Consider the following 288,358-nt stretch of genomic DNA (forward strand, 5'->3'; position numbering starts at 1 on the left):
GAAATACGGAACGGATCAATCGGCAAAGACCTAGGCTATGAACCCGCAAACAGCAAACGGTAATAATTTGGAAATTGGGTACATTTTTCTGTGTTGGGTATTTTCGTCACTGCGGCCAATATTTTGATATTTTGTGACAAATTGGGTACTTGGAACGACCGATCTCTCAATGAACCCGCGCGAGCTGGCTTGCTTGTTTGACAGTGGCAGGGAGTCGAAATCGCAGCGATTCAGGAAGTTCTGTAACCAAATTCCGCAGAACAGGAATTGCGTGCAGTAGACCCTATTACATACACTTCTTTCAAGTACCACATCTACTACAGTGACAAAGCAGCGGAACGGGACGCGGTTTCGTAGTGCTGGGAAATCAGACAACAAGAGTCATCCGGTGGAGGCCCGTATATGACCGTATATGTGTGTTGAGGACTAAGGGCAAGTTCTTCAACTACAGTTTAATCAACGCATACGCACCGACCAACGATAAATTTGATATCATCAACGAAGAATTCTACTTCAAACCTAAACGAACCAATGACAAAGGGCCGAAACATAACGTAAAAGTCGTCATCGGAGATGCAAATGCACAAGTTGGGAGAAAAGAATTCTTTCGTCCTGTCATTGGAAGGCATAGCCTACACTCGTCAACCAATGAAAACGGCCTGTGGCTAATAAACTTTGCCGCGGCCTAAGGAATGGCCATATGTAGCTCCTATTTTCCACGTTCAAATATTCGAAAAGACACCTGAAGGCATCCTAATGGAGAAGCCTGCTCCCAGATCAGTCAAGTACTAATTGACTTCGGCACTTTTCGGATTTTACTTATATTAGGACTTATCTTTGTCCAAACATTTGCTTTGGCCATTATCTCGTCGTTTGTAAGATCCGTGAACGGTTATCGAAAGTGCTGAAATCTCGTACAAAGAGGGCGGTGCGTTTCATCATATAGCGGTTGAAAGCTGATAGCGTGGCAGAAGAATACGTCTTAGAGCTGGATTAACGGATCCCAGAACAGTAGGAGGAACGAAGGAAAGACATAAATGGGTTGTGGAGTAGTATTCATGGTGCCATTGAAACGACTGCTACAGAGGTGGTAGGTACGTCACGTGGAAGACAGCGTAACGGCAGGTTTGATGCTAGGTGCCAGACTGCGACGAACGAGAAAAACCGTGTCAGGAGTCGCTTGTTCACTGCGGCTACGCGTCAGAACAGAAAGAAATACAGGGAGGCAAGAGCTGCCGAAAATAGAGTTCATAGAATCCATAGAGGACAACTTTGCTGGAAACGACATACGGGGCTTCTGTAGAACAGCCAATTGAGTCAGAAGGTGGAAGGAACACCTTCAGGCGCTACTCGGCGCGGTGATGAGGTGCAAGATGAGCAAAGCAGGAACAGGATGAGGATGAGGAAGGTTAAAAAGGCAATAAGCGATCTGAAAAAACGGCAAAGCCGCTGGGAATCCCGGTCGAAATTTTAAAAACGGAAAGCGATCCACCAAATCATACTAAGTATCTGGGTGCACGAAAAAAATGCCGAACGACTGTACCTCATATGCCCTATCTACAAGAAGAGCCCTGGACTGGATTGTTGCAACTATCGAGGCATTACGTTGCTCAACTCCGCATACAAAGTGATCTATCTTTTATCCTGTTCTTCAGATCGAAACCGTTAACGGCATCTTTTCAACAGGGGTGTTGAAACGACGGGTCAAATCTCACCTTGCGACAGATCCTCGATGAATTCCGGGAGTATAACTTGCAAACTCCCCACCTGATTGCAGATTTTAAGGCGGCATACGACTCAGTGAAAAGAAACGAGCTGTGGCAGATTGTGCTAGAACACGATTTCCCGACGAAACTAGTTAGACTGAGTCGTGTGACGCTGGAAGGATCAAAATCATGCGTGCGGATAGCTGGCGAGACATCAATCGCGTTTTTAACGTTAGAGTGAAGCAGATGAATGTGTTCTCTAACTTACTGTCCCACATCGCCCTTGAAGGTGTAGCACAAAGAGTAAACGTGCAAAGAAACGATACGATCATCACGAAATCTCACATGCACCTTGGTTTTGCGGAGGACATTGGTGTCATCGGTATCGACTGTAGGGTCGTGCAGAAGGAGCATCAATTCTACCAAAACAAAGTTGGTTCTGAAGTGGAGATTTATGAGAACCGATTTAATGTGGTTGTTGAATTCGTTTATCTTGAGATGACGATATGGGCCGTGAAGTGAAACGACGAGTTACAGCTGGCTGATGCTCCCGGTGGCTTTACGGATATGAGACATGGACGCTGAAGGATCCTGATCGTTCTGCGATCGATAATTGGTGGTAAATTGGAAGATCGAGTGTAGGCCAGATGCAAGAATCTGTATAGAGAAGGTAATACAGTGGGGAATGCCTTGGTTCGGTTGTGTCCAGATTGCCTGACGAGAGAGCCACCAAAACTGTCGGAGAGAAGCTGTCGACTTCGTGGAAGGGCCTCGCGCTCAGTGAAAGAAGATGCACGGTCTGCTGGTGTATGAGGTGATTGGAGAACGGCCCCAAGACAGAGAAAGCTGATCACCCCTAATTCGAACGCCCTAAACGGTCCGTCGGCCAACAAACTAAGTAAAGTATTATATTGTTTTCGTTTTTGGTCTCAACTCTAATATTATTTTTTAGATTTTTTTGTTTAGAAAAGGTTCGAACCGGTTCGATAGAAAATCATAATTGCAGTCATTTTCGACTTTTTTTTACCTTCAAATACGTTTGAGAATTTTTGTTTTGTTTTCTTGTCAGGAGGAGAGATCGCGAATGCGTAATAAAAAGAATGATTATTATATACCATTTCGTTCCTTGAAATGTCCTTCACCCAGTACTTTACTGTAGGGCCACCGCAGGGAATTAGTAGGCGTTGAAAAAAGTGTCGATTTACCTAAATATCCCGATTGACGGTAACTAGGTGATGACGTTGAAGTGTTCGGAATTTGAGTCAAAGCCGATTTCTAAATTCTCCTTGTTTTCAAGTACAAAACTTGTTCATATAAATAGCACTTAATTACAACAACTTGTTCATAAAAATAGCACTTAATTACAACAACTTGTTCATATAAATAGCACTTAATTACAACAACTTGTTCATATAAATAGCACTTAATTACAACAACAATAAAATAACCAACATTCTGAACCCTAAAGATTGCTGAGAAAGTTCATGTATCGTTGATTTTTTAGTGCAAGAACTACATCTAAGCTTAAGTGTTCGAAATTTGATGCAGTGCCGTGGACTGGGATTCGAAAAAAGCGATGGTGTTATTTTTTCGCTCCCATGCATGTTCCTTATGGGTACTATAACAACTGTGTAAATTTTCAGATCGATCGGTGAAACTATATTTTTGCGCCCGATTTTTAAAGTTTTCATACGATTTTATATGGGAAAATCCACTTTTTAAAAATTTATCCTCTAGAGATGTCCAGTTGGCTTCTTGAAATATATCGATACATAAAATTCGTAGGAAATTTTCCTTGGAAAAACTCTTCTGAAGACCGTAAGACGCTACGATGCTTGTATAAAAAGTTATTTCCCACAAACTGATTGAATATCTGACGAACGGCTCGCCATTTGATTTTTCTAGCAATACTGCTGCAGTATGCTGATGTTGCAAATTCAACCATGTGATAAGTAATTATATCGCGTAAAATTTATTTTGGAGGCTTCTCCGAAGATACTATGAGCAAAAATCACACTTTCAAGCTTAATTCCACGCAAAATTCTTATTTATCCTTAAGCAAGTTTGCAATAGCAACATGCTGTAGCAGTGTTGCTGGAAAAATTCAATGGTTAGCCGTTTGTCAGACATTCAATCAGTTTGGGGTGAATAACTTTTCATATAAGCATCGAAGCGCCTTACGGTCTTCAAAAGAGTTTTTTCCGAGAAAATTACCTAATATTATGTATCGATATATTTTTAGCAGCCAACCGGAAATCTGTAGAGAATAAGTTTTGAAAAAGAGGTTTTTCCCATATAAAATTGCATGAAAACTTTAAAAATCGGGCGAAAAAATTTAGTTCCACCGATCGATCTGAAAATTTACACAGTTGTTTTAGGACCCATAAGGAACACGCAAAGTGCAGGGGAGCTAACATTTATTTTTTGTCCCACCCTAACATACATTCAATAGTGTACCTTAGCTGACCCACTGTGATAGGTTGGCTACGTAGTCTGCATTTAGGCGTTTTCTATCTAAAAGTTGGCACGTAACTCAACTGCAGGTAATTATGATAGCAATTTTAAAAAGGTGGTGGAAAACTTATGGCTTGGTGTTGTGTATCGGAGCTGGGCAGATAACACGAGGACTAATACAATAAGTAATAGTGTTTTCCAGTGTTGAAATTGTTTCCAGATCAAGATCGAAAAGCGAATGTCAATGTAACTAGTATTGCTGAACTTATCGACTGTTTGAAAGGCTAGGGGAAGGTGATTCGCAACTTTATTCGAGGGAAACTGTCATCAATCTGCGGCGTTGACACATTAATGCGTTATTTAATCGAATTGCATATCGTTTTATTTTGCCTGCTTTTACCGTTCAAGCATAATTGCTCAAAGCTCGTAACATAAATAGTATCATTATCTGCACCTTACTGGGCTGAATTGCACAATTTAACATGTCTGCAGAAAGAGGAAATATCACCAATTCAAGATATTTACATCCCTAGCTAATAATACTCTTCGATTGCTCACCTAACAGCTAGTTGACTATCATTAGATATGAGATTCTTGCGAGGTGTGTCTTTCCTAACACACTCAGCTAAATGTATGTACAAATGCGAAGTTGACTTGTTTTTGAACGGACTGGATCATAGCCGAGGAGCAGCCCTGCACCAGGCAGCAGACTGCCAGCAGTTGCCGGATGTTAAAAAGTTTCCGGTACCCTGGAATCTTTGGGCACATCTTTTGGCCGTTGATTCGGCTCGTTCCATTTCTGTACTGCGGCGGATCCAAACAGGATAAAAACCAGTGCCGGAATGATGTAGGCCGCGGCACCGATTCCAAAAACGTAACGCCACTCGTCCATAGTGCTCCGTTCGGCGGTGAAATGTGCCACCAGCATGGGTGTAATGAAGCCGCTGGTCGTGCCGACAAAGTTGATGATTCCGTACAGGGTGCCGGCGAAGTTTGGCGCCAGGTCCTGGGAGTTCTGTAGATTAGTCATGGTTGAGGCTCCATTGAAGCCCAGTGACAGAGTGATTATGGCGACACACACGTACGGGTCGAAGCCAGCAAAGATCAGCCCCACGAGGAATAGACCGGGGATTATGTGAGCTGCAATTAAAGTGAAATTAGTCTATCATTTTTTGCACTAGAGCGACCGTATCGGGCCGGCCAGTTATGAGGGGCTAACAGTCATCGGTACTAATCATAGAGGTTATTAATACACTTCATGCACATATGCTGCAATTTGCCAATGGCGGTGCATTTCTTTGGTGGTTGATTTTCCGTCTCTTGAATCTTGTGGAGGCTATTTTTAGCCTCTTTGTGGAAGGTACTAAGGTAGTTATCGTTCATGTTCATGTAGAAACTTTAAGAGAGCTATTTGGGTTGCAATGAGAAGCCAATTTAATTTCATTCCTTATATGTCGTGAACAGAAGTCTGTAAGCAAATTGAGCTTCATGTTGGCGGGTAGGTTTTAGTATACTGTACGTGGGGTTTCTAATTAGTGACTATCATCATTAGAAAGTACAAAAACATAAAAAAGGTTACCCATATTTCATCAAATTGTGAGTTTCTTTACTTTTGCGGAAATGAAATCGATCTCATATGAAACGGAAATCTACGCATGACAATAATGAAACTGATTCAACAACTTTAACAAGATAGTATTGATTGTACAGATATTATATCAAACATGTTATTTTACCGCGATTTTTCTGATTGGATTATGAGAACCATATTAGGAAAGAAAAGAATGATACCTACCTCAATTTATGATTACGAAATACAATATCAAACTTTTACATGAAACATAAGGTTGATGCATTAATTATTTTCAAGTCTTGTGCATATATGTATAGTTATGGACATTACTGTACACCAACACCGGACGCACCATTCCTGACGCAGCAAATCCTTGCACATGGCGTTTCTGATGCAACAACTGGACACCCGACATTCCTGACGCAGCAAGTGAACGACCGGCATCCAGAACGACTCCAGCATAGCAACACGGCGACATCGACAACTCCACCAACGGACGTTGTACCCCTGATACCCTATGACGCAGCAGAACCGAGCTGGTAGCAGCAACGACGACAACGACAGCAGCGAAGGCAGCAGAGCGGAGCCAACAATCCTTACGCAGCAGTAATCCAATCCATCGATGAGTAGGGAACTTATATTAATTTTTCAGGAGCTTTAGTTCCAGTGAAACGTTTGAAGTGTGTAGAGGTTGTTCTCGTCTTAGGACGTAAGTAGTTTAAAATACTTAGTAAAAATCAATGTGTTAAGAATCCAAGTGTTTTTTAAAAACCTTAGAATGAAAGAACTTACATAAGTGGCGCAGTCGTACGGCTCGTTCTACGACTAAGCAAAGTGACTCTGACTAGTGACAGTTAAAGTGCTTAGTGGAAATACCCGATACGTGGAAAATTTCCAAATCAGTGACTTTGAGTGATCTAGTGTCCAACTCGTGACATCGTCAGGCCGGCAGTGTCGTTCCGCGAATAGGATCATCAATCGCCATCCCTCAACACGTAGGTGACTCGTGCCAACCTGGAACGGTGGATTTCAATCCTTCAAGAACGAGAGAACCGTGAGTAATTTTACTCTTTTTCCTAAATTTCCTAAATTTTTATGCCTAAATTCAATCCAATACCAAAGGTGAAACCATTAAAATTTTCAAGAAGAATGGAACCAGCAAACCTTCAAGTGCTTTTTGATTCTATTCGGAACCTGGAGCAGCGAGTTGGCGCTCTCCAGTTGGACAATAATAATCTCCAACAGCAACAACAGCAGTTGCAGCAACAACAGTTGCAACAACCGGTTGCTCCCCCAGAGGAGAATCGACGGGCTGATGATTTCTTTAGAATCCCAGACCCTGTGAAGAATATTCCTCCATTTGACGGAAACAAGAAACAACTCATGTCCTGGCTCGCAACAGCTAGAAAATCGTTAAATTTATTCAGAAACCTCGTATCAGAAGAAGTAATGAATCTTTACGAGCAATCAATTATAAACAAGATTGATGGAAGGGCCCGCGATACTATTTGCGTAAACGGTAACCCAACAACCTTTGAAGGTGTTGCCGAAATTCTGGAAAGTGTTTATGGCGACAAAAGTGACATCGCTACGTATCAGACGCAGCTCTGGTCACTGAAAATGAATGACAACATTCATCTTCACTACAAAAAAACAAAAGAGATTCTCCAAAATATGAAGGGTCTCGCTAGAAGGGAGCAAATTTACGAAAGGCATTGGGAAGGAATAAATCATTTCCTAGAAAAAGAATGTTTGGCCGCCTTCATAAACGGTCTAAACAGATACTATTTTGGACATGCACAAGCTGCTCAGCTTTCTGACGTTGAAACAGCTTATGCGTTCTTGTGTAAATTCCAGAACGCAGAAAATACCAGGAAATCTACTGAAACTCCCCAATCTGGCAAACAAATTTCAAAAAATAATTTTAGGAAAAATTCAGAACATAACAGACAAAATTCTAAACCACAGGAGGATTCCAATAAAAACGCTAGTGGCTCACAAAGATTCAAAGCTCAATCAGACAGACAAAAAGTGACACCGATGGAAGTTGATCCGTCAATTAGATCACGCCAAAATAGAATCTACAATCACGATGCTCAAAATGAAGAGGAAAATGACACAGCAGTTATCAATAGTGATGATTCCGTCAGCGAAGTAGAAGAGTCAAATTTTCAGGTGGCAATTACAGACAAAATTCTGAAATAAACGCTGTTAACGGTCTCCCCTTCGTCACAATAACTTTATCCCAGGGGAAAACAGCTAAAATTCTAATAGACAGTGGGTCAAATAAGAACTTTATTTCCCCGGATCTTATTTCAACTTCCAAAAGAACACCATGTGAACCACTCACCATTCAAAATAATAAAGGTAAACATAGAACTGAATTTAAATTTATAACAAAAATTTTTGGTCTCGAAAAAAATGTTGCATTCTATTTGTTTAAATTTCATAAATTTTTTGATGGTATTCTCGGGTACGAAACGCTTTCAGAGCTAGAAGCTTTACTTGACGTGACAAACCACAAATTAATACTCCCGCAGAAAACCATTAATTTACAAGTCAGACAAATGGGACCACCAGAAGTAACTTTGAGTGCACACACAGCTACAATTATTAAAATACCAGTCTCTCAAAAAAATGGTAACGTATTTTTACGAAAAGACATCAAAATTAGAGATGCTATCGTACCCTCTGGCTTATACCACGCGAAAAATGGCTACATTAGCGCACTTGCCTCAAATTTAGGCGACTCCGTAACATTTTTTTGGAAAACTCCAGCCGAAACATTGCCAGTCTCTGAATTAATTGAGATAAATCATTCGAGTTCTACAGTGTGTTCTGGACGCTCAAATCAATTAGATAATCTGGAAAACCTTATACGAACACAGCATTTGAATATGGAAGAAAAGGAAAAACTTCTTAAAATACTCCGGCTGAATTCCAATATCATTCATCGTGAAGATGAAAAACTCTCTTGCACTACTGCTATTAAGCATAGTATCAAAACAAAAGACGATCTTCCTATACACACCAAAACATACAGATATCCCAACATCCACAAAGCAGAAGTAGAAAGGCAAATTAATGAGATGCTAGCTGACGGCATTATCCAGCATTCTATCTCTCCTTGGACCTCTCCTATATGGATTGTTCCAAAAAAGTCCGATGCAAGTGGCAGGAAAAAATGGAGAATCGTGGTCGACTATAGAAAACTGAATGAGAAGACAGACGACGACAAATTTCCCATCCCGAACATCGATGAAATTTTAGACAAATTAGGAAGAAGTGTCTATTTTACTACAATTGATTTAAAATCTGGTTTCCACCAGATTGAAGTTGAAAAAATTGACAGACAAAAAACCGCGTTTAGTACAGACAAGGGACATTTTGAATTCATCAGAATGCCCTTTGGGTTAAAGAACGCACCGGCAACGTTTCAACGTGCCATGAATCATATCCTCGGAGATTTAATTGGAAGATGTTGCCTTGTCTACTTAGACGACATCATCATTTTTGGCAGTTCTCTCCAGCAACACTTGGAAAACCTTAACAAGGTGTTGGAAAGACTTATAAAATCGAATTTGAAAGTCCAACTCGATAAATGCGAGTTTTTAAAAACAGAATGTGAATTTTTAGGGCATATAGTTACCCAAGAAGGTATAAGACCCAATCCAAACAAAATTGAAAAAATCCTAAACTGGCCAATACCGAAAACCACCATACAGATCAAGGGTTTTTTTAGGAATTCTTGGTTATTATAGAAAATTTATTCGAGACTTCGTAAAATTGACCAAGCCTCTTACAAAATGCTTGAAAAAAGATGCAAAAATTATCCATGATGAAGAGTTTGTCAGTTGTTTTAATGATTGTAAACATCTTTTGACAACAGATCCAATATTGAAATATCCAGATTTCAATAAAAAAATCATTTTGGAAACAGATGCTAGCGACTTCGCTTTAGGCGCTGTTTTATCCCAAAAATTTGAAGACGGCAAGGAACACCCCATTGCCTATGCATCTAGGACGTTAAATGAAACTGAGTGTAATTATTCGGCTACAGAGAAAGAACTTCTCGCAATTGTGTGGGCAACGAAACATTTCAGGCCTTACATTTTTGGCACTCATTTCGAGATCCGAACTGACCACAAACCTTTGGTGTGGTTAAGACAGAAAAATGATTTGAACAGAAGGCTACTTCATTGGAAATTAGCCCTCGAAGAGTTAGAATTTGATATCAAATATAAGAAAGGTACCCTAAACGGAAACGCAGATGCACTCTCTTGAATAACTTTAGAATCAGAAAAAATCGAACTTAATGCCAATTCAGCGAAAGACGATGACATGACTCAACATTCAGCGGACACAGACGACAATGACTTTATTCCATCAACAGAAAGACCTCTGAACGAATTTAGGAACCAAATAATTCTCGAAGAAAGTAACGAAGACAGTAGACAATCTGAAACCATTTTTAGAAATTATCACAGATTTACAATCAGGAAAATGAACTTCGGACCTGCAGTACTGATAAATATTTTGAAAGAATACACATCTACGAAACACACTACTGGACTTTATTGCAACGAACGAATCTTAGGAAAATTACAAACAATTTACAAAAATTATTTCTCAAGAGCGAAGACTTTAAGAATATTCTGGACTCAAAAATTGTTACAAGACGTAACCGACGAATTAGAACAAGACCAGATCATACAGAATCAGCATAATGGAAACCACCGAGGAATAAACGAAACCTAGTCCCATATCTCACGAACTTATTTTTTCCCTGGTATGAAAGGAAAAATCACTAGATTTATAAATATATGTAAACTCTGTCAGAAATCGAAATATGAGAGACACCCGTATAAACAGAAATACCAACTTACAGAAATTCCCTCAAAACCATTGCAGATCGTGCATATGGATATATTCATAATAAACAACAAAAACTATCTTACGGTATGTGACAAATTCTCCAGAATGTCAATGGCTATTCCTTTAAAATCACGAAATGTTATACACATATTAAAGGCATTAACACATTTCTTTTCTAATTTAGGAAAACCTTCTCTTTTAGTAATGGACCAGGAAGCTTCATTTACTTCAACAGCCGTTAAAGAGTTCTTAGAGGAAAATAACGTACAGTACCATTATACCAGCGTGGGTCAGTCTTCCTCAAATGGAACTATAAAAATAGTTCACATGACCTTGAGAGAGCTTCACAACATACTATCCAATAAGGAATCCACGAAAAATCTGACCGAAACTGCGAAAATAAACCTGGCAGTATCAATCTACAACGATTCGATCCACTCACAAACGAAATTGACACCCAAGGAATTATTTTTTGGTATAAAAGATGGAGACTCAGTCCCAACAGACCTTGACGAAAGGATAAGACAAAAGGAAGCTCTATACAGGATCTATGCAGCCAAGCAAATAGAGGACAAAAAGAGATTTTTGGCCAAAGCAAACAAAAATAGAGAAGACCCCGATCATTTCCAAGAAAACGAGACAGTGTACGAGCGAAAAAGGAACAATCTAAAACACGAAGAGCGATACAAAGAAAACAAGATCATGGAAAACAAAGAGACTCATGTTTTAGACACAAATAATAGGAAAATTCACAAGTCTAAACTTAAAAGAAAACGAAAAACTTAACTTTTTACTAATACCAATTTTTTATCTCATTTTAGCAACACCAAAATGACCAAGACGATCAACCCTTCCATAATCATCATCATCATCATATCCATTGGAATTCCTTTCATCTGTACTTCCAACCCCAACCCTACACAACACCTAGAGATAACAGACCTAAACAATCACCCTGGACTATTCGCTTTGAGAATCGGTAAAGTATTCATTAAGGAGGGCTACCATACCCTTATCCATGAATTTAAGCTATTTGCATTCCATACTATTCTAAAGCAATACGAGACAACCATTAATGAATTAGAACAAAACCCACAAGTTAGGGAAATTACCGAACTCTTAAAACAAAAGGTTAGGCAAGCTAAAGTAGTATTTCAAAATTTGACTCCAAGACAAAGACATAAACGAAGTATTGAAATTTTAGGATCGATAGTAAAATCCATAACAGGAAATCTAGATAGCCAAGATTTTATAACTTTGAGCAATCAAATTAATACGTTGAAGCATTCAAATAATGTTTTAATTACAGAGAATAATGAACAAGTGAAGATTAACGATCTTTTTGAAAAACGACTAAATAATTTGACAAAACAAGCATTTCATCAAGCGATAGAAGTTAACAGATTCATTAGACAGGCTAGACTAAATTTAGATAGGGCAATAGACTGGCAACACATGCTACATCTTCAGAACATCATTTTTAATATGGACAACGTTCGCTATCAACTAGAAACCATCTTCGAGTTCATTCAACTTTCCAGGCTGGGCGTAGTATCAAAAGCATTACTATACCCCACTGAATTGGATTTTGCAACAGAACTCTTAACCTCACAAGGCATTGAAATCAGTAGTTATGATCAGACTTACGAGTATTTAGAACCTTCAACCTTCCATAATGGTTCATCTATCATACTCGCGGTAAAAATCCCAAAATTTAAAATCGGAAATTATCAACTACTCCGAGTTGAAACCGTCCCAATTGACCAAAAAGTCATACAGGTCAATGGAACGTACGCTATAATCAGCGAGTCGGAATCATTTCTAACAAACGAGAAATGCATTCAAATCGAGAAAAACATTTAATGCAACAGTCAAAACTTGGTTAACGTTACGAAAAACCAATGCTATCATCAATTATTGCGGGGAAACCCTGGCAGATGTCCATTTATCAGCAATAGCTTCAAAGAACCAGAAATAAGAGTCTTAGAGAACAATGGCATTCTATTAACGAACGTCATAAAACCAATAACACTCCAAAACAGTTGTGGCTACGGACCAAAGAACCTAACAGGATCGTTCTTCATTACATTTTTCAACTGTTCCATTAACATTGGAGGTACCCACTACGATAGCAAGACACTTAGGTTCGAAACTAAATTGGACGTTATCCCACTTCATTTCGTCGAAGTCAACAAAACCTCAACAAAGACGGACCCGGTGGAAGAAATGCAATTATTGCAAACAAATGACCGGCACAGAATCAACCTTTTGGAGACTACTAATCATCAATACAATTCGATTGATCTTGGGAGCCTTATCATATTATCCTTGATCATAATTACTATTTACATTTGCAAAAGTAGAAAAATACGAGGTATTAGAGATTTCATCCATATCCAGACACCTAGCAGCACATCATAACAAGTTGACCCGAGACGTCTCAATCTAAGGCGGGGGAAGTTATGGACATTACTGTACACCAACACCGGACGCACCATTCCTGACACGGCAAATCCTTGCATATGGCATTTCTGATGCAACAACTGGACACCCGACATTCCTGACGCAGCAAGTGAACGACCGGCATCCAGAACGACTCCAGCATAGCAACACGGCGACATCGACAACTCCACCAACGGACGTTGTACCCCTGTTACCCCTGACGCAGCAGAACCGAGCTGGTAGCAGCAACGACGACAACGACAGCAGCGACGGCAGCAGAGCGGAGCCAACAATCCTTACGCAGCAGTAATCCAATCCATCGATGAGTAGGGAACTTATATTAATTTTTCAGGAGCTTTAGTTCCAGTGAAACGTTTGAAGTGTGTAGAGGTTGTTCTCGTCTTAGGACGTAAGTAGTTTAAAATACTTAGTAAAAATCAATGCCTTAAGAATCCAAGTGTTTTTTAAAAACCTTAGAATGAAAGAACTTACATAAGTGTATATCTAGCAGAACCTAACAAAAATTTTCAAATAATAGAGGTGCCAAATAACGCATGGTCATGAGAAGGTTAAACTTCGTTGGGGCAATTCAAACTCTTTCTTCTTTTCATTGACCGGCACGACCAGCTGTTAAAAAAAAAAAACACGTGACAAGTGTACGGTCAATGTAAAACATGGCATTGTGAAAGACTAAACCACGCTGCATTCTTTTGCAAATTATATCGGATTTGCCAAAACTAGGAGCCTTCATTAAATACCGGTTATATTTTTAGAGTCAACCTCCCGTCATGCACGGTCACGATGCGAATAGGCGGGTTTTTGCCGGTAACATGATTCTCCGGTTTTGGTCCTAGCCTGGCAAGTTACGGTTTGATGGCTTACATCGAAACAAGTGGTTTTGTATTTTCGTTTTGATTACGATGTTTTGCTTCTACCATATGGTCAAGCTGCTAGTAGTTTTCCGCTCGTGTGCAAATGGAATGATTTTTGTGTTTTACGATTTGCGGTTGCGCTCGTGCAAATTCCGATCGTTTGTCGGGCGCGCCAGGTAACGGAATGATTGATGGAAGACAACCAGTCGGTGTCAGGTATCATATGTCAGGTGTCTTTCCGATGGAGAAATTTTCTAATACGATCGCCTGAATGGATCTATTTGTATTGAATTGTACTATGAGTAGAATTTGAGGTTCCAATTATGTGATTAAATGCTATGGTTGCACAATTGGTCTACTTGCATTTTAAGGACTGCATGTACAGTTGCAACAAACAAAAACGTTCAATAGAAACTCAGTTTTGGTTAAATGACTGTTAGTCTCGCAGGTCCATATTAAAAAAATACTTACAGAAAAGGCAAAAGGATTTGCGAATGGCTGTCACGGAGATTATCGATTTCTTTCTCAAATAATCTCCGATGCTGCCGAAACCAAATGCAGCTAACGCTCGTGCAAGGTATGGTAGAGCCGCCAAGAATCCTGCCTTGGCCAACTTGAAACCGAGAACCTGTAGCGATTGAAGGTCAAATGTTAGAATTTACATTACCCAAGGATTAAGTATTCTTAAGCGTACCTCACTCATAAATTTGGGGGCAGCCGTGATCAGGAAATACAGCCCCCAAAGGTTACCGAAGTGCAGCACCAGCAGAGCAAGGAAGGGAACCGAGGTCATTATTTTCACCAGCGGTGGAAGCAAATTCTGCTTGGATACGGCAGCACCGAGTGACTTTTCGATGAACTCTTTCTCCTCTTGTTTGATGCGCGGATGCTGACTTGGTGAGTCTGCTACTAGAATGAACCAGCAGCATGCCACGATGGTAGTTAGCACAGCTGGGACGTAGAACGCGAACGCCCATCCAAAGGTTTCGATTAGAACACCAACCAGTGGCCACGTGATAACCGTCCCGAAGGTTCCTCCCATCAGCGCCGATACAAATTTGCCCTTCTCGTTCGGTGGAGCCCATTTGGAGATTAGCTGGTGGAGTGCTGGATATAGAAAGCCCTGTGGAAAGATGGTTACGTAAAATTAGTTAGACCAGACGATTTTATTTATACATATATGTACGTGTACACAGAGTCAACAGGCTGGTTTGTAAGGTCATTTGGATGATTTTGTTCTATTTGGCAATTTAATTGCGACTATCAGTTAAACAGGATAGTGAAATTATTGTTCTGCTTCTGTTATTTTGTGTACAGCGATTGTCTTGTGCCGTGTTTTAAGTATTTATAAACTATGTTTGTAAATATGTAACTATTTACAAGTTTCGTGCCAAATCGGCTAGCAACTCCTTCGCTAATTCAATAAAATGCTGTGGTTGTGAGCAAATGTAAAGACTTCACATTTTTAAGGAATTAATAGCAGAATCTAGGATTGTGATTTTTGACGTTGAACAACGTCTCCAAGGAAGTTTCGCTAAAGGGGTATACAATGAATATCTAAGAACAAAAAAGGGGACGAAATGTGTTCTTTTTCAAATGCTTAACCTTGCGGTCGCGGCTTCGTCTGCAACCTTTTTTTAATGTTATAAAAATATTTCCTGATTGCGTATTCCCATTAATGAACACTTATAGCACAGACAGACATTCAAGCAAGAACAACATTGATCAAAAATTCCGTGTAACTTTTCAACTTTTCCGTTATAAATCACTCGTACACTAGTGCCGTCTGGTGACCATATCGCTACAATATATTTTTTTCGCATGTGTACGAGGCTGGCGCCACTGGTAGCGCTATCTGGTTACGAATTGCTACTACAAAAAACTTTACACAAGTTTGGAACTCAGCTTGGGCGTCTTCCTGCGCTTATACTTTTTGCCAATTATGTGCTCAGCGTTACAAAGCGAGCGAAAAGCAAAATCTTTCTCCTTCTTTTTGCTTGAGAACGAAGCATATGCTACGCTTCTCAAGTCTTTTGCACATACGCTTTCCAGATACTCTTTATTCTTCACGCATTCGCTAGAGCAGCAGCTAACGTGCACCGGCACGCAAAAACTCTTTTGTCTTCCTACTCGCCACTGTAAAAGGGTAGGCGAGATTCTACTTGCGAACAGGAGTACTCGACTAAGATTGCTCGATATGAAAAAATGTCCCCAAAACGAAAATACTTTTTTCATCTACCCGGGTTTGTTTCGTGCACCGACAGCCGAGAGTGGAAAATTAGCCGTAGTAAAAAGCTGCCAAAGTAGTCCGATACCCTGTTCGAAATAATGTCCCTCCGTAATCATCGCAATGCATTTTGAAACAATTTTCTTCGGCTGGTCGTGAAGCGAGTAGGGGAGTAGACGCAGGGTGTGCCTATGATTTCGAGAGCGAATAAGAGCAAGGAAGAAAGCGAAAAAGAACGATCAATAGCTAGAATTTAGAATACTCCAGTGTGTGATATCGGTAGCAACGAGAATCTCATTTGAGGTGTTGCATGCTGTTATGAGCAAAACTAACAACACTGTAGGTAACTGTCACAAAATTCAGTTCAATACGCTTTATCTTCAATAGTCAATTGTACTCAGGTTGTACATAAGTGGAGTTCGTAGCCTCAAGGTAACAGAGTCTACTTTGATAGGCGAATGATCACGAGCTCGAATGTTAATAGAATCAGACCATTCGATGGCAGTTTATTCTCAGGCTCCTCTCCATCCTTCTTTTTTTACCTCTCCCTCACGCTTAACTCCAAAAAAGTCAGTCTCAAAACACGCAGTTAAAGAATACATATCTGTCCATGCAACGGAGGAGTACTTTACGAGGCTCGGTAAAGAAGAGCAGTATGATTAGGCGTAGCGGAAAGGGTAAAAGTATAAAAATCCGCCACTCATCACGGTATCAAAAGTGTACTTCCTTTTCGTAACACCCGTTAGAGAGACACAGCTAAACTCGATCTCTGGTAAAAAAGCGATTGTAACATATCTTATTTTCCTTCCTTAACCGACCGTAAGAACGTAGCCAGTGCCGTTATCGGTAGCGGAAGCTCCAGGGCCTGCATTTTATGTGGGTAGTATAGGTAGTAGTACCCACTCGGAAAATATCAATGTGGGTACTTACCCACACGGAACTATCGGACAAAACCAAAAAAAAGTAATGTTGCGAGCGACAGATTTTCTGATGGAAATTGTTGAGCGAGAGGTTATAAATCTACAGATTTATGTCCCGTTGTGAAGTTTCTCAGGGAAAAGGATTATTTTTCCAATTGTTTCATTTACAATAGAGAATTTTATTTATGATAGAGTTCTAAATTTTATTTACGATATAGTTCTAAAGATTAACAATATTTTCTCGTAAAAATTTCTCATGCCAAATTTGAGCTCAATAGAATTTCGGGAAGTAGAGCCTTAAAGCGGTCAAAGTTACAGTTTTTTGATATCTTGTGTGTTCTGATGTAGCTCGAGTCTTCCAACACAAAAGTTACCATGTCCCTGATCATTTTTATTTTCAAACAAATTTTTATGAAATAACATCAGACCTCGATATTGCATGCATTTCTAAGAGATTTGCTATCAACAAAAATTCGATTCCGGAAACTTAAAGAACTACTCTTGTGCATTTTTAGATTAGTCAAAAATGTAAGACTTTCACGACTGTAAGTGGAACCTCATCAGAAGTCCGAAGACAAAATTGTTCCAAAAATGCCGATTTTTCATGGGTTTACCTTTACACGCATTGACGAAACTATCCATGCAGCAGCAATCATAGTAACCCATGAGTCAGCAGAAAAACATTGACTCAGATTCTAACCGATATGGTGAAAATAGTGAAGCTACTTCTTTGAGAAGTGTGCGCGATCAAAGAACCCACCGCATCGAAAACGAACATCGTACGGAAAAGGGATATCAGTTATGCTTGTTCCGGTATCTACAACATCTTGGCACTGTTGGACTACAATCAGAGCATCGAAAGATAGACCGGTTCCGTACGGCCGACGACTCTAGCGACAAAAAACTCTAAAGAATGCTGAAGAGGAAGACCGAGGGAGAAGTGGCTACATCGCTGCGTACGCTTGATCGGGAGGTCGGTTCAACCGGCTAAACAGTGCAAAAGTACCTGGCGAACATGGACATCAGAAAGCGGCAGTCCCGTCCATTGGTCTCGGAGCTGCAGGCAATGACTCAGTGTCGGCGGCTGAATAAGATGCTCGAGTCGATTTCACCGGCGAATCGCGACGTGATGGTAGTGGTGGACGCCGAGACCTATCTCACCTGGATGTCAACGACTGGCAGGGCACTCCGTATTTTCCTTTGGCCCACGAAGGAAGTGAGTCTGAGATGGAATTCATTTCACACACCAAGTTCCCAAAGAAGGTACTGCTGTTGCTGACAATCAGCGAGAAGTTCTGTACTGGCCGTGATCGGGAAAGTTCATAGTACGAAGTGCCTGCCGGAAGTTGCGTCGTACATTTAAAAATACCATTCGGGCGAATACACGGTGCTCTGGCCGGATCTGGAGTCGGCCCACTAATCAATGCAAACGTTGGAGGAGATGAAGCGGCTGAAAATTGATGCGGTACCCAGGTCGGCCAACTCACCCAACGTTCCCCAGCTGCATCCCATCCAGAGTGTCTGTGCAAACCAGAAGCGTAAAACTGACTCCAACCATTTTGACGCGAAAATTGAGGAGGAATAGATAAATAAAACGACGAAAGAATTCAAAAACATGCCTACACGCATGTTTTCGTCCACCATTGTGAATGTTCCGGTAAACTCCCGGAAAGCCACTCGCAAGGGCGTGAAATTGCTTTTGCAAGTGAGCTTATATAATTACCTTCATGAGAAATTCTTTCAAATCAATTATCTGTCTTGGTTTTTATGTATCACCAACCGAAAAATGTCCTAAATTTTTTTTTCGCTTATTCACCGTCGGTCTAGCTCTACCACTGTTGTGGCCAATCACCGACGCCCAGAGAGGCGACTCCACACCCAGGACCCTAACTCACGACCCGTTTATTAACGGACCGGCGCCAACGGCTTTACTTCCTCATGCGATGGAAGGCGTGATCCCAGAGATTTTTCGCCTCAGAAAATCTCCCGGTGTCGGCTAGGATTTAATCTAGACCAGTTGGGTTGGTTGTGAGTGGATCACGCCACCTCACAACCATCGACACCTATGTCGGCGGTGGGATACGAACCCAGGCGTCGAGCGTGGTTGGCGAGACGTTACCAACCACACTAGGCCCCCGCTCGAGTCCATTTTTTAATGCAAACATTATTACTGAACGAAATTAGAAAATCTAATTTCTCCTTAACATTCTATTTGCACCCCATTGTTGATGCCGATTTTTCGTAAAATTATGTTCAGGTATCAGTAGGTCGCAATGCCCCCCCCCCCTCCCGGCTAAGCCATTGTCACTCATGAACCTTCTCTATTCCTTACTACCCACTCGGGGAAATGAGGTGACGCTGGCCTTGGAAGCTACTGAAGTGTTGCAGATTTGAGATGATAAACTAATCCCAAATTGGCCATCTTACGATGGTTCTTTGTGCTAGAATGTATCATTAGCTAGAATGTATCACGGCGAAGCAACTACCAAAATCGAGGTCGTTCAAGCTCAATTGTACTCAGGTTGTACAATTTTTGATTTGTAATCAAGCAGTGAAACTCGATACTAAACTTTACGTGTGCGGAAGAACGCAAGCTGCATATTTTCCACTGACGAAGAATCACAAACGAGGTGATGTCCAACTAGAGGCCAGTATCTGACCACAGATGCTATTTCAAATTTTAGGATAGCGACCCAAAGGATACCTTGAGCTAGAGCGTAATTCCAAGGATGAATTAATTCGCATCCCGGGATCTCGAAAAATATTATCTATAATTGAATTGATTTAAAATTATAGTCCTGTAACCGTTTACTTGTGGCACACTTTTATTTCCTTTTTCTACGAATTACGGATGTAACCTTATATAAACAAACCCGGTTTCGATGGATGGAAAAAATGCACAGGTAGTAGTTCATGAAGCTGTAGGAATCGAAACATTTAAAAACATCGACATGCTAAGACTTGAAAAAATTTTAGGCTGTCAGAGTGTCCTAGTCCCGAGTCCCAGGAATTTTCGTCAAGAAAAAGCAATTTTTTGGATAACACCAGAACTTATTGACTTCTTATACATTTCGTAGTCATCATCTTCTTTTTTTTCTCCTATACGACAAAAGTTAACTCTAAACTGGGAAAAATCGCTTTTTCACTTTCCTCTCCTATTTTTCTTACCAAGAAAAAACCGTTGAGATATATACGTTCTACCCAGAGTCCGACAATTAGCTTCTGACGCCATTTGAAATCCACGATGGCGCCTCCTGGTTTATACCTGAAAATCTTCGACGTGACAGAGAGAATTATATTATAAATCATTGAGTTTGATCGATTGAGAATGAATCATTGTTCCACCACTACGCTCTTCGATTGGTAGTCGAGACTGTTGGGCAGTTTATTTTAGTAGTCACAAGGCATAACATTCATCGACTCCCTTAAACATGGTGAGATAACCAATAAACAATGTTATACATCATTGTATCGACTGGACATTGGAAATAAGACGAAATGGTCGATGAGGCGAAGAAAAAGTACTCTTTTACCAAGACAACGCTTCCACTCATTTTGCTCGCAATACGATCGATAAATTGAAGGCATTGCGTTACGATCTAGTTTCACACCCGTCAGATTTCCGATGTCTTCGGTTGAAATATCACGAAATCCTCATCTCCCATAGCTCAACCTGCAGTACAAATTCCGCAAAGATACCATGTACCAATGACAAAAATGAAACAAAGATTATGACGCCTGATAAATGCGAGCACGCAACTCGCTCATCGCTGCGAATGAAAGAGCATAGACACCACGATTGTTTTCCCCAGGTAAACACCAAGAATGTATATGTTCTTCAGGAGCTAGGTGCTCGGATTCTGCCGTCGTTGAAAATCGATCCGCTTTTCAGGCAAATTGTACTGCTGAGTATTGCGTTGATGTCGGGCCATTGTATTGCAACCGGAAATAGATGAGCTTTTTGTTGCTGTTTCGGATGCCGAACATGACATCGTCGTCCTCACTGAAACCTGGCTAAATGATCAAATTAGTTCCCTTCAGCTTTTTGGACAAATGTACAAAGTTTACCGCAGCGATCGTAACACAGCAAGTACAGGTAAATCTCGTGGTGGCGGGGTCCTCGTGGCTGTATCAAACAGGTTACAGCCCAGGCGAAGATCTAGTCTCGAATTTGATTTCGAACAATTATGGGTGGACGTTCGCACACACGACACTAACATTTGTGTGGGCGTTGTATATTACTTACTTACTTTTAAGGCGACAGACCGATTATCGATCCAGTGCTGAATCCAGAATACGTCGCCATGTCCCTCGGTCTTGGGCTGCTATCCTCCAATCGCCCCTAACACCTATTTCGTGTGCATCCTCGTCGACAGCACACATCCAACGAGTGCGGGGTCTACCTCGAAGTCGACGACCTCTATCGGGATTCCTGCTAAATATAGCCTTCGCTTGACGCTCATCCGGCATTCTCGCTACATGCCCAGCCCACTGAAGCCTGCCGTGTTTTATCCGCTTGACTATATCCGCCGATTTGTATGTCTGGTACACTTCATGGTTTATGCGTCTGCGCCAAACACCAAGGATTGAACGCAAAGGATTGAACGCAAAATTCTATGCTCAAAAACACCAAGAGCTCGCCGATCAGCCTCTTTCAGCGTCCATGATTCATGGCCGTAGAGAGCCACCGGAAAAATCAGTGTATAGAGTGCAAGTTTAGTACGGATTTGCAGACTGCGGGACCTTAGCTGGTTACGTGGTCCGTAAAAGGCCCTGTTTGCGGCTGCTATCCGCCTTTTTATCTCACGGCTAATCTCGTTGTCACATGTCACTAATGTTCCCAGGTAAATACATTCGTCGACTACTTCAAATGTTTCCCCATCTAGCACCACCGCAGCACCAACCTCCGACGGACTACCACGCACTCTGCCAGCCACCATGTATTTCGTTTTGGCAGAGTTTATGACAAGCCCTAATCTCGCAGCCTCCCTCCTGAGAGGTCCGACGGCCTCTTCTACAGCTCTACGGTTGATAACAATGATGTCGATATCGTCCGTAAAACCGAGAAGCATGTGCGACTTCGTAATGATGGTGCCGTTTCTCTGCACACCAGCCCTCCGTATAGCACCTTCCAATGCGATGTTGAACAATAAGTTCGACAGCCCGACACCCTGCTTCAAACTATCTAAAGTCACGAACGAGTCCGATATCTCACCGGCAATCCTGACGCTTGATGTAGAACCTTCAAGGATGGCACGTATCAGCCTAATCAGCTTTGTTGGCAAGCCATGTTCAATCATAATCTGCCATAACTGATTTCTCTTGACTGAATCGTACGCTGCCCTGAAGTCTATGAACAGATGGTGCGTCTGCAAGTTGTATTCTCGAAATTTATCAAGGATTTGTCGCAAGGTAAACATTTGGTCCGTCGTGGAGCGTCCCCCTCGAAAACCGCATTGGTACTCGCCAACAAAGGTTTCCTGCAACGGCCTCAGTCTGTGGAACAGGATGCGGGAGAGAATTTTGTACACGGTATTGAGAAGAGTTATGCCCCGATAATTGCTACAGTCCAGGCGATGGCCTTTTTAGTAGATCGGGCATATGAGACCCTCCAACCAGTCCGAGGGCAATTCTTCATCAGACCACACTCTCAGCATGATCCGATGGATGGCACGATACAGCTGTTCGCTCCCGACTTTGAAGAGTTCGGCGGGAATGCCGTCCTTCCCGGCTACCTTGCAGTTTCTCAGCTGTTTAGCTGCTTTTTTCACGTCGTCGATGGATGGTGGATCCACAGCTTGATCATCATTCTCAATAGTCATCCTGTTCCTTTCGACTCCACTGTTTCCCTCACCGTTCAACAGCACACTGAAGTGTTCCTTCCAACGCCTGGCCACCTCTGTTTTATCGGTTATCAGGTTCCCCTCCCTATCGTTGCACATGACAGGGGCTGACACGTTTCGATTCCTGATTCCGTTGACCTTCTTGTAGAAGCTCCTCGCATCGTGCCTGGAGAAGGAACCTTCCACCTCCGCAAGAGTACGCTCCCAATGCTGTCGTTTCTTCCGGCGATGGAGTCTCTTTTCAGCGGCTCTTGCATCTCGATATCTACCCATGCTCTGACGAGTCACAGCCGTGGCCAACATGTGACCCCTGGCGCGGTTCTTCTCCTCCGTCTTTCGCTGGCACTCAGCGTCAAACCACTCATTGGGCGCAGCTGCCGCAGTTGTACCCAACACTTCTCGCGCTGTAGGGCTGATCGAACTGTGGATGTGCCTCCACTGTTCATTCAGGTTCCCTTCAACTCTTTCCTCAATCCGTTCATCAACCTTCTGCGAGTACTCTGCTGCCACTCCTTAAGTTGATAGCCACTGGATGTTCAACTGCATCCTCCTCGTTGCCTTGGATTTCAGCACGTTGGACAGCCGGGCGCGAATTTTGGCTACTACGAGATAGTGATCCTAGTCAACGTTCGGTCCTCTGAACGACCTCACGTCTGTAACGTCGTTCAACTGCATCCTCCTCGTTGCCTTGGATTTCAGCACGTTGGACAGCCGGGCGCGAATTTTGGCTACTACGATATAGTGATCCTAGTCAACGTTCGGTCCTCTGAACGACCTAACGTCTGTAACGTCTGAAAAGTGCCGTCCATCAATCAGAACGTGGTCAATTTGAGAGCAAAGCTCTCCATTCGGGTGCATCCAGGTGTGCTTACGTATGTTCCGGCGTGCAAAATAAGTGCTACAGATAGCCATCCCCCTAGCTGCAGCAAAATTAACAAGCCTTAGGCCATTGTCGTTCGTAGTAGAGTGGAAGCTTTCCCTACCAGTTACGGGGCGGAAGAAGACTTCCTGCCAGACCTGTGCATTTGCATCTCCGATGACAATCATTATATCGTGTCCTGGGCACTCATTGTATGTCTTTTCCAGGAGCTCATAGAACTCCCCCTTTTCTTCATTGGGTTTCTCGTTGGTCGGTGCGTACACATTTATTAGGCTGTAGTTGAAGGGCGTTGTTTATATCCCCCCCGATATCGCAGACAACGCCTCTGTGATGCAAAATCATATCGACTCAGTGCTTGCTGTCACGGACTCACTTCAAACGCATACTATTCACCTTCCATGCGGTGATAATAATCAACTAGGCACCACTCTGGTCGCGTCTTTGCAGATCCTTCTGATTCGAATTTTAATAGTTCCAGTGTTGTACTATTGGATGGGATGTCTCTACTCAACATGTCTCAAATAAGCACAGTTAAAAACACTCGAAATCGCATCCTTGATCTCGTTTTCGTCAACGATGAATCCTCTTTGAACTGCAATATTGCCTAAGCATGCGACCCATTAGTTGGCATTGATGCTCATCACCCGCCGGTCTCTGTCTCATTAGCTTGCACGCAGCCAGTTCGCTTTTAAGAGTTGTCTGAAACTGAACAATACAACTTCTTTAAAACCGATTTTGATGGACATCAGAGGGCTCTACTTGCAATCGATTGGGAAACTTTGTTATGCCGCGCACCTGACGTCAATAGTTTAGTTGATATATATTCGCACACGCTCAAACAGCAATTTTGTAATTTTGTACCGGCACCACACCCCCGGCGAAAGCCTGTTTGGTCTAATCGACATCTTCGTGAGCTAAGACGACTAAGGGCAGCGGCACTTCGGAGATACGTCAAACGACGAAACGCAATGACTAAACTTTCGTTTACTACTGCAAGCAAAAATTATAAAATCTACAATCATTTCCTTTATTCTCAGCATGTAGGGGAGGATTGTACAAAACGCACCAGTTAAGCATTTGCGCGATTTACAGTTGAAGCGCTGTCATTTCGAAGCGACATTGAACGTGTGGGATAATTGTAGGACCTATTTATTGTATGTTTATGACGAAGTTTATTATAAAATACTTGATTTCAATGTCTTTTTTGGTAAAAATTACCGTTGCCGCCAAACAAGCCCGTGACCAAAACGCACCACAACAAAGGTCAGTATGCTCCAAAGCAGTAGGCTAATATGCCACTAGCAGAAATCAGCACGCGAAGTGAGAAGCGCAATGAAACAAATACTCATAGTATTATATTTTCCAAAAGTGTAAAGGGTAGGGGAACCATAGTTTTTTGTATTATTTACAAATCAGTTAATCATAAAAGCTTAAATAAAATTCATGAATAATTACATGTTGGACAGAGCCACAGCCAATTGCACAGTTTTTTGAGTATTTTTGTCAATATGGCACACTTTTTTATATGAGAACTGCAGAGAAGCTGGGTTTTTATGAAAAAAGCGAAGAATTTCGACATAAAAAGCCACTTGTGTAAGTATTTTGAGGAATCGAAAGCATGGGCCATCTTACCCAACTGGAGCGTCTTGTACGGTCCTCCCCTACTACGCACCCAATCTGAGCTCAAACGAAACCCAAAACGCTTCTGGTCATTTATAAACAGTAAAAGAAAAGTAAGTGGGCTTCCTACCAAAATGTTTCTTGGGAATGAAAACGCGGAAACGCTTGATGGTATTTGTTCTTTATTCAAGAAACGCTTTTCAAGCGTATTCAGTTCCACTACTGCAAATACAGCTCAAATGGAGAATGCCCTCCACGACGTTCCTCATAACGTGATAAACTACCTGAGTAGCTTATGTTTTACTGATGAAGATGTACTGAAGGCCACCACAAAATTGAAACCTTCAACTTCCACTGGTCCTGACGGTATCCCAGCCAAATGTGAAAAAATGTACCATCGCGCTCTGCGTACTGTTGAGGATGAACAATTCGCTTTCGCAAGCGGTATTTCCTGAGTGCTGGAAGAAGTCTGTTATGTTCTCGGTTTATAAAAAAGGCGACAAACACGATGTAACGAACTATCGAAGAATAACCTCACTATCCGCTGGATCAAAATTATTTGAGATTCTCGTCGGCAACGTTCTACTTCGTAAGTTCAAGACATATATCTCGTTAGACCAACATGGCTTTTACCCTGGTACATCGACCACTACTAACTTTCTTCAGTTCACATCTAATTGTATTAAAAAATTGGCGAACGTGATGCAAGTGGACACTATTTACACCGACCTGAAGGCTGTTTTTGATCGTGTTGATCACACCATTCTTTTGGCCAAAATTGAACATCTTGGTGCATCACACCATTTCACCAAGTGGCTGAAATCATACCTCGTTGACCGCACACTCTGCATAAAGCTAGGCAACACCGAGTCAGACAATTTCGTTAGCTTGTCGGGTGTGCCTCAGGGGAGCAACCTTGGACCACTTCTTTTTTCAATTTTTTTCAATGATGTTTGCAACGTCATTCGACCAGGCTGTAAACTTATCTATGCTGACGACTTAAAACTTTTTCGCGTAATTCGTACTATAGCAGACTGTAGAGAACTGCAACAACATCTAAATAATTTTAATTACTGGTGTAATCTTAACTTACTGATAATAAGTGTTTTAAAATGTCTTGCAATTTCTTTCACGCGGGAAAAAAATCCGTTTTCGTGAAACTATAATATATCCGGAGAAAATCTCGAAAGAGTATCGGTAGTCAAGGATTTAGGTGTACTGCTTGATTCACAACTATCCTACAGGCACCTCTACTCTCATATAATTGCGCACGCTAGCAAGAACCTAGGTTTCATCATGAGAATAGCCAAAGAGTTTACCGATTCGTTTTGCTTGCGATCGCTTTATGTTTCCCTAGTTCGTTCTATTTTGGAAACATCAGCTATAGTATGAAGTCCCTACACTGACATTTGGACCAAACGAATTGAATCAGTACAGGCCAAGTTTCTTCGTTATGCTTTAAGATCATTCCCATGGTGTAATCCTGATCAATTATAACCATATGCCAATTGATGCCAATTACTTGGTATTGACACACTGCAGTGCACTGGCAAAGAGAAGAGATGTGTCCAGGACCGTATTTGTGGGAAAATTACTGATCGGCGAAATAGACGCGCCAAATATTCTGTCTGAAATTAACGTGAATGTGCCCTACAGAAATCTGAGATCACGACACTTCCTGCGTCTTCCATTCCAACGCACTGAAAATGACGAACCCATAAGGAGGATGTGTAGTGTCTTTAATAATGTGTTTGAATTGTTTGACATCAATGAATCAAGTGTTACTTTCAAAAATAGACTTCAGCGAATGTTATAATGTGTTAGTCTTAAGTTCTAGATTTACTACAGTTAAGCTTAGTCAGTGTCAGCTTTGTAGTATTAATGTGCCATTGTTAGACTAAATTCATGATTTGTAAATGTTTAAATCAAAAGATGCGGGGTTTTACGCGCACTTGAGGGTTTCGCAAGGAATGCCTTCCCATAGTAATTTTCAAATTGGAATTTCTTGTGATTCAGATGAATCGGGCAACACGGGATAGCTTATACAGTTAGGTATCAGATGTAAAGAAACAGTTTTGAGTAAACGTAAAGAGTTCTAAACAAGATAGTAATTGATCAGCCGTCGTTTTAATTGCGCGCCGGAACAAACTTAAAAAATAATACGGTCGGTAAAAGTGCAAAGATAATTCAGTGCAGGGTCAAAGAAGTGGAAAATGATTAAAATGAATTCAGGTAGTTCAATAAGGCCCATGACTCAGGAAATCGGTAATGGCCAAAAACCTTGGCTATAGGTCGTAAGCGCTACGCGGAGGTTAATTCATGAACGGTGCTGAAGCAAGCCGATTAGACAAAATAAAAAGCCCCTCAGCTGTTATGATATCAATCCTTCGAATTATCGAGAGGGAAACCATTGCAATGGAGCGCAAAACATTTATCGCGTAAACTGGAATATTTTTTCAAAAAACATGTCGTTTACTTCAAAAATTCCTCACGCCCTGTACTGCTGTTATAAGTTTATTACCTACTATAGATCGATACTATCTCACAGAAAAGAAGTTTTTTCATAAAAAATATGTTGAGTTCAAAGCCTTTTAGGCTCATGTAGTATGTAAATATCGATCGAACCGTAGAACGCAAACACAATTAAAGTTTATTAACTTTTGCAAATGTTGAATGATATGTTGAAAAGGGAAGTAATAAGTGTATAGTCTTTGAGCTGTAAACAATTACAATGAGATTCTCAGATAACGTCTAGCCACAATCTTTGTGACAAAGAAGATTGTGCTGAATTTATTTCAACGCAAACGCCACTGAATTACTGATAAGATGATGTTATTATTTAACTGCTGCTATCAGAAGCGATGGACGATAAAAAAGCAGCGTCTGATGTAAAATATTTAAGCAGCTGAGAAGACTGTCGAGCAGGTACTAATTTAGTTTGAGTAAAGAAATAATACGTAAGACATTTTTGACACCAACCGAAACATAAATGCATTTAGAAATTGATAGAATTCGAGTGAGAAGTTTGACCGGTGATGATAGTACAGCAGTTCAAGTTTGATAGTGTCTTCAATGATTTGGCATAGACGCTACGCTATGCATTTCATAGAACGAAATCTCTTTGTTGAGGAATCAAACTCAATTTATGCTCAATGTTTACTCACACCGTAGATTAGGTAACCTTTACCTATGTTGTGTGACTATTTTGCGCACTGTGAGAGTTACCGGCTGTTCTCTGTTTACTGCCTTTTAGTTATAACACTGAACTGGTATGGTGGTAAACAGCTGTTTCGCTCAGATGTATTTTCAGCCCGGCAAACAGTTTAGCATTTCTGTATTGGTGTATTACTCAGTCTCATGAACTGTCAACAGTTGTAAGAATGGAATTAGGCAGAGCGGGCAAATTACTCTGCATGAGTCCAATTTTTAAAGTCGAAGCAAATCACAGTTCACTAGTTGAGTGAATAACGAAATGAGCGAAATGCTGCGCATTCTATGTGGTTTAATAATTCTCGGTGATATAGGTACAATATGTTCTGCTAGATTGGTTCACATTCAATTTTATTTTCAGGTCAATTCACCGCGACCATGGAATCCGGAAAAAATTTAACCTGCATCACATGGGCCCATGCTGTTAACAGCAACGAATTGCTTTCGGCTGTGTTGCAAGGTAAACTTCATTTGATAATACCCAACAGCAAAAGCTGAACATCGTTTTTTCCACTTTCTCTGCAGGAGACATCAATTTCATTGAAGCAGATATTGGTTTGGGTTACTTGGACAGTGATGTAGAAAATATCAATTTGATTCCAATCATGGCTCATCCTCCAGCAACTAAATCGGATTTGTCATTGAGAAGTTTTCTAGAGCAAGTACACGAATTTAATAAGTTGGCGGATGCTAACAGGGTTAAAGGGATTAAGTTGGATTTCAAATCCATCGAAGCGTTCGAACAATCGGTTCAGATCATTCAATCGTACTATGATACGCAACGTTTCACAACGTGGATTAATGCAGATATATTGCCAGGTCCTGTCAACAATACAGCTACCGTTCCAGTGGATCCGGAGCGTTTCTTCCAATCCGTGAAGCTTTTATCGTCTGTCGCCATTTCTATAGGGTGGACCACCAAATGGGGAGACGATCGAAACGCAGGACAGTATTCAGACGATGACATTAAACAAATGATAGATACGATAAAAGAGAATAATGTTAATCTAGACATTACGTTCCCAATCCGTGCAGGCATCGCTGCTAATAGTCAAGTACAATTGTTTGCACTGTACTCTGCTTTGAATGATACAAACAACGTCACGTATACAATTTGGTCAAGTGCCGGTGATGCGGTAAATGTAGAAAAGCTAAATCGGTTCATAGCGGAATTTGGAGAGGATAAAATTTATGTGGACGTTCCTGACGAGTTGAAAAAGCAACTTAATTTGAACTGCAGTTCTAAGAACATCAAAAATAAATGCTAGTTTGTCATAAAAAATGTTTACAATTATGTTCTTGTTATAAAGAAGGTCCCGATGGGCTGTGTTGTCTTTAAAAGTTTGTCTACTTACTCCTAGTACACCCAACAGAACTCTGTTGGCGACGATTGTCCACAGACCGTAGGTAGCCGCCAATGGGGTGAGTGCCGTTAGAATCGCGCTGAACGCGAGTGTGTAACCGACCAGTGCTCGGCCGCCATACTTCTCAGCCAGGACTCCTGCCGGAAGCGATGTTAGCAAGTATCCATAGAAATAGGCACCCAGAATGACACTTTGATCATGTGATGACCAGTTGTAACGTGGTCCGTACTAAGAATAAGTAAATTTTATTGTAATATGACAATTATTTTGTTTTAATAATTTATACTCACATCTATCGGTGCGGGAATCGATGGTATTATAAATGTAGTGTTTTCAACCACATGAGCCGAACTGTTGGCCACCAGTGCATTTGCCCGCGGACCGTTCTGGATGGGTTTGACCATCGCTAGGATGTTAACCGACATGTTGACTCGCAACATATAACTGATGAAGCATGACATGAACAGCATACTGGCCACACTGAAGCGTGTGGGGATTCGTTCTGAAAACGAAAATGAGCTAATGTTAATCGTTATTCGGCAAAAATATAGATGATAAAACTAAACAGAAAAAGGCTTGTGTAATGACTAAGGGTTAAAATAAAATAAAATATTCTACGATCATGTCGTGAACATGCTTAGACGGTGGATAGATATGATGCGAATTAAACACCATACTATTCTCAAGGAAGGTTTTTGAAGAGTATACACCAGAATATTAAATAACATATGAGCATATTCACGTTAAGACCCCGGATCCGGAAACAGCAATCAGACCCGCACGATACTCTCAAGGCCCGATGGAAACAACCCAATATGCCAGTCCGTAATATCTTGGCCCAGCAGCGGAACAAATTTAATATGCTGCTTACCTATGGCAATGAAAACCATCAAACAGCAAACCTGTGCTTTTAATGCAAAATATTCTAGCTTTAAGTTAGATTTAGTTTCAGCTCGTAGTCGGCAGCGAGGATAAAAAATTTGCTTTTAGTTTTTAAGATACTTTAGAAAGTAAGCTACCAGATATAATTGGCGCCGTTAAACATTGAATTGTATTTGTGCCGTGTCAAATAAACTATAGATGAAGAAAAAAAAAAATGAGCATATTAACATTAGTATAGGGCTACCTTCGCTAAACTGTGAGGTATCTGGATCACGATTGATATCGGATTCAAATTTTGAAAAAAAAACTGTAATCAGACCTACGTTATGTGTCAGTGCTGTACTGATTACTAGAGCCACCTGATAAAAAAGCAAATCCTAGGTGCAACATCGCGATTAGGAACTTGACCTTGTATTTATTACACACAGACTTCGCAGTCAACTGTTTCATGTACGTACATGTCAATTGCAGGGCTAGTGCAATGGTCCTACTGAAACTAACAGTCTCTCACAAGTCGAGACTCGAACCTACGACGACTAGCTTGTTAGGCCAGCATCGTACCTCGACCACCTGGAAGGAGCTACCTTACAGAAGCTTAAAAGTATAGTCACAATGTGACAAACCTGTAATGGAACAGGACAAATTTTAATCTTTGCAATATTCTTCGTAATTTCAGTCAAATAATGTTCTGCTCCAGTGAAATAAGCCACACGCTCTTGCTGGTTGCCCCAACAGCGTCCTTACACACCAAATTTTCATTGCTGGAAACCAGCAAAATTTTGCTGATTTTTGGTGTGCTGTGTTTCCAGCAATCTGTTCAGCAAAATGAAATTTGCTGATTATTCAGTAATGCTCAATTGCATAAAAATGACAGATCGTTTGCTGCATGTTCAGTAAAACAAAATACAAATTGCTGGTTGTCAGCTATGACAATTTGCTGTACATTCAGCAAAGCATAAATCAATTTACTGGTTAACCAGTTAGTTCAAGGGAACCATGTTTCCCTCAGGCACCAGCTCCCATCCGCCCATCGGATCATAGCCAAATTACTGTTGAACTAGAGATGAATGATTATCATTTCAACCTTTAAGTTCATCTAGCCCAACAGTGACTTAGCTATGGTCCCACATCCGCTATCAGGAGCTTAGAGATGATCCCGTACCAGCTACACAGCGATTTGGCGCGTTTTACTAATGTCAGCTTGACGTAAAATATTTTGACTTATCAATTCTTTCGCTGGATTCCAGCAAACATTCATTTACTGTTTTCTGTTCAGCAAATAGATTTGCTGTATTTTTGCGAATCACTGAATCGATTACTGGTTTTCAGTAAATTTATCAATGAAATACTGGTTTACAGCAAAAATAAAATTACTGAACGAAATTCAGTAAATAATAGAACTGAATTACAGTAAACTTTTGAAAAAAATGCCGCGATTCAGTAAACAATCGCATCACTTATCAAGGTGAAACCTGATTCAACGTACCCTTCCCTACTATCAAAAATTTCTTTCTGTGACCTCTATGGAGGTGCAGAGTTTAACACAGTCTCCGAATAACACAGGTCACGCCTACATCCCTTTCTTCTTCCCATCTGATTGCAAGGACGTGGCCATTTCACTATTTAGGTAAAATCGGTTTTCCAACGCTTTGAGATACGAAATCGTGTTGTTCAGCTCAAAATAAAGAGTTTTTTAGCAATTTGTAGATAGCGGAAGAGTCGAGAAAGTTGTAAAATTTAATGTTAAGGATTTGGACAGAATTAGCTTCATAGTTTTCTAAAAGAGAAACTAAATGTCGAGACTTTGCCGGTTGGCCCTTTGTAGGCTTACTTGCATGAGACATTTTCATTTTGAATGGAAATAGGTGATTGTGATACCTGCTTTTTTTAACATTCTATCATAATTTAGTTCACAATTTTATTTAATTTTGCTAACCTTGCATTGTTAAAAGTAGATACATAGATTTTTTTTGCAAATGCTGTGATCAGAAAGTTGCAGTACTATTAATTCAAGAAGTATCCAAGCAGTACTATTAATTCAAGAACTACTAAAAAACCTTATCGTTAATGTTGACATACATTAACTTGACATTAAACTGGATGGTAAAAAGCAATCTTTAATAGATTAAAATGTTCGCTACCACCTAACGCTTTGGCCAAAGATTTTGCCCTATGGCACTATAGAAAAGCACTTTAAAATCGGAATAAAACATCAATCTTCTGAAAATAAAACTAAATGCGGGTAATTGAAGTACTCGTAGGCGTAACTATTTGATAGCAGTGTTATGGCCTCTGTATTTTTGAATACGCATGGCAGAATACTCATTAGCTTCAATTTCAATTAATAAGTTATTACTGCAAATTGAGATCGGTTTGGAACAGTTATTGTTAAAAATTATTGATGATTAAAATATTTATGTATTCAAAAAAACTATAGTAAACTGGCTCAATTAACAGTTTTGTGCAAATGTTTTTGCCTTTCTCCTAGAAAGGTATAGCAATCACTGCAAAAACCAAAGGTATAAAAGTGCTCCAGAGGGTCGAATCTCGTATATCAATCGACTCAGTTCGACGAGCTGAGCATTTTCTGTATGTGTGTGTGTGCGTATGTGTGTGTGTAACGCGCTCCCAATCTCACTCGATTTTTTCAGAGATGGCTGGACCGATTTCAATGAAACTATATGCAAATGAAAGGTCTGTTTGCCCCACAAGACGCTATTGAATTTTATTGTAATCGGATTTCTAGTTTAGAGGTTATGTATCAAAATATAAAAATCACGAAACAACAATATCTCAGAAACTATACAACCGATTTGAACAAAATTAATTTCAAATGAACGGGCTACCTAAAAAACCCTTAACTTTTGAATTTAATGAAGATTGAATATGTGGTTCAGAAGTTATGGAAAGAAACGTGTTCTGGAGACTGTTTAATCTCACTCATGTTTCTCAGAGATGGCTGAACCGATTTCCACAAAATCAGTGTCATTTGGAAGGTCTAATTACCCCATAAAACCTTATTGATTTTTTTTTGCAATCGGATTATTACTTTGCCTGTTATGTTTAAAAATGTGAAATTCGCTATGAAAAGTAAAATTTCACAAGACTACTGGAACTCACTCACTTTTCGCAGAGATGGCTAAACCGATTTCCACAAAATTAGTGTCAAATGGAAGGTCTAGCTGCCTCATAACACCCTATTGAATTTTGCTGTAATCGAACTGTAACTTCGTCTGTAATGTATCGAAATGTAAAAATCACGAAACATCATTATCTCAGAGACTACATAACCGATTTGAACAATATTGATATCAGATGAACGGGTTAGCTAGGGGTTAACTGATGAATTATGATTGAACAAGTGGTTTCCTCATTCGGCAGCTATATACGTTCCCATTTCATTCGATTATAATCGAGCTTAAGCAACCGTTATGTATTAAATTGAAATAACAACGAAAGTCTATTATCTCAAAGATTACACGACTTATTTAACATAACAAGTGTCATACGAACGAGTTATCTTTTAAACTTACGCATAACTAACTTCATTATAACTTGATATGTGGATCAAAAGTTATGAAACGAAAAGAAATTCAAAGACTATTTAAAACTATACCTGCTTTGATCGATATATATGGGCTCAAAATTATTTAAATGTGGTACCGTACTATTTGAACGTTCCCGGTATCGCTCGTGATGAAATTGTTCGATATTAAAAGTCATTTATTTTTGCCTTTCTCCTAGAAAGGTATAGCAATCACTGCAAAAACTAAAGGTATAAAAGTGCTTAAAAGGGCCGAATGTCGTATATCACTCGACTCAGTTCGACGAGCTGAGCATTTTCTGTATGTGTGTGTGTGTGTGTAACGCGCTCCCAATCTCACTCGATTTTCTCAGAGATGGCTGAACCGATTTCAATAAAATTAATTGCAAATAAAAGGTAAAGTTGGCCCATAAGTCCCCATTGGATTTTATTGTAATCGGATTTCTAGTTTAGAGGTTATGTATCAAAATGTAAAAATCACGAAACATCAATATCTCAGAAACTATACAACCGATTTGAACAAAATTAATTTCAAATGAACGGGCTACCTAAAAAACCATTAACTTTCGAATTTAATGAAGATTGAATATGTGGTTCAGAAGTTATGGAAAGAAACGTGTTCTGGAGACTATTTAATCTCACTAATGTATCTCAGAGATGGCTGGACCGATTTTCATAAAATCAGTGTCATATGGAAGGTCTTGACGCCCCACAAGACCCTATGATTTTTTTTGCAACCGGATTATTACTTTGCCTGTTATGTTTAAAAATGTAAAATCCAGCTATGAAAAGAAACATATTCCGAAGACTACATACACTCACTCGCTTTTCTCTGAGATGGTTGAACCGATTTCCACAAAATCAGTGTCAAATGGAAGGTCTAGCTGCCTCATAACACCCTATTGAATTTTGCTGTAATCGGACTGTAACTTTGTCTGTAATGTATCGAAATGTGAAAATCGCGAAACTTCATTATCCTAGAAACTTCACAACCGTTTTGAACAATATTGATATCAGATGAACGGGCTAGTAAAATGTGGTATCGTACTATTTGAACGTTTCTGGTATCGCTCGTGATTAAAATTGTTCGAAATTAAGAGTCATTTCTCTTATTTCGTTATTTCTTAAGCACTAACAATACGTCAAATTTCATATTTTATACCTAAATAACAATATCAATATTTTAAAACCCAAAGAGTAAATATACCTTTATTGAATTTAAGCATTCATGTAAATTTATTTTCATAAATAATAAGTTTGGATGAGAAAGGCTGAGTCTGACCGCTAGGTGGATTAATTTAGGTTTTTTTTATTGATATTATTCAAAAACTGGTACAAATTTGCGGTGGCAATTTATCAAACATGCGTTGCTACGTTAGAAAAAGGCTTAGGTGGCTCCTTGCGATTCTTATTAGACTGCTGGTATTGATTGAGGAGATCTGTTAGGGACACAATTCCAGCAGGGAGTGTTGGTCTACTAACAGCTGAGGTGCTCACTGTGGAAACTTCGACAGTTGATGCTGTAGAAGTTATCGGAGGAGCCCTTGCAGTGGAAACATTCAAGCATTCTGGTTGTTGCTCTTGCTTTTGCTGATTTTGTTGTTGCTGGTTGAGAGGATCATCTGTTGTCATGGGTAGATCCGTGCTGAGTGATTCAGCAGTAACGCTGGTAGGTTGTACAGCGGCTTGAAGATTAGGGTTCGTTTCTGGGGCTTGATTGTCTGACAGAATCACGAATCCATTCGCGGAATCTGCACGATATCGAACCGTTTGAAGCGATTTGATATCATTGAAATAGCTGTAATAGCCGTGAACTGTTCCGTCGGAAGTACGCCATTCTTCCTTCACGGTCTGTCCATCGTTGTAACCGTAGTGGTATTCTCCGTTAGTTCCAAGGTTGTAGAAATTGCTTCCAGGATTTTGTAGGTTTGGTGGTTCACAGGACACCAAGGCTACCAACTGCAAGATATTAATGATAATCGATTTCATTTTTATGACTACGGGCTGATAGCTCAGTGAGGTTCGACAAAACTGTTTGATTAGTCGAATCTATTCCAGTTTATATAGTCACTTCGCTGGTTAAAACATACAACATTACTTTTCACTCGTAATTCGGTGGAGTTCACCTAAACATATTCAAAACATTACAGACAGAACACTTGTCAGTTTCAATTAAAGTATAACATCGTTCTTCGATTATCCAATGTATGTCCTGTGGTAGATGTTATTACAAGAAAACACCATTTATTTCGGTGATCACAAAAGAAATTTAATTAAGAATCCGACGGTTTGAGTGTCAACCAGTTTTGTAAGTAGAATTTTACTTTTCTACATCCGTTGTCAAGGCACGCTTACAGTTTATCAGCTGGCTTGCTCGTGCGGCACCGAAGAAAAAAAAAACGCCATACCTTACATCAATGCGTCGCACGGATTCTCACGTTTTTCAGCCGGGCTCCGGGTGATAAACCTGACTATCGCTCGTCTACCTGTCTTTACGCTCTGCTGTAAGGCTCCCGTAATGGTTGTTTGACTTTCCGTGCAACACATGTGCCGCTTGCCGGTCAGTCTAATAATAGCACTAGGAGTTTGATTCGCCGATGTTTTGCATTTCTTGACAATTGCGAACCGTGGTACGGTTTGCGACTTCAAGCGATCATCTGTATTGTCCAAACTACCCAATGGGGTGGTTAACCAAGCTCAGTTAATTTAACGATGATTGCTTTCTGCCTGGTAACTGGAAATGGGTTCGTGCAAGGTAAGCAACCAAGTGGATTAGCAATGCTGCAATTTTTTCGCGATTTTTTGGTTATAATACATCTAAATGTATATTTTAAATTAACATATTTGGACAACTTATAATAAATATTACCGTGATATTGACCGCTAAAGTGATAACGACTATATCTATACTGAAATATACGGAACAGTGTCCTCGAGCAGGGGTAATCAAACTGCGCTTCCTCTGCGCGATGCGTGTCACGTAATAGATGTCGAATACGACGAGAAATATTTATAATCAGGCCGCAATCAACACCAGCAGTAGCAAAAGTCAGTCATTTCCGCAAGCGTTGTCGTCTATCTGCTTTGGTTGCCGGCGGCTTACGGAAACGATCTTTTGTGCACAGCCAGCAACTTGGGTGCTTTTATGGCCGATAATGTACATTCGATGCCTAAGTACAAGCACTGCCTGAAGCAGAGGCGACGATGATCGACGTTGTTTGCCGGTATTTTCCGAAATGCAGGTATGTTGATTTCGAAGACGGTTGCGGAGGGAAGAAATCCCCGCAGCAAAATGTTTCTGATCCAATTGTTGGTGACAAATAAACAATTTTGGGGTCGTGATAATGTACTGCAACTAAACAAGTATAACAACCTTTTCAAAATATGAGAATTTGTAGCGTACTGATTATTCAATAAATTCACCACCGGTTTTGCGATGGATATTAGGTTCCTATTCAGATTAGCGCTTCTACTTGGTAGATATACGAATTAAAATAGCTTTCGACCGAAGCTTGTTCTGGCTAAACAAATACTCAAATCTTCTTCTCGGAATTCTTAATTAATGTAATAAATTAAATACGTGATACTTTGGGCGGGTGAAAGCTTTTTTAATAATATTAGCATCGTTTTGGCGAGTGATGGAAAAATAACAACTACACGCAAAATTTTATTTTCTTACTTTAAAAGCAATAACGAAAAATTCTCCCTTTCATAGCAAATTTGTTACCTAAAAATTAGTTACGATATCACGAATATCTAATGTTGGCCGTTAGCAACACGCAAAAGTTTGCCTTTCCACTTTCAAGGCAACATTGAAAAGTTCTCCTTCTTGTAACAAATTTGTTATCTAAAAGCAATAGGGTTAATCTCCACTTAAGTAAAAACACATGCTGTCGTGTACAATAAAATCCCAGCCTTTCTCATTCAAACTTTTATTTTTAAAAATAGATTTACATGAACGCTTCAATCCAATATATGTATATTCACTCTTAAAGTTCTAAAATATTGATGTTGTAATCTATACATATAAAAATGCAGTCCGGTCTGTTTGTCTGATCCATATAATCGAAAACTACAGAACCGATCGACGTGAAAATTTGTATGTAGGGGTTTTTGGTGCCAATAAAGGTTCCTAAGATAGTTTGAGACCCCTCCCTCTTCTGGAAGAAAGGGGTCTCACACAAATGAAACATAAATTTCTGCACATCTCGAGAACTATTCAACTAAATGGAACCAAATTTGGCAGGTAAATATTTTTAGTGGTAAAAAATATGTCCATAATGTTTTGACACCCATCCTTTTTTTGGAAGGGAGGGGTGCCATACAAATGAAACACAAATTTATGCACATCTCGAGAACTAACCGAGTAAGTGAAACCGAATTGAGCATGTGAATGTTTTTTGGGGTAACAAATATGTCCATAATTGTTCTCTTCTATAAGGCAGGGGTCCCATACAACGCGCGAACTAATCAATTAAATGGAACCATATTTGGCAGGTGAATGTTTTCAGCGGTAACAAATATGTTCCATAATCGACCTCAGGCAACATTTTGGATTGTAAGATGGCAACTTCCGGTTTCTGGAAAACATCCAAAAATGGCCGTTTTCCACCGAATGTAATAATAATAGAATCTAGGATGATACACAGGAGCTAAAATCGACCACAGATACCATTTTGAATTCTAAGATGGCGACTTCCGTTTTCTGAAAAACAGCTGGAAATGACTAAATACCACCCAATATGAGTATTTCTTCAACCAGAATGACGCCTCAAGGCCAGAAATTGTATCCAAATGCCATTTTGAAATCCAAAATGGCGACTTCCGGTTTCTGGGAAACAGCGGAAAGTGAGCAAATACCACCCAACATGGGTATCTCCGGAATCGTAATGATGCACTGGAGCCACAAATCGACTTCAGACAACATTTTGAATTGTAACATGGCAATTTCCGGTTTCTGGAAAACAGCCTGAAATGGACGATTCCCATTAAATATGAGTATCTACGGAACCAGAATATTGCAAGAAGCTTAAAATTGACCTCAGACACCATTACGAATTGTAGGATGGCCACTTCTGGTTTCTGGAAAACAGCCAAAAACGGCCGATTTCCGTCTAGCAGGAGTATCTCCGGATCTAGAATGATACACAGCAGCTGAAATCGACCACAGACCCTATTTAAAATTCTAGGTTGACGACTTACGATTCCTGGGAAACAGCCGAAATGATCGATTAACACCCAATATGAGTATTTTTGGTGTCAGATTGATGCCTGAAAAACAGCTGAAAATGACCGAATACCACCCAATATGAATATATTCAGAATTAAGGCGATGTACAGAACCCAAAAGTCGAGGATTTGTTATTTGACTTTGATCATATCCTATGGCCGATTCGTCGTGCATTTGCAGATTTTAAACACATCGCAAGGCATCAAAAAATTTGGAACGTTCAAATAGTATGATACCACATTAAAATTATGTTGAGGCCACATATATCGATCAAAGCAGGTATAGTTTTAAATAGTCTTTAAATTTCTTTTCTTTCCATAACTTTTGAGCCACAAATCAAATTGTTATGAAGTTTGTTATTTGTAGGTTTGAGAGATGACTCGTTCGTATGACACTAGTTATGTTCAAATAAGTCATGTAATCTTTGAGATAATAGACTTTCGTTGCTTTATTAACAATTTAATACATAACGGTTGCTTAAGTTCGATTATAATCAAATGAAATGGGAACGTATAGGGCAGCCAAACTTTGAAACCACGTGTTGAATCATAGTTCATCAGTTAACCCTTAACTAGCCCGCTCATCTGATAATAATATTGATCAAATCGGTTGTGTAGTTACTGAGATAATGAAGTTTCGTGATTTTCATATTTCGGTACATTACAGACGAAGTTACATTTCGATTACAGTAAAATTCAATTGGGTGTTTTGAGGCAGCTAGAATCATTAATTGACACTAATTTTGTTAAAATCGGGTCAACCATCTCTGAGAAAAGTGAGTGAGTTCAAGTAGTCATCGGAATACGTTCCTATGAAAAGCTGGATTTCACATTTTTAAACATAACAAGCAAAGTAATAGTCCGACTGCAAAACAAATCAATAGGGTCTTATGGGGCAGCTAGACCTTCCATTTGAAACTGATTTTATGAAAATCGGTTCAGCCATCTCTGAGAAACATGAGTGAGATTAAACAGTCTTCAGAACACGTTTCTTTTCATAACTTTTGAACCACAAGTTCAATCTTCATAAAATTCAAAAGTTAAGGTAGCCCGTTTATTTGAAATTAATTTTGTTTAAATCGGTTGTGTAGTTTTCGAGATAATGATGTTTCATGGTTTTTACATTTTGGTACATAACCTCCAAACTAAAAATCCGATTACAATAAAATTGAATAGGGTCTTATGGGACAACAAGACCTTTCATTTGCAATTAATTTCATGAAAATCGGACTAGCCATCTCTGAGAAAAGTGCGTGAGAATAAAAATCTGCACATACACACACACACACACACACACACACACACACACACACACACACACACACACACACACATTTTTCGAGTTATTTCTAATTTAAGCTCTGAAAATTATAATTATTTAGGAAGATACACGTTTTTCTTAATTTGTCCGTGGTTCTCCAGCAAAACCCATACGTTCCAAGAGCTTTTTGATTCAAAATGACTTTCTGCATCTTTTAAAATCATCAGAATACAAATATTTTGAAAAATGTTTAAATTAGAATTTTTATAAAAAAATTAATCTACCATAAAAAAATTATTTTTCATTTCTCCACCCTGGACCTTTTTTTTAAAGTTGCGTATTACCGTCAAGTTTCTTAAAAAACAAATCAACTCTCTTTTTTTAAATTGAAATTTATTGTTTATTTTTAATTTTTTTTTGGTCAAAAATATTTTAGACCCCGCTTTGTACAGTGTATATTTTTTATGACGAATTTTTAATTCCCTAAAACTCATTCTCAGACAGTTTTTCTATACAACCAACGGTTTCTGGGCTACAATGCTTCGAATAAAACCTATGCCAAAAGGCATACGCCCTTTCAGAATGTAACTCATGGGTGTAAAAAATTCTCCATCTGTGAAAAATGCTCAGTTTGCTAAGCCAAATACGTGTGCAAAGTTTCATTCAAATCAAAAATGGTCGATATTCGATCATAGGTCATTTGGCGCGATCTTGCTCATCTGTAGTTTCTTCCATCTCCAATTTATCCAGAATACGTGTATAAATTTGTTCGTTGTACGCATGCGAAGTAGAGAAAAATACGACGATAGCTGTCAGGTTTATTTTTTCACAACACAGTGAATGTTCACGAACAAAATTTGAACCAAGTGAAACCAATTTGTATACACTGGGGTCGCTTTTTACGCCCAAAAAAATTATATCTTTCCCGTTTGTTTTGGATGCACTAAAATGATTTTGAAGCGCTAAAAAGTGCCATTGGGGTGTCACCACAATAGTGACAGCGGCACTATTATTTTCACGAATTGCCATTTGCTGATATGATTATAGTTTTGTTATCTCTTCGTTTTAATAGTTGAACTGGCCGAAGAAATATATCAACTACTTCACAATAAAATGGTTTTGGGGCGCTAAGAGCAAGCCCACCAGTGGCTAAATTGAAGTTTCTAAAGCTAGTTTGGCAACTCCCACCATAACGCGGCAACCGCACCGGGCGTTGCTATGTTGGTTTGAGAAATAACAATCGTCACCTCGGGTAGTAGCGAGTTATTAAATTTGGCAACGCGATAGCAACGAGCCGAATCGTTGCTATTTGATGCTTGTTAAACACGTCGTAGGACGCAAGTGTCGGCGTGAACCACTACTCAATTTTATTTCCGATTGAGCTGAAATTTTGCACAGGGTGTTTTTTCGGGCAGGTAAACATTTTGTATAGGTTTATTATTGAGATGACCATTTTGGTTGGCATTTTGGTCTGCAACCTACACGATGCGGAAAGCTCAAATCCTCACAAGATTCGCCAATATTATTAAATAAACCTGGAAGGGTTAAGCAAATCTGCTCGGGAGTATTACCAACTATTTTCCCGTTTCGTTCGGTCGTTGTATAAAAAACCATTTTTCTCCTTTACCGCTGTTTCAATCTTCAAACCTAAGATGCGTTCGAAAGCGGCGTTAGAAATGGTCATCGGTATAGACCGTTGTTAAAACGCTGGATGGCACCTTCCTCCGTATGGCGGTCAATATTTGGCTATTTACTAGGCTGAGAGTCGCCCCGAATCTTTCCAAAAACCATTTTCTTAATCGTGTATAAGGAAATTTGTTTTGCGAAATCACTTTCTTCATCACTAGAATCAATCAAATAATCGAAAACAACTTACGCGTTCTATATTTAAGTTTTTTTTTGGCGGCAAATTTTCAAATATTAATAGCAAACTGTGGGAACCGAGACAGCATGAAATACAGAATACGACTAATGACAGTTCTCCAACTTTCAGTAGAATAGTCATTTAAGCCAACGTTGCGGGACGTGCCCAGTTTTACGGAATTACTTTAAATAAACATATAGGGATGAAAAAATTTATGTACGCACAAGTAAAAAAACCTGCAAAAGAATTAGTTATCGATAACTTGGGAGAACGGAAACAAAGTTAAAACAAAGTTACGTGAAATGGAGGGAACATTTTATGAAGTAGAAAGAGCGTAGATCATTCCGGAAACGATTGACTGACGGATAAGTTGATTATTACTAGATCCGCAAAAAATATGCGAAATACATCACAAACAAACATTTTGCCAACGCTGGCTAGTGACGGTCTTCAGAAATCGGCAACTGCCGGTGTGAAAAAGAAATAGTGGAATTGGTAATCCCCATTAGCAACGACCGGTGCGAAAATCGGTTGCTATCCAAAATAGCAACGGCCAGCGTTGTGAAAATAGCAACTCAAATGGCAACTCCCCGGTGCGCTTGCTCTAAGAAGTGCCATTGATGTGTTACAATAGTTACAATTTGCGTATAACATGGCATGATTCCGGTTTTCTTGTTATCACGACAATTCGAACACTTTGGCACCTATTAGGTATTCTATAAAAGCCCGCATCAGCAGAGACACAATTTGCTTTGGGCTGCAGACGATGAATTTGAGCTATTTTCACCTGTATTTTGATTTTACAATATTTTACAATGCAAGCGTTTCACTAGAGCATTTCTTCTCAGATCTTTCCTTTTTTTTGTTTTTTATAGTCGCGTACTCGCAAGCGAAGCTTCTCCTTCCATATTTAATGCAGTAGGGGTCGAATTTGATTTCCAAGGTATGCAGGTTCGGGAGTTCGTGTACCTCCTTCGTCCTTGTCCAAAGGGGGTAGGTTTAAAATCTTTTTTAAAATTTCAGTTTTGCACACGCTGGAACCTTAGCCTGTGTTTTCTGGAACAGCCCTTCCACACTGAAACTGCGTACTCTAACGCAGAGTAGATGATCTATTTGTAGAAAGGGGACGCACATTTGTTAAAATTTGTAAATGCAATTTGATTAAGTTGTCGACGTGTGATCGAAACCCGAGATGACTATTCAGGGTGAGTTTAAGATAACTAACAACGTTGATCCTGCAATCGTCAGCAGGAACAGGGGCGATCAAGCATGTGGGAACAGAATGAGTCTCAGCCGCATTGATCAAAACTTTCCAGCTGATAAAATACGCATTCAGAGCATCTTCGATGCTAAGTTGAAACAAACACATAAATTTATCCAAACAAAAACATTTAATTTCAATTTCATTTGAAAACATATCACTTTTTGGAAATTCACTGGTCAAGTGAAACTTGTTCGCCTTTGAGTTTAACCGCTCGCCGCAGACGATTGAGGAACGCATCGCATAAGGCCCGCAGGTCTAAGTCTCTCCTAAATGGCTAACAATACTATAAAAATAATACAAAATAACCTTCACCATGCAAAGGTCTCTTCATATATTCTTAGCAAAGTATTTGTAAAAAGCAAACTGGATGTTGCCCTTCTCCAGGAGCCATGGGCATATAATAGTAGGATCTTTGGATTGCCTACGAAACATTGTAAGTTAGTCTACGACAGCAGTCAGCTCTCTCCAAGAGCTGCAATTCTGGTAAACATCAATATGAATTTTGTTCCCATTACAGAATTCATTGATAGAGACATTGTTGCAATAATGCTAGAAGTACCTACCACGAAGTGGATCTGGCTTCAGCGTACTTTCCAGGGGATGTAGATGATATCCCTCCGTTGAAGGTTGCAGCCTTTATCTCGTACTGTAAAAGCCATAACAGAAATTTTCTTATTGGGTGCGATGCAAACGCCCATCATACAATTTGGAGTAGTTCTGATGTGAACAAAAGAGGTGAGTCACTTTTAGAATTTATTACACAACACGATATTGATATTTGCAACCGGGGAGATTCTCCAACTTTCATGAACTCAATAAGGGAAGAGGTTCTCGATCTCACATTGTGCAGTTCTGCAATTTCTTAAAATATTAAAAATTGGCATGTTTCAGAAGAAATTTCTCTATCTGATCACAACCATATTTTATTTGAGTACGCAGCAAATGGTTTACTTAATGAAACCTACAGGAATCCTCGTAAAACGAATTGGGAGTCTTACAGCTCGGCCCTTGAGGGTGAGAGTGATATAATTCCGATCTCTATAAATTGTCATCATGAGCTTGAAATTGCATCTGAAAACATAATAGGTAAAATCAAACAGGCCTACCATTCTAATTGTCCGGAAAAAAGCCTTCCATTAATAGAGACGTTTCTTGGTGGAACAAACGATTGGAACACCTTCGAAAGAAAACTAGGAAACTGTTCAATCGGGCTAAAGCAACATCAAATTGGGTTGAATATAAAAAGGCCCTAACTGAGTATAATAAAGAGATAAGAAGATCCAAACGAAAAGACTGGAGGTTCAATTGCGAACAAATTGAGAGCGTACCAGTCATCAGTAGACTTCAGAAAGTTCTCTCCAAAACTCACTCTAATGGCCTCGGATCCCTCAAGAAAAGTGATGGATCTTTTACTTCAGGGACAGAGGAAACGTTGAATATGATGATGCAAGTTCACTTTCCTGGTTCTATTCCTATTTCTAATACAACAACAAATACTTCAATGCTGGGTCTCACTTCAAGTATCGAAAATGTTGAAACTAGTCAAAATGGCACACTTAGTGGACCAAAATTATCCAAAAATGAGGCTGAAAGTCTAGGCAACAAGATCTTCACAGCCCCTAGAGTAGAATGGGCTATTGACTCTTTTGCTCCATTCAAGTCTCCAGGAGTTGACGGAATCTATCCAATACTTCTTCAGAAATGCAAAGGTAGATTAGTACCTGCTTTAACAAAAATATATAAAGCAAGTTTTTCGCTAGGTTATATTCCTACAGCTTGGCGGCAAACCAGAGTTGTTTTTATTCCTAAGACAAACAAAAAAGACAAGTCGTCACCAAAATCCTTCAGACCAATAAGTTTGGCCTCTATTTTTCTCAAAATAATGGAAAAACTTATTGACGAATACATCAAGGATGCAATACTTTGCAGAAACCCGTTGAGTAAAATGCAATTTGCGTATCAAAGTGGAAAATCAACAGTGGATGCTCTTCACTCAGTTGTAACAAAAATTGAGAAAACCTACAAGGCTAAAGAAATGATGTTGGCAGCATTTCTCGACATAGAAAGAGCTTTCGACAATGCAAGCTATAAGTCCATGAAAAAAGCAATGAAAGCTCACAGGTTTGAGAACTGTCTAATTGAGTGGATTGTTGAAATGCTTACAAAACGAGAAATACTTGCGCATCTTGGAGATTCGTCGCTTAAAGTAATAGCTGTTAAAGGCTGTCCGCAAGGAGGAGTTCTTTCTCCACTACTATGGTCTTTAGTAGTAAATGATCGCTTAAAAAACTTAGAGTCACTGGGGTTTGAAGTGATCGGTTTTGCGGATGACGTGGTTATTATAGTCCGTGGTAAATACGATGACATTATCTCAGAACGAATGCAATCAGCTTTAAACTTTACTTCCTCGTGGTGTAGAAGAGAAGGATTAAATATAAATCCATCTAAGACTACACTAGTACCGTTTACAAAAAGAAGGAAAACTAATCTCAACATTCTTTACCTAAATAGTGTTCTGCTGACATTCTCCATGGAAGTTAAATATCTTGGAGTAATCCTGGATAGTAAGCTTCTCTGGAACGCACACGTTAAACAAGTCTTAAACAAAGCTACCTGTGCTTTTTGGGCTTGCAAAAAGACTTTTGGGAAAAAATGGGGGCTTAAGCCTAAAATGATACAGTGGATCTACTCGGCTATAGTAAAACCCAGAATAACATATGCAGCTTTGATATGGTGGCCAAAAACCAAAGAAAAAACGACTCAACTCAAGTTTGAAAAACTTCAAAGGCTTGCCACTACAGCTATTACAGGGGCAATGGGTACCACTCCGTCTAAAGCCGTTGATGCTCTTCTCAACCTTCTGCCCTTATCTCAGACTATTCGACTAGATGCGCTCAAAAGTGCAATTAGGTTATGTCGTACATATGCTCTCTTTGAAGGAGACCTAAATGGTCACCTACGAATTTTGAAGGAGTTTTATATAAATCCTCTAATACTAAAAAATGAAGATCTGATGGAAAAAAAGTATGATTTCAACCATCTATTTATAGTTCTAGATCCAAGTCGTAGTGAATGGGAATGTGGAGGGCCCAGCACCCGAGATGGCTCAATAATATTCTACACTGATGGCTCAAAAATGGGAAATCGGGTAGGGGCTGGCATATCAGGCCCTGGAGTAAGTCTTTCAGTGGCGATGGGAACATGGCCCACGGTGTTCCAAGCTGAAATCTATGCCGTTTTGGAATGTACCTGAATCTGCTTGAAAAGAAAATATCGAAATGCTAACATATGCATTTTTTCCGATAGTCAAGCAGCCTTGAGTGCTTTGAAATCTGTTACTTGCACTTCCAAACTAGTTTGGGAATGTGTTAAAATGCTTCAACAACTAGCTACGCGCAACAAGGTAAACCTCTACTGGGTTCCTGGACACTGTGGTATCGAAGGTAATGAAAAAGCAGATGAGCTAGCAAGAGCTGGATCAGCAATGACACTTATTGGTCCTGAACCATTCTGTGGGGTTTCCTTTAGTGCCCTGAGAATGGAGCTATCAGAGTGGGAAAAAGGTCAGGTGCTGCTGAACTGGGAAAGCACTAAAATAGCTCGTCATGCGAAACGATACATCAAGCCTAACGCTTCGACTGCACTGAAACTGTTAAACCTTTCAAAGAAGGATCTGAGTACTTATACTGGGCTGATCACTGGTCACTGTCCGAGTAACTATCATCTAAAGCTAATAGGAAGGCTTGAAAATGACAATTGTCGCTTCTGTTACATAGAGAGTGAAAGTGCTCATCATTTGTTGTGCGAATGCCCAGCAATATTCAACAAACGGCGCAAATTTCTTAATAAGGGACTTCTAGAACCTTGGGAAATATGGGCTAGTTCTCCGAACAATGTTCTGAATTTTATTCGCAGTATAATACCTCATTGGGATAATGCCTTCAATGACAATGGCGACTACTCAGACACATAGTAGTTGACTATACAGGTAAAGGCCTATAGTAAAAGAGGACACACCACAAAAGATCTAAACACTGGTCGCAGTGGTACAATGTCCCCAACAAGGAAAAAAAAGGCCCACAGGTGCTCTTGTGGTATTTTATTTCAGGCTACTGTCTAATATCGCTTCAGGACTTCAACACCTTCATGTTTTCCAGAGAAGACTTCAGCCTCTAACATACCCCAGACGACAAAGTCCATAAAGTTCCGGTCCGGTGAACTCAATGGTCTTTTCGAGCTTGAAATGAACACTGGAAAATTTTCCGCAATAAGAGTTTCGTTTTCTCCGCTTTGCAAGCCAGCGCCGAATCCTGTTGGAAAATACAATCCCTGGTACCAAGATGACGACGTGCCCACGGTTCGACGACGTTCTGTAGAACTAGTTTCTGGTATGTATTTTGATTGATCTTCACTTCTTAAGGGACAAAAACAAGCGGAGTCCGGCCTTCATGGATGAGCTATACAATATGCTGAAGAGTTTCTCGTCGGTAAACACGATAATCGCCAAGGCATCCGTCCGCGGCCCTTTTGATTAGCCCCACCCATTCTTGTTTTTGCCTCACTGAATGATCTTGAATTTCCTGAACCTTATATAGACCGTCTCAGAAAGTCAGGGCACATAATTAGTTCGTTAAAAATTGACTATCTTTTATTTATATCAACTCATCCTCCTACATATGGTTTCTTAACATTGTTTATCAAAGACTTTTGATGACTTTTTCATTTATAAGTAAGTTCTCGAATTTTTCTTCTAACGTTCTTCATGAGGTTTTTCATGGACTGATTAGCAACTGTTTTAGATGCTCTTGTCCAATCTCGTTTGAATTTTTCCACGGTGGATGCCGCTGGCTGAATATGTTGGCGAAGATACCTCTTATCTTGAGCCTATAATCATTCAATGGGACGAATTTCAGGACAAATTGGGGGATTCATGTTTTTCGGAACAATTGTTACGTTTTCGAATTGTTAGATCAGGCCAGAATATTAAAGGAGTGTCATGTTGGCGAATCGGTGGCATCAAATATGTTTTCAAGCATTCAAGCCAATTTCCTACCACACCATATCATTGCACAGTGGTACAGAACCACAATTTAGGCGGACATGGGGTTTTCGACCCGATTTGGTGATTTTACAGCCATACTTTCTATGGAGAAGTTGCTTCTTATTTATAGGTCTATATATAAACTGGAATGAAAATTAGGGTGGTCCTTAAACCTTCAAAATAGAACAACTAAAATTCTTGTTTGTGAAAAAAATGTTAAACTATCTTTGGCAAAGTTGTAGATTACTTGATTTTAAGCAATTTTGTAGAAGACTACTTTTTTGTAGCTCTTGAATTGACTGAGTTAGAGCAATTCTGATTAGGGCGGCTCTGAAAAAACAGTTTTTTTGCTCTATTATTTTTATTTCAAATTTCTCAGTAAAGTTGCGTTGGGACAACTTTTAGAACTTTAAAAGACGCAATTTTTGGTTGCTAATCTTCAAGGATATCTTTTACAGGTGAAGAGTTATTAATGTTTTAATTTTTGAAATACGTTCTTTTCAAAAGTTGATATCTCTGCATGGGGCAAATGAAAACAATATCTTCTGGTTTCATTTGAAAGAGCAATTCGTGTACTTTATCATATGATAAAATTGGAGATATACTTTTTCTTGAAATTTAATAAAACTAGTTTGAATCTGCTAACTTTTGTCAAAAAAGATTTAAAAAAACAGGTATAGTTCATTTATTTGGTGAAACTACTGTACATATTTTTCGGTAAAGTTGTAAATAAGCTTAGTCAAGATAACTTCGCACATAAAAACTCCTATATCTCTCAAATTGACTGACAGAGTGTACTTTTGAACATTCACAAAACAAAGCTGACCTTTTTTCAATAATTGATTGAATCGATTCGAGTGCATAACTCTGTACAACATATACAGCCGAAATTCGTTGGTTGGAACACAACTGCCACCCAACTAGCGAATCGTGTTCGTTAGTTGGATAAACTGACAACTCGAGAAATTTTTCAAAGGGGAGCGCCGATTGTTTGTTTTCTTCCTGCTTCGGGAAATTTCCTAATTTCATTGCGGTAAAACTATGTCAAAGAAAATCAACTTTGCTCATCTGTCTTGCTGCTGTAGTAAATATTTTATGTATTTGGTCAATACTTTTTCATACAAAAAATCCAACGAGAAGCAAAATGATAAAGCGCAAGCACGTCACTTTGCTTCATGCCTGAAATATGAAAGATCGCTACGCTGGATATTTCCGGTGCAGGAGTTGAAGAAATAAAAACAAACAACCGAACAGTATACTTTTAAATTACACACAAAATGTTGTCAATTTATAACATGGACTTTTCAAATTACGCGACTGATTATGCCAGAGGTGATCTGCATAAAGTGTCCAGTTAATAGCGCTGAGGAACAAACTTATTAGTGCTGAATGGATTAAGCGTAATAGTCAAACATGTTTACAAATTTTTCGCAACAATAAATAATGTAATTTTATTTTAGTAATATTTTTTCACTTTTCGGACCCCTGAAATGCATTTGATTGACGTTGAATTCTGACATTAGAGTGCTTTTTAGTTGGGTGACAGCCCAACTAGCGAACACCCAACTAACGAACGTCCAACTAACGAACATCCAACGAGCGAATCATCACTGTGTAAACATATATTTTGCTCTATACTCGCATCCAATTTCTCAGATACAAAAGACAAGTATTTGTCGCAGTGGCACTTCAGCATAGTTCTCTCTGTTTAGTTTTTAAAACTTCCCTTCTGTCGCCTCCTCCGCCCCACCATACTACGTCAGTGATCAGTGTTTTTAGTTTTTAAAACTGTAACTTTTGAAGTGAATATATGATGGCAAGTTCAACACGCATCTAGTGTATAGAGTAAAACATAAGTTTATATATAAAAAATCGTGGATCCACCAGGTAAAATTACACTCTATCAGTCAATTTAAGAGATATAGGTGTTTTTAAATGCGAAGTTATCTTAAATAAGCTTATCTATAACTTTACCGAAAAATATGTACCAAATAAATAAACTATAACTGAAAAAAATTTACTTTTTCGACAAAAGTTAGCAGATTCAAACCAGTTTTATTAAATTTCAAGAAAAAGTATAACTCCAATTTTATCATATGATAAAGTACACGAATTGCTCTTTCAAATTAAACCAGAAGATATTGTTTTCATTTGCCCCATGCATAGATATCAACTTTTGAAAACGAACGTATTTCAAAAATTTAAACAATAATAACTCTTCACCCGTAAAAGATATCTTCAAAGTTTAGCAACCAAAAGTTGCGTCTTTTGGTCAATTCAAGAGCTACAAACAAAGAGTCTTCTACAAATTTGCTTAAGATCAAGTAATCTACAACTTTGCCAAAGATAGTTGACCATTTCTTTGACGTACAGGAATTTTAGTTGTTCTATTTTGCAGGTTTAAGGACCACCCTAATTTTTATTTCATTGTGTTTGTAGACCTATTTATAAGAAGCAACTTCTCCATAGAAAGTATGGCTGTAAAATCACAAAATTGCATCGAAAACCCCATGTCTGCCTAAATTGTCGTTCTGTACCACTGTGCATTGCCTCTAAATTTTCCAGCGAGAACTGGAGTATCCGCCTTGTCAACATCAACACTTTAACGAATCGTGTAATATTGCGTTCCCGGCAATGTTTTATAGTCCAGCTTCGAATACGTTTCGTAGTCCGTCTTAATGCAGTACTTGTTCTTGGCGAAAATTGGATCGTACGGCTTTCGCGTTTGGGCTTCACGCAGGCCGCCTGCATAGGGTTTCTTTTAGGCAGGTTCTGTTCCTTGTACGTCTTCAGCTCCAGTAACTTTCCAGTAGTAACTTTCAACTAGAAAGTTGGACTACGAGATGTTTAGCCTTCTGATCACATCGTGAACTGAGGCACCTGTTGCCTTAGAGAAAGCTTGTTCGATTCCGTTGTCCAATTTGGAGTTCATCACTCCTTTTTTTCGTCCACTTCGTGGCAGGTTCGCATGGTAGTTATCCTTCCCGAACTTTCGGATCGCAATACGTACCACTTTCACATCAGCGTTCTCCAGTTTCGCGTTCTTGAATGATAACCCTGGAATAGTGCACCATCTGTGCACGTTCGAATAGGTCGAATCGATGGGAAATCTTTCCCATCATGGAACTTCGCTGTGAGGTGTTGTCGGTTCGACGTTTAAGTGTAAATGTAAACATTGAGATGGAGCAGACAGAGAAGTGTGCCCTTTCTTCTGGAACAGTCTATAGGGCTTGGTTTGAAAAATCATCTCTCAGGATTCAACAGAGGCTCCGATCAGATTTGTTGAGATCCATAACCAATTTGGTGGCACTACATCAAGGATTTTACTCGATAATCTTTAGTATGTCAGGTGTCACCTCAGTAGCTTTTTTATACTTCCGGTCTTCAGGTATCATTTGATTTTACTGTACTGTATACAAAATTTCTTCACACATGGAGATCGGACAGCACACTATCTCATCGTTTTGTTTTTTCGCTCGGAACAAGGCGATCACAGTACAATGTTTCTATTCTAGATCCATTATTCCGGATAACACACGATTACAAAAGTAACACATACATTCACTGACAGTTAAGACACAATGTCAACAAAGCGACGAGGGGTCGTCCAATCCAATGCATTCGTGTGCAACGTAATAGTGAGTGTTGAAGTAGTGTAGCAGTTCTATTGGCCCTGACACAAGTAAAAGAGATTTTTAAGGCTGTTCGCACCTACGCGAATTTTCATATGAAACTGTCAGTTTTTGTGTGAAAACAAAAGCAAAAATATTTCCCTCCTTCACTTTCGCAAGTAAAAACCAAACCAATGTCAAAAGAGTCGTCAGAGCCAGTTGCCAGACTCCAATGCAGCTTGTACACTAGGTCATCGTGCAATACATTATCAAAGGTCTTTTCAATGTCCCAGAGTGCCACTGCTATCGTTTCGGAACCCGAACTGTTTTTCAAGAAGAAAACCTTTCTCTTTGATAAATAAACGGCTCTGGACTGTCTCTTCAAACAGTTTGAAGAGGGCAGAGAATAAACTAATGGGATGGTAGCTTTTAAGAATAGAAGGATATTAAGTTCTGCGGCATAAGTCCTGGAAAACTGAGGGAAAGTAGCTAAACTCCCAGCATCGATTGTAAACACGTGCTACAAAAGCAAGCCGTGGTTCAAGTGGTTGAGCATGAGGTGAATGTGTTATAAAAATCGGGTTGCATGACAACGGTAACTCTGCCCTGTTGAAAAAATGAAAACGCTGGGGCAGTAATTCGAGTCTTCACACAATTTGGGACGTCACCCAGCCAGCTCGAAAGGCTGGCGATGTGACGTCCCAAATTGTGTGAATACTCGAATGACTGCCCCAGCGTGTTCGTTTTTCCACTAGGGCTGATGACAAGACAAGTGGGGGAATGGGTTTATGCCTTTTTTAATACTTTGGCTAGAGACCAGAGAGGTTTTGAATTTGGAGTGATCGAGCTGAGCCTTTTGCTAAACTCGTACTCCAGCAGGTCTTCAATTTGCTCCTGAGTAACTTTGATACGTCGGAATGTTTTTCGTGTGCCTGACAGAAGCACTACCGACTACCGAGAAATAATTATACCTAGCTGTTCCAGCGAAGATAGCATCAGCGCAATTCGCATGACTATTCATTTTATCTACTTTCCTCGACAAGCGACAAACCCTGTACCGAACAGCTTATCGATGTTCGTCAGTCGTCACAAACAACCACCCACTAGAATTATAGTTAGGACTTCTGTGTCATTAGCTTTGAAAGGTGCATCTGATTTTGTGTGAGCTTTTGTCGTAAGTTGTTGTCGTATTTTTATGTGATTAGTACGCGTTACGTTTTTTATACTAAGCAAGCTATAGCTAATTGAATCAGAGTTTGTTTCGTTGAGATAAGTGCAGATTTAAGCATTGATTAGTGCGATAGGAAGATTCACATCAGCAGCAAATCGGAACCCGTGGGAATTTTGCATGTTTGATACTGTGTTAGCTATGTGATAATGATTGCGATTCAATTGTAATTCACGCAAGTTTGTTTCGTGGGCAACGATCAACGATTCAATGAGATCACGTCAATTTAAAAGTAGGTTTGCAGTATTTTGCTTACCGGCTGTTTTGATGAAGTGTACTAAAGGATTCAACACCATTGTGACGCGGTTTCTGTTCTTCTTACTTACTTAAAACAATTTATAATACTCAGGTAAGTCACTGACCCTCGAATGGATTTTATAAAAAAACGTGAACGGCGTTTTCCGTTTTATCACTATCTAGCCAGCACAAGGACGGTATCGTTTTTCTTCACTTGTAACTCAACAGCGGAACAAAGCACCAGCAGAACTTTTAAAATTCATATTGCACCTTTCCCGTTTCATGTTTCCGGGTAATGGCTACAGCTACAATGGTTCTCAGTGCTTGCTGGTACTGAGAATTCACCACTGATTCAGCCGATCTGAAAAAAATGGAATCAGAAAGGGATTTATTTAGTATTTATTTATCACTGTTGACCGCATTGGTCAAATGGTAATTTTCATTGGTCGATGGATGTTAATTGGTAACACGTTTGATCGACGCGGTCAGTGCGGTGTCGATCGATCATAGATTGCGACTGGGTGCTAATAGAAATGATGCATAAAGGGACGTGCTAAAAATTGGACTCTTCGGAAATATTTGCAGGACGTGTCACAAATATGAAGGGGGAAAACCTTTTGGGCTGGTTTTGTCGCAAATTGAAAGTATAACCTAATTCGGGTAGGCCACGTTACAAGGCTTTGTAATTAGTAAAATGAAAAAAGATTTGAATAGAATTATTTGTTCCAGTAGACACCCGTCGAATTGGACTCTGTAAACTTAAGGTTACGCAGCTCCTCAAACAAAACTAAATTGATGGGTTCGATAACATTTTCAAGGAAACTTGTCCGACAAACGCTCTTGATTGTCAAAATAAAAAAAAATCCAAAGTGGTGTTGTTCGCCAGGAATATTTACAGAAGAAAAGTTTTTTTTTTAACCTTAAAAATAGAACATGCTAATTTTCGTTTGAGTATGAGGAGCAGTTCGTAACTATTGACTGTAAAATGTACTTACATACGTAGGTTTCTAATAAGAAGTAGTGTTGTATAAATATGTTTTCTCACTTGTTGATGAAAACACAAATATTTCGCAGAGCTGACAAATGCGTTGATTTAACAGTAATGTAATTTCTTTGGTTCTAATTAAAAGTATTTAGACTCAATATTTAACATAGTTATAGTTAATTCTTTGTAGTCCAAGGGTTGTTCGTATTTATTTATTATCACCAGCACCATCATCCTTCAAACGCTCACAACTTGATACACAATTTTCAATCTAAATTACACTGTGCTTTAAGGATTGACTTGTCGACGAACATCTTGTATCTTACCACCAAAACTTTAAAATAATTATAACTAACTTATACAATTTTCGCATACCTTTAAGATCCACAATGAACGCAATAATATTTCGAAATAAAAGTAACAAATAAAAACGATTGGATATTTCCTCTACCAATTATCGCACGCTTACGGCACTCGATCACGCGAGTAAAAATTGCGAAAAGTCGCACTTTGCCACTCTGGAAACCACTTGTATAAATATCCGAAATTGTTATTTTTCACAAGGCTGCCAAACCAAAACAAACAATTACGAAAAATAACCGAAGTATACTGAAGTAACTGTTCCGTGCTCCGATTGTAACGACGAGGAGACTTTTTGCGAATGCGTCTTCTGGCTGTGTGATCACACTAAACGACTGACCGGCCGTTGCGAACTGATATGAACTGCGACTGCATGTGCCAATTTTATAATAAAACCATGTGCGCAAAGTCGCTGACGGGGCGTCGCGACGATGCAAAGCGTCGACCAGTAGTTGACACCGCAGCTGAGCGGAAAAACTTCCCCACTGGAAAGGGAGGGCGTCATAATCTGGCTGCGAAAGCTCCGCTGCAATTGTTGTAGTGTTAGTGCGAAAAAAAGTACTAATTAACGTCCAACTGTTATAAAATTAAACTTGTTGCTAGTGTGACAAGTTTCTAAGTCACCTTAGTGCATAACATAACACAACATAAGTTCAGGTTCAATCGCGTGTGCGAAATTTTTCATCAATCGTCATCGGCTGGAGAGGAAGAAATGCGCTCATGAGAGACCCGGAATATTGGTACATTTCGTTACTTGTAAATGTCCCAAGAAATAGTGGTGGAAATTCTGTTCTCTTTCGAGCTTGCTGCGGCTAAGTGTTTCGTTATTGAGCATATCTCTAATGGTTCGATGATTTTTTCTTCTCTAAGCTTCGCTGTGTGGAGTTGGTTGCATAAGAAAAATAAAGCGACGAGCCCCCAAGAGCTTTAAATTTGATGACGACATTTATAATTGCCACTGTTTGAGTGCGAGGTCGTTTACATTTGTTATATAAAAACTTTTTACCGGGGACTTGAAGGAATTAAATTGATGTAAGCAATTCATATTTATACGACGCAATTTTTGAATATGAGCCTACATAAATTGGATAGGGAAAAGTAGTATTTACTCAAAACAAGTGGGATTCAAAACAAACTGATTTCGTACCAAAAGTTGAGCGAAAATAGAATACTTATCAAGCAAATACTTTAATGTAGTCTATAGCTGACGGACGACAACTGGCTTCTTACTCTTTTTCATCTACCTCCTCGATGATCCCTGTTGTATTTTTAAGGCAATAGATGCCATTAACACGGAAACTACTTGTATGATTTTACCGCTTTTTATTAACATTATTCACAATATTAGCGGAGAATCTGCGCCGGCTTAGTTTTTAATATTTTTTAAACGATCTATAATTGTGGTTCGCATTGACCTATCTAAATCGTACGCATAAGAAAAATGTTCCAGTAGATATATTTTAAATTTAATTCAGAACGAATTCAAAAGTGGGAATAAGGTCATACTACACAATTTACTACCGATATTGAGCGATATTACTTCCGGTATTGAGCGTGCTTTTGGAAAAACCGTATCCACTCCTTGCGCACTTTTGAATCTTATGGAAATCGTGGTGTTCCCAATAAGATCTCTTACTACGCCCGTATTTGTACGCTTTGTACTTTAGTTTGGATGTTCACTTGAATATTCTAGGTAAAAATAAACATAAATAAATAAATAAATCGGAACAACAAAAACATGTTGTTCAGCAACACTGCCAAAATTAAAACCGTGGGCCTGATGATAAATTTTACCGCACCCGGGGTTTTCAATTTCAACCAATCAGCTAGTGGTTCCAAACATCCAAAGGCTATCAGCGGAAGCAGTTACTGCAGAGTATACTCGGAAAGTTGAAGTGGCCATGAACGAGCCGTGGAAGAACATCCACGAGTCAGTCAGTAAAACTGTGCGAGAGGTGACAGGCCTGGCAGTGGAAACCACGTGTATAAGTGGTCTAGTGGCAGCAAATCGTGTGACGCGTCAGATGCTGAGAAAAACCGGGAAGCTAGGACTACCAAAAAGAGACCTCACGGCCGTGAAAACGTAAACACTAGAGATGGTCGGGTATGGGAAATTCGTTACCCGTACCCGACCCGTACCCAACTCTTCGAAAATTTTCAAACCCGTACCCGACCCGAACCCGAAGTCTGGTTTGTTTAAAATACCCGTACCCGACCCGAACCCGAAAAATATCTATTCCAACTACCCGTACCCGACCCGTACCCGATAGAAAAAAACGCCGAAATTGCCGGTACCCGACCCGTACCCGACCCGTCCTGGATTTTTTTTCAAATTTTTTGTTTCAAAATGCCTGAGTACCTCGCACATTTTATGCACTGATTGTCATATGTGGTTTCTCGAGATGATGGCCGGAGTTAGGCTAGAACCGAGTGTGCGTGTGAACGAATGATAATGAACCCAGAGTTTCAGGCGGGTGGTCCACTATAAGGAATCAGTCCACTATGAAAAGTACATGTTTGGTAAAGTTCAAAATAAACGACGAGTTTTATAAACACATCAAAGGGTCAAACAAATTCAAAAAGGTCAAAATTAATATAGTTTATAACTTGAGAAAAATTTGATAATACACTGCATTTGCCAAAAACCTGTAATTTTGAGTATAGATTCGGTGTCATCGATAAATTCTAAAAATCGGTAAAAAACAGATATTTCTGCACATGCGGCAGTCTTGGTCACAGTACAAACCAAGACTATGCTATCGCTATCAAATCTCATATATTTGTTTCGTACTAAACATCTCAATGCACAGTGGGAAAGCGCTGGCCATCAAAACAAATGTTTGAACGTCAGCTGTTCCATAATATTTTTCCATTATTGCTATAACATTTGAGTGCTTAAGTCCAAAATTTGGGTGCAATATCATAAAATTTGATTTTTTATAGCTTTTAAAAGCTCGGCATACTGACGTTTTTTGACATATTTAAAAAATATATATTATTACTTTGAAACGCTCTGCAGCTTCAATGTTAGCTTGGTTTTTTTGGCGTCGAAGAAAAAGTTGATTTGTAGTTAGTTTTTATTACCTATTATAATATATAATATTGTTTTAATTTTTATAAAAACAAATTTTTTCCGCGAATTTGGTTGATTTGAGGAGTTGTGCAAAAACTACGTGATCTGTCTTTGTAAAGAGGACGCCCTGTGGCGTTGCTTGTGGTTAAAGATCATATAATTCTGTTTAATAAAAAAGTGAGGGGAAAAGTGCTAAAAAATCATAAGAAATTAAGAACGTGCTTTATGAACGTCCCCAACTAAAAAGTGGAATAGAGATTTGTGTTCAGCACCCAAAAATTAAGTAAATACCATATTTTTGACGTATTTATCGACACTTTTTTTACTTGGCAAGCATTTGTATTAAGTCGCCCCACTGTGCAATGCTCCGCGGTTTTCCTGACAGTTATGAAAAAAGCCCGACAAAAATTCCATTTAAATCAAAACCGTTGCAGGAAGAACTATTCAATCTAATATTAGAAAGCGATAGCATGATGTCATTCCCTTGGTGCATAGACTGCCGACAACTGTCAGAATAGGTATTGGGCGATCTCTCGTTGAGTGAGGATGGGCGATTTTTTCTCCGATTTTACCGATTATCGACATTAAGAAAACACCCAGGCTTGAAATGATAAAAATTTAATTCTCATAATGCACGAAAATTGAACTACCCGTACCCGACCAATTGAGAATTTTTCAAACCCGTACCCGACCCGAACCCGAAGCCTTGGCTTTTTAATTGCCCGTACCCGACCCGAACCCGTAAAATATTTTTTGGCGTTACCCGAAACCCGACCCGAACCCGTCGGGTACGGGTCGGGTACGGGTTTCGGGTAAAAATACCCGTACCCGACCATCTCTAGTGAACACTACGAATTGCTTTTCCAGGCACGACACGAGAAGCTTCTTTAGGACGATTAACGAAACCGGACCGTGCTAGTTCATACCATGTGTTACGACGGGAATAAGAACCTGATTATCAACGAGCCGCAGGTGACCAGGCGTTGGATCAACACTTCGAAGCGTTGTTAAACAGTGAGAAAGGTAGGAGAATCATTCAGGGGAACTGAAGAGCAAATGGGGATAATGAACAAGCTGTGGATTCTGCAAAAAAAGCTTACAAAACAGCTTAAGAACCACCAAGCCGCTGGAAAGGTCGACTTATTGGTCAAAGTTTTCAAAGTCGAGAGCGAGCAGCTGTATAGTGATATTCACCAAATCATTTTTAGGATATGGTCTGAGGAGTAACTTCCTATAACTGGTTGGAAGGAGTAACTTTCTATAACTGGTTGGAAAGCAGGCGCGGTTTTTGAGCGGAACGACTTACAATGGACCTGATGTTCATCTCGAGATAGATCTTCGACCAGTTTTGACTCATTATCTATTAATATACAACAAGATGGAGTACGATTTAGTGAAACCTAACAAGTTGTGGCAGATTGTTTTTGAGCATGGTTTCCCAACCAAACTGATTAAGCGGATACTTGCGACTTTTGATGGTTTCACATCAAGCGTCAGGACAGCGAGCAAATTTCCGGGCAAGTTTGTGACTTTGGACGATTTGAAGCATGGGAGCGAGCTCTCGCACTTGCTGTTTAACATAGGCTTGGAAGGTGTGGAGGGCAGAGGTGCAGAGGAGTGGCACCATTATCACAAAGTTTCAAATGTTTCCAGGCTTCCCAGACGACATCGACATTATTGGTGTTTATCGTAGAGCTGTAGAGAAAGCTTTTACGGCATTCAGAAATGAAATTGCACAAATTGGACTTTTCATCACACTGCTAACGGAACAAAGTGATGCTGTGGCAGCGAACAGGACTTATTACGGATTTTGTAGCCAGCTTAGGTCTCGCAGCCTAGAGATCCGCATGAAGTTTGCGCTCTGAAGAATGCTGATTCTCTCGGAGGCGCTCATGAGTCGCGGACATGGAAGGAGCCCGATAGACGAGCGCTAGGGTCTTTGAACGTAGAAACCTGCGATCGATACTCGGCGGAAGCTGGAAAATGAGGTGTGGTGCAGGGGCATGCGTCATGAGATGTACGAAGTATACATAAGACGTTGTTATTGTCAATCTGATGGAACCCGGCAGGCTAAAGTGGGCTGGCCACGTATGGCGTATGGCGGATGAGCGCCCGACGAAGACAATATTCATATTCATTGGATAGAGGCAGATCCTGCACACGTTAGATGTGTGCTGTCGACGAGGATGCCCGAGCAAAGGTTGTAAGGGGCGACTGGAGAGTAAAAGCCTAAACCGAGATTTGTGAAGGCGTATCCTCAATTCGGCATAGGACTCTACGCCATGTTGCCATAAAACTTAGTAAGTAAGGACGTTTCAACACTGAACTGCTTTTACGGAGCTCTTGCTTAATCGAAGTTTAACTTCTTCGGAAGTTACCTCTCAACTCCATACCAGGTATATAGCACCAATCCCAAACCGGTCACTGGTTTTATCAACCATGTTGTTCCGAATTGGGGCACAGGCTTACAACCAACTAGCTCAACTCAACTCCATCAGTGAGTTCGAGCATCCTGTAAACTGTGTAAAGCAATCGGGGCCAGCCAAAAAAGACAAACATTCCTGTCGCAGTGGCACTTCTGCTCAAGCTCTTCAGGTATGCAGAAAATATCGCTTGGCCAAAATTATTATTTATAACTCAAAATATATATGGATTAAATAGCAAAAAACAACTCTTATTATAATAAAATTTAATGGTGGACTATTTGAAATTTTCTCTGTAAAGATGAGGTATATACTTAGATTATCCAAAAGGTACAAACTGATATAAAAAATCTTTTCAAATTTTTGTAACGAACTGTGAATAAAGTGAAACGAAGATTGAATCATATTTGCGCATTTCCACCTCATGATGTATCATCTTGTTTAATGTGGCTGCGTAAGTTGACTTTTCTGTTGGACAGGGGTTCCAATAAAAAAAAAAATATTTAATTAAATATTTGTTGCTATTTCAGAAATCAGTATGATAACTGAAAAAAATTAGTATTAATAATTTAAGAAATGTGGATGTTTTGGAAAGTAGTTTCTACAAAATATTTGAACATTCAGACGATACTTTAAAAGCATTCATAGCCGAAATATATGAGGATTGGGTCTGTCGGTCTGTATATCCGGCTTTATGGCAACCGTGATTTCGGAGAGAGACTTAAAGAGACACCCAACTCAACTCAGCAGTTAACTCTCAAAACAGTTTCACTTTCGGCGAAGTGTGGCTGAGTTGTGTGATTGGACGATTTGGTTATAAATTGTGTTTTTATTAGTTCTAAGGTGATAACACGATGAGTATGAATTTTAAAACGAGATACTTTAAGAATTTGTTTTTCAGTTTTGATACTTAGATTCCACCCAGCACAATGGAAGTTGATGGTAACACCGTTCTGGCTCGGTCTCTCAAGGAACAGGTGAGTCCTCCTAAATATTTAACATATGTTAAAGAACGGGACAATATTTCTGATAGAAAATATATCGGAATATTGTCACGTTTGGTATATTTAAATTCACGCTTTAATCATTCTTTTCACCGTTGAATTTATAGAAATTGGAGGGGACTTTGGATTCGCTGATAATTTTGATAGTCGAATAATCTTGGCTCCATGATTACTTTGCTGGTGATATCTGCCTCTTACATGCGTTTTTTTATTTCTTATCAGGGCATTGAGTATGTATTTGGCATCGTTGGCATACCGGTTGTGGAGCTGTCTATGGCGATGCAGGCCGAAGGCTTGAAATACATCGGGATGCGGAATGAACAGTCGGCTTGTTATGCTGCACAGGTGAGAGAATGTGTGACGTAGCATATTTTACCAATGAATTTATCTGCGTTACCAGAAATGTCTTCCCGGTGCTGAAAACTCTACTTATGTTGAACAATGGTACCTATTCGCAGGCAGTGCATGCTTGCTGATAAATCAACTGAGATTAGCTTATTATTCACTCCCTAGAAAATCTACATTAAATAATTATGATCGATCACCCGCCCGTACAAAGCCTAAATACTTATTGCACTTGAATCAATTTGAGTTCCGGTTATTCATAGATAACTGTTGAATGCTTTTTAAATGAATTACCTCTTGCTCGTTTTAGGCGATCGGCTACCTCACCGGCAAACCGGGAGTCTGTTTGGTCGTTTCGGGTCCCGGACTACTGCACGTAACTGGTGGTATGGCCAACGCGCAGATTAACTGTTGGCCTCTGCTTGTGATAGGTGGTTCTACCTTTCAGGATCACGAAGGCATCGGCGGCTTCCAGGAGTGTCCGCAGGTGGAGTTGAGTAGACCGTACTGTAAGTACGCAGCCAGACCTCCGGGTGTTGCGTTAATACCGCAACACGTGGAAAAAGCTGTTCGATTGGCGTGCTACGGACGTCCAGGAGCGGCTTACCTTGATTTTCCTGGAAATCTGCTACTTGCGCGTGTTTCGGAAGATTCTATCGCGAAACAGTACGCACACCCGGAGCCGCCTATGGCATTCCCTGATCCTAAGCAAGTGAAACTTGCTGCACAATTGCTCAGCTCTGCGAAGAGACCATTAATAATCATTGGAAAGGGTGCGGCTTATGCGCGGGCAGAACTCCATCTGCGGCAGTTGGTACATCAAACGAACCTACCATTTCTACCGACTCCGATGGGTAAGGGAGTGGTGCCCGATCTGGATCCGCAGTGCGTCGCCCCCGCTAGGACTTTGGCCCTGCAAAAGGCAGACGTTATTCTGCTGCTTGGAGCACGGCTGAATTGGATGCTGCATTTTGGTAGAACTCCTCGATACAGTGCCGATGTGAAAATTATCCAAGTTGACCTTAGTGCCGAAGAGATGCACAACAGCATTCCAAGTGCAGTAGCTATTCAGGCAGATATTGTTCCTTTTGCTGAGCAATTAATTGACGAGCTGGCTCGTTCAAAATACTATTTCCATAAAAATAATGATTGGTGGGTTGACCTTAAGGCTAAATGTGATAAGAATAAAAAAATAGTTCACCAAATGGCGATGAACAAGGAAATTCCGCTGAACTATCACGCCGTCTTCCATCATCTTCAGGAATTGATTCCAAAAGACGCGATAATTGTTAGCGAAGGTGCCAATACGATGGATATTGGCCGATCTTTCCTGCACAACAAATGGCCACGACACCGTTTAGATGCGGGCACATTTGGAACAATGGGCGTAGGACCTGGATTTGCAATTGCCGCTGCACTGGTGTGTCGAGATCGTTTTCCCGGGGAGAAGGTAATATGCGTGGAGGGCGATTCGGCGTTCGGTTTCTCCGGTATGGAGATTGAGACGATGATGCGCTATCAGCTTCCGATTGTGATTGTGATAGTAAACAACGGTGGAATTTACTCAGGTTTTGATAAACAAACTTACGACGACATTCGTTCAGGCGGAGACTTAACTCAGGTGTAAGTAACTGAGCTGACATTTTATGGGAAACTCCAGCCACGTCAATCAAAATTTTATTTCTAGAACTCCGCCATCGGCGCTCAATGTGGAAACACACTACGAAGCAATGATGAATATGTTTGGAACTAAAGGTTACTTTGTGCGTACTATACCGGAGCTTCAAGCAGCACTCAAGGAGGCATTGATTTTAACTAACAGACCAACGATCATCAATGTTATCATCAGTCCGCAGGCGGATCGCAAACCGCAAGACTTCCAGTGGTTGACCGAGTCTAAGCTGTGAAAAAAAACAACGATAGTTGCATGAGCTTCATTCCTAGCCAGCAGGCTTTCCCTCGATGAGATAAGGTGGTTCTAGTATTTTATTTCCTTTTACTTTGGTTGCATGGTGTGAGAATGTAAATTTAGTATTTTAACAAACATTAGGCTGGTTTTAATAAATACATGTTGGCTAGTAATATTGTAGATTGTTGACAAAGCTTAGAAGATATACAATAGGCTCACGACGTTTGTTATAAAGTGGCTCATATGTTATGCTTTCGTTCAATCCATCTTCTTACGAAGGTATCGAAAATTCGCATTTCGTTCGAACGCCCATTAATAAGTCTCTTTTGAAAATGTGAAAAATATTTTCATCTATATTCACAAGTACCGATTCCATTTTAGAGAAAATGATGGCTAGACGGACAAAATATGTACTAATTAGAAGTTGTATGCTTTTGAATTTATTGGGTTCTTATCGCGAATACGGATTACATCAAATTTACCTGTATGGGTGCACACTCTGAGTGTTACCCTATTTAAGGATGTTCGTGAAACACTACTACTACTAAACAAAAGAGCAGAGTGAGTGATGAAGAGGAGATTTGAAGCGAAGAGAGAGTACGTTCGTAACTGTTGAATAGAAAGCACGCGCCATTTCTTCCGCGAAATAAAATTCATTTATTTCACATAATTCCGCGTCTTCAATTATTGATTATTTCTTCGTCCCCCACATTGGTGACCCGCGACGCGAATACGAGTCGAAATCTCACAGTACGTGAAGTGTTTAAGCGACTTTTTAGGACATTTCCAGTCGAGTGCTGCTTAGCCTAAAAACAAAATGGAGAATGAGGAAACCGTGTGAAACGCTGCTGCTGTTTGTGTCAAACTGCCTGAGTTTTGGAAGACAGACCCGGAAATGTGGTTTGCACAGGCAGAAGCACAATTCATTTTGGCAAACGTGACAAAAGATGATACCAAGTTCTACCATATTGTAGCAAAAGTGGATCAAACAGTGATATGCCATATTTCCGATTTGGTATCGAACCCAGCTGCTCAGGAAAAATACAAAGCGCTAAAAGAACGTCTAATAGCACGATTCGCTTCATCATTGGAGGCACGACTTGACAAGCTGCTAGGAGCTTCGGATCTTGGGGACATGCGCCCAACACATTTGTTGGCAAAAATGCAAGAGGTTGCTGCTGGCCTGAACGTGAACGAAAACTTGCTAAAAATGCTTTTCCTGCAGAGGATGCCAAGCAACATTCGTCCTGTTTTAACCATCAGTTATGGGACGCTGGCTAAACTAGCTGAAATGGCCGATAAAATGATAGAACAACCACAAGCCGCATCTGTTTCAACACCGTCTTCATCGGCTGATGTCGATCAGACCGAGTACTTAAAAGAGCAAATCGAAGTTCTCAGCGCCGAAATACATCGCCTTAGGGTAAATTCAGTTCCTCGCAGAAACCGTTCATCATCACGGTCCCGGAGCACTAACGATTTGTGCTGGTACCACCAAAAGTATGGTACTAAAGCCTTGCGCTGCAAGCAACCCAGCCAGTTTCGTTCAAAAAACTAAATTCCTGCCTACCTGAATCGGCTGAGGTAGGCAGAACGTTCTCAAGTCGCCGGATATCGATTCTTGATTGACACCGGATCTGACGTGTCGATATTACCAGCTACCAGAAAGGAGAAAATGGGTGGTACAATTCCATTTATGCTACGTGCAGCTAACGGCACAGAAATCAAAGTGTACTCAACAAAATTTTTTACGACCAATTTACGTCTGAGGCGAAAATTTACGTGGAACTTTCTTGTTGCTGATGTTAGTCACGCAATTATTGGAGCTGATTTCTTGGCGCACTTTGGGCTGCTTGTCGACCTTAAAAACCGCATACTGATCGATGAAAAAACCTCCCTGCGCTCAACAGGCAGTATGATGACTGCAGATATTCACAGCATCACTACTATAGGTTCCGAACATTCATTTCACGATCTTCTGTCAGAATATCGGCAAGTAACACTGCCGACGACATTTCGTGCTGAAATTCGGCATGACGTCACTCACCATATTGTGACCAGCGGTCCTCCAGTTGCTTCAAAGGTACGACGGATGCATCCTGACAAACTGAAAGCAGCAAAGGAGGAATTTGCTTTGATGGCAGGACTGGGCATCTGTCGACCGTCCAGTAGCAGTTGGGCAAGCCCACTTCACTGCGTGCCAAAAAAAAAACGGCCACTGGAGATTTGTCGGCGACTATCGGCAACTTAATAGCGTTACCAAACCTGACCGTTATCCAGTACCCCATGTACACGATTTGCTGAACTCACTTTGCGGTAAGAACATTTTTACAACCATTGATCTTGAAAGAGCGTATCATCAGATTCCGGTTCAGGAAGCCGATATCCCCAAAACCGCTGTTATAACTCCCTTCGGTTTATTTGAGTTTACACGAATGCAGTTCGGCTTGTGTAACGCAAGCCAAACATTCCAACGTTTCATGAACAAAATTTTTCATGATCTCGATTTTGTGACAGTGTTCATCGATGACATTTGCATAGCATCAACTTCAAGAGAACAGCATCGGGATCATGTACGCATTGTACTTGAACGTCTACAGCAGAACGGATTAGTCATTAACGTTGCTAAAAGCAAACTTGCTCAATCACAGGTTGAGTTTCTTGGATATTTAGTAAACCAGGACGGAATTCGACCTCTTCCATCACGAGTGCAAGCCATAAGTGAATATGCCTTGCCTTCACAAGTTAAAGAGCTTCGTCGGTTTCTGGCTCTAATTAACGTGTACAAGCGATTTATTCCGAAGGCTGTGGATACCCAACTACAACTCCGCAAGTTGATACCCAGCAACAGAAAAAATGACACTAGGAAAATACAGTGGAACGACGAGTCTATGTCAGCGTTTAACTCCTGTAAAAATTCCCTTGCTACATCCGCTTTATTATATTACCCTGATTCATCGAAGGCACTAGCGTTGATGATTGACGCATCCAGTACAGCAGCCGGTGCTGTTCTTCAGCAATTTTCAGGAAACATGTGGCAACCACTTGGTTTTTATTCAGAGAAACTGTCAGAGTCCCAAAATAAGTACTCAACCTTTGGTCGCGAACTCACTGCCATGAAGATGGCAGTAAGATATTTTCGTTACTTCTTGGAAGGTCGCAAGTTCACCATTTTCACTGACCACAAACCGTTAACGCACGCTTTGAGTACTAATTCCCCTGGCAGACTGCCACACGAAGAAAGGTATTTACAGTATATACCGCAGTTCAGCACAGATATTCGTCATATTAGTGGAATGGAAAACGTTGTGGCTGATGCACTCTCGCGTTTCGAATCTGTATCAGCTGTGGATTTAGCAATATTAGCTCAGGATCAATCTGTCGACAAGGAACTTGCACAACTGATGCAATCAACATCTTTGAAATTTGAAACAATGCGAATCGCAAATGCTTCTCGTACGATCTATTGTGATGTTTCTATTCCCAATCGTTTTCGTCCTTTCGTTCCAGAAAAACATCGTTTAGCCATAATGCAGCAACTGCATGGCATGGGTGGCCCGAACTACAAGACGACTCATTTGCGACAAATTCGTCTGGCCGGCCATGAAAAAGGACATTAATCTGTTTGTTAAAACGTGTACAAATTGCCAGCTCTCTAAAGTCACGCGGCACACTGTATCACCTTTAGGTTCTTTCGACCCTCCAAAGTCAAGATTCAGACATATACACATTGATTTAGTTGGCCCTCTTCCACCTTCAAATGAACAGCGCTACCTGGCCGGAAGCTGTTCCATTGCCAGATATGACTGCGCCAACTGTTGCCCGAGCTATCACTTCTGGTTGGAAAGCTCGTTATGGGACCCCCGAGACAATCACATCCGACCAGGGCCGTCAATTCGAGTCGGAGCTGTTTCGGGAGCTGACACATATTTTGGGAACTCATCATATTCGTACGACAGCCTACCACCCACAATCGAATGGAATTGTCGAACGGTTTCACCGTACCTTGAAGGCCTCACTGATGTGCAAAGAAGGCAAACATTCACGCAAAAGTTGAAGTCTTGTACAATCATTGTGTACTCCCGATTCGCACAAATGTTGCACAGAAATCGCACAGTAAATGTGTGAAACGCATAACGCAACAGTTGTACTGCGAATACATTGACATAGAATGAAATCGGAATATGTATCATATACCGACACTTTATTTCTCACGTCGAGTGTATTAGTGACTAGACTAGACACATCACATACAATTTGCAGGTTGCTCTTTCGCTTCTCTTTCGGTTCGGATTGCGACGCGCAAGGCGATATCTCGTTGCGTCAAGAAATGAGCGAAACACCCGTGCTGTACATGCTTGATTTAATACCAGTGTTGTTAGTCTCACTCATACTGTCGGTGCGTGCTATTCAGAGGAATGCATGAAGAAGAAAAAGTATCTCGAAAGCGTGTGTGCAAAAGACTTGAAAAGCGTAGCATATGTCTCGTCCTCAAGCAGAAAGGAAGAGAATGGTTTTGCTTCTCGCTCGCTTTGCAATGCTGCTTGATACCAGTTGAAACTGTTTAGGTGTAGTAGTTTGGAGCTGCCAAATACATTGGAAAAACGCTAGAGCATTAATTGCGTTATGCCCAACACGCAATCATTGTACTGGTTCCGAATTACATCAACAATTGCGCTAAAAACGCACAATTTTGTACTGGTTTCGCACCATCCAACTTTTGCGTGTTGGGTGGAGGAATTACCGGTTGTGCTGCTCGGTCTCAGGACTGCATATCGCGAAGACCTCAAATGTTCGTCGGCAGAGCTGGTGTGTGACCAGGCTCTACGCGTCCCGGGAGAATTTTTCCCTCCAGTGACTAACGTTAGTAGAACAGATTTTTCAAATGATCTTCGACGTGCTCTAGCCGAGCTGCGTACTCCCTCGACAAAGCAGCATTCCAAACCACGGGTATTTGTACATAAAAAGCTAGAAACATGTACACATGTATTCGTTCGTATCGATGCAGTAAAACGTTCGCTGCAAAGACCATATGAGGGACCATACCAAGTGATCAATCGTGGCACGAAGCACATTGATGTACTTATCGCTGGAAAAAAGCAAACAATCTCAATTGACCGAGTGAAACCTGCATTCATCTGTGACGAGAACATGTCAAGTCATCCTTGCGATGACCAGCGTACTGTAGTTACGCAGTCCGGACACCGCGTCCGCTTCTTGGCGTAACTGGGGGGCAACTATGGGTGCACACTCTGAGTGTTACCCTATTTAAAGATGTTCGTGAAACACTACTACTACTAAACAAAAGAGCAGAGTGAGTGATGAAGAGAAGATTTGAAGCGAAGAGAGAGTACGTTCGTAACTGTTGAATAGAAAGCACGCGCCATTTCTTCCGCGAAATAAAATTCATTTATTTCACATAATTCCGCGTTTTCCATTATTGATTATTTCTTCGTCCCCCACACCTGGTTTAGCATTCAACTGTTTGTAGTGCACTGTAATAAAATATTGCACACGGATTTCGGATTTTCTTCCGTTTCAATGAAAGCACTCTCATTCTGCGAAACCATTTCAAACGACACGTTCTTCCCGCTAGCTATAAGATTTGTGCCATGTCAAGTTATTAGTTGGAATATATCAATCATCAGTTTTATGGTAATTTTAAGCCAGAACACAGTCGGTATATTTTCGTTATTCCATGTATTCCATTGGGTTTTCGTTACCGACTGTTCTTTGAAACGTTACAATGCTCTCCTATTAGGTTTCATCGAGTATTCATTATTAATTTGCTCCCTGGAAATAGTATGTCATGTCCGACAGTGTGCGTAAATACACCCACGCTCTTTCGCATACTGTACCTACTATCTAGGGGCCAACAACTCAGTACGCAAAACTCGTAATTGCATCCTTCGGGAGTAAACTGAGATATTGGGCTCTTCTTGTGTAATGATATCCAATTGCTTAGACGTATGCTGTGCTGGAATCAATTGGGTGCGGTGATTGGACTTTTTCTTCCAATAGATTATGTAACAAGCATCAAAAATAAAAAATTGCATGGATGCCTAGACACTGGCTTGTTTTCGTGACCATGAATGTTTCTGTTACTGATTGGAATTTCAGTTTTATTCGTCATGTTTTGCTTGTTATGCATTGAAATACACTACGACATGGGTTAAAAACACTGAAGTAATTAAAAAACCCTTGCCCTCCTAAACTTGGTGCTTATGATCAACACGGATTTTGTAAAGTAGCACACAGTATTTTATAAAACTTTTGGTTCCAATTATGAAGTTTCTTGGATTAATTTTTTCTCTTCTTTTCCTGTTTTGAATGTAACTTGCGAAACCTGTTTGCTTGTGTATTGACGATTTTTTTGCGAATTTATTTTTAAAAATTCTATTATTTTTCAAAAATAATTTATATTTTGTATGTTTATAAGTACCTATGTCTTTGATATTGAACAAGACTTTCTCGTCATTGTGCATTTTATTATTACTGTACAGATTTGAACTAAAAGATTGAAAACGAGGTTGCATATTGGAGGTGTCAATTCCATTCATTTGGCCACGTGCCGATAATTCGCTCCACTAGTACATTTTCGAAACATGATGTATACGACAAATTTGCAGTCCTCTAGTAATGCTACAAGTTTGTTGAAGAAAGCAGTACTTTAACTCTTATGCCCAAAGTATGAGAGCCCACTTTCAGTGGGTTATTCAGCCAATATTTGCGGTAAATATCATAATATTCACCTCGAATATTGGCTGAATATTGCCTTCAAGTTGGTCTTGGAGTACGATGCTGGCCTAACATACCAGTCATCGTAGGTTCGAGTCTCGGCTCGGGAGAGTCTGTTTAGTGTCAGTAGGATCGTAGCGCCTTGCCCCGCAATTGTCCTTGTACATTGAACAATTGGCTGCGAAGTTTGTATATAGTAATAAACAGAAAGTCAAGATCCGAATCAGAATGTTAGCACTAAGGCTTTGCTTTGCTTTTAGGGGCTCCCACGCTTCGAGAAACTTATAGTAGGTACTACTTAGCATCCTAAAATTGAATAAGCAACCTTGATTGAAAAGTTCGTCTTTTTTTACATACTTTAGCATACGCGCATCTTACATATCTACAGAAATGACATCAAACATCATAAGTTCTAATTTGCCTTGGAGAAAGCGGGGCTTATGGCATCAGAATACCGCACATACTTCGAACGATGGTGCAATGAAGTATGTTCAACTTAGTTTATTAGAATAATATTAGCTTTATTCGTCATGAAACCATTTCAATCTGAACGTCTGTTCCCCTTGTCTGGGGCGACTCCAATGGCGACTGACCCGAAGCGGATGGCTGAACTATGAAATGTGCTTTTTCGTTTGTTCTACCGGGAAAAATTAACACTACGAATACTCAAGGGGCTGTTTCTAAACCTCGTGGTCATATTTCGATTACTTTTTATACGCCCCGTACCCCCCGTGGTCTTTTGGAACAATCGACAACGACCTAGGCGATAAAATTAGGATTGGGATTGGAAGCTCGGTACATGAAACTGTAGATCGTTTAGCGTCCCGTATACTACTCAATCGATCACTGAACGAACGGATCTTACTGGATCAACTTCGATAGCGTCGCGCTCCAGGAACTTTTACGGAAGGGAGAGAAGGTACAGCGGATTTATGAACGTATGGCACAATACTACAAGTGAGGCGGTGTCACCAACGAGTACCGGCTTCATAGCGCTTAGCAGAAAGCCGGTTTGTGTGATCAAGTGGCAAACGATCAACACTCCGATGAATACGTAAATGACGATACAGTAAGCAGACGCGTAATAGGAACTGACCAGAAAGCACCAGCAGCAGATGACCGAGTACCAGCGCCCGATGTTCATGAAGTTCTTTGTGAGATCGGGAAGCTGAAGAACAACAAAGCCGCAGGCAAAGATGGACTGCCGAGCGAGCTCTTCAAGCATGGGAGAGAGATGCTGGCTAGAGCGCTGCAATAGGTCATTTACAGGATTTGGGAGGATGAAAAACTGAAAGCCACGACCAAATCTCTACAATCCAACATATCTTACAAAAATTTCGCGAATGTAACGTGCCCACACATTACAGGTTCGTTGACTCCACGGCGGCTTACGATACAGTCGATCGAGAACAGCTATGGCAGGTCATGCACGACAATGGCCATCAAGCCATGGTGGCGCAAGTGATGTGCTGTGTGTGTGTTCTTGGGGAATAGTCCTTTTGAATCGCTAAGAGAGTTAATACAAGATGATAGACTTTATTGTTTACTGTTCAACATCTTCCTGGCGGGTGTGCTCTGGAGGGCAAACATCGACACCTGGGGCACGATCTTTACATGCTCGGTCCAGCTTATGGGTTTCGCGGATGTCTTTGACATCATGGTATGGCTTTGCGACAGAAGAGAAAACCTATTCCAGACTGAAAGCCGATGGCAGATAAATTGGAGCGAAAGGCTTCGAGGAGAACTCAACTCAATTCTCTAAAGATGGCGATGAACTTGAGAGTGCTTCACTCCAGAGTGGTCACTGGTGACTGCCGACAATGACACCAGCGAACTGATCTAGGGATGCATCCAGGCTGGAAGTTGTGCCTAATTTAAGCTCTGGAAGACGCTCTGGAATCGAATCAGGTGCGACTACGCGCGAAGTAAAAACCCTGATTAGTAGTCCTCTATGGAATCGTGGCTTTTTGAGTTTTAAAATAAAACAAAAGGTGCTGCGGCCTATCTACTGTAAAGTACGGACAATGAAGATTGGCTAATGCGCATGAACACATGTTGCCGGATGACAACCCGGTGAATTAACTTTTTTTTTCAGTGACCTTTCTGGCAGCAGAAATAGACGGGTGCAGCGTGCACGTTGGCTCGACAAGATCAAAGGAGATTTGCGGGTGATGAGACGACTTTGAAAATGATGGAACACAGCCCAGAACCGAGTATCATGGCGACAACTTATTGATACAGCACGAGCCGCTACGCCTCTTGTCTGATTGGTAAGGTAAATAAGGCCCAGAGCCGTATTTGGGTGTTGGGGGCCTCTGGCAGATATTTGTATGGAGCCTTCCTTCCTTGGAATATTTGTAGGTAAGATTCAACATTTAAAGATTTATTTAAAGATAACGAGCAAAAATCTGTCATGCCTTCGATTGGTGGTTGTATGTCTTGACTAGGACTAGGGGCGCCTTCGAGTCAGAGGCGAACAACGAAATCAAGAATAAGAACATTTGCTGTTGTTAAGCACCGATTTCATATGTGTATCGAACTCTCGGCAAGGGTGCAGATCCAAATTCATTTTGATAATCTTTTCATTCGATTGGTAACGGAAATTATTTATCGATGAGGTATTTGGAAATGTGAGAACAATAACAACTTAGCTTTAGGCACGTAAATATATAACATGAAAGAAATATGGCAATTTTGATCTCTTAAAAAAATTGAAGTAATTGGAAATGCAAATCAATTTCGAAGGAATACTATTGGATTTCAACCACCCTTGTCATCTCACTTTTCTTCAACGCATTGTTTTCATACCAATCATCGTAACAATAAACGCAGTACGTGTTTGTTGCATATTATTCAAAGTTAATCGCAGCCTAAGCAATTGTTCTCTTACAATTTGTATAATTTACCTATTAAAAATTCATCTGACTAGGTATTTGTCCTAATGAATAACACAAAAAGAAAGTTTTTGGAACACCATCTGCTGAAAACATCCACTAGTCGCTGAAACTCAACACAGTCCGCAGTATTCCTCACAACTTTAAAAAGATTGACATCATCGGCGTAAAATTTACGGCAATCATCCGGAAGCGTTCGTAGCGTTCCAAGATTGCTACCATGCGGTACTCCAGAGACATTTGTAAGCTGTGCTGAAAACTGAGTCCCTATATTCACACATAATGTTCGATTCATCACATAGGATGCAAGGCAAGATGACAGTCTCAGTCTATTGATGTCTCGTGTAAATCACGTCTATCGCCTTTTTTGGAAACGGGAAAAAAGATGGAAAACTTTCAACTAGAAGGACAGACACGTTGCTGAGGATATAAATCGAACAGCAGGCGTAATGGATGAATGAGTACAGCGGCACATCGTTCCAGAATACACGATGGAATTACATCTGGCCCAACAGCGAAGTATAATTTTAATTTAGCCATGACAGCAATAATGTGATGACTTGTAATTTCAAGCAGATTGGAATCGATAACATCTCTAAGGAGGCCACTTAGAGCAGTGTCAACCTGAGCATGGGAAGCATGCGTTAAAAACTACGGGCTAATAGAGTGCTTTTATCAAACAGTGTCATGCCATGACATTCACCAAGTGACAGTTGTGAAAATGGCGTCGAAGCAAGAGAATCAACGCATGAAAAAATCCGCGCATCGCGAAAATCCGTCTTACGTCATATGTTGCGGAAAGCTTAGCGGTTTGCGCCCAAACGGACGTCATTCATACCGATTTGTCTACGGCGTTTGACAAAATGAATCATGCCATTACGATTGCTAAATTCGAAAGCCTCGGTATTTGCGGCAGTGTGTTGCGTTGGTGCTGTTCCTATCTCGTCGGTCGTAAACTAATTGTAACAATAGATAATTCTCAAGCAAAAGCTTTTTTGGTCTCGTCTGGAATCCCACAAGGCAGTCACTTGTGACCGTTGATCTTCCCGTTGTACTTGAATGGTGTGAACTATGAACTTATAGGCCCTCGCTGACGATTTAAAAATATTTATGATAATCCGTTACATGATGGATGCAATCTGCCTCTAGCGAGAGTTTGACACCCGTCAAGCTTTCGTAGTCACTTCGGTAACCGTTAACAAAAAATCGTCAGTTTTAGTCCGATGTCCACGAACGTTTTGGTAGCTAATCCGAAGTCGAGAAGAGTGGTAGTCAGTCGCAGGACTACGTTCTGTAAACACTTTAGACGGGACGTCGGGCTTCCGAGGACTGGGGGTGTAGTACGAAGCGTTAGTGGTAGAAACAGATATAACGGTATTGTACTTGCAGTGAATAACATTTTGATAGCCTTTTTCCCCGCTGCCGCACGTAGCCCAAGTAACACCCGCAACATAAGTTATAAACGAGTTAAGAACAAATTGCAAGAGGAACATTAAGTTTCAATCCTCGCTTCTTCGTCGGCGATATCGTTTATTTTTTTCAAGATCTGACTAGTTCAAATGTTATATTGTTTGTAATATGTAATATTGTATTGACTCTCTGAAGATATTTTAATTGTTAGCTTTAAATTACACCATTTGGGCACCTGCCTGCCTGTTGGTGAATATACCAAATAAATAAATAAAAAGCTCTCGCCTTGGTGCTACATTCCGATCCGGAACTTGATCTTCTGTTTTATATACACAGACTTCGCAGCCAACTGTTAAGTGTACAGGACAATGGCGGGGCTAGCGCTACGATGCTACTGACACTAACAGTCTTTCCCGAGCCGAGACTCGAACCTACGACAATTGGCTTGTTAGGCCAGCATCGTACCTCGAGACCGGCTGGGAGGGTTTTTAATCCATCAGAGGCTACCATAGTGCATGGGTTAATGCATTCCAGTATGCCGCTAGTACGTTGTGCGGCGTCAGATGAATGGTCGTAAGCTAGTAGTAAACTGGAACACGAAGCTGATTAGGTAAGAGAGTGTTGCCTTTCCCCAACACAAACGCAGGGCCAGAACGAATCTGATGGCAGGAAACAGAATTATTTCGTAAAAAAATAACAAGCAAAACGACGTAGTGCGTTCTGGCGAATTAAATAAACCGAAAATCTCTTAACTGCACGATTTCTTTTTGAATAGGTAGCAGTTTTAAGTACCAAATATCTAGTCATTGAGTTGATTGAGAAAGGAAATTGTCACAATCGTTTCGACCAAGCTTCAACTCAATGACATCGAATTGATTTAGGTTTCTTGGAATTAAACGTTAGTTGCAGTGTTGATACGATGATATTTTGTCAAATTGTCCACTGATGCAGAAATAGCGGATGTCATAATAGACGGTTGGCGTCTACTGTCGACGTGTGTAGCACAGAATTGTTTTATATATTATCTATCCATCCATAGTATTTCAGTGCAACAAATGAAGACGAAATCCTGCGTCGAAGCTTAATTGATTTTTGTTGATTGGCAAAGATTACGCTTATCAAAGTTTGGTGATTAATGCTTGTTGATAAGCGATACAATTACTGCTGAATGATTGATATCAATTAGAAGTCGTGCACATTGTTTATTATGTCAACCATCACAATTTTTAGCGTTTACTTTATTTCAAGTCCAGTATACCTGATTAATGCTCCTATATCCAAGCACAGAGAGCGGACGTTCATCTTGTTTTCAAAAGATGTGTAAAAACTTGCAACCGTCATTTAACAGTAAGTAGTAATGGTCCCGCTATGTGGCGCTCGCGTCACTTGAAAACCAAGCAAGTTATCGATAAAACATCGGTACAGCAATATTTATGCAGTACAACTGGGCCACCACAAGGCAGATGTCCTTAGTGAATTAATGTATTTGGATTTAAATGAATGTCTGTTCTCTGTGCTCCAAGTTTCCATCTTTTCCACACAAACATCAGTATGTACATACTGTTTGCAAGATACCATTCGTTACCAGTCGCTCCGTAATTTCCGTAATACAGTGCACATTTCTAGTCAACCAGAAGATTTGATGATATTAGTAACGTAATAAAAAGCTCAGAACGTTATTCCCGACCAAATCCGTACTGTTTATTACTGGTCTCACGGTATGACGTGTATCGTGTAGCCCCGTGCTTGAATCCTGCAAATGTAATGTACTCCACATTAGATTAGGGACAAGAAAATTCAATTCAAATGTATGCAAGCACATCTGTCAACTGTGTTCCCTTATCCACGAGGATAAGCCTTTGTATACTAAACATGGATTGCAGACATATATTCCACAACAGTCTCGACTCGTATGTTGGATTGATGCATGAAATATGTAAATGAACTTCAGGAAAAAAACTGGGAAAATAAAATGTGTAAATGGCGCGCATTTCAAGTGTTTCAGACGACGTTGACGATCGGAGGCTGCCTAATTTAAGTGAGCACAACTCCGTGTGTTTGGCTGATACGTCCAATTCCGGTGATTTATCGAGTGGAAGCGATGAGCCCATGCCAACTGCTAGACTACTGGAAGGAGAACAGACAAAAAATTAGTGGCCGGCAAAGGTTTGTTCAACTGGCTTCCAAGCACACATTTATGAAAGGGATACTAGAGTGCAACACGCTCGTCATGATAATGCTTCATTCCGGGGGAACAATAACTGGGAATGTGTACATGTCTTTGTACGCGACTGTTTCGGTGGTCAGTTTTATGCGTCTGCCGTACTTATGAGTGCTGTTGTGCTTTTTCCCCCCTAGATGCAATGTGCGGTGCGGTGATCGATGTGGCGATTTAAAAAAAGTGTGTTATGAAATTAATTTCTCCGCGAATATTGTCAAGAAAGAAAGAAAACAATTCAATGTTTTAAGTTCGAGCGTTTTTTTTAATTTTTTAACAAAAAACATGCTAGTTATGTCTTTTTAAGTTGTCAAAACAAAACGCGCCGTTAGTCATGGTAACAAAAAAGGGTCTCGATGAGCACCGCGTGTAGCCACTTGGACGCCGAATTTATTAAAAGTGTTTCGCATAGCCATACTGCTATTACTGACCAATGACTATATGCATTGCTGCACAGTCTCGATGCATACCGTAATAACAATGGCCCATTTTTTCGTTCACTGCTTGCAAAAATTTAGCAGCAGTTTTAAAGTTGATAAGCAGTGAAAATGTGCCCGGAGAAAGGTCATTGTTCTAAGGGCTGCTAATGGAAACTAATAAATAGTAAAAAAATATTTCTACATTTCATTTGCTAATACATATCAAGGTAATGCGTTGAAGATCTGCACAGTTTTTTAATTACTGATATAATTACCGTTTTGTAGCGATTCATCACAATGGTATTTAGCGCTATCGATTACAGCATCCGCTGCAGACATTATAAAACCTGTCAAACTGTAAAACATAGCACACATTTGTTGCAGAACTCGTTGCGAAAGTGATTTATTCAGATGAAGGCTTTAGGCTTGTGTTTAGTTTTGGCGCTAATAAGTGAAACGGTAAGTTGCAACTGCAATCCGCTAACCTAACGACCAAAAAAGTCAAATGTAGACTTGTAACGAGAGCTATCCATGTTCATAATTTAAAGTACACCAGATTCTCTTCTTGCACGGTCTTTTTTACGTGGATTGCTTTCCAAGATATCGATCTCATTTCCATCACGTTTTCCGTTTTAGGCCACGAGTGATCATTTATCAGTTAAAAAAAAAAATCACAATTTTTGGTGCATTGCATTTTAGTCTCTAGATGAACCACTATCATAATCAAACGAGGTTCAAACATTTTATTATGTTTGTCACTTGAAAAAGTCTTTTTCACGCGGGTGCATACAAATTTGGAACGCATCCCCCGTGCAAAAAAGAATCGGGTGTAATTTATACACGTTTCAAACAGTATAAAAATGTTCTTTTGCGTGAATTCCGCGAAATTTCAAATCCATTTCTTCGGACCAATATTTAGAGTTTCATTGCAGCTGAACCAACAATCGACACATTCATAAATGGCATGAGAAATGTTCTTCTTGGGATGGGCGACGGCTCTGGAAGCTTGGGTGGAGGAGGCGGTGTCAACTTAGCTGAAATGGCCAATGGTTGGTACAATTAAACAGGCTTTTTACCTTTTTATTTATTTTTAATTGTTAAACAAAAACACTTCAATTTCAAACAGCATCAAAATTAGACGTCATTCAATTATCAGTCCTATTTTCTGCATCGTTACTCGCCAGAACATTAAATACAGTGATGTCCGGTAATCTTGGTGGTGGCGGAGGTTTACGGTTTGGTGGATCCGGCGGAGCACACGGTAGTGGAGGAGGCTCTGGTGGTTACGGATATGGTGCAACCGGGACTGGCAACGGAGTAGCTGGTGGTGGATTCGGTTTCGGTGGTTCAGGGTCTGGGTCAGGAGCAGCTGGATCAAGTGGTGGTACTGGAGGCGGAGGCCTTTTTGGATGGGGTGGAACAGGTTCTGGACGATTGGGAGGGGGAATGAGTGGATCCGGTTCGGGCAGCGCAGGAAGTGACGGCGGCATCGGACTTAGCTTTGGAGGTCAAGTAGGCGGAAGTGTTGCGGGTGCACGGAAAAAACGTTCATTATATTCTTCGTTTACGGAAACGAAAATGAATGAGACGAATTTTCAGCGTTTACACTTACACGAAAAGTGGAGACGGGAAAAAGAAGCTCTACAGCTAGGACCGATATGTTTGGTGAAGGATAATGAAATATTTTGGCTTGAACTACTCACCACTAGCCTAATTCATACTTTAAACGAAATGTTGGAGGTTTTACATGGTAAAGTGATTCCTTTCGAAATGTCTAGAGAGGCATTTAATCAAACTATGAACCGAAATTAGTTTCACTGAAAGTAGGTAATAATAATAATGATGATTATGATGATGATAGACGACAAATAAATTTTAGCCAACGTACATCCATTTAGCTGTTTGGATTTATGAATGAAATTTGCCGAAGCTTCTAAACCGAAAAGCGCTTACTGCTCTGAACCGGGTTGTAAAAATCATTAATCATGTCTTTCATTATCAGGACGACACCGAACATGGTTTCGATGTGGGCTGATTTTCTTTTCCCTAATTCCTGTAGTACCCGATAGTGGTGACGTATGTACTAGGATAGCACGTAAAATTAACGCGTGGGCGAGTGCGATAAACTAAACCATGACTCGAATATTATTTCCACGACGTAAACAAGAAATCATTGGAATAATCTCTTCTCTGGCAGTGTTATGACTGAAATCCAACTCTTACTTTTGCTTGTTAGGATTGTTTTTTGCTCACTAGGTTCGGAAAAACATACCAGTAGAGAGGAATTTAAGTTGCGATTCCAGTTAGGAGATATTATTTCAACAGGTTTTTGAGCACACGTTTGTTGTTAACGATAAACATTATACTGTGTCTGCTTTAATGCTTACTGTTTTTTATTTGTATTCTACTTTTTTCATTTGATTGACACGAATGGTTGAGATTGATTTTTTTTCTACTTCGTTCAACGCCGAAGCTATCGATCCTGTTACAGTACTAGGATATATGGATAGGACGTATCCATCGTGTAAAAAATAGTTGTCTTTCTCTTTTTGTTATTGTCAAGCTAAACCAAACAATGCTTGTAACGGAAACGGGTTGACTAAAAAAGAACTTCAATTGTAAAAAACTACTATGGCCTATTTACTATAAAATTTAGGTGCTTTTCAAATAGGTTAATAGGTAGAAAAAAAAGATAAAAAACAACAAATAGAATTCGACCGCTTCCTACGCTTACTAAAAGAGATGAAGGTTTAAATTATTACAATTGACATAGACTGAAGAGAATTGGTAATTTACCCTAAATAAAATTTGGTACAGCAAATTGCATAATATAAAGACTGGAACGCGCAAAAATTGGTCGACAAAAAATCGTTTCTTTCAGTCAAAATTCGTAATACAAAAATCTTCCTATTTTTTTTTGGTAGTTCAACTCACATATTTAAAGGAAAAACTGTACGTTTATTATTTTGGTTTACCAAATCCAAACTGCCGTGCCTTCCGCTTGACCCCTTTCATTAAATTTTGTACAGTGATCTTATCGACCTTATTCGTTGCCAAACGCCAGATAGATTTATTCTGCTGCTCGTTTTCGATGGATTTATTTGTTTTTTCGATATTCCGTTTGACCAAGTCTCAATACTGCTCGATAGAGCGGAAATCTGGGCTGTAAGCAGGGTTGTGGCCTTATAGTACCACAACCACGTTGTTCGCATCGTACCACTCGATCGCCTTTTTTCCCATAGTGGCAGCTTGCCAAGTCCGATCAGAACAGCACATGCCTGTTATGTTGCTCTAGGAATGGTAGCAGCCGATTTTCCAGGCACTCCTGGACGTAGATCTCTTGATTGACGATTTCGTAGAGATGGAAATGCCGCTTTTTAGACCACTCGTGCATACGGCCTGCCAGACAAGTTATTTTTCCGAGAACTTCGATAGTTTGATGGTTTTGAAAATGAACGCCACCTTCCCTTTTCCTGGTACGGTATAAAATTCCTGCCCCGGAAGCTGCTGGAAAGCAACTTTCATATAAGTTTCGTCTCCCTCGGTCGAACTTTGTAAGCAGATTACAGTCTTCCGGACCACCACTTTGCCGAGATGTTTTTTTCGAAATCTGGGTTCGCCACCTTCACCGTCTGTCACCGTGCGTCAACGTCGACAACCCGGCTCGTTTCTTGGCCTGCTGCACATAAGTATGGGAGACAATGAGCTTGCCAGTGAAGTACCTGATGGAAAGGTTAGGATTCCGCATATAATTCGCTGCCATCTTCTTCATCGTCGCTGCCACGTCTGAATTACGATTGCCGCCGCTTCCTGGCAGTCGACAGACGCTCCCCGAACACTTTTAAAATATATGCTACGGTTGATTTGCCCACATCCAGCAATTTTGCCAATTTGAGGTGCGAGAACGTTGGATTCTCTTGCTGCGCGAGCAAAATTTTAACACGCTGTTCCTCTTGCATGGACGCCATTTTGAAAACTAGAAAGCGATCGGTGAAAACTCATTTTAGCAACCATTGTATACACACTCAACTTTCAAATGCAACAATTCATGGTTTTTCAAATGCATTTTTAACAGAAATACACCAATTTGAAATCGACCAATTTTTGCGCGTTCCAGTCTTTATCACGCCCGAGCTGGTAAAAAATATATCACAACCGAGCTGGTAAAAAATGATTATTTTTTTACGTAAAACTTTGTTGAGTAAAAAACGAAAAAGTTCAATAATTCCAACTACGGTTAACGAAACAACAATTCTGATAAATGGTCTGAGCACGAAAAAGTCTGCAGGACCCGATAAAATACCACCAATGTTTGTAAAAGATCATCACCCACTATTTGCTGAACTGCCAAGTAAAGTCTTCAATGAAATAATAAACACTGGTATTTCTCCCGATTGTTTGGAAACTGTTCAAAGGTGGTGAACCAAAAGAACTAAATAACTACAGACCCATATCTTGTTTATCTGTTCTCGATAAAATCTTGTAAAAAATTATTAGTTACGCAGATAGTTTCATACGATAACCACTACAACTTGATCTTGATCTCTCGCCAAAATGGATTCAGAAAACGATCAAGCACGTTGAGTACTACATGCGACTTACTGGAAGATTCATATGACTCTCTTGATAACAAAAAGCTGGCGGGAGCGGTTTTCAATGACCTGAAAAAGGCGTTCGATACAATAAATCATGCGCTTGAATTTTTTGTTTTTAGAGTTTTTTTTTTAAAATCTCTAATTGAAAGTAATCTCACTGATCCTGCAGTTTGTTGCATTGGGCATTAGTTGCAGTGATGAACGGTTTATTAGAACCAGTGTACCGCAGGGTAGCAAACTTGGCCCGATTTTGTTTCTTTTGTTCATTAACGATATCTGCAAACTAAAGTTGGAAGGTAGTCTCTGTTTGTTTGCTGACGATACATCGATTACAACTTCTACACTTCTACTTCTACTTCTACTTCTACTTATACAAAGGTACTCAAAGACCAGCTGTTCAACGGCAGATGGAACAAGACCTAGTGCTTTTGCACGATTACTTCAGATTCAATATGCTGTACCTAAACTTGCGGAAAACAAAGTGTATGTTTATGCACTCGCCACGGAGACGGATTTCACACACCTCATTTACCGCTTGAAATTCAAGGGCAAGAAGTCGAAGAAGTTCGAGAATATGCTTTCCTGGGGCTCAAATTTGACTCTACTTTCAGTTGGTCCGCCCACATGCATCAATTAAAGATGAAGCTGAGCTCTCTGTGTGGTGTTTTACGGTAAGTGACATCGTTTATTCCGCAAAAATGGCTGTTGAAGTTATACATAACGTTAATCTACTTCCGGCTGCAATATTTGGTGGCTATTTGGGGCTCTGCCTGCAAATCGGATCTGTGCGAACGAAACCGTTGTCTGAAGACCGCTTTAAGGAAACCTTCTTGGTCCCCAACAAATCAACTGTACTCTGGTGAAAAGAACGTGATCTTGCCTTAAGAAGCTTTGCATTAATTCCAGACACTGACCTACGTCCACAAGTTAATCACATCACAACATTGTCGTAAGATGAATTCAATACAGTCGTGCATCAAGGCAAACCGGAAATTTCTCGCTGACCAGAACGAATACCATGATGGGGCGAAGAAAGATAACGTACAATGGTTTCAAGAACCATAACGCTTTACCGCAAGTGTGTAAATCTGCTAGCAACATGAACTCCTTCAAAACTTTGCTGAGAAAACACATCAAACTGAAAATTGACCAATATTTGATTCACAATAGTACTGTCTCTGATATGACTGGTCTAAGATAAACCTTCTTTCGAACACTGAGGTACAGTACAGGACAGACCTCGTCGTATCCAGTAGCTAAATATTAGGTTTTGGTCATGAGCATCTACTACCAATCTTGGTCACCGCCTCCGCTATCACCAATTCCACCACCGCCATCACTACTTCCGCTACCTTCACTGCCACCGCTACCTTCGCTGCCACGCTACCTTCCTTCGTTGCCACCGCTACCACCTCCATCTCTACCTCCATCATCGCTACCACCATAATTGTTACAAAAACTCATGATGTATAAAGATATGGTGTAACGGTATGTCAAAAGCAGAATCGGCCATATTGGCAAAAAAAAAATTGAGGATGTTGTTTATAAGACACGACCGCAGAGTTAACGTAGAATACGACAGCGTGTCTTACAACTGATTGCTGCAAATAGTAAGACTTGAGCGAAAAATTATGTTAATTAGGGTCACTAGCTCAAAAAATTCTTCAGATAAACTAAAGCTTAGCTAAAGTCAAAAAGGTTAATTGTGTTTGTCAATACCATTAATTGACAACTTAATAATTTTTCTCAACATGGCAAATTTTTTATTTAGTTCTGAATGATTTACAGTGATAATTAAATTCAACATGAGGTGATTTATTTGCAATTATAAATGAAAATTTTAATCGTTACACCAAGCCACACACGCTATATAGCAAGCCACGCATGCTATATAACAAGCCACACACGCTATAGACATGCTATATAGCAAGCTACACACGCTGTAGACATGCACAGACACGCTAGACAAGCGCACGCTATATAGTAGAGATGGTCGAGTTTCGCGTTTTCAAACCCGAAACCCGAGCCCGACCCGTACCCGGGTATGAAACCCGAAACCCGACTATAAAATCTATGAAATCTCGGGTTCGGGTTTCACAATTTCGGGCTCGGGTTACAAAGAAATAAAATTTTCGGGTTCGGGTTTGAACGAAAAAAAAGTTTCGGGTTCTGGTCGGGCTCGGGTTTCGACCGAAAAAAAAATTCGGGTTCGGGTCGGGTACGGGTTTGAAAAACATCAAACCCGACCATCTCTACTATTTAGCAAACCACGCACGCTATATAGCACGCCACACACGCTATAAACATGCACAGACGCACTACAGACATGCATACACGCCATAAACATACATGAACGCTATACAGCTAGCCACAAACGCTATATAGCAAGCCACACACGCTAGCCACACGCCTCCACGCTGCCACGCTGTCAATAGTACAATAGTTCGAACAATCAGATTACAATTTTCTACATTTGAACGGGTGCCTAAATGATTTTCCAATCGATTGCTGCAAAAATGACAGAGATTGGTTGAAAACTGACAGAGTTTAAAATGTTTGAAATTGGACAATTTTCGTGACGCTCTCGATGTTTTCGGTTTTCAAATTAGATTGAAGTTGGGTCCCTGTATATGTTGCCGTAAGACATATTCTACGTCAAAAATTGCCAGCGAGTAGGTTTGTTTATAAACAACTAGGGCATAAAAATTTAGATCTCATAATATATCCTTTGGATGCTTTTTAATTATAAATATGGTAATGCTACATACCTTGCTATTAATATTCATTAATTTAAGAAACAATTTCCAACTTAAAACACCTGTATTTGCGGTATTCAATTGCCTAGTTAGGCCGTTACAAATTTTATTTTCATTTTATGTCACCCCCCCTTTAAAAATCTTGAATATTGGAAGGGGAAGAAAAAAAAAGTTCAAACCGTTTTGTTCATTTCATTGGTTTTCCGACAACATAAATGCTTAATTTAGCAACAAACAAGTCAGGTCGAAAGGCAAGCAAAATAAATACTAATAATAATTAAGTGTTATTTTTCAACATTTATTTGAGTGCAAGTTACAAACGTCATAACTTGCACACAAACTTTGATCAAAGATATTTCTTTTTTTTCGTCTCGGTGTTATTTATTTTTTGCCACCCCCTCTGCTAACTTTAATAACCTTGGACATAAAAAGAATTCGAAATTTGTATCAGCCTTAGTAAGGATTTATCAACAAACACGAAAAGTTATTCGCTGTTGCATAGTGATGCTTCGTCTCCAACCCTCCAAAGTGAAAAAACGCTTTTTCACCCCGCGCCTACATTTTGGTCAAACCGTTACATCATGTTCTACTCATCATGGCAAAAACTATCATCATTATCTAGTTGTCAGTTACTTTAAAATGTTATAGTTACTTTTCTTGTGCTCCCTTGAAACAGAATCATTCTCACTGGGAGCACTATACGTCGTTATTTAAAAATCTACAAAGCCTAACTACCTCACGGCATGAAGATTGTCAGGGGAAAGTAAAATGCTCTCAGCAACTTTGCTGGGAAGTGCGTCAACTCTATATAAAAAATAGAAGACTCGCCTTAACCCTCTGTGCGATTCAAAAAGACTCTAGAGTATCCCCGTAAAACATAACTTGCGTCATGGTTGCCTCGATCACTCGCGTCAGTTTATTCGGGAAGCCGTTTTCATGCTGTGATGTTCTATCCGCGACATTCTAGTAAGATCTGTCAGATTGGTAAGATCTAGTTAGTTGTGGTGAAGCCTTCTTGGTGCGGGCTCACGAACCTTTTGGTTTAACGAGATAGACAACGGAACTTATCTGCGAGAGTGTTTTGTAGGAGGCAGTGATAAGCGAGATATCGCGGTAGCTACAGCACTCCACATTGTCTTTCTACCATACTTGAAGAGCTCGCTCGGCAGTCCGTCTCTACCGGCGACTTTGTTGCTCTTCAGCTTCAGGCTTCGGTAGTCAGCCTATACACCAGAGAGACGCCGAGACACTCACCGTTAAGGCAACTGTCAACATCAAAACGGGCGGTCTGTAGAATTTTGCATTGCCGTTATGCGTTTTGATGTTGACAGTTGCCTTAACGGTGAGTGTCTTGTCATTTCTCTAATATACAGGTTCCCTAGGCTTCGGTAAACAGTTGCTGGTGCTCCTAGGTTAATTCATGCTCCGCTTGTGATTGCTACATCGCCATTTATATCTCTGCTGCTTCCACCTATCGACCACCTTACTGGCAGCCGTGAGAAGGATCCTATCCTGAGACTGGTTCACCTTTTTATAGATATTCAGCGTATAACTGGCACAAGACGGTTGCCCGAGCTCCTTATGTTCACGATCTTCTTGCTGGAGCTTCTTTCCTATTAGAATCGTGGTCGTGTCGTTCCGTGCACGTTTGTTCTTGACCTTGTTCTCCCTTGTCAACTTGCCCCATCCAGCATAGCTGTGCGGATCATGCATCAGCGTTCTCAAGAGGCGATGCACCAAGCTCCTCCGCCGTTTTCAATACAGCTGATGCGCGTATTCTTTCTAGGAGCTCCGGAGTTGCTTCATGTTAAGCCAAAGATTGGTGCATACGTTGGTAATGTCTTTGAAAAACCGGCCGTCGATGAAAACATGGTTAACTTCGTTTGCTGTACGTTGGTCAGATATTTCCAGGTAGTAACTTGAGGGAAAAGAGGGTACTTCGAACTACCAGTTCATGGGAAGCAAAGTTAAAGCACCGCTGGAAGCTGTTATTCGTCTCGGTGAGCTGGCTGATCACCAGTTTCCCAAGCAGCACACATTGTTGCAATGCAGCAAATGCAACTTCCAATGTAGCATTCACAGATTGTATTTATTCGCATCCGTTACTTTTATTCAACTTGTATGTAACCGAAAAAGCGCAGGAGGTGGAGCCTATATGCAACTAACAATGCTATGTAAAATTATCATCAGCATCGATTACCGTTGCAGCATAGGAGGAAAAGAGAGAAGAACCAAAATTTAATTTTGTTTACCTTTACTCTCATTGCTCTTCGGTGGTTGTGTCGCGAAGATTCATCTGACTACGCATATTATAGAAAATCTAAATCATTCAAATTTATTGGAATTTTTTTCTACTTTCACTCCTGATAGTTATGCAATTTTACTTGCGATTGAAAATTTACCGTGCAGACAATGTTTTTACTTCGTAATTATTCACGCGCATCTTATGAAGCGTTTTAAACTAAATTTTATGATTCAAGCTCGCCAATTTATAAACAAAGTTCATAAGTTCAAACTATGAACGAAGATCGTTCAGAAAACCATGCTCAGTGAACATGCAGTGTTTTAAATGCGAAATATAAGATACCGAACCATATTTCCAACAGTAACCATGTATCATTAATTTATATTAAATATGGCTGTTTACTGTGTGGCATTTTTAGCAAATACATTGTTCAACACGATGTTGCAATACATTTTCATCACAAGGTTGCATTCCTTAAAACAAAACATCTGTGAAACAACAATACGTAATATCATGTGACATTATCGTTATTCAAAAGCGTCATGAAATATGCAGTTGGAAGTAGATTTCAGGTAACTACTGAGCAACTTTAAGTGTTGAATCATGAGATGGATACACATAAAAAACGCAATGTCGCTCAATTCTTTTAAATTTCATTAAAGCAACCGAAAAAGTTTCTTGCAACGTTAATAAAGTCTTGAAACAACAAATATTGACTAGTATCATTTCAAAATATGTTGCAGGTTCTGCTTGGGTTGTACATTTCTCTCTTCCGATTTGAGCGTCCATGTCCCCGATGATAATTTTGATATCTTCAAGCAAGTAGGTATCATAGAGGTTCTGCAGCTGCGTGTTAAACGCTCCTTTCTCAGCATCGGTTCTTTATTAACTTTGTCAGACCAAATTAAAAAATCGGGGCTTTCTTCGTGAGGGCAGTGCACGTTGAGAATGGTGTAGCTGTAAAAACAGTCTTTTATTAGCAATCGCTGATCGCCTACCGCTTAAGGCTTGATACAATTAATATTTAATAGCAGGTTTCTATTTACTGTGGCGCCTCTAGTGGCAGTTAAGAGAAAACAACGATAGCGCAGTAATGAAGAAGGTTTGCTTACATGGTGGTGAAAGTTTTATCAAATTCGACACAGTGGATCAAATGTTTTCAACGATAGAACGTGAAAGACGTGAGAAAATTTTGTACACTCACTTGGAAAATCTGACGTGGTCAGATGCAAAAATAGTGAAGTGCCGCAAATTCCTAAAATCAACCGTAAACAGCGTGTTGAAACGATTCAATGAAATTCTAACGCAGGATCGCGTTGATCACACCAACCGCAAAAGTGGAACGATTGACAAAAACAACGATTAAAAGTCTGCAGAGCAGTTCGGACGAACCCTGAGACCACCCTGCGCGATTTGGCTGAGAAGTTCTTGGCACCGTTCAGCACTGTTCGACGAATCTATCGGCGTGAAGGCCTGCAGTCGTTCCACGTCAGTAAGCATCCCAATAGGACTCTCAAGCAGAATCTTGTTGCAAAACACCGCACTAGGATGCTGTATGAGAAAGTCTTGGATGATGAGACATATGTAAAAATAGATTTCGCGCAGCTCCCAGGACATAAATTCTATGTGTCCAAGCGCAAGGGTGAAGTCGCCAAGCGGTTTAAATTCGTGTTTGCTAACAAATGCGCTCGAAAGCTGCTGGTGTGGCAGGGTTCATCCGGTCACATGACGGTCCGGTGAAGTTCTGGCCTGATTTGGTCAGCTGCCACTATAGCCGGGAAGTCATGGAATGATGCAAGGAGAATGGAATCGATATCAGCTTTCAACCCATCGTATTGCCCAGATTTTCGTCCAATTGAAAAATATTGAGCGATCATCAAGAGCAAGTTGAAGAGAAGTGGCGATAAAAAACCAGCTGATTTACATAGATGCTGGAAGACAGTTTCACTGTGCATAAGGAGATGGGCGGTGTAAAACGAAAAGTGCGTGAATTCATCCGAAACTCAGACGAATAATTTTTTGTTGTATTTTTCTTTAAAGGATAATGAATTTGCCGCAAAATGATATTTTAAAATTTTTTTCTACGTGTTTTTTGACGAAGATATGTCCCATTTGTGCGACCAAATTTTGAATTGATCAAGCTTCAATCACACGACTCTGCATCCTGCAAGCACTATACAACCGGTTTCTATCTCGTTGATGGGGCCGCCGTTCTGATAGTACTGTGCACTGGGGCCACAAATCCTCTGTACCTTCCTTCTTTTTCGGTATATTCTGGGAGCGTAAAGATGCCCAAAGTGGCGGGGTAAGAGATATAAGAATAGTTTATTCAGCAAAGTTGTAGAGGATTCAAAAATATGAAACTTTGTTGAACAAATGAAAATCCTATCTTCTTTCGGTACAAAGTTATAAAGTATATTACATGGAACTTACTTAAAAGTTAGTTTTTCGTACTTAACATTTGTTAGTTGCATTTTACACGAAAGTATTGTTAAAAGGAATTATTATGGCACACAAAACACACATTTTTGCCAAAGGTCATATATCTTCAGGGCATTTCCTTACAAAGTTATATCATATTTTAGCTTATTTTCTCGATAATTTCAAAAACGTATAGGTTAAAAAGGGGCAAGTGGAATCATGATGTCAATACTTTTTCTTGAAGCTAAGATGAAGTACTATAAACTCCCAAAGGTTGCATTTGTCCCAAACCACCCATATTAGAGTACCGCGAGCATATGTTACAGTTGGTTTTCATATATCCAAAATACTAACTTTTTGTGTTAAGAAATAGAGGAATGGTTAATTTGGTAAAGTTTTAGAACGTGCAAAAATATGAATCTTTGCTGAACAAACAAAATTCCCATCTTCATTGGGTACAGAGTTACAGAGTATTTTCTGTAAAAGTTAGTTGAAAGTTATTTTTTTGCACTTAACTTTTGTTAGCTACATTTTACAAGAAAACGTTGTTCCAAAGAAGCATTTGGGCATATAAGCACACGTTTTTTTGTTGAAGGCCACACATCTCCAGGACTTTTCCTTACAAAGTTATAGCATGCTCTAGCTTATTTTTATTATTCTGATATTCTGTAGATTTGACTTCCAGCGTACTGTATACGGACAAAATGAATCAATCAGAGCGATATGTAGATTATTTAATAGTTTGTATGTGCATTTTGACTTTTGTATTTCTAGTGATAATTTTAAAAAAGGCTATAACAAGCTTTTTGAAAAATTTTAAATGTTTGTATGCCCCGCTAATGTCAATAGTTGAATGTTAAAAGTTATATTTTAGATGCTAATTGTTGAATGCCAAATGTTTATTGTTAAATGTTATTGTACGAAATTCTGGTAGGGGTTTCACGCCCGTTTGAGACAGGCTCCTGGCTATCTCAAGTGGGCTTTTCCTAGGGTGGTTTACCGGTAAAACAAAAACCGGCAAAACCGGTAAAACCGATATTTTTTTCAATACCGAAATACCGGTATTGGAGAGGCGAAAAAACTGGTATTTTCGGTATTGTTCTTGAAATTAAAAAAAAATACTAGTCACAATATTCATAAACCATTATAAAGCTAATGAATGCTACCCACTTAAGTAGGCGTTACAAATCACATGAAGGTTGGCGCTTGAATGCGATATAATTAATACATTTAGACAGAAGCAACATTGAATATTAATTTTCTCTTACCTATCATTCAATTTTTGTTTGTTCTGCTTGGATTCAGACGATGTGTTTGTGTGTATTGATAATAAGTCAGAAAACTTCATATCAATAAAGCAAAACATTTATTTTCTAAGTAGAACAGCAGATTTCTTTACACACTCATAACGCTACCAGCGACGCCAGCCTCTTATATCAGCGGAAATATTTTTGTTTTAGCAAAAATTCACCATACGGCGCTAGTGTACAAGTGATTTATAACATATTTCTGTTTGAAAATTTGTACGGAATTTCCGATCAATACGGCTTTTTCTTGAACGTATGTCTATGATAATTACTTTTAGTTGTATGAGAAACTTTTTAGGAATGAGTCGTTTAAAACTAAGATTGCTTCGTAAAAATAATATACACGTAAAAAAATTATTTTCAGCAAAAAATCGAGGTAAACAACAAATTTTGAAATGAAAAAAATATCTATTTTTCTATTTTTTTTTGCAAACTTAAAGTTATTACAAAATTTTGGTCAAAGGGCCAGGATGAAGAAATGTAAGACAAAATTTTGTTCGAAAATCGTAGGTGGAATATAATTTTTAATGGAAAATTTTCGACACCCTAATTTGTAATAACACAAAAATAACCGCCTTATCATATGTAACAAAGAAGAAACTTTTTCGCTAAAATATTACTATCGAGATCTCGTTTCAAAATTCCCCATAAACTCGTTTCCTAGAACGCTGTCGAGTGGTTATCTTAGCGTCTCTACCGATTTAACAGTGAATGGAGGCGAACGGTCAATGTTCGCGTTGGAGTGGGTGAAGCTTTTGACGCGTGTTTGAAATGGTTAGTGCCACCAAAACTTACAGAAATGGCTGAATAGCTATAATCTTTCATTTTTCTAGGTTGAGTTTTCGGAGCGCACCAGATTTCTTTTTGTGATTTAGTTAAATAGCTCTGGATCGGTCATTTCGAAAGATAGAAAATAGCGGTTATTTGGCGTCTCCATCGATTCAACAGTGAAAGGAGGCGCAGGGCTGGCGTTCGCGTTTAAGAGGTGGGAGTTTTTGACGCGTTTTTTGAAATGGCTAGGGGCACCAATAATTAAAGGAATGGTTAAATAGCTTAGCTATAATCTTTTATTTTTTTTCAGTATGAGCTTTTGGACCGCACCTGTGTATTAGTATTGTATTTTCATTGTCATTTAGTCTGTTTTTAGCTAATTTCCTTCGTTCTCGCAGTAATTGATTGGAAAACTTGCGCCTAAACGCGTATTATTGTAATGAAAGGATGCCAGCTATTGCACAATTAAAAAAGTTGAACGCACATTTTACATACCAAATCACGTCGAGATGCCATTTATGGCGATTTCCGGTTTTAGGAAAACAATCTAAAATGACCAAAAACCACTAGGGCTGATACAAATTTCGAATTCTTTTTATGTCCAAGGTTATCAAAGTTAGCAGAGGGGGTGGCAAAAAATAAATAACACCGAGACGAAAAAAAAGAAATATCTTTGATCAAAGTTTGTGTGCAAGTTATGACGTTTGTAGCTTGCACTCAAATAAATGTTGAAAAATAACACTTAATTATTTTTAGTATTTATTTTGCTTGCCTTTCGACGACACTCTCTCTGTCACCTGACTTGTTTGTTGCTAAATTAAGCATTTATGTTGTCGGAAAACCAATGAAATGAACAAAACGGTTTGAACTTTTTTTTTCTTCCCCTTCCAATATTCAAGATTTTTGAAGGGGGCCCCCCCCCGGTGACATAAAATGAAAATAAAATTTGTAACGGCCTAAATATGGGAAAGATACACAGGAGCCATTTTTGGAAACGTTTTAAAATGGCCAAATACCATTAATGTGGGTATTTGAAACCCTGAGGCCTTGTGGCAAATGTTTCTAACATATCTCTGAAATCGAGAAAATACCAGAGACTGAAAGTCCATTCACACACCATTGTGAAATCCAAGATGTCGACTTCTAATCACTGGCACACAGACTAAAATGGCCAAAATATCATAAAATATGAGTATTTCCAGAATCGAGATGATGCTCAGAGGCCATTTTAATTTTCAAAATGTTAATACATAACTTCTGGTTCAAATTCAATAAAATACACCCGATTCGTTTATGCCACGGGGGATGCGTTCCAAATTTGTATGGACCCGTGTAAAAAAAAGACTTTTTTGAGTTGCAAATATAACGAAGAAAATCGTCCTAAATTTTACGCGGTTGATTGAACCGCTTTTTAGGAGTGAGATTAGATGTACTTATACTGAACTTATTTGATACCGCGTACAAATAGTCTTACAAATCACATAAAAATATTCCGTGTTATTGTGAAAAAATCGCGTTTAATAAAACGCATAAAAACAAACCGCGTAATAAAAGACCCTGGTGTACACTTTTTACGATTCATTTTTCACAAAATGATGACAAATTCAACTTTTTTTTTACAATTGAAACTTCCTTTATTTCTGATTTGCAATTCTTTCGAAGGAGCGTGATGGATTCAAAATAGAAAGGGTGAGAAAACCGAGTGCAAAGATGGCGGGTACATAGTGATAAATATAATAAGGATCTTCACGTCGAACTTGTATACGAATACCCAGACGTAAATTGTGCATCTTCCATTACTTGTAGTATTTTACGGCTGGGTATTGTATTTGTATACGAGCTCGATATGAATACCCATATTTTGTTTCAAGTATTTTATTCTGTATAATTACATTTTGTAAAATTAAAGTATACCTATGTTTTTCCGAACCGCAAACTCCACTAATTCAATTCAGCTCTAAGTTACGGAAAAACGACTTAATGACTTTTTGTTTCATTAAACCGATTGGTGTTTAGTGTTTCATTTCATTAGAACTAAAGTAACTTGTACGGTCCATTGAGTTCTTACTTGCTGTTTACCCGAAACCCCGATGCCGTATCGCAACCGACAAAAAGCTTCCGTACATTATGGAAAGCTTCCGCACTCGCTATGGTTACCAATACAAACACAAATTTTCGTGCACGCCACTATCCTGGGCTCGTTCCTGAATGGAAGCACCTTTTCGGGCTGTCGGTTCTCGTAGCCAGCCATGCGCACGAGTCGAATTCATTCATACGTGCCCGTGTACGGCTGGTACGATAGACAAGCGAATCAGTCGACCAGCAGCCGAATGGCTATAAAAAGGATTGCACAGACTCACCGTTCTTCAGGCGATTCCTGTCGCAAGACTGAGCAACAAGCGGTAGTGATTACATCCTGAACTACATCCTGAGTTGGAGCGGCCTCGAACATACATCAAGTTCTGGCTGCAAGCCCCGTGGAAACTTCTGTAAATGGGTAGTGCAACAAAGTTTTCAACTTCATCAAAGAGGCAGAAAGCATTTTTTTGCATTTTAGTGTGGCCAGTGATTGCAAAACGTGACTGAGGATTTATTGTGACAGAATTTACAGTCTACCCAGTGCAACGACGCTCGGTGAACCGAGGAGCTTTCCACGAGAAAGCAATTTAATTGAATTTTCTTCTCCCGGGGTGGGGTGCGTGTATAAACCTGGTGCTGCTGCCGCTGCTGTTGCCTTTTGGCTGCTGTTGCTATTGGGAAGGAAAAGTGAGCGCAAGAAGTGTGCATCTGAGCAGGAGAAGAGACGCGTGCCGTACGGTGCGAGGAAAAGAATTCTTCCAACGGGAGCTAGAGCGCGCTGGTGTATAAATTTTACACACCTTGTGTATGCGGAGGCGGTGTTTGCTATACGTAGTGGTAAAATAAACAAAAGAGGGAAAAGCTCGTAGTTGCCTAGAACTTTGTTCGAATTTTTTTTTCGGATTGAAGAAATCAACGCCGGAAGAATTTCTGGTCGCAAGTGTCTTTCGGTGTACTTTGGTGCAAAGCCCAGTAGAGTGAAAGAATCCCCGCAGGACAACAAGTGTAACGGAAGTTTCCTAGAAGAGCCCGAAGATAAAAATAGAAGCACGCTTGCAACCGTTGGCAACATGGGAAATTTTGGGATTCATTTACCGCCAAAATTGTTTGTGAGAATTTCGGTGCTGCTCTTCCTGATCCTGCATAATGTGAGTACCGGTTTATTTTATCATCCCTCTGGCAGTGTGCAGATGCCAGTGGTCCTATATCGTGCTATTCTAGTGCTGCCTGTGGCAATAAATGTTGAGCGAAAATAATTTGGTGAGAATGCATCGAAAATAGATAAATAAATTGGTCGAGCTTTTGGATCGGAGTTTCGCCGAAAGCGTTTAGTTGACAGTGTTTTCGTTCATGGCACAGAGAATTGTTTATTCAATTCTGCGTGCCTGCAAAGTAAAGATAGTGAATTCGCAAATCGCAGCTGTTTTTGGCGGTATTTGTGCACTTGAAATCGTTGAAGTTATTGCCAACATTGTTTTGTTAACGACTGGTTACAGTTATGTAAATAGATGTTTTGCCTACCTCAGTGCTCTCATTAGAAATATACAGAAACTAGTGAAATTGAATGGAGCTTTGAGCGTTTATGGTGCTAACCGAAACGTTCCGGAAATTTTACTAGATTGCCGTGTATTTCTGTTTATAAGACTAAAAAAGCTGAAAACCAAACAGCTACCGTAACACCAACAGTATTTTTAGCAATATTCATATATGCCATTAATTATTATTTTACGGATGTGTTTGTTTTGACTTTTTCAGTCTTTTTCAAAAAGAATTCACGACATTCCACAAAACTAATTTCCTTTGAAAAAGGTCACCAAAACGGCTGAAACGTCGGGCTATTAACTTAGATTTTCGTGTACTTCTTTTCAAAAAAGACCGAGAAAGTCAAAATAAACAACATCTGCATAACTACTACCAGTCGTTGAAATAAGACTTATTATTCTATGCATCGGCTCCCTAGTATTTTTATTGAAATAGAATGCTCCACTAAAATTTCAAATCGAAATAAAAGTACTGAGCAAACTTCAACATTTCTGAACATCCAATAATATATACGCTACTGTTATAAAAACTTACTCAGTTTTGCATTGCAGTTCTAACATGATTACACTGGTCGACAAAAGCGAAGAAAAAGTTACCCTAATGTTGAAACTGACAAAAATGATGGCGTATAGCTTTTTAACCATTCCTGTGTATTTTGGTGCCCCTAGCAAATGTAGAAGTGCGTCAAAAAGCCGTGGAGTGATTGCTCGCCGACTGTGTAGCTTCTACATTTGCCTACAAGAAAACTTATTTAAGTCTCTAAAAGTTATCTTTGCTAGGAGCACAAAAACTTCACAGAAATGGTAATCTATAAGCTTTATTTTTTCACAGTTTGAGCGCTAGAGCAAAATCTGTGTTTAGGAATTTTGTAAATTAGGACAAATACGAAAATTACATCAGAACGCCCCAAAAGGATTTCAAAATCAGGACAATTAGTACTTAATCAGGACGGATGGTTTTCTTACTATAGACTTGGTAGGAAGTTTGTACCTGTTGTTCGGGTGTGTTCTAATGTATGGCGAAACTTACATAAAATTCGACTAAAAGATTCTATCAGGATCGCAACTTTATACCTCAGTGGAAAAGTCATTTACACCGGAAAGTTAGGGAAGAAAGTTTTGGTGTGACAGGTCATTTACGACTGGAGAAAAATGTCTCGTACATTTATTACGACAGACTGTACGAAAAATGGTTGCAAAAAGTTATCAGACTCAATTAAATAGCATAATAGTCGTTTTGGTCTGATCTTGCCCTCTGTCAATATTTTATGCGCTAGAGTGTTATGGAACCATCTATGTCAAATGTGTACTGAAGTACTACAGTTGAACCCACCAAACTGTCACGATGTTTGCTCTATTGAAACTTTCAAGTTTTTGAAGGAAGAAACATATGAACCAAGTGTGTTCACCAGTTGAACCACCTCAAAATGGAAAAATGGTTGAGCGCTGTGTAAAAGTTTGTGTATAGTATTTAGATAAAAGAGAACCTGCGTATACTACTGAAAATATAGCTACCTAAATTTGAGTGGGAAAAGATACATAATTATGAAGTATTTTCGAGAATACAGTAAGGTCTATTTTTACACGAAGGTTGTGTCCCGAATTTATATGGGATCGCGTGAAGCAAATACAACGAAGAAAACCGTTTCAAAATGTTTGAACTTTGTTTGAATATGAAAGTGGTCAATTTAGAGACCAATATTCAACATTTTAAATTTTTAATATTTACACCAAAAATTGTTATTTTTTTTGAAAACGGATATATGATCACCTTTGGCTTAAGACGGGAAACGTGATTGAAGTGAGGTCGATGTTTTGCACCGTTTTTGAGCAATTAAGAAAAGTAACCCGCGTAAAAAAACGTGTAAAAAACCTTACTGTACAATGATACATTTATGTATTTAAGAAAAATGGATATATTTGTGTGATTCTAGGAACAGTTTATGTTGTTATATTTTCGCTAGTATCGAATATTACGTGACTTTCAAACACGTTAAATACGTGGATTTCCAAGTTTATGCGTATTTACGTGGATGTATGAAATTTGAAGGTCAAGAAGTTCTGTTTTCACACGGATATCAGAATATTTGCAGTATTTCTCAGAAAAGTCTTTTATCGCAGATACTTTTTTAAAATCGTTTACTTTATGGCGGGTAAATTGCCTTATTTAGTTTACCGAATATTCGATGATTTCATCTAAACTTTCAAAAGTATTCATTATCAAAAACTTTTTACAAGTGAAGTTGTCCTCGTTTAGTGAACGACTTTAGTATAGGGTAATGTATCATGATCGGATCAATTTGAACGATTTTCATGCTACATAGATATTCATGACCCATTTTCACCATCAATATGGCATGAAATCATTAGCAAATTACCTGTGTTGGAATTTTAACAATCTATCTGTCTTTTTTACAAAAACAATAATTTATAGCAAATCCGACGTATATTTATTCATATAAATGGTGATTTTTTTGCTATTTGGTTTTTCGTGTATTCAGATTTGACAGTTCACGCGGGAATTCTCACAGCTGTCAAAGTCTAATGTACTCAGTTTGGTTTGCCATTTTACCTTGAACAGTCTTACGCCTGAACAACGCTTACAAATAATCGAATTTTATTACCAAAATTCGTCCTCTGTGAAAAATGTTTTTTACCGAAAAATTGTGTTCAGTGATGAAGCTCATTCCTGGTTGAATGGGTATGTTAATAAGCAAAATTGCCGCATTTGGATCGAAGAGCAACCAGAGGCAATACAAGAATCGCCAATGCACCCAGAAAAATGCACGGTTTGGTGCGGTTCACACACTGGAGGCATCATTGGTCCGTACTTCTTCGAAGATGATCAAAATCGCAACGTTACGGTCAATGGCGCTCGCTATCGCGCGATGATTTCTGATTTTTTTGCCGGAAATGGAAGAGCTGGGTCTTGTTGACATGTGGTTTCAGCAAGACGGAGCAACGTGCCACACATCGCGCGAATCAATGGACATATTCGGAACGAGTTCGGTGAGCAATTCTACTCACGAAATGGACCGGTGAATTGGACGCCTACAGGGTGACAAAAAAAGTCCGGTCACACTTTTTTGGGGTCGCCTGTACTGCCGGTACCCGGATAACTGTCCCATAATGAAAAACAACATGTTGAGAAAACGGCGATTTAATATTATCCGTGAATTTTCGGATTTCCAGCAATTACATCCAGAACCAACGACCATAACAGTTTCATGGCAGCACAAGTTTATCGTTGAGAAACAAAAACCATGAATGGAATTGGTTTTACGTTATATAACTTGAAAAAAGACAAAATGGGACAAAATATGCGAGTACATTTCAAAAGTACTCGCATGTTTTGTGCCATCACATATAAATTCAACCAGCAACCGGCAGTACCATTGGCAACGTAGATTGTACTACAGAAAAACAACATTAGTCTAGTTAATTAAATGACATACTTCTTTATGCCTAAAATAATCCGATATACACTAATCTGGAGCAAAATTATATGTTTGCAGTTTATACCACTATGCAGTGGGACTGTAATGCGGGTACTTTCAATATGGGACAAAAACAACTTGGTATTTTTTCCATGTTTTTCCATACAAAAATATCAATTTCAATTTTTTTCCAGAAAATATGATAACAGTTAAATCGAGAGGCTGGCAACAAGGCTAACTGATAATACGTGCCCCGAAAGCTATCTGTTTAAGTTATTAATTTATAAGTGAATTAAGTGGCCAAACTTGTTAAAAAGTGTGAAGTTGTGACCTGTGATGCTTTGTCTAAGTGAGAAAAGTGAAGGTTTTGTGAAAAACACAGTGTTCTTTGCGTGAAAATAGTATTTTTTCCTCGAACTGCAATTGAAAATTGTAAGGCCAGCTAAGTTGCGTGAGTGTGAGTGCCTACTTTGTGCGTCGCGCTAACTAGCGGTTCGTTATTAACATGCGAAAATGGAATGCATGGCGGTGTGAGCGAAGAGAACAATAATATCTGACGAGAGAGCGAAGAGATTAGTGTTGCGCTGTGTTCGTCGGCGTTTGTTTCGCTGGCATAGGCATAACCAAAATAAAACAGATGAGTATAAGTTTTTGTATCAAACATTTTAAGAATGCATAGGCTCTGTGTGTAGTGGTTTTTAGCGGGTTTAGGACTTTGCCAGAAGTGTAAATGTGTCATCTGTTGGGTGCACAAAGTGTGGTAGCTTTTCGGTTGCGGGTGGAGTTTTTTTTATATTTACAAACCAGATTGTACGGTGCACTCTCACAGGTCAAAATTGGCAGTTTTACAATATAGTTTCAAAATTTATCATTCGAGCATGACAATGCGGCATGCGATTGATGCATCGTCTACAATTGTGAGTCCTGGCAGGGCGGTGACATTTTATTCAGTTCTATGTTCTTGTTTTATGATTTTCCTAGCTTTTGGACAAATGTTGATATACATAAGTAACTTTTATTTAATTATGTTGAAATCGTTTTGGGCGTGAAAATAGTTCACGACAACTGAACTTTGATTGCAATTATTTTGGCATTTTAATAATAAACTTGGAACTCTGTTTTGTTTAATATGCTTATTTGCATTTTTTTAAGTTTTTGGGCTATGAATGCATGGAACTTTGTCAGTTTTTATATTCAGTAGGTGTCTTTTGTGCGAAACGTCGTGTCGCGTATGCGTCGGTAGGAGAAAATGGAGCGGTCGTCCATAACGCCCCGGTGAAACGCATCATCGGCCCGGGTGAGTTTTGTTTATCTAGGGGTTTCCGGAGTGCAGTGGGCACGCTATTGTTCACTTCGGGGAAGTCAGCTCAGTTTCGCGCACGTTATTTTGACAGCGCTCAGTGTAACTATCTTAATACAGCGGTTTCGGAGTTTAATGACCATTACATCGTATAATGCTCGGGTGTGCCTTGTGGGTTTTTTTACTCGCTCTAACGGTTCTTTGAGCTGGTACCAGTAGTTTGCGTTCGGCGTGCGGTGCGTTTTACGAAATTCATTCGTTTCGAGGTAAATTTTAATAGTTCACGGGATGAAACGCGAAGTTTGGTGTGATACAGACTGTTAACGATTGGTTGCCGATGATACCTTGAAACTTCGAATCTCCTATATGCCGATACAGCGATCGTGATGCGGTTCTATTTATATCGTCTTCTGATGGCCGGTTGCGCAGAGACCGAGAAATATCCATATCGGGCGCGAATTTGTGTAGAAAAGATCGCACCATCAACCTCGATGGATCCAGATCAATTCATTTCCATTAACACTAATTCCTTCCTTTGATACTTGTGGATGATGCAGAGGATTCCTCGGTCTCTAGTAGCAACAAGTATTAAACTAACACTCCCGATATCCCTTCCTCTATTGATCTGCATTGGGCGTGGCCAGCTACGTTATTGACCAGTGAAAAGAAAAATCATCAGGAATTGTACACTGAAAATGGCTTGCTACTCCTAGGCACCATTTTGACGGTTCTTTGTGCAATTTCAGCTGGTTCTGGTCAATCGCGGGCAACACACGGGCGATCAAATATGCTATGCTATGCTATGCTATGCTATGCTAGAAAATATGATAACAGTTAAATCGATTCCCGATGATAATTCAAAAGTGACCAAAATCAGTATGGGACAGTTATGCGGGTACCGGCATTGTAGCCTACCAGTGGTGGGCACCGCTAACCGAAAATTTAGCGACGCTAATCGCTAAGTCGCTAACCGGAAAATTTAGCTCGATAATCGCTAAACGCTAAACGCTAAACCCACATTAGCGGAACTTTCGCTAATCGCTAATCGCTAACTTTTTAATATGTAAATAGTCATATCGCTATATTTATTGCTCATGTTTTGTAAGATTTGGACCACTTTGATCTGTTTTGGTTAAACAAACGAAAACAATTACTTTTTAAAGCTATTTACAGTAAGAGGTTCACGAAACGGTATTTATATTTGATTTTGTAAAAACAGGAATAACAAAAGTTATTTAGCTTGTATTGAAAATAGATACTCTTAGGAATGTTTTCATGAAAATTCAATTATTATCTGAATCGAAAAAGTAGAACCAAAGTTGTCATAATTTCAAGCGCATTGCAATTTACCAAAGTTCTTGGTGTACCAAAAATTCAATCTAGACCTTATGCTTGTTCTTCACAATGCTCCTGTGGCTTGTACGATAACTGGAACTCCATTCTAGGGTAAAAAAACCGACAAAAGTAACTTTCGCAGTCAAGTATGTTCTTCTTTCGAAGCAATTTACGTACGCCATCAGCAATTCACAGTTTTTCTAAATATTTCTATTGTCGCTTCTCCACAAAATTTAGCGAATTAGCGATTAGCGTTTCGAAGGCCAAAATTTTAGCGACGCTAACAGTTTCGCTAACCAGCTCAAAAATTAGCGAAATCGCTAAATCGCTAACTGAATTTTAGCGTCGCTAATTAGCGAATTAGCGGATTAGCGGAATGGTGCCCACCACTGTAGCCTACACGTTGCATCTCTCTGGTGCCATCTATATGACAAATGAAAGGGTTAACTTTGCTGCCCAAAGTGGCAGAGTTTCGTTTCTTTGCAGTTTGTTTACATTGAGTTGTGAGCCATGGCAGAGTTAAGAGCAGCTGTTATCGCTGAATATGTGAAAGGGTACAAACCCGGACACATATTCAAACACTTAAAACCGCGCGGAATCAACCGGGAATTCGTGTACCGGACTATAAATCGGTACCTAGAGACCGGAGGCACCGAGGACAAGGCACGATCTGGACGACCAAGGTCTGTGAGAACTCCAAGGCTGAAAAAAATTATACGAGACCGGATTCGCCGGAATTCCGCCCAATCTGCATGGAAGCTGGCCAGGAACCTTAAAATGAACCGAGAATCAATCCGCCTGCTTCTGCGCAAGGATTTAAAACTTACACCGTACAAAAAACAGGCGATTTAACACCGCTAGATTATTTTTGTGGGGCTACGTTAAGTCTCTCGTCTATGCGGATAAGCCAACAAAAATTCCAGCCTTGGAAGACAAAATTAACGCGTTATTCGCGAGATACCAGCCGAAATGCTCGAAAAAGTGATCCAAAATTGGACTTTGCGTATGGGCCATTTAAAACGGAGCCGTGGCCTACATTTGAATGATCTTTAAAATCTATTATCTTTAAAAAGTAAATGGCATAAACCAATTTATCGGCTCAAATAAAGATTTCATACAGTTTTGTAATTTTTATGCGTTTTTTTTTTAAAGAAAAACCGAATTCTAAAAAATCACCCTTAATATCGTTGTATCTGATAATAGAATTTGAACCACGATCGGAAAATATGTATCATAATCGGATCAGCCAGTATTTTTAGGGTGATAATTTAAGTACCTAAAGGTATTCTCAACATTTCAAAGTGGGCACTTTCGAGGAAAAAAATTGTTCTAACCAAAACTTTTCCATGAATTGTACCCGTATGAAATCCATCGCTATATCAAGCACAGGTGATGTCTCAGAAGTAAGCTGTTCCAATCACGATACTTCGCATTCCACCAATAATTTCAACTTTAAGGCAGCGAGTTTCGTAATAGCGTGGACTGCCTCAGGCGCAAGTTTAGTAGCAACACCTGTCTCTGTTCAATCTCTCAGCTCCGGGTTCTCTAAAACTGGATTTACTTGATATAAACACGTACACGTATAAAAAAACGATACAGCAATATTTATGCAGTGCAACTGGGGCACCACAAGACAGATGTCGTTAGTATATTATTGTATTTGGATTCAAATTTTTACACACGATGTTCAAATTTCTTTATATGAACATGAATGTCTGTTCTCTCGCATATTCAATTTCAACAGAGCCAGTCTACGAATGATCGATTATGGTACAAAAACAGCCCATTGGATTTGTACACTCAAAATATTTTTCACGTTATAATTACCGGAAAAGTTATGTGAATATTTTCCACTGTCATTTTCAAGGGATTATCATTTGAGCTCAACATGATGATAGATTTTACGGGAATGTCATTTGAGCTCATCATGATCTGGTGAGATACTTTGTCCTGTGAATTTTATACAGTAGATATATGAATTTTATGTGAGTTTCACGTAGAATTCAACTATCGGTGAAGTGGAAAGCATTTGATTATCTGATAGCTACAACGTTTTATACAACGTATAATTTTCAAATGTTGTTTCCTCAATTCTTGAGAGACGTGAAATAATTTTTAGAAATTATCACCTTACCTATATTTTGCATACGGCAGCAACAAGCACCATCGTATGCTGCAGGATGCAGGTAGCACGCATTTCTAGCTGAAGGTTATGGAATCGGTTCTTTTTAGAATTATAAATGCTTTAAGATAAGAGTTATGAGAATTTTTGCAACTACTAGTAGTGTGAAATTTTCATGTATTCATGTTTTTCTCAATAATCATTTTTACAATAACGACCAGGACACCAAAGATAAACGGTAGTGTTGCCTAAGAACAGTTTATCGCAGCAAGGTATAACACTCACTTCAAGAAGTTTCACTGCTAAATTGAGCGCTTTTCCGGTTCAATTGTCCTTTTGTGCCCGCTCGAATACCGTTATCGGTCCAATATCAATAACGTAAATTAGTCAATCTAGGAACCAGAGTAATTTTCGTATCGGGAAAACAAAAACTTTCTTTTGATGCTCATGAAAATCGCTCAGTAATATCGAAGGTGTTTTGTTTCGTTTCTCTTTCTCAAAACTGCGTGGCCACACCTTCAACGCAAAAATCTACGCTCAACTCAATACAAAAGACTGCGTGTAGAAAATTCAACTTCATTTTTTTCCTTAACTAGATAGCAAGTAGAGCCCTTATACCCGTGTGAGATACACGGTGTTTAACAGGCGTAGTGAAATATGTTAAACGAGAGTTAAAATCAATATTAATATTTGTCCTACGTCACCATTTCATACAACCCCTAGGGCTGTACACCTTGTAGTATTTTGAAAATAGACTTTTTAAGATATTCAATATTTTGTGACAATTTGGAAATTTTGGCACAGAAAAACATTTTTTTATAGTGCATATAGTTTTTTCTAGAATCGCAATTTTTTAGTGTAGTAGGTAACTACACTAAGGTCGCTTTTTACGCAGATTTCGGAATATACGCGGTTTTGCCTTTCTCCTAGAAAGGTATAGCAATCACTGCAAAAACTAAAGTAATAAAAGTGCTCAAAAGGGCCGAATGTCGTATATCACTCAACTCAGTTCGACGAGCTGAGCATTTTCTGTGTGTGTTTTGTGTGTAAGTGTATGTGTGTGTGTAACGCTCTCCCAATCTCACTCGATTTTCTCAGAAATGGCTGGACCGATTTCAATGAAATTAATTGCAAATGAAAGATCTATTTGCCCCACACAACCCTATTGAATTTCATTGTAATCGGATTTCTAGTTTAGAGGTTATCCGTTTTTCTGATATAGAAATTTTTATCCATCAGTCATCGTTTTGGATAGGCCCTTATGGGACTGCAGTCGCGAGTGTACATGAAGAACTGATATCTGAAATGACCTCTTTATCAAACAAGGAACAATTGTGAAAAGTTTCAGCGGAATCGGGAATGACATGCTAAAAATTTTTTTTACCTATTTTTCTCAGAATGCCTCAAGAGTAATAACCAAAAAGTAACAAAATATATGACGGCCAAACGCATGTATGTGTTTCTGCAGGAGAACATACAACCAAGAACCGCAACGCATGTGTTAGCGAAACTTCACTCGCTGCATTTGTATTGATGCCACTCTTAGTTTCGCTCTTTTACTCTTTGAATGCTCATTAGGCTATATTTCGTCAAGGAGGCAGAATTCGAACAATATGAAGCACTTGTAGGGACACTCTATCTTTACAAATTGTCTGGACATTGTAATCTTGAAATTGCTACAGTTCCATAGCCAGATTTGTTTTATTTTCGTAGGTACCAAAAGAGCAGCTCTTCCGGTTTTACAAGCTTGGCCTGATTTTTACACTGTATCTATGGCAATTTCAACAATACAATGTTTGGACAAATTGTAGAGATAGAGTATCTCTTCAAGTGCTTCATATATGAGCAATTCTCGCTGAAACCGTCCCACTGGTGACATGAGATATTTAAAAATGGATATTTTTATCCCTAAATGATTGAAAATAGAGAAAAAATAAGAAAACCACTTTGGTTAGTTCATATTGATGGACCCCTCGGGTATAAATCGGTTTAACAGTTTTTACAAAAATTGATTTCTGAGCAATTCTTGATCTTTTTATTGATTTATTTCTCTTGAATTTATCATTGAACCCCCTTCAACCAACACATCATTTTAATGAGGAATGATAGAGCTTTCATTTGAAGTAGAAAAAAATTGGCCGCCATCTTGGACTTCACCGCCATCTTGGATTTTATCAGAAAAACGTATTTTTGAGTAAGTTTGCAACCACCGATTTTAAATTTGACATCACCATTGGAAAGCTGAGAAAAAATGCTTTGAGATACATTCAAAAAATTAGGTGAGCATTGAGTTTACCTTGCCAATCTGGTCACTTTTCTAAATCGAGCCTCAAACAGTTCAACGCATGACGCGCGGCCAATATCAAATCAACGCAATATGCTAAGCCTGGGGTGTGCGTATGATGTAGACAGTCAGTATTCCTAGTTCACAGGTAGTACGTGCACACACGCACCGTTATTTTTGAATAATAAACGTACACTTTTCGTCGATTAAAATTAGCTTGGGATAAAAAAGTGATGATTCTACTTCTACTTTACTTACGCTGGCATACGCGTAAAGTAAATCTACTCCAGATTACTCAGGATATACTTGATTCCTACCATACATGCAATACATATGTTTGTAGATAGTAAATGAATGAAAACAACAGTATATAACAGTAGCAAATGCAACATCTAACATTAATTTGTTTAATTGCTAAACACGCGAATCACTGTCCTCCGTACAGGGAACCAAACTTTGTTCTAGCAAAAAAATTGTCGAAGAGCTTGCTCACAAATTACGTTACACTCAAGCAGGAGAGAGGGAGGGGAGAAACAAACAATGTGAATGGAGTGAAAAGGGGTCAAAGATATGATTTTTTGCTTTACGTAATTTGTGAACAGACTCAAAGTAACTCAGGCATTGGCAATTAAACAACTGAATGACCATCCACATTCCACGTGGACAACTTTGGGAAGGGGGATCTGCGTAATGTTCACGGTCCATAATTTTTTTTTAATTCATATGTGCGGTTGTCCAAGGAGAGAAGGGGACAAAATTCTTAAAAATCTTTCCACGTGTATGGCCCCTGATATACACTACACACAGACACACACCACAGGCTCAGCATATTGCATTTATTTGATATTGGCCGCGCGTCATGCGTTGAACTGTTTGAGGCTCGATTTAGAAAAGTGACCAGAATGGCAAGGTAAACTCAATGCTAACCTAATTTTTTGAATGTATCTTAAGGTATTTTTTCTCAGCTTTCCAATGGTTATGTCAAATTTAAAATCGGTGGTTGCGAACTTACTCAAAAACACGTTTTTCTGATAAAATCCAAGATGGCGGCCAATATTTTCCCACTTCAAATGAAAGCTCTATCATTCCTCTTTGAAACGATGTGTTGGCTGAAAGGGGTCAATGACAAATTCAAGAGAAATGGGTCAATAAAAAGATCAAGAATTGCTCAAAAATCAATTTATGTGAAAACCGTTAAACTGATTTATACCCGAGGGGTCCATCAATATGAACTAATCAAAGTGGTTTTCTCATTTTTTCCCTACATTCAATCATTTAGTCACAAAAATATCCTTTTTTAAAGACCTCATGTCACCAGTGGGACGGTTTCAGCGAGAATCGCTCATATGACTTGTTCGAATTCTACCTCCTTGACAAAGTTAAGCTAAACAAACGCAAACGCAAAGTCACTGTATCGATGAGTGATATTTGATGACATCAGCACGTGGTTTGGGTCATAACGTCCATATGACTTACAATGCATTAAGCGAGGGCGAAATGTAACGAACCACAAGAAAACATTCACGTATTCGTTGCCACAGATTTTCGCAGAAACCCAGGCTTCTACCGAACAACAGAATTTTTACACAACCTTTTGCTATATTTTAGTTAGAATATTAAAACAGTAAGTTTTCCTTTATGAGAAATGCGCTAAGCAAGTAACATGTCATGGAGCATGGACCAAAAACCTTTACGTAAACAAGATTCGTCTTTAACTAACGAATGACAACTATAATGTTGGAATTTTTCTGAAGTTCTCTTACTCGGCAACAAACACGCTCGAAAAAAAATTGAAAGTATAAAGATATAAGCTCTCTCCCTTCTTAATGCGAGTATTTTTTGTTTTGTTTATGCTCAGTTTTGTTCAAAATGACGTCGAAACAAGAAGACATGTGCAAGAGCATTGTACAGTTCTAACTGAACTGCACCAAAATTCTAGCAAAAAATCATGGTCCAGTGTTTTGGCCAAATGAAGCATCATTACATAACGTCAATAAACACAAATGTCCCTGAACAACCATTTGACCCACTCTGTACCCTACTGGCATGATGAAAAAGCTTCGCTCGAAAGCCCAAAATTCCAAAAATTTGATTGTAATCCGTTAAGCAAATAAAATGCCAGAAAGATGGTTTTCACACTATTGGATTGAAATCGGAAAACATCAAATTGATTTATTTGAAATTTAACAGCTCGGTTACGCTAGTAAACACATATTAAAATTAGTATTTTCAGAGACGGAAATGAGTTTTCCCGTAAGCCAACGAAAAAGAGCGAACCTGGCGTGCAATTACTCTGCGCCATTTTGACGACCTTTTGCATGCACATTCACATGAATAGTCAAAAAAACTGTTATCTTTCTAAGGCAACTATTTTTTCTCTTTTGTCGACCAGTGTTATCCTCTGCCCACGGTGACAACATATATCAGATAAGAACTTCACAAAAGACTAGCAAAAAAGGGAGGATAAAATGTATGAAATTTGTAATAACTCGAAAGCAGTTGATACCAAAACGATCTGAAATTTCCGAAAACGAAATGTGACGCATTTTTCTAGACAAGCAACTGTTTGGTTGCTTGTTTTTTAACCCTTTCCGACCGAGCCCACACAATTGTGTAGGTAAAAAATGACGGATAACAAAGCCTAAATCGAAGCAATTCCTGTATATCCGGTGTTTTATTTTTCGTAGCAGCTGCGATGTTGACACTAGCGTTGTGAGCGATAAAACGATGAATAGAACGTTAAAAAAGCGAAAGAGAAGGTTTTGTACAAGTTTCCTTCTGCCTACGCAATTATATGGGCCCAGTCGGAAAGGGTTAAGAAAACCAACGCTTAAAATGTAACTTAAAAAACGGACAGTAAAATGAACATTGCTAAGCAATTAATCCAAATTAAGATTTTAAATTTATCAGAGATTTATTTTGTGAACTCTAAAAAGTATAACTAACAATATTTTTATATAATGACAAACCGTCCAGTAATGCAATTAAACGTTTGAAAAAGTAGGAGGTTGTATCCAAGACACGACCGCATAAATGACGTAGAACTACGTACACTATTAACAAATGCATTGAGTGTTTCATTACCCTAGTAACACAACTTTTTTCATCAAAGTTTTATAGCGCTTTTTTGGCTGTATTGAGCGCTATAAAATTTTGATAAAACCAATATTTCTACTTGGGTAATGAGTTATAATGTCTACTAATGAAGGGTTGTGAATTTCGTGAACCGGTTTCAGCAGTTAGCAGATCGTGCCGAGTTAAAAACCATACACAGCACACACACAAATCATACCATATCATAGACACACACACACATCATACCATATCATCATACCATACACACATCATACCATATTATACACACATACAGACATACACACATGATACCATATCATACACACACAGCAAGCAAGCGACCAATCAGAGGACGTTATTTTTATTTCAACAAGGCTTGACAATTTTCAATAGTGCAATAGTTCGTAGATTCAAACAACATTTTCCTGCATTTGGGCAGATGCGTGTATAATTTTCCAATCGATTGCTGCAAGAATGAAGAAAATCGGTTGAAAACCAACCGACCTATAAGTATTTGAAAAGGGACAAATTTCGTCCCAGTTTTTCAGTTTGCATCCCTGTGTGCTATGCTAAAGTAAAACATAGTTCTACGCCAAAACGGCATTTTGTTGTTCAAAATCGGTTGCTGATCGCAACCTTTGTGCTGCCCCAACAGTGGCACTGTGGAAGCTATTTAACCTTCTGTAAATTAGACGGCCGCGACAGATGTAACTGCTAGAATCCGCACAGAATGCTTGCTTACGTTGTCAAAAATTATTAACTTTCAATGACTTGTTTATTTGCCTTGAAAAAAGGCATTTTGCTGTTCAAAATTGAGCTTGGTGATGACGATCTTTATGCTGCCCCAACAGTGGGGGAATAATGGCAGTCTGGCGAGGCACGCTGAGAAGAACCGCGCTGCTACTGAGACATGGTGACCAACCACAGCGCAAGTAGTTTATTTAATTTGAAGGCAGCCACAGGCGCAACCCGCTGTTACTTCTGAGTGCTGTATCTGCTTCTACTGCTGTCAACGTTGTGGACGGTCCATCAAGCTCGCCTTCCGACTAATGAATGTAGCTAGTTTTCCCAGAAACACTCTTTTATAGCCAAAGAGTGCTACGTAATAGGCCACGCCCTTCTGTTCAGTTGTCTAATTTTCTAATATTCTTTAGACGAATTATTCCACAATTCGCATTCGATATTTGTTTCCAGCGAATAAACACCGATGGTGCTCTCACACACGCAACGGTTTTAACCCGTATTTTATTGCGGTTTGTAACATCAAGCGATTTCGTTTGCTCGTTGTTGCGTGTTGCATCATGTTGCAGCTGGCAGACGACGAAATTCTGTTAATGCTGATTGATTGAATCGACTTCTTATTAGCTCTGCATATTCGAATTAACTGCCTTTGTGAATGCGTTCTAACAGGGCAGTTTGTTAATCCAAATCGGTTACGTTGATCGCAGCCTTTGTGCTGTCTCAGCAGTGTGAGAGTTAAGATACACGGACAACATGCACTGTGGAAGCTATTTCACCTTCTGTAAATTAGACGGCCGCGACAGATGTAACTGCTAGAATCCGCACAGAATGCTTGCTTACGTTGTCAAAAATTATTATCTTTCAATGACTTGTTTATTTGCCTTGAAAAAAGGCATTTTGCTGTTCAAAATTGGATTTGGTGATGACGATCTTCATGCTGCCCTAACACGGGAGAATAATGGCAGTCTGGCGACACACGCTGCTCCTGAGACGTGGTGACCAACCACAGGGTTAGTGCTGCTGCTAAGGAAGGACGACTGATGTTGACAACTTGTCGCTGTTCAGAACTATTATGAGCGACTTCGACTGAAACAGGCTCTTATATAGGCCAAATAGCATGTTTCCAATTGCAAGGTATATGATTCTGTCGACCGTGCTTGGGAAGCAATCATATAACGACCAATCAGAGGACGTAATTTTCGTTTAAACAAGGCTTGACAATTATCAATAGTACAATAGTTTGCATAATCAATCAACAATTTTCTACATTTGGGTGGATGCGTGTATAATTTTTCAAACAATTGCTGCAAAAATGAAGGAAATCGGTTGAAAACAAACCGATTTATAAGCATTTAAAAAGGGACATATTTCGTCCCTTTTTCGTTAATAGTTTTCCTATTTACATCCCTATGTGGTAGGCTAAAGAAAAACGTAGTTCTACGTCAAAAAACTTAAAAAGTTACTTTTCAAAATCGCATCCGACAGCCTGAGAGAGTATTCAACAGCTTCCACTACATTCTCCTTCATATCTAGATAATTTATGGAAGTGGATTCAACAAAGCAAACATAATTTGCGTAGGAATTCACCCACAAACCAACACACGGTATCCGCTCGGGACGTTCGACACGTCTTCCCAGTAGGTGGCAGCACAGCTGCAGCGCTGTATCACGCTGCAGGAAATTTCTTCACCAGACACAACCAACCATCCCTTAAAGTTAGGATGTAGACTGCAGTCAACTAGAGCTTCACTTTTTACTGATGTTCACCAACTTGTGTGCTCATATAGAACCACCGGTCTGGGAATATCGTCCGAGCAAAAAAAGATAATTAATGATTTCATTTCCAAATTGGTAAGGCACGTCCGCCGTGCATGATGACAGGAGTGGACCGGTGTTTAAATTAAAATTTTCCATCCATTCACAATATGTGTGGCTTCAGAGGTACCGGCTGCAAACGAAGGGTTTGTTTGGATAAATCTACTATTAATTGGACGGAATTCCAATGCCATCGCCAATCAAGGGCAATCACAAAAATCGGTGGAAAAAGTCACGTCAATCAAGGTTTGATTTTATTTTTTCATAAATATTCATCGAACTGGTAAAATAATTAAAAGTAATAAACTCATGGAATCATGCAACCAAATTAAACGCACAATGTAATGTCAACTCAATTTATTCACTGCCACACCCAGTGCACCCAATAATTGCCATTCATTGGTGCAATCGCGTTCAATTAAAACTTTGCCGTAAACCCATCAATTCGTGCGAATAGCTCGTGAATGCGACGGCTAGATGTTATGCAGTCGGAAAACAGTTGATTATGATATCCTTAGTCAAGGCCAAATGAAACTAAAGTTTGCACTTCAATTTAACAGGAACTTTTATTTTGTTGGTCAGCAAATTTCTACTTTTTCACTTTTACTCATACCGTCTAAGAGTCAAAAACTTATATAGAAGAACATAGATACTTTCCAAATACTGAAAAATAGTACTTTTATAAATATTAATTGGGGAAGTTGGTTTTTTAATTCAGTTTTCCTCATAAACAAATTCCGAAAACGGCTCAACGGCTCAATTCATGATAAAAATCCAAACACTTCTTTCATCTGCGTCACACAATCACTGAACGTCTTATTGCTCCCATTCTAGCTCATCTGACATTTTTGTGAATGATAAAAACGTGTCTCTAGTGCTTCTACTATTACGTAGATCTGATTTTGACGTGGCGCAGCAAGTAATCCAATTTGCGAGTTTCCTCACGAAGCGTATTCTTTTCAAAGTGAAAAATTGGCACCAAATAAAGAAAAACGTTCCAAATCCTCAAACAGAACCCAACCGACTCCCCGGGGTAATATTACCAGCCAAACGCTGCCTCACGTTTTGAAGCTAAAGAAGATTATTTTAATATATATTTTCTTCTCTAGATCACGTACCAATTGAAAAATATATACATTTCTCATTTCTAGGACCACAGATTGTATAGCATTTTTAAAAAAATATTATTTTATTAAGTTTAACCCTTCTTACACTTAATTTAAACTTGGTGCGATTCGGTAGAGACAGCGTACAATTTATCCTCTTGTGAACTGGTTATTGGAAAAAACCTCAAAATGTCTTGCCATAACAGATTAAATAACGGCCGCAAACATTCTTTCATATCCTTTTCACAGTTCGGTGCAAGTCAGGCATACCAGGATGCCGGTCGATGCGATGCTATTGGCTTACGTTCACTATTTCACTTTGTATGTAAAACTTTGACTTGGCTTTTACGCTTGCACGTACTATATCTTGTGGTTTTTGTGTGAATTTTGCGTGCACCACCCAAGTTGAACCATGAGGCAACGTAAATTTTAGATAAGATATGAACAAGATAAAGTTATCTTTTCCAACGAATAAGTTCTGCACTATCGCGTAGGCGTTCTGAATAAGCATCTTTCGATGCTACTCGGGTCTGCGTGATGGATGAGCCGGAAATTGAAATTCCTCTATGAGCGAGTTTATGTTTTGAAATATACGAGGGTGAAGATTGACTGGTTACGCAGAGAAACAATTTCGGGGGTTTTTTGATTAAGAAGAGTTGAAAGAAACTATTCTCCAGTGTAAGTTCATCATTCAGTGGAGTTTACGAATAAACTTTCTCTGTGTAACCAGATTCTGCTTTAATAATGTTAGAAATGAAAGCACTGCTCTTTCCTAAAGTTCAAAGCTACCCGATGATAAATATCTGCCTTTGTGACCATGTCTGAAATAGGATCTCAATGGAATGTATGAGAAAAATGTTATCTTCAAATTTCGTTTAGCGGTAGGACTCAAAAGTTTCATCTTCTTGAAAGGAGTTCCTATGCAAAATTACTTCTTTCTTTTTCATAGCGTTTAAAATTGATTCACATGGCGACCCAGTGAACACGTATTGGACCACTGTTCGGTGAAACGAACAATTATTTCCAACTTAGTGACGCGTGCGTTGTAATGCTTGTAGAATATTGATATATGGTACAAAAATAATTTCATTTATAAGCTACTAGAATATATGAAGAGTTTCAGCTGTTTTTTAAGTTTTTTTTTATTCTCGCTTATTTTCCGTCGGTCTAGTTCCGCCACTGTTGTGGCTAATCACCGACGCCCAGGGAGGCGACTCCACACCCAGAACCCTAACTCACGACCCGTTTATTACCGGACCGGCGCCAACGGCTTTACTTCTTCATGCGATGGAAGGCGTGATCCCAGAGATTTTTCGCCTCAGAAAATCTCCCGGTGTCGGCTAGGATTGAATCTAGACCAGTTGGGTTGGTTGTGAGTGGATCACGCCACCTCACAACCATCGACACCTATGTCGGCGGTGGGATTCGAACCCAGGCGTCGAGCATGGTTGGCGGAGACGTTACCAACCACACTAGGACTTAAGTTAAAAAGTGGAAGAGGTTGTTTATAAGAAACGACCGCAAGGTTAACGTAGAATTACGACAGCCTGTGTCATGTCAATAATTTTTTGCAATAGTTTTGGAAAAACACTCGATGAGGGTTAATCATGTTGAAAATATATCGTGAAGCGATATATTTTTCCGTATATGTTTCGTATATTATTTTTGCTTTAATGGAATGGAATGGGATAACTGGAAAATAGGTGTGACTAAATTATTTCCAGTTAGGCGACATCCATAAATTACGTAACGCAAAAGCCAATTTTTGGACCCCCACCCCCCATACGTAACGAAACGTATCGCCAACACCTACCCCCTCATAAAAATTACGTAACGCTGTAGAAGGATTTACTTGATAAAAATGCTCGTTTTCGGAGAGTCTCTCCAGAAATTTTTTGTTACGTAACGCTGAGCTCACCTCCCCCCTCCCCTGTGTAAAAAATCGTAACGCTCAAGGATATCACCCCTCCCCCTATGTGCGTTACGTAATTTATGGATGCCGCCTTATACCATTCTACAACGTTCGAAAAAAATACATCTTATTCATTCTGGCTCAGAGCGATCATTTGATAAGCTCCACCTTTATTTTTAGTTTTAAAGTTTTTCCTCAGTTTCGTAGCACGAATGTACAAAAATGATTTCTTGTGGACATTCTGTCGAGCCGGACCGATAGCACTCTCATGACGGCAACAAAATAACATGTATTGTGTCGTGTTGCACGGCTTGGAAGGAAAAAATGTTTCCTTCCCCATGTCGCATGGAAGCAGATTGATGCCGACGGTAGACATTAGTATGAAGGTGGAAATTCTGCTGTGATGTCAAGCAATAACCGTCTTCTTCAAGACGTTACATCCTTGTTAATGAAGTGTTATGAATTTTCTAAAACGGAATCAGCACCGTGAGCAGAACTTGCTGAACTTTTCTGTTTGAAATCGGATTTGCTTCGCATATACCGCTTGTGATGCACAGTATCAATGAATCGTAATATATATCACACTGCTGCGCAATTGCAGCAGCATCAAACTGCAATCAAAGTTGCAGTTTGGTAATAACCATTCATTATGCTCTTCCAAATACATTTAGTAGCCTTGAAAAAGGCTGGTTGCTGCAGTTGCAAATTTCATTCAATTATCGCATTAATGCTTCATGGTCCAGATAGCGCGTGATATTCGCTCTGACATAGATTTTTCGCACGTTGTGGAATGGGATAACTGGAAAAATAGGTGTGACTAAAGTCGCATGGAGGCAGATTGTTGCGTGTTTGATACTGCCGACGGTACATGAGTTTTAAGGTGGAAATTCTGCTGTGACTATAACTATAACCGTTTTGTTTTAAGACGCAATAGCGTAAGTGCTGCATTTCTGTTATCTGCTGCCATCCAGCACTAGAACAAGTATATATTACAACCGGCCACCAACACATTCTTGAGGCAATGTTGAATTTTTCTTGTCTTGTGAATGCTAAAATTAGCGGTTTTCCGTCTGTTACACATGATGAAAAATCTTAACTACTTCAATCACATAATCGTGGAGCACCAACAGGTGCTATTATATTTGACAACAGTAACAAACTGGCAAGTTTGTTCAACTATCATCATTCCATTCACCGATGATTCTAGTTCTCCCGTTTTCTTTAGTAGAGTTGCCTGCCATTTCCAATAATTCTGCAGCTACCGAAAACTCCATAACAGCCGCCAGATAGTCAGGTGCTTAAGTATCAACACGCCCAGCGCGATCAGCCAGAAATTGAAACCCGGCTTTTCTTTCTTCTTCACGATCAGCAACCAACGTCCGTGTGGTATCGGCACAATCATGGAATGAATTATACATAAAACACAAAGCGTGCATTCTTAGTCAACTAGGTATATTCTGTCGACCTTGTAAGGGAAAGAAGCATTGTGCGACCAATCAGAGGTCGACATTTGCGTTTCGAAAAGGCTTGACAATTTTCAATAGTACAATTGTTCGAACAATCAGATTACAACTTTCTGCATTTGGACGGGTGCTTGGTTAATTTTCAATCGATTACTGCAAAAATGACAAAAATCGGTTGGAAACTGACTGAGTTTAAAACGGTTGAAAATAGACAAATTTTTGTGACGCTCTCGATGTTTTTGGCTTTTGAAATTGGACCCCTGTAATGAAATTTGTCCCCTGTTTATGTTGCCGTAAGACGTAATTCTACATCAAAAAAATATTGAAAATTGTAGTTTTGAACACATTTGCGCGAAACGTTCCACTTCCCATAGAATGGGTAGGAAGGGGTGTCAAGTAGGGTTTTTTGTACCAGTCAATCACAGCTATCATGTACAGTAAACGGAATATGTTTATCTCATCTCAGTTATGCGTAATAAAATAAAGTACTGTACGATAAATTGAACACCTGGGCCGTAATTGGTTAAACAATTTCACATTTTAGTTTACTATTTTAATTTTTATTCTCAGTGGAATGAAAACCTTAACTTACCAATCAGACGAGAGCCGTGGGGGCTCGTGCTGTATCAAGAAGTTGTCGCCATGTTGCTCGGTTTTAGGCTGTGTTTCGCCAGTTTCCCAGGCGTCTTATCACTCGCAATTTTCCTTCGATCTGGTCAAGCCATCGTACACGCTGCTCTCCTCTATGCCGGCAAGGTTGCTGAAGAGAAGTGCTTTCGCGACCCACCGCAACCTATTGACTTTGGCCAGGTGTGCAATGGGGTTCTCTCCAAGTAGCGCGTGCAGCTCGTGGTTCATGCGCCGGCGCCATTCTCCGTCGTCCGTCTGTACTTCACCGTAGATAGTCCGCAGCACATACTGTTCGAAAACTCCAAGGGCGTTAAGGTCCTCCACGAGAAGCGTTGTTGTCTCGACTCCGTAGAGGACTACCGATCTTATCAGGGTTTAGTATAGCGTCAACTTCGTGCGTCGTCGCACTCGACTCGATCGAAGTGTCTTCTGATGTAAAAAGTAGGCACGATTTCCAGCCTGGATGCGTCTCTGGATCCCTTTGCTGGTGTTATTGTCGGCGGTCACCAGTGACCCCAAATACACGAATTCGTCGACCCCCTCAAGCTCATCACCGCCTACAGAGAACTCAAGTCTCAAGGCTGATGTTGTTTTCCTTGGAGCCTCTCGCTCGCATGTATTTCGTTTTCGACGCATTTATCCGCAGTCCGATCCGTCCAGCTTCGGCTCTCAGTCGGGCGTATGTTTCCTCCGCCGTCGCAAAGTTACGTGATATGATGTCGAAGTCATCCGCGAAGCCCAGAAGCTGAACAGACCTTGTGAAAATCGTGCCCCTCGTGTCGATGCCCGCCCTCCGGATCACACTCTCAAGGGCGATGTTAAACAGCAAACAGGAAAGTCCATCACCTTGTCTCAACGCTTTGCGCGATTCAAAGGGACTCGAGAGTATCCCTGAAACTCGCACGTGGCACATCACTTGCGTCATGGCCTTGATCAGTCGAGTCCGTTTATCCGGAAATCCGTTGTCGTGCATGATCTGTCATAGCTGTTCTCGATCGACTGTATCATAGGCCGCCGTGACGTCGATGAAGATGTGATGTATGGGCACGTTGTACTCGCGACATTTCTGTAACATCTGTCGAGTCGAGGAGATCTGGTCCGTGATGGCCCACGAACCTTCTGATAGTCGACGGAACATGATCTGTGAGAGTATTTTGTAGGCGGAATTGATTAGCGAGATACCGCGGTAGTTGCGGCACTCTAGCTTGTCGCCCTTCTTGTAGATGGGACAGACGACTTCCTCCATCCACTCCTCTGGAAGTTTTTCCTCCTCCCAAAGCGCTCTAGCCAGTGCCTCTCTCCCATGTTCAAAGAGCTCGCCCGGCAGTCCGTCTTTGCCTGCGGCTTTGTTGTTTTTTAGTTTCCCGATCTCACAAAGAACTTCATGCACATCGGGGGCTGGTACTCGGTCATCTGCCACTGGTTCTCCAAGGTCAGCTCCTAATCCGCTTCTGTTTACTGTATCGCCATTCAGGGGTCCACCGAAGTACTCCTTCCACTTGTCGACCACCTCGCTGGCATCCTTGAGATGGTTCCCGTCCGCGTCGTTGCACATGTCGGCTTGCGGCACATAGCCTCTGCGAGACTGGTTTACCTTCTTAAAGAACTTCCGCGTATCACTGGCACAGTACAGCTGCTCCAGCTCTCCATGTTCACGATCCTCTTGCTGGCGCTTCTTTCGTCTGAGAATCGTGGTCATGTCGTTCCGTGCCTGTTTATAATTGGCCTTGTTATCTCCTCGCCTCGCACTCCGCGTCATACCAGTTGTTTTCGCCACTCGGTGCTTCCACTGCTAGTGTCGTCGTTGCGGTCTCCCCGATAATTGTGCGAATGCTGCAACAGCCGTCTTCGAGAGACAATGCGCCAAGCCCCTCCGCCTTGGGTAGTACTGATTCGAGCTGTGGCGCGTATTCCTCCGCAGTCTAGGGGTCCCGGAGCTGCTTGATGTTAAGCCGCGGGGTTCGGAGATGTCGCGCGTGGTATACGGTCGACAGTTTTGAGCACAAAGTTACCGCAACTAGGTAGTGGTCCGAGCCAATATCCGCACCGCATGTTTGTTCTTTCGGGGAAAGAGGGTACTTCGGACTGCCAACCCTCGGGAAGCTGCGAAGTTGACGCATCGCTGGCCGTTGTCGTTTGTTACGGTGTGCAGGCTGTGCGGGCCGATCACTGGCTTGTATATGTCTTCCCTACCGATCTGAGCGTTCATGTCCCCGATGACGAACTTTATGTCTCTACGCGAACAGCTATTGTAGAGTTTCTCCAGCTGTGCGTAGAATGCTTCTTTCTCTACATCGGGTCTTTCTTCGTGAGGGCAGTGTACATTAAGAATAGTGTAATTGTAGAACGGCTTTTTATTCTCAACAAACACAACCCGTCGCTGATTGCCTGCCACTTGATCACACGACTCTGCATCCTGCCCAGCACTATAAAGCCGGTACCCAGCTTATTGGTTGTGCCGCCGCTCTGGTAGTACTGTTCCCTGCGACCACAAATCCTCCGTACCTTCTCTCCTTTCCGGCAAAGCTCCTGGAGCGCAACGACGTCGAAGTGGCGGGATTTTAGCTGATTCAGCAGAATCCGGTCGCCACCCGGGACCATTTACAGTTCCATGTACCGAGCTTCCAATCGTCGTCCTTATTTCGTCGCCTAGGTCGTTGCCGATTGTTCCGGTCCGTATTCAATTCTTGTTTGTTCATAATATTTTAGTTTCGGCATGCTGCCTTACTAGGGCTGCGGATGCCTAGTCTCGCGACGAAGCTGCCGTCTTGGGTGTAGCTGGCGAGACACCGCATTTCGTAATTCAGCCATCCGCGCCGGATCTGACGCTGTTTGAGCCGCCTTTGACATGGAGAATAAACGCTCAGACAAGCTGCTCTTCGAGGAGGAGAGCAAAGCAAAGCCTTGGTGCTACATTCAAATTTGGAACTCGACCTTCTGTTTATTATACACAGACTTCGCATCAAACTGTTAAATGTACAGGACAATTGCGGGGCTAGCGCAACGATCCTACTGGCACTAACAGTCTCTCCCGAGCCGAGACTCGAACCTACGACGACTGACTTGTTAGGCCAGCACCGTACCTCGAGACCAGCTGGGAGGGTGGCCAACCATTTACTACTTTGGTTTAAAAATCCTACTTGACTGATTGGCGTTTAGTAGTGAACATAGACGGAGTTTTCCGCTCACTGTGGCATCACTCAAGGTAGTACCCTCGCACCAAAGATTTATTTTTGTAATCTACCTGAACGATGTCAACTTCCAGCTCCAAGGCCCTCGACAGTCATTCGCTGGGGATCTTATGCTATTCGCAAAAGTGAAGTTCCTATCATATGGCTCTGCGCTCCAGGAGCAGTTACAGATTTTCGCGAAATGTGTAGATTGTCCGGCGAACATATTTTTATTTTTATTTTTTTTTTTTTTTTATTTATTTTTTTTTTGAATGAAGCATTGAAAAAGGGACAATTTTACCGGGCTCTTCTGGTGAATTCAGCAAACAAACATATTTATGAAGGGTGTTTTCGCGAGCAATTTGCAAAGATTTGCAATAATTTAAGTCATCGAAGTTATATTACACATTTAATAAAAGATATACTCAGTTTATCTCCAAAGCCCAGATGATAGTCAACGCAAAGTAAACCAATTAAAGCGAACAGAAAAACTACCCGTAACATGCTCTGGATATAGCAGTTGCCTGATTACATGTGGCAGTGGGACACCGCAAGCCCCGATACAGAATTGCGTTCAGATGCAGCTGCTAGCATGTGCACTTGTTGAAATTCTATTACGGGTCACTCGTCCCAGCAAATGCGAAATAAATAAATCCTTGTAGAGAACACAATTGCTTGCATGACCATTAGTATTAACACAAAATAATGCTGCTCTGGTAGCAGGTGTGGTAAAAAGCTTTCGAATGTGTAGCGTTTGCGTTGGTGTAAGTTAACGCTACAGGATTATGGAATGGAATGTCATTTAGCAGAACAAATGGGTAGCAGTGGTAAATTTTTAAATTAGTTCTAACATTTGGTTAAGCTGTGCACAATCTGGGCTGCTATTTTCGGTTGATTAATGAAGCTTTTACGGCGATGACCCTTTCCTGTCGGATCGGTAGAGCGTAACACAAATTACACTTTGGCACAAAAGGCAGCGAGATGAAACCACGACACAACCTGTGTAACCAATTATACTTAGCACCTTTTTGATCGCATTAATGTTACTTTTCCCACAGTGTGCACCAGTACAGCAGCACGTAATCTGTAAAGTAGATTAAACTTTTAACAAGTTGAAGTACAGTTGCACAAGCAAAAAGAAGCTGTTCTGTTTTCTTTTAAATTGGTTGAATTGGTTCGATACAGCTTCCCTAGATAAAAAGCAAGCTGGGTCCAAATTATTCCAGCAAGAATTGGGTAGTTTCCTCCTCGGCGACACTATCACTATGGCAGAGCAGTAGTTTATCGTACAGTGAAGGGCCGCTCTTTTGTTCCTGTTGTCACGAGAGCAACGGGGGTAATTAAATTAGGTTGAAAATAATCTTTCGTCGTTGAACTTTAGCACCGTTGGCAACAGTTTTCCTTAAGCGTAGCGTCAATGGGGGTAAAAGTTTTGCTAAATTTCTCCCGTCCGGAGAATAATTGCTGTGTCTGGATCCAGCAAGATATCGTTCCAACTGGGATAACGTGCGAAAGCGTTGAGATAGGGGATGAAATGAAAAACCAAACAAACTGTTGTGATTTAATTAGGTTGCCAGGTTCTGTTGGATGAGAAGTTACGACAGTACGATTAGGTTAACTTTGAAATGTATACCGCTGAATATATGATTGTTTATACGGTGGTTAGCTTAAAAGTGCGAAGGAAGTCCCAGAAGTGTTTTGGCTGTTTCATGTAATGGCGCAGTGTTTACTTACTTTGTATCGTAGTGTTTGGCGATGTTTCGCGGTAATAGACTTCACGCCCTGACGAAAAGACAGTCAAAACAATGGACTAAATGAGAACAACTGCCTCTGAAAAACGTAAAGATAATTTTAGTCGGTATTGGCATCGATTTTCCAGGATGCGCGTGAAATTGATTGTTTTCAAAAAGTAGAAAAGTTAACGGCGAGTATATAAAATCTGAATGATGAAATTAATCATCCTAATTCAAAAGAATACATCAGTTAACACATGCAATAATATTCCACCTAAAATCAATGAATTGAAGTTAAAACTGTTTCCGTACGCAGAAATTAGAACAATCGAATTTGATTTCTTTTTTTAACGATTACCACGTATATGAAAATGGTGGTGACAATTATCGTACCATCAAAATCCTGTACATTTGAGCAATGTACAATGACACATTGATTATTGCATCAGGTACGGTTGCATGAAAGCTTTTACAATTTGATGTCTTCCCCCTTCTAACGTTAGATCCCAATTTTCACAGAATGTACTTCAGTGTAGTAAAAAAAGTAATCAACTCTGCACAGTTGATTGCAGCTGCTACTGTTGGAACTCGTAAAGTACAGATTTTGTCAAACGAATGTCTGCCCCTGTAACCACTGTAAGCCTACCGACCAGAAGAATTTTCAGGAAAGTGAATGCTGCTAGCCCAGTAAAGATTCAAGTCACGGCATTCGCCCACACTTGCGCTACGGAAGCAATCAAGCAGAAATAAATACTTTTTTTCCGGCCGGACAATTCCAATTTCACAGAACAAGCAGTAAGCAACTAGTAAGAATTTCACACAACAAGCAGTAAGCAAAGGCCAATCTCTCAGTGCAAAATGTAGAAATGTAATTGAAAATGTGTTTGTGGTCGATACCGTGTATATGTGTCATATAGATATGTGGAAATTGTGGAATTTGAAAGCTTGTTGGAATACGGCAGCCGGTTTCTATCAGAATGGGTTTCGGTGTGTGACATAGATGGTGACAATCCTGAAATATTTTGCAAATCACTTCTAGTCACCCTCTTCGAGAATTCGTGTTTAGATTTCTCTGTGGTTCAAATGCTTCGAGGGTAGAGAAAATTGGAAGCTTAGAGACGATATTGGTTTTGCTAGGGGACTATTTGATATCATGCCGTCTAGGTGAAGTTTTTTTTTTGCAGAACAGGTGAGGTACTTCCCTACTGGTGTCGAGGTTTATGCTGGTCTAACATGACAGTCGTCGTATGTTCGAATCCATAATCCCACAAAACCATTTAAAAAATTATTTGCTTGCACAAACGTGCGAACATGCATAAAAAATGATTTTTTAAATTTCCGTAGAATCCATAGAAACGATTCATAATTTCTACGTTGAACAGACTGAATCACCCACAGCGTCTAATGACTACCCCACGGCAGATTGGCGGTTGATTTGGAGAAATATATCCTCACGATGCATTATTTCAAGTAAAAGGAGTGTCTTGTTCCTATTGATTAATAGAAAACTTGAAAACCGAAAGCTGATGTTTCGGATGAACAAAGCCGACGGTGAAATTTTCGTATATTGCAATAACGCTGTTGAGACATTAGAGCACAAACTGAGTAAATGCAGGCGTGTGGAACCAGCATGGAGTATACTACAGCGGAAGATAGGAGAACTCTTGAGAATACAGTTAAGAAACCTGCGAAAAACAATAAAAACTAAAACTTTGAAATTGTTTGCAAAATATTCAAGCTTCATTATGCATTGTAGTACTAATGGTATTGACCTAACTTTAGTGGAGTTTGAATTAACTTGTAAATTGTAAATATTAACTGTTAAAGCTTTTAACTAGTTGAAAATAAACAAAATCTTACATAAGCAAAAAAACCTCCTCAGTTTACGCGACAAAGTTGATGAACGACGCAAATCCCGGCAGGCACTTCTTTACTATAAATTTTCCCGAACATGGCCAGTCCGGAGTGAAAGAAGAGCGGATTTGACATCCTTTTTTCACTGATTGTCAGCCACAGCAGCACCTTCTTAGGGAAACCTGGTGTGTGAAATGAACTTCACCTCGGGGCTCACTTCCTTCGTGAGGGAAGTAGAATACAAAGTGCCCTGCCAGTCGTTGCCATCCAGCGTGATATAAGGCTTAACGTGACACCACTACTACGTCGCGATTCCCGGGAAAATCGACTTATCCATTTTATTCAGCCGCTGCCGCTGCGTCGTTGCCTGCATCTCCAAGAACAGTGGACGAGACTGCCGTTTCCTGACATTTATGTCCATGTTCGCCAGGTAATTTTCACAGTTTGGCCGGTGGCACCAAGCTGATTGATGTTGCATGGGTAGTTTCGTCAGTTTGTCTAAAAATAAATCCATGAAGAATCGACAATTTTTGTGCATTTTTTTTAATGGAAACGGTTTTTTAATGTAAACTGACTTCTGGTAAGGCTTCACTTACAGTAGAGAAAGTCTCACTTTTTCGAGGAAATGAATAAAATATAACCTCCCACTCAACGATATCCATAAAAAATCGCACATATGCGTGGCAATCATGCTTGTCATTCTCCACAGCATGTGGAAAGAGCGGAGAAAAAATTCACCGCGCACTTCCCTTTCAGTATGTGCCTGCGTGTGGCAAAAGCTTCCACCACACGGCTTCTTTCTCCACTCCAAAGTGTCTCAACCAACTTACAGAGAGATAAACACAATTCCAGCTCATCGCACATCTTATAGAAACAAGAGGGGTGAATCACTCTACAGAGAAAACGCAGAAGTACACCACAGAGTCCACTGGCGAGTAGTCTGAGAAGTGAAAAAAAACCTACCGGGCAAAAGTGTAGTCCTCGTGTGGCTACACCGCGAAAACGAATTTGACCAGAGTAAACTCGGTCGGCACGAGCAACGCAGTCTATTTTTTTCTCCCAATCTCTTTTCCTCTTCTGCCATGCTCAATAAACAAACTGTAAAACGCACCGCAGATAGCTCTGCTGTGTAATTATTGTGCGTGATGTCCATACGAGTGAGAAAGTACACCATAGTTCATTGTCTCGCAAGAGAGAGATTTCAGATTTCACCGCGGTGCCTTCAGGAAGCTCACCAGATAAAAATCGTCTGTCGTTCTCTTCTAACATGTGCGTTGATTTGCTCTTTAGTATGAGAGCAGTTGTTTTCGCAGTGAAAGATGTTCTCCTGCACACTAGAGGTTTTCTAAGGAGAAAAGACAAGCATGAGTGGCAATTTAAGTTCCGAACATAGAAAACATTGCATTGTTTTGGTTTTGTCCGATAATTCCGTGTGGGTAAGTACCCACAAGAATCCCAGAAGAATTTTCCGAGTGGGTATTACTACCCATACTACCCACATCAATCGCCAGCCCTGCTAATGAGCCACCACACTTAGGTCTAATGTGTATTTCAAACGGACACAAGAAAATACTTTCGGATTAATGAAACAGCACTGAATTTATTTACACTTTAACTTTGGTTTAAGAACACTTCTTTCGTTATTTTAGGATGTACTACACTCGACATCGGTTGAAAATAAAACTTAAACTAGCTTTTGCAAATGCGCCATATTTATAGCGATTTAGTAGCGTCGCAGAAAGGTCTCGTCTCTTCTTTAAGCTTCCTCCATGCGGAAGAATGAACTGGATTGATTAAACTGCTGGGTGGCCTTTGTGTTGCAGGGTTGCAGCACAGAACAGGTATGCAACTTCGCACAAATCTCTGCTGCAAATCCTAGCCCACGCTTTCGCATTCATTTCTTGCTGTTCCATCCTATATTGAGTTTACAGTGCATCGTACATACAGTTCGCTACAATAGTTTGCACATGCATAAAAATCTATTCTTTTTTTTTGCTTCAATGACCGGACAAAAAGTTGATCATAAATCTATCAAAATCTAGGTAAGACAGGACCGCATCCAAGCGATTTTTTAGGCAGAAATTAAGTAACAATGCACAATCAACATTGATAGAAAAAAAAATAAACTAAAAATTTTTCAACCATTCAAACATTGCTTAATAAATTTTCTTGGATCGTACATCGCACGACTGTTGAAACCGTTTTAACCAGTTAGAAGAATTACTTTGATATTTTGGTTGAGTTGGAAACCGCGTTTCTCGACTAACGACAATAATTTTTTTCTCGTACCGTTTATTATCCCTAATATTGCGAATAATGCATATCAGACGCGCCTATACAGTACTGCTTGGGACATTAGGTACAATGTAAAAAAACGATTGTCGTTAGTCAAGATTTTCGGTTTCCAACTCTGGCCACAATGAAATTCATTAAAAAAATGTGTACAAAGTAACCTTGCACGTATGCGGGTGGTACTGTACGATTATCATGAAAAGACACTCTCGCTATACCAATACCGGGGAGAACAAAGAATTCTCTCGACGAAAGAGCGGCGAGAGGTCGCACAGTTTTTTTGTTTTTTTTTTTTGTTTTGAATGAGGACAAGAGAGACCGAAATAATTCTTCACCACGAGCAGGTATGAATGGTATAAGTGAAATAAAATTTTGAGTGTAAAATCTCCACCGCTAAATGTCGATACTTAAAATGAAGAGATTTTGTCTCGTTTTTGGTTCTTTAGTTCAGCGGTTCTCAACCTGGGGTACGTGGCATCCTTCAGGGGGTACGCGAAATAAAAATCAGTAATGGCGGAGGAAGCAATTTTTCGTTAATTATTTAATTTGTTATTCAATCTTGCTATTAAAACATGGCTGTTGCAATTAAACAAACCATAGTTTAATTTAAAACCTGAACTAGACTACATAACGCGATCTACCACTACTCTCACCCTCTCTGCGAAAACAAACCAAGCCAGAGGGAACAATTGATTTGGAAAGTGTTGCCAAGGGGTACGCGGTCAAAAAAAGGTTGAGAACCGCTGCTTTAGTTGAACAGATGTGGTTGCAGCGAAGTCGCTCACGCGTTGTTTCCCATTCAGTAGGTCGCATATTCCTTAAGCGTCATGAGATGTGCTTCGAAGCGTTCCTCTATTGGTAAGGGACATTGCACTTTGGTGTAGTGTCTGGAAAGGACATTCCCGGTTATCTAGGTTAATATTCTGTCGATCGTGCTAGAGAAAGTGAGCATTGAACGACCAATCAGATCATTAGAGATCTGAATTCAACAAATCTTAACCATTTTCAATAGTACAGTGTTTGCATAATCAAGGCTTAACAATTGTCTTGGATTGATTATGCATTTTTATGTCGTCTCGAGCAGATAACAGAAGATGCCGCACTCAGTTAAGCAACGCTTTATTACGCTGCAGTAGAATGTTGCATATTACGAAAAAAAAAAAATATTTTGTGCTGAGACATGGAGATGAAATTAGTACCGGCCAATGTAGTCACTGCTAGTGCTGCCCCTACCGCACAAAGGTAGCCCTTCACAAGAAGAGGTAGTGCCGCTGCTGCTACCCCACAAAGGTAACTTTCTACGAGAAGTAGTGCTGCTGCATTACCGCTGCACATTGGTCTAAACTTGAAAAATCGTGATCGTTTTAGATTTGACTGTGAAATATTAATTTTATGTAACTAGTGTTTTCAGCAAGTTTATTTCATGAAACAACACCTTTCTTTTGACGTTTTCGGTTATATGATCAATCCCCCGAACAGTTGGATATAAAAATTCATTCTTGTAATTTACAAAATACAGGTCGGACTCGATTATCCGGGGACTCGATTATCCGGAATTCGATTATCCGGAATTTTAGACTCGATTATCCGGAATTTGATTCTTTTGGTGTCCATTTTTAATTTTTATTCCGAAATTTTGCCTTCGCCATCCCTTCTGGCATATTTGTTACCATTTAAGTCACTTTCGGCATGTTTGAGGCATGTTCGAAATGAGTGAAAATAATCAATGTCCAATTTATTTTTGATGCTTCTCAAGAAATCACCCCTTTTCGCCTTAAAAATAGTTTCTGGTTACGCCACTGCATCATACAAGTAAAATAAAGAAAAGAAATTTTTATATTATGTTCGTTAATCGCAAAATTTCAGTATTTTTTGAGTAATTCGATTATCCAGAAAACTTGATTATCCGGAATGAAAATTTTTTGCCGGATAATCTTTCTTCAGCAAAGATATAAAAAAAAACTATAAGAAAAAATAGCTGGACACTGCAATCTTCTATCTTTACTTTGGACATGATAAAATTGTGTTTTTCGAGGAACATTCTTCGAATTTAGATTTTTATTTATAACTTTTTATGTGAAATGTGGGAATTTCAGTTATGTTGAACTGAAATTTATGAAAAAATGTGACAGCTGTCATTTTTTTAACCTAGCACTCAGTGGTGCCGCTCTCGGCAATTAATTACCGAGATTCGACAGTAAATACTAAGTGTTATGAGATAATTGTGAAATCTGGCTGTTACGAGAGGGGTTTTCCTTTCATTCTGTGTTTGGTTGGATACAACTAGAAACTGTTGAACTCTTATGTGTAACGCAGTTCTCTCTACAAACTTTAAAATGCATATAGTCGGGTCGGTTACTATGTGCAACCTTCAGAGAAATTTGGACTCAAAATATGTATATTTTTAACGAAAAACTGGAAATATCTTGTAAACAAATAAAAATATCAAAGCAATATACTGTACAATGTTGCGGGGCTTAGCGAAATGAATAAAATCCTAGAACATTTTGAATTGTTTCGACGGTTACAGAAAAAGTAATAAACAAAAAACGAATTTCGAGGGGTTTTCCTCGAAAAACTTTATTTTGTCATGTCAAAAGTACAGATTTGCAGTGGTGGTGCAGTGGAGATTGCAGGGTTCAGCAATTCTTTTTCTCATAGATTTTTCAATAACTTTGCTGAAGAAAGCAATGTGGTACTTTGAAGATTAGAAGAAATAGTTTGTATACATTACTGCTAGGAGGATTGATCAAAAATCGAAAACGTCAAAAGTAAGGCCTTATTTGATGGAATAGACTTGATCGAGACACCGTCATAGTGGCCATCCACTAGTAAACAGATTGTTTAGAACACAGAAGCAGGCTTTCATATAGCCCAATTAGTGCATTCTCGGTTAACTAGGTACAGTGCTTGAAAAGGAATCGAAATGCACATACTTTATTCGTTTGATTTGAACGGTAGGAACGGTCGGTCGAACGAAATAAAGTTTTTCTCTTTCTCTCGTGTGACGTTTTTTTTTTCTAATGATAGCGACCGCAGTTTCCGAGAAACCGATTTCAAAACTCTCGCTCGATCATTTACAATGTGTATTGAAAAAAGCATACTCTAGACCGGCAGCATGTGGCATGTTTTGTTTTCGTTTCTCTCGTTCTTGACTGCTGGTATGACTGGATGTCTGAACGGTCAGGAAACGGTCGATAACTGTTTTTTTCGCTGTATCGAATTGGAAACATCTGGAGTTCAACGTTTCCCAGTGATAATTCGTGAAAAATTATTAAATATTTACGCTGCTGTGATATCGATCGTCGTTTGAGCGAAAAAGCAATGGAGTCGGTTTGTTGTGCTTGTGCCTGCGGCTTAGAAAAGCCAGACGAAATAATATGCAGCGGCTTTTGCAAGTCTTCTTTCCATTTGAAATGTGCACATATATCGGCGGAAACTCGGGATGCTGTAGCTTGCTGCTCTCAATTGTTTTGGATGTGTAAGGCTTGCACAAAAATGATGGCAAATGCTTGTTTTCGTCAAGCGATTTCATCCACAAACATTGCTATGCAGTCAATTGCCGACGAGCAGAACAAAGTGCTGGATGACTTGAGAAAGGAAGTTGCACTCAATACTGCCAAAATTAACACTATACTTGAGCGAACTCCGCTGCCAACTACACTACATCTTCCAAGATCGCAACTCACATTGAACCTACGAAAAAGGCCACGATTATTGATCCCCGACGAGTCGCCGCAACGCGTAAATACTTTCGAAGGTACCAGAGAAGTCGTGGCAGACGATGCCGTACCGTTAGCAGCCGCTAGAAAGGATCAACTTTTTTGGTTGTTTCTGTCCAGTTTTGATCCTCAGGCAACAGTGCAGCAAGTGGAAAAACTGGTCAAAAATAATTTAAACACAGACAAAACCCGTTCATGTTGCTAAACTGGTGCCTAAAGGTAAATCACTCGACGAACTAACCTTTGTATCTTTAAAAGCTGGTGTCGATACACAGTTAAAAGATTTGGCACTATCGATTTCGACATGGCAAAAGGGAATTGTTTTCCGTCAATTCGATTTTCACCGCACTGTAAACACCCGTGCTCCCTTTCGCTTCCAACCAACGCCAACAAGGAATCAATCGTAATGACACAGAATTATTACCACTTGTCTACCGCCACTCAGAGGATCCTTCTACTCACAACGGACAATTAACTAATCTCTCGCACATCAACACACCTTGCTCAGCTGATCGGCATTCGAACCAAATTAGACAAAATCAAATTGCTCCCGATTTCGCCTATCGCTCATTCTCTTTCTACCAGCAGAACGTACGAGGCCTTCGTACTAAAACCAATAATTTACTGTTAGCCTTGCCCCAGTGTGACTATGACGTTATCGCCCTCACAGAAACTTGGTTACAGAATGATATCCACAATTCGGAGCTCTCACACAATTATGCTATTTATCGGTGTGATAGAAACTCACAGACCAGCCAGCACAGGCGCGGCGGAGGAGTTCTAATTGCCGTAAAAAATGAACTTCGTAGTACTGCTGTTTGTGTAGCAGGCAGCGATCAGCTGGAGCAGATTATTGTTCGAATCTCTTTAAACAATATCGATATATTTGCTCGCTGTGTGTATCTTCCACCAAACAGTGAGCCATAGCTGTATGAGCAGCATTCGCAATGCGTGCAAACGTTAATCGATCGAGCGGGTGATCACAATTTAGTTTTGGTTGTAGGGGATTACAATCTTCCTCACTTATGCTGGACACACGATGAACATTTGAACTGTTTACTACCGACAAATGCATCTTCAGAGCAGGAAATAGTTTTAGTTGAATCAGTATATAAAATGGACTGTTTCAAATTAACGATATTATGAATTACAATGGAAGACTACTTGATCTAGCATTCATCAATGATACAAGTCGTGTGGAATTGCTGGGGCCACCGTTACCATTGCTTGCAATTGACCAACATCATCGCCCTTTTATAATAACATTTGAGCTTGCTGACGTGAAGGAAAATGATTTTATCGTTGCGAGCCAGCCTATTTTGATTTTAACCGATGTGATTTCGAATTGTTGAATAGACTGTTTGCTGAGACTCGTTGGGAGGATTTGCTATCTGGCTGCAATATTGATGGAGCTGTTGAGCGGTTTAAGGAGCATATCTATGATATACTACGCCGTGTTGTCCCTACGAAACAACAATCTCGTCAACGTGTGAATAAACAACCGTGGTGGAACAACCAGCTACAGTATCTGCGTAACCGACTCCGCAAGGCTAGGAAAAAGTTTTTCAGGTGGAGAGATGAAAGGCACAAAGCTGAGCTGCGTGCCATTGAATGCGAATACAGCTCTTTGCACGCGCAATGCTTTCGCTGCTATATCCGTCGCATGGAAGACAACATGCAACATGACCCTGCATCGTTTTGGACGTACGTACGAAAGCGGAAGCAACAAGGCGGAATTCCTCAACGTGTGCATTATCTCGATGTTACAGCCGAATCTCCGTTCGAGTCAGCAAGCTTGATCTCATCCTTCTTTCGAACTGTGCAAAGTAATAACTCACCACCTTCGTCTGAAGAGTATTTGAACAGCTTGCCGCTCTTCGATTTGAACATGCCGCTTTTCGTCTTTTCGCCGGATGATGTGTCGTCGAAGCTGCAATCGCTTGATGGATCGAAAGGCGCCGAACCTGACAGGCTACCACCTCTTCTCTTCAAAAACTGCGCTGCGACGCTAGCTATTCCTGCGACGATTATTTTTAATTTATCGATGTCGGAAGGAATTTTCCCGGGCGTGTGGAAGACTGCTTCAATTACACCCGTGCATAAGGCAGGTAGTACTCATGACGTTACGAACTACCGAGGAATTTCGATTCTGAGTTGTCTGCCGAAAGTGTTTGAAAGCCTTATCCATGACTCGCTTTACCCGAAGGTTCATCATATTATTTCGGAGTGGCAACACGGGTTCATGAAATTAGAAGCTATACAAAATAAGAAAACAAACTGCAGTACAACGGCGCAGGAACTAATTAATGAATTAAAAGCGCTCAAAGAATCGAATTCACTCCAGCCAAAAACAGACAATCATCCCAGTCTGGCTGAAGAACTTCGCCTTTCGTTGCCACCTCCAGAATCGGACTCAGAAGAACACCGTACTCCAAATTTCACATCAGGCTGGCGCCTAATTGGCAATAAAAAAGTATGGAAACGCGACTGGACTGAATATGACGCCAGACAGCGTAAAAGACGCATGCAGGAAAAGCAAGCAGAAAAGGCCGCTCGTAAACGTATGCAGCAACGCAAACGTCAGCAGGAAAACTCAAACCCTATCAGCATAAGTAACACCTATAAACACGGAATAAACCATTTCGCCTGCAACTCAAAGAAAACACAAATTGCTGAAATGCCAAAACAACCACTACCCTCGGACAAAGACCTCCTGGCAGCTGCACGCGTTCAATTTGCTGGGCCGCCGAATTCAGACATAACATCAAAATTTATAAATTTCCAAAAAGGCGAAACTATCAACCCATATAGGACAGAAAAAAATGCAACTAACAATGAAAATTCTGCACCGGCTCCTGCCAGCAACGCCAGCATACAATCAGCACCGCAAGACAGCCAATTTGAACTTGACCCCATGCGTCCACCAATCGTCCGACTTACGCAGCAATCATCGAATGGCGACGAGCGCTTTTTGAAGGCTAGACTCCGCGACCCAAAAGTAATGCATATTACACGCCTATATCTCGCATACATGAAGGACCAACCATCATCTGTATGCGTAGAAGGAATGACACCAACCAGTATAAGAATGCTTCTCGCATCCGAAGGACTGCCGACATCTCCAGAACAGCTCCAACGCGTCTTTATTGAAGTCCATCAGGAATATGGACTCACGCCAGCCGAAGCAGTAGCCGACCTTCAATCATATCGTCATTTTTTATCAAATGAACGCACGCACCGTCTTCAACAACTTCGCGAAAGTGTAAATAAATTTAGTACAAATTTTCGCAAGTAAGGACGCCCTCTTCTGAGGCAGAACCATTATATTTAAACATAAGTAATAACTTGACTAACACTTCTTCGCTTCCTCGACAGAATGCGACTGAAATTCTTATCTATTGTCAGAATTTCAATCGCATGAAAAGCCCAAGCAAAATGAAAGAAATTCAACAAAATCTATTGTCGTCATCTTTTAAAATAATTTTAGGAACTGAAAGTAGCTGGGACGAAAGCGTAAGAAGCGAAGAAGTATTTGGAAACAATTACAATGTATTCCGGCACGATCGGAATTTGTCTACCAGTCAAAAAAAGTCAGGCGGTGGAGTCCTCATTGCCATTAATGTAGACTTTACTTCTGAAGAAATAATATCCGACAAATATAAAGAATTTGAACACGTATGGGCCAAAGCATTTATTGCTGGCGAAGAACATATCTTCTGTTCCGTGTACTTTCCACCGGAACATGCTCATAAACATTCGTATGAATTATTTTTCAAAACTCTAGAATCTATTATGTCTAACATGAAACCAGAAGTAAAACTGCATGTCTATGGCGACTTCAACCAACGTAATGCAGACTTTATTGTAGACATTGAAAATGAATCTATCTTACTCCCAGTCGTAGGCGAAAACGAAACACTGCAGTATCTTTTTGGCAAATCCTCAGAACTCGGTCTATATCAAATCAATCATGTCAAAAACAAACAAAATGCTTATTTAGACCTATTATTCACAAACTGCACTGAAGACTTCTGTGTAGATGCATCATTGACTCCCATCTGGAAAAATGAAGCATTCCACACAGCAATTGAATATTCAATAGTAATGAATAACACTTCGTACCCCAGCGACTGCGAGTACGAGGATGTACCGGAATACCACAAAACTGACTTCGAACAAGTCAAACGTAGACTTCGCATAATAAATTGGCGTAGTATAATTTGTAAAGAAGGAAATGTCAACGTAGAAGTATCAAAATTTTATGAAATAATTAATCAAATTATATCAAAAAATGTACCTCTAAAGAAAAGAAGACGAACGAACACCAACAAATATCCAGTGTGGTTTAATCCACAATTGAAGAACCTAAAAAATAGAAAACAAAAAGCACATAAAATATACAAAAAAGACAGCAATAGCGAAAATCTTCAAAATTACCAAGAAATTTGCTGTCAACTTGACGCAGCCATTAAAATTGCACATGAAGAACATAATCGTAAAATCGAATATCAAATCAAGTCTTGCCCTAAGAACTTCTTTAATTACGTAAAAACCAAACTAAAAAGTAACAACTTTCCATCACGAATGCATCTTGACAGTAATGTAGGACAAACTAGTAATGAAATATGTAGTCTTTTTGCCACTTTTTTTCAAGAAATTTACACCAAATATGAAGAAACAGATCGCGACCGCGAATACTTCTCGTATTTTCCTGAATTTTCGAATTCTTTATCTGTCAATCAAATATCTGAATTCGAAATTCAAAACGCACTTAAAAATTTAGACGCTACGAAAGGTCCTGGACCTGACAGAATAGCTCCAATTTTTCTCAAAAATTTGGCAGAAGAACTATCTACACCATTACAACACCTTTTTAACATGTCCCTGAAGAATGGAATTTTCCCAGAACTCTGGAAAACCTCATATTTAGTGCCAATTTTCAAATCTGGCGCTAAATCTGACATTCGTAATTATCGTGGAATTGCCATTATTTCATGCATTCCAAAATTATTTGAATCAATAATTAATGAAAAAATCTTTCAACAAGTAAAACACCAAATTACAACTCAACAGCACGGCTTTTACAAAGGCCGATCAACTACCACAAATCTTTTGGAATTCATAACTTTCACTCTGACTGTAATGGACAACGGTAACCACGTAGAAGCTCTTTATACGGACTTTAGCAAGGCATTTGACAGAATCGACATACCATTATTACTCTTCAAGCTCGAAAAATACGGAACTGAAACAAAATTTTTGGAATGGCTGCAGTCATACTTAACAAAACGAACACAAATAGTCCGCTTTCAAAATTCCTTTTCAAACCCAATAGAAGTAACTTCTGGGGTTCCTCAAGGTTCCCACCTGGGCCCTCTTCTTTTTATATTATACGTAAATGACATTTCCTTTCTTCTTAAGTCAATACATGTGCTTGTATATGCTGATGACATGAAGCTCTTTATAGAAATAACCAATGCAGAAGACTTCGAAATATTCCAGAACGAAATTAATGTATTCTACACTTGGTGCAACAAAAGCCTATTACAACTCAACATTAAAAAATGTAATTCAATAGCCTTTAGCAGAAAAACAGTAACACCACCAACAAACATTTTCTTAGGAAACCAACCAGTAGAAAAATGCAAAATCGTTAGGGACCTAGGCGTAATCTTAGACTCCAAACTCACATTCATAGAACATTATAATACAATTATCAACAAAGCAAATAGTATGCTGGGCTTTATAAAACGCTTCGGCCACAATTTTCAAGACCCATATACAATCAAACTATTATATATTACATACGTCCGACCAATTCTGGAATATTGTAGCATTGTATGGAATCCCTATATTGCCACACATGAAGAACGCATTGAATCTGTCCAAAAACAATTTCTTTTGTACGCGCTTCGTAAGCTAAATTGGACATCATTTCCCTTGCCATCATATGAAGCACGCTGCATGCTTATAGACATACAAGCACTTAAAGAACGCCGCGATCTTTCAATGCTTTATTTTATCAATGACATTATTTCTCAACGCGTGCAATCTACTCAATTATTATCACAACTAAATTTTTATGCACCCAGTCGTCAATTAAGAAATCGTAAAATATTTTCGGAAAATTCTCACAGAACAAACTACTCAAAAAATGGCCCAATAAATCGCATGATGCGTCACTATAACCAGCACTGCGAAAATATCGACATCACCATGGGCAGAAATCAAATAACAAAACGACTAACTACTGGAAATAATGTATAGAATATAAGAAAGCATTGTATTATTATAACTGTAGTCTACATTTGCTTGACGAAATAAATAAATAAATAAATAAATAAAAAACGCTCGACTGTCACCAACATGATGGCCTTTGTTTCTGCTGTGACGAGAGCACTCGAGAAGCGCCAGCAAATCGATGCCGTTTATGTTGATTTCGCTAAAGCCTTCGATACTGTGCCGCATATCTTGATGGTCAAGAAGCTTCAAAAAATGGGATTTCCTGTGTGGTTGACACGGTGGATACTGTCTTATCTCACCAATCGCAGTGCTTTTGTTCGTGTGAATGGTACTAGCTCACTCCCATTTGGGCTGCAATCAGGTCTGCCCCAAGGGAGCCACTTGGGCCTATTATTATTTATTTTGTATGTAAACGACTTGTGTTCCACTATAAAATCTTCCAAGTATATGTTCGCAGATGATCTGAAGTTTTACCGTGTAGTAGCATCGAGAGTCGACTGCTGTGCTTTACAATCCGACATTGATTTGCTGCTGAATTGGTGTACACAGAACGGAATGGAAGTGAATGTGCAGAAGTGTAATATCATATCATTTTGCAGAAACAGGCAAACCACGCTATTCGACTATAAGATGGAGACAGTCAGTATCACTAGAGTGATTTCGGTAAAAGACTTGGGCATTCTTCTGGACAGTAAACTATGTTTCGCTCAGCACGTTGCAGTTACTACTGCAAAAGCTTTTGCTGTACTGGGCTTCATCAAAAGAAATACGCAGCAGTTTAATGATATTTATTGCCTGAAGTCGCTCTACTGTGCACTAGTACGCAGTATACTCGAGTACGGAGTACTGGATTGGTCACCTTATCACGCTGTTCAGATCAACCGGATTGAACGAATCCAGTGTCACGTTCGGTATGCTCTGAGAAGGTTGCCTTGGGATGATCCAATCCGTCTACCTCCCTATGAACACCGATGCGCCCTCATACAGCTGCCCACTCTGACAAATAGGAGGAGACTACTGCAACGTTTGTTTATTTTTGATCTTCTGGGAAACAATGTGGATAGCCCGGAGCTACTAGAACGAGTTCATTTCAACGTACCATCTAGAACGACTAGACGATCAGATTTCTTGAGACTTTATATGCATCGTACTTTATTTGGCCAGAATTATCCAATTGATATGTGTTGTCGTGTGTTTAATGCTGTGTCTGTATATTATGACATTGATATGAGTAGAACTATCTTTAAATCTAGAATAAGCTAATATAAAGAACTGTCTGTACGATACTATCGAAGACCAGTAAATAAATAAATAAATAAATTATTGCTTGTGGACAAATGAGGTGGTAATATAGTTTGAATATTCATGCGAAATGCTAAAATCCGTCGTAGTCATAGCGTCGCAAAGCGCCGACAGGTACGAGTAGTGTGTTTACATCTGCTAACGCGGCTAGCATTATACCATATGTTGCGCTGCGCGCGTCTGTAGTTTATATTTTTCCGAAGCTTATTCAGACTTTTGCTTCGCTTATATCATCGGCCCAACAGATAGGCCGAAATATACTCTAAGTAGAGCTGTACATTAACCTGCGGCATGGCGAGCTGCCTTCGCAGCGCAGGACGCGCCAGTATGTTTACGGCCTTACATTTTGTCCTAAAACGCTGTAACAGAATATACGCATCAAATTCATACTTCGACAGCCGATCAAATTGTTTTTTTTTCGGTCCTTCATTGCCACTTAAAATCAATGGATATTGAACAAAACGAAAATGCGAAAAAATTCGTCATAAAGTAGTGCGAACAGATGAAATTGAACGCATTAGCTCGCAGAGACGAACGATGTACGAAGTCTCGCACAAAACAGATACGATGATATTGAAGAAACAAGTCAAGAGAAGGGGAAAAATTTCAATACATTTGGAACTTCAAATACGTTTGAAATTATCAATGTTTGCATACTGTATGATGCAGGAAAATAGCTGGCAGCTCTTGTCAGACTTGAGGAACCGATATACTTACAACGTTTCAATTAAAAATAGAAGACACTAGTAATATGAGCAAAATATACGACAGTATTGTTACTTGATAGGTGATGATTCTTATTGATTTTGAAGTAACAAATTCATTGCAATAGAGGAACTTTGTTGTTGTTGCTTTCAAAGTGACACAATTCTGCGGGTAGGTACTAACCCTCATTATTAAAAAAATGTTGCTGCTTCTCTGGAAACTATAAAAAACCTATTGATACCATTACATGTTCATAGAATGCTCTCATATGAAGGTAATTTCAATAAATTCTGTTAGAATATCAATAAATATTCTCTTGAAAAACTGCTTCTGATTCCCGGTAAGTTAGTTGTAGTTAGTCTTTTCGCAGTGGAAAAGTTGATGTAGTATGCATTCCCTTACTGGCTCGTACATTTGCTTACGGCAAAAGTGCGTGTGCTGGCAGTTTATTCAGTTATATATGGAAATTTGACTTTTGCAGAACACCTACCCAGAAATATAAAAAGGGTTAAAGTTATAAATTTGTACACTTTCTCAGAGCAACACAATTCACCGTAACATGTGGGTTCCTACGTTACGCCTGCACTTAAGCTCTTATAATATAACTTTTATCGAGCTTGCCCAAGAAATACACTTACACTGTTTATCATTTAATGTTTACAATTTACCTATTCCCTTGTCTGTCGAAAACCAAATTAGCGAATTTGATAGAAGGCGAATCATGCAGAACTTCAAACGAACCTCTATTACCAAATATATGTGGGTTTACTGTCTATGCTCGGGAGCTGGATAACGACGACGGTTACGGTTCCAGAAATACGGTCGGCATTGTGGTGGCTCTGCATCTCGTAAGCTTCTTATTAACGTTCGTATCGCACATCCATCTTTAGTCATCCCACGCCAATTTGCGACGCAGCGACGTGGATTGTGAACTAGTAGCTTTTATTATCGCCAGGCGGACGAAGTTTTTCTCTACAGTACTAACAAGGGCTGCAGATTGTGGTTCCGTGTTCGAACCATCTCGCAAAAAAGGGATGCTGAAACATAATCTCTTCCAGTTGTATTTCGTCACAAAGTGACACTTTTCGATCCGATGTGATGAGGGAAGGCGTATTGTGGAAAACATCACCCGTATATAGCCAGTGGAGGTTTTTTTTGGGATGATTATAATTACATTGCCTATTTTTACTCGCTAGAACAGATTCTTCGAAGGTTATGGTTGATTTTGTGCAGTATCACTTATCGATGCTGATAATATTGTTACCCGAACTGTTTCGTAATCTAACCAGAGCCGAATCGGGGTGCAGAATAATATAATAATTAGTTGATTAATATGTTGAAACGTTTTACAACTAGGTTTCACTTACTGCAAAATCTTGTTCGCTCTTCGTTGATTTTTAATCCTATTCAATTCATATCCCACCCACCTTCGTTTTACAAGCTTAACGTTCAACCCGACGAATCCCAAACGCTAGCTCATATCTCTAGTCTTTTTCATCCAAGAAGAGGCCCTCGAGGCGGCGGCTGAAAAGTGTCTTTGATCGACTCGTTGACGTTAGCTTGATTGTTAGCGTTATAAGAGCAGCGTGCCATCGTTGCGAAGGGAACGGCTACTTCAGATTCTTTTGTTATGTCAGTGGAAGGTACGAGTGAATGCCAGAAGTTGACGGTGAAGAGAGAAGGCGCTAAAATTAATAGTATGTCGTTTTTGTCACGATAAAAGACATTTCTTGATGGCAATACAAACAAACCATTCTTGATAAGAAAATTTTCTACGGTAATTCGATATTCAGAGAAGCTGAAACAAAAATGCTTTCCAATCATCGCTTTCCGAAGCGAATAGGCTGTGTGATCGAATTTGACGTACAATATAGTTAGCGTATAAATAGAGTGAATTGAAAATAGAAAAATACCCTCTATTTTTACCACACAAGAAGTAATTTGAAAGATATAATAATCACCGTGAAAACCGACGATCTAAATGAAGTACATACCGCTTGAATGTGTGTGTCAAATATCTTTTGAATTGAATCTTCAATTTCTTATTACATGTTAGCCAAGTATTATCATCATCACTGTATTAATCACAATATTGATGATCCTTTTTTTCTTTCGTTCGATTTCCCCTCACCCACAGGTGAACTGTCAGTACATGGAAGGAAACCGTCGATTGAAACCGTGCGAGCTGGAATCACTGCTGCGAGACCTGACATATCCTGAAGAGGGCTACGAGATGCACGCCGCAGCACTGCGGAACCAGCTGAGAAACATCCTGGAGCGAGACCCGACGGACGGTGGCTATCAATCGTTGGATGACTACGCAGGCTACGAAGCACCCGGACCGTATGAAGACAAACGATCCTACCGGTCACTGATGCGGGATGGGGCGACATTCGGTAAGCGCAATCTTGGCTCGTTGGCACGTGCCGGTCTCCTGAGGGCACCTTCCAGCGATTACCTCAAGCGTAGTATCGCCACACTGGCGAAAAATGGCCAGCTTCCGTCGAACCGTGAACCAACCTCGGAAGAGGAGGGCCCGGCGGACGAGTGGAGCGAGGATAAGCGAAACCTCGCATCTGCCTTCCGATCGGGGTACATGCTGAACGGAAAGCGTAGTATTGCTTCGCTAGTGAGAAAGTACGAGCTTCCTGGCAAGCGGAACATTCAGTCGCTGCTGCGCACCGGAATGCTGCCGTCAATTGCTCCCAAGCGCAACATGCAATCACTGGCTCGCGATAATGCACTGCCACACTATGGGCTGGGTGGAACCGCGGAGAATAAACGCAATATTCAAACACTGGTACGCGACTGGAATCTGCCGAAGCATCAGGCTGGTGGAGCGGGTGAAAACGGTAAGCCATCTGCCGATCGGTGTGTTAATATTTCAGCAATGATGAATGTTTATTCTCGCCGACACATATCGGCTCGTTATGTTGTCGATGCCTAGAGGCTCTGGGATTCGGTTGGTATTTGCTAGGTATTAAAACTAGCGAATGCTTTCAATACGGATTAGGCTCGCTTTGTTTGGATAAAGGTTGCTCTCTTGTAGAATGATAGTATGAATTGTGCAACTTGTTTAATCTGGATTTCCAGGTAATGTGTACAAAACGTCGATTGTGTTTTTAGAATAGAAGCAAAACTAAAAACAATATTGCGCTTTGGAAAGGTCTTCGTCGAGGCTTTGTTTTAAAAATGAGTCAATTTTATCTCGCAGTATAGTTTCGCCAGCGAGAGTAATAATTTTACCAATTGAATAGTATATTGACGACATTTCACTCATTTTTAATGTGTCACTAACTAAGGAATCGGATTTAATGAATTTCGTTGTTATCACATTAAAACACTTTTGTGCAAAAACGTCATGAGGCTATAAATAACATAATCATAACAATGGAAGCAGAGTAGTGATGGTAAAGTTTAGTCAAAAGTTTTGTTTGTTCCAAATTCGCAATCAAATACATATCCAAATCTAAATACGAAGCCTAATCCCAAACAAAACTTAATTTTAAAATTTATGTCAAAATAAAACTCCGGTCGAAAACAAAAACTAAATCAAAAATTATGTGTAACATCAATTGAATTTGCATGGAATATTACGGGATTTCCTATCCTAAGCGATGGAGGCAATTCTTCACATGCGACTCGACATTAAGTTTTCTTACTGCATAGTCTTTATCTGGAGTAATGTACTTGCTGCGTGTCATATTCTTCAAAATAACACTGGTTGACTGGTTTGATCGACAAAAACAAACCGAAAAAAAATTACCTTGAAGATTGAACTGAGAAAAAATTTAAAGATTATAGCTTTTTAACTATTTCTGAAAATTTTGGTGCCCTTTGCAGAGACCGAGACCTAGTTCGTCGCTTCTACGCGCTTGCTTACGGGAAAACTATGTTTATGTCTCTGAAGACTTTAGACATTTTCAACTTGGCTATGAGCACCAAAATTCATAAGATTGGTTTGAAAGCTATAATCTCTAATATTTTCCAGTTTGAGCTCAAGGGTAAAATCTATGTTGACCAGTGTACAATGGTCCAGAAACCAAATTTGAGGGGAAAATTGGGTCTAAAGCTTTATAGCAACATTTTAGAGAAAAACTCTCTGTTATATAAGATAAAGCGCTTACTGAAAAATTTATCAAAAACTAGGGTTACCCAAATTTTCGATGAAATCAAGTATCTAACTTTTTATCTTTGTAGATGGAAGAGAAAAATGTCCTACAATGTTATTGCTCCGTTTATTTCGAGTAACTTTGTAAAAAAAGTTTTCTTTTCCCTTTGTAAATAACCGATTTAGATTGAAAAACACATTTTTCGTTCTAACTTTTTAATTTCAATTTTCACCTTAAAATTATCTTTGAGCGACTTTTAGGGCTTTTTCCGAAAATACCAGGGGTTTTTAAGATTTTTTTTTTCAATAAGCGCTTCATCATAGGTAACAACTTTGTAGAATAAAGTTTTACTCTAAAATATTGCTATACAGCATAAGAGCCAAATTTACTCCTAAATTTAGTTTCAGGACCATTGATACTACACAATGGTCCAGAAACTAAATTTAGGGGAATCACTACCTCCTTATGGAGCATGCATAAATGACGTAGCTTTTTTATGGTTTATTTGACCCCCTCCCCCCATCGTAGCATTTCGTCACAAAGTCAGACCCCCCTCCTCTAGATAATGACGTAGCTTTATGACAACCCCCCTCCCTCTTCCAATGACATTATTTTTTGCAAATTTTATTACCAAAAAACATATATTGCATCACAAAGGAACAAACAAACAACAAAAATGTATTACCAGAGTTTTTCGGATTTTGTTTGTAGCATGAGAATTTCACCGTTTAGAAAAGATACTTAGATGCGAACTTTTACCCGGCTTGCGGTTCAAAAGTACGCAGTTAACGGGGCAAAATTTCGCACTTTATGAACAATGTATTTATTACACTATGTTCAAAAATGTTAATTGTTTTTCGCTGGTTTTCCACTGATTCTTTTGAGCTGCGTTAGAGCAGTGCCTCGAAATAATTTTCTTACTTCCGGAAACTCGGTTTTCTGTGGATATGTTTGAGTGTTTTGGTGGACCTTCCAGAAGAGATTCCACTGGGGCTGCTAGAGGCCATAGAAACAAATTATTAAAATTTATTCTCGGAACCGGGGTGATACACAGAGACCCGAAAACGACTCTAGATGTCATATAAGATTCAAAAAAAGGCACTTCCGGTTTCCGAAAATCAACCAAAAATGGTTGAATACCACCCAATACTAGTATTTTCGGAATCGAATTGATGCTCTGAGATCAAAAATCAACTTCAGACGTTATTTTTGAATTAAAGATGGTGACCTTCGGTTTGCGGTAAACAGTAAACATTGACCAAATATCATCCCATATGAGTTATTTCGGAATCGAAATGATGCCAAGAGACCTGAAAACGATCCCAGATGGCTTGAATTCCAAGATGGTGAATCCGGTTTCCGGAACGCAACCTAAAATGGCCGAATACCAATATGAGTATTTCAGGGATCGGGATGATGCGCAGACACCAGAAATAAACTCCAAACGCGATTTATAAATTCAAGATGGTGACTTCCGGTTTCTGGAAAACAACCAAAATTGACCAAATACCATCGCATATGAGTATGATGCCAAGAGACCTGAATACAACACCAGACGAACCGGAAGTCACCATCTATAATTTGAAAATGGCGTCTGAAACCGATTTCTCAGGGCGTCATTTGGTTTTTTAGATATATACATATTGGGGGGTACTCGACCATTCTGGGTTGTTTCCCGTATGTGTGTAAATTGGAGGGTATTCGACCATCTCTGGTTGCTTTCTAGAAACCGGAAGTCGCCATTTTGAAATTCAAAATGGTGTCTGGGCCATTTTCCGATCTGTAGGCATCATCCCAGTTGCGAAAATAAATGTTGGATGGTATTTGGCCTTGTATTTTTCATTGCTTCTTTGGCTTCTAGAAGCCTCTATCTATTCCGGAAAGACCATTTTGAAAGCACATCAACAAAACTATTAAAATAATTGTAAGATTCCATTCAAAAAATCATGAAACCATAATATTCCTCAGTTTCGGAGCACATTCGAATATCACTAGTTATTTTTGAGTAATTTCTGTACAAAAACATCGCTATTAAACACATTTTTCTTTACGGTTAATGGCACTTAGTGCGTACCTTCGCCCCGCGGTTTATGCGTACTTTTGCCCCACAATGAGTTTTCCAACTGGTTTAAGTTTTATGACAAACATCAAATTATTTCCGGCAATACAAATTCACCCTACAAACCACGATTATACAAGAGTTTTTTGGGCTCTGTTGTTTTCGAGTTTCTGTAGTTTCCGAATAGGTCAATCATAGTTTCCAAAACTATGAAAATTAGATCGAAACAGCTCAAAACACAACTTTCCTTTTAGCTTCGCCCCATTTAAACGGAATCTTATGTGTTTACATGAGTGATTAACTGACGTTATACTACTGCAAATTCCTACAATGTTGCCAGTTTATTTTGCTCGTATGCTTCGAAAAGGCCAATTCGTACTCTTACCCCGTGCGTACTTTTGCCCCTCACTACTCTTTACGGTGTTCCTTACAGGGCACATCGATGTTCGTAGGGTTGCAGGGGTTCATGATTACGCTACGGAACTCTTGTTTACGCACGATAGATAAACTTGTGAACCCATCCAGGGTTCGATTCTGGATTTCCACACAGTTTGGTATGGTGATCAAACGACCGATGTAATGATAGGGAGCAATGAAGAAATAACAGGTAAACAGGTGGGGTCACTAAAGTCGTTTGTCATTTTCATAACAAATCTTAGCTGAGGATGGACTTTATCGATGATGGCAGAATATTGTAGCTTAAGTGAAAGTTGGTAGTCCAACAACACGCTAAGATCTCTGACTTCATTGCATCGTTGAAGTACTTGATCTATTTAATATTGGTCTTTTGAGTCGCCTATACGAGATCACGCAAAACTTCGACACGACACAAGATAAAAAAGTTAGATACTTGAATGCATCGAAAATGTTGGTCACCCTAATTTTTTATAATTTTTTAATAAGCGCTTTATCATATGTAACAACTTTGTAGAAGAAAGTTTTTCTCTAAAATGTTGCTATAGAGCTCTAGACCCAAATTTCCCCCTATATTTGGTTTCTGGACCAATTGTGCAGTGGTCTAAACTCGAAAAATCGTGATCGTTTTAGATTTGACTGTGAAATATAAATTTTATGTAGCCAGGGTCTTCAGCAAGTTTTCAGCAAGAATTGCTGAACACTGTAATCTCCTATCTGTACGTCTGATATGACGAAATAGAGTTTTACGAGGAACACTCCTAAAAATTAGTTTTTCGTCCATAACTTTTCCTGTAATCGTCAAAACAACTCGAGATGTTCTAAGATTTTATTAATTCTGCTGAACCTCGCATTTTTGTAGAATATATTGGTTTGATATCTTTATTTGTTGTGAAGATATTTCTAGTTTTTGTTGAAAATAGCCATATTTTGAGTCCATATTTCTCCAAAGGTTGCAGATAGTAGCAAACCAGACTGTATGCATTTGAAAGTTTGTTAAAAGAACTGCATTACTCAAAAGAGTTCAACTTTTTCTAGTTGTATCCAACCGAGTACTGAATGAGAGGAAAAAACCCCTCAAAATGAGTTTTTTGTCCATAACTTTTTCTGTAATCGTCGAAACAATTCAAGCTGTTCTAAGATTTTGTTCATTCTGCTAAACCTCGCATTTTCGTAGGATATATTGGTTTGATATTTTCATTTGTTGTAAAGATGTTTCTAGTTTTTTTTTTGCTGAAAATAGCCATATAGTAAGGAAAAGACCTGGAGATGTGTGGCCTTCAACAAAAACGTATGTTTTGTATGCCCAAATGCTCCTTTAGAACAACGTTTTCTTGTAAAATATAACTAACAAAAGTTTAGTACAAAAAACTACCTTTTAAATAACTTTTACATGACATACTCTGTAATTCTGTTCCCAATGAAAATAGGAATTGCGTTTGTTCAGCGAAGTTTCATATTTTTGCACGTTCTAAAACTTTGCCGAATAAACCATTCCTCTATTTCTTAACACAAAAAGTTCGTATCTTTGATTTATGAAAACCTACTGTAACATATGCTCGCCGTGCTCTAATATGGATGAATTGGGACAAATGGAACTTGAAGGAGTTTATAGTACTTCAGCTTAACTTCAAGAAAAAGTATTGACATCATGATTCCACTTGCCCCTTTTTAACTTATACGTGTTTGAAGTTATTGAAAACATAAGCAAAAATAGGCTATAACTTTGTTAGGAAAAGTCCAGGAGATATATGATCTTTGATAAAAATGTGTGTTTTGTACTTACTTTCTTTTATGGTGACAAATCATTAAGATCCTATGCCGAATCCAGAATACGTCTCCACAAAACTCGGTCTCATCGACGGCACACATCCAGCGCGTGCGCGGTCTGCCTCGAAGTCGTCGGCCGCTATCCGGTTCTCTACTAAATATTATCTTTGCCGGTCGCTCATCCGCTATCCGTGCTACATGGCCAGCCCACTGTAACCTGCCGTGTTTCATCAGCTTGACAATATCAGCGTGTTTCATAGATGAAGAAAAAAAAAAATATCAGCGTGTTTGCATACTTCGTACAGCTCGTGATTCATGCGCCTGCGCCACACCCCGTTCTCTAGTTTGCCTCCGAGTATTGATCGCAGGATTCTACGCTCGAAGACCCCAAGCGCTCGTCTATCGGCCTCCTTCCACGTCCACGATTCATGTCCGTAGAGCGCCACCGGGAGGATCAGAGTCCTATAGAGCGCAAATTTCGTACGGATCTGTAGGCTACGGGACCTAAGCTGGCTACGCAATCCGTAATAAGCCCTATTCGCCGCCGCAATCCGCCTCTTCACCTCGCGGCTCACCTCGTTGTCACATGTCACGAGAGTACCAAGATAAATAAATTCGTCGACCACTTCGAAAGTATCCCCATCCATCTCCACCGCAGCACCAACACCCGTAGAACTACCACGCTCTCTGCCAGCCACCATGTACTTCGTTTTGGCAGTGTTTATGGTGAGTCCAATTCTCGCAGCTTCCCTTTTGAGAGCCGTAAAGGCCTCCTCAACTGCTCTACGGTTAACACCAATTAAATCAATGTCGTCCGCAAGCCCAGAAGCATGTGAGACTTAGTGATGATGGTGCCGCTCCTCTGCATACCTGCCCTTCGTATCGCACCTTCCAAAGCTATGTTGAACAGCAAGTTCGAGAGCCCGTCACCTTGCTTCAGACCATCCAACGTCACAAACGCGTCCGAAAATTCGCCCGCTGTCTGACGCATGATGTGAAACCGTCGAGCGTCGCACGTATCAGTTTAATCAGTTTAGTTGGGAAACCATGTTCTAGCATTATTTGCCATTTTCACTGTATCGTACGCCGCTTGAAAGTCTATAAACAGATGATGTGTCTGCAGGTTGTGTTCTCGAAACTTGTCGAGGATCTGTCTCAAGGTGAACATCTGGTCCGTTGTAGATCGCCCCACTCGAAAACCGCATTGGTATTCGCCAACAAAGGCTTCCTGCAACGTCCTCAGTCGCTGGAACAGGATACGGGAGAGAATTTTGTAAGCGGAATTGAGGAAGGTTATGCCTCGATAATTACTACACTCGAGTCTGTGTCCCTTCTTGTAGATAGGGCATAAGAGTCCTTCAAACCAGTCCGTAGGTAGTTGTTCCTCAGACCATACCCTTAGGATAATCTGGTGAATTGCACTACACAGCCGCTCGCTCCCAACTTTGAAAAGTTTGGCCGGTAAGCCGTCCTTCCCAGCGGCTTTGTTGTTTTTTGGCTCTTTGCAAGCATTCTTCACCTCGTCCAATGTTGGTGGGTCCACAGCTTGTCCGTCCTCCCCAATTTCTATCCTGTTCCCCTCGACGACTCTCCTCCCTTCCTCGCCGTTCAACACCACTTCGAAATGTTGCTTCCAACGCCTGGCCACCTGCGATTTATCGGTAATCAGGTTCCCTTCCCTGTCATTGCACCTGGCAGGTACTGGCACGGTCCGGTTCCTGATTCCGTTGATCGTTCTGTAGAAGCTATTCGTGTCGTGCCTGGTGGAGCAATTCTCTGCCTCCGCGAGGACGCGATCGTAGTGCTCTCGTTTCTTACGGCGATGAAGCCTCTTTTCGGCAGCTCTTGCCTCCCGGTATTTCTCCCGCATCTGACGCGTTACACGATTAGCTGCTACTAACGTGTTGGCGTAGGCTCGATTTTTCTCCTCCGTCACCTTTAGGCACTCAGCATCGAACCACCCACTACGCGTGGTTCCCGTTGTCATGCCTATCACTTCTCGCGCTGTTTCGCTGACCGCATCATGGATGTGCTTCCACTGCTCGTTCAGGTCCACTCCAGCTGGTCCACCGATCCGTCTATCAACTTTCCGAGTATACTCTGCAGCAAGTCCTTCCGCTGATAACCTCTGGATATCCAGACGTATCTTCCTCGCCGATCTCGATTTAAATACATTGGAAAACCGGGCGCGAATCTTGCCTACCACGAGATAGTGATCCGAGTCGATGTTTCGATGCCCTCGAAAGGACCGCACATCTATGACGTCTGAAAAGTGCCGGCCGTCGATCAACATGTGGTCGATCTGGGAGCAGGCCTCTCCATTGGGGTGTCTCCAGGTGTGCTTCCGAATATTCAGACGTGCAAAATGGGTGCTACAGATGGCCATTCCCCTGGTCGCGGCGAAGTTCACTAGCCTCAAGCCGTTGTCGTTGGTGATAGAGTGAAGGCTTTCCCTACCAATAACGGGACGAAAGAACTCCTCTCGTCCGACTTGTGCGTTCGTATCTCCGATGACGATATTTATATCGTGTTGTGGGCACTCTCCATACGTTTTCTCGAGGAGCTCATAGAACTCCTCCTTTACGTCATCGGTTTTATCGTTTGTCGGCGCGTACACGTTGATAAGGCTGTAATTGAAGAATCTGCCCTTGATCCTCAATACGCATAGACGGTCGTTAATAGGCCTCCACCTAATAACACGTTTCATTTGGTTTCCAAGTAGTACGAAACCGACGCCCCGTTCCGCTCTATCGCCGCCACTATAGTAGATGTGATATTTGAAAGAAGTGCCCCAGTCGAATCGACCGCCCGGAATTCACGTTCCCCGGTTTTAGGCCAACGCACCTCACGCAGCTGCTACCTCCACTTTTGCCTTCTGTAGCTCTCTGGCCAAGATGCCCACGCGTGCCGGTTCGAGCAGAGTCCTAACATTCCAAGTACCAAGTTTTCAATCGCTGTCCTTTTTCGTTTGCCTAGGTCTATACCGATTGTTCCGACTCGTATCATTCTCTGGATTGTTCGTAGTATGTTTATTTTCAGCATGCTGCCTTACTAGGGCTGCGATGCCTAGTCTCGCGACGGGGCTGCCGTCTTGGGTGTAGCTGGCGAGACACCGCATTTCATAGTTCAGCCGTCCGCTCCGGATCAGTCGCTGTTTGAGCCGCCCCTGACCTGGGGAACAGACGCTCAGGCAAGCTGCTCTCCACGGAGAACAACTCCCCCTTCCCTGTCAGCATACGACCAAGTTCCCACCGGTTCACCGATCTTCCCTTGGTTGCTCGTATCCCAGTTGGTACCACGTGGAGGTAGGGATAGGAGTTGCTGGGCATTATGCTATGGACCACACTGGGGTCTATTTTATGCCAACTAGCACGGGTGTACTGCTGGTACGCATTGCCCAGCCGTTTACCAACCTGTGTGTTTTGTATGCCCTAACAATTCCTCTGAACAACACGTTCGTGTAAAATGCAACTAACAAAAGTTAAGTACAAAAGACTATCTCTATCTTTAACACAAAAAAGGTATTTTTTTATTATTAGTATAGTAAACTTTTCATATTTTTTGACAATTTGCGATAATGCGGGTCATTCATACAAACAATTGCTCCGAAGACACTATTAAGCTAGGATGAAGTTGAAAGGCACTATGGAATTAAGTTCCTCTATTTGCCTTATTGGACCACTGTGCATTGGTGTTTAGGCTGATCCGAAGTAAACCAAAGATTTTGTGCCAATGGATAGTGGCGTCATCTATCGTACAGCAATACCCATGATGTAAAAAATTTGTTGTTGACTTTATCCCCCTAGTGGCACTGGTAGAAGCAACTGACTGTAAATACTATTTCCTGACGTTTCATTTAAATATGTCTATCAAGATTCGCAGATGAAAGCTATTAATGATTTTTAGACAGTGTTAGGTGTAAACTGGTCTTCAGTTCTTTTTGAAAGTCATCATGAAACACTTTTTACAAAAGAATTATTTTCACGAATTGTACAACTTCATTTTCACACAAATTTCGGATTTTGCGAAGTTCTTTACGTGGATAAAGCGACTCCTGTTTATAATATTTGTCTCGTAGAGCGTTCACAGTGATTATCATATTTTTCTAGGAACAACGCAAAAACATTTTCCGTTAGAAAAGTGCCGACCGTGAATTTAACTATGTTGCAAGAAATAAAAGCAACCAAAATGGTAATGTTATTCGCTTAACAGGACTCAAGTACTGACAGCCCGAGATCGCTGCGGGTGCATTCTACATTGCTAGTGTTAGTCTTTTTTGCTAGGAAAGGATTTCGCTAGAACGGTAACAGCTTGGAGGAAGTCAGGGTTGGCATATAACTCCTGGGTGGAATTATTTTTGTATGGTAGGTTAGATCTAAATTACATTGCTTTTAATTCGAATAGATACAAAGGAAGGGGACAAGTTTTAAATGCCTTCAATGTTTTAAAGTATTTTTTGCTGGACAAATGTACGGCAAGAATGGTAACATATTGAAGGAAGTCAGGGTTGGTATTAGTATCCGCGGTAGAACCATTCTGCATGATATACGAGTAGCAGACCAGGCAATAATAATTGTTTTTTTAGTTTTGATATATACAAGTTAAATTTACCATTCAAAAATGTTTTATATCCTCAAAACGACAATTCGTTGATATAGAAGTATGCCAACCTTAAAACGCAAAAATTATTTAATTTCCGGCGGCAACGACTCTGACCGACTGCTGTGAAAATGTAACACATTGCTACCGTTGCTGCTGGCTGCTCAATTTATTTATGGGCAACATTCATGGAATTTTTGTGCTGTTCCTGTCCGGAACCGCTCGGGAGCGATGTCTGTGCATCTTGACGACGAGGGTGTTGACACTGGAAAGCGTTGACAATGATGTAAAAAGCTTTGCCACCATTTTGGCACAAATGTATTTCAGTCCACGATAATGCTGCTCTTGTCAGTGTGGCGAACAGGGTGAACCGTTAATGTTCATGACATAGGACTTAGTACGTCTTACTTTAGTGGGAGGGCATGTTGCAAAAGGAGTAACAGAAAAGTACAAATTTTTAATGCATACAATCTTCTTACCGATCAATTCCGAGTGGCTTCAATTGGAATGAAATTTCGTACCCGTATAGATCATAGAAGGCACCAAATCATTGCTGAATAAGAATAATCGATCAATTTTTAAAGTTAAATAAAAACAAGAACATCGTTTGATATTATGCTGCTAGAAAATGTGCGATAAGTCAGTTTGTTATAATTATGGGGTTAGACGCTACGATTCCAATCAACATTTTTTATTTCCAGTTTGTGACCGATTTGTTTGATGTCCAGCATAAATGTGTTATCAGCCTGAGCCAAGGTTTTGGTTTGGTTTGGTGCAAAAATGTTGTCGCAATATAAACGCCCACGATATTCCCAATTTTTAATTTAATACTACTAATGAAATCTTTCTCTTTCCACGACACTCGCAGAGAAACGCAACATCCAAGCGTTGAAGAATGCGCAAAGCCACAACGGTGGAAGCAACGGTGGACGCAAGAAGCGGGAACTGTACTACGACGATGGTTCTCTGGATGACAGCACGCCCGAAATTCTCGAGCCCGTCTACCAGTCCGCCCCCCTCGACTACGAAGAACTGATGGAGGCAATGAGCGAAGCGTATCCGTACTACGCCCCGAACGGCAACCACCTGGAGGAAAAGCGATACCTAGGTAAGTGTGCGCACGTGCTCGTTGCGTCTTCTTTTTTTTGCGGTGATTGACGAATTTTAGGGGAAACTCGAAGGGGTCTCCAGGAATGATGAAGAAATGTGAACGATTCGCAAAAAACAGAATCCTTGCAGTGTCGGCACAAACAATGGTGTGACACTTGATTGAAGTTTCAGTATGTTTTTTAGTAAACATGCAGCAATTTCGAACTTTGCACATTTTTTCATCAACTGGATGATCTCCGAGTTTCGATGGGAAATTCTCCTGTTCTAATTTTCTCGAATATAAACATTCGCAAGGTTCGCTAGCACGCTCCGGCATGCTGGGCCGATTCCACCGCTATCACAAACGGTTCTCGTGGAGCTTAGGGGACTTGTATGACGACAGTGATTATGGTAATGATGATACGCTTGACGACGAGGACAGTGATACAGATTTCCACGAGCAGGCAATGAGTGATCATGATGGGCACGACAGCACTGGGGTACCGCAAAAACGGCACATTGCTTCTCTGGCACGTTCCGGCTGGTTGCCCGCGTTCCGGCCGTCCCGCTCAGCAGCTGGCCGCTTCAGCCGATCCGGAAGGGCGAGGTCTCAAATAGTAGGAAGTTGAAGCGATTTATCGTAGCGTAGATGTTTGTTCCTCGTTAGACAGAGGCAATCCCCAGGGAAGGGACAGCTAGCGCCGTCGGCTGTCTGCTTCAATCCTTTCAAGTGTATCTACTTTCCCGAGAACGCACTTTGCAAGCTACACGTTTTCAACACTCTTATTATAATAATGTTTTTTCTTGAATCTGTGTTTCTCGTTACACAAGATCAATGTTGGATGCCATTTAACTAAATGTACATTTGAAGCATTCTTGAAAAAGTTTTATTTTATCATTCATCCCTTGCGTGCATACACTTCCAAATGTTCTAAATGTGCTCGATTGTTCGTTTTCTAATAGCGCGCCAATCTGTTTCATCTTGATACATTGGAAAAGTTTAACACTTACGAAGAGCATTCCATTGCTGTTCTCATTGCGCATTTGAAAAACTATTTGGAATCATTGAACTGCTACTGCTGCTGCTGTTGCTGCTGCTACTCCCACCGACTGGACGTATAAACTAATAAAAAAAAAAGAAAAACAAGCAAATGACAAGAAGTATGCATTTAATTTGTTGGAGTTTATTTGCTTCAAGAGAATGTTTCATTTCTCTGAATCAAATGAAGCACAAGGCTTCAAGCGATTCTGCTGGAATCTGATCATAGGCACATTAAACGTGGCCACAAGGTGCCTACGGTGGAGATCTCCGTGGTTTGCTTGGAAGCATGTTGTCGGGAGGGGAAATTTTCCCTACTGATTTTCAAGGAAGCTTTTTATCAGATAATAACCATTTTTACTCGTGGAAAGTAAACATGTAGCCGGTGTTTCAAGGTTGCCATTAGGGGCCATCCACATACCACGTAGACAGATTTTAACGATTTTGACCCCCCCTCCCCCTCCGTGGACAACTGCCTATATAAATTCTAAAAAAAATTTATGGACCGTGGACATTAGCCAACCCCCCCCCCCCCCAAAGCTGTCCACCTGGTATGTGGATGGCCCCTTATATATATATATATATATATATATATATATATATATATATATATATTTATATATATATATATATATATATATATATATATATATATATATATATATATATATATATATATATATATATATATATATATATATATATATATATATATATATATATATATATATATATATATATATATATATATATATATATATATATATATATATATGTATTTTACTGGATTTTTGATTACGCACGAAACAATTTGCAAAACCATCTTTGACAATGGGCCAGATTTTTGGTTACGTTTGCGGTGTTTCTTGAAAAGGTGGTAACCAAGGATGAAATTTATCACTCGCGTTAATTTTTTTCGCAAGCTGATAGCTCATTCAATAAGCAAAATTATGAACAACTCTGTATGACGGAAGTGAAGTCCTCAAGTAGTACAACATTGTCGAAGAGAGTATTGCTCGTACTTAAACACCGGAGCTGTGAGAGGACATTCTGGCAAATTATCGCGATAATTATCACGACCGCGGTAATTATCGCGATAATTTTCCTAAATCTGCTCTCACGGCTCCGATGTTTGAGTACGAGCAATGCTCTCTTCGACAAAGCAGTAGTACTTTTCGAGAACTCCAAGTTCGTCATATAAAGTTGTTTAAAAATGTGCTCATTAAATGAGATATCGGCTTGCAAAAAAAATGAGCGTGAATGATAATTTACATCTCTGGTGGTAACATAAAATTTTGTACACTTGAAACTTTGTATACCTCTGTCACACGAAATGGTTATTAGAATTTGGGAGATTTTGTATTGGCATTTTATTTTGAATTTATTGATTTTGAATTAGTGAATCCGATATCAGTGATATCTTGTTATATAATAGTTATTTGTCTTGTTCAATTTTCTGAATTAAAAGAAAATTATTTCTGAGCTCACTTTCAAGTAGTTTTTTGATACGACTATTTTTACGTTTTAGAAAGATTTTAATAATAACTTAAAATAAATTTGTTTACTTTGGTTTTCGGTTGTGTTTTTTTTTTGATGTTTTTGTGCTGAACTCAGGGATTTTTTATCTCTGTATAATCAATAGGGTAAATTAACCTCTAGTGAACCCTTTTCCTCTAGAGGACCATTCGCCATATTGACTCAATTTTTGCGGAAATTCAAGAGATTTTTAGAAACATTTAATCGGGAAACATCTTGTCCAGGTAATCTGCATAACAAACCATAAAAAATTCCAATGATAAATTGAGCAGTACTTCCCAACAGTTTAGCAACACATAGAATAAGTTGATATCTTGTTTTTCCCGATGAGCTAGAAATTTGCGGTCTTCATCAAAGTTGTGTAGGTGGTCAAGGGCTTCTGGATGATGGACAGTTCCGTACGAAATTCAATCGATAAGTAGTGTTAGTATTTCATGCTTCCGTGTACTTCATGCTTCGGTGTATCTTGACCTCACATTTTCTCACGATTGAAACCTTCTAGAGAGTTGTGGTCTTCGGCAAATTTGTTCAAAAGGTTGAAGCGTTCTGCATGGTGGACAGTTCAGTACTGAATTCTACCGTTTCATGGCGCTAGTGTGCAAAAATTCTTCATATTTTGACATTACTCATCCCGCGATCCTTACTTTCCAGAAAGTTGCGATATTTTTTTATTTTATGGGTACTACTGAACGATGGATGATGCCGCTATCCTCATGACCACAGTGGATAAGTGGACCACTCATCAGATTAACTCAATTTCTCTTAACATTAATTGGATTTTAATAAATGTTCCTCTTGATTTTGATAGGTTGGACGAGATGTATCCCGATGGGAGTTTTCGCTTTCTCGCATAAATTGAGTTCATCTGATGGGTGGTCCACTATATGTTAGGGATCCACTATAGGTTTATTTACCCAAATTAGATACGAGAGCGATTTCAAGTGATAAATTCGAAACCAACTTCTCCTTTTCGATATTTTAAAATAAAGTGGCATCTGAGGTCGATTACCTTATAGTGGACCCCTTTGCTATAGTGGACCACTCGCCAGACTAACTCAGTTTATGCGAAAACTTAAGGGATTTTCAGAAAATCGGGAAATCCAGCCAATCTACTATGCTAAAAGAAATTTTATTATCGGACGTATGGTCCACCATATGTTAATGAAGTGAAGGGGTCCACATCAGGTTAACTTACCCTAAGATGATTTCAATTTTATTAGGCTGTTTTTTCTTATATTTCAAAGTGAATTTTGATGATCCTGAACCCGTTTTAATAATTGATTCGTACAATTATTGAAAGCGATAAAAAAAAAATAGATCGAACTTTAATTTGGGACACTGTTTGTACAAATTAGAATTACGGTCAATTAGAAAAGGATGTTTAAATGTTTTTTTTTCTTTTAAAAGAATCTGTTTTTCGAAGGAAGTTTTTTTATTCTATGTTTGACATAGGGTAGAACTTCCTTGAATGGACCGTTTCCTTCAGTGGACCACCCTGACAAAAAACTGTTTATTTTCTTGATATAAACCGAAATTTAGGGTGAATTTAACTAGAGTAGACCCCTTTCTTATTGTGGTCCAGCCAGATCAACTCAATTTATGCGAAAGGGGTTCTCAGAAAACTTCCATCGGAAATCATCTTATCCAACTAATCTGTTTCACAAATATTTATAAATTCCGATTTATGTTAAGAGAAATTGAGTTAATCTGTCGGGTGGTCCACTATAGGTTAGTAAAGGAAAGGGGTCCACTATAGGTTAGTTTATCCATCAAATAATTCTCGTGATTTTGATGCAGATTAGGTGGATAAGATGTTTCCCGATGGAAGTTTTCTGGAATTCCCGCAAAGCTGTAGCGTGTAAGGGAGAGAAGTTGGCAAGTGCTAATAATTTCATCCTGCTAGATTCCTATTCTGGCCCAGTGTGCATTGCACAGTGGTCGGAAAAGGCAATTCGACGAACTTAATTCATTTATGCTTAAACGGCTGATGTAAGCCAAAGACAATGTTTTAAAGAATTGTTCACAAAAATATAACGGAAATGACGATAAGAAAATTTTTTGATCATGGCCTACTATCATAAAAATAAAAAATCGAACTTTTGATACAGCGAAGATACATAAATAGTTTCTTCAGCAAAATTGTTGAACTTTTCAAAATATGAAACTTTGCAGAAAACATCAAATTTCTATGACGCCTATTTATTGAGATACGAAGTATTTCCTCTGTCAACCCCCTCAAATTTAGTTTTTCTAGTATAACTTCTGAAATATTTTTTTTTCATGCACATAATGTTCTAGGCAAATATGACCAACATAAAAATACAGGTTTCTTTCGAAGACAGCATGAAGCTAAAATCGTTCTATACTACGTTAGAGCGTTTTTTCATTAAATTATTTCGCATATTCAAATGCATATAGGGGAGTAAGAGGCAAACCGGTACACATCATCAAAAACTTTTTGTAAAGCTTAGACCTTGTACTATAAGCCAGTTAAACTTTGATACTTGACAATTCATAAATAAATGAGTACAGTGATGTTTTATGTAGGTATGTTTCTAGGGTTTTCTATACAAAAACGCACCAATTTGAACGATGATTTGTGAATTTATGAAACAGATAACTCGCAATACTGAGCGGGGGCCTAGGGTGGTTGGCAACGTCTCCGCCAACCACGCTCGACGCCTGGGTTCGAATCCCACCGCCGACATAGGTGTCGATGGTTGTGAGGTGGCGTGATCCACTCACAACCAACCCAACTGGTCTAGATTCAATACTAGCCGACACCGGGAGATTTTCTGAGGCGAAAAATCTCTGGGATCACGCCTTCCATCGCATGAGGAAGTAAAGCCGTTGGCGCCGGTCCGTTAATAAACGGGTCGTGCGTTAGGGTCCTGGGTGTGGAGTCGCCTCCCTGGGCGTCGGTGATTGGCCACAACAGTGGCGGAACTAGACCGACGGAAAATAAGCGAGAATAAAAAATAAAAAAAAAACTCGCAATACTTTCAAAACTAGTGAGAACACTTCTTTGGTATATTTAGTTGTTGATAGGTGCATCCATCAGTAATTCGACGTGAGAAAAATGAACGCATGACAGCAATGTTTATTGTTAATTATTTATTTCATCTTCATCTGTCTCGTTTTCACTTTCTGTGAAATCTAATATTAACTAAGCATCTTCTGAAAATTCTTGATGCTTCTTTTGCGGTTTGACCAGCAAGCCGGCAATAACTGGATCTGGAGAAACCGATAGTCGACGACATGGCATGTCAACAAGAAGACCTAGTTCTTGTTTAACCTTCTAGTGCCTAAGTTATTTTCTAGACGGGCTTTGGTAAAATCACTATGAATCATTATAAACACTTTTTACGTATTAATTGAAGCTTTTTAGAGGTTTGACTGAAGCCCACCAAATGGCGGGATTGGGCACTAGAGGGTTAAATCGATACTGAATAACTTTCTTGCGATCTTTTACTCTTTCTGCGTCATTTCCAGTACATCGCCATTTTTTCACTTCAACCTTGTACGCCAGGTGTAGAAAATATTCAAAAAATCTGAAACAAATATATCAGACTGATTGAATATTACGATGTTTGATAATATTACCTAATTTTCGCCAGAAGAACGGATAACCCATACTGTAACACTTTCTCATCGATTGACCGCAAGCGAACTTCGGAGAGGTTATTCATCTGGGTGGGTGGGTGCGGATTTTGTATTCGTTACAGCATTTACCACCTTTCCATCGATCATGGTCATAAAAAGTGTATAACTGACCTGGACTACACGACCACTTACTTCAAAGTTTGTTGGTTGAAGATTTTCGATTTGCTAATCCATGTAAAAAATTTTCTTGTATAGTAACATCTGAACAGGTCGACAGTATCTTGTCGAGGATGGTGTTGGATTTTGGAATAGGATTTTAGCTCCAGTTTCAGCCTTAGCTGGAGCCACAGACGTTAGAATTTTCAGAAGATGCTCAGTTAATATTAGATTTCACAGAAAGTGAAAACGAGACAGATGAAGATGAAATAAATAATTAACAATAAACATTGCTGTCATGCGTTCATTTTACTCATGTTGAATTACTGATGGATGCACCTATCAACAACTAGATATACCAAAGAAGTGTTCTCACTAGTTTTGAAAGTATTGCGAGTTATCTGTTTCATAAATTCACAAATCATCGTTCAAATTGGTGCGTTTTTGTATAGAAAACCCTAGAAACATACCTACATGAAACATCACTGTACTCATTCATTTATGAATTGTCAAGTATCAAAGTTTAACTGGATTATAGTACAAGGTCTAAGCTTTAAAAAAAGTATTTGATGGTGTGTACCGGTTTGCCTCTTACTCCCCTATATGCATTTGAATATGCGAAATAATTTAATGAAATAACGCTCTAACGTAGTATAGAACGATTGTAGTAGCTACATGCTGTCTTCGAAAGAAACCTGTATTTTTATGTTGGTCATATTTGCCTAGAACATTATGTGCATGAAAAAAAAAAATATTTCAGAAGTTATACTGGAAAAACTAAATTTGAGGGTGTTGACAGAAGAAATGCTTCGTATCACAATAAATAGACGTCATAGAAATTTGATGTCTTCTGCAAAGTTTCATATTTTGAAAAGTTCAACAACTTTGCTGAAGAAACTATTTATGTATCTTCGCTGTATCAAAAGTTCGATTTTTTATTTTTATGATAGTAGGCCATGATCAAAAAAAATTCTTGTCAACATTTCCGTAATATTTTTGTGAACAATTCTTTAGAACATTGTCTTTGGCTTATATCAACCGTTCAAGCACAAATTAATTAAGTTCGTCAAATCGCCTTTTCCGACCACTGTGCATTGTTGCCAGAACTAATTCAAAATATTATACTTAATTTGTCACGGTTCGTTTTTTTACGTTTTATCGTTTTCGAATTTATCATGCAAAGCACCTCAGTTTATCACGTTTCTGAGATATATGAAATATATTTTAAAACACGAATCAAGTTTCCTAGCGGTGCCATCTAGCGGCGAAAAATTGTCAGCAAGTTTTCGGGAAATTGCTACTTCTAACCCTGGACAGATAATCTTGTTCTGGGGTTGAATTGATGCATGAATTTAAAATCAAGTTTTTGTTGAAAATATAATACTGAGGGATCATTACGGTGTTAACACATCGATGCATAACAAATACCAGAGTTAAGTTTTTTGAAAATCGATAATTGATTCGCACTATAAGCAAAGCAAAGCCTTGGGTGCTACATTCCGTATCGGAACTCGACCTTCTGTTCATTATACACAGACTTCGCAGCCAACTGTTTAAGTGTACAGGACAATTGCGGGACTAGCGCTACGATCCTACTGACACTAACAGTCTCTCCCGAGCTGAGACTTGAACCTACGACGACTGGCTTTGCTTGGCCAGCATCGTACCTCGAGACCAGCTGGATAAACGATGATTCGCACTATATAGAACCTAAATCCGGCCCTGCCTTTACCACAATTACGAAATTTTGCAAGAGGTTCAAAACAATCATCTTATCGATGAAGATGAAACTCCCTCGGTCATATTGTTTAGTTTTTCGGAATTATACCGGAACTGGAGGAAGAACGAATAGCTATATGAACAACTTTCATACAGTCAAAATGTCCATATTATAAAAAAAAGCTTAGCGTCACCTGAAATAATCAGATATCTTGTGTTTCCGACGACCTGCAAAGTTACGGTCTTCAGTGAATTTGTTCAGAAAGTGAAATGCTTCTGGTTGGTTCAGTGCAGAACTCTGTCTCTACGTGGCATTAGTGTGGACGCAATTCTTCAAACTTTGACCATAACTCATCCCGTGATTCTTACTCCTAGAAAGCTGCGGTCATAAGCGAAGTTTGCTCTGAAGATCAAGGGCTTCCAGATGGCGAAAGATTAAGTACGGAATTCCACCTGTATGTGGTGCTAGTGTGCACACAATTCTCCGTATTTTGATCCTGATTTACCTATACTCCAAACGTCGCGTTGCGGTCGGATTTAAAAACGAACTGTGTATCAAATGAAATTTCTTGACCTTCTGAACAACTTTGCTGAAGACGACAACTTTCTAATAGGTCGGAATCACGAGGTGAGGGGGGTTCAAAATACTCAAAACTACATGCACATGATTTGATGAGTTTTGACATAATTAAGTTTTTTTTACACGGGAGATGCGTTATTAATTTGTAAGTGGCCGCTTAAAAAAGCCTTGTTTGAGTTGCGAAAACCATCCTCAAATCTCTAGAGACCAAAATGCAGTATTCTAAATTTTGAGTTTTTACGCCAAAAATTATATATGATCACTCGTGGCCTAAAACGGAAAACGTGATTGAAATGAGGTCTATATCTAGTACCGTTTTTGATCAATAGCGAAAAGCAACTAGCGAGAAAAAACCGTTTAAAATTTCTGTACTTATTGCTGAGAATTTTATTAAACATTGGGCCCCACTGGAACCTGCTCCAGAGTGGGCATTTCGAGGATAACTTGCTAGATGGATTCAGAATGGAATGGAAGTCAACTCCTGCAGTGGTTTCATTAATTTCGATACCCATATTGTTTGGTATTATTGGCAATTGTTAAAATTTACCCCGGATCTTGAACCTGGGCCCAGAAATCCAAAACCATATGGGAACTAACGGCTTATCAGGTCACGTATACTGAAAATAGACAAGTTTTCCAACCTTTTAACGGGTCAAAATCGGAAATCGGTCAAGAATTGAGAAAGTAAGAAGCATTCATTTTGGTGGGTACCCGGGTACCCTGCCGAGCACTTAGGGCCATCCACATACCACGTGGACAGATTTTAAACGATTTTGACCCCTTCTAAAAATTTTGTATGGACCGGGGACATTACACATAGCACCCCCCTCCCCCCAATTGCTGTCCACGTGTGGATGGCCCCTTACGGATGTTCAAATTGCCGATTACATAACGGTTAAAATTGGATCCTTACCCTATGCCCCCTGTATACTTGAAAATTTGAAATATAAAAATTATATACGGTTAGACAACAAATCGATGTTTAACATGCAATACAGTGTGTGAAAATTGTGCTTGATGAGTAATAAGAGTTTGAAGGTCATTTTTTTGAGGTAAAAACTAATTTATATTCGCGAAGGCTGAGAAGTTGAAAGGGCTTTGTGGGCGCGCAGCTTTCGTTGCAGATTCGTAATTCACTGTCCAATCCGAATACGTATCCTAAAAACAAAACGTGTTTATATTAAATAATGGCATGATTGCTTTACGGTTCGAAATTTAATATGTAGAAAAAAAATTAAAAACTTTGTGATGATTCTAGGAAATTTCATGGCACATTTCTAGTGGTAGCAATGCAACACCAGCAGCATAAGCAGTGACTATTCCAGTAAAATTTCATTCAGCTACACTTTTTCCAACCTATCATATATCAAGCTTCAAGCAATGAAGCGATATCAGCATGAGAGCAGAAAAAAATAGTTTTTAGGGATTAATTAATTATGCTCCTCATTTCACCACTGCCATCGTTTAAATCTGAATCACTCGTCAAAACTCAAAGGGCATGCTTCTACACTTCGTATTAGATAAGGACCTCACAATTTCACCCGAGCAAAACTGGAGATTGATGATAGGAAGCAATATCGAAGTATTATTATTATTGTATTCGATGTTGTTACTTATTTTTGTGGTATTCAAATCAAAATCTCTTGAAATACCGTGAATAACTTTTACAGTGCCAAAGCAAACAACGTTTAGCTTTCTGTTCTAACTCCAGCTTTGCTTGGGAGCCTTCTTCGGTGTATAACTTTCGACGCGGAACCGACCAACTTTTGTTTGCCTGACAGCTGGGCAGATAAGAGCTCCCTCTGATATCACATTCTTGCAACCGACGACGTGTGTGTTTGTGTATGGGTATCAGATTACAAGCCAAAAACAGTCAAATTAACGTCATATTTGTCACTGAGCTCTTCTGCCGCAAAAGCGAGAATAGACACGGGAGCGCGCTGCTGATGCTGTGTGTGACCTTGCGAATGGCAACACGGTGTGGTAACAGCGTTGATTGTAATCGGTTCATTTCGTTTCCCCTCTCTGCCCTTTGCGCATTGGCCCTTTGCCGTGCCTACCGCTTTGCGTATCACATGACTCACCCAACCTGTGTGGGGGATCTTGCAGGGAGCAGGTGAAATGGAGTGCTTTTTTAATTTTCCCACTTATCTAAACAGTCCTATTTTTAGCGTAGATTTTTGTATTCGTGTGCGGATGGAATTTTGAGCACTGATGTTTTTGGTTTTGGTTGTGCATGTTCTTATTGCTGTTCTTCAGAGATGCTAATTGCGATTTACTGTTTAGAAAACTTTTCCATTTCCGAAAAAAAATTGATGATACTATTTTTTGTTCAATCTATTCATATCTGTGAACATAAATAGAAAATTGTTTTACTACTTTTAATACTGATTTTTGATCGCATTACATTTTTCTCTTCGATGCAAAATGCCCTGATACTTGTATAAAACTAAAGGCATAAAAATATGTTGAAGATACTTAAGTTGCTGTTATTTGTTTCATAGCTACCGCACTAGAATTATTTGCGAACACCGCACAAGTACTACTTTTGAAATTCTATTATTGTCATATTTGATTTGAAACATTAAATACACACTGAAATGTTGGAAAAGCTAACGGCTTTGGCATTTGATTTCTGACTTTCGATTGTTGTCCCTAACTGCACAGTTTTGACTTTGGACTGTTGATAATTGACTTTAGACCTTTTTATTCTTTGCTATTGACTTTCACCTTGAATGTTGACTTTTGACTTGATTTTAAGCTTCTGCTATTGATTTTTAATTCATGACTTTCCACTTCCAACTTTTGGTTTTGATCTTTTCACTTTATGTCTTTCATTGTCGACCTTTATCTTTCGAATATTGATTTTTGAGTTTAGAATATTTAATTTTAGATTTTTCATTTTTGACCTTTGACTTCTGACTTCATATTTCTGATTTTTGACTTTGATGATTTTTGATTTTTGAGTTAAATCTTTAGTTACCTTCAATTTCGACTTGAGAATTCAAAATTTTTATTATAAACTTGTGACTTATGACTAATGATTTTTAGCTTTTTACTTTTGATTTCGGACTATTAAACTTAAACTTTTAAAAATTCACTTTTTTTTGACCTGACAATTTTTTTTTAGCAATTTTTACTCTTTATTTTAGGATTCATGCTTTGACCGTTAATTTTTGATGGATGACTTCGATTTTAGACATTTAACGTCTGAGTTTCGACTTTTGAATTTGACTTTTGATTTTTGATATTTTACTTTTAACTATTACCCTTTGACTTTGAATTTATGACTATGAGTTTTCAATTTTTGTCATTTAACTTTTACCCTTCAACTTTTAACTTTTGATTTTTACTCTTTGACTTTCGACTCTGGAATTTGATTTCAAACGTTGCACTTTGGACACCTAATTTTTGAATTTTGACTTTTTTCTTTTATATTTTTCTTTCAAATTTTAACTTTTAAATTTTAACTTTTCACTTTTTACTCTCAACTCTCCACTTTTTACCTTTGAGTTTTAACTTAACTTAACTTTTTCTTTTTTTTTCTTTTTACTTTTTACTTTTCACTTTTTACCTTTTACCTTTTACTTTTTACTTTCTAGTCTTTACTTTTTACTTTTTGCTTTTTCCTTTTTACTTTTTACTCTTTACTTTTTACTTTTTACTTTTTACTTTTTACTTTTTACTTTTTACTCTCTACTTTTTACTTTTTACTTTTTACTCTTTACCTTTTAATTTTTACTTCTTATTTTTTACTCTTTACTTTTTACTTTTTACTTTTAACTTTTTGCTTTTTACTTTTTGCTTTTTACCATTTATTTTTTACTTTTTACTTTTTAATTTTTACTTTTTACTTTTTACTTTTTACTTTTTACTTTTTACTTTTTACTTTTTACTTTTTACTTTTTACTTTTTACTTTTTACTTTTTACTTCTTACTTTTTACTTTTTACTTTTTACTTTTTACTTTTTACTTTTTACATTTTACTTTTTACTTTTAACTTTTAACTTTTTACTTTTACCTTTTTACTTTTTACTTTTTACTCTTTATTTTTTACTTTTTACTTTTTACTTTTTACTTTTTACTTTTTACTTTTTACTTCTTACTTTTTACTTTTAACTTTTAACTTTTTACTTTTTACTTTTTACTTTTTACTTTTTACTTTTTACTTTTTACTTTTTACTTTTTACTTTTTACTTTTTACTTTTTACTTTTTACTTTTTACTTTTTACTTTTTACTTTTTACTTTTTACTTTTTACTTTTTACTTTTTACTTTTTACTTTTTACTTTTTACTTTTTACTTTTTACTTTTTACTTTTTACTTTTTACTTTTTACTTTCTAGTTTTTACTTTTTACTATTTACTTTTTACTTTTTGCTTTTAACTTTTAACTTTTTACCTTTTACTTTTTACTTTTTACTTTTTACTTTTTACTTTTTACTCTTTACTTTTTCTTTTTACTTTTTACTTTTTACTCATTACTTTTTACTTTTTACTTTTTACTTTTTACTTTTTACTTTTTACTTTTTACTTTTTACTTTTTGCTCTTTACCTTTTACTTTTTGCTTTTAACTCTTTACCTTTTAATTTTTACTTTTTATTTTTTACTCTTTACTTTTTACTTTTTACTTTTTGCTTTTTACCATTTATTTTTTACTTTTTACTTTTTCCTTTTTCCTTTTTACTTTTTACTTTTTACTTTTTACTTCTTACTTTTTACTTTTTACATTTTACTTTTTACTTTTAACTTTTAACTTTTTACTTTTACCTTTTTACTTTTAATTTTTTTACTCTTTATTTTTTATTTTTTTTTTTCATTTTTACTTTTTATTTTTTACTTCTTACTTTTTACTTTTTACTTTTTACTTTTTACTTTTTACTTTTTACTTTTTACTTTTTACTTTTTACTTTTTACTTTTTACTTTTTACTTTTTACTTTTTACTTTTTACTTTTTACTTTTTACTTTTTACTTTTTACTTTTTACTTTTTACTTTTTACTTTTTACTTTTTACTTTTTACTTTTTACTTTTTACTTTTTACTTTTTACTTTCTAGTTTTTACTTTTTACTATTTACTTTTTACTTTTTGCTTTTAACTTTTAACTTTTTACCTTTTACTTTTTACTTTTTACTTTTTACTTTTTACTTTTTACTCTTTACTTTTTCTTTTTACTTTTTACTTTTTACTCATTACTTTTTACTTTTTACTTTTTACTTTTTACTTTTTACTTTTTACTTTTTACTTTTTACTTTTTGCTCTTTACCTTTTACTTTTTGCTTTTAACTCTTTACCTTTTAATTTTTACTTTTTATTTTTTACTCTTTACTTTTTACTTTTTACTTTTTGCTTTTTACCATTTATTTTTTACTTTTTACTTTTTCCTTTTTCCTTTTTACTTTTTACTTTTTACTTTTTACTTCTTACTTTTTACTTTTTACATTTTACTTTTTACTTTTAACTTTTAACTTTTTACTTTTACCTTTTTACTTTTAATTTTTTTACTCTTTATTTTTTATTTTTTTTTTTCATTTTTACTTTTTATTTTTTACTTCTTACTTTTTACTTTTTACTTTTTACTTTTTACTTTTTACTTTTTACTCTTTACTTTTACTTTTTACTTTTTACTTTTTACTTTTTACTTTTTACTTCTTACTTTTTACTTTTTACTTCTTACTTTCTACTTTTTACTTTTTACTTGTTACTTTTTATTTTTTACTTTCTACTTTTTATTTTTTACTATTTACTTTTTACTTTTTGCTTTTTGCTTTTAACTTTTAACTTTTAACTTTTAACTTTTTACTTTTCACTTTTTACTTTTTACTTTTAACTTTTTACTCATTACTTTTTATTTTCTACTTTTTACTTTTTACTTTTTACTTTTTACTTTTTACTTTTTACTTTTAACTTTTTACTTTTTACTTTTTACTTTTTACTTTTTACTTTTTACTTTTTACTTTTTACTTTTTACTATTTACTTTTTACTTTTTTTTTACTTTTTACTTTTTATTTTTTACTTTTTACTTTTTACTTTTTACTTTTTGCTTTTTACTTTTTACTTTTTACTTTCTAGTTTTTACTTTTTACTATTTACTTTTTACTTTTTGCTTTTAACTTTTAACTTTTTACCTTTTACTTTTTACTTTTTACTTTTTACTTTTTACTCTTTACTTTTTCTTTTTACTTTTTACTTTTTACTCATTACTTTTTACTTCTTACTTTTCATTTTTTACTTTTTACTTGTTACTTTTTACTTTTTACTTTTTACTTTTTACTTATTGCTCTTTACCTTTTACTTTTTGCTTTCAACTCTTTACCTTTTAATTTTTACTTCTTATTTTTTACTCTTTACTTTTTACTTTTTACTTTTTACTTTTAACTTTTTACTTTTCACTTTTTGCTTTTTACCATTTATTTTTTACTTTTTCCTTTTTCCTTTTTACTTTTTACTTTTTACTTTTTACTTCTTACTTTTTACTTTTTACATTTTACTTTTTACTTTTAACTTTTAACTTTTTACTTTTACCTTTTTACTTTTTATTTTTTACTCTTTAATTTTTACTTTTTTTTTATTTATACTTTTTATTTTTTACTTCTTACTTTTTACTTTTTACTTTTTACTTTTTACTTTTTAATTTTTACTTTTTACTTTTTACTTTTTACTTCTTACTTTTTACTTTTTACTTTTTACTTTTTACTTTTTACTTTTTACTTTTTACTTTTTACTTTTTACTTTTTACTTTTTACTTTTTACTTTTTACTTTTTACTTTTTACTTTTTACTTTTTACTTTTTACTTTTTACTTTCTAGTTTTTACTTTTTACTATTTACTTTTTACTTTTTGCTTTTAACTTTAAACTTTTTACCTTTTACTTTTTACTTTTTACTTTTTACTTTTTACTATTTACTCTTTACTTTTTCTTTTTACTTTTTACTTTTTACTCATTACTTTTTACTTTTTACTTTTTACTTTTTACTTTTTACTTTTTACTTTTTACTTTTTACTTTTTGCTCTTTACCTTTTACTTTTTGCTTTCAACTCTTTACCTTTTAATTTTTACTTCTAATTTTTTACTCTTTACCCTTTACTTTTTACTTTTTACTTTTAACTTTTTACTTTTCACTTTTTGCTTTTTACCATTTATTTTTTACTTTTTACTTTTTCCTTTTTCCTTTTTACTTTTTACTTTTTACTTTTTACTTTTTACTTTTTACATTTTACTTTTTACTTTTAACTTTTAACTTTTTACTTTTACCTTTTTACTTTTTATTTTTTACTCCTTATTTTTTACTTTTTTTTTTCATTTTTACTTTTTATTTTTTACTTCTTACTTTTTACTTTTTACTTTTTACTTTTTACTTTTTACTTCTTACTTTTTACTTTTTACTTTTTACTTTTTACTTTTTACTTTTTACTTTTTACTTTTTACTTTTTACTTTTTACTTTTTACTTCTTACTTTTTACTTTTTACTTCTCACATTTTACTTTTTACTTTTTACTTTTTACTTTTTACTTTTTACTTTCTACTCTTTACTTTTTACAATTTACTTTTTACTTTTTGCTTTTTGCTTTTAACTTTTAACTTTTTACTTTTTACTTTTTACTTTTTACTTTTTACTTTTAACTTTTTACTCATTACTTTTTATTTTTTACTTCTTACTTTTTACTTTTTACTTTTTACTTTTTACTTTTTACTTTTTACTTTTTTCTTTTAACCTTTTACTTTTTACTTTTTTTTTTTACTTTTTACTTTTTACTTTTTACTTTTTACTTTTTACTCTTTACTTTTTACTTTTTACTTTTTACTTTTTACTTTTTAATTTTTACTTTTTACTTTGTACTTTTTTTACGTTTTACTTTTAACTTTTTACTTTTTACTTCTTACTTTTTACTTCTTACTTTTTACTTTTCACTTTTTACTTTTTACTTTTTACTTTTTACTTTTTACTTTTTACTTTTTACTTTTTACTTTTTACTTTTTACTTGTTACTTTTTACTTTTTACTTTTTACTTTTAACTCTTTACTTTTTACTTTTTACTTTTTACTTATAACTTTTAACTTTTAACATTTTACTTTTTACTTTTTACTTTTTACTTTTTACTTGTTACTTTTTACTTTTTACTTTTTACTTTTTACTTTTTACTTTTTACTTTTTACTTTTTACTTCTTACTTTTTACTTTTTACTTCTCACATTTTACTTTTTACTTTTTACTTTTTACTTTTTACTTTTTACTTTTTACTTTTTACTTTTTACTCTTTACTTTTTACTTTTTACTTTTTACTTTGTTACATTACTTTTTACTTTTTACTTTTTACTTTTTACTTTTTACTTTTTACTTTCTACTTTTTACTTTTTACTATTTACTTTTTACTTTTTGCTCTTTGCTTTTAACTTTTAACTTTTAACTTTTTACTTTTTACTTTTTACTTTTTACTTTTTACTTTTTACTTTTAACTTTTTACTCATTACTTTTTATTTTTTACTTTTTACTTTTTACTTTTTACTTTTTACTTTTTACTTTTTACTTTTTACTTTTTACTTTTTACTTTTTACTCTTTACCTTTTACTTTTTACTTTTTTTTTTTACTTTTTACTTTTTACTTTTTACTTTTTACTTTTTACTTTTACTTTTTACTTTTTACTTTTTACTTTTTACTTTTTACTTTTTACTTTTTACTTTTTACTTCTTACTTTTTACATTTTACATTTTACTTTTTACTTCTTACTTTTTACTATTTACTTTTTACTTTTTACTTTTTACTTTTTACTTTTTACTTTTTACTTTTTACTTTTTACTTTTTACTTTTTACTTTTACTTTTTACTTTTTACTTTTTACTTTTTACTTTTTACTTTGTACTGTTTACTTGTTACTTTTTACTTTTGACTTTAACTTTTTACTTTTTACTTTTACTTTTTACTTTTTACTTTCTACTTTCTACTTTTTACTTACTACTTTTTACTTTTTACTTTTTACTTTTTACTTTTTACTTTTTACTTTTTACTTTTTACTTTTTACTTTTTACTTTTTACTTTTTACTTTTTACTTTTTACTTTTTACTTTTTACTTTTTACTTTTTACTTTTTACTTTTTTCTTTTTTCTTTCTACTTTTTACTTTTTACTTTTTACTTCTTACTTTTTACTTTTTACCTTTTACTTTTTACTTTTTACTTTTTTCTTTTTACTTTTTACTTTTTACTTTTTACTTTTTACTTTTTAATTTTTATCTTTTTCTTTTTACTTCTTACTTTTTACTTTTTACTTTTTTTTTTACTTATTACTTTTTGCTTCTTACCTTTTACTTTCTATTTTTTACTTTCTATTTTTTACTTTTTACTTTTTACTTTTTTCTTTTTACCTTTTACTTATTACTTTTTACTTTTTACTTTTTACTTTTCACTTTTTACTTTTTACTTTTTACTTTTTTCTTTTTACTTTTTACTTTTTTCTTTTTACTTTTTACTTTTTACTTTTCACTTTTTACTTCTTACCTTTTACTTAATACTTTTTTCTTTTTACTTTTATTTTTTAACTTTTAACTTTTAACTTTTAACTTTTAACTTTTAACTTTTTACTTTCTACTTTTTACTTTCACTATTTACTTTTTACTTTTTACTTTTTACTTTTTACTTTTTACTTTTTACTTTTTACTTTTTACTTTTTACTTTTTACTTTTTACTTTTTACTTTTTACTTTTTACTTTTTACTTTTTACTTTTTACTTTTTACTTTTTACTTTTTACTTTTTACTTTTTACTTTTTACTTTTTACTTTTTACTTTTCACTTTTTACTTTTTACATTGGAGGTTTGTTTTTCGAGTTATGATTTTTGGAATTTGACTTTTGTCTCTTGATTTTTGATTTGATTGTTCACTTTTGGTATTAATTTTTACTTTTTGGTTTGTGGGTCTGTAATTTTTACTTTTGACTTTTTCCTTTAAAATTATGGTTTTAGATTTTTGATTTTGTCTTTTGCCTTGACTTTCTATTTTTATTTTTTCACGACTTTTACCTTTGTTAAATTTTCTTGTACTTTTTGACTTGTGAATTTTGTTTGATCTTTGGGCTTTGATTTCCGACTGTTCACTACTCACTATTCATTACTCACTATTCACTTTTCACTATTCGCTATTCACTATTCGCTATTCACTATTCACTATTCACTTTTCACTATTAACTATTCACTATTCATTGTTCACTTTTCAATATTTACTATTCGCTATTCACTATTCACTATTCATTATTTACTGCTCACTATTTACTATTCACCATTCACTATTCACTATTCACTATTCACTATTCACTGTTTACTATTCACTGTTCACTATTCACTCTTCACTATTCACTATTGACTATTGACTATTCACTATTCACTATTGACTATTGACTATTGACTATTGACTATTCACTATTCACTATTCACTATTCACTATTCACTATTCACTATTCACTATTCACTATTCACTATTCACTATTCACTATTCACTATTCACTATTCACTATTCACTATTCACTATTCACTATTCACTATTCACTATTCACTATTCACTATTCACTATTCACTATTCACCATTCACTATTCACTATTCACTATTCACTATTCACTATTCACTATTCACTATTCACTATTCACTATTCACTATTCACTATTCACTATTCACTATTCACTATTCACTATTCACTATTCACTATTCACTATTCACTATTCACTATTCACTATTCACTATTCACTATTCACTATTCACTATTCACTATTAACTGTTCACTATTCACTATTCACTATTCACTATTCACTATTCACTATTAACTGTTCACTATTCACTATTCACTATTCACTATTCACTATTCACTATTAACTGTTCACTATTAACTGTTCACTATTCACTATTCACTATTCACTATTCACTATTCACTATTCACTATTCACTATTCACTATTCACTATTCACTATTCACTATTCACTATTCACTATTCACTATTCACTGTTCACTATTCACTATTTACTTTTCACTATTCACTGTTCACTATTCACTATTCACTATTCACTATTCACTATTCACTATTCACTATTCACTATTCACTATTCACTATTCACTATTAACTATTCACTATTCACTATTCACTATTCACTATTCACTATTCACTAATCGCTATTCACTATTCGCTATTTACTATTCACTACTCACTATTCATTATTTATCATTTACTTTTCACTATTCACTATTTACTCTTCACTATTCACTATTCACTATTAACTATTGACTATTGACTATTCACTATTCACTATTCACTATTCACTGTTCACTGTTAACTATTCGCTATTCACTATTCACTATTCACTATTCACTGTTAACTATTCACTATCCATTGGTTACTACTCAAATAAACTTGTTTATTTTCTTTCGACATGTCTCAAAAACTAATTCATCAATGATATTTTTTTCCGCATTCTTGCTAAACAAATATAAATTTTGCGTGAACATTAATTTTAGCATAAAATTTAACGTTTTTAATTTACTCCGAAATTATCAAGCCATTGTTCAATACCAGATATAATAAGTACTGGTATTTTGAGCTTGCTGTTGTGTGAAAACCTATCACAGTAAGGTTGATGAATATTAATTTAGCGAAAACCAATTGACTCTATCGTTTAAGAACGTAGTTTAGATATTTTCCATGTATTAGAAAAATCGTTAGATGTACTAAATTGCATTGTCGTTAGAACACATTCTTCCTGTTTCAGGTTGTTTTAACTTCTTGTTAGTAGTTAGTATGTGTTTAAACTACATTTGAAGCTTCCAATTGTCCTTATTATCGAACTTTTTTTTATTTTTTTTCACATCATGATATTCATTTGAAAAGGCCGAGTTTTACCTCCAACCCGAGCGACTACGACAACCAACCGCAGGCGTTTGTAGACGATGCGACACTAGTGGCGAACGCAGCGGATTTCGAGGCGCCCCTTCTCCCTTCTTCATCAGTAGCGGCAGCAGCAGTTGGGGAGCACCCGGGCTACAGTCTACGTGGGGCTCCACACCGCCCAGAGTTACCGCGTTACACTGGAGACGCTTTCGCGACTCGTCCCCGAGCGTACGGCGGAGGATCACGCGAGGAGCTCCCGCTGTATTACGGCGACTCCAGTGAGGTCCCATCTAATCCCTTCTACACCGAGGACGAGTTCCAATGCGCCGCACGGCTACGCAAGTTGCTCCACTATCTTAAGAAACAGTACTACCTGGACAATAAGTACATACAGGCAGTCTACGGACGGAATGCTTTAAGATATAACTAAGTAGATCATAGCGGTTTTGAAGTTCAATCAAGCCGAAGTATAATTGAAATAAAGCTGACACAAGACAATAATTCGCACTGGTTAAAAAGGTAATGCTGCTGGCACTGTATATTGTTTTAATAGTTTTTTAACTACAAGGTGGCGTTTCGAATATCAACTAAAAAAAAAACAAAACAAACAAAAAATGTAAGTAAAATTTAAAAAATGCTGTTTAACATTATTATATACATCTATAAATTAAGTCAAGAAAAAAAACAAGGAGCCCCCTCGTAAGTGTTTATAAGCATTTATATACGGTATTGAAGTGTAGAGCTAGGTAACCATTATTGACAATTTTAAGATGTATTTATTATGCAAAAACCGGTTACGGCCGTCAAACTGATTAGGGCTGAAGAAACTTCTATAATTTCTGTTTTCCACTGGAAATCTTCCTCTGCTATGGCTTCCTATGAGCGAAGCTGACCTAATAAGATAAACAATATATCTATCCCCATATCCTTTCTCTCATATCAAATTGAAAAACTTGAAAAACTGAACTTTTTATATTTAGAAGAAACAAATATCCTTCTCCTTTTAATAACCCTAATATATGAAATTTTATCCTAACATATTTATTGACACTATTCTAGACGAAATTAGGTATATAAAGCTGAGAGTAAACTCAAACATGGCGTAATTATTTGCCAGCAATAAACATACCCGTTCACGGGGCGGAGGCTGTTTGCAGGTGGAATAAAAGTGTAATCCTGGCATGTTCACCGGAAATTGTAGGACAGTGTGTATTCATTTTTGCTCATCATCAAATAACAAGCCAATTTCCTCCGAGCATTCCTGGTCCACTGCCAACAGCCCGGGTCTCGTGTCACGGCCAGAGGTCCTCTCCTCGGTTGGTAGTTTATTTGCTGTTACTCTAACAACCGTTCCGTCATCTACTGGAAGACTGCGGGGCGAGATTCTTCATTGATATGATATCGTTATACAAACCAGCCAGAAAACACAGTGGCAGCTATAATGTAGAGGGGCTTGGACCTATCTAGGATGTAGACAAATTCATTCCGATGCTTATTTTCCACGTGCCGTGGTTGAGCGTCTTCCAGGGCGGTAGCGAAACCGAGCGCTGGAGACGATTATGAAAAAAAATGTTATTTTTATTGAATTTTTCCCCGCAGCAAATTGAAGAATGATTATCTCAAATTATGATCATTTGTTATGAACTCTCGATCTCTCTACCGCTGGGGAGTGTGTAGTACTTTGTACAATATCAGCCGAATAGTAACAGTGACGACGACGGCCCCCGCATTCCCAGGCAAGACCTCACGATTACGGAATTCGGTGTACATGGCACACGGTGGAAGAAGGATGGAGATGGTACAAGAGTTTCAAAATCAATTCTCTCGTTAGCAGCAGGTTCTTTCACCTATTTGCTTTTCTGCATTCCGTTGTCAGCGGATTGATTGCTTTTGATTGGACTCGTAGCTTTGATCAGACAGATGATGTTTTATGGATACCCGGGGGAGAACCTTTTCCGGATTAGATGATACGATTGTTGAATCACCCGTCTGGAAAATTTGCGACTCGGAGGGGGACTTTTCGATGGATAAATACTTTACTTCCAATTCATGTTTAGTAATCTCAGTTAATCTTTAACTAGGTACAAAACCTAAACCTTACCATGAAGTTAACGGAATGTAATGTATGTAATTTTGTATTTCGAGGATTTGATTTTCTGCGTAATAATTGTTTACTATTATACGATACCTTCATTAAAAAATAGGACGATAATTTGATAAGTGTTATATTGCCTTGATTATGTTTGAACAATTAACTTTTTTTCTTATTAAAATTTTTTATGGGCCCAATGAACAATACAGGTCTAATGCATATTATTTTAAGAACAATAATGATGCTTTCAATAACAATTGCATCCAAACGATTCGACTCATTTCTAACCTTCAGTTCATCATGATTTCATTAATCAAATGTCAGTTAATAACATAAACGGCCTTGTTTTTGTTTGTAAATGAAAAAGTACATTAACGCTTCCTTTCACTTGTTTACAACCTTGGTAGCAAACTGTCCGATCAACACTGGTTAGTTTCCATTTCATGCAATTCTCTACCCATTGCCAGTAAGGTTGCAATGTTTGTTGCTATGTGATGTTTATAATATGTATTCTACTTTTTCAATATCTGTCAAAGTTGTTAAGTAGTGTTTTGAAATCCAGTTTCTAGTCCATTTCAAAGGTAACTAGTATTAATGCCATAGATTAACTTTATTGTCTCATGACATTGAACCATTTGAATGACAATTTTGTATGGGTACATGATATTTATGTTTATAACGCAACCGTTGCAACATTTTTGTTTATTATAATGTTGAGTCCTAATTTGAATTGAAAATGCGTTTCACCGCGTCCATATTCTGCTCTTTTTAGTCACAAAATAGTTGCGTTAAAGTGCCAGATACGAATGATCTACATTCAACTACTTCTTATTGATAGTTACACTTGCAATATTAAGTTTGTTCACTCTGAGTTGGTTCGATGTGTATTTATTCGGCAGTTCTTCCGTCGAATTAGAGAATTATTACGTGGTCAAATTTTGTGTTCCTCGAGGAAGTCATATAGGATCGCTAATACTGGTTAATGTTTTTTTGAACGAAAGAAAATCCTCTTTCGAGATGTTCAGGGTTTTAGCTTGATTTCAATGTTAGAATGTTGCGCATAATTAACAATACTTTTCAAGCTCTGACGACTCCATCTTTCTTCAGCGTACCGAAGTCTGACAAAACATTTGGCATCAGCCTAACCAAACGGTGATTTTCATAGACTGGTGTTCGAAAATCTGTATCAACGTGTGTGAGTTAAAACACTAACAAAATTTACTCAATGGGTTTCATACGGTATAGCTAAACCAATTCTTCGAATGCAGATCTCACACTGGGGAAATAAACATGAATTCGCTACTCATCGAATATAATGCGGAACCCTCTTTCTTTCTTAAAATCCAAACCAAACATGAACTGGAAAAATGGGAGAAAAATCGGCTAAAATTGTCATTGTCATCACCGGAGATTCCAATTCGAATTTAATTTTATTTCCCACTAGAAGCTAATCCTGTCCTAACAACCTGCTAAACTAAATAGATGAACAAAAAAAAACCTGCTAAACTATAGATATTAAGTATAAATGAAATCAATGGACAATACATATTATTCCCAACTAGTGGGAAGCCATCGCTGCAAGAGAACCGAGGGGCATCCTTTCCACTCCATCCACATTATATAACTTCCGGTGGAAAGTGTGCAACTATGCTCTTGGCAAATAATTATATACTCATTTCTATTGATGATATAGTCAGTAACTTAGACATTAGTCTAGACAAATAAGAACTAAGATAGAACGATGGGAAACTAAAGCTTACCGTGAACTAATCATAACAAGTGGAAACAAGCCATGACAATAAACTGGGTCAAAATGAAGCATATTTTCAAAGAAGGGAGCATACATTTGGGTCAAGTGGCAGCTAATGGACAATAATGTCAATAAAAATGTAGCAAACCGGATACCTTTGAGAAAAAAAAAAAACAAAGAACGAAAACACTAATAACAGTTGCTTCCGCCAAGCTGTAGATATCGGAGACAATAATTTGAAAGAGGGGCGACCCCCAACCAGATGAAAAACGATAGATTATCCGACTCTTATCTTCCCAAGCAGACTGCAAACAAAACTCCTGCGCTGAAAATTGCACTTGTTGAACTTAACGGCAGAAACCCGCTCACAAATAGACATATAGATAAGCATATAGGCACATGCAGACAGTAATCACTATACGTACATACATACATACCTAACAAACATCCGGAGTGAAACTTGCTCAGTAGACAGGAAAGGGAATAGAAATGACTAGAAAACCACGGTAGTGATTTTCAGCCCTAGGAATCACAGACAGCAGCAAATTAGATACGCGAGCAAGTGGTAGCAAAATTGGCTGAAACCTGATCCGGGGGCAAGGTGGAGCGTGTAGAAATCGAAAATCAGAGTTCTCGTTAAGCATTATCATGGGTGACGCAGCTAGACATGAAGAGCTTTCGCTCATAAGAGGAAAACTTGTGTATCTTAATGAAGAAAAAAAATTACATATATTTACTGTATTTACTCTCCCCTTCTGAACAGAGAATAAAGTCAACATTGAATACAAATAATGGTTGAGATGAAATTGCATTTTTGTTTCTAAGTTGGTACTCGCTTGACTTTGGTCTTGGATGACTCAAGGGCTTTCTTATCGAATAAGCTATGCGTTGTAGACCAATGATCTTCTGGGGTTATTGCAATGGTTTCCTTCGATGTGATGGATGGGAATATGTTGTATGACGGATATAACTATTTGATTTGCACACTCGAACAGATAGGGGTACTGGGGGTAAGCCCGGCTCCCTAAGGAAAATGATTCTTTAGTAGCACTTGATAGAGAATATTGTTATATTTCTTCCACAGAGTCATTGCCCAGATTGTTTTCTACAAGATATGAAGGTTTTCAGTACTTTCAAACTGATATTTTACAAGGAACAGTGAAGTTTTGAAACTAAGATAAAAACGACGTTTAGCAATCAGTGCGGGTGAAACCGGCACCCCTTGGGGGTAACACCGGCACCTAAGTTTGTTCATGAATTAACTCGAATTAACTGAACCAATTTGAACCGCCGAATGAGAGATCTTACATTTCTGTATGTTACTGTTGAATTTGGTTGTTGTCGGTTAGCTGGTTCTGGGCAGATTGCCGGAACATGTTCCGGTAAACATTATATATAAACAATGAAAGAATTTGATACTCGGCAAGCCTATCATGTAGCACTTTATATCATATTATTAACTAGTTTAATTGAAGCCAGGATCACATTGACCACACCGGAGCATATTTCAAATACCACCGGGAAAGCCGTCAGTATTATGACTTGATTCAGTACATTTGACACCTCTAATAACCCTTGGAATCATTCACAAATCACAGCAAAGCTTGAGTGCATGGTTCTAAGTCGATTAATTAATTTATTTATCAGCGAGACATCGGTAATAGATGAGAAATATGTGTCAGTAACATCCAACTAGCCTCAGACCATGTCGGGCTTACCTCACTCACTGGGTGACGGTGTTACCCCGACAGCACACATTTTTTTAAAAAGAGTATTTCTACAAATTTATCGCTTCAATTTACCTCATATCGAATTCCTGTGATTGGTAACAATACAGGCAATAAATTGTAGAGCAACGAAAAATTATTTTAGTCTTTTCAAATGAATAAAAGCTTAAGTTCCACTCACGAAAAATTACATCCGTTTACGCATTAGCTGCAGTAGCGTATGTTTGGTCTATTATTTTGACGTTTGACGTTTCACGGTGGCTTCGATGTGTCTTAAAATGTTTAAAACATTAAATACCAACACTTCACATATTCCAAAACACAGTTAATTAGCGTTTTCTAGTAAAATCCTAGGGGTGACGGTCTTACCCTTAGTGCCGGACTTACCCTCAGTACCCCTACCATTTGTTGCATAGTAAATAAGAAAAAAGAATGCTTCTAGTTTGAATTTATAAAGAACTGAAGTAATGTTCAGCGATTTAAAATAAGTTATTTGTAAAATTTTTTATAGACAATTATTTTCATAAATTTTATGCAAAAATACGTTCTCTGTCATATTCGAAATTCCATTTTTTTCCCGATGCCATTCAATGACAAGGATGCGAAGCTCAAAGCAAGTTTTCAAGCCCTTGAGATTTTCTCTCGCATCTTGTGTATATGTAACCTTTTCATATGTAACCTTTCAATCATGTATAGTGGTGTAAAAATCGACACATATGTTTATGGTTTATGCATCATTCGACTCCTGTATTCTATGAAATTCGTTCTTAGCATCAACTGTACGACGAAATATGTTATAATGGTTATTGGTTACAATCAGCAAATCCAAACTTAATTCAGAATCAATATCATTCAACCAATCACGTGCACACTTCCCATACACAGATAGTGCTAAAATGTACCAAATATTGCTTTTACACTAGAGATGGGCGGGTTTGACATTTTTCAAATCCGTACCCAACCCGAACCCGAGTTTTTTTTCGTGAAATCCGAATCCGACCAGAAACCGAACTTGTGAAACCTGAGCCAAATACAAACCTGACATTTTTAAACCCAAAACCGACCAAACCCGAGTTATTTTTTTTTTCTCACTAGACCCTAGAACTAGAACTTTGAAAAATTTTCAAACCCGAACCCAACGGGTATGGGTTGGGTTCAGATTTCGGGTTTGAAAACCCGAAAACCGACCATCTTTATCTTACACTCTGCATCTTCATCGCTACTACGTAAATAGCTCGTTTCATCAATAAATCAACTGTTTCCGTGAAAGAGATGATCTCATTTTCCTGCATAAAAGCTGCACAGGCATGCGGCTAGCGTTTATTTCCAATCTGGCTTCTGAAACAGAAGCATCAGCAGCAGTTCTTAAATGACTTCGAGAGATGATGCTTATGAGAACCTACAAATATACCACTTTTTCGAGTTTCGTCATTCTCGCTTCTACGTTCCCAAAGCTGATCGTTTTTTCTCTAAGGCAATGAAAACGATCTGCTCCGCTTTATTCTGCCAAGTGAATTCTCGTCATACATCAATCGAATGCGAAAGAAGCAACGTCAGCCAGCAGTAGCAAACAACTACGAGTTAAATTGAATTTTCACTTTGGTTCGGTAGGCATCGGACAACATTGTTTTGATTGGCTATATAAACCCTCCGTTGAGCGTATTTTTGTCTTCAACGAACAACGATTCGAGATGGAGCAACCATCTTCTGCTGTCAGTCGCGACTCGGTAGACGACTGTTTTTGACTGTAAAATACACTAAAGCAGGTATTAGATGACGCAAATATTTGCTATGTTTGGTACGATTTTTATTTGCACAAAATAAAATCTGTATTAAAAAATAGCAAATATTTGCTTCGTCTAATACCTGCTTAAGTAGATGATGGCTGCTGTCAAGCAGCAGAAAAAGTGCTCAATAATTACTAACCGAAATGAAATTTGGGTTTTGTTCAATGATTGGGGGCGACAAACAAATCTACAATTTTAAAAAGAAAGAATTTTCTCTTTTGCTTAGATATTTGTAGACCAAATTAACACGAGCTCGAAGAAATATTTTTTCTTTTGTGGTGGTAATAGCTTGAGCACTGGCACACTGTCCTTTACAGCACAAAGAGAATTGAAAATTGCAGAGTTAATTTTCTCCTTTCTACAGTTATACCTCGATTATACACACCCTCGATTATACGCACCCTCGATTTTACGTACTTCGATTTTACGCACATTTTACCTCGATTTTACGCACACTTTTTTCAAACACATTTTAAATTCGTATGTTTTCTTCATTAAATTGTGCGTAATGAAGGGTTATATATATTGAGCGGGTATTTGCTATTTTTGGTACGGATTTTATTTTGCGCGAATAAAATTCGTACCAAAAATAGCAAATGTTTGCTTCGTCTAATACCTGCTTTAGACATGGTTCACTAATAAGGGGCCGTCCATATAGACTGGGAAATCCGCCGAAAATCGGGAGACAGTAACAATAAGATCTCTTTTGCGAAATAGCGAATTTTTTCAAGGTTGTATACGTGTCTAACCGTAAAATATTTGACGTCGTACGAACACAATCTTATGCGGAGTAATTTACTGAAACTTTTGTATAAAACGTGTACTGTTACAAGATAGAGGAGCTGTTTTCAATGCCTCCTTAGTATTAGTTTGTGGGTAAAAATCAATGTGTGAGTCACACATATACTCTCTTGCTCTCTCTCACACACACATACACACACACGCGCACACACACACTCATACACATATACGCACAAATATACGCTCACACATATACGCACATACATACACACATTCACAAACATATACGCACATCCACACACATATACGCACATACACACATATACGCACATACACACACATACACACGTACCGTACACATATATACTCACATACACACACGCCCATTTCATTGTTTTAAGTAATTCCTTTCAAGCATTTAATTACGCAAATAATTACCTTCTTCGACACCGCTCCTATGTCACTTTTTTTTTTGGACCCTTAATATTGTTTCTATGAGTTGTCAAGTTTTCCAACCCCCCTTTCGAACGTTACATACTAACTGCATGACCCCTACATGTTTTCTTGCACATTTCCGATCATGAAAGTTAATTTTGGGCTATAAAAAAAATTAAAAATTTTGATTCGATTTTATGCACAATTCGATTTTATGCACATTTCAAAAATGAGAATGTGCGTAAAATCGAGGTATACCTGTATAATGGTGCTTATTACGGGAGTCACTTCACGGTGAAATCAGAGTGAAGTGAATGAAGTCCTATTACGGGAATCACGTAAGTGAGAAAAACGTCGCAAGGTGACATCTGTCGTGAAATCTGGGTTATTATAAGTGTCATATGAGTGAAGTGGAAACGGAAAAAGCGACGTTTCGCGCGGAATTATTTCACGACCATTTTGAACGGTGAAATGATTTCACGAAGATAGGGAAGTTTAAAAATCGATTGATTTGTAATCTAGTGATAATATATATGCAATTTTTTGAGCTGTAGCCGGTGGAACGTAAGGGAAAAATTTACCTTCGAATTTCGTTTAGTGGTAGGGCTCAAAAGTTTCTTCTTGTCGAAAAATGTCCTCATACAAAATATCAGTTCAATCGACTTTCCGGGACTTGAAATTTTTGAGCTGGGAAACTCGCTCATTTCACTTGTCCTATTCTCTGTTTCACTTCACTGTCCATCTCACTTCACGGAGGTGATTTTTGTCACCTCACTTGAGGTGGAATCGGGAATAGGTCTCAAAAAGTGAAGTGAGCGTGAAAGTGAAATATATTTCACCGTGAAGTGACTCCCGTGATGAGCACCAATATACGCCGTTACAGCCAAAATGCTGAGATGCTCACAAGCTTGAAGAAAAGTGCTTTAATATATATAGTGGTGATAGGGAAAAGTTATGTGCTGAATATATCATTACAATGAGACCAAATAATATTAATGCGGCGACAAAACTGAAACCAAGCACTAGACAAGTAACAATTAGGAACGTTATAATTTTAGTTTTCTACCCTCTTGCTCAGTGTGTTGTGTGGTAATGAATGATAGCTCCTCGTTGTCCTACGTAAATAATGCGGTCGGTGTAAGTCAAAAAATAAACAATACATTCGAAAGATAGATCGAGTTTGGGTTTATTTAATTTTAATTTCTTTTCATAAAAAATCATGGCCTTTTTCATTCTTATGATAAAGATGCATATCCGATATCACATATAAACAGTTCAACTTATTATCCAATGTAATGCATCAATCAACACAATCTGCAAAACATATAGATTATATTGAAGATATCATTCGGTGCCGAACACGCATCAGTATCGGACGTGTGATCGGTGATCGCTCCGATAGAATATCAAACAAAAGACGTGTGAACAAGTGTTGGCATTGTTTGCCTGGTCGAGTGAAATAAATCCGGGTTCAAGGTCGCGCCTTTGTGCAACTGTTTCGCATCGTGACTACCAGCTGGTGCGTAAGCCGATTTGGCTGCTGGCTGAATTGTGCTACAGCAGTGGACGAGACACAAAAGAGGAAAAAGAAGAAGCCATCAGTTGACAGTGAGTTGTATCGCTGTGTGGAGTGATCTCACACCTGGCTCGCTGCTGGTGGCTGTTTGGTGCTGCTGTATTGGTGCTGCTGGCTGTAACGGCTGCAACTTCAAACGATCGGACAACCAACCTTACTGGAAGGGAGAAGTAAAAAGGTGCGTGCTCTTGTCGGCGCTAGTGCGCTAGACTTAGCGGGATGGATGTAGATCCCTCGCCTCCCGCGCCACCATCCCCGAACCTCTCTGACCCTGACCCTTCTGTTACCCCCTCCCCTGTTCATTCTTAAGTCCCCCCTCGCCCCAGGCTTTACCCAGACGGAGCCCAGGGCAGCTATACTGTCTATTTTCGGCCAAAGGCGGGACCGAAATCGAAACAGTTGAACCTCTTGCAGATTTCTAAGGACCTGACGAAGGAGTACAAGGCCGTAACCGAAATTTCCAAGGTCCGGCCTAACTAGCTCCGTGTCGTGGTCAGTAACCTGAAAGAGGCCACACGCGAGTATCGCGTTTACATACCCGCACGAGACGTGGAGATCGACGGTGTCATAAGCGATTCGAGTCTGTCCGTCGAGTGTATACTGGAAAGTGCCAAAGGGTGCTTTAAGAACAAAACCTGTCCCGATGTAAAGGTGCTCGACTGCAAGCAATTGCGGTCAGCATCGATCATCGGTGGCAAAACAGTATACACTCAGTCAGACTCGTTTCGAGTTACGTTCGCCGGGTCAGCGCTACCAAGCCACGTCTCGATCCACCGGGTTCGTCTCCCTGTGCGATTATATGTGCCTCGCGTCATGAACTGCCTGAATTGTAAGCAGTTAGGCCACACCGCCGCATACTGCTGCAATAAGGCACGTTGTGGCAAGTGTGGGGGGAATCATGCGGATGATTCCAGCAGTGAAAATGCTGAAAAATGAATTCACTGTGGGGAGAGTCAGCATGAGCTCTCGACATGTGCGGTGTACATGCAGCGCAGGGATAAAATAAAGAGGTCTCTCAAAGAGCGTTCGAAGCGTTCTTACGCTGAGATGCTGAAGAAGACCGTGACCACTTCTACCATAACATCGAACCCCTTTGATCTGTTGTCCTCTGATGAAACCGATTCTGACGATTCACCAGCGGGAACTACTTATGCCAATCCTGGGCGTCTAGAAAGAAGAAAAATATTTCCTCTCCTAAACGTCCCCGAAAAGGTCCTAGGATTTCCCAAAGTGAAATGAAAGTTACAAACAAACCAAACAGTGCTGCGGAAAAACCGAAGCAAACTCCTCCTGGGCTTGCAAATTTAAAGTCCCAGAAGGAGTTCCCAGCACTGCCAGGAACATCTAAAACCCCAGTTGTTCCTTTTGCACTCCCAGTTGATGAAACAAACTCTGGATTAGTGAAATTTTCTGACATTGTGGACTGGTTTTTTGAAACTTTCAATGTACCCGATCCAATTAAAATTTTTCTTACAGCATTCCTCCCAACAGTTAGATCATTTTTGAAGCAGTTGATTGCCCAATGGCCCCTCCTTGCAGCGATTGTATCCTTCGATGCCTAATTCAACTGCGTATATGAAGGATTCTATCTCTGTCTTACAGTGGAATTGTAGAAGTATTTTACCAAAAATTGATTCGTTTAAAGTTTTGATAAATAAAAACAAATGCGATGCATTTTCCCTTTGTGAAACTTGGCTTACTTCAAATATTGATCTCAATTTCCATGATTTTAATATTATTCGCCTTGATCGAGACACCCCATATGGAGGAGTACTTTTAGGGATTAAAAAGTGCTATTCTTTCTATCGTATTAACCTCCCCTCGATTCCAGGCATCGAAGTTGTCGCATGTCAAATGACAATACAAGGTAAAGAGTTTTGTATTGCCTCAATATATATTCCTCCCAGAGCACAGGTTGGGCAACGGCTGCTCTTTGATTTAATAGAACTTCTTCCCTCGCCTTCCCTCTTCCCTCTTCCTGGCTTGGGGTTCCCCTTACAATGATAACCGCTCCTCTTTAATCTATAACCTTTGCGATGACTTCGACATGACTATTTTAAACAACGGCGAAATGACACGTATCCCGAAACCTCCAGCGCGCCCAAGCGCTTTGGATCTATCCTTATGTTCGACGTCGCTACCGTTGGAATGCACATGGAAGGTAATCCTCGATCCTCACGGTAGCGACCATTTGCCTATTCTTATTTCAATTAATAACGGGTCAACTCGCATGCGACCAGTTGACATTCCGTATGACCTCACATGGAATGTCGATTGGAAGTTATACGAGGAAATGATTTCAAAAGCGGTCGATTCGATTCAACATCATCCACCACTTGAAGAATACAACCTCCTCGCGGGCTTGATTCTCGACGCCGCGTTGCAAGCCCAAACGAAGAAATATCCCGGCGTAACGATCAAAGAGCGGCCTTCAACTCCGTGGTGGGACAAAGAGTGCTCCGATGTCTACACGCAAAGATCCGACGCGTTTTTGGCCTTCCAGAAGGGAGGTATACCTGGCGACTATAGACGGTATTCGGAGCTTAATACCAAGCTTAAAAGCTTGGCTGAAGCAAAGAAACGCGGATATTGGCGTCGGTTCGTGAACGAGACGTCGAGGGAGACATCGATGAGCACTCTTTGGAACACAGCCCGAAGAATGCGGAATCGCGTAACGGTCAACGAAAGCGAATAGTCTTCAAGTAGGTGGATATTTGATTTTGCCAGGAAAGTATGTCCGGACTCTGTTCCTGAGCAAAATATTGTTCGTGATGCGTCTCCGGGCCACGACGCGATAGAATCACCTTTTACGATGGCAGAATTTTCAGTTGCCCTCCTGTCCTGTAACAATAACGCGCCTGGGTTAGATAGAATCAAATTCAACTTGTTGAAGAATCTACCCGGCAATGCCAAGAGGCGCTTGTTGAACTTGTTCAATAAGTTCCTGGAGCAAAACATTGTACCGCAGGATTGGAGGCAAGTGAAGGTGATCGCCATCCAAAAACCAGGGAAAACAGCTTCTGATCACAACTCTTATAGGCCGATTGCAATGCTATCCTGTATCCGGAAATTGATGGAAAAAATGATACTCCGTCGTTTAGACCATTGGGTCGAATCAAATGGCCTACTATCGGATACTCAATTTGGCTTCCGCCGTGCCAAAGGGACGAATGATTGTCTTGCGTTGCTTTCAACAGATATTCAGTTGGCGTATGCTCGCAAAGAACAAATGGCGTCTGCGTTCTTGGACATTAAGAGGGCTTTTGATTCCGTTTCTATTGACATTCTTTCGGGCAAACTTCACCGACAAGGATTTTCTCCAATTTTAAATAATTTTTTGCACAATTTGTTGTCCGAAAAGCACATGCATTTTACGCACGGCGATTTGGCAACTTTTCGCATTAGCTACATGGGTCTTCCCCAGGGCTCATGTTTAAGCCCCCTTCTTTACAACTTTTATGTAAATGACATCGACGAATGTCTGGCAAATTCATGCACGATAAGACAACTTGCAGACGACAGTGTAATCTCTGTTACAGGAGCCAAAGCTGCCGATTTGCAAGGACCATTGCAAGATACCTTGGACAATTTGTCTGCTTGAGCTTTACAGCTAGGTATCGAATTCTCTCCGGAGAAGACTGAGATAGTAGTTTTTTCTAGGAAGCATGAACCTGCTCAGCTTCAAACACAATTAATGGGTAAAACGATTTCTCAGGTTTTGGTACACAAATATCTTGGTATCTGGTTCGACTCTAAAGGCACCTGGGGTTGTCACGTGAGGTATCTGATGAAAAAATGTCAACAAAGAGTGAATTTTCTTCGTACAATAACCGGACAATGGTGGGGAGCCCATCCAGGAGACCTTATAAGGCTTTACCAAACAACGATATTGCCTGTCATTGAGTACGGGTGTTTCTGCTTCCGCTCCGCAGCAAACACACATCTGATCAAACTGGAGCGAATACAATATCGCTGTTTGCGTATCGCCTTAGGTTGCATGCAATCGACCCATACGATGAGTTTGGAGGTCTTAGCTGGAGTACTACCATTGAAAAACCGCTTTTGGAGCCTGCCTTCTCGGATTCTTATCAAATGTGAGGTCTTGAACCGTCCCGTGATTGAAAATTTTGAAAGGTTAATCGAACTTAATTCTCAAACCCGTTTTATGACATTGTATTTCCATCACATGTCCCAAAATATTAACCCTTCTTCGAATATTCCAAATCGTGTCGACTTATCAAATACTTCTGATTCTACTGTGTTTTTCGATACATCCATGATAGAAGAAACTCGTGGAATCCCGGATCATTTACGCGTGCAGCAGATCCCCAAAATTTTTTCCAATAAATATCGAAACATCAACTGCAACAATATGTTCTACACTGACGGATCACTTCTTGATGGGTCCACTGGCTTCGGTATTTTCAATAACAATTTAACCGTCTCCCATAAGCTCGATAATCCTGCTTCTGTTTACGTCGCAGAATAAGCTGCAATTAAGTACACCCTAGGGATTATCGAAAAAATGCCCACGGACCATTATTTCATCTTTACGGACAGTCTCAGTTCCATTGAGGCTCTCCGATCGATGAAAGATGTTAAGCACTTCCTGGGGAAAATACGGGAACATCTGAGTGCTTTATCCGAAAAATCGTTTCAGATTACCTTAGCGTGGGTCCCTTCTCACTGCTCGATACCGGGCAATGAGAAAGCGGACTCTTTGGCTAAGGTGGGCGCAACAAACGGTGATATTTATGAAAGACCAATTGCTTTTAATGAATTTTTCGCACTTGTACGTCAGAATACGATCATCAGTTGGCAAAATGCTTGGACCAGAGGGGAATTGGGAAGGTGGTTACATTCCATAATCCCCAAAGTATCGACGAACCCGTGGTTCAAGGGGTTGGATGTAGGTCGGGATTTCATTTGCGTGATGTCCCGGCTTATGTCCAATCACTATAGATTTGACGCGCATCTCCGTCGTGTTGGGCTCGGGGAGAGTGGTATCTGTGCCTGTGGTGAAGGTTATCACGACATAGAGCATGTGGTTTGGTCATGCCCTGTACACCGTGACGCCAGGTCTAAATTAATAGCTTCCCTGCAGGCCGAAAGTAGGCTGCCGGCTGTTCCTGTTCGTGATGTCTTGGCGAGCCGTGACCTATCCTACATGTCCCTTATATACGTTTTCCTGAAATCCATCCACGCCCCAGTTTGATCCTATTCCCTTCCGCCTACATCCAACCAAACGACAAGAGCACGTTAAGACCCCGGATCCGGAAACAGCAACTAGACCCGCACGATACTCTCAGGTCCCGAGGGAGACAACCCAATATGCCAGTCCGTAATATCTTGGCCCAGCAGCGGAACATATTCAATATGCTGCTTACCTATGGCGATGGAAAACCATCAAACAACAAATCAGTGCTTTTAATGCAAAACATTCTAGCTTTAAGTTAGATTTAGTTTCAGCAGTTTCAGCAATTTAGTTTGCAGCTATTGAAGATGTCATAAATCTTTCGTCAAAATAGTTGAAATTAGGTCGGAATTTCCCATCCTAAACCATAGTGTTAAAATTTTGGGTGTGAAATCAACAATTAACAATTTCGACCATCCAATGTAGTTTTTTCATTCAAAATAAAGATTCTGGCCAATTAAATTCTGTGTTCCAAGCGGCAACATTAATACTATTACATTTAATACATTTAATACGTTTAATACTATTAATTTTACAATTTATTCACCCAATACATACTAAATAAATTTCCTATAGAGTAAAATTAAATGTCGAAAAATATACAAATATTCAGGCTTTGAAGAAAAACTTACAATTTTTTATCTTATAAACGAATTAAAAATTCCATTTATTTTCAAATTCTGAAGTTCCTATGAGAAAGATCCAATCACAATGCCAGGTCATCCATTCGTGATTTTTATGAGTTACTTATTTTATCTGATGGAAAAGCTTTTAGACTGTTTGCTGCTAGCCGATATTGATAGGAATTTAAAATTTGCGGAATTATTTTAGCTATAGATTGTATTATTCCAACACCTTACAGAATGAAATTCAAAACAGAACCGTAGGAGATTTTTTTTAACACCCAAACAGCCTTTGTTATGTTTTTGTTTCGTCTTTTGAACGATATATCGACCAATTCATGAATCATTCTAACTTGAATTTTTAATGCAGGTTTAGAGTTATTAAACTTCGCGTGAACGTGGTGTGAGTATAATACCTAAAATGCATGAAATAGAGGAGGTGTCAATGTATAACAAATGGGGACACGTGGAGGAGGGGGAATTGAATTATATCAAAGCTAGCGTGACGTACTTAATGGATATCACCATACGGTTTATTTGACACAGCACTATTACTTTCTCACTAAAAGTCAACTTATTCAAAATGCAATCGAAACAATTGAAATCAATTGTGCAAGCTTATCATAGGTAGAAAAAAATCTGAATATAAAACTTATCAGTCGGATGTGGGGTTTTCTTAATTTTTCGTGGTAAAAAAGTAACACAGAGGAAAAACTTTTGCACTGACGTGGAGGTAAATTTTAACATGAAAAAAAATGTATACAATATCAAACAGAATAAACTTATTAGCAATTTCGCAGGCTGCTTTAGCGTCTATGATTACCAAACTACTCAATCTATTTATAGAAAATAAGATACATTTGTATTCCAACAGAGTTATTGAAAGAAATGTTTTTCAATTTTTTCACAACTCTTCTGTGCTAAAAACTTAGCGAAACTAGATCATTGTTCAATTATCATTTTTTGCCAATAATTTTAGAATGAATTTTACAAAAATGGTATGATCACACAGTGCAGAAAAATTGACTTTTTTTTCTGCCTTGGCTTCTATATATATTTTTTTGTGTATTTTTATGCAAAACTGAATTTCCCCGAACATATTTCAACTTAAGGGGCAACAATGGCGCCATTTTTAATTTTTGAGAACCTGGAAATTTTTGATGTTTTTTCGACGCCATTTTGTTTTAAGACCAAATATTAAAATTCTAAGAGTTTGTCCACATATTAGCATCTTTTTACCCATCTTTTGAAAAAAAAAACAGATCTTAAATCGGACAAAAACTGAGGTGATTCTACGAAACCGGTTTTGGCATAGTTTTAGTATATTTCACAAAGCAAAATAATACCGATTATGTCTGAGCATTAATGGTAATGCGCTTATATCTTAAAGTGAAGTAGGTGGTCTATCCAAGGTAGTTTAACCGTAGATGTTAAAGATTATTTCTCTGTGTCACTTTTTTCTCTCCAAAACCAAATTAGGAGAAAAACATTTCCGTTTCTAGGGAGCTCAATATTGCTTTATCAACACTGAAGAGCTAAGATGTGCCTAAAAAGGCTATATCTTTTCCAAGTTGGGTATGTCGAATTAAATGCTGAAAATATTTTTCTCTGCCAACACTACCAGTGTAACGTCGTCAGTAGGAATTCCATTAGTATCAATCTGTCGTATGTTTATACACTCAACTAGATCAAGCAAACAAATGTAGGCCAATATACCAAGCTTGAGTAGGATCTACGACACGTTACAGAGGGTACTTCGGAAGGAAATCTACAGAATAACGAGAGGAAATCTGCAGAAATAAAGTTTTTCAGCATTAAATCCGCCATACTGAAATTTGGACAGCTATAACATTTTTTAGAAACATTTTAGCCCATTAGTATCTGTTGCTAAGCATAAAAAACCTAATTTTTGCAACCATGAAAGATATGGTTTAAATCATTCTGAGCACTCTATAAAAAATGCAAAAAAGGAGTTTTTTTATACAGATCTAGCGGGTGACAAAAAAAAATTGGAGTATTGGAAAATGTTCTGCTGTAAATAAAAGATGAACTCAAAGAAAAACAGATTTATTTATCATGAAGATACATTCGTTATGAACTAACAAAAACATATTAAACATTTGAGAATGGTCCGTTACCGGTCTTCCGACGAAGCTTTCTTATAATACCGGAACAAGAGCGTTATACGGCCTTCAAGCCCACTTTCCGAATACATCTCTTGATTCTACCAATCAACCATTCACAATTCATTGATCTCCAGTTATTTCTGCACCGAAGAAATTTACAATCCTAAAGAAATCTTCGCTTGGACGACACTGAGGCAGATTCGTTGGGTTGCATATTTGGGGTACGAATGGAGCCGAGTGGTTGTTCAGAAAGGTTTGTATTTTTTTGACGTAATCTAAACATATAAAAATGCAGCTCTGTCTGTCTGTTCCATATAGGCTTGAAAATTACTGAACCGATCGGAGTGAAATTTTGTATATAGGGGTTTTAAGGGCTGAGAAAGGTGACTAAGATAGTTCGAGACCTCTCCCTTTTCTGGAAGGGAGGGGTCCCATACAAATGAAACACAAATTCATGCACATCTCGAAAACTAACCAAGCAAATGGAACCAAATTTGGCAGGTGGATGTTTTTAGGGGTAACAAATATGTCCATTATGGTTTGAGACCCCTCCGTCTTCTACAAGGGAGGGGTCCTAAATAAATGAAACACGAATTTCACACAGCTCGAGAACCAATCAACCAAATACAACCAAATTTGGTATGTGAATGTTTTTAGAGGTAACAAATATGTCCATAATGGTTCGACTCCCCTCCCTCTTCTGTGAGGGAGGGGTCCCAAACAAATGAAACACAAATTTCTGCTTATCTCGAGAACTACACTATGAAAAAATGTCACGGTTACGTCAAGTGTTTTTGCACTTTACTCAATTCGTCACATCACACTGCAAGTTGAAGTGATTTAGTGTTGATTTCTCGATGATTAACACTTTCCAATGAAATGATTTTGCGTTGAAAACTGGTTAATGGAAATCACCATCGTATTATAATGAATATCTCTTGTATTATCACTGCTGTTTAAATCAATTGAATTACAGCTGCAATTCCAATTGACAAACATCAAAACCATAAAGCGAAACAAAAATAGTGACAATGGCGAACGGTGCAAGCAGCTCATTTATCCAGAGATCGGAAATTTATTTGAGCGTAAGTTTTATTGAATGTTTTAAATTAAAATAACAATAAAACGGCTCGTTTACAGATCCTGAAATCGATTGCATCGATACAGTAACAGGGAACATCTCTAGGATCATTTTGTTATTAAATTAAAAATCTAGAAGTTTCATGAATTTATTGTAAATTTATATAATTATCCAACTGACCGACACAAGCATATCAACAAAGTTATGTTCAACAACAGAAAATAGAGTGATTTGCTGTTGATTTAATCGTTCCTTGCATTAATATATTTCGAAATATTTTCATTCAACTCTGAAATGTTAGGCAAGTAGTGCGAATTCAATAGCAAATCACTTTACTTCGACGTGATTTTTATTTACAGTGTAACCAACTAAATGGAACCAAATTTGGCAAGTGAATGTTTTTAGGTGTAACAAACATGTCCATAATGTTTCGACACCCTTCCTTCTTCTGGTATGTCTCCAAATGTCATTTCGAAATCCAAGATGGCGACTTCCGGTTTCTGAAAAACAGCGGCAAATGACCAAATACCACCAATATGGGTATTTTCGGAATTGTTATGATGCACTGAAGCCACAAATCGATCTATTAACCTCAGAAAACATTTTGAATTGTAAGATGGCGACTTCCGGTTTCTGAAAAACAGCCGAGAATGACCAAATACCACCCAATTTGAGTGTTTCTTTAACCAGAATGACGCTCAGAGGCCAGAAATTGTCTCCTAATGCCATTTGGAAATCCAAGATGGCGACTTCCGGTTTTTGAAAAACAGCAGTGAATGACCAAAATGACGCACAGACGCCAGAAATTGTCTCCAAATACCGTTTTGAAATCCAAGATGGCGATTTTCGGTTTCAGAAAAACAGCGGCAAATGACCAAATACCACCCAACATGGGTATTTCCGGAATTGTTATGATGCACTGAAGCCACAAATTGACCTCAGACAACATTTTGAATTGTAAGATGGTGACTTCCGGTGTCCGGAAAACAGCCTAAAGTGACCAAATACCACTCACTATGAGTATCTCTGGAACCAGAATGATGCAAGGAGCTAAAAATTGACTTCAGACACCATTATGAATTGTAAGATGGCAACTTCCGGTTCCTAAAAAACGGCCAAAAATGGCCGATTTCCATACAATATGAGTGTCTTCGGAAACAGAATGATACACAGGAGCTAGAATCGACCACAGACAACATTTTGAATTCGAAGATGGTGATATCCGGTTTCTGAAAAACAGTCGAAAATGACCAAGCAACACACAATATGGGTGTTTCTTAAACCAGAATGACGCTCAGGGGCCAGAAATTGTCTTCAAATGCCAATTAAAATCCAAGATGGCGAATTACGGTTTCTGAAAAATAGCCTGAAGTTACCAAATACCACTCAATATGAGTATCACCGGATCCAGAATAATGCAAGGAGCTAAAAATTGACCTCTGACACCAGTTTGAATTGTAAAATGGCCGAAAATAACCAAATACTACTACATATGATATGTCCGTTATCGAAATCATGTGAAGAAGCCAAGCATTGACCCTGGACACCATTTCGAATTCGATGATGACCACTTTCAGTTTCTAGAAAACAACGAAAATAACTGAAATGCACCCAATATATATCCGGAATAGAGGTGATGTACAAAAGCCAAAAGTCGAGGATGTTGTCATTCCGATAAAACCAATCATTTCAAACGATATAAACAAATCGCAAATTAAACACTAAAATAGGCGGGACGAAGTTTGCCGGGTGAGCTAGTGTGAAGATATTTTATCTGGCCATAACACATACTTTTCATCGGTATGGTGTTTTAGAAGAAATGGAATCAAAATGGTTTTCAAACATTCGTTCTGGTACACATTTTGATTGATGATCGCTACTTTTCTGTTCACTACTCTGGCCAGTCTTTAGTACCTTCCTGGCGGATTATAGTTGAGTTTTGCAGAAAATCATACTGGTTTACCTTGAACTTTTTGCCAAAATAGTTGTGCAATTCAAAACGAACTGTACAATGCGCTTGCGGAATGCTTCTTGTTTCGACGCCATTTTGACAGAACTGGGGATGCATAAACAAAACAAAAATTACTGGCATAAAGAGGAGATAGAGAGAGAGAGAGAGAGAGAGAGAGAGAGCTCTCATTTCTCTCTGAGTGTATTTGTTGTGGAGTATGAGAGCCCTGTCAAATTCCAAAGTTTCAGCTGTCACCCGTTATACACAAATTGGAAATGCAGTGCGCCAAGCGGAGACAAAACCATTCGACTTCATATAAATTGAGGATTGCTTGGGGCTCTGAATAGAACCAAAAAAAAAATTTGGTTCATACCATTTGCTTTTTTTCAAAAAGCGTTTTTCTATAAGGGCGCTACAAAAATAGACCGATAGGGACAGCAAACGACACTAAATTTTTTCTGATCTCTTGACATTTTCTTCAGTAAGGCTTGCCATTTCATAATGGGAAGATACACGATCCAACAACGAGTTGAGATTATTAAAATTTACTACCGAAATACGGAGTCAGTGGCCTCTGTTTTTTTTTGTCTCTCAAAATAACCAATCTGTGTAGAGCTATTTCACTAAATCACAAGAAGAAAACTACAGGTGCGATCCTATAGCTCGAACTGGAAAAAATGGAAGATTATACCAATTCAACCATTCCTGTGAAATTAGGTGCCCCTAGCTATTTCGAAAACGCGTCCCACTGCAACGCGAAGTTTGTAGCGGGTGGTCGTCGGGTGGTAGAAGGAATGAGATTTCGATAAGACTCCTTCCTTGTAATAAAATAAGTTTTTCTTGTAATAAAACTAATCAAAGAATATTTATCTTCTCCAGGGAATTGTATTTGGCGATATTGACACAGGAACGAGGATCCGATAAGACTCCTTCCTCTTGACATAATAAGTCCCTTTTAAAATAAACCTGGCCGTAGAGAAACGTTAGATAAGGTCTCTCTCTCTCCAGGGAATTGTAATTTGGCAATATTGGTAGGATTGAAAGATGTATAGTATAGTATAGTAGAGTAGTAAGCTTGAAACGGGAGGGTTAAACCTCACACACAAGCACGGTCATAAATGAAAAGCGTATCATTCACTTCAATAGTGACACAGCTAATAATATGAAGTGCGGAGTACAAAAACACCTGTACAATAGCCAAATTGATCAAATGTCTCTGGTCGCAGGGATGAGTCCACACAGAGAAAAACAACGCGAACGATAAGAACTGTAACCGTACGCCTCCTTTCACAGTTGAATCGATGGAAACGCCAAATAACCATTGCAGAGCGTTCTATGGAACGAGTTTAGGGTGAAATTCGGATCTTAAACTCGATAGTAATATTCTAGAGAAAAACTTCGTTTTCGTACCTAAAATTCACAGAATAATCTTTATTTACAAAGATACGAAAGTGAGATAGTTGATTCCAGAGAAAATTTTCTTCCCCCTAATTTGTGATATCACAACAATAATCGCCTCATCATATCGTCCCCTTAATGCTAGAACTAGATAACTCGAAAATTGACGTTTCGAGAAAAACGAGTTTGAAAATTCTACCTATTCTGGTGATGACGATTCAAATGCAATTATTGAAGGTTCAGATTTCATGAAACGCATCCATATCGTTTCAGGCCCGTCATAGCAACGAAAAAATGAACAAAAAACCGAGTTATTTAGTTATTTCACAAAATACGCTTGTTTTTCGTTGCGATATCTAGTTTTTTAATTGATTAATAACTTTTTTTCTTGTAATCGTTTTTCGACGAGTTTTGGATATGTTATAGAGCTTGACACGATAAATATGATGGCATACTTAACTCAAAATCGACAAATTTCGAGTTATCTAGTTCTAGCATTAAGGGGACCATATGTAACAAAGAAGAAAGTTTTACTCTAGAATGTTACTATAGAGCTCTAGGTCCGAATTTCCTTCTAAACTCGTTCCTTAGAACGCTGTTCAATCGTTATTTGGGGTCTCCATCGATTCAACAGTGTAAGGAGGCGCATGGTTATCGTTCTTTTCGTTCGAGTTGAAGCGAGTGGGAGTTTTTGATGCGTTTTCGAAATGGTCAGGGGCAGAGCCTGACAAGGTCATTTTCAATTGACAATTATCAGGTTATAGTGATCCGTCGCTTTCGATTGAAAAGCTTTTGTATCATTTTCGAGCACTTCGTGAGTCACATGACACCCAGTCGAAAGCTCTTGCTGTGATTTTGACAAATGAAGGGTTTGAAATTGATACAAACGCTTTTCAATTGAAAGCGGAGATTATCATCATCACTTTCAAATGACGATCCTCAATTGAAAATGACAATGAGCGCTGACGGAGACAGAAGGCTTTCATACAGTACTTCTATAGAAAAGAGGGAGGAAATATTGATCGGAAGTTGCGTAACGTATTTATTGGATACCATTGCCGTTCTAACTACGGCTTGCGGATAAGAAAACTACCATCAAACGACGCGATGAGGTGCTAATTTCAATTGAGACGCTGAAGGAAAGGAAAAAGTCTCTCTCTCCATCGATTGAAAAAGTCTTTAGTTTCATTTGAAATGATCCGAAAAAAGAAAGAGGGAAAGAGAGAAAAAAGTGATTCGTTGACACTAGCCGAAAGGAATCAAATGAAAATGAAACTGTTCGAATCGAAATGACAGCGCGAGTATATCAGTTTCATTGTTTTGTTTCGAAAATGTAGAGCCCTGACTCAGGGGTACTACAATTCACAGGAATGGTTATATAGCTAAAATCTTCGATTTTTTCCAGTTTGAGCATTAGGATCGCCTTTTTTTTTTCTTAGACCAGTGTAATGGTTGATACCGTAGTTCCATGGAGGCGCAAGGCCGTTTTAAAAAAAAGGACGACACTGTGTTGGACATGATTAAGTTTTTGTTAGGAATACTCTATTCCCCTAATAGTAATCATTTTGAAATGTTCGGAAGAGTTTCAAACAACTAAACCGTCTATCTAGAAATCTTGAGCTTTAAGAGTCTTAAATAATCGTTCATTTTATGTATTTAAAATCTATTTTCCTTCCTTTTCCAATCTGTTTGAATGAAAATATAGTAAATTGCGGAAAAGCCATCCCTGTACATCTTGTCATTTCTTCAAATATATTGATTTTTAAAAAAGGTTTACTCGCATTATCAATAACCAGAAACGGGTGATAATTCATATGATTTAATTATAGCCCATACAGTCGGGTCTATATTCCGAACTAGTTGTTAGGCACGTTTTATGGTTATTGATTACGCGGGTAGAACTTTCAGACCTTTTAAAATGTTAGTCTAGATATTTTGTAAAGCATTGAAGGTTTCCATAACGTTTCATCAAATTCAGAAAGGGTACCCCATAAACGAGTTGTCGCGAAATCCGTCAATTGCTGGCCTCGCATGTAAATCTTCTTTGTCATAAAGCTTGCTCTGGCAGTTGTTGTTATTTGAATAGTTAAAACAGGCTAAGCTTCACAAAAACTTGTGAACAGTTGATGAAAGCAATTGTAACTGAACCATGAAGATAGCGCAGCTGGTATTTTCCTTCTACTTGTAGACGCTGAGATAAACTCAAGCGAATGAATAGTTTGCGTGCCAACGGACGAGAAATTGTAAACATTCTCCCCAACTGCAGCGACACGGTGAATCCGTAGGTAGGGTAAATTGGGTGGGAAGAGACGCTACTGGTGGAGTTGGGTGAAACTTTTTAGTGGTGTTTTAAAGAAGATTATTGTTTGTATATGAGTAAAGATGAACTTTGTCATTAAATTTTATTTACTTCGACATTGGAATGCCTGTGGACCAAACATTCCACTGCCTTCCCTAAGCCTACGGATTCAGCGGTAGTTTCAGATAGTTTCTATGTACAAACAAACCAGATCTGTTAGCAGTTTAATCCAGTCGTTCAGTAAATTCGATATGCAATGTGGTACGAGTAGAACCCAACTAAAAAGAAACAATATTGGAACAGAAAAGGAATCATCTTCATGTATCAAGAAAATGTTGACGCAGTTACTAATGCTTGAAATTGACCTTCTCAATATTTCACCAAAGCTTGATAACAACATTAATAATATAACTGTAAATGTAAACTGAAACAATAATTCCGTTAAGATTTTGTTATTTTCCAATAGTCGGGTTAAGTAAAGGGATTTCTGTATTCTCTGCCGACTGGTGTAGAACTATAAAAGTCACCTTTTCAAACGGACGGTGCCACACATTTACCGTGTATGGGTTGTCTTCGGTTGAAATAAATTAAACGGGATTATTCCTGCCAGCATTTGCCGATCTCGCGTAGGGGTCGTACTGGGAAAGCAAAAAGGTACGACTGTGATACGTGCGAGTGTCGCCGTGAGTGTAGGTTAGGTGCTACAAAGGCAACTTCGAGGTGAGTGCAGATAGTCGTTGTTACTGCTGACTACAAGAAACAACGAGATGAAAGCTGCTTTCACTTTGTTTGCGTTGCTAGCACGAGTTTCGGTAGGTGAATTTAATTGTGAGCGTTAAAGATGGATGTTTAACGATCATTCCAAAAACCAAAGTTCTTCCGCTATTTTCAGTTGGTTCAATTTGCGAACTGTGCCGCAATAGTGCTGTTTGTAACAAACGGAAGTGATATCACAATCAATCTAACAGCCGAAAATAGCCAAAACCGGCTGGTGAATGTGATTACCAATTCCGGAAACAACAATCCATCAATTTTCGATTGGATCGGAGGCAACGGAGCAAACAAGGCACCACGCGTTTCCATTGGTTCGGTGAATCAGCCTGCCGCGGACGAAAACCCCCAATCGAATTCAATAACTGATGCACTGCGGACTACTGGCGATGCTGCCCTACAGGGTATAATGGAAGCCGATAGTTCAAATAGCGCCGAGCTGGATAGTGCAGAAATAATCGACGTTGTTAGTAGTACGACCGAAAAGTTGAACGGAAGTAGCATGCAGTCACCTTTTGATGGCACCACGGAGCAGTATATGCCGTGGAAAAGAAAATACGTCACGGTAGAAATGAAGCGATCAGATTTTTCCTCGGACTAAGTTTAAATTTAGTAATCGAAGTGATGAAAGTGTTCATTTGCAGGTATTTGTGCATTGCTTTAAGATCTGGAAACGCGTATTGAAGCGCCTTTTTTTTAATAAATTTGAAGATATCTGTTTTACTAAAAATCTAGCAAGTATATGAAAGGGGTCAAGTGCGAAAAGAAATCTATCCTATCCTATTCTTTTTCGATTTTTTTTAACAAATCAAAAATAGTATGCCTTTATTACATTATGCACAAGTTGAGTCTTCGCGAACGTATAATTGATTTCAGGGTTGCTGATGTGTTTTTTATTAAAAAATCTTAATAAATTGAATAAGATTAATCCTTCCTACTAATTCGTTAATTTTGCTTCTAATTTTCGTTTATTTTACTTCTAGAAATGTGTGTTTCTTTTGAGGTGAACAAGTATTAGAGCTAAATGCTGAATCGAAAATAAGCGACGCAAGTTTTCAGTAAGTGGATCAGTGCTTTCGTTAATTTTTATTGTATTGTACTGTAATAATATTTTTATTGTTTTGTAACTGCGAGAATAGTTTTTAGAATGTCTGTTTCAAATTTCTTTCTTCACAAGATACGAATAACACTTTGTGGTTCTCTACCGTTAGGTGCATACAAAAAAAAAAAAAACATATCAGATATCTCAGTTATGAATAACACCACAAAATTACAGATTTATCGATTTAACAGCTTTAAAGTTTTCGAGCAAACAACGATAGCGCAATTGAAAAAAATAATCGCGAGAGTGGAGATCTACAGTACAGCTAAGAAACAATTTTTCCGTCAGCTCGATTCTGTCCTACAGCACGTTTTACCTCTTAAGAACCCCAAAACAAAGCAATTTCAGAAAAAATGACTTGATATATTTTTTTGTTGTCATTTTTGATTTGATTAAAACTTATCACAGATGTTCTTATACCTCTTATTACCCTGAAGTCGACGGCCTGTATCGGGTTTCCTACCAAATACGGTTTTTGATGTCCATTCCTTCGGCATTCTAGCTACATTTCAAGCCGTCTGAAGCTTGCCGTGTTTATTCGCTTACTATATTAACCGATTTGTAAGTCTGGTGTGCGCCAAACCCCATTTTCCAGACTGTCGCGAAAGATTGAACGCAAGATTCTACGCTTGAAAATACCAAAAGTTCGCTGATCAGCCTCTGTCAGTATCCATGCTTCATGATTGAAGAGGGCCATCGGGAGAATCAGTGTTTTATAAAGTGTTAGTTTAGTACGGGTCTGCAGGTTGCGGGACTTCAGCTGGTTATGCAATCCATAGAAGGTCGTATTTGTGACCGCTATATGCTCTTTTTATCTCACGGCCATCCTTATTGTCGCACATCACCAATGTACCCAGGTAAATACTACTACTTCATATGATTCCTCAACTGTCACCACCAACATCCGACGGGCTACCACGCTCTCTACCAGTCACCATGTACTTCGTTTTGGTAGAGTTTATGATAAGGCCAATTCTGCCAGTTTCCCTCTTGAGAGGTATAAAGGCCCCTTCCACCGCTCCAAGTTTATTTCCAATGATGTCGATATCGTTCGCAATACCTAGGAGCATATGTGACTTCGTAATGTTGGTGCCACTTCTCTGGACACCACCCCTCCGTATGGCACCTTCCATTGCGATGTTGAATAATGAGTTTGAGAGTTCGTTACCCTTGAAGCACCATCTAACGTAACGAATGCGTTCGATAACTCACCGGCTACCTAATAGCCTGACTAGTTTCATTGGAAAATTGGTATTTGGCAACAAAGGTTTTCTGCAACGACCTTCATCATAATACGAAGGATGGTACGACACAACTGTTCTTTACTGACTTAAAAAGTTCGGCTGGAATGACGTCCTTCCTAGCTGCATTGTAGTTCCTCAGCTCTTTAACAGCTTGTCCTTTATTCTGAGTAATCATCTTGCTTCTTTCGACGGCTCAGTCTTCATCGCTGTTCAACAGCACATTCAAATGTTGTTTCCATCGCCTGGCCACCTCTGATTTATTTGTAATCATGTTCCCCTTTCTGTAGTCAACACGACAGGAGCAGACATATTTTGGTTCCTGATTCCATTAATCTTCTTTAGAAACTCCTTGCTGCGTGATTGTAGAAGCAGTCCTCCACTTCCACAAGAACACGCTCCCTATTTTGAGGTTTCTTCCGGCGAAGGAGTTTATTTTTAGAAGCTATAGCTGATCGATATCTCCGTCCGTTTTGACGTGTCACAGCGTAGCCAACATGTAACCTTTGGCAAGGTTTTCCTCATCCATCACTCACTGGCATTCAGCGTCAAACCTCTCATTGGATTGTAGTTGTAGTTGTCCACTGTTCGCTTAGGTCCCCTCTAACTTGCTCATCGACCTGCTCGATATCTTTCTGCGAGTACCCAGCAGCTACTTCTTCAGTTGAAAACCGCTAAATGTTCAACCATATCTTCCTCGTTGTCCTGAACCGGACGCGGATCTTGCATACCTTGAGATAGTGATCGGAGTTAACGTTTGGTCTTTTGAACCACCTTACGTCTGTAACGTCTGGAAAATGCTCACCAGCGATCAGAACTTGGTCGATCTGAGAGCTGGCAACCTCATTTGAGTGCATTCAGGTGTACTTTCGAATAGTCTGGGGTGCAAAATAAGTACTACAATAAGTGTCATGCCTCTGGCTGCAGCCAAATTGACAATCTGCGCCTTTGCATCTCCGATGACGATCTTGATGTCATGTCCTCGGCACTTACTTCACCTTCTTCCGTTTCCGACCAGCGCACTTCTTGGGTGGCGTCGATCTCCAGAATTACTTTACGCAGCTTTATAGCAAGGATAGCTGCGCATGCCGGTTCGAGTAAGGTCCATACATTACAAGAGCCGAGTTTGCAATAACTGTTGTCCTTTTTCGATCGTCTAGGCCCATGCTGATTATTCCGTTCCTTATATTATCTGGAATGCTCGTAGTAATTCATATTTGATATTCTACCTTACTAGAGCTGCAATACATTTTCTCGCAACGGGGATGCCGTTCTAGATATAGCTTACAAGGCACCGCATTTCATGATTCAGCCGCCCGCTCCAAGTCAAACGCTGTTGTACGCCGCCCCTAACATGGAGAAACAACATTGTACGGTCCTTTTTTCCAGTCAGCATACGATCAATGTTTTCACCGGGGGTTGGTGACCCGATCTCCGCTGAGGTTACCCGTATCTCGGACGGCACCTCGTGGAGGTTGGGATTGGAGATTTGTAAGTTTATTTAAAATATTTATATATCAAAAATAGTACCACAGTTAAAAAAAAATTGAAATACATTTTCGCCTTATCCCGCCTTTTACACCAAAAACAACGTCATTAGATTACTATGATTGCAGGCTATGAGCGGTAGACAAGTTGTTGTAGCGTCGTTATTGAGGCGTCGTTGTTGAGTAAACAAGCACCTGTTAATGATTCACATATAAAGTGATATTCGTTTTCGCTGCCTACTATGCAAAAGAACTATAGCGTGGTAGCAACAAACTCGACATGCATGTGAATACTCTCAACGTGGCTTCGATTTTATTCAAGGGCATATGCTTGATAATGTAAATTAAATTTCTGGCTTATTTGAGCAAAGTTGCAAATAATCGTTTTATTTATCTGATAAACGAAAAGAAAGAACAAGAATAACACTAGATGTGCGATGATTTAATTTACCACTGCTCGGATCTAATCAATCTGTTCAATTTTCTCTAAAATGCACACTGACTTAGATCATTGACATTTGTTCATGCTGCAATGATTCTGTTAGCTGGTAAAAGAAACGTGTAGTTTTTGCTTCTCAAAAAACATTGATTTCTGTTCATGTTTCGTTAAATGGGCACAAATCTCTGGATTTACAATTAATTGTTGAATGTTGAATAGAAATCTATAATGTTGCGAAGTGTCAATTGCACTGTGTTTAGGCAGCAGATCTGCCTCAAAAAGCAGATGAAATATTGATGTCATTGGAGCGAAATTTCGAAGCTCCGTGTATCCAGATATTACCTACCAATTTACCATTTAATTTCAAACTTCTGTATGTACCTTTGTGCTCCGCAGTAGCGTGATATTCGATAATGCCCGAAGCCCTGATAACTGGTGGCATTGAACCTAAAACATGCATATTCTCGCATAAACTGCTTTATGTCACATGGTCATGTAAAAAACAATTGGTATCATGTATGTTTGAAAAATAAAAAGATACCCGAAAAATGGTTGGCCATTAGGTTTTGCGAGAATTTGCGGTGCCGTTAAAGGTATTTTATAAAAGGAATGTTACCTAATCTACATGATCAAACTGATTCTTGCATATCTTCCAGTTGACTTTGACAAATTTCTATTGTGGTCGAAGTGTTTTTTCTTCAAATGAAGTTGTTGTAAGTGGAATGTTCAAATACTTAACATGCCGTTGAATTAAAATTAAATTCGTTGTTTTTGTTTCAGGTTTGCGAGCTTAGACACGAGTAGTAGCAGGCCAATAAAAGTGTCAGGCTTCGCAACACTGAAGATAGAATATTAGAAAGTCAAGAAATATACGAGTCCCGAAGGGAAGTTGATCGGTTAAGAACAATACGAGCTCGAAATGCGCCGACGTTCGACACCCCATATATCTCAGAATCGTCAGTTACACACTCAGTTTCCAGTAGTCTTCGAACGAGTCTTGAACAAGAGAAAAACATAGTAACTAAACTTAATAGTAAACTAAACACTCAATTGAGAGAAAAATGCCAATCAAATATTTTTAAATACTACTACTTTATAAATTCAAGGTCAAATTTACCACCGAACAGATGCATTGCTGCCACTACCCGATTTCAAATGTCCTTGAAGCGACAATTCTGACAGGAAACTACAAAGGAGAAGTCGTAATAATCCCACGTATCCCGATTACTCCTACCGATTTGCCGTTTAATTTTAAACGTCTGCAATCCCCGTGCCGACATAGGTGTCGATGGTTGTGAGGTGGCGTGATCCACTCACAACCAACCCAACTGGTCTAGTTTCAATCCTAGCCGACACCGGGAGATTTTCTGAGGCGAAAAATCTCTGGGATCGCCTTCCATCGCATGAGGAAGTAAAGCCGTTGGCGCCGGTCCGTTAATAAACGGGTCGTGAGTTAGGATCCTGGGTGTGGAGTCACCTCCCTGGGCGTTGGTGATTGGCCACAAAAGTGGCGGAACTAGACCGACGGAAAATAAGCGAGAATAAAAAAAAATCCCCCGTGCGTCGCGCATTCGCCATGACTGTTGATAAAACACAAGGACAGTCACTGAAAATTTGTGGCATAAACTCCGAGTATTCATGCTTCTCACATGGACAGCTCTATGTCGCATGTTCCCGGACCCCGACATTGTGGAATATATAGAATTAAGTGGCTAGGACCGCCTTGACCACTTTCACATGTTTCGTATATTCCGAATTTTAAGCTTGAATTATTTAGAATTCTGAAGCTTTTTATAAAATCTGTTCCAGTGAGATTGGCCAGGCAGAAGGGTATTACTAACGAAGGGTATAAATAACGTAATAATTTCCTTCAGAATATTTAAAAGAATGACTGTTCAATTTCAGAAATGTATTGAAATATTTTGATTATGGTTGAAAGGTGCTTCATAATGTTCAATAAAATAAAAACGTAGAATTTCACGAGCGCAGGATTGAAAAAAAAAACTAAAAACAAATCATAGCTGAAACATATCTTGGGTATGATTTTTTAGCAGCAGTTAGAGATTTCAGTTTTTGCAATACAACAGTCAATAAAACTCAAGGCGGTGGTACGAAGTTTGCCGTGCCAGCTAGTTGTGAATAACTTCAAGACTCAAAACAGCCACTAATCGTTAATAAACACCCACAGTTTCGCCTGATGATGTCACTGTGCAGTGACGAAGCGTTGGATAGTAAAAAACCTAATCGTTCTACTTATTAACTACTCAGCCGAAATGAAAACCAACTATCGTGAAATTCCCAGCATTCGAACTTTCATACGTTAATATCTCCGAAGACAGTTTTGATGTCGCATAACGAGGAGTTGTAGTCTTGGATATTGCGTTCGAGACAACATGTTTCTCAATTCAGCCGCCCGCTCCAAATGAGACATGTCCGAATGTCTTGAGCCGCTCTTACAGCATTCACATAGTTGCTTGTATTCCGGCCAGAACCTGTGGGAGATAAAGATGGGATTTATTGGGCAGGATGCTATGGACTTCAACGGGGTCTGTTTTAAGCCTGCAAATACAAAGTAGGCACTATCCAGTAGGCTGTCCCAAAAAAAAAAATCGATGTTGAAAAAGTCAAGGTGCTCAGCCCTAAATTGAGAGATAATGTTATTTAATGCATTTTTGTAGAACAATTCGACTTTCTAAAAAATCGTTTTCAGGTTGCCCAAACGTGATTTAAGAAAAAAAATTTAAGCTCCAAATCACTCTTCTGCACTTTTTTCAAATCTGTTCGATTCCTAAATTTCTCCATATATTTTTTTAATTTTTGTGGAGTTGTTTTTGAATATTTTGCATGGTTTGGTTCAGCATTTCATTCAATTATTTGACTCACAGAGCCCATTGAACATCACAAAGTAGTGAATTTTTCTAATAACTTTCAGATAAAACCTTCAAAACATATATAAATTTTTTTTTTGATCAAGTACTGAAATTTTTACTGAAAAGCGGAATTCAAGACGAAAATTTACATGAAAAAAGATCCTTGATATCTTATCGGGGGGCTGAGATATTGGCGTTTTTACATGTGATGGAAAACTATGCATCTTGTCAAAAACGCCACTAAAGCTCAATATCTCCATTGCACAGAGTTTTATTTTGCCGTTTGTGCGTATAATTTCTTAAATAGTGATTCAAATGTTGATTATAACCATAAGGTACATTAAGCAGACAGTATGTGAAGTAGAAAAAGAAACGAAAAATAAGCGAACTGGAAATATGATACAGATTTGGAAAAATAAACCGCTTCCCGACGGGACTTGAACCCGCAATCACCCTGTCTCCGGCATGGTGTTTTGACCAATTAAACTACGGGGGACGGTGGTACGGATTTACTGGAGGAAGTGTTGGCAAATGTATCTACCGCTAATACCACCGCTATCATACGAAAGCGCGTCGTTTCATGTGGGGAATATCAACAACGAAAAATGACGCTCGTCTAAGCATAACCCGAACTGTTTCGCCGTGCTGCTCCCATTTACCTTTACATCGGCCTCAGGGAAGTACCGGCTGCATCTGCATCTACCGCTGAGGCTGTCACGATACTGCTATTGGTACCAAAAGCTATTAACTCTTCAAATAAGTGTGTTATTTGTTCTCAAAAGAACAATTGTTCAATTCAAAATCGGATTTACGCAATCGCATCTCTGTAATAATATTCTTCTGAACAAACTGATACAACTTTTCCATTAGGCCTCTGCCATAATAGACGCGAAAAGCGACGCGAACCGATTCGCTCAGCTGTAGGTTAATGTACAGCCATCAGTAGAGCTGTACATTAACCTACGGCCGAGCGAATCGGTTCGCGCCGCTTTTCGCGTCTACTATGGCAGAGGCCTTAGAGGAAGTTGCTGGCTGATGTATTCACTTCATGCAAGCCTGCTGCTGATGCTTCCCGCTACCACACTGAAACAGCATTTTAGTGAAGGGAGTGTCGTTGCATCAGCTGACCCTGCTACTATCGATGCTGATATACCCGCTGCAACAGCTACGCTATGCATAGCCATGCCACAGTTGTGGCCGCTATACGCTGGCCCAACTGCTGAGCAACTGCAACGCTATCCGTAGCCATGCCACAGTTGTGGCCGCCATTGGTATCCGCTGTACCTGCATCTGCTGGCCCTGCTGCTATCGATGGTGAGATCCGCTGAAACTGCTACGCTTATTCGCAGCCATGCCACAGTTGTGGCCGCTATCCGCTATCGATGGTATCCACTGCTCGCTCCCGCTGCTGCTAAGGGAGGACTGCTGTCGTCGCTGTTCAGAACTACTATGAGCGGCTTCGACTAAAACAGGCTCTTATATAGGGATGAAAATAGGAATGAATTATTTTTCGTACGTGGTGGAATGACATAACTTGAAAAATATGTGCGACTTCATTCCGGCTCAGAGCGATCATTCGATAAGCTCCACCTCTTTTTTCAGTTTCTAAAGTTTTCCTCAGTTTCGTAGCACGGATGCACAAAAATGATTTCTTGTCGAGCCGGACCGATAGCACTCTCATTGAAGCAACAAAATAACATGTTTTGTGTCGTGTTGCGCAGCTTCGTTGAAGAAAATGTTCCCGTCCCCGTGTCGCATGTAAGCAGATTATTGCGTTCAGTAGACAGTAGATAGTGTATCCAGCGAATAAACATCGATGGTGCTCTCACACACGCAACGGTTTTAACCCGTATCTTATTGCGGTTTGTAACATCAAGCGATTTCGTTTGCTCGCTGTTGCGTGTTGCATCATGTTGCAACTTGGCAGCTGGGAGACGACAAAATTCTGTTAATGCTGATTGATTGAATCGACTTCACATTAGCTCTGCATAGTCGAACAAACTGCTTTTGTGAATGCGTTCTAACAGGGCAATTTATTATTCAATGTCGGTTATGCTGATCGCAGCCTTTGCGCTGCCCCTACAGTGGGGAGTTTACTAAATAAAGTAAAAATTAGACAACTACAACAGAATTTGATTGCATCCCGCACAGAATGTCTGCTTGTGTTTATGCCAGAAAATTATTAACCTTCAATTATTTTTTTATTTGCCTTCAAAAAAGCATTTTGCTGTTCAAAATCGGTTGCTAATTACAACCTTTGAGCTGCCCTAACATTGGGGGAATTAAGATACACGGACAACATGCACTGTGGAAGCTATTTCACATTCAGTAAATTAGACGGGTGCGACAAATTTAAATTGTTAGGATGCAACCCAGAATGCTTGCTTGCGTTGTCAAAAATTATTAACTTTCAATGACTTGTTTATTTGCCTTCAAAAAGTCATTTTGATTTCCAAAATTGAATTTCCTGATGGCAATCTCATGCTGCCCCAACACGGGGGGAATAATGGCTGTCTGGCGACACACTTTGAGAAAAACCGCGCTGCTCCTGAGACGTGGTGACCAACCACAGGGCTATTGCTGCTGCAAAGGAAGGACGACTGCTGTTGTCGCTGTACACACGCTGAGAAAAACCGCGCTGCTCCTGAGACGTGGTGACCAACCACAGAGCTAGTGCTGCTGCTAAGGAAGGACGACTGCTGTTGTCGCTGTCTAGAACTATTATGAGCGGCGCCGGCTGAAACAGGCTCTTATATAGGCCAAATAGCATGTTTTCAATTGCAAGGTATATGATCCTGTCGACCGTGCTTGGGAAGCAAGCATATAACGACCAATCAGAGGTCGAATTTTTCGTTTTGACAAGGCTTGACTATTTTCAATAGTACAATAGTGTGAATAATAAAATTACAATTATCTTATTTTGGGAAGAATCTTAGAAGATTTTCCAATCTATTGCTGCAAGAACGAAGGAAATCCATCGAATACTAACCGATTTATTAGCATTTGAAATTGGACATATTTTTCACTTTTTTCGGTTTTAGATTTTCATTTCACATCCCTATGTAGCCGAACTTCCTGAGAGAAGTATTCTACTTCAAAAATTAAAAAAAAATTCAACTCATTTTTTTTTTAAATTGAAATTGAATGTTTATTTTTAATTTTTTTTGGTCAAAAAAAATTTTTTTTTGTACAGTGTATATTTTTTTATGGTTTTTAATTCCCTACAACTCATTCTCAGACAGTTTTTCTATACAACCAACGGTTTCTGGGCTACAATGCTTCGAATAAAACCTATGCCAAAAGGCATACGCCCTTTTGGAATCTCTCCATCTGTGAAAAATGCTCAGTTTGCTAAGCCAAATACGTGTGCAAAGTTTCATTCGAATCAAAAATGGTCGATATTCGACCAGGTCATTTGCCGCGATCTTGCTCGTCTGGTGCTTTTGCAGTCTCCGCTAGTCGCGGAACAGAACGGTATGGACGGATTCACGGAGACACATCTGTACGCTCACATCACATCGTCATTGTACGATCAAATCTGTTATGGAGTAATGTCATATCAGAGTATAAATGTGGTAGAAGTTGTTCCTAATTAAAAATTGCGCTAACAGTAGAGCAGGTTCGCTGGCCACACGGGCGTACAAAGTCGAACATTTCACAACCACCGTTCGAGCATCAACTAGTGGATCTATGGCAAGAGGCTGCTAGTTCTAGTTAACTAGATGTGTCTTATCTACGCAAGATAATAAATTTACTATTTTCTAGGAACACCAACGACTTGCTCGAAAGAAAAATATTTGAATAATATTTGTACAACAGGGCAATTACATCTTGATGACTAGATTTCGCAAACAATGCAAATACCATAGAGTTTTGAATCTAGTGAAATCTTGTGAATGTAGTAAACAGGGAGATTGTGGGGTCAGGCCCCGTTTGGGTGAGGTGTATTTTTCCAAGACTATACCTCATTACCCATTCAGAATCAGAGAACTAAAGTTTTGATTTAAATCCGATCTCAATATCTATATCAACATAAATACAATTGAATCCATGTCAAATCCAAATCCAATCCGAATCCAAATCCAATCCAATCCAATCCAAATCTAATCTAAATCCAATCCAAATCCAATCCAAATCCAATCCAAATCCAATCCAAATCCAATCCAAATCCAATCTAAATCCAATCCAAATCCAATCCAAATCCAATCCAAATCCAATCCAAATCCAATCCAAATCCAATCCAAATCCAATCCAAATCCAATCCAAATTCAATCCAAATCCAATCCAAATCCAGTCCAAATCCAATCCAAATCCAATCCAAATCCATTCAAAAACTAAAGCGTTATTTTGCGTTATTAGTATTTTGTCCTGAGTCTCGACTAATTTTCGAATAGGAATCACAAGCATTGCGTTAATGATGAAATTTTATATAGAGCCAGAAAGAACTACACCAAACTTGTAGATTTTTTCCCCCAAAAAAGTATACACTAACGAAAAATTGGAGATTTTTTCTTTTATTTTTCAGTTTTTATTCCTCTAAGTTCGAACAACCATCAATATTTAAATAACATTTTGTAATTTTCGTTGGAAAAGTTTTATATTTTCAGAAAGTGTGGTTTTTGCGCTATCAATTTTTAATTGGTTTTATTCATTTTATCATTTCGATAAAATAATGAAGATAAAATGAAGCTGAAAACGTTTAATTGAAAAGTAAGTAAAAATTGAAGAACTGTCATAACAAACGAATCACCTCTAATAATAATTCATAATTTTCACTTCTCATCACCACCGGCGCCAGGCGGTGGAGACGGTGGAGGTGGTGCACATCTCGAATTTTCAACATCAAAAACTAGATTCGCGGGACATGTTTGAACGGTGTAAGATAACTGCAACAATATAACCATTATTGTATTTTATGTAGCATATCGTTTGTTTTAATACTTAATTAACTTACCGAATTTCCGGCACCGGCCACACACTGATAGTATCGTTGGCTACCAGCGGGTTCATCCGGTATAGCAAATCGTCCAGGGCTTGGGCAGCGGAAGTCGCATCGTTTCAAGTTGACATTGAAGGCTGAGTGTTCACCGCTGCACTTGAAAGTCATTGGACCAGCCTCGCTGGAACAGAATACGTACAATGTTGCATTCGGAGTGTAAGCGTACCATTGATTCTGCGAGGCAGCTGCTGCACAATTCAGCTGGAAGCAAGTGTTGGCCGCTGAACTTCGCACGCAATCCTGTACCGAGTGGCTGTACACTTCGTTGGGGGCACATGCTGCTACGTAGGCATTTTTATCGTTGTCACAAATTATGTACTCGCGACAGTTGGTAGGTTCTATCGGAAAACTGAAACTTATTAATAAGCTTTATCAAATGTGTAATGTGCTAGTTACGGGGGAAAATTCCAGGTGCCGGGCATAAATCACTGGGTTTAATGCAATCGGCAGATGGTGTGTCACTACAAACTCCCGTGTTTCCTTCACAGAATGGTTTCGTGCGATCTACTGAATCACAGCGATATTTTGAAGATTCTACTGGGGTACCATCCCAGCGACAGATCTGAAAAAAATAACAATATTTGATTATTTCTAGAATAGAACATGAATGTTAGAGATTACCTGTACGGATCCGCAATCGGCACAACCAATTCGTTTTCCTGCTTCACAGCTAGGGTTTCTTGGGGCGGGGCTGACCGAACGCACTAATCTCCGTTTGTGGACCGGATCAGAAGTTGCGAGACGTGCCTGCAGAAGACACACTGCCGCAATGACCAGTATGACGAGTAAAGCACGGATCGACATTGTGCTGGAATCCAACGGTCAGTAGAGAATAAGAATAACTGAAGGTTACCCGTTTCGAACCTGTGCTGATATAGTAGTTTTCTGGATAGTAAATGCTTATCAGTTGCGATTATAGGGGTTTAGTTCACAAATAACTAATCAGAGGAACACACTTTCTTATTGCTTTGCATGATCGTCAAAAAAAAAAAAAAATAGAATAGTAAACCGGATAATTCTTTGAATTGCAGGAAATTTACTTAATGATAGTATGCAATATTGCGACTGTCGCAGTTTCTTCGTAAACGTGTTATAAATAATCTTCTAAGCTATGAATGGTGTCGCGTACGAGCACTGATTCAACTGTTTCATCTTGGCAAGGCAAACATTTCGCTTTTTTGAATAGAAATATTTCACATAGTTCAACGATTATTATAGATTACACAAACTATATTATTAATAAGGAAATGAATGAATTAAAGTTTTTTTTGCTTTATAAAACAAATGTAGCTATCACTTATGAAGAAAATTTCATTTGTAGAGTTGCTGTAGATTTTTTGATAAAAAATTAGTAAAGGATCACAGTATGGTTTAACAATTATTTCAAAGCTCGATACGACCAAGACCAAATGTTGATATTCTACCGGCGCTATTTGTACGCGGGGCACAGCGCGTGCAGAGTCTGTCAACAATTGCAGACAGGCATCGTCCGCATTTTCAATAATGTGCGTGCGTGCAATCGCGTGAAATTCAGTATCTTTACCGATTGAAGGCTTGAATCCTTGAAGAGACATGGTCCAGCAGCCAAAAACAGGTCCTCGACAGTCAAACTCGAATCAGTGATCACGTCGTCAATCTGGAATGTACATTAGGTCATTTTTGCAACATTATGCGATTTCGGTTGGAATAAATTTTTTTTTACTCGAGCAATAAGCCATGAAAATTTGAAGTTGATCCGAGTACACTGAACGGACCCACAAATCACTTATATTTGAAAAAAAAAAAAAAATTGATTCTACACGGCGTGTATCGTAGAACAACTTTATTTTAAAAAATGGGCATCACCAAAATCTTCACCATTTGAAAATATAGCTTTTTACCTTTCATTTGGGACCCTCCGGAAAATCATTCATCGCGGGCTTTCGAACAACTTTGTTTTTTTTTTTTTTTCAATAAAAAGTACTCTGACAGCTAAGCGTTGAACTACCGAGAGGATAGTACGGTGCCATAAATAAAAATAAAAATGCTAGAGCTTTTCAAGTGACACAGTGAGGATTGTAAGTTAGTCGAGTGCAACTTTCGCTCATACTAGAAATTTTCCAAACATCCCTGAAATTTGAAGTTATGGTCAAAATGCCGGTATTTTGACCTCAGCGCATGAAAATTATTTTTAATTCATTTGTTTTTCAACCGATTTTGAATGTTTTAGCCGTTTTAGAAAGGGGAAAAAATGGAGTTTTCAAAATATATACAGGTTTGTACTAACTTCATTAAAATATGTTGAGTTATTCGAGCGTAAATCTCATTTTTTAAACTTCTCCACGCAAATTTTCAACTTCACTTGAAATTTGTCAGTTATTTTTGAAAGAAAAGTACTAGAAGTACACTAGCAGTTTAAAAATATATTCAATTACGATATAAAATTGAGGCTTTTTTTGTAAATCGGCTGATAATTCGCAGAGTAACATGTGTATTAAGGAAATCAGAATTTTTGACTTTAATCGAACAATAACATTTGGGCTGTTTATTAAACGGTGCTACAAAAGGAAGAAAATACAACTTCTGATGCCACCTAGTGTGGATCGTAACAAATTAGAGAGCATTTAAACTACATGTTTATAAAGATGTGTGGAAATTTGTTCTCAGATTCGAAAAAAAAACCATATTTTTTAATTATTTCAACCAGTCATTACACGTTCACGTAAGTCATATTTATAGATTTATATATACCTTCCGAAAGCCCTATTTTCGCCTTTGGGAACATTCATTAATGACGTAGTATTCGAAATTTGAAATTTGACGGGGGAAAGAGGGGGGGGGGGGTCAAGCCAAACTACGTAGCAAATACGATGGGGAGGTGTAAAAAAAGCTACGTCATTTATGGATGTTCCCTTTCCAAAACGATCTATATGTATAGAATTGATGAAAAAATGACAGAGTTGAAAATAAACAAGTGAACCACGGTCCAAAGGCGGAGTTTTGACAATAACTTCAAATTTTAAGGGTATTTGAAAAACTTCAAGTTTGGGCGTAAGTAACACACGACTAGAGCTACAACCTACACTTGGTCCCATCAGAAGTACTTACATTTTTTCCTTTTATAGCACCGTAAAATAAACAGTCCAAAGATTATTTTCCGATAAGAGTGAAAAATTCAGATTTTCTTACAAAACATATGACACATTTGCGTGAAGAAGTTTAAAAAATGAGATTTACGCTCGAATAGCTCACATATTTCAATAAAGTTAGTACAAGCCTGTATTTATTTTCAAAACTGTATATACAGCCCCGATTTTCAAGAAATTAATTGCAAATGAAAGGTCTTGATGTCCCATAAGACCCTATTGAATTTCATTGTAATCGGATTTTTAGTTTAGAGGTTATGTTTAAAAATGTGTGTAACCTGTGCGGTTACAATTTTAGCATCGAGTGGAAAATTTACTTAATTATATGTAACGCTAACGTAAAAATAACCCTAATTTTGGGTGCCGCTGCGAGAGAGTTTATAAGTGAAAATTACCCTCACTTGAACACCCCCGCAGCAGCGTGTACCCAACATGACAACTGTTACCACTTGCGCTGAAAATCGTTCACATAAATTTGTTTATTTTCGTTTAAATTCGTTCGTTTTTCCGTTTGTGAACGATATTGTCGCGTTAGATAGGTTCGTTAATTTTTATGTCATGTTTGTGGAATAATTGTTAGGGATAGATAGGCCGGTATTTTCCTCTAGCTGCGAAAAAGTGGTGCTGCATCCAGTCTCGGCGGGTTCATTGTGGTCGGCAGCCGCGGGTTCATTGTGGTCTAGCCTCGATCACGGTACGAGTGACACGCGTCGTTTGTTTTCGTTTTAAAAGTGCGCGTTTTAACTGTTTGATTTTTACAGTTTGTGTCCCGTAGGAGCGAAGATTGTTCCGCTTCGATAAGACCAACGAAGGTTGTTCCGTTGGCCCGTGAGTTGAGTGCTGCTGTTTATGTTCGCTCGCCGGATAGGGTTAGCAGTGTGATTGGCTACCCCCGGCTAAATAACAAGGAGCAGGAGAACACCGCCCGCCGAGGATTGCCGCAGCCGCTGTGAGACTGCGAACTGCAGGAGCAGGAAAGCCGCCCCTGAGTACCACCCCTCGAAATCACCACTCACGACAGCTGGAGGAAAGAGAGAATAAACCGATAAGTTTTTATTTTATTTATTTGTTGTTTTTTTCCTTCTGTGTTCTAGCAAAAGTCCGAAAGTCCGGTAGAGGTATCTGGCCGCCCTGTAAGAGTTTCGCCGGGCAAATTTACGTATGTACAGGGTGACCCCCTGTTACATGTGAAAATCATGAAACATCAATATCTCAGAAACTGCACAACCGATTTGAACAAAATTGGTCTCAAAAGAATGGGCTACCTAGAAAACCTTTAAGTTTTGAATTTGATGAAGATTGAACTTGTGGTTCAAAAGTTATGAAAAGAATCGTGTTCTGAAGACTGTTTAATCTCACTCATGTTTCTCAGAGATGGCTGTACCGATTTTCATAAAATTAGTGTCAAATGGAGGGTCTAATTGCCCCATAAGACCCTATTGATTTGTTTTGCAGTCGGACTATTACTTTGCCTGTTATGTTTAAAAATGTGAAATCCAGCTATGCAAAGGAACATATTCCGAAGAATACTTGGACTCACTCACTTTTCTCAGAGATGGCCGACACGATTTCCACAAAATAAGTGTCAAATGAATGGTCTAGCTGCCTCAGAAGACCCTATTGAATTTTACTGTAATCGAACTGTAACTTCATTTGTAATGTGCCGACTTGTGAAAATCACGAAACTTCATTATCTCACAAATTACACAACTGATTTGATTGTTATTATCAGACGAGCGGGCTAGTTAAGGGTTGACTGATGAATCATGATTGAACACGTGGTTTCAAAGTTTGGCTGCCCTACACGTTCCCATTTCATTTGATTATAATCGAGCTAAAGCAACCGTTATGTATTAAATTGTTAATAAAACAACGAAAGTCTATTATCTCAAAGATTACATGACTTATTTGAACATAACTAGTGTCATATGAACGAGTCATCTCTTAAACTTACAAATAACAAACTTCATAACAATTTGATATGTGGCTCAAAAGTTATGGAAAGAAGAGACATTCAAAGACTATTTAAAACTACACCTGCTTTAATCGATATTTGTGGCCTCAACATAATTTAAATGTGGTGTCGTACTATTTGACCGTTCCAAGTTCATTGATTCCTTGCGGTTTGTTTGAAGACTGCAAATGCACGACGAATCGGCCATAGGATATCATCAAAGTCAAATAACAAATCGTTGGAAATGATTGGTTTTATCGAAAAGACAACATCCTCGTCTTTTGGCTTCTGTACATCGCCTTAATTCTGCATATATTCATATTGGGTGGTATTCTGTCATTATCAGCAGACTTTCTGGCATCAATCTGACACCGGAAATACCCATATTGGGAGGTATTTTTGGTTGTTTTCCAGAAACTAAAAGTGGTCGTCTTCAATTCATTAAAATAGTGTCCAGCGTCAATGTTTGGTTTCTATGCATCATCACGTTTACGGAAATATCCATATTGAGTATTATTCGGTCATTTCCGACTGTTGCCTATAAGTTGCCATTTAGCAATTCAAAATGGTGCCTGAGGTCATTTGTTAGCTCCTTGCATCATTCTGGTTCCAGAGATACTCATATTGGATAGTATTTGTTTATTTAAGGCTGTTTTTCACAAACCGGATTTCAAAATGGTATTTAGGATACTGGTTAAAGAAAAACTCATATTGGGTGATATTTGGTCACTTTGGACTGTTTTTCAGAAGCCGAAAGTCGTCATTTTGGACTATAAAATTGCCTGTGAAATCAATTTCTGTCTTCTGGGCGTAATTCTGGTTCCGAAAACATTCATATTGAATGGTATTTGGTCATTTCCGGCTGTTTGCCAGACACCGGAAGTCACCATCTTAAAATTCAAGATTGTGTCTGTGATCAATTTTTAGCTTCTGTGCATCTTTCTGGTTCCAGAAATACTAATATTTAATGGGAATCGTCCATTTTAGGCTGTTTTCCAGAAACCGGAAGTTGCCATCTTACAATTCAAAATGTTGTCTGAAGTCGATTTGTGGCTCCAGTGCATCATTACGGTTCCGAAAATACCCATATTGGGTGGTATTTGGTCATTTGCCGCTGTTTTTCCGACACCGGAAGTCGCCGTTTTGGATTTCATAATGGCATTTGGAGACAATTTCTGGATATTGAACGGCATACTGGTTAAAGAAAAACTCATATTGGGTGGTATTTGGTCATTTTCTGCTGTTTTCAGAAACCGGAAGTCGCCATCTTAGAATTTAAAATGCTATCTGTGGTCGATTTTAGCTCCTGTGTATTATCCTAGATCCGGATATTATTATATTGGGTGGAAATCGGCCATTTTCGGCTGTTTTCCAGAAACCGGAAGTTGCCATCTTACAATCCAAAATGTTGTCTGAGGTCGATTATGGAACATATTTGTTACCACTAAAAACATTCACCTGCCAATATGGTTCCATTTAGTTGATAAGTTCGCGAGATGTGCAAAAATTTGTGAAGAAACATGTACTTCCAGAAGAGGGAGGGGCGTCAAACCATTATGGACATATTTGTTACTCTAAAAACATTCACATACCATATTTGGTTGTATTTTCTTGATTGGTTCTTGAGCTGTGCGAAATTTGTGTTTCATTTTCATGAGATCTCTCCCTTATAAAAGAGGAAGTCGGGTTTAAAACCATTAAGTTCATATTTGTTACCACTAAAAACATTTACCTGCCAAATTTTGTTCCATTTGGTTGATTAGTTCTCGAGATGTGCACAAATTTGTGTTTCATCCAACTATTATGGACATATTAGTTACCCCTTAAAACATCCACATGCCAAATTCGGTTTCATTTGCTTGGTTTGTTCTTGAGTTGTGCAGAAATTTATGTTTCATTTGTATGGGACCCCTCCCTTCCAGAAGGAGGAGGGGTCTCAAACTATCATAGGAACCTTTATCGGCACCAAAAACCTCTACATACAAATTTTCACGTCGATCGGTTCGGTAGTTTTCGGGCCTATATGGATCAGACAGACAGACAGACTTGACTGCATTTTTATGCGACACAAAGGAAACTTTTTCAGCCTGGTGCTCATTAAAATAGTTTCAAATGCTTCTCTAATGTACACGTGGTACTACCGCGTGGAAAGCTCACGAACACCAATTTCGCTTGTTTGCTTGAGGTTAGACATCGGAAGACGCAGCTTGTTGAGGCGTACTTTGGTGAAAAACCGCTTGACCAGATCCCTCGAAATTTGTATTGTATTTAGTGCCTTTACTTTGGACCGAAAAAACACAACCCTTGGACTCGTTATACCTCATATACCACACGATGGGTTAATTCCTGTGGAGCTCCATTTTTGACCCTCAGAACGCTGAATCCACGGAGGAGGAGGGGCTGAGTAAGACGGTGAAACGAGCGGGTTTTCATTTCCACAAACGTTCAAGCCACCGTCGTCGCTGAATTTGCGATCCCAGCAAACAGAGCCCAAAATATCACCAATAGTTATAAAAAAATACAAAAAAGTTCTTACCCTGCGTGGCCGCTCTCCTCATTAATCAGACCACGGGCTACGCCTATCTAGTAGAATAATTGCTGCGAATAAGGGTGCCAATTTTAATGGTCATTTTGAAAAACCCAAAATGTTCACCATCCCCAAAAAACATCTTGTGATAAATTTCCAAGATTAATTGCCATGCCGGCCTCGCGCTCTACTGCATCGCCGTTTACACGCTCATCGAAGTGCTGCTTTCACCTTTCGATTAACCCACACTCGTCCGTAAGAAGGTTGCCGTCCAAGCTCGAGCACCTATCGGCTTGAGGAACGTAGTCTTTACTGGAGCTGCTTAGCTTCTTGTAGAACTTCCAAGTGTCGTTACCCATGTCATTTCTTTGATTCAGAGCCCTTGTAACTATTAGCGCTACAGTACTGTTACCTGTGACGGATCGAATGCTCCTCCAGTCATCTCCAAGACTAGCTACGCCAAGCTACTCTTTCGTGGGTGACGCTGGAAGCTACAAAGTTCATACACTGATAGCCGTTATGACTAGACACGGCGTGTAGGCTACTGGCCCGATTGCCAGTGTGAATATCGCCTCCAGTCCCACCTGAGCATTCATGCCCTCAATGAAGACTTTTACCGCTCGTCGCGGGCAGCTATCGTAGACCTGCTCCAGCTGCGTGTAGAACGCTTCATTCTCATCGTCGGGTCTCCCGTTTTGTGAGTAGTGCACGTTGATTATGTTGCAGTTGAAGAACCAGCCTTTTATCATCAACGTGCCTCGCGTTGAAGGGATGCCACTCCGTCACACGTTGGCGCAGCTTGCCCAGTACTATGAGGCCAGCTCCCAGCTTGCTGGTGGTGTCACTACTCTGGTAGAAAGTAGCCGCTCACTTCCTGCTTTTCCATACTTTCTGGCCTGTACGACTTTGAAGTTGCGTGGGTGTAGCTCATTGTAGATTAGTCTGTCGCATCCTGAACGGCAGAGCCATGTCGCATGTTTCCAATCATAGTCCTTGTTTTGTTACCTTCGTCCATAACAATTGTGCCTATTCGTGCTATCTCTTCGTTGGGCCTTCTCCAAGCCTCTGTCTCGTCGGGGAACCATAGTTTCGAGTCTCCCGTTGACACCAGAACGTTATTCAGCCGCTTCTAATATGGAGATCAGACGCTGTTTTGAGCCGCACCATCTTGCTGAACAGACGTATTGGTGAGGCTTTTCCTCTACCGCCGAAGTATGGCTTATGCGCCAATGTATTGCGTCGCACTGAGACACTTAGGTATTGTCGGAAGACAACATTGCTTAGACAATACCAACCAGTTGTGTCTATGTTTCAGCTGGCAGTCTTACTTACTTACTTTTTTGGCTAACGGATCGTTCACCGGTCTAGGACCGAACGAATTAGAGATGTCCAGCTTTTTCTGTCTTAGGCAGCCGTTCTCCAGTCTCCTCGTACACCAGAAAATCGTGCATCTTGTTCCACCAGGCACATCCACCGCGTACGAGGCCAACCACGGAGTCGACCGTTTCTTCCTGGTTCTCTACTGAAGATAGTTTTGGCGGCTCTCTCGTCAGGCATTCTGGCTACATGTCCAGCCCACTGAAGACGGCCCCGCTGTATTACCTTCACTATATCAGCATGTTTGTATACCTGGTACACTGCCTGTAATCGCACAATTGTAACATTCGACATTTGGATCCTTTGTAACTCGGAGGTTATTCTGGTCCAGTAGTCAACCACCGGTGATCCGTTTCTGATGTTCAGTTCAATTTGACTTCAAAAGTAATGTTCAATGTATACATAGTGTAAAGTAGTGCTTTCTTAATGATACTAAGTTTATTTAAAGCGTCTATTTGCAAGAATATATTGGGAACAATGCTATTAAGATAAAAATATAAAAGTGTCATTTTCTCGAACAACCAATTTTGCAAATGTTACAATTATGCGATTATGGGCAGTACAACTCGTGATTCATGCGTCTGCGCCACACTCCATCTCGTCGATCAGGGAGTATCAGCGTCCTATACAGCGCTAGTTTTGTGCGAGTTTGTGAACTACAGGACCCTTACTGGTTACGTAGTCCGTAAAAGGGCTTGTTGGCAGCCGCAACTCGTAGTTTCACTTCACGGCTCATATCGTTGTCACATGACACAAGCGTACCAAGATAAACGAATTCGTCAACCACTTCAAATCGTCCCTTATCTATCTCCTCCTCAGCACCAACACCACGGGAACTCCCACGCTCCCTGCCAGCTACCATGTACTTCGTTTTGGCACCTTCAAGAGCGATGTTAATATAAACAGCATAGGTCCCAAATTTCTACCTTGAGGAACACCGAAAAAGTTGGTGACCGAGAAGCAGAACTCTATCGACACACGAAGAACTCTGTCGCACAAATATGAACTAAGCCATTCCAATAGTATTCGTCGTGCGAGTTTGCGCTAAAAGAATCTCGTGGTCAATACAGTTAAATGCAGCTTCAAACTCACTGTATACAACATTGTCTGGCGCCTTCTATTCCATATGAGAAATGAAGGTTGACGAGAACTCAAAAAGATTTGTACAAACGAATAGGTCAAGCAAGAAACCATGTTGTTCGGAGGAAATATAGCACTTTGATTGTGCAGGATAATGTTGCTTATATTTATCTCAAATAACTTGGATGTAGCAGAAAGACGATGGTTCCTAAAATTCTTAGTGGTTTCCATTTGGACAATCTGGAACAGGGCAGCACGACCATTTTATTACTATTATTGTAACTGAAGTATTTCATTGCATTTTTATTCATCGTAGGATTTTTTTGTTCAATATTACACCTCTACCAACTACACCACGAATTCCCAGATCACAATAACCACTTAATCTGAGGAAAAGACCACGTCTGTTGATTCCCGATGAACCTCCGCAACACGAGAATGCAGTACCGTTAGCTGCTGCTCAAAAAGAACAACTGTTTTGGTTATATCTGTCCAGCTTCGATCCTCTGGCGACAGTGCAACAAGTTGATAAACTCGTCCGTAACAATCTGAAAACTGACAAAACTGTGCAAGTGGTGAAGCTGGTTCTCAGAGGGAAAACTCTCGATGAGCTTACATTTGTTTGTTTTAAAATTGGCATCGATATACAGTTGAAAGATTTAGCGCTCTCAAAAACCTCCTGGCAGAAAGGTATTATATTCCGTCAATTTGATTTTCAGCATACTACCACTCGCACTTCCTTTCGTTTCCTCCCTACTAACTTTGTTATTAACTACTAATCGCCACAAGTATCACTCTACTGATAACAACGACAGTACAACTTTACTTTCTCCCCGCCGCACACCCGCTTCGATCGCAAACGAGCACGACCAGACTATATCTGCTAACACTATTCGCTCATTCACTTGTTACCAGCAAAATATACGCTGCCTTCGCACAAAAACTAATAATTTGATATTAGCCCTGGCCCAATGTGACTACGACGTCATCGCCCTCACAGAAACCTGGCTGAATAACGCTATTCAAAATTCTGAACTTGCACAAAATTATACGATTTATCGCTGTGACAGAAACGTCCGGACCAGCCGACACAAGCGAGGCGGTGGTGTTCTTTTTGCTGTAAAAAACGAACATCGGAGTGCTGCAGTTTGCGTTGAAGATAGTGATCAATTGGTGCAAACTATTGTTCGTGTCTCGCTACCGAATTTTGAATTGATTGTTTGTTATATATATCTTCCGCCGAACAATGAATTGCTGAATAGATACTTTACCAACGTTCGCTGGGAGGAAATTCTGGTTGATTGTAGTTTGGATGAGGCTGTGCAACATTTGTATGAGCAATTATTAACCATACTTCGCGATGTTGTTCCTCTGAAACGACTCAGGGGATTACTGGCTAAACGACAACCTTGGTGGAATATCGAGCTGCAGTGTCTACGCAACCGCCTGCGTAAGACTAGAAAACGTTTTTTTCGGCAGAGAAATGAGCAAAACAAAGCTGAATTGCGTGTAATTGAGAGCCGTCTGCCGCGATTCGATTTAGATTTGACACCCTTCAACTTTTCGCTACATGACGTAAGGCTAAAACTGCAATCAATCGATGGGTCCAAAGGAGCTGGTAATGATAGTTTACCGCCGATCTTCTTCAAAAACTGTGCCGCGTCACCTGCAAGGATAATTTTCAACAGGTCAATATCCGAAGGAAGTTTCCCCAGTGCTTGGAAATCAGCCGCAATTGTACCAGTTCATAAGGCAGGCAGCATTCATGACGTGAAAAACTATCGGGCTATCTTTATCCTGTGGGCAGCATGGTTTTGTGAAAAAACGTTCGACGACCACTAACCTGATGGCATACGTTACTTCACTGATTAGCGCTTTGGATGAGCGCCAACAAGTCGATGCCGTTTACGTTGACTTTGCTAAGGCGTTCGATAAGGTACCCCACCTTCTGTTGGCTACAAAGCTGCCTAAAATGGGATTGCCGAACTGGCTCACGCAGTGGCTGTCGTCGGATCTCAACGAACGCAGCGCGTACGTACGTATCGGCGGAACACGTTCTTCACCTTTTGCGTTACATTCGGTGGTGCCCCAAGGAAGCCACCTTGGCCCACTTCTATTCATTCTTTTCGTTAACGATTTGTGTTCAACCATACGGTCTCCCAAGTACATGTTTGCCGACGATCTCAAATTTTTTCGAATGATTACATCCACTTTAGACTGCTGTGCAATTCAAGCTGATATCGACACTTTTTTGAGCTGGTGTACACTTAACGGAATGGAAGTAAACGTGCGAAAGTGTAACGCTATATCATTCTGCAGAAAGAGACAAGTTATGATGTTCGACTATAGGATGTCCACTGTTAGCATCAACCGAGTCAACACTGTAAAGGATTTGGGCATACTCCTTGATGCCAAGTTGAGTTTTGCTCAGCACTATGAACAACGCTGCTCTCTCATAGATCTACCAGCTCTGTCAAGTAGGAGAACCATGCTACAACGTCTCCTAATCTTCGACCTCCTGGAGAATAATATAGTAATTCCAGAATTACTTAGCCACATTCGATTCAACGTACCGCCAAGGTTCACCAGACGAAGTGATTTTCTCCGGATCGCTAGACACCGCACTCTGTTTGCACAAAACAACACTTTTGATGTTTGCTGTCGTAATTTTAATAACGTTTCGAACTATTATGATTTTAACTTGTCCAAATCTACCTTTGAACTTAGAATAAGTAGTCATTAGAACAGTCAATACGAATTTTTTTTTCGAAGACTTATGAATAAATACTAAAAATACTAAATTATTCAATAGTTTATTATTTGAATATATTTTTGGGAATGTTAAGAATTTCGCTAAAAATTTTAAGAATCTTTGTTGCACATTTTTAAGTGCTGTAAATTGGGGTGACTTTGATAACTTTTCTGAATATATCTTAAATATGTTTAGAAAACAACAATATCGCACGCTTAGCCTTGGGGCTAATAGCGGTCTCGATCAACTAGATTAGTTGAGAGAATTCGTTATCGATATTGTTTTTGGCACATTTTGCATGTGTAGGATAAGTACAACGATACACCGTGCTACAGTGTTGAGTCGTGAAAATTTCCAGCTCGAAAAGATCCTCGACTCGATCGGGAATCGAACCCGATATCACAACCGTGTGGGAGAGCTAGTCGACCGACATCGCTAGCCACAGAACCACGGGGACCACGAATATACTGCAAACAAAATTGTTTGATATTTTCAAAATGAGTACTGGCATGCATTAAGCAAGATCCAGTCTTCACTTTAAAAGTTTAGCAACAATTATGTTGTTTTTAATATGCTCTAAACTTTTTTCATCAATCATAATTCCGGGGTGACTTTGATTCATCAAAACAGATTTTGGAGTGAAACTTTACTATTTTAACAAATTTGAACAGTCTAAAACGACTTTAACGAGTTTATAAATTTGAGGAGTAGTTTAGAGGCCTTTCACATTCCACGTGAATAGTTAATTTTGGCGAACGTTCAAGATTTACTCTCAATAATCTGAATCCTTTGTTTGTATGCAATAAAAATCGCTCATTTTCAATTCATGTTTTAGCATGGAAAACACTCTTCAAATAGTAGGAAATGCATGAATAGTAGCAATATAGCACATATATAAACACAATGAGAGAAGATTACTACAAATCCTTAGCTTTTCGAGTGCTTTTCATCCCAAATTCAAAAACCTAAATTAATCCACCTAGCGGTCAGACCCAGCCATTCTCATTCAAACTTATTATTTTTAAGAATAGATTTACATGAACGCTTCAATCCAATAAATGTGTATTCACTTTTTGGATTCTAAAATAATGATTTTGTAATAGAAGTATAAAATATGAAATTTGACGTAATGTAAATGCTCAAGAAAAAGCGAAATAAAATAATGACTCTTAATTTCGAACAATTCAATCACGAGCGATACCGGGAACATTCAAATGGTACGATACCACATTTAAATTATATTGTGGCCACATATATTGATCAAAGCTGCAGGTATAGTTTTAAATAGCCTTTGAATTTCTTTTCTTTCCATAATTTTTGAACCACATATCAAATTGTTATGAAGTTTGTTATTTGTAAGTTTGAGAGATGACTCGTTCATATGACACTAGTTATGTTCAAATAAGTCGTGTAATCTTTGAGATAATAGAATTTCGTTGTTTCATTAACAACATAACGGTTTTTCAGTTCGATTATAATCAAATGAAATGGGAACGTATAGGGCAGCCAAACTTTGAAACCACGTGTTCAATCATAATTCATCTGATAATACTATTGATCAAATCGGTTGTGTACTTTCTGAGATAATGAAGTTTCGTGATTTTTACAATTCGGTACATTACAGACGAAGCTACAGTTCGATTACTGTAAAATTCAATAGGGTATTATGAGTCAGCTAGACTTTTCATTTGACACTAATTTCGTGAAAATCGGTTCAGCCATCTCTGAGAAAAGTGAGTGAGTTTATGTATTTTCGGTATAGGTTTCTTTTCATAGCTAGATTTCACATTTTTAAACATAACAGGCAAAGTAATAGTCCGATTGCAAAAAAATCAATAGGGTCTTATGGGGTAACTAGACCTTTCATATGACACTGATTTTGTGGAAATTGGTCCAGCCATCACTGAGAAAAGTGAGTGAAAATAAAAATCTGCACACACACCCACACACCCACACACACACACACACATACACACACACATACACACACACCCACACACAGAAAATGCTCAGCTCGTCGAACTGAGTCGAGTGATATATGCCATTCGGACCTTTGGAGTACTTTCATATCTTCGGTTTTGCAAGTGATTGCTATACCTTTCTAGGAGAAAGGCAAAAAGTTAAAAAAAATATTAATTAGGAGTAAAATATTCGTGCTGAAGAAATAGCGAAATAAAAGAAATGACTTTGAATTTCGTACACTTCAATCACTAGCAATACCGGGAACGTACGAATAGCACAATACCAAATTTAAATTTTGTTGAGGCCATATATTCTGATCAAAGCAGTTACAGTTTTAAATAGTCTTTGAATTTCGTTTCTTTTCATAACTTTTGAACCACATATCAAATTGCTATGAAACGATTATGGTTAAATAAAATGGGAACCTATAGGAAAGCCAAACTTTTCATTTGACACTAAGATTGTTGAATTTAGTCCAGCCATTTTTAGGAAAACGAGTGAATTTGAAAAGTCACCGGAACATGTTTCTTTTCACAATTTTTGAACCACGTGTGCAATCACTATAAAATTCATCAATTAACCTTTAACTAGCCCGTTCATTTGATACCAATATTGTCCAAATCGGTTGTGTACTTTCTGAGATAATGAAGTTTCGTTATTTTCATAATTTGATACATTACAGACAAAGTAACAGACCGATTACATTGAAATTCAAGAGGGTGTGGAAATCGGTTCAGCCATCTCTGAGAAAAGTGAGTGAGTTTAAGTAGCTTTCGGAATATGTTTCTTTCCAAAGCTGATTTTCACAGTTTTGAACATAACAGGCAAAGTAATAATCCGATTGCAAAAAAAATCAATAGGGTCTTATGAAGTAATTAGACCTTCCGAATGACACTGATTTTGTGGAAATTGGTTCAGCCATCTCATGAGAAACATGAGTGAGATTAAACAGTCTCCAGAACACGTTTCTTGAAATAACTTCTGAACCACACGTTCAATCTTCATGAAACTCAAAAGCTGAGGGTTTTTTATGTAGCTCGTTCATTTGATTTCATTTCATTTGTTAAAATCGGTTGTGTAGTTTCTGAGATAATGATGTTTCGTGATTTTCACATTTTTAAACATAACCTCTAAACTAAAAATCCGATTGCAATGAAATTCAATAGGGTCTTATTGGGCAACTAGACCTTTCATTTGCAATTAATTTCATGAAGATCGGTCCAGCCATCTCTGAGAAAATTGAGTGAGATTGGGAGAGCGTTACACACACATACACACACACACACACACACACATACAGAAAATGCTCAGCTCGTCAAACTAAGTCGATTGATATACGAGATTCGACCCTTTGGATCACTTTTATACCTTTGGTTTTTCCAGTGATTGCTATACCTTTCTAGGAGAAAGGCAAAAAGAGGTAGAGTATTCAAAGTCAACCCGCTGATCAAAGTCACCCCGGTTTACGGTACGCTTAGTTTTCTTAGTTATATTTGAGCGACTTTGTTTTCACCGTAGTTAACATAGGTATAAGCCAATTTTCATTTGAATAGCAAACTCAAAATGCTTTTTTTGCGAATGTGCTATAGGAGTGCTTTCGACATATTTTTATCAAAATAGCGTCACTACTAACAGCTCTAAACACACGCTCCCACGTTGGAATTGAACAACTGCTCTGCTTTGCAGTGGTTTGTCGAGTAAATAAGCTTCCGATTCAACCAGGAGCACTGGTAATATAACGTAGGATCCACCAAGTTGGGGAACAATCCTTCCCGTATGCAGTGGTAAACACAGCGTATGTCATTTTCATGGAAAGTCAGCCCAATTCCGCAATTGAACATGTAGATAGATTCAGCCTCTTCCGGGCCGGAACTGAGATTGTAATTGCAGTGTGCGTAATACTGTGGATTAGCAGTGAACGTGGCGAAAGCGCTCTTGGGGGGAACATTTAATTTTGCTGCAGAACGTGTTGAATTTGCTGTTGAAGAAAAACCCTTCCGGACATTGGTCTGGAGTTTCGCCTTCCGTGCGACAATAGTAGTGCTGGTCGCAAGAGTACGGATCCGGATAGAAGCCGGATCCGGTGCAGTAGAATTTCGTTATTGTTTGCTCGGAGCATGCTTCTAGACTATTGTCTGGACTGGACTTGCATTCTGCACTGGTTCCATCGGGTAGCATGTTGTAATATGGAGATTCTGGAGAACATGACTGTCGGGGATTCATCTCAACGTGTATGGGGCTGATACCTATTTTTGGGGATATTGCACCCTTCACAGGTTTAGACTCGTCAGTTGCATGACGGTGGTTGTTCGTACCGCATATCCACTATTGATTCTGCACTTTTTGTGGCATTTTCTATCGAGCTTGGCTGCAGCAGGACTTCGAGAACCAGCTAAGGGCGTTTAGAAGGAGCGGCTCTACACTTTTGGAAGCGATAATTTTTATTAAAATTGATGCTTGTAGTACCAAATTCAGAAGTCTTACCCCAATTGTGATAACGTTGATTAGTACAATTATACTCAAAATATCAACTGTGCACTTTCTATTGGTCAACTGATTTTTCGAAAGTCATTGTTAGCCGTTATAGATTCCTTTTCTGTCTATCTGCACCCATCATATTTACAAATTTCGTGGAAGATAAATTTCGTTTAACAAATATTGACAGATGAGCTGCATTCGAGTGCGATTGCACCCGTAACAGGGAGGAGCCGCAAACTTTTGCATGTGCTTAACTTGGCGAGTTAACATTTTTGGTTTGAGTTCAACGGTGGTTCCGAATGCAGCCTTCTCTGGCATACAATAGTGGCTAAAACAGATGACGGCATTAAACCCTTTATTGATCTGCGGAACATTTTAATAATTATTTTTTGTTTTTTCGCACAAGCTAAGGTCCTTTTTTCCTGAATCTATTCCTCTGTGCCCCCTTTAATTACGCTAACATTTTCATCAATCTTAAGCCTTTTTCCAATGAAAAAAATTATTTAGAAACTTTAGGTTACGGTACTTCAGGGGTTACCCAATAACAAACCGCTTCTCTTTTCAGCAGCACATAAAAAGTGCTAGTTCTAATGTGAAGTGTAAACTAACTTTTCGGTGTAAATCGGTAGGAATCGTGTGAAATCAAACTACCATTCGAGTGGTCAAAATGAGATGTTTATTTTCTGTTTTAACCAGCAAACAGTATACATTACTGTTTGGCCCAGAAGCGTCGCTTGCTGGAATCGGTCGTAGGAGCAATGCACAATTTTTTGGTGTCATAGAACACCTGGGTGGACTGTGGACAGGAACGTTCGATGTATGTCAGTTTACCATTGGACCAATAGCACTGATAGTACGCGTTTGGATTGGTCGATTTAGCATACAAGCCCTCTTTTTTGCATTTGTAGACACATTTCTTAGCACTGGTATCAAAGGTGGCGTCATCGCCGCACGAGAACATGATGATACTCGGATCAGCTGTGGAGTCTGCAGGATCGTATTGACAATAATAGAAGTACTGACTGTTCGGAGGGTAAACTTTCATAATTGGGCCAGTAGTCGTGCAGTTGACAGTTTTGCATCCGCTATTGGTGCGTTGGAACAGTTGAACTTTGCTGTTGAAAGTATACCCTGTAGGGCTCCTGTACGCATCACCAATTTGATCCACTCCTGAACAGTAATAATATCCCTCACAAGATAACGGATCTGGATATTTGCCTTTTCCGGTGCAACGGAATTTTAAATTTTCGGATGCCTCCGAACACGCATCCTGGGTATCGTCCGGTATGGTTGAACATCCACCTCCCGCAATGTTACAGAACGGAGCTGAAGAAGGGCAGATTTGCGTTGGGTTTGTAGTGTCGTCAGTTCCAACGCATATCTTGATTGTTCGACAGCCTACGCAAATGGTTAGTTGCCCGCCTCCGCACACCTCTGGTGAAGGGTAAAGTATATCGTCGGTAGAACTTTGACGAAGCACTCCTGTAGTGAACTCATCACTTGCAATGATCTGAGCTGTGGTTGTTGTTATCTGGGAAAAACTGGGTCAAATTCAATTATTTCTCTATTTTTTTTAAATACTTACAAATAACAACGCCAGGATTGCCGATAATGTCAGTGAAGCGTTCCTCGAGATCATCTCCGATGATATCAAAAAGTTCTTCTGATGGATACGAAGAAAGTCTTTGCTTTTTATACCGTAACGATGATGTCAGAACAAAAACTACTTTCTTGAAAAAGTAAATCAAAGTGTGAATCACATACGGATCACACTAAATATTTACATTTGACAAATTGAAGTAGTTTGCTGCAGAACTATTCAAAAGCTTTTGTAATGAATAATATAGCATGTTATCGTTAATTTCTTTGTGGTTACCGGCACTTGCGCGTACAACTCAGAGTTGTCCGTATCCTCTGTGCGGTAAAGAGAAATTCCAATTTCACCACACACTCTTCGAACTGTAACGAGATCGCTTCTATCTTGTCCGTACTCACCCCGTTTTCTGTGTGCGCGCGCGACAATGAGTGTGAAAAAAACAAAACAAATAATAGGCTCTGATTGCGAAATTGCAAACTTTTAATTTTCCAATTTTCCTAATCAAAATTTTAAAAAATTATCTTACTGATCGAACTCTGCAGGTTGTCTATCAGAATTCAAAATCTGATAGATTTCCTGTCAGAGCAGGTGTACCTCAAGGTTCAGTCTTGGGTCCAGTCCTGTACAACATATTCACTTCAGATCTTCCTGATTTGCCTCCAGGATGCACAAAGTCATTGTTCTGCGATGACACAAGCATTTCCGTAAAAGGGAAAAGTCTTCGTGTCATATGCAGTCGATTGCAGAAAAGTTTAGATATTTTTTCTTCTTACTTGCAAAAGTGAAAAATCTCTCCCAATGCTTCTAAAACTCAAATGATAATTTTTCCGCATAAGCCTAGGGCTTCTTTACTCAAGCCAAACAATAATCACGTTGTCAAGATGAATGAGGTTATTTTAAGTTGGTCCGACAAGGTTAAGTACTTGGGACTAATTTATGATAAAAAACTTATTTTCAAAGAGCACATTGAGAGTATACAAGCCAAGTGCATCAAATATACGAGATGTTTATATCCTCTCATTAACAGGAATTCTAAACTTTGTTTAAAGAACAAACTTTTGATATACAAACAAATTTTTAGACCAGCAATGCTTTATGCCTTACGGATCTGGTCAAGTTGCTGTTCAACAAGGAAGAAAACGCTCCAAAGGATTCAGAATAAAATTCTGAAAATGATTTTGAAGCGTCCTCCTTGGTTTGGTACACTCGAATTACATAGACTTACTGATGTTGAACCATTAGAAGCTATGTCAAATAAAATTATTAACAATTTTCGACAAAAATCGTTGCAATCCTCAATTGCTACGATAAGCTCTCTTTATAGCCAATAAGTTAGCAATTAAGTTAGTTGTAAGTTTACTTCCCCTTTTCTGACAAGTAGGTTTAAATCCCTACGAATGATAAGTCATAATTGCGAAAGCAAACAAATCCTAACAATTAAAATTACAAATTTCTAACAGTGTTGAGAAGTCACCATTTGAGATTGGACACGCATACTCATTATTTACTAATATTTATCATAAATACTTAAAAAAATAGAAAATGATAGGCTCTCAACGCTAGACTGCGCTACAGTGTAGAAAACTATTCCCAAATTCACCAAGGCGAATGCAGATAAACTCACCGCACGCGCGCTCCAGTGAGATTTCTAGCGTTCTAGAGCTAGCTGCAGGGAAATTCCAGAACTAATTCATTAATGCCGGTTGATAATTATTTTAGCTATAATTACATTCTATGCGCCATAATAGCAGACATAAATCCGGGTGTCTTGTCAACTTCAAAAATGAAATTCCTTGATCTTAGCTTTTACTAAAATGGTATTTTTCTCAATACATGCTTTTCTCCAGGAGGAGCCCAAATGAACATTACCGTTAACAGAGTCTAAAAATCAGACATAAGCAATGTATTCGTGAAAAACCTAAATTAATCCACCTAGCGGTCAGACCCAGCCTTTCTCATTCAAACTTTTATTTGTGAAAAAAGATTTACATGAACGCTTCAATCCAATAAATGTATATTCACTATTTAGGTTCTAAAATATTGATGTTGTAATCTATACATATAAAATGCAGTCTGGTCTGTCTGTCTGTCTGATCCATATAGGCTCGAAAACTATCGAACCGATCGAGGTGAAAATTTGTATGTAAATAAATAAAGGGTTAAATAAAGGTTCCTATGATAATTTGAGAACCCTTTCTCTTCTGGAAGAGAGGGGTCCCTTACAAATGAAACTTAAATTTCTGCACAACTTAAGAACAAACCAAGCAAATAAAACCGAATTTGGCATGTGGATGTTTTAAGGGGTAACAAATATGTCCATAATAGTTGGACGCCCCTCCCTTTTCTGGAAGGGAGGGGTTCCATACAAATGAAACACAAATTTCTGCACATCTCGAGAACTAATCAACTAAATGGAACCAAATTTGGTAAGTAAATGTTTTTAGTGGTGAAAAATATTAGTCCTGTGCGCCGCCATGTCGCGCCGCCGTCGCCGACACTTTTACGCACGCCGCCGTCGCCGATGATTTTGAGTCAGCGCGCCGCCGCACTGTGGGGCAGAACCCAGAAAAGTCGCGACAAAACTCAAAAAAAAAAAAAAAAACGAAATTCAGTTTTCATGCCTCATTTTATTTTCTACTTGCAGTAGACATGTTATCGACTGGAAATCATGATAATTTACTTTGAAAAATAATTTAGAAAATGTGCTACAATATTGTGAAAGTGAGGATTTACCAAGCTTTTAAAATGGAAGAAAAAAATTTCACAGATATTTTCCAGTAGGGCGTGCAAATACTTAGAAATTAATTAGCTAACTCATATGATCCTCATGAAATAGAGTATAAACTAAAAGGTAATAGGATATTAAGACAGTTTTGTTGAAAATAGGTTCGAAGGGACATAGTATGTACAACGAGTTTTTTTTTAATTTTTCCTCATTTTCGGCATTATGAAAAACATAAAGTTCTACGTTGTTCTACTTAGACACTATTATTGTACTAAAATACAAGGTATTGGCTAGTACTAAACCAAAAATCTGCTGCTACTAGTTGCGACTTACCGAGTAATTCGAGTTTTCGCAGCGATTGTTTTCGTGTTAATTCATGTAAAAAATCGTTAATGAGCAGGGTCCGTATCGATGTTTTTCCTACAATAGGCTTTGCTAAGCCTATGCTGTATGCAGCACGACCATAATTGTGTTCGGGGGTCTTTCAAAACTGACGTCAAGTAGTATGAAGACCCCTCAGAAATAATTATTAGTACTAGGAAACAGTTTGTTATTGGATAAACAGTGTCTTCAACAAAAGTAAGCGTTTAGTATCTATGCCAAATAGAATAAAATAAAACAAGAGGAGCTCTTAGAAAGGGAACATGACCAACTAATCTTTAATTAAACAATGTTCCTATTTGAAATATTTTGTCACAAACAATAACAGTAGAATAATATTTTATATTCTTTCTCAAAAATGTTGTCACATCATAGGTTGGCAAAAAACTAAACAAAGGCAACTACAAACTTCCAATAATTCATTTCAATATGACTCGGAAATTCGAATATATCTGAAATTGAAACATATGTACTTGAGTCTCAGCTATGATTCATTACTGAAATTTTGGATTTATGAATAATGAAAATAATTTTATCTCGTCAACGGTCCGTTCTACAGTTGTAACATGCTCGACAACTTTATGTCAATTGATAATATAAACATCTTTCCCGATGAAACAAAATGGCTAGCACCATTTATTCAGAAGGTAGATGTCAGCGCCATCTGTAGAAAAATAACTGAAGCTGCCTGAATACATTTTTCAAAAAGATGTTTTTATGGTGAACAACATTGCCGAAGACATGAACACTGTGGAAATAACTGTTAAGGAGTTATGAGGTTTTGTCGCGCCAACGGACCAATTTGCCCCACTGAACGCCGAGGAAATTTTTATCGCGCCGATAGTCATTTCTTTGCTGGTTGTTGAGTTGTTTGTCTACTTGATTTCTAACCATTCTTATTTCATTTTTAGTCATCATGTCAACCCGGATGAACATATTTTTATTTATTTATGTTGAATTAAAAAACCGAACATGAGAGTGTAAACATTATACACAATATTTTAGAAGTGGTATTTAGTGTTAAGCCGGTAAACGCCGCAGCCGCCGCCGCCGATAAATACCAACGGCGTCACGCCGGCCCGCCGATCGCCGCCGAGGTAAAATGTTTTCTACGCCGCCGCCGCCGATGATGTGGTCGGCGCACGGGTCTAGAAAATATGTCCATAATGTTTTGACACCCCTCCTTTTTTTGGCAGGTTAATGTTTCTAGAGGTTACAAATAGGTGCATAATGGTTTGACACCCCTCCTTCTTCTATAAGGAAGGGGTCCCATACAAATGAAACACAAACTTCGCACAGCTCAAGAACCAATCAAGAAAATACAACCAAATTTGGTATGTGAATGTTTTTAGAGGTAATAAATATGTCCATAATGGTTCGACGTCCCTCCCTCTTCTGGAAGCACATGTTTCTGAACAAATTTCTGCACATCTCGCGAACTAATCCATAATCGACCTCAGGTAACATTTTGGATTGTAAGATGGCAACTTCCGGTTTCTGGGAAACAGCTAAAAATGGTTGGTTTCCACCCAATATAATAATATCCGGATCTAGAATGATACACAGGAGCTGAAATTGACCACAGACACCATTTTGAATTCTAAGATGGCGTCTTCCGGTTTCTGAATGAACAGCTGATAATGACCAAATACCACCCAATATGAGTATTTCTTTAACCAGTATGACGTTCGAAATCCAGAAATTGTCTCCAAATGCCATTATGAAATCCAAAATGGCGACTTCCCAATATGGGTATTTCCGAAATCGTAATGATGCACTGGAGCCACAAATAGACTTCAGACGACATTTTGAATTGTGAGATGGCAAAATCCAGTTTCTGGAAAACAGCCTGAAATGGACGATTCCCATTAAAAATGAGTACCTCTGGAACCAGAGAGATGCACAGAAGCTGAAAATTGATCACAGACACAATCTTGAATTTTAAGATGGTGACTTCCGATGTCTGGTAAACAACCGGAAATGACCAAATACCATTCAACATGAATGTTTTCGAAACCAGAATTACGCCCAGATGACAGAAAGTGACCAAATACCACCCAATATGAGTATCTCTGGAACCAGAATGATGCAATGAGCTAACAATTGACCAAAGGCACCATTTTAAATTGCTAAATGGCAACTTCTAGGAAACAGTCGAAAATGACCTGATAATACTCAATATGGTTATTTCCGTAATCAAGATGATGCATAGAAACCAAACATTGACCACACCATTTTGAATTTAAAGACGATCACTTTTAGTTTCTGGAAAACAACCAAAATAACTAAATACCTCCCAATATAGGTATTTCCGTTGTCAGATTGATGCCAGAAAATTTGCTGAAAATGACCGAATACCACCCAATATGAATATATTCAGAATTAAGCCTATGTACAGAAGCCAAAAGTCGAGAATGTTGTCATTTCGATAAAACCAATCATTTCAAACGATTTTTTATTTGATTTGATCATATCCTATGGCCGTTTCGTCGTGCATTTGCAGACTTTAAACACATCGCAAGGAATCAATGAATTTGGAACGTTCAAATAGTACGACATCACATCCAAATTATGTTGAGGCCACATATATCGATAAAAGCAGGTGTAGTTTTTAATAGTCTTCGAATTTCTTTTCTTTCCATAACTTTTGAGCCACATATCAAATTGTCATGAAGTTTGTTATTTGTAAGTTTGGGAGATGACTCGTTCGTATGACACTAGTTATGTTCAAATAAGCCATGATATAATAGACTTTCGTTGTGTTATTAACAATTTAATACATAACGGTTGCTTAAGTTCGATTATAATCAAATGAAATGGAAACGTATAGGGCAGCCAAACTTTGAAACCACGTGTTCAATCATAATTTATCAGTTAACCCTTCACTAGCCCGCTCATCTAAAAATAATATTGATCAAATCGGTCATGTAGTTTCTGAGATATTGAAGTTTCGTGATTTCTACGTTTCGGTTCATTACAGACGTAGTTACAGTCCGATTACAGTAAAATTCAATAGGGTATTAGGAGGCAGCTAGACTCATTAATTGACACTAATTTTCTCGAAATCGGGTCAGCCATCTCTGAGAAACATGAGTGAGATTAAACAGTGTTCAGAACACGTTTCTTTTCATAACTTTTGAACCACAAATTCAATCTTTATAAAATTCAAGAGTGAAAGGTATTTCAGGTAGCCCGTTTATTTGAAACTAATTTTGCTCAAAACGGTTGTGTATTTTCTGAGATAATGATGATTCATGGTTTTTACATTTTTATACATAACCTCTAAATTAAAAATCCGATTACAATAAAATTGAATAGGATCCTTTGGGACAACAAGACCTTTCATTTGCAAATAATTTCATGAACATCGGTCCACCCATCTCTGAGAAAAGTGAGTGAGAATAAAAAGTTGCAAACACATACAGAAAATGAGCAGCTCGACGAACTTAATCGAGTGATAATGGCAACAAAAGTGGTGAAAGGGAAATGGAATAGAAAAATAGCAAAAACATTTTTGGAAATGAAAATGAAAGAAAGAAATGATTAACCCTCTAGTGCCCAGTGCCGCCTCTAGGCGGTCTTCAGTCGAACCTCTAAAAAGCTTCAATAAGAACTTGAAAAATGTTTATGAGGCTTAATAGTGATTTTTTCGAAGTCCGTCTAAAAATTAATTTGGGTACTAGAGGGTTAAGTGAAATGAAACATTAGAATGAAAAAGAAATGGTAAAAAGTAATTGGAAAAGGTAAAGGAAAATGAAATGGAAAAGGAAAGGGAAAAGGAAATGAAAAAAGAAAAAGAAAAATTGAAAAGGATATGAGCAAAGGAGATGCGAGAAGAAAATGGGAAAGAGAAGAGTGAGCAGAACAATAAATACGACAGGTTAATTTGAAATGGGGAATGAGAAAGAGTAATAAGAAAGATGAATGGGGTAGGGTACTCTGAACGGAAACGGGCTCGGTAAGGGATATGAGAAAAGAGTATGGCGAAATAAGATCGGAAAACACGCAAAAAGAACTGGAAATTGGAATTGAGAGAAACAAATGAAAAAGAGAGAGAATGGGGAATATAAAAAGGAAATAAGAGAGAAAAAGTAACATGAGGATTAAAAATAACAAACGAAAGTGGGAAACTATATTTGAAAAAATGGAGAGAAAGTGGATGACACATTAGGTAGTATTGGGGATGAGTAAGTTGGAAAAGAAAACAGGGCCATCCACATACCACGTGGACAATTTTTTAACGATTTTGATCCTTCCCTGCCCCTCCGTGGACAAGTGCCCATATGAATTCTAAAAATTTTGTATGGACCGTGGACATTACACAACCCCCCCCCAAACCTGTCCACGTGGTATGTGGATGGCCCCAAAGGGTAATGAAAAAAGGAAAATTTGGATACACAACTAATGCTATGACTAATTGCAACATAAAATGATGAAAAGAAATGCAATACTGAAACTCACTAGAGAAATGGAGAAATGGAAATGGAAAACAGAAAATTGTAACAAGAAACGTAAAAAGGAAAAAAAATCAGAAGGGACTGGAAAATGGTTACGGGATTAACCAATAGAAAATAAAACTGAAAATTAGATATGGGAGAAGGAAATGATAAAAGGAAACGAGAGAAGAAAATGGGAAATGGGAAACAAAATCTAAAAGAGGAATAAAAAACGGGTTTAGAATATGAATTGAGCAAGAAAATTGGGAAGGAAAATGGCGAAGAGAGAAGAAAATAAGACTAATGAAGTGTAAATGAGGAATCAAGAAAAAAAAATGGAAAGAGATATAACGAAGAGGGATTGTCTAGTGAAATCTAAAAAGAAAAAATCAAATGTGAAAGGAAATGAGGCAAACAAAAAAAAAAAAGAAATGGAAACGTGAGAAAATAATGAGAAAGGAAGAAAAAAATGAAAAAGCGAAATAAGAAATGAAAACAAGAAACCAAAATTGAGAGTACAAAATGGAAAACATAAGAAAAATCGAAAGGAAAATTGACATAGAGAAAAACAAATTGAAATGTGAAATGAAGAGAAGATAAATGAAAAGGTAATTTAGAAGAGATGTGGAAAAGAAAAATACGGGAGAAACTGGAAACGAGAATAGGTAGAGAGAAATAAGTTGAAAGGAAGTGGAACAGGGAAATTATGAGGAAAACGGGGAAAGAGAAATGGAAAGGTAAAAAAGCAAAAGATAGGGCAAATGAATTGGAAAATAGAAAGAAATAGAAGGGCAGTAATAGAAGGGCGAAGGGAACAAGAAACAAGACTGGTTAACTGAAAATGAGCAATGAAAAAGGGAAACAAGCCATAGAAATAAGAAAGAGGAATGGGCTAGACAATTCGGAAAAAAATCGTATGGGGATCGCTGAAGGAAATGGGAGAAAAGCGAAAAAAGATTGAAAGTAAGGCAAATGGGGAAGAGAGTTAGGTAAGATTAGTAAAAAGGGAAAGTGGAAAAGTAAATAGAAGAGAAAAAAATAAAGGCAAAGGTAAAAGAAAAAGAAAAGAAGCATAGAATGAATGGGAACCAGAAAACTGAAAAAATAATGGGAAAGGAAAAGTAAAATGATAAAAGGAAGTAAGAAAGGAAACCGGGAAAACAGATTTCATAAAAATGAAAAGAAAAATGGAAGAAAAATTAGAAAGTAAGTTGAAAAAGTAAATGAGTAAAGGTAGGAGTAGAGAAATGGAGCTGGGACATTTGTCCCCCAGAGGAATATGAAATGAAGACAAGATATATGTAGAGGTAATTGACAAGAACTATGAGTAGTGGAAAAAATGGGAATGAGAAATGGTGGTGAGAATTAAGTCAAAAAGAAGTGAAACATGAAAATTATAAGAAAAATGGTAACCGAAAAGTAATATATTTAGAAAAATGAGAAAATGACAAAGGAGAAATGAAAAGGGAAAATAAAAGAGCGAAATTGATAAGGCTAAATAGAAAGTGAACTTTGAATGAGAAAAGTAACATGGAAGTGAGAAAGTATGATGAGAGAGGAAAATGGAGGATGGAAAATGGAAATTGAAAAGAAAAATAGAAAAAAAGGAAATAGGATATGAAACGGGCAATGGGGAAAGGAAATTAGAAAGGGGAAATGGGAAATAAGAATGGAAATTAAAAAAAAAAAATTGGGAATGCGAATGGCAAAGAGAACAAGAAACAAAACAGGTAAATTGAAAATAAACATTGGAAAAATAAAATAAACAAGAGAAAAAAAAAGAGGTATAGGGTATGGAATTCGAAAGAAAAATCCGTTAAAGACATGTGAAAATATTATAAAAGAAAATGATAAATGGCAAAGGAACATAACAAAACTGGAGAAGGGAAATGGGAAAGAGAATTAAGCAAGGGAAATAAGAAAAGAAAACTGGAAAGGGAAACAGCGGAGAAAAACTGAAAAGAAGAAAATGTAAAAGGGATATAAAGTAGGCATTGGTAACCAAGAAAGTGAAACGGTAAAGTGAAAAAATAATGAGAAAGAAATAATGAAATGGGAAAGGAAAATATAAAACGACATTGAGGAACATTATTGAAAAAAGGAAATGGAAAATGGAGAGTAAATTGGAGAAATAAATGGGGAAAAATAATGGAAAAGGAGAATTAACATAGAGAAACATATCTGGGACTAACAAAAGGGAATATATAATAAAGAAAAGAAGTTTAAAAGGCAATTGATACGGGAAAGAAAAACGAGAGAAGAAAATGGGAATGGGAAATGGCCGAGAGAAATAAGTCAAAAGGAAGTAAAACTGTTCAATTATATCGGAAATGGAAACGGGAATATAAAAAATGTGAAATGGGAGAGTAACATGAGAAAGCAAATCAAAAAATTGAAATGCATAGGGCAATGAAACGGTAAATAGAGACGGAACAAGGTATAAGAAATGTAACATTGAAAGTGAAAAGTAGAATGGGAGAGACTATATGGAGTAAGAGTTAGAAATATATAAAGGAAAACATGTGAAAGGAATGGAAAACGAGAAAATAAAATAGGAAAGTGAGGAATGGAGTGAGGAAGTTGATGTTTCGGACTGACTGGCTAAAAAACGATGAACAAAACTTTTCAAACAATTTAGCATAGAGCGCAAAACAGGTAAGAGTATGAAAAATGATAAAACAAATCTAGATGTCAGAAGAAAAACAACTAATAAAAAAAAACATAAATAACAGATCCAAAAATCAAAAGTGCAACATGGACGAAAGAGACGAAAGGAGGGGATTCATATTCTTGTAAGAGTTGGGTGTCTTAGAAAAGAAAAAACTCCATTTAATTTGTTCAAATTAATTTATTGCTAGTGTTCTTGAAGTATTTTTACAAATTGAAATTTCGTTTGGCTTCACGATGTTAGAACAAACTAAACGCAGTACGTCAGCGTTTGGTTGAAGCTAGTGCCAGTGGGGCATCGTCTCAGATCGGCCACCCAGCGTCCGTTAAGAATATAACACTGGTAATACGTGGTCGGATCGTTCGTGTTCACAAAGTTACCCTGGCCGGGACAGCTGTACACACAGGACAATGTATTCATGCTAAACGTAGCTCGGTTGGGGCACTTGAGAATGTACGGGGTTGCGACACCATTGGTAACAGAGCAAAACGCATAGTACTGGCGGGAGGTTCCGTAATACGCAAATCCACTGTTTGTGGTGTTGCACCGAATAGTGACACAATTGGTGTTGGTTTGAGCGCGGCACTGGCTGGTGGCAAGATTGAAACGAGTACCGGACGGACAGACGTACAGATCGGAAGTGGTTTGACCTTCCCGGCAAACGTGGTAGCTGGTGCAGATTAAAGGATCTGTGAAAAAGTTGATAAGTTAAATAGTGCCGTTTTGTAATTAGTTTTACTAACCTGGAAAAACTCCAATCGATGAACAAACTATAGGAGCCGCACCACCATTATCGCTGCCTCCACAGCCAGCGGCAGGAGTGGCGGAACAACTGGCCTGTACGGATCCAGGATTGCAGTAGGGAAAATCTCCACCGCAAGTGACTTCTGCTGTTGGATTTCCATTGATACAAATTGATAACGTATTGCAAGTGGTACAAACAACGTCTCCATTTGCGGCACAGGTTCCTGGAATTGTTGATCGCGCCAGAGCTGAAGCAGGAACTTTTATTCCTGGAACGTCCTCTTGAGCTTCTGTTCGGGCAGAGGCGTAAATTGCAACCAAAATGGTGGCATATGTTACTATCAAGAAGTTCATTCTACTGACACGATACAACTGATCAAAACTATCGCTGGTAGCAGAGTAGTTTTATAGTGTGATAGCACACGGAGGCTGTGTTATTTCTAAGAATAAGTAGAATTGCTAACTTCATCCGTGTGAGACATTTTAATCCAGAAACGGTAGATAACGAGTGCAAATTAGATAATAACAAACATGTGCTCTGATATGATCTGTTTTCTATCAGCTCAAGTGAACTATTGTCCTCAATACAGCAAAATTTTATTTATTTTTGGTTTTTAATGTATTTGCTATGAAGTTTAGTAGTAGTTACTAAGAAGGGTTTTCCTTGTTGGAAATAGTTTGAACTAAGAGATTGAGTACTATCTTCCACCTACAGATGTTATTACTTTTTTATGGATAAATTTATTTCAGGACAGAGTCGATTAAGACGATATAAAGTTATTTTCCACCCGAGTAGTCTATTCTTGCTAAAGCTTCAAAGCAATTTAAAAAAAAACAATAAAACTGCTCTGTTTGCTTATAATATTATGTTCTTATAACCACTTGAAGAGCAGCATCAGCTTCCAGTTGCGCTATATGTAGGTAGCTATAACTAGCAACAACAAACAATTTACGCTTTTCGTTGTTTACCAGCAACCGCAATACTGTTGTGTTGTTTCTCTCAAACCACTCCAAATTTAATATTATTTTTGAAGATTTTACGCCGGGGGATGTGTGCCGCATAACATAATATAACAGTTCTTCAATTAGATGGAACAAGGTGCTAATTTAAGTTAAAAATCAATTAAATTGCTCATGACTCTTTTAAGACTTAATTTGTACTTGTTATACGCTTTAAAACCTGAATTGTTACTTGGGTGAATATCACCAGCGTATGTCAAAAGAGGTCCTGCCGCCAGAGCCGCATTAGATCGAAACTCAGGGTGAGAATTAAATTAGTGTTCACCTTTGGATAAAGATTACGATGCATAGTCATGATTGGAGTAAAAACTACAAATTTCGAGAGTCGCCAATATTTCTAGAAGAACTGCTTATGATGAATCATTGCAAAGTGTAATCTTAAATTGAAAACATCGATTGAAAACTTATGAATGTTTTTTTTTGTACTAAATTAAAATATATATTTGGTGCTTTAATTTTATACCTAAAATTGCTCTTCAGCATGTACATGTACATGAATACGACACACATACTTGTTCTGTAGCATCAAACTTTTCACCAGTAATACGTTTGGCTTGTACCATATGTTCCTATACCCGCACAGAGGTCGGAGGCTGGAAAAAATCTCGATCTTTCATATCAATATTTTTGATGTTTTACATTTTAACGGAGATTCTTAAACTATGAATGACCTTTTCCCAAAGTTTTCTGACAATCGGTTGAGATATCGATTTTTGGTCACACTTTGAATATTGCTATATAAGACAATTTCGATGATTTTCATGTGCGAAAACCACAATTTTTAGCCTAACTTCAAATAACTGTAACTTTAAAACAGCTAAAATTTCCACGTATCAGCAAAAAAATTATCGCTTTCCTCGCCTACATCTTGAACGCCGTAGTATATTTAAAGGATTAATATGGGGTACAATATGTGCAGCATGTCTTGTATAGGTTAAATTTTTTTTCTATTTTTAAAAATCTCTAAAAAAATATATTGCTCTATCTTTGAGTATCTACAACTTCTTGAAAACAGTTTTGTAGATTTTGCTAAAGCTTTGAGTAACAGGGAGAAAGTTGGATAGATTTCAAGTGCGGCTCGTCACGGAGCCATAAGCTAAACTTGAAACTCGATATGGTGTTTTGCATAAAATGGCTTTGCCGAGTTACAGCCGGTTTTCTTCAATTTTTTATAAATGTTCGTTGTTAACGTCTTAAGACATAACTTTTTGCTATCGAATAACTGTAATATTGAAAAATTACTATTTCAATGCATATAAAAGTTGCTATTCACTTTCAAAAAAATCCAAACTGCTTATTTTCTCGAGCAAAAGGGTTTATAATCCCCATCATGTTCATGACTTTTTCATAGTCTATCCTCAAAGAATTACAACGGGTACTGTAATTTTTATGGCAATGCCATGAGATTACACAACTTATTGGACATGTAACTATAAAGTAACGTTCACAATCAACTGACAGTGGTTTGGCTAACTTCAAATTTCATTTACATGCTTGATATCTTTGATACTATGTTTTTCTTACATGTCAAAATTGCTTTCCGCCCTTTATTACCGTAAAATGGGGTGAATAGAAACAGCGGGGCGAATAGAAACAAAACTTCTAATCTTGAAAAATTGTATTACAAGTCGTTGCTAACATTCAAGAATCATGCAGAAAAATTTTCTCGAACAGTTCAGTAGTAAAAAAGTCCTCCAAACTCATTTATGAGTTAGAAGCACTACTGTCAGTTTGTTAAAAAAATTACAAAATGGAGGCTCGAGTTCAGAGCGTTTCCAGGTGCCAAAAAACTTTACCTATGGAAGACATTTTATTCAATTTTGAGCTTGTTCCTGTGCTGTACTGGGTAGGTAGTAAAACATTTGAAGTTTTTATAGTGATTTTTAGGATTGCCCTAAGGTATTTATCAACCTTTTATTTTTGTTTCAAAGAAAACTCTCAGTTCGCAAATTTACGGGGCGAATAGAAACAACGTCATAGCCAATATTTTCAACAAAAATAAGGAGGTTTGAGAAATACAATCACTTTTTTCATGTAAAAGGATATCTGTAACATGTTTTGTACACTCTCTGCCCATTTTGGTCACGCCTTACGAACAAGAAGGTCCAAAAACGAAACAAAAACCGGAATCACTCCGTCTGATGCAAGCCGTAAGAATGTCATATAGAATAAACTGTCCCTTCGTCAAGCTGCCACGAAATATGGAATCAACTTTCTCAGCTACCACCAGAAGCCAATCCAGTAAAAAATCAAGCTTTTAACCAAAAACTTCACAAAAGTTTGATTAATTTGCTGAGTGATGTTTGACATGAATTTACAAAGATATCAACAACCCAAAAGAAACGGCCCATGATACCAGTTCTACCAGTACAAAGTGTTACTGAACGCATTTTCTAGACGAAGTACAAGAAGACCCTGAATCGGTAGAAATGCTTGACCCAACCCCAAATTCTTCCGTTCCTAATGCGGATTCTGTTGGCACATATCCAAAAAACAAGATGACATGCATGAAGTAATAAACCAACGTATGTTCTTTTTTCTTCAGAGTAAAATTCAAATCTTCCATCAGAACAAGAAAAACGCATTTGACTGATGAGTGTTTCTATTCACCCCATTGTGGAGCGAATAGAAACATGCAACATTTATTCTAATAAAATGATGGATTAGGGATCTGCTCCATTATTCATCTCATTAAGCCGATATTCACGAAGAATGCACGGATTAAACACCAGATTTTCACGAAATCATTGAACAAATAAACTAAATATGCTTACGTGTTCTTATGGAATCGTTCAGCATTGTATATTTAGTAAAATTAGCTACATTTATCCTGAATTTTGTAAAACAAACCATTTTTCACAACGCTTCCATATCCATCTCAAAACTTGAATCACTGCTCAATTATTCATCTCATGACGCCCCCATATTCATCGTCGTAGTAGGTTACCTAGATATCCGTTGGAGTTGTTTACGTGCAAAATTGGTAACCTAGGTAACCACTATAGTGCTGTAGATTTATGTCAATTATGTCGGAGTAATTCAGCATTTTCTGTATGATGTTTTTCGTATTAACAGAAACTGATTTGGCAACTTTTGATTTTCTTCAACGCAGTGAAAACAGATGAAATTACAAATAGTTGAAATTTAGGAATTGTAAAAATTCATCTCATGTATTTCTGCTAATTCAAGCTTGTTTTAGGAAATTTCAGGTGAACATTTCAAAGATTAAAGTATTCCTTTTTTTGACGTAGGACTACGTCTAACCGCACTATATCAAGATACATTCTGCGGAAAACTAAAACCAAGGTGTAACGTTGGAATGAAAGATTTAAAACGGTAATACTGATGTAACCACATGACGGATCAAAGTAATCAATATGCCGTTGGAATGATAAAATGATGGACAATTTTGTGATTCTTCATTTATCATTGTTACTTGATTGTTAAACAGTGAAAATTGATGAAAAGTTCCAAGGTCGTATTTTCACGAACAATGTACCAATCACATGCGAGCACGCCTGGCACAGAGTTCATGAGTGGATACCAACTGCCTGCTATGACATCCTCTACATCAGTGGCAAAAAAAATTGACAGAATCTCCCCGTCCCAACAGGTCAACTAATATTTGCTTCTATGAGCCTAGACTATTTTGATGTCTTGAAAGTGAAGCTTTTTCGGAAAGTTCGTAACAACCTCCTTTATCAGACAATTAAACACGATCTTCTGTGAGAATGTTATGAAAACTGGTGTCTTGAAGGAAAACATGCTGGCACAGGCAACAGTACTGCACCGAGCCATGTATGAGAAGACGGTCGCTCGTCGTCAGTGCAGTAGCACTCAATTGCCATTTGTGTGCAGTCAAGCCAAGTGGAAACAATGTTAGCTGCTGTCGATGTACAGTGGTGCGTGTTCGCACACTACGCTGTGCGGCCGGGGGTAAAATAATTCTGTACGCAAGAGTATATCATGATGATGGATGTTGCATCCAATATGTGATTACAACTGAACGGATTTTGACCACCAATGCTTTGATCAAACGACGAACGTTGCCAAAGCTTGTGATACACAAATTGGCTTATCATTGAATAGTAGATTAGTAAAAAGTTCAGTTGAAATCCACTTTTTCTAGTTCAGTTTCGCAGCTTTCAATCAATCACGAGCTCGCTTTATATAGCTGCAACAGATGTTTTCTCATCGTTTTAAAGTGGTTAATGTGGTTATTGTATTACTACCCCTGAACAGGTTTTAAACACCGATGTCTTAATCGACAGGTAGAATATTGCGGAAGATTGTAATATAATAATTAAAAAATCTTTTCAACAAAAGTTGTGTTAAAAATCGAGTAGATGGCATTAGAACTGCAACCGTAGTGATTTTCATATCCATGTTTAATAATAAAAACTTCTTTCAAATTCCTAAAATAAAATTTGAAGTTGCATTGGGTTGCTGTCTTTTTGAATTCTACAGTCTGGTTTTCCTCAGATATATTCAAATGGCCAATAGGCTATATAAAAGACAATAAAAAAGCAATATGCTTCGCTAAGATTTTGAAACAGATAGTTCAGATAGCTCGTTTAAACTGTGCTAATGGTTATATTTTTCCAGTTGAATAAATTTAATTCAATATGACAATCCTAGTTGCATTGCGCGGTTGTGGTGTAGAGTAAAACCAAATTATATGCATCTTGACGTTAGGTTTTAAACATTCATATTCGTATTTTTCAATTACAAAAATATTACATCAGCATCTGCAAGAAACTATTTAGATACTAAACATATAAACACAACCTTTTATTGCCGGACTTGTAATTGAACAACATTATGCAAACATCAGTTGGAGAGGTTAATGTTGTTTATCAAACCGAGCTAGGTTTATTTTTGAAGGAAATAGACAGGTGACTTTCACATATGGCATTTTGTTGTTTTTTTTTATTGGTATCTTAAAACTGTTTCTTTTTTTCTGGTTCTGTTGAATGAATAAATGTTTCAATTGGCCTAAAATGAAAAAAAAAAAAAAATGAATGTTAACATGTTCATAAATTTCAATGGCAATTTAAAAATTTTTGTAAATCTAGATTTTTCACTAAAAACTGCTCTCTTTATCGTTACTTTTCCAACGAACATGTAAATACAGGATTTTTTTATGTGACATCTTTGCTAAGCAGTTGTAAGAAACTGACAATGATGCTGCTTTGGAATTGGTGAGCGAGCTATCTTTCACAGGCGCAATTGAAGATGAAGGGAAGTTTACTTCCTACTAAATCGTTCTTATTTAAGGTCTATATAAAAATTGCCTTTTCGAGTGTTAAAAAAAATTGACTGCATTAGGATGAAAGGTGTTCATCAATGTTAAAAACAGTATTTTTTCTTCTCAAATAGAAGTCTGCAAATAAATAATCAGCATTTTTTCAGTTGTCAAAATCGAACCATGTTAAAAATAAACACTTTTCTTTTTATGACTTTCTGGTGGCATATGACCTTAACAATATGTGACCACCAATGAACTAGTTTTAGGATTGTAAGTCGTTAGAGGTGTCGCTTGATGGATTTAGGCTCATTAATCTGGAAGTATCCGGAACGCAACGGGGACAAGTCCGCATGAAGCCTTTAACGACCTAGACACTTGATATGACCCTTTCGAGTAATTAGAGGTATAGCACGGTACTAAGTACTGCTTTGATCATGTCTGTTATATTACCGAAACTTGTTCCGGTCATATATTCAGACCCGTCTTACTGATTCCAGTATTCCGTTTCGGCAAAATAATGGACAAAATGCCTTTCTTTTGGTGGTTGTTGAGCTTGAATTGGTTAAAAGCAAAACAAGAAAACTATAAATTATGATTAAACATAACCGCTCGTTTTTGGCTTATGTGTGCCAAAGTCGAACCGTGCCAAAATTGAACCGTGCCGAACAGTCTCAATTCTCAAAACGAAATATTAAACTATCGTAGTCCTACGTCAAACATGCGGTCGTGTCTTGGATACCACCCTCGTACTATTTTTTTTGTTAGGGAATTAGAATTACGTTGTCCATTGATTTGAACTTTTGTAATATATCCCAGTCAATTGCTATACGTGTCCCCTTGCAAAATACAATGACCACTATTGTTGTGTGATCAGGTACCTGCACCGACACGCTCCCAGTCAGGTGAAATATGGTTTATGAAGCCAATCACCTTCCCAGGATTCAAAGACCAAATCTCTTTGGGCTGTAAGCAGCCACTGCCAAGAAACCTTGATCTGCGTTAAAATAATGCACCACAACTGCACAGCAGATGTTCCGATGTCTCGCTTTCCATATTACAAAAGCGACAGATATCATCCTGAACACGGCCAATGTTCTTTAAATGATATCTACTCGGACAGTGCCCCGTTACTAGGCCGACGTATGTACAAAGAGCTCTTTTGTTGAGCTCTAGGAGCTTTTTCGAATGATTCTCGTTTGGTGTGATAAATCTTTTAGATTAGGAACACTTTTTGACTTCCAAACAATTGGTTATCACCTTTTGCTCCTCCCAGCGTTTAAGCTCCATTTTCACTGCACAGTTTGATATACCGCAGAAAGGTTCTGGGCCGATAAACTGTGAGTTAGATCCTTGTTTTGCAAGTTTGTCTGCCTTTTCATTCCTACCAATGCCACAATGTCCTGGAACCCAATACAAATTTACTGAGTTTGTTTGACATAGCTGTCGCAATGTGAGAATACATTCCCAGACAATCTTGGATGTACATTTATAAGCATCAAGTGCTTTCAGTGCTGCTTGACTGTCAGAGAAAATACAAATATTTGCATATTTGTATTTCCTAGTCAGACACACATTCGCACATTCAAGGATTGCAAAAATCTCTGCTTGAAACACTGTTGGCCAGTGTCCCATTGCCACTGAGATATTAATTCCAGGGCCGAAGATTCCTGCACCAGTTTTGGTACCTATTTTCGAGCCATCTGTGAAAAATATCGTTGAACCGGGACGGACATCAGGAACTCCGACTTCCCAGTCTGTACGCGACGTTTCGCATACCTTGTAGGGAATATCATGGTTATCCTGAGGTGCCATCCAGTCTCCATTCATACTCATCACTGGCCCTCTTTTGAAAAAGTCCAGTATAGTCAGGTGACCCACAAGATCACCTGAAAAGATAGTTTTTGTTCGTTTGAGCCTCAATGCACTCTTTTCTGCTACTAGTTGCACGTATTCGTACAACGGCAGCAGATGAAGAATTGCATCAAGAGCTTTTGACGGGGTGCTTTTCATTGCTACTGTTATAGCAATGCACGCAAGTCGTTGAACTTTATCTAGCTTTGTTCTAGCGGTGAACTTTTTGGTTTTTGGCCACCACACTAACGCAGCGTAGGTCAGTTTTGGACGTATAATAGACGTGAATATCCACATCACCATTTTCGGTCTCAAGCCCCACTTTCTCCCAACGGTTTTGGAGCACAACCTTAATGCACTGACCGCCTTGTTGATTGCATAGTCAAGATGTGCATTCCAGTTTAGCTTGGCATCAAGGATAACTCCGAAGTATTTAACCTGTTCACTGAATGGAATTTCTACTCCTCCAAGCTTGAGAGTTTTCAGAGTGAATTTCCTCTTTCTAGTGAAAGGTACGATTACAGCTTTTGTCGGATTATGCTGAGACCCTCCTTTATACACCAAGACTGGGTATACTCCAGAGCCTCCTGCATTCTTTCCGAAACTATAATGTCGAACTTTCCTCTTACCAAGATGACTATGTCATCTGCAAAGCCCACAACTTCGAAACCTTTTGCTTCTAAGCTTTTGAGAAGATCGTCCACCACCAAAGACCACATAAGTGGCGATAGAACACCTCCTTGAGGACATCCTTTCGTTGCCCTTACCGTAATAGACGAACCTCCCAACTCAGAAGTGATTTCTCTTTTTGCAAGCATGGTATGAATCCAGTTAACAATGCTCGTGTGAAATCCTTTGTTCTTCATTGCACTAGACATTGAAGAATAGGACGCATTATCAAAAGCACCTTCAATACCCAAGAAAGAGCACAGAACAATTTCTTTAGCTGAAATGGGTCTGAATGATTTAGGATGCGTCTTATCACGCTTCCCAGTTTCAGATATGAAGATTACTCTTACTACCCTCCATTTTGGTGGAATATGATTCAACCTTAAACTGGCCTTGAAAATTTCAATGAGAGAAGGAATTAGTATTGCTTCACCTTTTTGAAGTAATGCTGGAAATATTCCATCTACACTTGCAGACTTAAAAGGCTCAAAGGATCTCATAGCACTTTCCACCCTGGTTCTCGTAAAAATTTCATCCGCCACATCTGATACAGTATTTTCCGTTCTAGCAGACCAAGAGCTAGTCTGCATAGAACAAATTTCAACTAAATCAGCGATGGCTGAATCCGTCTTTACAATAGAACCTGGAAAATGCGTTTCCATCATTAGATTTAAGGTATCACGAGGACCACTAGAATAGATTCCGTCGTGACACTTTAGATTGCCAAGCTCAACGGTATGATCTCAGGCAAGAGTCTTTTGTAAGTATTCTTAGTGTAGTGAGTGATTTTGTTTAGTGATTAAAACAAAAAGAGGTCCGCTAGTGATGAAAAAAACCTTGGTTGGCTGCTGAACGAGTCCCGTTGTAGCCGTATCGAACAACGCGCGGATTTAGTTTTCTGAGGAAGGTGATTGAATTAAATGAGTTTACGAGTGCAGATGCCCGATTATAATATCAAATTTAGTGCTTTTAAGTGAGTTTTTGAAAATTATACTTTATGGGGAATCTAAAGTGAACTAAGAAGAATCCATTCCATGGATTAGTAGATTGGTTTAAGAAGAAAATATGCGTTTTTTCCTGTTTTCAATTGTGTTTTCATGTTGTATGAGATGAATATGAGCCGTTGCGGAACAGAGTGGTCTAAAGACCATTTTTTTCGAAAATGAGTTTTTTGCATAAACCGCATCTACTCAAGAAGCTGACGTTGGGAGATAAAGAAAATTTCGGAAAATCGAATTTTAAAGCTGATTTATTCCGTGCTGAAAATTCGACCGAAACAGAATGGCCGTTTTGTTTCGAAACAAAGTGGTCTATGTACATCAATCGATGTAATACTATCATGTAACACGTAACATGTAGCATATTACATGTGATAAGGAACATGCCACTTGTTTTGTACATGTCACACGTGATATGTAACATGTTACACGTTATGTAACACGAAAAATGTAACATGTAAAATATTATGTAATATGTAATATCTTGTGTTACATGTAATGTAACACGTGACATCTTATCATACAACATGTGACACAAGCCATTTTATACGATTTTCTTTGTCATTTACCAAGTTTGTGTACATAGATAAAACTGTTACGAATGCTCGCAGCCGATCACCAACCTTAACCTAATAAAATGTCATCTTTGCGATAGTGTCGCACATACGAAATGCTTCGGCTGGGCACGATCGAATTTGGATTTCGTTAATGGGCAGCCCAATTTGCGCAGATTGCTTAAATTCTATCGAGAATCTGAAGACGAAATATTCATCGGATACTGCTATCTATATCACATCAGCTTTCGCAGGCTCAATCACCTACTGTATGAATGAAGTGAAGAAAGAACTAGGACGAATGAATGCTTTCATAGGATCGATTTCTGATAAGCTTTTAACAAATACAACTCCAGTAATGTTGTCGGCTAATCGCAGTTCAAAGCGCCCTAGAGTGATATCCCCGAGCGACACTCCTAAGCGACCAAGAGGGTTTTCTGGTTTAATTAGTGGAACTAAAAGCTGTCGAAAACTTTCCGTCTTTGGTCGAAACCGTCCCGCAACCAACTGCATCGCGCCTCATGTGTCCGAGGATGAAATAGCTGCTCTCGTTCGTGAATGCGTATCCGACCTACTAATTCCTCGCTTTTATTGAGCATGAGCATGAGCATGAGCATGATTGACCGCCCGCGGTTGCTACTCCGTTATTGCAAGATCAGCTGTAATTACACAAAGAACCAACAGATGATGTTTGGGACCAACATGCATCCTCAATGTGTAAAAACAGGTGACCTAAATCTTTATATTAGGCAATACCAGCGCCGGCCGCATCCGAATGCAGGTCAAAGAAGGAGTTTGTATAGGAATATGTTGACGTGATACTCGCTTTATTGGAAGCCGAGAACACCACTGCACTTCCACGAGAAATCACTGGGATGTTGGATAAAGGGGAAGGTATACAGCAGGGTTCGTTTTGGTAAACGATGCGCTAATGTCGGGTTCTTCAGAACAAGTGCCGCGTCTAAAAGTTTATTACATCCGCCACGATATTTATAATGTGATTCGAACTTATTTAGTTTGACAAAGTAACACCGCAACAATAAAACGTACGCGAGGATACAGGATTTTTGACTAAACCGAGACAACTTAAAATTACCGTATATCTCCTCGTAAGGTGATGCTCTTTAAACCTAAAACAATTGCGCGTTGTTGATCCATCTGAAGATAATACGACCTCATGGAAGGTACCGACGCGGGGGTTGAAATGATATTTATCGACTCAACGAAATCTACTTCGATTTCCGATGTAATAATTTAGATGCAACGCGCGAGCAGTCTCCGACTTAACGTTGATGAAGATGAGAAAGATATGATGAAATATCTGGGTTCACTTCGCGAAATCACCACACGCCGGAAGTCCATATATCAGCAAAACTCGCCCGGGCTGAATACGCGTTTACACCGAAGCGTTACGAACAACCGCTTAAATCCCCCCGGCTGACACATACGCGCAGGAACTCGGCGTTTACGTCGATTATCTCTTAACAATGTACGCCTAATACGCCTAATAAATATGAAAATTGGCAATGTTCCATGCATCCAAAGCCTCAACAATTTAATAAAAGCAAATATACATATAAACCTGGATATATTTTTAAATTTATTGACAAAGTGCCGAACTAGTCATAAATATAACAAATTATGTAAAACAACTGGTCAAAAGCTAGAACAATCAAAAAATCAAAGCATATGATTCCTGAGAAACACATACTCCAAACTCCACAAACCACACTAACACTTTGTGGACAAAAATAAAACTTGTTACTGAAACCCTGCGGAAAAAAAAAAAAAATACCGCGCACACAATTTCAACGATGAAATCAAAATCTCTCTGTATCTGTTTTCTCACATAAAGTAAAACTAGAAACAAGCATCAAAATATCACTTTACAATACAGACAAGACAAAACGTATACTTAGCTTTCAGTTGCCAGAGAAAGTTTCTGAAGCCAAAAAAAAAACTGATTCCAAATTGGGCTCAGGATCGCCGGACACCGTTTCTGAAGTCCAGAATTGTCTTAAATTTAGTTCAGAATAGCTGCAAAACGTTTCTGAAGTCCAAAACGTTACCGAAGGCCAAAAATGCCAAACAATAGCGATTTCAAGCCAAGCTCAGAACCGCCGAATAATGTTTCTGAAGGCCAGGAAGGAAAATGATCCCTAATTCGAAGTCCAGAAACGCCGAAAATTGTTTCAGAAGGACAAAAAGGCCAGAACAAAAAGCGATCTCAAATTGAATACAGAAAACTAGAAGAGGCCAATAAAGAAAATGATCCCAAAATAAGCTTAAAATCGCCGGAAACGTTTTTAAATACCAGAAAATGCTAATTTCAAATCTAGTCTAGTCTAGTCTACACTAACACAGCCAGTACTTGAAAGGATCCTGGTAAATGATATCCATCATTTAAAAAAAAATGATTTCCATACATTTTTCTTGTCAACGGCCAGGCCTACTGTGTAGCGCAATATAATACAATATAATCTAAGATCGGGGACAATCCGTACCAACCGATCCGTATGTAAGAAGTAATATACCTAATTCGTTGGGAGTGATAAAGATAAGAAAGTACACTCCTTTGTTGACCAATCTCCTGGGATGGAACATAGGTATTTCCTCCTTATGTTCGGGTTTCAAAACCAAGGATATAGCGCCTTTACACGCTTCAACTGTTACGGTTGGAACTTGAGTACTAACTCTAGTCCTAGCATTTTTGCTTATGGTTATAGCGCCATTACTCGCTCTCTGAAAGGAATATGAATTAATTAAAATCTCTGAAAGGAATATGAAAAAAATTTGAGTTCCATTTATACTGAGAAACGGTTTATATCTCCTGTTTCTTTAACAAAATATCAAAAACATGGTAACATTCATGCATCCAAAGCCCAAATATTAGACAAAAGTGCATTAACACTATTTACAACATAAAATTCATAATTTATCCTCGAAACGCCAAAGTAATCATGATTCGTATTATATTTTTGAACTTGAACATATAACATATTTGTCAAAAACTCTGTCTGGGAGCAGAGTAATTATTCAAAAGCTAGAAAAGTCATAAAAAGGTATGGAGTTCAACATCAAGTTCGGCATTATATTGCACACAGATTCATCAACGCGAATGCACACAATTTCATACGATAAATATAATGTACAGCTGTTTATTCTTCATTCTCTAATGCAAGAAAGCAAGTAAAAAAAACAGCAACTATGTGACCAAAAATAAAACGAAATTCGCCCGAACTTTCCATAACATCATAACAACTGACTCTCATCAATGACTCACCCAGGTACCGAAAATAAATTACTGCACTTTTCAAGATGAACTCACGAAGATATCGTTAATCTAGGAAGGAACCCCAAGGAGTTATTTATTTGACCCTGCTTTCAGTCCTTTCCGAACACTGTGCTACGTCCACCTCCATCGCGTGGATCGTCCACCGAAGTTAGAAAAAACTCACACCAGAATAGAAGAATAAAAAAAAAAAAACAACTTAGCTGTTCCAAGCACCGAGGCAGACCGATGTTTCTCCTTTACTTTCGGCCTCCCTAATCTCGTTGCAGCGAGTATCCACCGGAGCTGGTCTTCTGTAATGCACAGCACTCCAATATCAAAACGATGCGTCAACTGCCAGCGATGAACAGCAACAAAAGATCTTGAGCACAGGTTGTTCGACTCCAGGGCAGCAACAACGGGATCAGTTAACCAATTCCTATGCGTGACTCCAGTTCGTATTCGTATGAGTAATTCCAGTTGTATAAATATTTGTTTTTTTCACAAAACACAATCGAAACTCTGTAAATTGTGACACGAAAATTTTTCGCGTCCGTTCCTACTAATTCCTCGCTTTTATTTCCTTTAAAGTCGGCATTGACTTACAGTTGAGCAATTCTCGTTGATACCGTCCCACTGGTGACATGAGGTCTTTCAAAAAGGATATTTTTATGTCTAAATGATTCAAAGTAGCGAAAAAATGAGAAAACCACTTTGGTTAGTTCACATTGATGGACTCCTCGGGCACAAATCGGTTGAACGGTTTTTACAAAAATTGATTTTTGAGCAATTCTTGCCCTATTTATTGATTTATTTCTCTTGAATTTGTCATTGAACCCCCTGCAACCAACACATCGTTTTCAAGAGGAATGATAGAGCTTTCATTGAAAGCAGAAAAAAATTGGCCGCCATCTTGTATTTAATCAGAAAAATGTGTTTTTGAGCAGATTCGTAACCACCGATTTTGAATTTGACATCACCATTGGAAAGCTGAGAAAAAATGCTTTAAGATACATTCAAAACATTAGGTGAGCATTGAGTTTACCTTGTCTTTCTGGTCACTTTTCAAAATCGACCTTCAAACAGCACAACGCATGACGTGCGGCCAATATCAAATCAATACAATATACTGAGCCTGTGGTGTGCGTATGATGTGGATAGTTAGTATTCCTAGTTCACAGGTAGTAAGTGCACCCATGCACCGTAGTTTTCAAATAGCCTTTAATCAATTGGCTGAATTTCGTTATGTAGCAAACGTACCCTTTTCGTCGATAAAAATTTGCTAGGGATCAAAAAAGTAATAATTCTACTCTTACTTTATTTACGCTGGCATACGCAAATCTCCTCCAGATTACTCGGGATATACTTGATTCATACTATATCAACTTTTTTATGACTTCTTAAGCTTTTGAATAATTTTTGTTGCTGCCAAGCGAGTTGTCAAGAATTGAGTTTTGTTTTTTCTGCAGCTTGTCCCAATTGCCTCAATAGGTGGGATGTTTTTCAATTTTTGAACACGCTGGCTTTGATGGAATTGGAAGCATTACAATTTAGAAATTTATCGTTCGCGTTATAATCGGACGGTTACGAAACATTCGCTTAGTTTTATGTACTTGTTTTATGATTTTTCGTGCTTGTTGAAATGTTGAAACCATTTTATTTAATCACGTTGATATCTTGTCGGTGGGCAGGGCAACTAACTGATTGTGATTCTTTTGGCATTTTCATATTTGTATTTTTTATAAATTTTCGAGCTATAAATGCATGAAACTTTGCCAGTTTTTATACTCAGTAGGTATCTTTTTTATTTATTTATTTATTTATTTATTTATTTACAAATTTCCAACAGGCAGAAATAGCCCTAGTGGTTACTAAAGCATTAATAAACTAATACATCAATACAATAAACTACGGAACATTGAAACAAATTTAGACCTGATGACGCGAGCAGACAGATGAAAATCGAACACTTGTGAAACACGATTGAACGCTTTTTGATGGCCAATAATGGCACTGCTTGCGCTGAAGTTTGTGCGGCGGAATGGAATGTGAAGCAATGAAACTCTGCGTAATACTCTTGAGGGTGCGTTTAAATTGATCTGACGGAGAATCGTAGGGCAATCAATCCTAGCGGTGAGGGCGTCGGAAACCACCATGGCGCGTGCTGTTTCTCGGCGCAGTTGAAGTGTGTCAATATGAAGGAGCTGACAACGGTCTTCGTACCGAGTATTCCGCATAGGCTGTCTCCAAGGGAGCAAACGGAGGGCATAGTGAATAAACCGATGCTGGATGCTTTCGATGCGATGAATTGCGTTGTTGTAATGAGGGACCCAAACTGGACAGCAGTATTCCAGACAGGACCGAACCAGTGAAATGTAAAGAGAAACCAAGCAGTGAATGTTCCTGAAGTCGCGTGTCATTCGAATAATCAGTCCCAACTGCCTGGAAGCTTTCGCAACGATGAAGGAGACATGTTGCTTAAATGTGATTTTAGCGTCGAGAATAACTCCAAGATCTTTAACATGGTCTACACGCTGTAATGGTGAGCCGTTCAGATTATACTCGAAACTCAGTGGGTTGTTTTTCCTCGTGAAAGTAATTAGTTGGCACTTTGTGGGATTAAGAACCATGCGATTCAGTTCACACCAGTGTGAAAATTCGTTTAACTGTTGTTGCAGAAATAGAGCGTCGCTGTTATTATTGATTTTGAGAAATAACTTCAGATCGTCCGCAAATGCCAGTCGGGGACATTTTAATGATTTTATAATGTCGTTGAAGAAAAGCAGGAACATTAACGGGCCCAAGTGACTTCCTTGTGCAATCCCTGAAGTTGCAGAGAATGATTCAGATAAATCGTCGCCAATTTTCACACTTATCGTCCGTCCTGAGAGATAAGAATCCAGCCAGCTCAACAGGTTGCCAGTGAAACCAAATCGCTCCATTTTTGCAATGGCAATACGGTGGTTAATCTTGTCAAATGCAGCAGTCAGATCAGTGTAGATCGCGTCGGTTTGTGACCTCTCAACGAAGCTATCGATTACATAACCAGTGAAACAGATAAGGTTCGTCGCACAAGAACGTTTAGGGAGAAATCCATGTTGCTCCTCCGCGATGGCGTTCTGACAATGAGCAAATATTGGTTCCATAACGACTAACTCGAACAATGCCGATATTCCTCTGTAGTTGTCAATATTGCTACGATCACCTTTTTTATGTACCGGAAACATGTACGCCTGTTTCCAAGCTAAGGGGAATCTTCCAGAGGACATTGATAGGCGAAACAAATGCGTAAGGGCAGTTACTAGTCCAGGAATGCATTTTTTCAGTAATGTGGCAGGAATCCCATCAGGGCCGGGGCAGTTAGAGTTTTTCAACTTATTCACAGCGGCAAGAATTGCGCGATCGTCGATATCGATCGAGGCGATGGAGCTACTTGAAAGGGCGACTTTGCTGGCGGCTGTGGATATCTGGGTAGTGGTAAGAGATTCATCGACAAAAACACTTGCAAATTTAGCAGCAAAAAGTCGGCAAATATCGGACGAATTGTCAGCTTTTTCAGTAGCAAGTTCCATGACAGACGGAAGTCCCGTTTCTTTCCGCTGAGCATTCACAAAATTCCAGAACTGTTTTGGGTCGGTTTTTATTTTCTCTCAATTTTCCGCCTATAATTGGCGTAGCACCGTCTTCTTAGAGTTTTATATTCTTGGTTAACTGACCGGTGGTGATTTCGCAAAGATAACGTACCACTTGCAGAATATCTCTTGAATGTGGCATTCTTAATTCGTTTCAAGCGTCTTAGTTCTGTTGACTGCCAGGGAAGATATTTGTGGGGTCGTACTCTCTTTCGTGGGACGAAACGGGCAATCATTCCGGTAACAATGGAAAGAAAATCATCTACAGCCATATCGACATCAGTGGGATTAAGATTATTAGCCCAGTCGAAAATTAGCAGTGCTTCTAGCAATCCGTCGTAATCAGTACGCTTGAAGTCATAACGAGGCTGTTGGACAGGCTCCTGATAGTCTAGGCTATTCTGCTCATCAAAATTAAGAAGAAGAGCCGGATGGTGGGAAACTGTTTTAACCAATGGTGCCGGAGCATAGGTTACCCTGGGTGCGATGTCTCTAGTGGAGACAAAACAAAGATCAAGGCAGCGTCCGTTCTCGTTCACATTGTTATTAATTTGCTCGAGCATTGCGGCGTTGTATCCATCGAGAAGATTAAGTGCACAAGCAGGATAGTTGGAGCGGTCCGGATCGGGATAAAGGAACCCGCTTCTTTTAGGGGCCCAGTATAAATTAGGCAAGTTAAAATTTTCAATGACTACGATCTCGCCACACCTTTTTACTCTATCGTGGATAGCTAAAACGGACTGGATGTGAGTGTCGATTAGCTGCTTATCGCGTGTTCTGTCCGGTGGAAAGTAAACAACGCAAATGTATAACTTTCGACCGGATAACTGGACCGATACCCAAACTTGTTCGAGGATGTTCCAGGCCGCGTCGACGATTTTCCGGGGCTTCAAGCTGCAACGGACAGCGATGAGTACACCTCCACCGGTCTTCTTTTGGCTGTTTTGTGGGCCGCGATCGCAACGGAAACCCTCATACTCAGCTCCAAACAGGTGGGAAGATAAGGTGCGATCGTCAAGCCATGTTTCCGTTAATGCGATGAAGTTGATCTTAGGTTAATCATTCGAGAAGTAAGAAACAATCAGCGCGAAACTCAGTGTCCCTGCGCGTCTGCGTCGGTAAGAAGGAATAGAGATGTCGTTCATAATGCTTCGATGTAAATTGTTACCGTTGAGGCACTTTGCTCATTTTGCTTGTCTAAATACGTTTTTGTTAAGTAGTTATTAAAAAACTTAAAAGCTAAAAGTAAGATAGTTTAAAATTAAATATACACTCCCGTAGAACAGTTAGAAAAAAATCCACTCGATACGCAACCCTGATGCTGCTGAATAAAATGCACCACCCAAGTAGGCTGTCAGAAGAATGCTCCCGGCGTTATAATGGGAAATTTATACTAAGAAAAAAAGGGGAAATTTGGGGTAAGCTACTGGGTCCAACGAATAGTAGAGGCCTTTTACACTTGTGCTACCATCAGAGAAAGGTCGAATATGCTAATAGTTAAGTGGCCTTAAAATAAAGTTCAAGTTCGTTAAAAATAAAAAACAGATACTCCTCTTCATATTACGGCAGTGAAGCAAATTGTGCTAATTTTCGGAGAATTGTCGAATCAGGTATGCCAACGGACCTTGAATTAGAAACCCAGTAGCCCTAACCCTACAATGTCTAACCCCCAAAATTATCCCACGTATTTGCATAATCAGGACCCAGAATTGTATCTTAGATACAGATCGGAAGTAAGCGGTTACCAGCAGCCGACTTGGCGGCAAATACTCCCTTGGTCCGGTTTCACGGGACGGGTTAAGCTGATTAGGCCACGAGAGCCTTATTCCGCCCAGGAAACGCACCGGAGATGGGACAGCGTAAACCCCTAGCCCATTAGAGCGGGAATAAACCGTTCCCCAAGTACCCAGCCACAGCTGCAGAGTCCGATCAACGGCAGCAGAGGCAGCGGCAACGTTAACCGCTGCGTGAACGAGCCAAGCAGCATAAAAGTCCAGCAGCAACGAGCATCGTCAGCACCCGAAGCAACAGAAGCAGCACTGAAAGCCCGGCCGGCACAGTAAGACTTGCGATCGTGTAAGTGGATAGCAGATTAATATAGTATTAAAATTAACTATTGTCCTTTTATTGCCCGAACATCCAATTCTTTGATCAGCCCTTCGATGTCAGAGCCGACCCTGAGAGCGAGAAAGCAGCTCACGGCCGTGCTAGCCGTTTAAAAGAGGCTAGTGTTGCCCACCCTCACTAGATCGCCGATGGTGTTGCCCAGCGATCGAGATTTAGTTTTGGTAGGTCCTCCACCGACCAAGTAATAAATGGCGCCCAACTAAAATACATAAGCTGATCAAGGTTTTGGATAGTCGATGGATCTGGATCTGGAGTGTATGAGGGGTTAGGAAAGTCTTAGGGAAATTAGGAGTAGTGCCAAAAGGGTAACATGGAATTTATTTCCCCCAATCCAAAATTGATTTACATTGCACAAGCTTACTAGTGCGCGTACGCATGCAAAAGCGAACAAAAAGTGTAGTTATTTCATCGAATAGCGGGAGTAGCGATTTTTCAAATAATTTTGTATCAATTAATGGGTCTTGATTCGATCAATATATTCAAACAATTTCGTTGTTTCAAACAAAGCGAATTCATTTCGGTTTTTTTTCTCATTATTTATTACCTACCATAAACATTTAGAGAAGTAGTTGATTCGGTTAAAGTGTGTCTCAGTAATTATAGAATATAACACGATGGATTTACAACAGCTCTACAGAAACTTGGATGTGTCTCATCTCTCAATTAACGAGGTTGAGCATGAATTAGCGGTTCGAAGTGTTCCATTTGATTCCAAGGAACACGAAAGTGTTAAAAGAAGGAAGTTAAAAGATAAGATGCGAATTGAAAGGGAGACTGAGGTTTTTTCTTTTGCCCCAAGCCGAATGAAATTAGTTGAAGAAATTTCAATGATTAGTACGACATTGACGATTATTGCCGATCTACTGGATAATCCAAAATGTGATATCCGGCAACGGTTAAAATTGAAAACACGAGTGATTCACTATAGAGTACGTATATTTCTGCTTATGAAATCTCCGGGAGCAAATAAATATCAGTTGGAGGTGGTAAACATTGGCAAACGAGCCAATGAAATTTTTCAGAAACATTTTGTTGCGGGAAAACCCGAATGCAATACACCCGCACCGAAACCTTTAGAAGATGATATATCCGTAGCTTTAGAGGACGTTCGATCTGAAATTGAAATTTTGAATGAAACTACAACAGGAAAGGATTTGGAAAATGAGATGATAGAAGATGAAGCAAGTGGAGGAATTGGAAATAAATCATCAGAATCAAAGAAAAATGAAATTGTATTGGCGATTGAAAGGTCGGAAGACGTGATGAAGGTATTGAAAAACTACGAGAATGGTTCTTTGGATAATGCAACAGAATTATTAAAAATCTTTAAAGATTTTGTAATACTGACTTCAGAACAACAGAAACAAATGAAGGAAAGAGAAACTGCACTAAAGAGGAAGAAAATAGTAGAAGCAGAAGAGAATATGAAAAAGAAAAAACGACTAGAAAAATTATTAATTGAATTGAACAATAAATTAAAACAAAACGAAGCACCGAAAACCGATTCGATTGTCAAGCCAAAGCGAGAGAATGATAAAGAAACCGCGTTGCCCTCAGAAAAGTTTAATATAAATGTTAACGAAATATTCTATAATAACGTTAAGGAGAACTATGAAACACAGGAAAGTACCGATGAATCATCGGATAGAAATCAGAAAAAGAATACAAGGAAAACAACTAAAAGTGAAAAAAAGAAACAGACACATTGGAAACATACTCGTTATGTAAGCTCTTCGCCGTCTAGCGCAAGCACAGCGGAAAGCTTTAGTGAGAGTTCTGAGACAGAATCAGACTCGAGTTACACTAAACATGAGAATCGGAAACGGAAAACAAGAAGGAACAGTTTGAAAAGAATTCCAGTATCAGAATGGAGAATTAAGTACGACGGAAAAGATCAAGGACGAAGGCTTTCGGAATTTCTTAAAGAAATTAAAATGCGGAGCAAAGCGGAAGACATTCCCGAGCGAGAACTTTTTCGAGGCGCGATCCATTTATTTTCCGGTCGAGCTAAAGATTGGTTAATGGATGGTTTCGAAAATCGGGAATTTCGGACATGGGCAGAATTAAAACGAGAATTGAAACGGGAATTTTTACCGCCAGATCTCGATTATCAAATCGAAAGTCAGGCTACCAATCGTCGGCAGCAACCTAGAGAAAAATTCGTGGACTACTTCCACGATATGCAAAAGCTATTTCAATCGATGACTAAATCGATCTCAGAAAGACGACGATTTGAAATAATTTGGCGGAATACGCGATTAGATTATAAAAATGCGTTGACCGGCGTTAGAATTAAAACTCTCTCAAAATTAAAAAAATTTGGTCGCATCGTGGACGAAAACAATTGGAACATGTTTCCAAAATCGTCCGATATCCCCAACCGACCAAAATATAACCAAATTAATGAGCTCTACTCTACTAAAACAAAAACTTCTGGTGGCAGTTTAACAGTAAACACGCCAAATTTCGCTAAAAAACAGTCAAAAGTAGAGACAAACGATCAGAATCGTTTTAAGGAATCAGAGGGGGGAAGAGAGGGGAAAAATGTGACTCTCTCAGATCCAATGGAAGGATCTACCAAGAGCACATTGAAAACTTAAGCTGAGCAATATAAAAGGCCTCCAATCGGTACCTGTTATAATTGCAAGAAAACTGGTCATCATTACGTGGAGTGTCCTGAAAACAAACGAAAGTTCTGTAGACTCTGTGGGTTTTCGGACGTTCTGACACATTTGTGTCCAGTCTGTCAAAAAAACACGCTGAATTCAGCATGAGGAGGCAAGCTGAATTACCACCCCCAAGTCCTCCCATTAACAAATCGACAACATACGATCAGTTGCTGATGAATGGATTCGAACCCTATTCTGGGAATGAATACCACTCAGATAACGAGATAGAAGAAATTTTAGTGCGACTCGATGGAGATAATCGACCGTTCGCTAGAGTGTTTGTAATGGGGAGAGAGATGATAGGATTATTAGATAGTGGAGCGCAAAAAACAGTACTAGGTATTGGTTGCAAGAAATTGATAAATTTAATGAAATTAAAAGTGTTTCCGACTGATGTGTCCATTAAGACTGCCTCAGGGACACCGGTTGAGGTTGAAGGCTATGTGCATTTACCTATAACCTTCAACGAAGAAAACAAAATTATACCTGCTCTGGTTGCACCCACTTTAAAACGACAATTGATATTGGGGTACGACTTCTGGACTGCGTTTCGGATCGAGCCAGCTGTGCAGGCGTCGCAAACTGAAATGACAGTAGAAAAATTGGACGCAGAAGAACTGCAAGTAGATGAGTTAATTGCAAAGGGGAACGAAGGGGGCACAGTTCTGCTAACTAGCGATCAAATTCGTCAGCTCGAAAAAGTGAAAAAGCAATTTAAAGTGGCAATAGACGGAGAAGCGCTCGGAGTTACTTCTCTCATTACTCATAAAATAGAGCTTCAAGACAACAGCAAGAACTTACCACCTATCAGAATCAATCCTTACCCCACAACGCCTGAAATGCAGAAGAAAATTAATTTTGAATTGGATAAAATGATAGAGCAGAAAGTTGTTGAGGCAAGTAGAAGTGACTGGTCTCTAAGCACAGTGCCTGTTATCAAACCAACAGGTGAGGTTCGTTTGTGCTTGGATGCCAGACGGCTAAACGAGCGGACGAGAAGGGATGCATATCCCCTCCCACACCAGGACCGTATACTAAGCAGACTGGGTGCGAGTCGGTATTTGTCAACTATTGACTTAACCAAGGCATTTTTGCAAATTTCACTCCACCAAGACTCGCGCAAGTATACGGCATTTTCAGTGCTGGGAAGGGGATTGTTTCAGTTCACCAGACTACCTTTCGGGTTGGTCAACAGTCCAGCCACTTTGGCTCGACTAATGGACCAAGTACTGGGGTATGGTGAATTGGAACCGAACGTATTCGTGTATCTCGACGACATCGTCGTCGTGAGTGACACATTCGAAGCTCACCTTCAAACTCTCTCGGAAGTAGCCGGACGACTAAAAGCAGCAAAATTATCGATGAATATTGATAAATCAAAATTTTGCGTGAGTGAGCTTACATATCTGGGATATATTCTTTCGCCTGAGGGATTACGACCGAATCCCGAGAGAGTGGAAGCGATTTTGAGCGCCCGGCTTCATTACGCGCTCTTCGTCGCTTTTTGGGTATGGCGAATTATTACCGCCGCTTTATCCCCAATTTCAGTACAATGTCCGCTTCTCCCACCAAGCTTCTGCGAAAGAAACCCAAGACACTAAATTGGACACCAACAGCTGAGCAATCATTTCTGCAGCTTAAAGAAAGCTTGATTGCCGCACCCGTGCTTGCCAATCCGAACTTCGATCTGCCCTTCCAAATTCAGACTGATGCAAGCGATAGCGCAATCGCAGCAATTTTAACGCAACAGCACGATACAGGAGAGAAAGTTGTTGCCTACTTCTCTCAAAAGCTCTCTCCAGCGCAGCAGGCATACGCAGCTTCTGAGAAAGAAGGGCTAGCTGTTCTGTCAGCCATTGATAAATTTCGCCCGTTCATTGAAGGGACACATTTCATGGTCGTGACGGACGCTTCCGCTCTTACACATATAATGAAAGGGAAGTGGCGTACGTCATCTAGACTCAGCCGGTGGAGCATAGAACTACAGGGTTATGATTTTGAGATAAGACACCGTCGCGGGAAAGATAATGTCATCCCCGATGCACTGTCCCGCTCAATAGAGATATCAGTATTGGAATCGAAAGATGACGTATGGTACTCAGATTTATATAAAAATGTTCTTGCCAGCCCAGATGAGTTCCTGGATTATAAAGTAGAAGGGGGCAAGCTGTATAAATTTGTACCATCTAAAACCGAAGTTTTAGACTTTCGCTTTGAGTGGAAGCTTTGTGTTCCGGAGACATCACGGAGTGATGTGCTTCGAAGAGAGCACGTCGAAGCATTTCACATCGGGTACGAGAAACTTTTAGATAAAGTGCGTACGAGATATTTTTGGCCGAAGATGGCTAGCGCTGTCCGAAAATACATCGACAAATGCGTGATTTGTAAAGAGTGTAAACCCTCATACACATCACAACATCCGACGATGGGCCATCCTCGTCTCACTACTAAACCATTTCAGATGTTGGCAATTGATTTTATTCAATCATTGCCCCGTTCGAAAGCTGGGAATACGCACCTGCTTGTACTACTCGACCTTTTTTCCAAGTGGACAGTTTTGGTACCGATTAAAAAGATATCCACTCCGCTGGTAATCAAGATTCTCGAAGAGCAGTGGTTCCGTCGATTTGCTGATCCAGAGTTTCTTATAAGCGACAACGCGTCGACTTTTCTTAGCAAAGACTTCCAAAATTTCCTCCGTCGATATCAGGTACAACATTGGGCGAATTCGCGGCATCACAGCCAGGCCAATCCGGTCGAACGGCTGAACCGGACTATTAATGCGTGCATACGTACGTACGTTCGAACCGATCAGCGACTTTGGGATACGAGGATATCCGAAATAGAAGCTGTCATAAATAATACCTCACATCATTCTACCGGCTTTTCTCCCTACAAAATTCTCTTCGGGCACGAAAGAGTCGTCAGTGGGGAAGAACACCGGCGAGATACGGATAAGGCTGATGTTTCTGAAATAAACAGGCAAGAAAACAGACTCAGGGTGAATCAAGTCATATATGACATCGTTCAAAAGAACCTGCTCAAAGCACACGAAAAAAGTTCTCGATCATACAACCTTCGGTTCCGTAAGCCTGCTCCAGTGTATCAGGTGGGGCAGAAGGTTTTAAGCGGAATTTCGCTTTATCCTCAGCAGGGGATGCGTATAACGCCAAGCTTGGGCCAATGTATGTACCTTGTACCATTGTGTCACGGCGGGGAACAAGCTCATATGAGCTGATCGATGATCAAGGCTAAAACCTAGGGATTTTCTCCTCAGCAGATTTGAAGCCTGGTAATTCAGGATAGATATAAAATCTCATAATTTCCTTCACTTTTTACAAACTTACCTGTACGCTAATTCAATAATTTATTCAGTTTTTGTTAAGATTTGAAGAGCCATTGTGGCGGAACGTGTCATTGCGGTTTGTTGAAATATATGGTTATGTTTATAATTGTTGTTTGTAGCTCTAGAGCTAAAATAATTTCGATAGAGAGAGAGATGCGGATCTGATCAGACGCAAATTAAAAGCCTACCTCTCGCACTTTCAGTCAAGTAGTGTAACGTCACAGAAATAAAATATCATGTACGAATAGAAGCGTTTTTGAGAGACACCACCGATCAGAGCAATAGGAAATTTAGATTATATTCCGAATTCGCCATTCACAGGGATTTACTGGTACAACTTGTAACTATATATTACAAGAGAAACAAAAAAGCGTTCGTTTGAGTACCCGAGAGCGATTGGTCCGACTAGGAATATTTTGATAAAATAACGCGTCATCAGGAATAAGTTCGCCAACTAATAGGAGCGAGAATTTTTGCTCTTCCATCAAACAATGAACTGTTTGAGAGAATTGGGAGATGTACAGATTCATTAATCGATCCGCGATTGGTGTCTACGAAGGTCTACGAAGATAGCCTCTCATGAGTGACACGAGAGCAACTATTTAATGATTGAACACACAAACGTTGTTTTGTTTTGTGTGGTCCGATTGCATATAAAGGTGCAACTCAAACCTGGGTTTGTTATATGTAAATAAATAAAAGTCGAAAATTAATTAATAACGAGATTATTAATTAATTTTAAGGGGTAGTATAGGGTAGTGTTACCGTTGAGGCACTTTGCTCATTTTGCTTGTCTAAATACGTTTTTGTTAAGTAGTTATTAAAAAACTTAAAAGCTAAAAGTAAGATAGTTTAAAATTAAATATACACTCCCGTAGAACAGTTAGAAAAAAATCCACTCGATACGCAACCCTGATGCTGCTGAATAAAATGCACCACCCAAGTAGGCTGTCAGAAGAATGCTCCCGGCGTTATAATGGGAAAGTTATACTAAGAAAAAAGGGGAAATTTGGGGTAAGCTACTGGGTCCAACGAATAGTAGAGGCCTTTTACACTTGTGCTACCATCAGAGAAAGGTCGAATGTGCTAATAGTTAAGTGGCCTTAAAATAAAGTTCAAGTTAGTTAAAAATAAAAAGAAGATACTCCTCTTCATATTACGACAGTGAAGCAAATTGTGCTAATTTTCGGAGAATTGTCGAATCAGGTATGCCAACGGACCTTGACTTAGAAACCCAGTAGCCCTAACCCTACAATGTCTAACCCCCAAAATTATCCCACGTGTTTGCATAATCAGGACCCAGAATTGTATCTTAGATACAGATCGGAAGTAAGCGGTTACCAGCAGCCGACTTAGCGGCAAATACTCCCTTGGTCCGGTTTCACGGGACGGGTTAAGCTGATTAGGCCACGAGAGCCTTATTCCGCCCAGGAAACGCACCGGAGATGGGACAGCGTAAACCCCTAGCCCATTAGAGCGGGAATAAATCGTTCCCCAAGTACCCAGCCACAGCAGCAGAGTCCGATCAACGGCAGCAGAGGCAGCGGCAGCGTTAACCGCTGCGTGAACGAGCCAAGCAGCATAAAAGTCCAGCAGCAACGAGCATCGTCAGCACCCGAAGCAACAGAAGCAGCAGTGAAAGCCCGGCCGGCACAGTAAGACTTGCGATCGTGTAAGTGGATAGCAGATTAATATAGTATTAAAATTAACTATTGTCCTTTCATTTCCCGAACATCCAATTCTTTGATCAGCCCTTCGATGTCAGAGCCGACCCTGAGAGCGAGAAAGCAGCTCACGGCCGTGCTAGCCGTTTAAAAGAGGCTAGTGTTGCCCACCCTCACTAGATCGCCGATGGTGTTGCCCAGCGATCGAGATTTAGTTTTGGTAGGTCCTCCACCGACCAAGTAATAAAATATGTCTTCGACCCGGGATTTTCGGTGTGTTGTGACTTCCGAGGTGTATCAAATCATTTATTCGAAGACTGCCCACCCGTTGGTTCCATTCCAGCACGTTGCGATTAAGAGTAGGTTCGATCAGTAAATATAGCAAAGAAAAAAAAAAGCAAAGCCTTGGTGCTACATTCCGTATCGGAACTCTACCTTCTGTTTATTGTACACAGACTTCGCAGCCAACTGTTAAGTGTACAGGACAATTGCGGGGCTAGCGCTACGATCCTACTGACACTAACAGTCTCTCCCGAGCCGAGACTCGAGCCTGCGACGACTGGCTTGTTAGGCCAGCATCGTACCTCGAGACCAGCTGGGAGGGGTCAGTAAATACAGCATCGTTCGACAAATTATTGAAAATATTCGCAATAATATATACGCGATGTATACCTCTACTGAAGTGCGCTTGTTTTCTTGCAGGTATTTGAGCTTGGTAATATACATTTATTTTAATACGTTGATGTTTCGTGTAGTTAATTATTTTCGCATTGATTCGTGGGTTGATAAGAAAGATACACACCGTTGGTATTCGTAACACGCGAGCCTCGCGCGAATCATCATTCGATTCCATCACTTGCCACGGCGACACAAACCATTCTCTCTGTTGCACAGTGGTTCCGTTTTCTAAGAAGGGCGGTCAAAAATATTGTTTTCCTGTGTCTTGAGCTCAAAACGTCAGTATGAGTGTATTTTTCGATGCTGAATTCAAAAATCACATCTATTTTGATGTATTTTCTATGAGTTCGTGGTCAAGGGTCATCTAAAAGTACTGGTATTTTTAACCAACTTTTGTTTGACTATCTTTTCTCACTATGCAGTTTTCCAAACTTTCATTGATCGATGCCAGAAATTTCATGAGTGTATACATATTTAAGAAATCTGTTTCTCGATGTGTATTTGAAAATTAAGGATATGTTTGGTTAAATTCATTTATTTGATATGGCACAATACATATTAAGGGAATTACAATGAACAAAAAAATTAAATTCACAAAATGTCATAAAAAGTGATGAAAAAAAAATTTTCTGCGGTTTTTCTTAGGCTGACCACGAAAAGAAACTGATCTCTCCTTGGTGGTGTTATCATAGTTCGATTTTAAAAATTCGATCTGCTCTACCTTATTCAACCATGTGGCATATTTTTTCATGCAGCTACTCTTTGTTCTATTAGTTTATTTCCAGTGAACTGATAATCGTGTGCAAATGTAATGTATTCGAGCTTACTATTCATCTAGCTTCAAGTTATAACAATCCCATGGCGTGTAATGTATAGACTCTAAAACATTTTGTATTTTCGAATAAATCTTACCAGATTTTCCAGCTCAAATTTTTAAGATAAGCATTTTGGGAATTGTACATCTAAACAATGAACCTACAAGTATATTAACGTAAAAAGGTATTCGTCGAAAAGGGGCTGTGAAATATTGCCGCAGAAAAAAATTCTCAAAAACAAAACAAAAACGAAGAAGACATCCCAAAAATGACCATTTTGTATTCACTTCTCACAAACCAATGGGCGGGTCTCGGCAGCCAAATTGTGTTTTGGACATATAAACGGTACCTAACGAACATTTTGATGTATTGCCCTTATGTAAATTCGCTTAAGAACATTGTTGATTTGTCAAATGAAAATACATTGTTGATATTCATTTCTATCAAAATGTACCTATTTAGCCGTTTGCTCTGTCGTTAACAACACAATACAACATTCTTAAAACCACTAGAAAAGGCTCAACATTCCTAGTTTTTGGACCTCCATATCAAAAAACCACTTTGGAATTCTTAAATTCACTGAAAAGGGGTAAAATTGCACTTAACCTATTAGCATACTTCTTACAGCTGTTTTAAAGTGAAAACTATGCGCACTTCCAAGTCTGACAGTGAACAATTCTTTCGTGATACAACACAATAGTTAATGTCATTGTTAGCTTCAGACTACGAAGGATGCTGAGAGGTGAAGAAATACCAAAATAATGGAATTTGATTTTTGGCTTAATGACCTATGGGGGAACCACTGTGCGTTGCAGAATAGAGATGCAGAATAAGCTCAGTCTTGGTATGACCGTTCAACCGAAGATCGCCTGCTCGTTGCTTTTATATAAGCGTGTCGTAAATCGAGTTCGGTTGATAAATATCGTGATTGATCTAATAACTACGCAAAGTATACGTATCAAAGAATCGCATCTTCTGAAGTGCATCCGCTTTCTAGAAAGTATACGGGATTGGACATAAACAAATGTTTAAAGATGTTGGATGGTTAACGCACGTGCCGCTCCTGAATATTCCCGATGTTTGACATTAAAGATACTTCGTTCGCCTTCGTGATGATCTAACTTCGCGCGCAGCAATATCTATTGGTCTAAACCGGTATCCAATATAAATAAGCTAATTGTGCTCCTATAATCAGTCGGCTGAATATAGAATAAATCGAAAATAGATAAATAGAGACGGGTAGGAGTTATATATATATATATGATCGCATCACTTGTCAAAGTGAATCCTAATCCAACGAGCTGTGACCTTTGTGGAGATGCAGAGGTAAATACGGTCTCCAAATAGCAAGGTTCACACTAACATCCCTTCTCTCTTCCCACCTGATTGCAAGGACGTGGCCGGCGTCGTTATTGATTCTTTAAAGTATTGAGTCACTAAAACTTGTACAATAAGAATGGTCGGTCACTCCTAATCCCATTCAGTTGATTCACTGTGCAATTTTACTGATTCGGATCAATCACGGTGTGCAACCAATGATATGTGCAGTCAGTCAAGCTAAGCTAATCCTGTTCGGAATCAGAATGGCCGGTTTCTAGATTTAATTTTTGCAAATTTGCACGCTTTGCTATCATGCTCCGCCACCACTGCACCCGATCCTCTGTGTAACATTGATGTTCATCATCCACCATTAATGGTTACCTTCAACAGACCTGTAAAGGCTCAGTTTGTAGATGAGTTCGATCCTTCCAGTTTCGACTTTCGGCGGGGAAACTATGAGGCTATAAGTTTGGCACTGAGAGGTATCGATTGGAGCTTTATAAACTAGTGTAGAAATTTGGATGAGGCCGTGTTTTAAAAAAGGTGATAAACGAAATGTGGAATACTATCGTGGGATCTCTTGTTTGTGTGCTTGTTCAAAAATTTTTGAAACGATTGTCTACAATCATCTCATGTTCAGCATAAAAAGCTAGATTTCTACTGCTCAGCATGGGTTTTACCCTGGTCGATCCATTTCCACTAACTTGCTGGAATTCACTTCACTCTGCTTGCGTGGTATGGATCGTGGTCTTCAGGTTGATGCTGTCTACACGGACCTGAAAGCTGCTTTTGATCGTGTTGATCATGGATTACTTTGTGCAAAATGCGACAGGCTTGGAACTTCAACTGGATTGGTAAAATGGCTTAGTTCTTATATACGCAACCGACAGATCACGGTAAAGTTGGGAACGTCGCAATCCGCTTGGTTCAGCAGCAATTCTGGTGTTCCTCAGGGCAGTATTCTTGGGCCGCTGCTTTTCTCTTTGTACATTAATGATGTAACTAAAGTTCTATCACCTGGCACACGACTATTGTACACTGATGATACTAAAATATTTCAAGTTGTTGAGAACTCGGGGGAGGATTTTCGGCTATTCAGTCTATTTAGAGCAGCTAAACGATGTTTCGCTTCTACTATCCGACGTTTCGATGATTTATTTCATCTTTTTCAAGAATTTTGGAATGTTTTACATAAAATTTTTGCTATCTATACATGAATTGTATGTTGTGTTTGACTTACAGAGGTTATATCGTTTGTTGTTAATGTATGTATGCATGTAGTAATATTAGTCCTAATCTGTTTTCCTTCCTAAAATGGCGTCAATTCTAACTATTGTCAAGATATATTATAAATTAAGCTTATTTGGATTATTATTTTAACACTACTCACTATAATTTGTTATAACTTTATTTTCGCTATGTCTGTTTAAACTATTTATTTGTTACCGGGCGAAAAAACTGGTCAGTACGGTTCAATTTGGCTTAAGCGTTCTATTTTAGCGTTGGTTTATAGTTTGCTTTGCTATCTGTACACTGTGTTGGTGTGTGGCAACTATGTTAGGTGATTTGACGTTTATGGATGAATGTATAACAGTTTTATTTAGCTGTGTTTTTAAGTGTGTGTATTACTCCTGCATATATCGAATTGAGTCCCTGTGTGTCTGTACGTTTGTTTATGCTGTTTTCGGTTGTCATAAAATGGCATACTTCTAAGTACGGTAGTGACTGTTGTTTCTTATGTTTATCTAGGATTTAGGTGTGGTTCAAGTCGAAACGATGGTTTAACGTTATGCTGTGATTTATTAGTGCGGTTTTCTCCTTCAGTGTGGCTATTTGTGTATCCGTGAAATCAGTGTGGTGGCTTTTTTTTGCTAATAACTTGTCCAGTGCATTGTAGTGTGTTTTATGTCCACTAATTCTCGTTTTTAGTTTGTTTGTTGTCATTCCAATATAGCATGCTTCGCAGTTTATGCAAGGTATGCTGTAGATGACGTTGCTTTGGAAGTCGTTGGTTACGGGATCTTTAACTTTGGTGAAAAGTTTACCTACGGTATTTATGTTATGTGTTGCCAGTCGTATGTTGGGGTATTCTTTTATCAGGTGCTTGTCTATTTTTTGAGACAAGTTCGGTATGTATGTTATAGAGCGGTAAGTATTTTCCAGGTTTTGCGAGTTGTTCGGCAGCGGTTCGGCGATGTTATTGTGTTGTTGTTTCCGGTTTATAAGTCTGCGCCGTAGACCTTTCGGGTAGCTGTTGAGATTGACTTGTTTGTGTAATTTCTGCATGTTTCAGGTTTGTAGACAGGCGTTGTACTCTGTTGATGAAATTCATTGCAACATTGATTTTTTGGTGCAACGGGTGTTGCGAATTGTAGTTGAGTAATCTTCCACTTGCGATAGGTTTCATGAACCATTCTGTTTTAATCTGTTGGTCGTCGGTTCGGATAAGGAGCATATCAAGAAATGGAATACGCTTATCTATTCCTAGCTCGTACGTAAACTGTATGTGCGGGTTGTGCTTATTGAAAATGTCCATATCCTGTTGTATTTTGTCAGGGGGGATCGACATCATTAAATCGTCCACATATTTCCAAATGAATGGTGGTTTAAAATCTAGTATTCGTAGTACGGAATCCAGTAGATTTTCCATTACTAGGTCGGCTAGCACTGGAGACAAAGGGTTTCCCATGGCAGTTCCGAAGATCTGTTGGTAGTGCTGATTATTATAACGGAAGTAGCTCGAGTCTATACAAAATTCAACTATTTCTAAGAACAAATCCAAGTTAATGTTGGTATTTTGCTTAATTTGATTCCAGTTGTTCATTATGTCGTGCATAACAAGGTCTTTGGGTATTGACGTGAATAGGGATGTTACGTCCAAGGATATTAAAATATATCCTGGAGGCAAGGTCATTTTGTTCAGCAATTCGCAGCACGCGAACGAGTTTTTGATATTGTATTGGCTATGTATCGAACAATGGATTAATTCACTGACGAATTTGGATAATTGATATGATGGGGCTGTCATGTTTGGTACTACCGGGCGTAACGGAAGTCCTGTTTTGTGTGCTTTTGGTTGACCATATATTCTGGGGCAAACTGCGTTGTGGATAGAAAGTTTTGAAGCCGTTTTTCTGTCTATTAATTTAAGTGTGAGTAGGCGTTGTACGAAGTTGTTATTCTTTTGTTGAAAACCTGATGTTGGATCACGTGGTACGCGTTGGTATGTATGTTCATTGTCTAGAAGCTGTAGCATTTAAGTTTGGTAATCTTGCATTGGCATAAGTACTGTTTTGTTTCCTTTGTCTGATTTTAATACGTATATGTCCGGGTTGTTTTTTTAAAAATTCTTAACTATTCTTATAGCATTTTTATAAAATCTATGGTTATCGTCATTCGGGGAACTATGTTTATTGTGGTGGATATGGTTCAAAATGGAGTTGGTGATTGTGCACCGTGTGCGGTCTTGTATTGTTGTATCGGGATTCGTTTTTAGTATGTTTTCTATTTCTGCTATAAGGTGGAAATATGGTATTTTTTGTATCGTTGATGATGGGATGGCAAAACTTGGTCCTAAACTAAGGAGTATTTCCATTTCGGGCGGAATTTGTTTGTCTGTACCGTTGTGTAGTGCTTTCGAGTTGGTTTCTAGAGTTGTTACGTTTGATGCTTTAATTTTTTTCTGTAATATGTTCTGGAACTTCCTTTTCGTTGTTTTGCATTTTTCTCGGACGTTTTTTTCGTAAAACTTGTTTTGGCTATCGAAGAATGAAGTTAATGTTTGTGCAGTGACATTTGAGGAGTGGATCTTCGTTTCTAAAACGGCTTTTTGTTTTTCCAGTGACGATAATTTAAAGTAAGTGTGTTGGATTTCAACATTCAGAATTGTCTTTTCGAACCGGGCTATGCACTTATTTAGTTTTTTTAAATGTGGACCATTTTCTTCCATCAACGGAAAGGTAAATTTAAAGCTCTCATCTACAGCATACCTTGCATAAACTGCGAAGCATGCTATATTGGAATGACAACAAACAAACTAAAAACGGGAATTAGTGGACATAAAACACACTACAATGCACTGGACAAGTTATTAGCAGAAAAAACAGCCACCACCACCGACACTGAATACACGGATACACAAATAGCCACACTGAAGGAGAAAACCGCACTAATGAATCACAGCATAACGTTAAGCCATCGTTTCGACTTGAACCACACCAAAATCCTAGATAAACATAAGAAACAACAGTCACTACCGTACTTAGAAGTATGCCATATTATGACAACCGAAAACAGCATAAACAAACGTACAGACACACAGGGACTCAATTCGATATATGCAGGAGTAATACACACACTTAAAAACACAGCTAAATAAAACTGTTATACATTCATCCATAAACGTCAAATCACCTAACATAGTTGCCACACACCAACACAGTATACAGATAGCAAAGCAAACGAGAAACCAACGCTAAAATAGAACGCTTAAGCCAAATTGAACCGTACTGACCCGTTTTTTCGCCCGGTAACAAATAAATAGTTTAAACAGACATAGCGAAAATAAAGTTATAACAAATTATAGTGAGTAGTGTTAAAATAATAATCCAAATAAGCTTAATTTATAATAAATCTTGACAATAGTTAGAATTGACGCCATTTTTGTAAGGAAAACAGATTAGGACAAATATTACTACATGCATACATACATTAACACATCATGCAATTTATGTATAGATAGCAAAAATTTTATGTAAAACAATCCAGAATCCTTGAAAAAGATGAAATAAATCATCGAAACGTCGGATAGTAGAAGCGAAACATCGTTTAGCTGCTCTAAATAGACTGAATAGCCGAAAATTCTCCCCCGAGTTGAACGTCACAGTCGATAAGCATCCACATAAGTTGTTGAGAACTATGATGATTGTTGTAGACATCAGACGTTACTCGATTCATTCAACGACTGGTGCCAACGCAACTATATGATGCTGAGCATTCCCAAATGTACCGTGATTAGCTTCCAGTGCAAAAAACAGCCGTTGCTTTTTGACTATCGTATCGCTGGCACTTATTTGCATCGTGGCGACGTTGTCACTGATTTGGGTGTTTTGTTGGACATTAGTATGACATTTAGGCAGCATTATTCTGCGATCATCAATAAAGCCAATCGTCAACTTGGTTTAATATTTAGGATTGGAAAGGAATTTCACGACCCCTGTACTTCGCGCACACTCTACTACTCTCTGGTACGCTTAGTTTTAGAAACTGCCTGCGTTGCTTGGGACCCGTACTACGAGTTTTAGATACAGCCAATCGAGCGCATTCAAAAGCTCTTTATCCGAAGGATTCGTCGCAGATTGCCATGGAGGAACCCTGATTATTTGCCGCCATACGGAAGGCTTTGCCTGCTGGTTGGGATAAGACCTCTTGAAGAGCGTCGTAAGGACATACTGGCCAGGACAGTGCACAAAATCCTCACTGGTTGCTATGACTGCCCTGCTATCTTGACAATGCTTCAGCTGCAATGCCCTCTTCATCCACAACGTCATCAGCGATTACTGCAGACAAACGCACACCGCACAAATTATGGCCAGCATGAACCTGTTCGTCGGATGGCCCTGATTTATAATCTTCAAAATGTTAATTTTAATTTCTAGTATAGTTAATTAATGTGCATTGTTTGTTTTGACTTTATCTATGTTATCTGTATCGGATTTTTGTAATATCTCTGTATATGTTTTTGTTTTTTAAAAAGATGCTGGGTTTTTATGCCGCCTTGATAGTCGCCTACCAGTGACTTTCAAGGTGGCTTTTCCTAGCCATACACACACTTTTTCATTAAGACTGCTAGTCGGATGGATTTAATTCAATTAATAATAAACAATAAATAATAAGAAACAACTATCATTCCGAGGTAATATGAGCCAATCTCGAGATATAACATTTTTACGAAAAATGTTGTAAACTTCGTAATTTTTTTTTACAATTTATAGACGTAAGACACCCGAAAATAGTGATAGGTGAACTTTGAAGAAAATAAATCAAGGAATCCAGAAAAAATATTATTTTTGACCGGATTTATGAAATTAGCTGCATTGGCCGAAAAATGCAAATTTAGTTTTAAAATACAAAAATAATCCATCTGGCAACACTTCCGGTCAAAAACAATATTTTTTAGAAATAAGAGATATTTGACAAAAATTGCGCGACTTTGCAAAAAACAAGGGGGTCCTAGTCATTCTGTGCCGAACACGCATCAGTATAGGACGTGTTTGGTGATCGCTCCGATAGAATATAAAACAAAAGACGCGCGAGCAAGTGTTGGCATTGTTTGCCTGGTCGAGTGAAGGTTCAAGGTCGCCCGCCTTTGTGCAACTGTTTCGCATCGTGGCTGTTTGCTGGTGCGTAAGCCGATTTGGCTGCTAAGTGATTTGTGCTACAGCAGTGGACGAGAATCTCAACACAAAGGAGGAAAAAGAAGAAGCCAACAGTTGACAGCGAGTTGTGTCGCTGTGCTGAGTGATCACACACCCGGCTCGCTGCTGGTGGCTGTTTGGAGCTGCTGTATTGGTGCTGCTGGCTGTAACGGCTGCAGCTTCGACCGTTCGGACAACCAACCCCGCTGAAAGGAGAAGTAAAGGGGTACGTGTTCTGTCGGCGCTAGTGCGCTAGATTTAGCGCGATGGATGTAGATCTCTCGCCTCCCGTGCCACCATCCCCGAACCCCTCCGACCCTGTCCCTCCTACCAACCCTTCCTCTGTTAATTCTCCAGTCCCCCCTCGCCCCAGGCTTTACCTGGACGGATCTCAGGGCAGCTTTACTGTTTTCTTTCGGCCAAAAGCAGGAACGAAATCGAAGCCGTTAAACATCCTGCAGATTTCGAAAGACCTGACGGAGGGGTACAAGGCCGTGACCGAAATCTCCAAGGTCAGACCCAACAAGCTCCGTGTCGTGGTCAGCGATCTGGAACAGGCCAACGCTATTGCTCGCTCCGAGCTTTTCACACGCGAGTATCGCGTTTATATACCCGCACGAGACGTGGAGATCGACGGTATCATAACCGATTCGAGTCTGTTGGTCGAGTGTATCTTGGCAAGCGGTTTTGGCTGCTTCAAAAATGCTTTGTGTCACGACGTAAAAGTAAAGATCATAGATTGCAAGCAATTGCGGTCTGTGTCTCTTGTCAACGGCACAAAAGTGTACACTCCGTCAGACTAGTTTCGTGTTACGTTTGCCGGATCTGCTCTCCTTAGCCACGCCTCGATCGATCGGGTTCGTCTGCCTGTGCGATTGTATGTACCCCGTGTTATGAATTGCACCAATTGCAAGCAGCTAGGCCACACAGCCGCCTACTGCTGCAATAAGGCACGATGTAGCAAGTGTGGAGAAACTCATGCGGACGATTCTTGCAGTGTAAATGCTGAAAAATGTATTCACTGCGGGGAAAATCAGCATGAGCTCTCCACATGCCCGGTGTACATGCAGCGCAGAGATAAAATCAAGCGGTCACTTAAGGAGCGTTCAAAGCGATCTTACGCTGTGATGCTGAAGAAGACCGTGACCACTTCTACCATAACATCGAACCCCTTTGATCTGTTGTCCTCTGATGAAACCGATTCTGACGATTCACCAGCGGGAACTACTTATGCCAATCCTGGGCGTCTAGAAAGAAGAAAAATATTTCCTCTCCTAAACGTCCCCGAAAAGGTCCTAAGATTTCCCAAAGTGAAATGAAAGTTACAAACAAACCAAACAGTGCTGCGGAAAAACCGAAGCGAACTCCTCCTGGGCTTGCAAATTTAAAGTCCCAGAAGGAGTTCCCAGCACTGCCAGGAACATCTAAAACCCCAGTTGTTCCTTTTGCACTCCCAGTTGATGACATTGTGGACTGGATTTTTGAAACTTTCAATGTACCCGATCCAATTAAAATTTTTCTTACAGCATTCCTCCCAACAGTTAGATCATTTTTGAAGCAGTTGACTGCCCAATGGCCCCTCCTTGCAGCGATTGTATCCTTCGATGCCTAATTCATCTGCGTATACGAAGGATTCTATCTCTGTCTTACAGTGGAATTGTAGAAGTGTTTTATCAAAAATGGATTCGTTTAAAGTTTTAATAAATAGAAACAAATGCGATGCATTTTCCCTTTGTGAAACTTGGCTTACTTCAAATATCGATCTCAACTTCCATGATTTTAATATTATTCGCCTTGATCGAGACACCCCATTTGGAGGGGTACTTTTAGGGATTAAAAAGTGCTATTCTTTCTATCGTATTAACCTCCCCTCGATTCCAGGTATCGAAGTTGTCGCATGTCAAATGACAATACAAGGTAAAGAGCTTTGTATTGCCTCAATATATATTCCTCCCAGAGCACAGGTTGGGCAACGGCTGCTCTTTGATTTAATAGAACTGCTTCCCTCGCCACGTTTGATTCTGGGAGACTTCAACTCTCATGGTGTGGCTTGGGGTTCCCCCTACAATGATAACCGCTCCTCTTTAATCTATAACCTTTGCGATGACTTCGACATGACTATTTTGAACAACGGTGAAATGACACGTATCCCGAAACCTCCAGCGCGCCCAAGCGCTTTGGATCTATCCTTATGTTCGACGTCGCTACGGTTGGATTGCACATGGAAGGTAATCCTCGATCCTCACGGTAGCGACTATCTGCCTATTCTTATTTCAATTACTGACGGTTCAACTCGCATGCGACCAATTGACATTCCGTATGACTTCACACGGAATGTCGATTGGAAGTTATACGAGGAAATGATTTCAAAAGCGGTCGAGTCGATTCAACATCACCCACCACTTGAAAAATACAACCTCCTCGCGGACTTAATCCTCGACGCCGCGTTGCAAGCCCAAACGAAGAAATATCCCGGCGTAACGATCAAAGAGCGGCCTCCAACTCCGTGGTGGGACAAAGAGTGCTCCGATGTCTACACGCAAAGATCCGACGCGTTTTTGGCCTTCCAGAAGGGAGGTATACCCGACGACTATATACGGTATTCGGAGCTTAATACCAAGCTTAAAAGCCTGGCTATAGCAAAGAAACGCGGATATTGGCGTCGGTTCGTGAACGAGACGTCGAGGGAGACATCGATGAGCACTCTTTGGAACACAGCCCGAAGAATGCGGAATCGCGTAACGGTCAACGAAAGCGAGGAGTCTTCAAGTAGGTGGATATTTGATTTTGCCAGGAAAGTATGTCCGGACTCTGTTCCTGAGCAAAATATTGTTCGTGATGCGTCTCCGGGCCACGACGCGATAGAATCACCTTTTACGATGGCAGAATTTTCAGTTGCCCTCCTGTCCTGTAACAATAACGCGCCTGGGTTAGATAGAATCACATTCAACTTGTTGAAGAATCTACCCGGCAATGCCAAGAGGCGCTTGTTGAACTTGTTCAATAAGTTCCTGGAGCAAAACATTGTACCGCAGGATTGGAGGCAAGTGAAGGTGATCGCCATCCAAAAACCAGGGAAACCAGCTTCTGATCACAACTCTTATAGGCCGATTGCAATGCTATCCTGTATCCGGAAATTGATGGAAAAAATGAAACTCCGTCGTTTAGACCATTGGGTCGAATCAAATGGTCTACTATCAGATACTCAATTTGGCTTCCGCCGTGCCAAAGGGACGAATCATTGTCTTGCGTTGCTTTCAACAGATATTCAGCTGGCGTATGCTCGCAAACAAATGGCGTCTGCGTTCTTGGACATTAAGGGGGCTTTTGATTCCGTTTCTATTGACATTCTTTCGGGTAAACTTCACCGACAAGGATTTTCTCCAATTTTGAACAATTTTTTGCACAATTTGTTGTCCGGAAAGCACATGCATTTTACGCACGGCGATTTGGCAACTTTTCGCATTAGCTACATGGGTCTTCCCCAGGGCTCATGTTTAAGCCCCCTTCTTTACAACTTTTATGTAAATGACATCGACGAATGTCTGGCAAATTCATGCACGATAAGACAACTTGCAGACGACAGTGTAATCTCTGTTACAGGAGCCAAAGCTGCCGATTTGCAAGGACCATTGCAAGATACCTTGGACAATTTGTCTGCTTGGGCTTTACAGCTAGGTATCGAATTCTCTCCGGAGAAGACTGAGATAGTAGTTTTTTCTAGGAAGCATGAACCTGCTCAGCTTCAAACACAATTAATGGGTAAAACGATTTCTCAGGTTTTGGTACACAAATATCTTGGTGTCTGGTTCGACTCTAAAGGCGCCTGGGGTTGTCACGTTAGGTATCTGATGAAAAAATGTCAACAAAGAGTGAATTTTCCTCGTACAATAACCGGACAATGGTGGGGAGCCCTCCCAGGAGACCTTATAAGGCTTTACCAAACAACGATATTGTCTGTCATTGAGTACGGGTGTTTCTGCTTCCGCTCCGCAGCAAACACACATTTGATCAAACTGGAGCGAATACAATATCGTTGTTTGCGTATCGCCTTGGGTTGCATGCAGTCGACCCATACGATGAGTTTGGAGGTCTTAGCTGGAGTACTACCATTGAAAAACCACTTCTGGAGCCTGTCTTCTCGTATTCTTATCAAATGTGAGGTCTTGAACCGTCCCGTGTTTGAAAATTTTGAAAGGTTAATCGAACTTAATTCTCAAACCCGTTTTATGACATTGTATTTCAATCACATGTCCCATAATATTAACCCTTCTTCGAATATTCCAAATCGTGTCGACTTATCAAATACTTCTGATTCTACTGTGTTTTTCGATACATCCATGATAGAAGAAACTCGTGGAATCCCGGATCATTTACGCGTGCAGCAGATCCCTCAATTTTTTTCCAATAAATATCGAAACATCAACTGCGACAATATGTTCAACACTGACGGATCACTTCTTGATGGGTCCACTGGCTTCGGTATTTTCAATAACAATTTAACCGTCTCCCATAAGCTTGATAATCCTGCTTCTGTTTACGTCGCAGAATTGGCTGCAATTCAGTACACCCTAGGGATTATCGAAAAAATGCCCACGGACCATTATTTCATCTTTACGGACAGTATCAGTTCCATTGAGGCTCTCCGATCGATGAAAGATGTTAAGCACTCTCCGTATTTCCTGGGGAAAATACGGGAACATCTGAGTGCTTTATCCGAAAAATCTACTCAGATTACCTTAGCGTGGGTCCCTTCTCACTGCTCGATACCGGGTAATGAGAAAGCGGACTCTTTGGCTAAGGTGGGCGCAACAAACGGTGAAATTTATGGAAGACCAATTGCCTTTGATGAATTTTTCTCATTTGCACGTCAGAATACGATCATCAGTTGGCAAAATGCTTGGACCAGAGGGGTACTGGGAAGGTGGTTACATTCCATAATCCCCAAGGTGTCGACGAACCCGTGGTTCAAGGGGTTGGATGTAGGTCGGGATTTCATTTGCGTGATGTCCCGGCTTATGTCCAATAACTATAGATTTGACGCGCATCTCCGTCGTATTGGGCTCGGGGAAAGTGGTATCTGTGCCTGTGGTGAAGGTTATCACGACATAGAGCACGTTGTTTGGTCATGCCCTGTACACTGTGACGCCAGGTCTAAATTAATAGCTTCCCTGCAGGCCGAAAGTAGGCAGCCGGCTGTTCCTGTTCGTGATGTCTTGGCGAGCCGTGACCTATCCTACATGTCCCTTATATACGTTTTCCTGAAATCCACCCACGCCCCAGTTTAATCCTATTCCCTTCCGCCTACATCCAACCAAACGACAAGAACACGTTAAGACCCCGGATCCGGAAACAGCAACTAGACCCGCACGATACTCCCAGGTCCCGAGGGAGACAACCCAATATGCCAGTCCGTAATATCTTGGCCCAGCAGCGGATCATGTGCTTACCTATGGCAATGAAAACCATCATACAGTAAACCAGTGCTTTTAATGCAAAATATTATAGCCTTAAGTTACATTTAGTTTCAGCTCGTAGTCGGCAGCGAGGATAAAAAATTTGCTTTTAGTTATTAAGATACTTTAGAAAGTAAGCTACCAGATATAATTGGCGCCGTTAAACATTAAGTTGTATTTGTGCCGTGTCAAATAAATTATAGATGAACAAAAAAAAGGGGGTCCTAGAGAGCGGGAGGTATTCCAATCGACACCAAAATTGGGATTTTTCCAAAGAGACAGTAGATGAATAATTCCCCCAACTTTGAGCAAAATCTGTGATGGTCGTGTCCAAGTGGCATGTACATTTCGTATGGAATAACCCATAGGGAACATAGGTTGTTCATCATATAAGCGGATTCGTCGACTTCGTTCGAGTTTTAAATAAAGCCCCGATACAAGCTTAGGAAAATGACTGGAGAGCGACACTATACTGACGACTTTTCTCTCTCTTTACTCTAACAGCCTCATGCATGAGCTATTCATGAGAGCTCACATACAGCTACAGCTTAAACAAGGCAAAGAAACTGTCTTGTGTTGCGTACGACAGCTCATTCTTGCGCATGTATTTTGTTTGTTCGGACATGACAGCCTAGTTTGCTCGTTTTGAGGATGTCCTGTTCCTGTTGACAGCCTGCTGATCGGCTGCGGCTGTCATCGACATCGACGCATTTTTTCGTTTCTTCTTTTTCACAGGCCGGTGGCATATTGAATACAAAGCAAACCGTTTCCATTGTTGAAATTACTCCCCACGTAAGAAAAAACGTGCTTCGCACCATCTCTCTTTCATTCTTTCATCGGCCTTACTGTTGTGATCGTAATCGCCTGACATCCCGCTTGGATTCGTGTTGAAGGATGTCGGTAGATTACAGGCTGTCATTCGCGACAGCTTGGAACTACCAACAGACATATGAAGATGAAAAATAACAGTCCGTATGGAGTTGCATGTGTGCTCTCGTCAGAGCTGTGCAATACAATGAGAGCCGGATCAGTTGAAAATTTGCTGTCATTGTCTTACAGTCATTTTCATAACACTGCCCCGATATGTTGCCTACTGTCAAACGTGTAGAGTTTAGATATGGCTTCCATTCTCTTATAGCAGTCGTGCATAATGTCCTGGTTAACACGTGTCTTTGGCCAGGGTGGGTTTTGCTCATCTATGGGTTTTCGATGTGTAATGGCTTCGCGATGTGTACCAAGACGGTTGTTCATTTCTAACGGTGGCCGGTCAGCCAAAGACTGCTTGCTCGTTGGATTTATTTGAGCACGTTGAAACCACATCTAACGAACTGCGTTTGCTTACTTGAGGATATGCGGGGTTGATAGTGGACATCTATATAGATACTTGGATGCTTTGGCTTGTAGATGGTTTTCGCGAGCGTCAAGACAGGAGTTAGTTTTCGTAGTGATCGTGCTTCACGCACAACGTCGTTCGATTCCGCCACTTACCACGGTGATACAACCCTTCCTTTCCGTCGCAGTCGTGGAGATCCGAAGGTAAACTCGGTCTCCGACAGCAACGACTGTTACACTTCCTTCCTTATAACGACATTTCTTACCCTAACGATTGTAAGGACATGGCCGGTGCCGTCATCGAACTTTACAAAACGGGAGCTACTGAATTGTTGTACACTAGTAGCTATATACGTGGTTCTTTGTGCAACTTTACTAGCTCAGATCGATCACCGAAGAGTAACTACGAAATGTGCGGTCGTTCAAGCTCAAGCTCAAGCTCAATAATAATAAATGGTTTTGGCAGCTATTGGGAATCAGACAGCTTGAAATGAAATTTGTACTTTCTAAATGCATCCGGTTTCAAGTATTCAAGGAAACACTAAATTTTTAATCGAAACAATAACGAGAGGAACTTTTCCCTGATTTTTGTTTGTTGAAATCTGACGTTATCCCAAAACTTTTGATTCAGGATGTAGAAATGTAAGACAAAATTACACTTAAAAGTTTCGTTTTCAATTTAGAATAATTTCAATACTCAATAGTTTTTTTTCAAAACGACGCGCACGTTTTTAGTATATATGTATTAGAACAGAGTAGCTCAGAAACCACTATTGTTGTGCCAATCACCGACACCCGGCTTTACTTTCTCACGCGATGGAAGGCGTAATTCCAGAGATTTTCCGCCTCAGAAAATATCCCGGTATCGGCTAGGATTTAATCTTGACCAGTTGGGTTGGTTGTGAGTGGATCACGCCACCCCACAACCATCGACACCTACGTCGGCGTTGGGATTCGAACCCAGGTGTCGAGCGTGGTTGGCGTAGACGTTACCAACTACGCTAGGCCCCCGCCTTCGAATTCATGATGTAGGCATATCAATGTGTAAAGAGAAAACGCTCTGAAACTTGAGCTTCGAGTAGTTTTTGTTTTTTTTTTTTTGGAACTTGAACCAAAATTCATGTATCAAGGTTTTATACAAAAACAAATATGAAGAAAAAATAATTTTGTTTTTTTTATTTGAATACAATTCATGTACCTCTTTTTAGAACTGCTATTTATTACTAATAAGCTATGATAGATGTGTTATCTTAAATAGCAGTTATGAGCAAGTACAGGTACATGTACTAGGCATGCACACTTGTTTAGTAGCATCAAACTTTTTACCAGAAGGACATTTGAGATGATAGTATGCCCAACCTTCGTTGAGAGCATAGCACTGGTAGTATTTAGTTGAGTCATTTGCATCAGTAAAATTACCTTCCTCTTTACACTGGTATACACAACCTCTACCATCAAAGGTAGCTCCATCCGAACACTTCAACATCAAAATTTCATAAAGACTATTGTTTGAGTAGATGCAAACAGCATAATATGTTTGGCTTGTACCATATGTTCCTACACCGGTCGAGATGGGACACTTAACGGTCACACAATCCTCGGCAAGGGAGGATTGTTTACACAGCAAGGTGGCGGCGTTGAACACGAATCCAAGAGGGCAAAGGTGGGCATCCGATTTTTTATTGGCTTCTGAACAGTTATGGTAAGCTTGACAAATATATGGGTCTAAAAATAAAAGAATATTCGAATGTTGCATTGATATAAGCGAATTTGAATTGAATACCTGGAAATACTCCTTCTCCGGTGCACGTAATTGTTGGAACTGAGCAACCTACTCCAGGATCAACCGATGCAGAACATGATCCGCTGGTACAAAATGGCGTAGATCCTCGACAAGTTGTTTCAATAGCCGTACCGCTGCCCGTACATTGTATTTGTGTAGTACAATTATTGCAACCTGAATCGTATCCTCCAGTGCACGTAAAAGCTGCTGTTGCAACCGGTAGAGATATCGGTGAAGCAACCTGAAGTGTTCCGGGCACCTCGTCGGGGTGCGCACGGCAAACCTGGACGGCTAGCACCAGCAGGAATATTTTTGCCAACATGATGAAGGTTTGCATAGACTGACACTAATGCGCTGTTTTCTTGTCAGGGTGGATATTTATATTTAAAAATTTCGCGAAAAGGTGATGCGAGTACGCATTATCATATGTCGGATGTGTTCCACTTGGTAAATATAATAAAGTCAAAATAAATCAGATTTGATAAGATTAAACGTTACGTTGTTGTTACGCTAGGAACATTCATGTGAAAGATCAACCTTTTGTTTGATATGATGATGAGGCTCTCATCATATTAATATAAAACTCACTTATGATTTATATGAGAAATAAAACAGTTCGAGTTATGATCTGATGTACTTGAGAAAAAACACTAATGTTTTTTAACAAAATATTTACAGACACCTTGGGAATTAAAGCTTTTTTGGACTTTTGGATTATTGTTCTGATGTTTTGCCAAATGCAATAACATGAGTGTGAATATTAATTTTCTTTTTTAAGATAAAAAGTAGGTGGTTAAAAGCAAGTGGTTTTGGTTACAGTATGTTATGCAAGAAAGATACCAATGCCTCCATTTTTCAATTTATCGAATAATTTTTTTTAACAAAAAATAAGTTTGAAAAACAAAGCCTAGATGCTGAGAATCGTTCAAAACTTTCTGTTCACTTTTTCAAAGCTACACGATAAATATTCGAATTCTTTTTTATGATTTTTTTCTCGATCGACGAGCAAGAATAATTAGAAAATTGTACCAAGCTATCGCTTGATTGATTAGTGGATAAAAACGAAGGCCTTTAGGAATTCACATAAAGTATCGAATAAGGGTCAGTACAAGATACTCGTGCCTAAATGCTATACCTGAAATATATGTTTGTTGGGTACAAATGAGCTTGTGTTTCTCAGAAGTTGCCAGTAAAAAAATGTTTTTAGGTGAAGATAAATTATTAAATCTAAATCTATCTAATTAAAATAGATGTGTTTAAAATCCTTTCTTTCAAAAAAATTAATCAAGCTATCCTACTTCGGATTTCTCTACAGAACAAAAAGGATACCATCTGTCACAGGATATTTCAGAATGTATAATATTGTTTCATTCTACAAAGGTATAGTGGCAGGGATTTCTACAATTCGTTTTAATATAATTTTTCCATACGAGCTAGAATACTTTAAATACAATGCTAATAAAACTGGGCAATCGTCCGGGCAAAGCTTTATTTCAGTTTCTTCTCTATAGTGAAAATATATTCGGTGTGCATTTTAACTTTAGAGTTACCATTTATTTCTAATACTTATATATATATTTATGTATTAGCATGAAATATTTGGCAGCATCAACATGTACATGTACAAGAAACACACTTTTGTTGAGAAGCATCAAACTGTTCACCAGTAGGGCAGTCGAGATGATAATATGTCCAACCTCCGTTGAGAGCCTGGCACTGGTAGTATTTGCTAGGGTCATTGGAATCAGCGAAACTGCCTTCCTCTTTACACTGGTATATACAGTTTTTGCCATCGAATGTGGCTCCATCCGGACATTTCATCATCAATATTTGAGAAAGAACATTGTTTGAGTAGACGCAAATAGCATAATACGTTTTACTGGTGCCATAAGTTGCTACACCCGTCGAGGCGGGACATTTAAGGGTCACACAATCCTCGGCAAGGGGCGATCGTTCACACTGCAAGGCGGTGCCGTTGAATATGTTTCCAGGTGGACACGTGTAGACATCCGACGAAATTTCGGCTTCGTCACAAAAATGGTAAGCTTGACAAGTACTTGGATCTAGAAGTAAAAGAATATTCCTCTGTAACTTCGACAGAAACAAATGTTCTTCTTCTGTACGAGACTAAGTCTCTGCGACCATTTTTTATATATTGTAGTAGTATAAATACAGAAGTAATCTAATACCTGGGAATTTTCCAATACCGGTGCACCTGATACTTGCAACCTTGCAACCTGCCTCAACATCCAGCGATGTTGAACACGATCCACTGGCACAGTATGGTGCAGACACTGGACAAACTGTTTGAATGCTCGCATGGCTGCCCATACATTGCAGTTGCGTCATACAATCCTTACAACCAGATTCGTATCCTCCAGTGCATGTGAGAAATGCTGCTGAAACCTGCGGAAATTGCAATGAAACAATTTAAAGTGATCCGGGTATATCGTCGTAACGCGTTCGACAAACCTTGATGGCTAGCACCAGAAGAAATATTTTCATCAACATGATGATACTCTGCATCATCCGATTCGGACACTGATGCTTTGTATCTCTTACAATTGGATATTTATATCTAATTTTTTTTTTTGCGAATATGTGGTGCCATCGCACATTATCTTGCGTAGGATGTGTTCCACTTGGTAAATACATATAAATTAAATCAGATATGATAAGATTAAATGTTACGTCTATTCGAATTTTTTTCATCCACACTCGATGTGAGATTATCAGAATATCAACCACCACAAAACTACGACACGTTTGTCATAAAACTACTTACTTACTTTCCTAGTGACACATCCCTCAGGATTTCACCCGCGTCACAATGTTACGCCAACCAGATTGAGCCATGTCAGATTGTTTCCAGTTTCTTGAGCGACCGACACTTCCAAGATCTTGTTCTACTTGGTCCACCTAGCTCATTGCGCGCCTCTATGTCTTGCACCGGCCGAACTGAAGACGAACACCTTTTTTGCGGAATTGTTAGCCGACAGTCTCACAACATATCTCGTCCTTAGTACCCTGCCAGCTTCGGTGACTTTCTGAATATTGGGATCGTCGTAAAGTTGCGCCAGCTCATTCTTTGCCGCCAAAACGGCCTCGTCTCGAGCATTGTCCATGTCTAGTTCCAGTAGAGGACTACCGGCCTTACGAGTGTCTTGTACATGGTGCACTTGGTACGGTGATATAGTTTCCCAGATCTCAAGGTCTTGTGGAATCCGTAGTAGGCACCACTTTCAGCTTCGATACGTCTGCCGAATTCTCGTTACCAATGCACAATGGTCCAGAAATCAAATTTAGGGGGAAATTTGGGTCTAGAGCTCCATAGCAACATTTCAGAGAAAAACTTTATTCTACAAAGTTGTTACATATGATAAAGCACTCATCGAAAAATTATCGAAAATTAGGGTGACCAACAGTTTCGATGCAAACAAGTATCTAACCGTTTTATCTTTGCAGATAGAAGAAAAATTTATTCTACAATGTTATAGCTCCATTAATTTCAAATAACTTTGCGAAAAAAAGTTTTTCTCTATCTTTGATAACAACCGATTTATATTGAAAAAACACATTTTAAGCTCTAACTT

General features: G+C 39.0%; 14 protein-coding genes across 18 annotated transcripts; 6 read left to right on the forward strand and 8 right to left on the reverse strand.

Moving 5' to 3' along the window:
- Positions 1–4,367: 4,367 nt before the first annotated feature.
- LOC129723013 (sialin-like) lies at positions 4,368–55,837 on the reverse strand. Of its 2 annotated transcripts, none has more exons than XM_055676933.1 (7): positions 55,508–55,837; positions 54,167–54,508; positions 30,277–30,488; positions 29,978–30,214; positions 14,617–15,045; positions 14,394–14,550; positions 4,368–5,300 (listed from the first exon to the last, which is right to left on the reverse strand). In XM_055676933.1, the coding sequence occupies exons 2-7, from the start codon at positions 54,204–54,206 to the stop codon at positions 4,891–4,893; spliced, it is 1,485 nt and encodes a 494-aa protein (XP_055532908.1). In that variant the 5' UTR covers positions 54,207–54,508; positions 55,508–55,837; the 3' UTR covers positions 4,368–4,890. The 2 variants fall into 2 exon arrangements, with proteins under 2 accessions (XP_055532908.1, XP_055532909.1); XM_055676934.1 differs by lacking the exon at positions 55,508–55,837 and adding an exon at positions 55,143–55,491.
- Positions 28,633–29,890, forward strand: LOC129724714 (protein FAM151B). Its single transcript, XM_055679846.1, has 3 exons — positions 28,633–28,927; positions 28,984–29,082; positions 29,148–29,890. The coding sequence occupies exons 1-3, from the start codon at positions 28,885–28,887 to the stop codon at positions 29,888–29,890; spliced, it is 885 nt and encodes a 294-aa protein (XP_055535821.1). The 5' UTR covers positions 28,633–28,884.
- LOC129723014 (uncharacterized) lies at positions 35,681–36,503 on the reverse strand. Its single transcript, XM_055676935.1, has one exon. It carries the CDS (start codon positions 36,399–36,401, stop codon positions 35,769–35,771), a length of 633 nt encoding a protein of 210 aa, XP_055532910.1. The 5' UTR covers positions 36,402–36,503; the 3' UTR covers positions 35,681–35,768.
- Positions 55,838–61,691: 5,854 nt separating the features above from the next.
- Positions 61,692–64,916, forward strand: LOC129723421 (2-hydroxyacyl-CoA lyase 1). Its single transcript, XM_055677628.1, has 5 exons — positions 61,692–61,831; positions 61,890–61,965; positions 62,215–62,337; positions 62,648–63,960; positions 64,025–64,916. The coding sequence occupies exons 2-5, from the start codon at positions 61,918–61,920 to the stop codon at positions 64,242–64,244; spliced, it is 1,704 nt and encodes a 567-aa protein (XP_055533603.1). The 5' UTR covers positions 61,692–61,831; positions 61,890–61,917; the 3' UTR covers positions 64,245–64,916.
- A 186-nt stretch (positions 64,917–65,102) lies between these two features.
- On the forward strand, positions 65,103–79,125 carry LOC129720309 (uncharacterized; the record flags this gene model as incomplete). The annotated part of the gene is made up of 4 exons (XM_055671770.1): positions 65,103–78,152; positions 78,211–78,384; positions 78,858–78,974; positions 79,110–79,125. A coding segment is annotated over one exon (702 nt), but the record flags the coding sequence as incomplete, so codon positions are not given.
- On the forward strand, positions 65,922–66,497 carry LOC129720310 (uncharacterized). The gene has a single exon (XM_055671771.1). It carries the CDS (start codon positions 65,922–65,924, stop codon positions 66,495–66,497), a length of 576 nt encoding a protein of 191 aa, XP_055527746.1.
- A 15,215-nt stretch (positions 79,126–94,340) lies between the features above and the next one.
- Positions 94,341–177,069, forward strand: LOC129721208 (neuropeptide-like precursor 1). 2 transcript variants are annotated; one of them, XM_055673505.1, is made up of 5 exons: positions 94,341–95,247; positions 140,019–140,733; positions 151,704–151,943; positions 152,240–152,541; positions 172,422–177,069. In XM_055673505.1, the coding sequence occupies exons 1-5, from the start codon at positions 95,170–95,172 to the stop codon at positions 172,701–172,703; spliced, it is 1,617 nt and encodes a 538-aa protein (XP_055529480.1). In that variant the 5' UTR covers positions 94,341–95,169; the 3' UTR covers positions 172,704–177,069. The 2 variants fall into 2 exon arrangements, with proteins under 2 accessions (XP_055529480.1, XP_055529479.1); XM_055673504.1 differs by having other exon boundaries at positions 94,342–95,247; positions 152,240–152,531.
- A 20,673-nt stretch (positions 177,070–197,742) lies between these two features.
- On the forward strand, positions 197,743–199,730 carry LOC129723303 (uncharacterized). 3 transcript variants are annotated; one of them, XR_008727741.1, is made up of 3 exons: positions 197,743–198,013; positions 198,076–199,183; positions 199,249–199,729. XR_008727741.1 is itself a non-coding variant. In XM_055677437.1 (2 exons), exons 1-2 carry the CDS (start codon positions 197,969–197,971, stop codon positions 198,571–198,573), a joined length of 543 nt encoding a protein of 180 aa, XP_055533412.1. In that variant the 5' UTR covers positions 197,743–197,968; the 3' UTR covers positions 198,574–199,730. The 3 variants fall into 3 exon arrangements, 2 of the variants coding, with proteins under 2 accessions (XP_055533412.1, XP_055533413.1); XM_055677437.1 differs by having other exon boundaries at positions 198,076–199,730; XM_055677438.1 differs by having other exon boundaries at positions 198,094–199,727.
- Positions 199,731–209,689: 9,959 nt separating this feature from the next.
- On the reverse strand, positions 209,690–210,957 carry LOC129725021 (uncharacterized). The gene is made up of 5 exons (XM_055680390.1): positions 210,732–210,957; positions 210,507–210,672; positions 210,066–210,448; positions 209,862–209,997; positions 209,690–209,800 (listed from the first exon to the last, which is right to left on the reverse strand). The coding sequence occupies exons 1-4, from the start codon at positions 210,912–210,914 to the stop codon at positions 209,884–209,886; spliced, it is 846 nt and encodes a 281-aa protein (XP_055536365.1). The 5' UTR covers positions 210,915–210,957; the 3' UTR covers positions 209,690–209,800; positions 209,862–209,883.
- A 17,117-nt stretch (positions 210,958–228,074) lies between these two features.
- On the reverse strand, positions 228,075–229,004 carry LOC129720311 (uncharacterized). Its single transcript, XM_055671772.1, has 2 exons — positions 228,951–229,004; positions 228,075–228,896 (listed from the first exon to the last, which is right to left on the reverse strand). The coding sequence occupies exons 1-2, from the start codon at positions 229,002–229,004 to the stop codon at positions 228,075–228,077; spliced, it is 876 nt and encodes a 291-aa protein (XP_055527747.1).
- Positions 229,005–239,332: 10,328 nt separating this feature from the next.
- Positions 239,333–240,312, reverse strand: LOC129723610 (uncharacterized). Its single transcript, XM_055677937.1, has 2 exons — positions 239,916–240,312; positions 239,333–239,861 (listed from the first exon to the last, which is right to left on the reverse strand). Exons 1-2 carry the CDS (start codon positions 240,268–240,270, stop codon positions 239,422–239,424), a joined length of 795 nt encoding a protein of 264 aa, XP_055533912.1. The 5' UTR covers positions 240,271–240,312; the 3' UTR covers positions 239,333–239,421.
- Positions 240,313–271,975: 31,663 nt separating this feature from the next.
- LOC129720313 (uncharacterized) lies at positions 271,976–272,602 on the reverse strand. The gene has a single exon (XM_055671773.1). It carries the CDS (start codon positions 272,600–272,602, stop codon positions 271,976–271,978), a length of 627 nt encoding a protein of 208 aa, XP_055527748.1.
- Positions 272,603–284,132: 11,530 nt separating this feature from the next.
- On the reverse strand, positions 284,133–285,102 carry LOC129725196 (uncharacterized). The gene is made up of 2 exons (XM_055680727.1): positions 284,766–285,102; positions 284,133–284,707 (listed from the first exon to the last, which is right to left on the reverse strand). Exons 1-2 carry the CDS (start codon positions 285,100–285,102, stop codon positions 284,244–284,246), a joined length of 801 nt encoding a protein of 266 aa, XP_055536702.1. The 3' UTR covers positions 284,133–284,243.
- A 1,123-nt stretch (positions 285,103–286,225) lies between these two features.
- On the reverse strand, positions 286,226–287,295 carry LOC129725478 (uncharacterized). The gene is made up of 3 exons (XM_055681378.1): positions 287,238–287,295; positions 286,955–287,171; positions 286,226–286,828 (listed from the first exon to the last, which is right to left on the reverse strand). Exons 1-3 carry the CDS (start codon positions 287,292–287,294, stop codon positions 286,374–286,376), a joined length of 729 nt encoding a protein of 242 aa, XP_055537353.1. The 5' UTR covers position 287,295; the 3' UTR covers positions 286,226–286,373.
- Between the last annotated feature and the right edge of the window lie 1,063 nt (positions 287,296–288,358).

Source organism: Wyeomyia smithii, chromosome 2, assembly GCF_029784165.1.
Source record: "Wyeomyia smithii strain HCP4-BCI-WySm-NY-G18 chromosome 2, ASM2978416v1, whole genome shotgun sequence".
In the NCBI taxonomy this organism is placed as follows: domain Eukaryota; kingdom Metazoa; phylum Arthropoda; class Insecta; order Diptera; family Culicidae; genus Wyeomyia; species Wyeomyia smithii.

Coding starts and splice junctions, on each gene's coding strand:
- LOC129723303 (XM_055677437.1), top strand. CDS start 197,969: ATGAAAGCTGCTTTCACTTTGTTTGCGTTGCTAGCACGAGTTTCG. Junction 198,014..198,075: donor CGTTGCTAGCACGAGTTTCG/GTAGGTGAATTT, acceptor CAAAAACCAAAG/TTCTTCCGCTATTTTCAGTT.
- LOC129723610 (XM_055677937.1), bottom strand. CDS start 240,270: ATGAACTTCTTGATAGTAACATATGCCACCATTTTGGTTGCAATTTAC. Junction 239,862..239,915: donor ATCGATTGGAGTTTTTCCAG/GTTAGTAAAACT, acceptor ACTTTTTCACAG/ATCCTTTAATCTGCACCAGC.
- LOC129723014 (XM_055676935.1), bottom strand. CDS start 36,401: ATGAAATCGATTATCATTAATATCTTGCAGTTGGTAGCCTTGGTGTCC.
- LOC129725478 (XM_055681378.1), bottom strand. CDS start 287,294: ATGATGCAGAGTATCATCATGTTGATGAAAATATTTCTTCTGGTGCTA. Junction 287,172..287,237: donor TTCTGGTGCTAGCCATCAAG/GTTTGTCGAACG, acceptor CAATTTCCGCAG/GTTTCAGCAGCATTTCTCAC. Junction 286,829..286,954: donor CGGTATTGGAAAATTCCCAG/GTATTAGATTAC, acceptor TTTTACTTCTAG/ATCCAAGTACTTGTCAAGCT.
- LOC129720310 (XM_055671771.1), top strand. CDS start 65,922: ATGGGTGGTACAATTCCATTTATGCTACGTGCAGCTAACGGCACAGAA.
- LOC129723421 (XM_055677628.1), top strand. CDS start 61,918: ATGGAAGTTGATGGTAACACCGTTCTGGCTCGGTCTCTCAAGGAACAG. Junction 62,338..62,647: donor CGGCTTGTTATGCTGCACAG/GTGAGAGAATGT, acceptor TGCTCGTTTTAG/GCGATCGGCTACCTCACCGG. Junction 63,961..64,024: donor GGCGGAGACTTAACTCAGGT/GTAAGTAACTGA, acceptor TTTTATTTCTAG/AACTCCGCCATCGGCGCTCA.
- LOC129720311 (XM_055671772.1), bottom strand. CDS start 229,004: ATGATCTCGAGGAACGCTTCACTGACATTATCGGCAATCCTGGCGTTG. Junction 228,897..228,950: donor CAATCCTGGCGTTGTTATTT/GTAAGTATTTAA, acceptor AGTTTTTCCCAG/ATAACAACAACCACAGCTCA.
- LOC129721208 (XM_055673504.1), top strand. CDS start 95,170: ATGGGAAATTTTGGGATTCATTTACCGCCAAAATTGTTTGTGAGAATT. Junction 151,944..152,239: donor GGAGGAAAAGCGATACCTAG/GTAAGTGTGCGC, acceptor AACATTCGCAAG/GTTCGCTAGCACGCTCCGGC. Junction 152,532..172,421: donor AGCCGATCCGGAAGGGCGAG/GTCTCAAATAGT, acceptor TCATTTGAAAAG/GCCGAGTTTTACCTCCAACC.
- LOC129724714 (XM_055679846.1), top strand. CDS start 28,885: ATGAGCGAAATGCTGCGCATTCTATGTGGTTTAATAATTCTCG. Junction 28,928..28,983: donor ATGTGGTTTAATAATTCTCG/GTGATATAGGTA, acceptor TTTTATTTTCAG/GTCAATTCACCGCGACCATG. Junction 29,083..29,147: donor GCTTTCGGCTGTGTTGCAAG/GTAAACTTCATT, acceptor CTTTCTCTGCAG/GAGACATCAATTTCATTGAA.
- LOC129725196 (XM_055680727.1), bottom strand. CDS start 285,102: ATGCAAACCTTCATCATGTTGGCAAAAATATTCCTGCTGGTGCTAGCC. Junction 284,708..284,765: donor CGGAGAAGGAGTATTTCCAG/GTATTCAATTCA, acceptor TTTTATTTTTAG/ACCCATATATTTGTCAAGCT.
- LOC129725021 (XM_055680390.1), bottom strand. CDS start 210,914: ATGTCGATCCGTGCTTTACTCGTCATACTGGTCATTGCGGCAGTGTGT. Junction 210,449..210,506: donor GGCACCTGGAATTTTCCCCC/GTAACTAGCACA, acceptor GTTTTCCGATAG/AACCTACCAACTGTCGCGAG. Junction 209,998..210,065: donor TGGCCGGTGCCGGAAATTCG/GTAAGTTAATTA, acceptor ATATTGTTGCAG/TTATCTTACACCGTTCAAAC.
- LOC129720313 (XM_055671773.1), bottom strand. CDS start 272,602: ATGAACAACTGGAATCAAATTAAGCAAAATACCAACATTAACTTGGAT.
- LOC129723013 (XM_055676933.1), bottom strand. CDS start 54,206: ATGGTGTTGAATCCTTTAGTACACTTCATCAAAACAGCCG. Junction 15,046..29,977: donor TTCTGTTGGGTGTACTAGGA/GTAAGTAGACAA, acceptor ATCTTTCCACAG/GGCTTTCTATATCCAGCACT. Junction 5,301..14,393: donor CAAATCCTTTTGCCTTTTCT/GTAAGTATTTTT, acceptor CTTTAATTGCAG/CTCACATAATCCCCGGTCTA.